This window comes from Phallusia mammillata, chromosome 5 (assembly GCF_965637545.1).
Source record: "Phallusia mammillata chromosome 5, kaPhaMamm4.hap1.1, whole genome shotgun sequence".
Classification (NCBI taxonomy): domain Eukaryota; kingdom Metazoa; phylum Chordata; class Ascidiacea; order Phlebobranchia; family Ascidiidae; genus Phallusia; species Phallusia mammillata.
This window is the reverse complement of record NC_137256.1, coordinates 22,808,789-23,059,468: the sequence shown is the minus strand read 5'-3', so window position 1 is coordinate 23,059,468 and position 250,680 is coordinate 22,808,789. Positions and strand designations below refer to the sequence as shown.

The following is a 250,680-nucleotide window of genomic DNA, read 5'->3' as shown; positions in this document are numbered from 1 at the left end:
GGGTTTTCATTTGGCAGCTACCCACATCGAGGCAGGCACCAGACCCATCCTTTGCCACACCTCTATGTCTCTCACGTGACCGCCGACTATTCAACCATGTCAAACGTTGTGACCACGTGATTGCATTGCAATGTACCCGCACACACGAAACCCACAAACGGAAGTTGGGTGCATCCATTGAAATAGCCCAAATTTTAGGGCTTGAGTGAAGCTCGTTCTGGGTGTTTCGACACACGGAACGTCGGCTCGTCCCCAGCTCCGTCACAGGTGACGTCAGAGCTCGGGAATCCGCTTCACCGCCGATTTCCCGAGCAATGGCGACAGTCTGTTTCGGCGGGAGCAGCGGGGACAAGTCGAGTTGGCTTCTGTTTGCAGCGTCGGCCTCTCGGCTTGCTCGAGAGGATCGGTGCTGGGCCTTGTGCTCGGCACCGCTCCTCTCTGGTCGCAAGTCGAGGTGTTGGCGTTGCCCGTGCCCAGTTGGGCGTGGAGAGAAGAAGGATTACATATACGAGCGCTTTTTTGGTCACTTGCTGCTGCTACGCTGCTACTCTGCTCCATCGACGACGAGCTGTAAAAAAGAATTCGTAGCTAGCGGTGCATGATAAATGAAAGAGATAAGTGAAAAAGAGCCCAAAGCTCTTTTTTTTGTCCAAAACGAGCCCGCTCAAAGCCAGCCAATGCGGGAGCGAAAGCATCCCGCAAGGCGGCAGTTTCTCAAACAAGAGAGGGGAGCAACGCTGGAGCAAAAAAGCCCCAGCATTGCGCCCACTCTTGTCCAAGAGGAGCGGAGCTGGTCCTTAGCTTATCAGGAGGCGATGGTACTGGCGCATCGAAAGCTCTACGTCACCGCTAGGCAAAGTGCAAAGCACCTGATCTGCAGTGACGCGTCGAGCCTGCGTGACGCAGCAAGACTTCACCTCTTAAAGCTAACAGAAAGCTGTAAAATTGACCTTTTTCAATCCTTTTACCCAATTTCTGTTTGTGGTTTTTCAGAACCTACTGCAATTGGACGTACAGAAAACGTTTTATTGCGTCACATAATGAATGGAAACGAGGCATGTATCGAGGTGGCATTAAGTGGCAGTGTAGCGACGACGAGATGTCGCAAGTGCGCGGGCGCGCGCTCTTGAACGCCAACGCAAAACCGTCGCCACAACTAGACATCGTCCCCACACGACCGTCTAGCGGGCATTGGTCCTTTCGTTTGCGGCGTCGTCGGTCAAGACGACTTAGCACCGAAGCACAAGTCGCGACCAAGGACGCCCAACAAACGGGAGAGTTCCTCAACGTCCGGCCTCGGTTTGAACGCTGATCATCGGTGGAAGCATCGGCTGGACCTCGAAGACCACCTGCTAGCGCGACACTTTGTGTTTGTGGGCTCACCACAAACACTCAAAAAGGCGATTTGGCCTGGCAAAGGCATCGACTTCCAGCAACCTCGCGCTCACCTGCCTCAGAAGAGGAGTGGGAGCAGCAAGACGAGCGACGTAGCGGGTCGAATCGAGCGACTTGGTTCTGTCCAGCAGTCTTGTGATGCGCGAACTGCTGATCGATTGTGGGTTTTCATTTGGCAGCTACCCACATCGAGGCAGGCACCAGACCCATCCTTTGCCACACCTCTATGTCTCTCACGTGACCGCCGACTATTCAACCATGTCAAACGTTGTGACCACGTGATTGCATTGCAATGTACCCGCACACACGAAACCCACAAACGAAAGTTGGGTGCATCCATTGAAATAGCCCAAATTTTAGGCCTTGAGTGAAGCTCGTTCTGGGTGTTTCGACACACGGAACGTCGGCTCGTCCCCAGCTCCGTCACAGGTGACGTCAGAGCTCGGGAATCCGCTTCACCGCCGATTTCCCGAGCAATGGCGACAGTCTGTTTCGGCGGGAGCAGCGGGACAAGTCGAGTTGGCTTCTGTTTGCAGCGTCGGCCTCTCGGCTTGCTCGAGAGGATCGGTGCTGGGCCTTGTGCTCGGCACCGCTCCTCTCTGGTCGCAAGTCGAGGTGTTGGCGTTGCCCGTTCCCAGTTGGGCGTGGAGAGAAGAAGAATTACATATACGAGCGCTTTTTTGGTCACTTGCTGCTGCTACGCTGCTACTCTGCTCCATCGACGACGAGCTGTAAAAAAGAATTCGTAGCTAGCAGCGGTGCATGATAAATGAAAGAGATAAGTGAAAAAGAGCCCAAAGCTCTTTTTTTTGTCCAAAACGAGCCCGCTCAAAGCCAGCCAATGCGGGAGCGAAAGCATCCCGCAAGGCGGCAGTTTCTCAAACAAGAGAGGGGAGCAACGCTGGAGCAAAAAAGCCCCAGCATTGCGCCCACTCTTGTCCAAGAAGAGCGGAGCTGGTCCTTAGCTTATCAGGAGGCGATGGTACTGGCGCATCGAAAGCTCTACGTCACCGCTAGGCAAAGTGCAAAGCACCTGATCTGCAGTGACGCGTCGAGCCTGCGTGACGCAGCAAGACTTCACCTCTTAAAGCTAACAGAAAGCTGTAAAATTGACCTTTTTCAATCCTTTTACCCAATTTCTGTTTGTGGTTTTTCAGAACCTACTGCAATTGGACGTACAGAAAACATTTTATTGCGTCACATAATAAATGGAAACGAGGCATGTATCGAGGTGGCATTAAGTGGCAGTGTAGCGACGACGAGATGTCGCAATTGCGCGGGCGCGCGCTCTTGAACGCCAACGCAAAACCGTCGCCACAACTAGACATCGTCCCCACACGACCGTCTAGCGGGCATTGGTCCTTTCGTTTGCGGCGTCGTCGGTCAAGACGACTTAGCACCGAAGCACAAGTCGCGACCAAGGACGCCCAACAAACGGGAGAGTTCCTCGACGTCCGGCCTCGGTTTGAACGCTGAACATCGGTGGAAGCATCGGCTGGACCTCGAAGACCACCTGCTAGCGCGACACTTTGTGTTTGTGGGCTCACCACAAACACTCAAAAATGCGATTTGGCCTGGCAAAGGCATCGACTTCCAGCAACCTCGCGCTCACCTGCCTCAGAAGAGGAGTGGGAGGAGCAAGGCGAGCGACGTAGCGGGTCGAATCGAGCGACTTGGTTCTGTCCAGCAGTCTTGTGATGCGCGAACTGCTGATCGATTGTGGGTTTTCATTTGGCAGCTACCCACATCGAGGCAAGCACCAGACCCATCCTTTGCCACACCTCTATGTCTCTCACGTGACCGCCGACTATTCAACCATGTCAAACGTTGTGACCACGTGATTGCATTGCAATGTACCCGCACACACGAAACCCACAAACGGAAGTTGGGTGCATCCATTGAAATAGCCCAAATTTTAGGGCTCGAGTGAAGCTCGTTCTGGGTGTTTCGACACACGGAACGTCGGCTCGTCCCCAGCTCCGTCACAGGTGACGTCAGAGCTCGGGAATCGGCTTCACCGCCGGTTTCCCGAGCAATGGCGACATTCTGTTTCGGCGGTAGCAGCGGGGACAAGTCGAGTTGGCTTCTGTTTGCAGCGTCGGCCTCTCGGCTTGATCGAGAGGATCGGTGCTGGGCCTTGTGCTCGGCACCGCTCCTCTCTGGTCGCAAGTCGAGGTGTTGGCGTTGCCCGTGCCCAGTTGGGCGTGGAGAGAAGAAGGATTACATATACGAGCGCTTTTTTGGTCACTTGCTGCTGCTACGCTGCTACTCTGCTCCATCGACGACGAGCTGTAAAAAAGAATTCGTAGCTAGCGGTGCATGATAAATGAAAGAGATAAGTGAAAAAGAGCCCAAAGCTCTTTTTTTTGTCCAAAACGAGCCCGCTCAAAGCCAGCCAATGCGGGAGCGAAAGCATCCCGCAAGGCGGCAGTTTCTCAAACAAGAGAGGGGATCAACGCTGGAGCAAAAAAGCCCCAGCATTGCGCCCACTCTTGTCCAAGAAGAGCGGAGCTGGTCCTTAGCTTATCAGGAGGCGATGGTACTGGCGCATCGAAAGCTCTACGTCACCGCTAGGCAAAGTGCAAAGCACCTGATCTGCAGTGACGCGTCGAGCCTGCGTGACGCAGCAAGACTTCACCTCTTGAAGCTAACAGAAAGCTGTAAAATTGACCTTTTTCAATCCTTTTATCCAATTTCTGTTTGTGGTTTTTCAGAACCTACTGCAATTGGACGTACAGAAAACATTTTATTGCGTCACATAATAAATGGAAACGAGGCATGTATCGAGGTGGCATTAAGTGGCAGTGTAGCGACGACGAGATGTCGCAATTGCGCGGGCGCGCGCTCTTGAACGCCAACGCAAAACCGTCGCCACAACTAGACATCGTCCCCACACGACCGTCTAGCGGGCATTGGTCCTTTCGTTTGCGGCGTCGTCGGTCAAGACGACTTAGCACCGAAGCACAAGTCGCGACCAAGGACGCCCAACAAACGGGAGAGTTCCTCAACGTCCGGCCTCGGTTTGAACGCTGATCATCGGTGGAAGCATCGGCTGGACCTCGAAGACCACCTGCTAGCGCGACACTTTGTGTTTGTGGGCTCACCACAAACACTCAAAAATTCGATTTGGCCTGGCAAAGGCATCGACTTCCAGCAACCTCGCGCTCACCTGCCTCAGAAGAGGAGTGGGAGGAGCAAGACGAGCGACGTAGCGGGTCGAATCGAGCGACTTGGTTCTGTCCAGCAGTCTTGTGATGCGCGAACTGCTGATCGATTGTGGGTTTTCATTTGGCAGCTACCCACATCGAGGCAGGCACCAGACCCATCCTTTGCCACACCTCTATGTCTCTCACGTGACCGCCGACTATTCAACCATGTCAAACGTTGTGACCACGTGATTGCATTGCAATGTACCCGCACACACGAAACCCACAAACGAAAGTTGGGTGCATCCATTGAAATAGCCCAAATTTTAGGCCTTGAGTGAAGCTCGTTCTGGGTGTTTCGACACACGGAACGTCGGCTCGTCCCCAGCTCCGTCACAGGTGACGTCAGAGCTCGGGAATCCGCTTCACCGCCGATTTCCCGAGCAATGGCGACAGTCTGTTTCGGCGGGAGCAGCGGGACAAGTCGAGTTGGCTTCTGTTTGCAGCGTCGGCCTCTCGGCTTGCTCGAGAGGATCGGTGCTGGGCCTTGTGCTCGGCACCGCTCCTCTCTGGTCGCAAGTCGAGGTGTTGGCGTTGCCCGTTCCCAGTTGGGCGTGGAGAGAAGAAGAATTACATATACGAGCGCTTTTTTGGTCACTTGCTGCTGCTACGCTGCTACTCTGCTCCATCGACGACGAGCTGTAAAAAAGAATTCGTAGCTAGCGGTGCATGATAAATGAAAGAGATAAGTGAAAAAGAGCCCAAAGCTCTTTTTTTTGTCCAAAACGAGCCCGCTCAAAGCCAGCCAATGCGGGAGCGAAAGCATCCCGCAAGGCGGCAGTTTCTCAAACAAGAGAGGGGAGCAACGCTGGAGCAAAAAAGCCCCAGCATTGCGCCCACTCTTGTCCAAGAAGAGCGGAGCTGGTCCTTAGCTTATCAGGAGGCGATGGTACTGGCGCATCGAAAGCTCTACGTCACCGCTAGGCAAAGTGCAAAGCACCTGATCTGCAGTGACGCGTCGAGCCTGCGTGACGCAGCAAGACTTCACCTCTTAAAGCTAACAGAAAGCTGTAAAATTGACCTTTTTCAATCCTTTTACCCAATTTCTGTTTGTGGTTTTTCAGAACCTACTGCAATTGGACGTACAGAAAACATTTTATTGCGTCACATAATAAATGGAAACGAGGCATGTATCGAGGTGGCATTAAGTGGCAGTGTAGCGACGACGAGATGTCGCAATTGCGCGGGCGCGCGCTCTTGAACGCCAACGCAAAACCGTCGCCACAACTAGACATCGTCCCCACACGACCGTCTAGCGGGCATTGGTCCTTTCGTTTGCGGCGTCGTCGGTCAAGACGACTTAGCACCGAAGCACAAGTCGCGACCAAGGACGCCCAACAAACGGGAGAGTTCCTCGACGTCCGGCCTCGGTTTGAACGCTGAACATCGGTGGAAGCATCGGCTGGACCTCGAAGACCACCTGCTAGCGCGACACTTTGTGTTTGTGGGCTCACCACAAACACTCAAAAATGCGATTTGGCCTGGCAAAGGCATCGACTTCCAGCAACCTCGCGCTCACCTGCCTCAGAAGAGGAGTGGGAGGAGCAAGGCGAGCGACGTAGCGGGTCGAATCGAGCGACTTGGTTCTGTCCAGCAGTCTTGTGATGCGCGAACTGCTGATCGATTGTGGGTTTTCATTTGGCAGCTACCCACATCGAGGCAAGCACCAGACCCATCCTTTGCCACACCTCTATGTCTCTCACGTGACCGCCGACTATTCAACCATGTCAAACGTTGTGACCACGTGATTGCATTGCAATGTACCCGCACACACGAAACCCACAAACGGAAGTTGGGTGCATCCATTGAAATAGCCCAAATTTTAGGGCTCGAGTGAAGCTCGTTCTGGGTGTTTCGACACACGGAACGTCGGCTCGTCCCCAGCTCCGTCACAGGTGACGTCAGAGCTCGGGAATCGGCTTCACCGCCGGTTTCCCGAGCAATGGCGACATTCTGTTTCGGCGGTAGCAGCGGGGACAAGTCGAGTTGGCTTCTGTTTGCAGCGTCGGCCTCTCGGCTTGATCGAGAGGATCGGTGCTGGGCCTTGTGCTCGGCACCGCTCCTCTCTGGTCGCAAGTCGAGGTGTTGGCGTTGCCCGTGCCCAGTTGGGCGTGGAGAGAAGAAGGATTACATATACGAGCGCTTTTTTGGCCACTTGCTGCTGCCGCTGCCGCTGCTCCATCGACGACGAGCTGTAAAAAAATTTTCGTAGCAAGCAGCGAAGGATAATTGAAAGAGATAAGTGAAAAAGAGCCCAAAGCTCTTTTTTTTGTCCAAAACGAGCCCGCTCAAAGCCAGCCAATGCGGGAGCGAAAGCATCCCGCAAGGCGGCAGCATCTCAAACAAGAGAGGGGAGCAACGCTGGAGCAAAAAAGCCCCAGCATTGCGCCCACTCTTGTCCAAGAGGAGCGGAGCTGGTCCTTAGCTTATCAGGAGGCGACGGTACTGGCGCATCGAAAGCTCTACGTCACCGCCAGGCAAAGTGCAAAGCACCTGATCAGCAGTGACGCGTCGAGCCTGCGTGACGCAGCAAGACTTCACCTCTTAAAGCTAACAGAAAGCGAAAAATTGACCCTTTTCAATCCTTTTACCCAATTTCTGTTTGTGGTTTTTCAGAACCTACTGCAATTGGACGTACAGAAAACGTTTTATTGCGTCACAAAATGAATGGAAACGAGGCATGTATCGACGTGGCATTAAGTGGCAGTGTAGCGACGACGAGATGTCGCAATTGCGCGGGCGCGCGCTCTTGAACGCCAACGCAAAACCGTCGCCACAACTAGACATCGTCCCCACACGACCGTCTAGCGGGCATTGGTCCTTTCGTTTGCGGCGTCGTCGGTCAAGACGACTTAGCACCGAAGCACAAGTCGCGACCAAGGACGCCCAACAAACGGGAGAGTTCCTCGACGTCCGGCCTCGGTTTGAACGCTGAACATCGGTGGAAGCATCGGCTGGACCTCGAAGACCACCTGCTAGCGCGACACTTTGTGTTTGTGGGCCCACCACAAACACTCAAAAATGCGATTTGGCCTGGCAAAGGCATCGACTTCCAGCAACCTCGCGCTCACCTGCCTCAGAAGAGGAGTGGGAGGAGCAAGACGAGCGACGTAGCGGGTCGAATCGAGCGACTTGGTTCTGTCCAGCAGTCTTGTGATGCGCGAACTGCTGATCGATTGTGGGTTTTCATTTGGCAGCTACCCACATCGAGGCAAGCACCAGACCCATCCTTTGCCACACCTCTATGTCTCTCACGTGACCGCCGACTATTCAACCATGTCAAACGTTGTGACCACGTGATTGCATTGCAATGTACCCGCACACACGAAACCCACAAACGGAAGTTGGGTGCATCCATTGAAATAGCCCAAATTTTAGGGCTTGAGTGAAGCTCGTTCTGGGTGTTTCGACACACGGAACGTCGGCTCGTTCCCAGCTCCGTCACAGGTGACGTCAGAGCTCGGGAATCGGCTTCACCGCCGGTTTCCCGAGCAATGGCGACATTCTGTTTCGGCGGTAGCAGCGGGGACAAGTCGAGTTGGCTTCTGTTTGCAGCGTCGGCCTCTCGGCTTGATCGAGAGGATCGGTGCTGGGCCTTGTGCTCGGCACCGCTCCTCTCTGGTCGCAAGTCGAGGTGTTGGCGTTGCCCGTGCCCAGTTGGGCGTGGAGAGAAGAAGGATTACATATACGAGCGCTTTTTTGGCCACTTGCTGCTGCCGCTGCCGCTGCCGCTGCCGCTGCTCCATCGACGACGAGCTGTAAAAAAATTTTCGTAGCAAGCAGCGAAGGATAATTGAAAGAGATAAGTGAAAAAGAGCCCAAAGCTCTTTTTTTCCAAAACGAGCCCGCTCAAAGCCAGCCAATGCGGGAGCGAAAGCATCCCGCAAGGCGGCAGCATCTCAAACAAGAGAGGGGAGCAACGCTGGAGCAAAAAAGCCCCAGCATTGCGCCCACTCTTGTCCAAGAGGAGCGGAGCTGGTCCTTAGCTTATCAGGAGGCGACGGTACTGGCGCATCGAAAGCTCTACGTCACCGCCAGGCAATGTGCAAAGCACCTGATCAGCAGTGACGCGTCGAGCCTGCGTGACGCAGCAAGACTTCACCTCTTGAAGCTAACAGAAAGCGAAAAATTGACCCTTTTCAATCCTTTTACCCAATTTCTGTTTGTGGTTTTTCAGAACCTACTGCAATTGGACGTACAGAAAACGTTTTATTGCGTCACAAAATGAATGGAAACGAGGCATGTATCGACGTGGCATTAAGTGGCAGTGTAGCGACGACGAGATGTCGCAATTGCGCGGGCGCGTGCTCTTGAACGCCAACGCAAAACCGTCGCCACAACTAGACATCGTCCCCACACGACCGTCTAGCGGGCATTGGTCCTTTCGTTTGCGGCGTCGTCGGTCAAGACGACTTAGCACCGAAGCACAAGTCGCGACCAAGGACGCCCAACAAACGGGAGAGTTCCTCGACGTCCGGCCTCGGTTTGAACGCTGAACATCGGTGGAAGCATCGGCTGGACCTCGAAGACCACCTGCTAGCGCGACACTTTGTGTTTGTGGGCTCACCACAAACACTCAAAAATGCGATTTGGCCTGGCAAAGGCATCGACTTCCAGCAACCTCGCGCTCACCTGCCTCAGAAGAGGAGTGGGAGGAGCAAGACGAGCGACGTAGCGGGTCGAATCGAGCGACTTGGTTCTGTCCAGCAGTCTTGTGATGCGCGAACTGCTGATCGATTGTGGGTTTTCATTTGGCAGCTACCCACATCGAGGCAAGCACCAGACCCATCCTTTGCCACACCTCTATGTCTCTCACGTGACCGCCGACTATTCAACCATGTCAAACGTTGTGACCACGTGATTGCATTGCAATGTACCCGCACACACGAAACCCACAAACGGAAGTTGGGTGCATCCATTGAAATAGCCCAAATTTTAGGGCTTGAGTGAAGCTCGTTCTGGGTGTTTCGACACACGGAACGTCGGCTCGTTCCCAGCTCCGTCACAGGTGACGTCAGAGCTCGGGAATCGGCTTCACCGCCGGTTTCCCGAGCAATGGCGACATTCTGTTTCGGCGGTAGCAGCGGGGACAAGTCGAGTTGGCTTCTGTTTGCAGCGTCGGCCTCTCGGCTTGATCGAGAGGATCGGTGCTGGGCCTTGTGCTCGGCACCGCTCCTCTCTGGTCGCAAGTCGAGGTGTTGGCGTTGCCCGTGCCCAGTTGGGCGTGGAGAGAAGAAGGATTACATATACGAGCGCTTTTTTGGCCACTTGCCGCTGCCGCTGCCGCTGCCGCTGCCGCTGCTCCATCGACGACGAGCTGTAAAAAAATTTTCGTAGCAAGCAGCGAATGATAATTGAAAGAGATAAGTGAAAAAGAGCCCAAAGCTCTTTTTTCCAAAACGAGCCCGCTCAAAGCCAGCCAATGCGGGAGCGAAAGCATCCCGCAAGGCGGCAGCATCTCAAACAAGAGAGGGGAGCAACGCTGGAGCAAAAAAGCCCCAGCATTGCGCCCACTCTTGTCCAAGAGGAGCGGAGCTGGTCCTTAGCTTATCAGGAGGCGACGGTACTGGCGCATCGAAAGCTCTACGTCACCGCCAGGCAAAGTGCAAAGCACCTGATCAGAGCAGTGACGCGTCGAGCCTGCGTGACGCAGCAAGACTTCACCTCTTAAAGCTAACAGAAAGCGAAAAATTGACCCTTTTCAATCCTTTTACCCAATTTCTGTTTGTGGTTTTTCAGAACCTACTGCAATTGGACGTACAGAAAACGTTTTATTGCGTCACAAAATGAATGGAAACGAGGCATGTATCGACGTGGCATTAAGTGGCAGTGTAGCGACGACGAGATGTCGCAATTGCGCGGGCGCGCGCTCTTGAACGCCAACGCAAAACCGTCGCCACAACTAGACATCGTCCCCACACGACCGTCTAGCGGGCATTGGTCCTTTCGTTTGCGGCGTCGTCGGTCAAGACGACTTAGCACCGAAGCACAAGTCGCGACCAAGGACGCCCAACAAACGGGAGAGTTCCTCGACGTCCGGCCTCGGTTTGAACGCTGAACATCGGTGGAAGCATCGGCTGGACCTCGAAGACCACCTGCTAGCGCGACACTTTGTGTTTGTGGGCTCACCACAAACACTCAAAAATGCGATTTGGCCTGGCAAAGGCATCGACTTCCAGCAACCTCGCGCTCACCTGCCTCAGAAGAGGAGTGGGAGGAGCAAGACGAGCGACGTAGCGGGTCGAATCGAGCGACTTGGTTCTGTCCAGCAGTCTTGTGATGCGCGAACTGCTGATCGATTGTGGGTTTTCATTTGGCAGCTACCCACATCGAGGCAAGCACCAGACCCATCCTTTGCCACACCTCTATGTCTCTCACGTGACCGCCGACTATTCAACCATGTCAAACGTTGTGACCACGTGATTGCATTGCAATGTACCCGCACACACGAAACCCACAAACGGAAGTTGGGTGCATCCATTGAAATAGCCCAAATTTTAGGGCTTGAGTGAAGCTCGTTCTGGGTGTTTCGACACACGGAACGTCGGCTCGTTCCCAGCTCCGTCACAGGTGACGTCAGAGCTCGGGAATCGGCTTCACCGCCGGTTTCCCGAGCAATGGCGACATTCTGTTTCGGCGGTAGCAGCGGGGACAAGTCGAGTTGGCTTCTGTTTGCAGCGTCGGCCTCTCGGCTTGATCGAGAGGATCGGTGCTGGGCCTTGTGCTCGGCACCGCTCCTCTCTGGTCGCAAGTCGAGGTGTTGGCGTTGCCCGTGCCCAGTTGGGCGTGGAGAGAAGAAGGATTACATATACGAGCGCTTTTTTGGCCACTTGCCGCTGCCGCTGCCGCTGCCGCTGCCGCTGCTCCATCGACGACGAGCTGTAAAAAAATTTTCGTAGCAAGCAGCGAATGATAATTGAAAGAGATAAGTGAAAAAGAGCCCAAAGCTCTTTTTTCCAAAACGAGCCCGCTCAAAGCCAGCCAATGCGGGAGCGAAAGCATCCCGCAAGGCGGCAGCATCTCAAACAAGAGAGGGGAGCAACGCTGGAGCAAAAAAGCCCCAGCATTGCGCCCACTCTTGTCCAAGAGGAGCGGAGCTGGTCCTTAGCTTATCAGGAGGCGACGGTACTGGCGCATCGAAAGCTCTACGTCACCGCCAGGCAAAGTGCAAAGCACCTGATCAGAGCAGTGACGCGTCGAGCCTGCGTGACGCAGCAAGACTTCACCTCTTAAAGCTAACAGAAAGCGAAAAATTGACCCTTTTCAATCCTTTTACCCAATTTCTGTTTGTGGTTTTTCAGAACCTACTGCAATTGGACGTACAGAAAACGTTTTATTGCGTCACAAAATGAATGGAAACGAGGCATGTATCGACGTGGCATTAAGTGGCAGTGTAGCGACGACGAGATGTCGCAATTGCGCGGGCGCGCGCTCTTGAACGCCAACGCAAAACCGTCGCCACAACTAGACATCGTCCCCACACGACCGTCTAGCGGGCATTGGTCCTTTCGTTTGCGGCGTCGTCGGTCAAGACGACTTAGCACCGAAGCACAAGTCGCGACCAAGGACGCCCAACAAACGGGAGAGTTCCTCGACGTCCGGCCTCGGTTTGAACGCTGAACATCGGTGGAAGCATCGGCTGGACCTCGAAGACCACCTGCTAGCGCGACACTTTGTGTTTGTGGGCTCACCACAAACACTCAAAAATGCGATTTGGCCTGGCAAAGGCATCGACTTCCAGCAACCTCGCGCTCACCTGCCTCAGAAGAGGAGTGGGAGGAGCAAGACGAGCGACGTAGCGGGTCGAATCGAGCGACTTGGTTCTGTCCAGCAGTCTTGTGATGCGCGAACTGCTGATCGATTGTGGGTTTTCATTTGGCAGCTACCCACATCGAGGCAAGCACCAGACCCATCCTTTGCCACACCTCTATGTCTCTCACGTGACCGCCGACTATTCAACCATGTCAAACGTTGTGACCACGTGATTGCATTGCAATGTACCCGCACACACGAAACCCACAAACGGAAGTTGGGTGCATCCATTGAAATAGCCCAAATTTTAGGGCTTGAGTGAAGCTCGTTCTGGGTGTTTCGACACACGGAACGTCGGCTCGTTCCCAGCTCCGTCACAGGTGACGTCAGAGCTCGGGAATCGGCTTCACCGCCGATTTCCCGAGCAATGGCGACATTCTGTTTCGGCGGTAGCAGCGGGGACAAGTCGAGTTGGCTTCTGTTTGCAGCGTCGGCCTCTCGGCTTGATCGAGAGGATCGGTGCTGGGCCTTGTGCTCGGCACCGCTCCTCTCTGGTCGCAAGTCGAGGTGTTGGCGTTGCCCGTGCCCAGTTGGGCGTGGAGAGAAGAAGGATTACATATACGAGCGCTTTTTTGGCCACTTGCCGCTGCCGCTGCCGCTGCCGCTGCTCCATCGACGACGAGCTGTAAAAAAATTTTCGTAGCAAGCAGCGAATGATAATTGAAAGAGATAAGTGAAAAAGAGCCCAAAGCTCTTTTTTCCAAAACGAGCCCGCTCAAAGCCAGCCAATGCGGGAGCGAAAGCATCCCGCAAGGCGGCAGCATCTCAAACAAGAGAGGGGAGCAACGCTGGAGCAAAAAAGCCCCAGCATTGCGCCCACTCTTGTCCAAGAGGAGCGGAGCTGGTCCTTAGCTTATCAGGAGGCGACGGTACTGGCGCATCGAAAGCTCTACGTCACCGCCAGGCAAAGTGCAAAGCACCTGATCAGCAGTGACGCGTCGAGCCTGCGTGACGCAGCAAGACTTCACCTCTTAAAGCTAACAGAAAGCGAAAAATTGACCCTTTTCAATCCTTTTACCCAATTTCTGTTTGTGGTTTTTCAGAACCTACTGCAATTGGACGTACAGAAAACGTTTTATTGCGTCACAAAATGAATGGAAACGAGGCATGTATCGACGTGGCATTAAGTGGCAGTGTAGCGACGACGAGATGTCGCAATTGCGCGGGCGCGCGCTCTTGAACGCCAACGCAAAACCGTCGCCACAACTAGACATCGTCCCCACACGACCGTCTAGCGGGCATTGGTCCTTTCGTTTGCGGCGTCGTCGGTCAAGACGACTTAGCACCGAAGCACAAGTCGCGACCAAGGACGCCCAACAAACGGGAGAGTTCCTCGACGTCCGGCCTCGGTTTGAACGCTGAACATCGGTGGAAGCATCGGCTGGACCTCGAAGACCACCTGCTAGCGCGACACTTTGTGTTTGTGGGCTCACCACAAACACTCAAAAATGCGATTTGGCCTGGCAAAGGCATCGACTTCCAGCAACCTCGCGCTCACCTGCCTCAGAAGAGGAGTGGGAGGAGCAAGACGAGCGACGTAGCGGGTCGAATCGAGCGACTTGGTTCTGTCCAGCAGTCTTGTGATGCGCGAACTGCTGATCGATTGTGGGTTTTCATTTGGCAGCTACCCACATCGAGGCAAGCACCAGACCCATCCTTTGCCACACCTCTATGTCTCTCACGTGACCGCCGACTATTCAACCATGTCAAACGTTGTGACCACGTGATTGCATTGCAATGTACCCGCACACACGAAACCCACAAACGGAAGTTGGGTGCATCCATTGAAATAGCCCAAATTTTAGGGCTTGAGTGAAGCTCGTTCTGGGTGTTTCGACACACGGAACGTCGGCTCGTTCCCAGCTCCGTCACAGGTGACGTCAGAGCTCGGGAATCGGCTTCACCGCCGGTTTCCCGAGCAATGGCGACATTCTGTTTCGGCGGTAGCAGCGGGGACAAGTCGAGTTGGCTTCTGTTTGCAGCGTCGGCCTCTCGGCTTGATCGAGAGGATCGGTGCTGGGCCTTGTGCTCGGCACCGCTCCTCTCTGGTCGCAAGTCGAGGTGTTGGCGTTGCCCGTGCCCAGTTGGGCGTGGAGAGAAGAAGGATTACATATACGAGCGCTTTTTTGGCCACTTGCCGCTGCCGCTGCCGCTGCCGCTGCCGCTGCCGCTGCCGCTGCCGCTGCTCCATCGACGACGAGCTGTAAAAAAATTTTCGTAGCAAGCAGCGAATGATAATTGAAAGAGATAAGTGAAAAAGAGCCCAAAGCTCTTTTTTCCAAAACGAGCCCGCTCAAAGCCAGCCAATGCGGGAGCGAAAGCATCCCGCAAGGCGGCAGCATCTCAAACAAGAGAGGGGAGCAACGCTGGAGCAAAAAAGCCCCAGCATTGCGCCCACTCTTGTCCAAGAGGAGCGGAGCTGGTCCTTAGCTTATCAGGAGGCGACGGTACTGGCGCATCGAAAGCTCTACGTCACCGCCAGGCAAAGTGCAAAGCACCTGATCAGCAGTGACGCGTCGAGCCTGCGTGACGCAGCAAGACTTCACCTCTTAAAGCTAACAGAAAGCGAAAAATTGACCCTTTTCAATCCTTTTACCCAATTTCTGTTTGTGGTTTTTCAGAACCTACTGCAATTGGACGTACAGAAAACGTTTTATTGCGTCACAAAATGAATGGAAACGAGGCATGTATCGACGTGGCATTAAGTGGCAGTGTAGCGACGACGAGATGTCGCAATTGCGCGGGCGCGCGCTCTTGAACGCCAACGCAAAACCGTCGCCACAACTAGACATCGTCCCCACACGACCGTCTAGCGGGCATTGGTCCTTTCGTTTGCGGCGTCGTCGGTCAAGACGACTTAGCACCGAAGCACAAGTCGCGACCAAGGACGCCCAACAAACGGGAGAGTTCCTCGACGTCCGGCCTCGGTTTGAACGCTGAACATCGGTGGAAGCATCGGCTGGACCTCGAAGACCACCTGCTAGCGCGACACTTTGTGTTTGTGGGCTCACCACAAACACTCAAAAATGCGATTTGGCCTGGCAAAGGCATCGACTTCCAGCAACCTCGCGCTCACCTGCCTCAGAAGAGGAGTGGGAGGAGCAAGACGAGCGACGTAGCGGGTCGAATCGAGCGACTTGGTTCTGTCCAGCAGTCTTGTGATGCGCGAACTGCTGATCGATTGTGGGTTTTCATTTGGCAGCTACCCACATCGAGGCAAGCACCAGACCCATCCTTTGCCACACCTCTATGTCTCTCACGTGACCGCCGACTATTCAACCATGTCAAACGTTGTGACCACGTGATTGCATTGCAATGTACCCGCACACACGAAACCCACAAACGGAAGTTGGGTGCATCCATTGAAATAGCCCAAATTTTAGGGCTTGAGTGAAGCTCGTTCTGGGTGTTTCGACACACGGAACGTCGGCTCGTTCCCAGCTCCGTCACAGGTGACGTCAGAGCTCGGGAATCGGCTTCACCGCCGGTTTCCCGAGCAATGGCGACATTCTGTTTCGGCGGTAGCAGCGGGGACAAGTCGAGTTGGCTTCTGTTTGCAGCGTCGGCCTCTCGGCTTGATCGAGAGGATCGGTGCTGGGCCTTGTGCTCGGCACCGCTCCTCTCTGGTCGCAAGTCGAGGTGTTGGCGTTGCCCGTGCCCAGTTGGGCGTGGAGAGAAGAAGGATTACATATACGAGCGCTTTTTTGGCCACTTGCCGCTGCCGCTGCCGCTGCCGCTGCCGCTGCTCCATCGACGACGAGCTGTAAAAAAATTTTCGTAGCAAGCAGCGAATGATAATTGAAAGAGATAAGTGAAAAAGAGCCCAAAGCTCTTTTTTCCAAAACGAGCCCGCTCAAAGCCAGCCAATGCGGGAGCGAAAGCATCCCGCAAGGCGGCAGCATCTCAAACAAGAGAGGGGAGCAACGCTGGAGCAAAAAAGCCCCAGCATTGCGCCCACTCTTGTCCAAGAGGAGCGGAGCTGGTCCTTAGCTTATCAGGAGGCGACGGTACTGGCGCATCGAAAGCTCTACGTCACCGCCAGGCAAAGTGCAAAGCACCTGATCAGCAGTGACGCGTCGAGCCTGCGTGACGCAGCAAGACTTCACCTCTTAAAGCTAACAGAAAGCGAAAAATTGACCCTTTTCAATCCTTTTACCCAATTTCTGTTTGTGGTTTTTCAGAACCTACTGCAATTGGACGTACAGAAAACGTTTTATTGCGTCACAAAATGAATGGAAACGAGGCATGTATCGACGTGGCATTAAGTGGCAGTGTAGCGACGACGAGATGTCGCAATTGCGCGGGCGCGCGCTCTTGAACGCCAACGCAAAACCGTCGCCACAACTAGACATCGTCCCCACACGACCGTCTAGCGGGCATTGGTCCTTTCGTTTGCGGCGTCGTCGGTCAAGACGACTTAGCACCGAAGCACAAGTCGCGACCAAGGACGCCCAACAAACGGGAGAGTTCCTCGACGTCCGGCCTCGGTTTGAACGCTGAACATCGGTGGAAGCATCGGCTGGACCTCGAAGACCACCTGCTAGCGCGACACTTTGTGTTTGTGGGCTCACCACAAACACTCAAAAATGCGATTTGGCCTGGCAAAGGCATCGACTTCCAGCAACCTCGCGCTCACCTGCCTCAGAAGAGGAGTGGGAGGAGCAAGACGAGCGACGTAGCGGGTCGAATCGAGCGACTTGGTTCTGTCCAGCAGTCTTGTGATGCGCGAACTGCTGATCGATTGTGGGTTTTCATTTGGCAGCTACCCACATCGAGGCAAGCACCAGACCCATCCTTTGCCACACCTCTATGTCTCTCACGTGACCGCCGACTATTCAACCATGTCAAACGTTGTGACCACGTGATTGCATTGCAATGTACCCGCACACACGAAACCCACAAACGGAAGTTGGGTGCATCCATTGAAATAGCCCAAATTTTAGGGCTTGAGTGAAGCTCGTTCTGGGTGTTTCGACACACGGAACGTCGGCTCGTTCCCAGCTCCGTCACAGGTGACGTCAGAGCTCGGGAATCGGCTTCACCGCCGGTTTCCCGAGCAATGGCGACATTCTGTTTCGGCGGTAGCAGCGGGGACAAGTCGAGTTGGCTTCTGTTTGCAGCGTCGGCCTCTCGGCTTGATCGAGAGGATCGGTGCTGGGCCTTGTGCTCGGCACCGCTCCTCTCTGGTCGCAAGTCGAGGTGTTGGCGTTGCCCGTGCCCAGTTGGGCGTGGAGAGAAGAAGGATTACATATACGAGCGCTTTTTTGGCCACTTGCCGCTGCCGCTGCCGCTGCCGCTGCCGCTGCCGCTGCCGCTGCCGCTGCCGCTGCTCCATCGACGACGAGCTGTAAAAAAATTTTCGTAGCAAGCAGCGAATGATAATTGAAAGAGATAAGTGAAAAAGAGCCCAAAGCTCTTTTTTCCAAAACGAGCCCGCTCAAAGCCAGCCAATGCGGGAGCGAAAGCATCCCGCAAGGCGGCAGCATCTCAAACAAGAGAGGGGAGCAACGCTGGAGCAAAAAAGCCCCAGCATTGCGCCCACTCTTGTCCAAGAGGAGCGGAGCTGGTCCTTAGCTTATCAGGAGGCGACGGTACTGGCGCATCGAAAGCTCTACGTCACCGCCAGGCAAAGTGCAAAGCACCTGATCAGCAGTGACGCGTCGAGCCTGCGTGACGCAGCAAGACTTCACCTCTTAAAGCTAACAGAAAGCGAAAAATTGACCCTTTTCAATCCTTTTACCCAATTTCTGTTTGTGGTTTTTCAGAACCTACTGCAATTGGACGTACAGAAAACGTTTTATTGCGTCACAAAATGAATGGAAACGAGGCATGTATCGACGTGGCATTAAGTGGCAGTGTAGCGACGACGAGATGTCGCAATTGCGCGGGCGCGCGCTCTTGAACGCCAACGCAAAACCGTCGCCACAACTAGACATCGTCCCCACACGACCGTCTAGCGGGCATTGGTCCTTTCGTTTGCGGCGTCGTCGGTCAAGACGACTTAGCACCGAAGCACAAGTCGCGACCAAGGACGCCCAACAAACGGGAGAGTTCCTCGACGTCCGGCCTCGGTTTGAACGCTGAACATCGGTGGAAGCATCGGCTGGACCTCGAAGACCACCTGCTAGCGCGACACTTTGTGTTTGTGGGCTCACCACAAACACTCAAAAATGCGATTTGGCCTGGCAAAGGCATCGACTTCCAGCAACCTCGCGCTCACCTGCCTCAGAAGAGGAGTGGGAGGAGCAAGACGAGCGACGTAGCGGGTCGAATCGAGCGACTTGGTTCTGTCCAGCAGTCTTGTGATGCGCGAACTGCTGATCGATTGTGGGTTTTCATTTGGCAGCTACCCACATCGAGGCAAGCACCAGACCCATCCTTTGCCACACCTCTATGTCTCTCACGTGACCGCCGACTATTCAACCATGTCAAACGTTGTGACCACGTGATTGCATTGCAATGTACCCGCACACACGAAACCCACAAACGGAAGTTGGGTGCATCCATTGAAATAGCCCAAATTTTAGGGCTTGAGTGAAGCTCGTTCTGGGTGTTTCGACACACGGAACGTCGGCTCGTTCCCAGCTCCGTCACAGGTGACGTCAGAGCTCGGGAATCGGCTTCACCGCCGGTTTCCCGAGCAATGGCGACATTCTGTTTCGGCGGTAGCAGCGGGGACAAGTCGAGTTGGCTTCTGTTTGCAGCGTCGGCCTCTCGGCTTGATCGAGAGGATCGGTGCTGGGCCTTGTGCTCGGCACCGCTCCTCTCTGGTCGCAAGTCGAGGTGTTGGCGTTGCCCGTGCCCAGTTGGGCGTGGAGAGAAGAAGGATTACATATACGAGCGCTTTTTTGGCCACTTGCCGCTGCCGCTGCTCCATCGACGACGAGCTGTAAAAAAATTTTCGTAGCAAGCAGCGAATGATAATTGAAAGAGATAAGTGAAAAAGAGCCCAAAGCTCTTTTTTCCAAAACGAGCCCGCTCAAAGCCAGCCAATGCGGGAGCGAAAGCATCCCGCAAGGCGGCAGCATCTCAAACAAGAGAGGGGAGCAACGCTGGAGCAAAAAAGCCCCAGCATTGCGCCCACTCTTGTCCAAGAGGAGCGGAGCTGGTCCTTAGCTTATCAGGAGGCGACGGTACTGGCGCATCGAAAGCTCTACGTCACCGCCAGGCAAAGTGCAAAGCACCTGATCAGCAGTGACGCGTCGAGCTTGCGTGACGCAGCAAGACTTCACCTCTTAAAGCTAACAGAAAGCGAAAAATTGACCCTTTTCAATCCTTTTACCCAATTTCTGTTTGTGGTTTTTCAGAACCTACTGCAATTGGACGTACAGAAAACGTTTTATTGCGTCACAAAATGAATGGAAACGAGGCATGTATCGACGTGGCATTAAGTGGCAGTGTAGCGACGACGAGATGTCGCAATTGCGCGGGCGCGCGCTCTTGAACGCCAACGCAAAACCGTCGCCACAACTAGACATCGTCCCCACACGACCGTCTAGCGGGCATTGGTCCTTTCGTTTGCGGCGTCGTCGGTCAAGACGACTTAGCACCGAAGCACAAGTCGCGACCAAGGACGCCCAACAAACGGGAGAGTTCCTCGACGTCCGGCCTCGGTTTGAACGCTGAACATCGGTGGAAGCATCGGCTGGACCTCGAAGACCACCTGCTAGCGCGACACTTTGTGTTTGTGGGCTCACCACAAACACTCAAAAATGCGATTTGGCCTGGCAAAGGCATCGACTTCCAGCAACCTCGCGCTCACCTGCCTCAGAAGAGGAGTGGGAGGAGCAAGACGAGCGACGTAGCGGGTCGAATCGAGCGACTTGGTTCTGTCCAGCAGTCTTGTGATGCGCGAACTGCTGATCGATTGTGGGTTTTCATTTGGCAGCTACCCACATCGAGGCAAGCACCAGACCCATCCTTTGCCACACCTCTATGTCTCTCACGTGACCGCCGACTATTCAACCATGTCAAACGTTGTGACCACGTGATTGCATTGCAATGTACCCGCACACACGAAACCCACAAACGGAAGTTGGGTGCATCCATTGAAATAGCCCAAATTTTAGGGCTTGAGTGAAGCTCGTTCTGGGTGTTTCGACACACGGAACGTCGGCTCGTTCCCAGCTCCGTCACAGGTGACGTCAGAGCTCGGGAATCGGCTTCACCGCCGGTTTCCCGAGCAATGGCGACATTCTGTTTCGGCGGTAGCAGCGGGGACAAGTCGAGTTGGCTTCTGTTTGCAGCGTCGGCCTCTCGGCTTGATCGAGAGGATCGGTGCTGGGCCTTGTGCTCGGCACCGCTCCTCTCTGGTCGCAAGTCGAGGTGTTGGCGTTGCCCGTGCCCAGTTGGGCGTGGAGAGAAGAAGGATTACATATACGAGCGCTTTTTTGGCCACTTGCCGCTGCCGCTGCCGCTGCCGCTGCCGCTGCTCCATCGACGACGAGCTGTAAAAAAATTTTCGTAGCAAGCAGCGAATGATAATTGAAAGAGATAAGTGAAAAAGAGCCCAAAGCTCTTTTTTCCAAAACGAGCCCGCTCAAAGCCAGCCAATGCGGGAGCGAAAGCATCCCGCAAGGCGGCAGCATCTCAAACAAGAGAGGGGAGCAACGCTGGAGCAAAAAAGCCCCAGCATTGCGCCCACTCTTGTCCAAGAGGAGCGGAGCTGGTCCTTAGCTTATCAGGAGGCGACGGTACTGGCGCATCGAAAGCTCTACGTCACCGCCAGGCAAAGTGCAAAGCACCTGATCAGCAGTGACGCGTCGAGCCTGCGTGACGCAGCAAGACTTCACCTCTTAAAGCTAACAGAAAGCGAAAAATTGACCCTTTTCAATCCTTTTACCCAATTTCTGTTTGTGGTTTTTCAGAACCTACTGCAATTGGACGTACAGAAAACGTTTTATTGCGTCACAAAATGAATGGAAACGAGGCATGTATCGACGTGGCATTAAGTGGCAGTGTAGCGACGACGAGATGTCGCAATTGCGCGGGCGCGCGCTCTTGAACGCCAACGCAAAACCGTCGCCACAACTAGACATCGTCCCCACACGACCGTCTAGCGGGCATTGGTCCTTTCGTTTGCGGCGTCGTCGGTCAAGACGACTTAGCACCGAAGCACAAGTCGCGACCAAGGACGCCCAACAAACGGGAGAGTTCCTCGACGTCCGGCCTCGGTTTGAACGCTGAACATCGGTGGAAGCATCGGCTGGACCTCGAAGACCACCTGCTAGCGCGACACTTTGTGTTTGTGGGCTCACCACAAACACTCAAAAATGCGATTTGGCCTGGCAAAGGCATCGACTTCCAGCAACCTCGCGCTCACCTGCCTCAGAAGAGGAGTGGGAGGAGCAAGACGAGCGACGTAGCGGGTCGAATCGAGCGACTTGGTTCTGTCCAGCAGTCTTGTGATGCGCGAACTGCTGATCGATTGTGGGTTTTCATTTGGCAGCTACCCACATCGAGGCAAGCACCAGACCCATCCTTTGCCACACCTCTATGTCTCTCACGTGACCGCCGACTATTCAACCATGTCAAACGTTGTGACCACGTGATTGCATTGCAATGTACCCGCACACACGAAACCCACAAACGGAAGTTGGGTGCATCCATTGAAATAGCCCAAATTTTAGGGCTTGAGTGAAGCTCGTTCTGGGTGTTTCGACACACGGAACGTCGGCTCGTTCCCAGCTCCGTCACAGGTGACGTCAGAGCTCGGGAATCGGCTTCACCGCCGGTTTCCCGAGCAATGGCGACATTCTGTTTCGGCGGTAGCAGCGGGGACAAGTCGAGTTGGCTTCTGTTTGCAGCGTCGGCCTCTCGGCTTGATCGAGAGGATCGGTGCTGGGCCTTGTGCTCGGCACCGCTCCTCTCTGGTCGCAAGTCGAGGTGTTGGCGTTGCCCGTGCCCAGTTGGGCGTGGAGAGAAGAAGGATTACATATACGAGCGCTTTTTTGGCCACTTGCCGCTGCCGCTGCCGCTGCCGCTGCCGCTGCTCCATCGACGACGAGCTGTAAAAAAATTTTCGTAGCAAGCAGCGAATGATAATTGAAAGAGATAAGTGAAAAAGAGCCCAAAGCTCTTTTTTCCAAAACGAGCCCGCTCAAAGCCAGCCAATGCGGGAGCGAAAGCATCCCGCAAGGCGGCAGCATCTCAAACAAGAGAGGGGAGCAACGCTGGAGCAAAAAAGCCCCAGCATTGCGCCCACTCTTGTCCAAGAGGAGCGGAGCTGGTCCTTAGCTTATCAGGAGGCGACGGTACTGGCGCATCGAAAGCTCTACGTCACCGCCAGGCAAAGTGCAAAGCACCTGATCAGAGCAGTGACGCGTCGAGCCTGCGTGACGCAGCAAGACTTCACCTCTTAAAGCTAACAGAAAGCGAAAAATTGACCCTTTTCAATCCTTTTACCCAATTTCTGTTTGTGGTTTTTCAGAACCTACTGCAATTGGACGTACAGAAAACGTTTTATTGCGTCACAAAATGAATGGAAACGAGGCATGTATCGACGTGGCATTAAGTGGCAGTGTAGCGACGACGAGATGTCGCAATTGCGCGGGCGCGCGCTCTTGAACGCCAACGCAAAACCGTCGCCACAACTAGACATCGTCCCCACACGACCGTCTAGCGGGCATTGGTCCTTTCGTTTGCGGCGTCGTCGGTCAAGACGACTTAGCACCGAAGCACAAGTCGCGACCAAGGACGCCCAACAAACGGGAGAGTTCCTCGACGTCCGGCCTCGGTTTGAACGCTGAACATCGGTGGAAGCATCGGCTGGACCTCGAAGACCACCTGCTAGCGCGACACTTTGTGTTTGTGGGCTCACCACAAACACTCAAAAATGCGATTTGGCCTGGCAAAGGCATCGACTTCCAGCAACCTCGCGCTCACCTGCCTCAGAAGAGGAGTGGGAGGAGCAAGACGAGCGACGTAGCGGGTCGAATCGAGCGACTTGGTTCTGTCCAGCAGTCTTGTGATGCGCGAACTGCTGATCGATTGTGGGTTTTCATTTGGCAGCTACCCACATCGAGGCAAGCACCAGACCCATCCTTTGCCACACCTCTATGTCTCTCACGTGACCGCCGACTATTCAACCATGTCAAACGTTGTGACCACGTGATTGCATTGCAATGTACCCGCACACACGAAACCCACAAACGGAAGTTGGGTGCATCCATTGAAATAGCCCAAATTTTAGGGCTTGAGTGAAGCTCGTTCTGGGTGTTTCGACACACGGAACGTCGGCTCGTTCCCAGCTCCGTCACAGGTGACGTCAGAGCTCGGGAATCGGCTTCACCGCCGGTTTCCCGAGCAATGGCGACATTCTGTTTCGGCGGTAGCAGCGGGGACAAGTCGAGTTGGCTTCTGTTTGCAGCGTCGGCCTCTCGGCTTGATCGAGAGGATCGGTGCTGGGCCTTGTGCTCGGCACCGCTCCTCTCTGGTCGCAAGTCGAGGTGTTGGCGTTGCCCGTGCCCAGTTGGGCGTGGAGAGAAGAAGGATTACATATACGAGCGCTTTTTTGGCCACTTGCCGCTGCCGCTGCCGCTGCCGCTGCCGCTGCTCCATCGACGACGAGCTGTAAAAAAATTTTCGTAGCAAGCAGCGAATGATAATTGAAAGAGATAAGTGAAAAAGAGCCCAAAGCTCTTTTTTCCAAAACGAGCCCGCTCAAAGCCAGCCAATGCGGGAGCGAAAGCATCCCGCAAGGCGGCAGCATCTCAAACAAGAGAGGGGAGCAACGCTGGAGCAAAAAAGCCCCAGCATTGCGCCCACTCTTGTCCAAGAGGAGCGGAGCTGGTCCTTAGCTTATCAGGAGGCGACGGTACTGGCGCATCGAAAGCTCTACGTCACCGCCAGGCAAAGTGCAAAGCACCTGATCAGAGCAGTGACGCGTCGAGCCTGCGTGACGCAGCAAGACTTCACCTCTTAAAGCTAACAGAAAGCGAAAAATTGACCCTTTTCAATCCTTTTACCCAATTTCTGTTTGTGGTTTTTCAGAACCTACTGCAATTGGACGTACAGAAAACGTTTTATTGCGTCACAAAATGAATGGAAACGAGGCATGTATCGACGTGGCATTAAGTGGCAGTGTAGCGACGACGAGATGTCGCAATTGCGCGGGCGCGCGCTCTTGAACGCCAACGCAAAACCGTCGCCACAACTAGACATCGTCCCCACACGACCGTCTAGCGGGCATTGGTCCTTTCGTTTGCGGCGTCGTCGGTCAAGACGACTTAGCACCGAAGCACAAGTCGCGACCAAGGACGCCCAACAAACGGGAGAGTTCCTCGACGTCCGGCCTCGGTTTGAACGCTGAACATCGGTGGAAGCATCGGCTGGACCTCGAAGACCACCTGCTAGCGCGACACTTTGTGTTTGTGGGCTCACCACAAACACTCAAAAATGCGATTTGGCCTGGCAAAGGCATCGACTTCCAGCAACCTCGCGCTCACCTGCCTCAGAAGAGGAGTGGGAGGAGCAAGACGAGCGACGTAGCGGGTCGAATCGAGCGACTTGGTTCTGTCCAGCAGTCTTGTGATGCGCGAACTGCTGATCGATTGTGGGTTTTCATTTGGCAGCTACCCACATCGAGGCAAGCACCAGACCCATCCTTTGCCACACCTCTATGTCTCTCACGTGACCGCCGACTATTCAACCATGTCAAACGTTGTGACCACGTGATTGCATTGCAATGTACCCGCACACACGAAACCCACAAACGGAAGTTGGGTGCATCCATTGAAATAGCCCAAATTTTAGGGCTTGAGTGAAGCTCGTTCTGGGTGTTTCGACACACGGAACGTCGGCTCGTTCCCAGCTCCGTCACAGGTGACGTCAGAGCTCGGGAATCGGCTTCACCGCCGATTTCCCGAGCAATGGCGACATTCTGTTTCGGCGGTAGCAGCGGGGACAAGTCGAGTTGGCTTCTGTTTGCAGCGTCGGCCTCTCGGCTTGATCGAGAGGATCGGTGCTGGGCCTTGTGCTCGGCACCGCTCCTCTCTGGTCGCAAGTCGAGGTGTTGGCGTTGCCCGTGCCCAGTTGGGCGTGGAGAGAAGAAGGATTACATATACGAGCGCTTTTTTGGCCACTTGCCGCTGCCGCTGCCGCTGCCGCTGCTCCATCGACGACGAGCTGTAAAAAAATTTTCGTAGCAAGCAGCGAATGATAATTGAAAGAGATAAGTGAAAAAGAGCCCAAAGCTCTTTTTTCCAAAACGAGCCCGCTCAAAGCCAGCCAATGCGGGAGCGAAAGCATCCCGCAAGGCGGCAGCATCTCAAACAAGAGAGGGGAGCAACGCTGGAGCAAAAAAGCCCCAGCATTGCGCCCACTCTTGTCCAAGAGGAGCGGAGCTGGTCCTTAGCTTATCAGGAGGCGACGGTACTGGCGCATCGAAAGCTCTACGTCACCGCCAGGCAAAGTGCAAAGCACCTGATCAGCAGTGACGCGTCGAGCCTGCGTGACGCAGCAAGACTTCACCTCTTAAAGCTAACAGAAAGCGAAAAATTGACCCTTTTCAATCCTTTTACCCAATTTCTGTTTGTGGTTTTTCAGAACCTACTGCAATTGGACGTACAGAAAACGTTTTATTGCGTCACAAAATGAATGGAAACGAGGCATGTATCGACGTGGCATTAAGTGGCAGTGTAGCGACGACGAGATGTCGCAATTGCGCGGGCGCGCGCTCTTGAACGCCAACGCAAAACCGTCGCCACAACTAGACATCGTCCCCACACGACCGTCTAGCGGGCATTGGTCCTTTCGTTTGCGGCGTCGTCGGTCAAGACGACTTAGCACCGAAGCACAAGTCGCGACCAAGGACGCCCAACAAACGGGAGAGTTCCTCGACGTCCGGCCTCGGTTTGAACGCTGAACATCGGTGGAAGCATCGGCTGGACCTCGAAGACCACCTGCTAGCGCGACACTTTGTGTTTGTGGGCTCACCACAAACACTCAAAAATGCGATTTGGCCTGGCAAAGGCATCGACTTCCAGCAACCTCGCGCTCACCTGCCTCAGAAGAGGAGTGGGAGGAGCAAGACGAGCGACGTAGCGGGTCGAATCGAGCGACTTGGTTCTGTCCAGCAGTCTTGTGATGCGCGAACTGCTGATCGATTGTGGGTTTTCATTTGGCAGCTACCCACATCGAGGCAAGCACCAGACCCATCCTTTGCCACACCTCTATGTCTCTCACGTGACCGCCGACTATTCAACCATGTCAAACGTTGTGACCACGTGATTGCATTGCAATGTACCCGCACACACGAAACCCACAAACGGAAGTTGGGTGCATCCATTGAAATAGCCCAAATTTTAGGGCTTGAGTGAAGCTCGTTCTGGGTGTTTCGACACACGGAACGTCGGCTCGTTCCCAGCTCCGTCACAGGTGACGTCAGAGCTCGGGAATCGGCTTCACCGCCGGTTTCCCGAGCAATGGCGACATTCTGTTTCGGCGGTAGCAGCGGGGACAAGTCGAGTTGGCTTCTGTTTGCAGCGTCGGCCTCTCGGCTTGATCGAGAGGATCGGTGCTGGGCCTTGTGCTCGGCACCGCTCCTCTCTGGTCGCAAGTCGAGGTGTTGGCGTTGCCCGTGCCCAGTTGGGCGTGGAGAGAAGAAGGATTACATATACGAGCGCTTTTTTGGCCACTTGCCGCTGCCGCTGCCGCTGCCGCTGCCGCTGCCGCTGCCGCTGCCGCTGCTCCATCGACGACGAGCTGTAAAAAAATTTTCGTAGCAAGCAGCGAATGATAATTGAAAGAGATAAGTGAAAAAGAGCCCAAAGCTCTTTTTTCCAAAACGAGCCCGCTCAAAGCCAGCCAATGCGGGAGCGAAAGCATCCCGCAAGGCGGCAGCATCTCAAACAAGAGAGGGGAGCAACGCTGGAGCAAAAAAGCCCCAGCATTGCGCCCACTCTTGTCCAAGAGGAGCGGAGCTGGTCCTTAGCTTATCAGGAGGCGACGGTACTGGCGCATCGAAAGCTCTACGTCACCGCCAGGCAAAGTGCAAAGCACCTGATCAGCAGTGACGCGTCGAGCCTGCGTGACGCAGCAAGACTTCACCTCTTAAAGCTAACAGAAAGCGAAAAATTGACCCTTTTCAATCCTTTTACCCAATTTCTGTTTGTGGTTTTTCAGAACCTACTGCAATTGGACGTACAGAAAACGTTTTATTGCGTCACAAAATGAATGGAAACGAGGCATGTATCGACGTGGCATTAAGTGGCAGTGTAGCGACGACGAGATGTCGCAATTGCGCGGGCGCGCGCTCTTGAACGCCAACGCAAAACCGTCGCCACAACTAGACATCGTCCCCACACGACCGTCTAGCGGGCATTGGTCCTTTCGTTTGCGGCGTCGTCGGTCAAGACGACTTAGCACCGAAGCACAAGTCGCGACCAAGGACGCCCAACAAACGGGAGAGTTCCTCGACGTCCGGCCTCGGTTTGAACGCTGAACATCGGTGGAAGCATCGGCTGGACCTCGAAGACCACCTGCTAGCGCGACACTTTGTGTTTGTGGGCTCACCACAAACACTCAAAAATGCGATTTGGCCTGGCAAAGGCATCGACTTCCAGCAACCTCGCGCTCACCTGCCTCAGAAGAGGAGTGGGAGGAGCAAGACGAGCGACGTAGCGGGTCGAATCGAGCGACTTGGTTCTGTCCAGCAGTCTTGTGATGCGCGAACTGCTGATCGATTGTGGGTTTTCATTTGGCAGCTACCCACATCGAGGCAAGCACCAGACCCATCCTTTGCCACACCTCTATGTCTCTCACGTGACCGCCGACTATTCAACCATGTCAAACGTTGTGACCACGTGATTGCATTGCAATGTACCCGCACACACGAAACCCACAAACGGAAGTTGGGTGCATCCATTGAAATAGCCCAAATTTTAGGGCTTGAGTGAAGCTCGTTCTGGGTGTTTCGACACACGGAACGTCGGCTCGTTCCCAGCTCCGTCACAGGTGACGTCAGAGCTCGGGAATCGGCTTCACCGCCGGTTTCCCGAGCAATGGCGACATTCTGTTTCGGCGGTAGCAGCGGGGACAAGTCGAGTTGGCTTCTGTTTGCAGCGTCGGCCTCTCGGCTTGATCGAGAGGATCGGTGCTGGGCCTTGTGCTCGGCACCGCTCCTCTCTGGTCGCAAGTCGAGGTGTTGGCGTTGCCCGTGCCCAGTTGGGCGTGGAGAGAAGAAGGATTACATATACGAGCGCTTTTTTGGCCACTTGCCGCTGCCGCTGCCGCTGCCGCTGCCGCTGCTCCATCGACGACGAGCTGTAAAAAAATTTTCGTAGCAAGCAGCGAATGATAATTGAAAGAGATAAGTGAAAAAGAGCCCAAAGCTCTTTTTTCCAAAACGAGCCCGCTCAAAGCCAGCCAATGCGGGAGCGAAAGCATCCCGCAAGGCGGCAGCATCTCAAACAAGAGAGGGGAGCAACGCTGGAGCAAAAAAGCCCCAGCATTGCGCCCACTCTTGTCCAAGAGGAGCGGAGCTGGTCCTTAGCTTATCAGGAGGCGACGGTACTGGCGCATCGAAAGCTCTACGTCACCGCCAGGCAAAGTGCAAAGCACCTGATCAGCAGTGACGCGTCGAGCCTGCGTGACGCAGCAAGACTTCACCTCTTAAAGCTAACAGAAAGCGAAAAATTGACCCTTTTCAATCCTTTTACCCAATTTCTGTTTGTGGTTTTTCAGAACCTACTGCAATTGGACGTACAGAAAACGTTTTATTGCGTCACAAAATGAATGGAAACGAGGCATGTATCGACGTGGCATTAAGTGGCAGTGTAGCGACGACGAGATGTCGCAATTGCGCGGGCGCGCGCTCTTGAACGCCAACGCAAAACCGTCGCCACAACTAGACATCGTCCCCACACGACCGTCTAGCGGGCATTGGTCCTTTCGTTTGCGGCGTCGTCGGTCAAGACGACTTAGCACCGAAGCACAAGTCGCGACCAAGGACGCCCAACAAACGGGAGAGTTCCTCGACGTCCGGCCTCGGTTTGAACGCTGAACATCGGTGGAAGCATCGGCTGGACCTCGAAGACCACCTGCTAGCGCGACACTTTGTGTTTGTGGGCTCACCACAAACACTCAAAAATGCGATTTGGCCTGGCAAAGGCATCGACTTCCAGCAACCTCGCGCTCACCTGCCTCAGAAGAGGAGTGGGAGGAGCAAGACGAGCGACGTAGCGGGTCGAATCGAGCGACTTGGTTCTGTCCAGCAGTCTTGTGATGCGCGAACTGCTGATCGATTGTGGGTTTTCATTTGGCAGCTACCCACATCGAGGCAAGCACCAGACCCATCCTTTGCCACACCTCTATGTCTCTCACGTGACCGCCGACTATTCAACCATGTCAAACGTTGTGACCACGTGATTGCATTGCAATGTACCCGCACACACGAAACCCACAAACGGAAGTTGGGTGCATCCATTGAAATAGCCCAAATTTTAGGGCTTGAGTGAAGCTCGTTCTGGGTGTTTCGACACACGGAACGTCGGCTCGTTCCCAGCTCCGTCACAGGTGACGTCAGAGCTCGGGAATCGGCTTCACCGCCGGTTTCCCGAGCAATGGCGACATTCTGTTTCGGCGGTAGCAGCGGGGACAAGTCGAGTTGGCTTCTGTTTGCAGCGTCGGCCTCTCGGCTTGATCGAGAGGATCGGTGCTGGGCCTTGTGCTCGGCACCGCTCCTCTCTGGTCGCAAGTCGAGGTGTTGGCGTTGCCCGTGCCCAGTTGGGCGTGGAGAGAAGAAGGATTACATATACGAGCGCTTTTTTGGCCACTTGCCGCTGCCGCTGCCGCTGCCGCTGCCGCTGCCGCTGCTCCATCGACGACGAGCTGTAAAAAAATTTTCGTAGCAAGCAGCGAATGATAATTGAAAGAGATAAGTGAAAAAGAGCCCAAAGCTCTTTTTTCCAAAACGAGCCCGCTCAAAGCCAGCCAATGCGGGAGCGAAAGCATCCCGCAAGGCGGCAGCATCTCAAACAAGAGAGGGGAGCAACGCTGGAGCAAAAAAGCCCCAGCATTGCGCCCACTCTTGTCCAAGAGGAGCGGAGCTGGTCCTTAGCTTATCAGGAGGCGACGGTACTGGCGCATCGAAAGCTCTACGTCACCGCCAGGCAAAGTGCAAAGCACCTGATCAGCAGTGACGCGTCGAGCCTGCGTGACGCAGCAAGACTTCACCTCTTAAAGCTAACAGAAAGCGAAAAATTGACCCTTTTCAATCCTTTTACCCAATTTCTGTTTGTGGTTTTTCAGAACCTACTGCAATTGGACGTACAGAAAACGTTTTATTGCGTCACAAAATGAATGGAAACGAGGCATGTATCGACGTGGCATTAAGTGGCAGTGTAGCGACGACGAGATGTCGCAATTGCGCGGGCGCGCGCTCTTGAACGCCAACGCAAAACCGTCGCCACAACTAGACATCGTCCCCACACGACCGTCTAGCGGGCATTGGTCCTTTCGTTTGCGGCGTCGTCGGTCAAGACGACTTAGCACCGAAGCACAAGTCGCGACCAAGGACGCCCAACAAACGGGAGAGTTCCTCGACGTCCGGCCTCGGTTTGAACGCTGAACATCGGTGGAAGCATCGGCTGGACCTCGAAGACCACCTGCTAGCGCGACACTTTGTGTTTGTGGGCTCACCACAAACACTCAAAAATGCGATTTGGCCTGGCAAAGGCATCGACTTCCAGCAACCTCGCGCTCACCTGCCTCAGAAGAGGAGTGGGAGGAGCAAGACGAGCGACGTAGCGGGTCGAATCGAGCGACTTGGTTCTGTCCAGCAGTCTTGTGATGCGCGAACTGCTGATCGATTGTGGGTTTTCATTTGGCAGCTACCCACATCGAGGCAAGCACCAGACCCATCCTTTGCCACACCTCTATGTCTCTCACGTGACCGCCGACTATTCAACCATGTCAAACGTTGTGACCACGTGATTGCATTGCAATGTACCCGCACACACGAAACCCACAAACGGAAGTTGGGTGCATCCATTGAAATAGCCCAAATTTTAGGGCTTGAGTGAAGCTCGTTCTGGGTGTTTCGACACACGGAACGTCGGCTCGTTCCCAGCTCCGTCACAGGTGACGTCAGAGCTCGGGAATCGGCTTCACCGCCGGTTTCCCGAGCAATGGCGACATTCTGTTTCGGCGGTAGCAGCGGGGACAAGTCGAGTTGGCTTCTGTTTGCAGCGTCGGCCTCTCGGCTTGATCGAGAGGATCGGTGCTGGGCCTTGTGCTCGGCACCGCTCCTCTCTGGTCGCAAGTCGAGGTGTTGGCGTTGCCCGTGCCCAGTTGGGCGTGGAGAGAAGAAGGATTACATATACGAGCGCTTTTTTGGCCACTTGCCGCTGCCGCTGCTCCATCGACGACGAGCTGTAAAAAAATTTTCGTAGCAAGCAGCGAATGATAATTGAAAGAGATAAGTGAAAAAGAGCCCAAAGCTCTTTTTTCCAAAACGAGCCCGCTCAAAGCCAGCCAATGCGGGAGCGAAAGCATCCCGCAAGGCGGCAGCATCTCAAACAAGAGAGGGGAGCAACGCTGGAGCAAAAAAGCCCCAGCATTGCGCCCACTCTTGTCCAAGAGGAGCGGAGCTGGTCCTTAGCTTATCAGGAGGCGACGGTACTGGCGCATCGAAAGCTCTACGTCACCGCCAGGCAAAGTGCAAAGCACCTGATCAGCAGTGACGCGTCGAGCTTGCGTGACGCAGCAAGACTTCACCTCTTAAAGCTAACAGAAAGCGAAAAATTGACCCTTTTCAATCCTTTTACCCAATTTCTGTTTGTGGTTTTTCAGAACCTACTGCAATTGGACGTACAGAAAACGTTTTATTGCGTCACAAAATGAATGGAAACGAGGCATGTATCGACGTGGCATTAAGTGGCAGTGTAGCGACGACGAGATGTCGCAATTGCGCGGGCGCGCGCTCTTGAACGCCAACGCAAAACCGTCGCCACAACTAGACATCGTCCCCACACGACCGTCTAGCGGGCATTGGTCCTTTCGTTTGCGGCGTCGTCGGTCAAGACGACTTAGCACCGAAGCACAAGTCGCGACCAAGGACGCCCAACAAACGGGAGAGTTCCTCGACGTCCGGCCTCGGTTTGAACGCTGAACATCGGTGGAAGCATCGGCTGGACCTCGAAGACCACCTGCTAGCGCGACACTTTGTGTTTGTGGGCTCACCACAAACACTCAAAAATGCGATTTGGCCTGGCAAAGGCATCGACTTCCAGCAACCTCGCGCTCACCTGCCTCAGAAGAGGAGTGGGAGGAGCAAGACGAGCGACGTAGCGGGTCGAATCGAGCGACTTGGTTCTGTCCAGCAGTCTTGTGATGCGCGAACTGCTGATCGATTGTGGGTTTTCATTTGGCAGCTACCCACATCGAGGCAAGCACCAGACCCATCCTTTGCCACACCTCTATGTCTCTCACGTGACCGCCGACTATTCAACCATGTCAAACGTTGTGACCACGTGATTGCATTGCAATGTACCCGCACACACGAAACCCACAAACGGAAGTTGGGTGCATCCATTGAAATAGCCCAAATTTTAGGGCTTGAGTGAAGCTCGTTCTGGGTGTTTCGACACACGGAACGTCGGCTCGTTCCCAGCTCCGTCACAGGTGACGTCAGAGCTCGGGAATCGGCTTCACCGCCGGTTTCCCGAGCAATGGCGACATTCTGTTTCGGCGGTAGCAGCGGGGACAAGTCGAGTTGGCTTCTGTTTGCAGCGTCGGCCTCTCGGCTTGATCGAGAGGATCGGTGCTGGGCCTTGTGCTCGGCACCGCTCCTCTCTGGTCGCAAGTCGAGGTGTTGGCGTTGCCCGTGCCCAGTTGGGCGTGGAGAGAAGAAGGATTACATATACGAGCGCTTTTTTGGCCACTTGCCGCTGCCGCTGCCGCTGCCGCTGCCGCTGCTCCATCGACGACGAGCTGTAAAAAAATTTTCGTAGCAAGCAGCGAATGATAATTGAAAGAGATAAGTGAAAAAGAGCCCAAAGCTCTTTTTTCCAAAACGAGCCCGCTCAAAGCCAGCCAATGCGGGAGCGAAAGCATCCCGCAAGGCGGCAGCATCTCAAACAAGAGAGGGGAGCAACGCTGGAGCAAAAAAGCCCCAGCATTGCGCCCACTCTTGTCCAAGAGGAGCGGAGCTGGTCCTTAGCTTATCAGGAGGCGACGGTACTGGCGCATCGAAAGCTCTACGTCACCGCCAGGCAAAGTGCAAAGCACCTGATCAGCAGTGACGCGTCGAGCCTGCGTGACGCAGCAAGACTTCACCTCTTAAAGCTAACAGAAAGCGAAAAATTGACCCTTTTCAATCCTTTTACCCAATTTCTGTTTGTGGTTTTTCAGAACCTACTGCAATTGGACGTACAGAAAACGTTTTATTGCGTCACAAAATGAATGGAAACGAGGCATGTATCGACGTGGCATTAAGTGGCAGTGTAGCGACGACGAGATGTCGCAATTGCGCGGGCGCGCGCTCTTGAACGCCAACGCAAAACCGTCGCCACAACTAGACATCGTCCCCACACGACCGTCTAGCGGGCATTGGTCCTTTCGTTTGCGGCGTCGTCGGTCAAGACGACTTAGCACCGAAGCACAAGTCGCGACCAAGGACGCCCAACAAACGGGAGAGTTCCTCGACGTCCGGCCTCGGTTTGAACGCTGAACATCGGTGGAAGCATCGGCTGGACCTCGAAGACCACCTGCTAGCGCGACACTTTGTGTTTGTGGGCTCACCACAAACACTCAAAAATGCGATTTGGCCTGGCAAAGGCATCGACTTCCAGCAACCTCGCGCTCACCTGCCTCAGAAGAGGAGTGGGAGGAGCAAGACGAGCGACGTAGCGGGTCGAATCGAGCGACTTGGTTCTGTCCAGCAGTCTTGTGATGCGCGAACTGCTGATCGATTGTGGGTTTTCATTTGGCAGCTACCCACATCGAGGCAAGCACCAGACCCATCCTTTGCCACACCTCTATGTCTCTCACGTGACCGCCGACTATTCAACCATGTCAAACGTTGTGACCACGTGATTGCATTGCAATGTACCCGCACACACGAAACCCACAAACGGAAGTTGGGTGCATCCATTGAAATAGCCCAAATTTTAGGGCTTGAGTGAAGCTCGTTCTGGGTGTTTCGACACACGGAACGTCGGCTCGTTCCCAGCTCCGTCACAGGTGACGTCAGAGCTCGGGAATCGGCTTCACCGCCGGTTTCCCGAGCAATGGCGACATTCTGTTTCGGCGGTAGCAGCGGGGACAAGTCGAGTTGGCTTCTGTTTGCAGCGTCGGCCTCTCGGCTTGATCGAGAGGATCGGTGCTGGGCCTTGTGCTCGGCACCGCTCCTCTCTGGTCGCAAGTCGAGGTGTTGGCGTTGCCCGTGCCCAGTTGGGCGTGGAGAGAAGAAGGATTACATATACGAGCGCTTTTTTGGCCACTTGCCGCTGCCGCTGCTCCATCGACGACGAGCTGTAAAAAAATTTTCGTAGCAAGCAGCGAATGATAATTGAAAGAGATAAGTGAAAAAGAGCCCAAAGCTCTTTTTTCCAAAACGAGCCCGCTCAAAGCCAGCCAATGCGGGAGCGAAAGCATCCCGCAAGGCGGCAGCATCTCAAACAAGAGAGGGGAGCAACGCTGGAGCAAAAAAGCCCCAGCATTGCGCCCACTCTTGTCCAAGAGGAGCGGAGCTGGTCCTTAGCTTATCAGGAGGCGACGGTACTGGCGCATCGAAAGCTCTACGTCACCGCCAGGCAAAGTGCAAAGCACCTGATCAGCAGTGACGCGTCGAGCCTGCGTGACGCAGCAAGACTTCACCTCTTAAAGCTAACAGAAAGCGAAAAATTGACCCTTTTCAATCCTTTTACCCAATTTCTGTTTGTGGTTTTTCAGAACCTACTGCAATTGGACGTACAGAAAACGTTTTATTGCGTCACAAAATGAATGGAAACGAGGCATGTATCGACGTGGCATTAAGTGGCAGTGTAGCGACGACGAGATGTCGCAATTGCGCGGGCGCGCGCTCTTGAACGCCAACGCAAAACCGTCGCCACAACTAGACATCGTCCCCACACGACCGTCTAGCGGGCATTGGTCCTTTCGTTTGCGGCGTCGTCGGTCAAGACGACTTAGCACCGAAGCACAAGTCGCGACCAAGGACGCCCAACAAACGGGAGAGTTCCTCGACGTCCGGCCTCGGTTTGAACGCTGAACATCGGTGGAAGCATCGGCTGGACCTCGAAGACCACCTGCTAGCGCGACACTTTGTGTTTGTGGGCTCACCACAAACACTCAAAAATGCGATTTGGCCTGGCAAAGGCATCGACTTCCAGCAACCTCGCGCTCACCTGCCTCAGAAGAGGAGTGGGAGGAGCAAGACGAGCGACGTAGCGGGTCGAATCGAGCGACTTGGTTCTGTCCAGCAGTCTTGTGATGCGCGAACTGCTGATCGATTGTGGGTTTTCATTTGGCAGCTACCCACATCGAGGCAAGCACCAGACCCATCCTTTGCCACACCTCTATGTCTCTCACGTGACCGCCGACTATTCAACCATGTCAAACGTTGTGACCACGTGATTGCATTGCAATGTACCCGCACACACGAAACCCACAAACGGAAGTTGGGTGCATCCATTGAAATAGCCCAAATTTTAGGGCTTGAGTGAAGCTCGTTCTGGGTGTTTCGACACACGGAACGTCGGCTCGTTCCCAGCTCCGTCACAGGTGACGTCAGAGCTCGGGAATCGGCTTCACCGCCGGTTTCCCGAGCAATGGCGACATTCTGTTTCGGCGGTAGCAGCGGGGACAAGTCGAGTTGGCTTCTGTTTGCAGCGTCGGCCTCTCGGCTTGATCGAGAGGATCGGTGCTGGGCCTTGTGCTCGGCACCGCTCCTCTCTGGTCGCAAGTCGAGGTGTTGGCGTTGCCCGTGCCCAGTTGGGCGTGGAGAGAAGAAGGATTACATATACGAGCGCTTTTTTGGCCACTTGCCGCTGCCGCTGCCGCTGCCGCTGCCGCTGCTCCATCGACGACGAGCTGTAAAAAAATTTTCGTAGCAAGCAGCGAATGATAATTGAAAGAGATAAGTGAAAAAGAGCCCAAAGCTCTTTTTTCCAAAACGAGCCCGCTCAAAGCCAGCCAATGCGGGAGCGAAAGCATCCCGCAAGGCGGCAGCATCTCAAACAAGAGAGGGGAGCAACGCTGGAGCAAAAAAGCCCCAGCATTGCGCCCACTCTTGTCCAAGAGGAGCGGAGCTGGTCCTTAGCTTATCAGGAGGCGACGGTACTGGCGCATCGAAAGCTCTACGTCACCGCCAGGCAAAGTGCAAAGCACCTGATCAGCAGTGACGCGTCGAGCCTGCGTGACGCAGCAAGACTTCACCTCTTAAAGCTAACAGAAAGCGAAAAATTGACCCTTTTCAATCCTTTTACCCAATTTCTGTTTGTGGTTTTTCAGAACCTACTGCAATTGGACGTACAGAAAACGTTTTATTGCGTCACAAAATGAATGGAAACGAGGCATGTATCGACGTGGCATTAAGTGGCAGTGTAGCGACGACGAGATGTCGCAATTGCGCGGGCGCGCGCTCTTGAACGCCAACGCAAAACCGTCGCCACAACTAGACATCGTCCCCACACGACCGTCTAGCGGGCATTGGTCCTTTCGTTTGCGGCGTCGTCGGTCAAGACGACTTAGCACCGAAGCACAAGTCGCGACCAAGGACGCCCAACAAACGGGAGAGTTCCTCGACGTCCGGCCTCGGTTTGAACGCTGAACATCGGTGGAAGCATCGGCTGGACCTCGAAGACCACCTGCTAGCGCGACACTTTGTGTTTGTGGGCTCACCACAAACACTCAAAAATGCGATTTGGCCTGGCAAAGGCATCGACTTCCAGCAACCTCGCGCTCACCTGCCTCAGAAGAGGAGTGGGAGGAGCAAGACGAGCGACGTAGCGGGTCGAATCGAGCGACTTGGTTCTGTCCAGCAGTCTTGTGATGCGCGAACTGCTGATCGATTGTGGGTTTTCATTTGGCAGCTACCCACATCGAGGCAAGCACCAGACCCATCCTTTGCCACACCTCTATGTCTCTCACGTGACCGCCGACTATTCAACCATGTCAAACGTTGTGACCACGTGATTGCATTGCAATGTACCCGCACACACGAAACCCACAAACGGAAGTTGGGTGCATCCATTGAAATAGCCCAAATTTTAGGGCTTGAGTGAAGCTCGTTCTGGGTGTTTCGACACACGGAACGTCGGCTCGTTCCCAGCTCCGTCACAGGTGACGTCAGAGCTCGGGAATCGGCTTCACCGCCGGTTTCCCGAGCAATGGCGACATTCTGTTTCGGCGGTAGCAGCGGGGACAAGTCGAGTTGGCTTCTGTTTGCAGCGTCGGCCTCTCGGCTTGATCGAGAGGATCGGTGCTGGGCCTTGTGCTCGGCACCGCTCCTCTCTGGTCGCAAGTCGAGGTGTTGGCGTTGCCCGTGCCCAGTTGGGCGTGGAGAGAAGAAGGATTACATATACGAGCGCTTTTTTGGCCACTTGCCGCTGCCGCTGCCGCTGCCGCTGCCGCTGCCGCTGCCGCTGCCGCTGCTCCATCGACGACGAGCTGTAAAAAAATTTTCGTAGCAAGCAGCGAATGATAATTGAAAGAGATAAGTGAAAAAGAGCCCAAAGCTCTTTTTTCCAAAACGAGCCCGCTCAAAGCCAGCCAATGCGGGAGCGAAAGCATCCCGCAAGGCGGCAGCATCTCAAACAAGAGAGGGGAGCAACGCTGGAGCAAAAAAGCCCCAGCATTGCGCCCACTCTTGTCCAAGAGGAGCGGAGCTGGTCCTTAGCTTATCAGGAGGCGACGGTACTGGCGCATCGAAAGCTCTACGTCACCGCCAGGCAAAGTGCAAAGCACCTGATCAGCAGTGACGCGTCGAGCCTGCGTGACGCAGCAAGACTTCACCTCTTAAAGCTAACAGAAAGCGAAAAATTGACCCTTTTCAATCCTTTTACCCAATTTCTGTTTGTGGTTTTTCAGAACCTACTGCAATTGGACGTACAGAAAACGTTTTATTGCGTCACAAAATGAATGGAAACGAGGCATGTATCGACGTGGCATTAAGTGGCAGTGTAGCGACGACGAGATGTCGCAATTGCGCGGGCGCGCGCTCTTGAACGCCAACGCAAAACCGTCGCCACAACTAGACATCGTCCCCACACGACCGTCTAGCGGGCATTGGTCCTTTCGTTTGCGGCGTCGTCGGTCAAGACGACTTAGCACCGAAGCACAAGTCGCGACCAAGGACGCCCAACAAACGGGAGAGTTCCTCGACGTCCGGCCTCGGTTTGAACGCTGAACATCGGTGGAAGCATCGGCTGGACCTCGAAGACCACCTGCTAGCGCGACACTTTGTGTTTGTGGGCTCACCACAAACACTCAAAAATGCGATTTGGCCTGGCAAAGGCATCGACTTCCAGCAACCTCGCGCTCACCTGCCTCAGAAGAGGAGTGGGAGGAGCAAGACGAGCGACGTAGCGGGTCGAATCGAGCGACTTGGTTCTGTCCAGCAGTCTTGTGATGCGCGAACTGCTGATCGATTGTGGGTTTTCATTTGGCAGCTACCCACATCGAGGCAAGCACCAGACCCATCCTTTGCCACACCTCTATGTCTCTCACGTGACCGCCGACTATTCAACCATGTCAAACGTTGTGACCACGTGATTGCATTGCAATGTACCCGCACACACGAAACCCACAAACGGAAGTTGGGTGCATCCATTGAAATAGCCCAAATTTTAGGGCTTGAGTGAAGCTCGTTCTGGGTGTTTCGACACACGGAACGTCGGCTCGTTCCCAGCTCCGTCACAGGTGACGTCAGAGCTCGGGAATCGGCTTCACCGCCGGTTTCCCGAGCAATGGCGACATTCTGTTTCGGCGGTAGCAGCGGGGACAAGTCGAGTTGGCTTCTGTTTGCAGCGTCGGCCTCTCGGCTTGATCGAGAGGATCGGTGCTGGGCCTTGTGCTCGGCACCGCTCCTCTCTGGTCGCAAGTCGAGGTGTTGGCGTTGCCCGTGCCCAGTTGGGCGTGGAGAGAAGAAGGATTACATATACGAGCGCTTTTTTGGCCACTTGCCGCTGCCGCTGCCGCTGCCGCTGCCGCTGCCGCTGCCGCTGCCGCTGCTCCATCGACGACGAGCTGTAAAAAAATTTTCGTAGCAAGCAGCGAATGATAATTGAAAGAGATAAGTGAAAAAGAGCCCAAAGCTCTTTTTTCCAAAACGAGCCCGCTCAAAGCCAGCCAATGCGGGAGCGAAAGCATCCCGCAAGGCGGCAGCATCTCAAACAAGAGAGGGGAGCAACGCTGGAGCAAAAAAGCCCCAGCATTGCGCCCACTCTTGTCCAAGAGGAGCGGAGCTGGTCCTTAGCTTATCAGGAGGCGACGGTACTGGCGCATCGAAAGCTCTACGTCACCGCCAGGCAAAGTGCAAAGCACCTGATCAGCAGTGACGCGTCGAGCCTGCGTGACGCAGCAAGACTTCACCTCTTAAAGCTAACAGAAAGCGAAAAATTGACCCTTTTCAATCCTTTTACCCAATTTCTGTTTGTGGTTTTTCAGAACCTACTGCAATTGGACGTACAGAAAACGTTTTATTGCGTCACAAAATGAATGGAAACGAGGCATGTATCGACGTGGCATTAAGTGGCAGTGTAGCGACGACGAGATGTCGCAATTGCGCGGGCGCGCGCTCTTGAACGCCAACGCAAAACCGTCGCCACAACTAGACATCGTCCCCACACGACCGTCTAGCGGGCATTGGTCCTTTCGTTTGCGGCGTCGTCGGTCAAGACGACTTAGCACCGAAGCACAAGTCGCGACCAAGGACGCCCAACAAACGGGAGAGTTCCTCGACGTCCGGCCTCGGTTTGAACGCTGAACATCGGTGGAAGCATCGGCTGGACCTCGAAGACCACCTGCTAGCGCGACACTTTGTGTTTGTGGGCTCACCACAAACACTCAAAAATGCGATTTGGCCTGGCAAAGGCATCGACTTCCAGCAACCTCGCGCTCACCTGCCTCAGAAGAGGAGTGGGAGGAGCAAGACGAGCGACGTAGCGGGTCGAATCGAGCGACTTGGTTCTGTCCAGCAGTCTTGTGATGCGCGAACTGCTGATCGATTGTGGGTTTTCATTTGGCAGCTACCCACATCGAGGCAAGCACCAGACCCATCCTTTGCCACACCTCTATGTCTCTCACGTGACCGCCGACTATTCAACCATGTCAAACGTTGTGACCACGTGATTGCATTGCAATGTACCCGCACACACGAAACCCACAAACGGAAGTTGGGTGCATCCATTGAAATAGCCCAAATTTTAGGGCTTGAGTGAAGCTCGTTCTGGGTGTTTCGACACACGGAACGTCGGCTCGTTCCCAGCTCCGTCACAGGTGACGTCAGAGCTCGGGAATCGGCTTCACCGCCGGTTTCCCGAGCAATGGCGACATTCTGTTTCGGCGGTAGCAGCGGGGACAAGTCGAGTTGGCTTCTGTTTGCAGCGTCGGCCTCTCGGCTTGATCGAGAGGATCGGTGCTGGGCCTTGTGCTCGGCACCGCTCCTCTCTGGTCGCAAGTCGAGGTGTTGGCGTTGCCCGTGCCCAGTTGGGCGTGGAGAGAAGAAGGATTACATATACGAGCGCTTTTTTGGCCACTTGCCGCTGCCGCTGCCGCTGCCGCTGCTCCATCGACGACGAGCTGTAAAAAAATTTTCGTAGCAAGCAGCGAATGATAATTGAAAGAGATAAGTGAAAAAGAGCCCAAAGCTCTTTTTTCCAAAACGAGCCCGCTCAAAGCCAGCCAATGCGGGAGCGAAAGCATCCCGCAAGGCGGCAGCATCTCAAACAAGAGAGGGGAGCAACGCTGGAGCAAAAAAGCCCCAGCATTGCGCCCACTCTTGTCCAAGAGGAGCGGAGCTGGTCCTTAGCTTATCAGGAGGCGACGGTACTGGCGCATCGAAAGCTCTACGTCACCGCCAGGCAAAGTGCAAAGCACCTGATCAGCAGTGACGCGTCGAGCCTGCGTGACGCAGCAAGACTTCACCTCTTAAAGCTAACAGAAAGCGAAAAATTGACCCTTTTCAATCCTTTTACCCAATTTCTGTTTGTGGTTTTTCAGAACCTACTGCAATTGGACGTACAGAAAACGTTTTATTGCGTCACAAAATGAATGGAAACGAGGCATGTATCGACGTGGCATTAAGTGGCAGTGTAGCGACGACGAGATGTCGCAATTGCGCGGGCGCGCGCTCTTGAACGCCAACGCAAAACCGTCGCCACAACTAGACATCGTCCCCACACGACCGTCTAGCGGGCATTGGTCCTTTCGTTTGCGGCGTCGTCGGTCAAGACGACTTAGCACCGAAGCACAAGTCGCGACCAAGGACGCCCAACAAACGGGAGAGTTCCTCGACGTCCGGCCTCGGTTTGAACGCTGAACATCGGTGGAAGCATCGGCTGGACCTCGAAGACCACCTGCTAGCGCGACACTTTGTGTTTGTGGGCTCACCACAAACACTCAAAAATGCGATTTGGCCTGGCAAAGGCATCGACTTCCAGCAACCTCGCGCTCACCTGCCTCAGAAGAGGAGTGGGAGGAGCAAGACGAGCGACGTAGCGGGTCGAATCGAGCGACTTGGTTCTGTCCAGCAGTCTTGTGATGCGCGAACTGCTGATCGATTGTGGGTTTTCATTTGGCAGCTACCCACATCGAGGCAAGCACCAGACCCATCCTTTGCCACACCTCTATGTCTCTCACGTGACCGCCGACTATTCAACCATGTCAAACGTTGTGACCACGTGATTGCATTGCAATGTACCCGCACACACGAAACCCACAAACGGAAGTTGGGTGCATCCATTGAAATAGCCCAAATTTTAGGGCTTGAGTGAAGCTCGTTCTGGGTGTTTCGACACACGGAACGTCGGCTCGTTCCCAGCTCCGTCACAGGTGACGTCAGAGCTCGGGAATCGGCTTCACCGCCGGTTTCCCGAGCAATGGCGACATTCTGTTTCGGCGGTAGCAGCGGGGACAAGTCGAGTTGGCTTCTGTTTGCAGCGTCGGCCTCTCGGCTTGATCGAGAGGATCGGTGCTGGGCCTTGTGCTCGGCACCGCTCCTCTCTGGTCGCAAGTCGAGGTGTTGGCGTTGCCCGTGCCCAGTTGGGCGTGGAGAGAAGAAGGATTACATATACGAGCGCTTTTTTGGCCACTTGCCGCTGCCGCTGCCGCTGCTCCATCGACGACGAGCTGTAAAAAAATTTTCGTAGCAAGCAGCGAATGATAATTGAAAGAGATAAGTGAAAAAGAGCCCAAAGCTCTTTTTTCCAAAACGAGCCCGCTCAAAGCCAGCCAATGCGGGAGCGAAAGCATCCCGCAAGGCGGCAGCATCTCAAACAAGAGAGGGGAGCAACGCTGGAGCAAAAAAGCCCCAGCATTGCGCCCACTCTTGTCCAAGAGGAGCGGAGCTGGTCCTTAGCTTATCAGGAGGCGACGGTACTGGCGCATCGAAAGCTCTACGTCACCGTCAGGCAAAGTGCAAAGCACCTGATCAGCAGTGACGCGTCGAGCCTGCGTGACGCAGCAAGACTTCACCTCTTAAAGCTAACAGAAAGCGAAAAATTGACCCTTTTCAATCCTTTTACCCAATTTCTGTTTGTGGTTTTTCAGAACCTACTGCAATTGGACGTACAGAAAACGTTTTATTGCGTCACAAAATGAATGGAAACGAGGCATGTATCGACGTGGCATTAAGTGGCAGTGTAGCGACGACGAGATGTCGCAATTGCGCGGGCGCGCGCTCTTGAACGCCAACGCAAAACCGTCGCCACAACTAGACATCGTCCCCACACGACCGTCTAGCGGGCATTGGTCCTTTCGTTTGCGGCGTCGTCGGTCAAGACGACTTAGCACCGAAGCACAAGTCGCGACCAAGGACGCCCAACAAACGGGAGAGTTCCTCGACGTCCGGCCTCGGTTTGAACGCTGAACATCGGTGGAAGCATCGGCTGGACCTCGAAGACCACCTGCTAGCGCGACACTTTGTGTTTGTGGGCTCACCACAAACACTCAAAAATGCGATTTGGCCTGGCAAAGGCATCGACTTCCAGCAACCTCGCGCTCACCTGCCTCAGAAGAGGAGTGGGAGGAGCAAGACGAGCGACGTAGCGGGTCGAATCGAGCGACTTGGTTCTGTCCAGCAGTCTTGTGATGCGCGAACTGCTGATCGATTGTGGGTTTTCATTTGGCAGCTACCCACATCGAGGCAAGCACCAGACCCATCCTTTGCCACACCTCTATGTCTCTCACGTGACCGCCGACTATTCAACCATGTCAAACGTTGTGACCACGTGATTGCATTGCAATGTACCCGCACACACGAAACCCACAAACGGAAGTTGGGTGCATCCATTGAAATAGCCCAAATTTTAGGGCTTGAGTGAAGCTCGTTCTGGGTGTTTCGACACACGGAACGTCGGCTCGTTCCCAGCTCCGTCACAGGTGACGTCAGAGCTCGGGAATCGGCTTCACCGCCGGTTTCCCGAGCAATGGCGACATTCTGTTTCGGCGGTAGCAGCGGGGACAAGTCGAGTTGGCTTCTGTTTGCAGCGTCGGCCTCTCGGCTTGATCGAGAGGATCGGTGCTGGGCCTTGTGCTCGGCACCGCTCCTCTCTGGTCGCAAGTCGAGGTGTTGGCGTTGCCCGTGCCCAGTTGGGCGTGGAGAGAAGAAGGATTACATATACGAGCGCTTTTTTGGCCACTTGCCGCTGCCGCTGCCGCTGCCGCTGCCGCTGCCGCTGCCGCTGCCGCTGCCGCTGCCGCTGCCGCTGCTCCATCGACGACGAGCTGTAAAAAAATTTTCGTAGCAAGCAGCGAATGATAATTGAAAGAGATAAGTGAAAAAGAGCCCAAAGCTCTTTTTTCCAAAACGAGCCCGCTCAAAGCCAGCCAATGCGGGAGCGAAAGCATCCCGCAAGGCGGCAGCATCTCAAACAAGAGAGGGGAGCAACGCTGGAGCAAAAAAGCCCCAGCATTGCGCCCACTCTTGTCCAAGAGGAGCGGAGCTGGTCCTTAGCTTATCAGGAGGCGACGGTACTGGCGCATCGAAAGCTCTACGTCACCGCCAGGCAAAGTGCAAAGCACCTGATCAGCAGTGACGCGTCGAGCCTGCGTGACGCAGCAAGACTTCACCTCTTAAAGCTAACAGAAAGCGAAAAATTGACCCTTTTCAATCCTTTTACCCAATTTCTGTTTGTGGTTTTTCAGAACCTACTGCAATTGGACGTACAGAAAACGTTTTATTGCGTCACAAAATGAATGGAAACGAGGCATGTATCGACGTGGCATTAAGTGGCAGTGTAGCGACGACGAGATGTCGCAATTGCGCGGGCGCGCGCTCTTGAACGCCAACGCAAAACCGTCGCCACAACTAGACATCGTCCCCACACGACCGTCTAGCGGGCATTGGTCCTTTCGTTTGCGGCGTCGTCGGTCAAGACGACTTAGCACCGAAGCACAAGTCGCGACCAAGGACGCCCAACAAACGGGAGAGTTCCTCGACGTCCGGCCTCGGTTTGAACGCTGAACATCGGTGGAAGCATCGGCTGGACCTCGAAGACCACCTGCTAGCGCGACACTTTGTGTTTGTGGGCTCACCACAAACACTCAAAAATGCGATTTGGCCTGGCAAAGGCATCGACTTCCAGCAACCTCGCGCTCACCTGCCTCAGAAGAGGAGTGGGAGGAGCAAGACGAGCGACGTAGCGGGTCGAATCGAGCGACTTGGTTCTGTCCAGCAGTCTTGTGATGCGCGAACTGCTGATCGATTGTGGGTTTTCATTTGGCAGCTACCCACATCGAGGCAAGCACCAGACCCATCCTTTGCCACACCTCTATGTCTCTCACGTGACCGCCGACTATTCAACCATGTCAAACGTTGTGACCACGTGATTGCATTGCAATGTACCCGCACACACGAAACCCACAAACGGAAGTTGGGTGCATCCATTGAAATAGCCCAAATTTTAGGGCTTGAGTGAAGCTCGTTCTGGGTGTTTCGACACACGGAACGTCGGCTCGTTCCCAGCTCCGTCACAGGTGACGTCAGAGCTCGGGAATCGGCTTCACCGCCGGTTTCCCGAGCAATGGCGACATTCTGTTTCGGCGGTAGCAGCGGGGACAAGTCGAGTTGGCTTCTGTTTGCAGCGTCGGCCTCTCGGCTTGATCGAGAGGATCGGTGCTGGGCCTTGTGCTCGGCACCGCTCCTCTCTGGTCGCAAGTCGAGGTGTTGGCGTTGCCCGTGCCCAGTTGGGCGTGGAGAGAAGAAGGATTACATATACGAGCGCTTTTTTGGCCACTTGCCGCTGCCGCTGCCGCTGCCGCTGCCGCTGCCGCTGCCGCTGCCGCTGCTCCATCGACGACGAGCTGTAAAAAAATTTTCGTAGCAAGCAGCGAATGATAATTGAAAGAGATAAGTGAAAAAGAGCCCAAAGCTCTTTTTTCCAAAACGAGCCCGCTCAAAGCCAGCCAATGCGGGAGCGAAAGCATCCCGCAAGGCGGCAGCATCTCAAACAAGAGAGGGGAGCAACGCTGGAGCAAAAAAGCCCCAGCATTGCGCCCACTCTTGTCCAAGAGGAGCGGAGCTGGTCCTTAGCTTATCAGGAGGCGACGGTACTGGCGCATCGAAAGCTCTACGTCACCGCCAGGCAAAGTGCAAAGCACCTGATCAGCAGTGACGCGTCGAGCCTGCGTGACGCAGCAAGACTTCACCTCTTAAAGCTAACAGAAAGCGAAAAATTGACCCTTTTCAATCCTTTTACCCAATTTCTGTTTGTGGTTTTTCAGAACCTACTGCAATTGGACGTACAGAAAACGTTTTATTGCGTCACAAAATGAATGGAAACGAGGCATGTATCGACGTGGCATTAAGTGGCAGTGTAGCGACGACGAGATGTCGCAATTGCGCGGGCGCGCGCTCTTGAACGCCAACGCAAAACCGTCGCCACAACTAGACATCGTCCCCACACGACCGTCTAGCGGGCATTGGTCCTTTCGTTTGCGGCGTCGTCGGTCAAGACGACTTAGCACCGAAGCACAAGTCGCGACCAAGGACGCCCAACAAACGGGAGAGTTCCTCGACGTCCGGCCTCGGTTTGAACGCTGAACATCGGTGGAAGCATCGGCTGGACCTCGAAGACCACCTGCTAGCGCGACACTTTGTGTTTGTGGGCTCACCACAAACACTCAAAAATGCGATTTGGCCTGGCAAAGGCATCGACTTCCAGCAACCTCGCGCTCACCTGCCTCAGAAGAGGAGTGGGAGGAGCAAGACGAGCGACGTAGCGGGTCGAATCGAGCGACTTGGTTCTGTCCAGCAGTCTTGTGATGCGCGAACTGCTGATCGATTGTGGGTTTTCATTTGGCAGCTACCCACATCGAGGCAAGCACCAGACCCATCCTTTGCCACACCTCTATGTCTCTCACGTGACCGCCGACTATTCAACCATGTCAAACGTTGTGACCACGTGATTGCATTGCAATGTACCCGCACACACGAAACCCACAAACGGAAGTTGGGTGCATCCATTGAAATAGCCCAAATTTTAGGGCTTGAGTGAAGCTCGTTCTGGGTGTTTCGACACACGGAACGTCGGCTCGTTCCCAGCTCCGTCACAGGTGACGTCAGAGCTCGGGAATCGGCTTCACCGCCGGTTTCCCGAGCAATGGCGACATTCTGTTTCGGCGGTAGCAGCGGGGACAAGTCGAGTTGGCTTCTGTTTGCAGCGTCGGCCTCTCGGCTTGATCGAGAGGATCGGTGCTGGGCCTTGTGCTCGGCACCGCTCCTCTCTGGTCGCAAGTCGAGGTGTTGGCGTTGCCCGTGCCCAGTTGGGCGTGGAGAGAAGAAGGATTACATATACGAGCGCTTTTTTGGCCACTTGCCGCTGCCGCTGCCGCTGCCGCTGCCGCTGCCGCTGCCGCTGCCGCTGCTCCATCGACGACGAGCTGTAAAAAAATTTTCGTAGCAAGCAGCGAATGATAATTGAAAGAGATAAGTGAAAAAGAGCCCAAAGCTCTTTTTTCCAAAACGAGCCCGCTCAAAGCCAGCCAATGCGGGAGCGAAAGCATCCCGCAAGGCGGCAGCATCTCAAACAAGAGAGGGGAGCAACGCTGGAGCAAAAAAGCCCCAGCATTGCGCCCACTCTTGTCCAAGAGGAGCGGAGCTGGTCCTTAGCTTATCAGGAGGCGACGGTACTGGCGCATCGAAAGCTCTACGTCACCGCCAGGCAAAGTGCAAAGCACCTGATCAGCAGTGACGCGTCGAGCCTGCGTGACGCAGCAAGACTTCACCTCTTAAAGCTAACAGAAAGCGAAAAATTGACCCTTTTCAATCCTTTTACCCAATTTCTGTTTGTGGTTTTTCAGAACCTACTGCAATTGGACGTACAGAAAACGTTTTATTGCGTCACAAAATGAATGGAAACGAGGCATGTATCGACGTGGCATTAAGTGGCAGTGTAGCGACGACGAGATGTCGCAATTGCGCGGGCGCGCGCTCTTGAACGCCAACGCAAAACCGTCGCCACAACTAGACATCGTCCCCACACGACCGTCTAGCGGGCATTGGTCCTTTCGTTTGCGGCGTCGTCGGTCAAGACGACTTAGCACCGAAGCACAAGTCGCGACCAAGGACGCCCAACAAACGGGAGAGTTCCTCGACGTCCGGCCTCGGTTTGAACGCTGAACATCGGTGGAAGCATCGGCTGGACCTCGAAGACCACCTGCTAGCGCGACACTTTGTGTTTGTGGGCTCACCACAAACACTCAAAAATGCGATTTGGCCTGGCAAAGGCATCGACTTCCAGCAACCTCGCGCTCACCTGCCTCAGAAGAGGAGTGGGAGGAGCAAGACGAGCGACGTAGCGGGTCGAATCGAGCGACTTGGTTCTGTCCAGCAGTCTTGTGATGCGCGAACTGCTGATCGATTGTGGGTTTTCATTTGGCAGCTACCCACATCGAGGCAAGCACCAGACCCATCCTTTGCCACACCTCTATGTCTCTCACGTGACCGCCGACTATTCAACCATGTCAAACGTTGTGACCACGTGATTGCATTGCAATGTACCCGCACACACGAAACCCACAAACGGAAGTTGGGTGCATCCATTGAAATAGCCCAAATTTTAGGGCTTGAGTGAAGCTCGTTCTGGGTGTTTCGACACACGGAACGTCGGCTCGTTCCCAGCTCCGTCACAGGTGACGTCAGAGCTCGGGAATCGGCTTCACCGCCGGTTTCCCGAGCAATGGCGACATTCTGTTTCGGCGGTAGCAGCGGGGACAAGTCGAGTTGGCTTCTGTTTGCAGCGTCGGCCTCTCGGCTTGATCGAGAGGATCGGTGCTGGGCCTTGTGCTCGGCACCGCTCCTCTCTGGTCGCAAGTCGAGGTGTTGGCGTTGCCCGTGCCCAGTTGGGCGTGGAGAGAAGAAGGATTACATATACGAGCGCTTTTTTGGCCACTTGCCGCTGCCGCTGCCGCTGCCGCTGCTCCATCGACGACGAGCTGTAAAAAAATTTTCGTAGCAAGCAGCGAATGATAATTGAAAGAGATAAGTGAAAAAGAGCCCAAAGCTCTTTTTTCCAAAACGAGCCCGCTCAAAGCCAGCCAATGCGGGAGCGAAAGCATCCCGCAAGGCGGCAGCATCTCAAACAAGAGAGGGGAGCAACGCTGGAGCAAAAAAGCCCCAGCATTGCGCCCACTCTTGTCCAAGAGGAGCGGAGCTGGTCCTTAGCTTATCAGGAGGCGACGGTACTGGCGCATCGAAAGCTCTACGTCACCGCCAGGCAAAGTGCAAAGCACCTGATCAGCAGTGACGCGTCGAGCCTGCGTGACGCAGCAAGACTTCACCTCTTAAAGCTAACAGAAAGCGAAAAATTGACCCTTTTCAATCCTTTTACCCAATTTCTGTTTGTGGTTTTTCAGAACCTACTGCAATTGGACGTACAGAAAACGTTTTATTGCGTCACAAAATGAATGGAAACGAGGCATGTATCGACGTGGCATTAAGTGGCAGTGTAGCGACGACGAGATGTCGCAATTGCGCGGGCGCGCGCTCTTGAACGCCAACGCAAAACCGTCGCCACAACTAGACATCGTCCCCACACGACCGTCTAGCGGGCATTGGTCCTTTCGTTTGCGGCGTCGTCGGTCAAGACGACTTAGCACCGAAGCACAAGTCGCGACCAAGGACGCCCAACAAACGGGAGAGTTCCTCGACGTCCGGCCTCGGTTTGAACGCTGAACATCGGTGGAAGCATCGGCTGGACCTCGAAGACCACCTGCTAGCGCGACACTTTGTGTTTGTGGGCTCACCACAAACACTCAAAAATGCGATTTGGCCTGGCAAAGGCATCGACTTCCAGCAACCTCGCGCTCACCTGCCTCAGAAGAGGAGTGGGAGGAGCAAGACGAGCGACGTAGCGGGTCGAATCGAGCGACTTGGTTCTGTCCAGCAGTCTTGTGATGCGCGAACTGCTGATCGATTGTGGGTTTTCATTTGGCAGCTACCCACATCGAGGCAAGCACCAGACCCATCCTTTGCCACACCTCTATGTCTCTCACGTGACCGCCGACTATTCAACCATGTCAAACGTTGTGACCACGTGATTGCATTGCAATGTACCCGCACACACGAAACCCACAAACGGAAGTTGGGTGCATCCATTGAAATAGCCCAAATTTTAGGGCTTGAGTGAAGCTCGTTCTGGGTGTTTCGACACACGGAACGTCGGCTCGTTCCCAGCTCCGTCACAGGTGACGTCAGAGCTCGGGAATCGGCTTCACCGCCGGTTTCCCGAGCAATGGCGACATTCTGTTTCGGCGGTAGCAGCGGGGACAAGTCGAGTTGGCTTCTGTTTGCAGCGTCGGCCTCTCGGCTTGATCGAGAGGATCGGTGCTGGGCCTTGTGCTCGGCACCGCTCCTCTCTGGTCGCAAGTCGAGGTGTTGGCGTTGCCCGTGCCCAGTTGGGCGTGGAGAGAAGAAGGATTACATATACGAGCGCTTTTTTGGCCACTTGCCGCTGCCGCTGCCGCTGCCGCTGCTCCATCGACGACGAGCTGTAAAAAAATTTTCGTAGCAAGCAGCGAATGATAATTGAAAGAGATAAGTGAAAAAGAGCCCAAAGCTCTTTTTTCCAAAACGAGCCCGCTCAAAGCCAGCCAATGCGGGAGCGAAAGCATCCCGCAAGGCGGCAGCATCTCAAACAAGAGAGGGGAGCAACGCTGGAGCAAAAAAGCCCCAGCATTGCGCCCACTCTTGTCCAAGAGGAGCGGAGCTGGTCCTTAGCTTATCAGGAGGCGACGGTACTGGCGCATCGAAAGCTCTACGTCACCGCCAGGCAAAGTGCAAAGCACCTGATCAGCAGTGACGCGTCGAGCCTGCGTGACGCAGCAAGACTTCACCTCTTAAAGCTAACAGAAAGCGAAAAATTGACCCTTTTCAATCCTTTTACCCAATTTCTGTTTGTGGTTTTTCAGAACCTACTGCAATTGGACGTACAGAAAACGTTTTATTGCGTCACAAAATGAATGGAAACGAGGCATGTATCGACGTGGCATTAAGTGGCAGTGTAGCGACGACGAGATGTCGCAATTGCGCGGGCGCGCGCTCTTGAACGCCAACGCAAAACCGTCGCCACAACTAGACATCGTCCCCACACGACCGTCTAGCGGGCATTGGTCCTTTCGTTTGCGGCGTCGTCGGTCAAGACGACTTAGCACCGAAGCACAAGTCGCGACCAAGGACGCCCAACAAACGGGAGAGTTCCTCGACGTCCGGCCTCGGTTTGAACGCTGAACATCGGTGGAAGCATCGGCTGGACCTCGAAGACCACCTGCTAGCGCGACACTTTGTGTTTGTGGGCTCACCACAAACACTCAAAAATGCGATTTGGCCTGGCAAAGGCATCGACTTCCAGCAACCTCGCGCTCACCTGCCTCAGAAGAGGAGTGGGAGGAGCAAGACGAGCGACGTAGCGGGTCGAATCGAGCGACTTGGTTCTGTCCAGCGGTAGAGCTACTAACACTGAGCTTCACCTTTGGCTCGACCTGGGAACTTCTGGTAGGTGGCGCAAAAGAGCATAGGCGTTTATGGTGCTGTTACAGCAATTTGGGTTTCCGGTAAGAATAATTGCTGAGTCAGCACCATAAACGCCTATGCTCTTTTGCGCCACCTACCAGAAGTTCCCAGGTCGGGCCAAAGGTGAAGCTCAGTGTTAGTAGCTCTACCCTGTCCAGCAGTCTTGTGATGCGCGAACTGCTGATCGATTGTGGGTTTCCACTTTGCCTATTGTTTTGAGTGCATCGTTGAACATTACCACCGTACGGTGTTTACCCTGTTTTGAGACAGCATTAAATAGGAGTCCAATATCGTCATATTTTTGTGTTTCATGGAAGTAAACATCAATAATTGTTGGTTTGAAAGGCAGAAATGTCCAAATATTTGGTTCATTGCGCATAGGTTACCAGAAACTTTAAAATTGAGAAAAATAAAAACGTTTCTGTTTTTTTGTGTTTAATATACCCATATAGTTATATATATACATAGGAATATATATGTATAAGTGATGATGAATAATACATACATGCCACGCTAAACTAAGTAATCTCTTGATTTTTAACCAGGAGTTCCCGATTTCCAGGAATTGGCTTAGCGTTTTTAAATGGTTCGAGAGAAGCTTTAACCTTTTGAAATTAGTATTAAAACATGTTCAAGTTCAGTGGTTATAGGACAGGTGACATGTTAGATGCATTGTGACTCATTAATCCAATTGTGATGCACCACAGATAAATTGTTACCTGTAACTTTACTTTAAATAATTGTATGATGCAATATATTTATGGCGTTTCTTGGTGTTACTAATAAGAAAGACAAAGGTTTTCTTTTACAGTAGAAAAAACCTTAAACAGGTCCACGATTGGACGGACAGTACCAAAAATTGTAAAGGATGAGTATCACCAAACCCGAAAATGACAGCATATAGTTTCAAACGGGTTTGTTCTACAGGCTTTGTTGCCCCAAGAGACCTTGATCGGTGTCTGCTTTCTTGTTCAATGGAGTTGATTTTACTTCGCCCGATAAAACAAATCGTAGCAGCACATGTGCACCAATATATTCACTAAGTCGAAAATAGGTAATATAGTTGATCGTAAACGCTTTCTATTTTACATCAACATTAAATTGCACCTCAGTATCAGCAACAGCTATAATCTACAGCAAATTTAATCAAATATTAGACAACGACTTTTACAAATAAATGCAAATTTTCGGCGCACATGAAGATTAATTGTGTTCGCATTTTTTAAATATATTTAGGCTTTGGAACTGTCATAAAGAATTGTATTTGTACAAGAAACAGGGTTTCGATAGTAATAGATACCAATTAGTCGAGTACGTCCAACTTATGCTCTATTTTATGTCAATAGACACAACGCCAGTAAAACGGTTTGTGCGCCCCTACTTTGATAAATGGTTGGCAACATGAAGGTGCAATATAACCGAAAGATGATTAAAATCGTGGCTTTGTAATTGTTTACGAAAACGGCTTTAATCAACTTTTCTTGTCGCTATCTAAACATTTTAGACCTTTCGCGAACCATCCTGATTTAATGCAGCTTTTCGCGACCGCATGTTTACTTTATTAACAGTGTGACCTACAATCATCTGCTCTGAATAACAACTAACATCTCACGTATTCTCATGTCACAATAAGACTACAAAGCTTCGAAACGAATAAAAAGTAAAAGCGTATTAAGTATATTTTTCGCTGTAATGATTAACTTGCATGTTTTGAAACGATATTATCAGTTCGGCCCTTTGCATCATTATATTATTAGCGACACCTCAAACTGTCAAACGTTCTTACTTACTCATCTAACACTGCATAATTACTTGCAGACATATCGACCCTTTTATGAATAGTTGCCGTTATCAATTAACAATCTTTCTAACATTCTAAAGTGAACTTCAACTAAGATGTCAGTACAAAATGAAAGTACTCTTGAATATATTCATATGAAAAGAAATATTTCACAACTCACTAGATTTGTACAAATAATGTTACAACAATAATTGACATGACAAATAAAATAGAACAGATGCATTATATATGTGAATAAATGGAAAGATATGAAAGTTTTGTTTATAAATCTATTCAAATTAAACTAATCAATGCAATCTAATGTATGGGAAAATGTAAAGCAGTTTTAGTCATAGTAATGTGACAATTAAGGACATAAAACTCACTGGATTTGTACAAACAATAATGCAATAATTATGATCAAATGCCAAATGAAATTCAAACCACACATTAAAGACTTCAATAAACAGCAAGATTTTTAAAAATAAAATGCTTGTTGTGTGCGCTTACTATAGTTCAAACTCTAAAATAGAATAGGCCATGAAATTCTTTGAATTGGGCTAACAGATTCTTTGAATCCATGGCATGAACCCAATTGGGCACCACTGGTTGAAATCGAACAGTTGAAAACTAGAATCACACAAAGTCTGATACTGAACATAATTAACCCAAAACAAAATAATAAAACCTCGAAACTAGCCATACTAAAACAGTGGGAACTTTTCTTAGGCGAATTATTGCATTTTATGGAGGCAGTGACAACAAATCAGAATAAATAGCATATCTGACCTAACGTTTGGCCAACAATTCCTGATGAAGATAATTGTTACATGGGGGTTTACATTTACACAACAGTAAACAAGGTTTGGCAACATACACTAGTGTTATTGACATTGATGCTAATGTTCAAATGAAAAGCATTTAAACCAAATAAACCTTAACAATATCTTTAAGCATGAATGTAAAATACATTACACTCACTGATTAGAAAATGGTGAAATAGAAATAGCAAACCATTCATGAAGTATTTTCAATGTTAAAATAAAACAATAATGGTAACTAATGTGAACAGTTTGGTATAAATGTAACACACTAAGTAACAGATAAAATATCGCTTACTGTATACTAATGCGGGTAAAGTAAAAGAATACAGGTAGTAATAGAATAAACTTAAAATATTAAACAAGTATTTGACTAGCAAGAAAACTTTGCAAAAAAATGTAAACGAATATTCGTTAAATATATTCATTAACGTTTTTTTTTTATTTAACTTCAAGTTTAAGGTGTTGGCATACAAAACTTTTTCTCACTATGTAAGTTAACACATAAACAAAGCAGGTTTTCAAATGTAAATATGCAGGAATTTGTTTTTGCGGCCTGTTATGCAGTTGTAAGATGAAGCACCATAGCAAAGTTTGTTCACCATGCCATGTCAATATGTGCAGTTCATTGTGAGTCTTGTCCAACAGCAGTTGCCAAAAAGGAGCAGGATTATTGTGGAAACTTTGAGCACTGAAAGCTTGGCAAGTGTGTCGTTGAGTTGAGGAGGTCACATCATATGCAATGCAAACATGAAGGATTAATTAAACATGTTATACAAACACTTAACATTATATACTTGAAACATATCTGAGGCAAAATATATGTATGTAATTGTAAAGGCTTTTCATGCAGTAAAAGCCAGAATAAAGGATAAACTGGAGCTTTTGATTTGCACGTACCCATATTATCTGTTTGCATGTATTATTAATGCTCGTATTTGGCTTCTATTGGCAATTACTCGCTTCAATCAAGTTTCTGAAGTGGACATAACCATTTGCAATGTCACAAATAAAATTGTTTAAATGATGCAGATGAACTGTGTTGGCCATAAAAAATAAGTTTAGATTGAACTTTAAAGCCTACATATGTGTTAAAGCACCAAATAACATTTTGTACCTTGAAGATCACTACTGTTGCATCTGCATTGGAGAGCCTGATTTTCGTGGGAAAGGGCTAAAGAGCGTGGCAAGTGTTTCATTGAGGAGGTCACACCATATGCAATGCAAAGATGAAGGATTAATTAAACATGTCACAGAATAACGTAAATTTATAGATTTCTATCATACCTGATGCCATGTATATATATGTATCTAATTGTAAAGGCTTTTCATGCAGTTAAAGCCAGGATAAAGGATAAACTGAAGGTTTTTTATTGATTTCAAATTTGGAATTACCCATTTTTGTCTGTTTGTATGTGTAATAAATGCTCGTTTTTGGCTTTTATTGACAATTACCCGTTTAGATCAGTGTTTTTTATGTGGGCATAATCATTTGCAAAAGCACAAAAATGTTTAAAGATTGGATTTTGTAAGATGTTTAACTAAATGCAATAACTTTTTCTAACCTTTTAAAGTAAAAGTTATTATTTGAACCAGTGGTTTTCAACCTGTGGGTCACGACGCCTGTGGGGGTCGTTTGGCAAAGGTAAAATGAAAAAGTTTAAAAAAGTAAATGTTTATCAGTAATAACAAAATGAAAACATCGAAAAGCAATAAAACAGTCAAACCAGGTTAGAACTTGTTTTGTGTCGCATTGTAACCATTACCATACAAAACAAATGCTTTATTATGTCACTATACAATTTATTCAATGCAAGTGCCACAGCACCTCGTGGGCAAGCTAACATCAAACACTTAGTAAGTAAAGCATGCAGTGTGTTGTAACTAGGGATGTTCAAAGTAGAATAATTGGGTATTCTAGAATAATTGATGCGAATCTAGAATATCGAATCCAACTCTTATATTATTTTTGACTGAGCAATCATTAATCTTAAAAACAACTAAATTATACCAGTTTAGTACATTATAAAACGTATTTTTCAGTTATAATGTAAAAAAAGAACCATACAAAACAAAAAAAACAACGGAAAAAAACGTTGCACAACTGAATTGAAACTAAATGACCCAAAATCCACTAAGCCAGAAAAATTAGCATAAAGTTAAAAAATAACTTTTACTTTTATTTGGTTTTATTTTATTTAATGATTATTATTGCCTTTAGTAGAAGTAACTATGTTGTAAGCATGCTGTGGTACCTTGATTTGTTGATGGTAGAGGACTGACATACACTCCCTAGTGTACTAATATATAACGTTTGTTAACCTAAAACAACTGCAAAAACAGGCACCCTAGCAAAGTTAAAATATTTGGTGATGTAAAGCTGGGACATTGGGTGATTTTAAATTCTACCATCGATTTTGCAACACAAAATGTGAACTTTGCAGCGTGTACTGACTGCATTCTTATGTTCGTATGGGGTTAAAAAATGATGCAAATGTCATATGTTATGGGATTCCGTCACTGTTTTTGCGATATTAACAGACAATCCCATGCTTCCAATCGCCGCCTAACGCCATGACCGTTAATTTTTTGTTGTGTCGGAAACAATTAGATGCTGGTAAGACGTTGCAAAAAGTCGCCGGTATGTCATTCAATGGCATAAGCATAATCACGTGATCAGATGCGTAACAAGTGCGCTAATCGTTAATTATGCCTCCAACGCATAACCGTCGCTAAGGCGTTGTTATAGCGACTCGTGGCTTGGCGTTATAAGGTTGTATAGCGCTCCCTGATTTGACGGCGACGAGTCACTTGCCGTCTTTACAACTGGAATAATGACCGGGCGTCGACGTGAAAACGTAACGCATGTGTTTACATTTTTACCAACGGCAAGAGCACACATTTATATCGGTTCCAATTACCCGATATAAACGGCAAAAATGGATTCGAATCTAACTGGATTCGAATCCAAAGGATTCGTTATTCTACTTTGAACATCCCTAGTTGTAACCGGAAACTTGATACAAAATCTGAAAGAACCAGCAAGCTCCGACTATTATTTCTCATTGCCCAAGGTGAGAGTTTATTCTAAAGATTATTAAAAAATCTGAAATGGGTTGCAGTTTGAAAAAGGTTGAAAACCACCGATTTAAACAAACGTTAACAGAGATTGAAATAAAACATCATATGTTATGAATTTAAACAATAGTAAAACCATTCTCTAACCAAAAAAAAATGTTAAGTTTGAGTGTATAAAAATATATTTAAAATCAAATACGGCCCTTGGCATAATTTTCAACTGCAATGTGGCATCTTTAACTGATTGTTGGTGTGTAAATATTGTTGAACTTAGAAGACTGTTTTAATGCATACATTCATTTTTTTTATTTACTTCCGTCAATTTTATTACAATTTTATTTACTTTCGTCGGCCATTGTAGACCGGGGGTATGAGAAACTTTCATGAAGGCTCAAAGGGTACTAGCGCTAAGGTTAAGAGACACTGGTATAGATTATATTATTTTTAATGTCTACATCAGGGGTGCACAACCTGCAGCTGTAGGGCCACATGCGACGGTATAAACAAGTTTGTGTGGCTGTGAACATGTTTCTTAAAATATATGTACTGGCAGCCATGACAGAAATAGAAACTCCTTTGCCAAGTATTTTGATTTTCAAACTGCTCTAAACACATTTTGTGGAACTGAAAAGTATTACCAGCCTAGTAGCCATATGCATCAAACTTTTTGTATGCCTATTGTGTGCAAACAAAGCGAAAACCAGATGCAATATAGACTATATAGGCTTTTTAGGTGCCATTGGATGATATATATTTTAAAACAAAAACAAGCAGGTAATAGGCGGCCGTTGGTGATCTGCAACGCGGCTGTCATAGCGAAAGGTTGTGCACACCTGGCCTACATACATGCAAAGGCACCAAATCAAATTTTGTACCTTGAACATCACTGTTGTTGTGTCTGCATTAAAGTATCCACTGAAGAACTTTTAATTGTCAGCTTCGGGATGTTACATCTGAAATAATAATAACAATATTAAGTACAGGTAATTTGGGCTGTTGTTGTTGAAGGTATACTTACATGCATTTATGATGAATTCAGATTTGATTGAACAGAAAGCCCTTCCAGAAACACAACATAGTCCAACATATTATGCAAAAAAACTACACACTAAAACCCTAAACCTACAAAAGAATTATTAAAACCCTACAACTGAAAAAAGGGAAAATCTGCAAAACAGAAATATTAAACCTGCAACAGACAAAAGTAGTTAACTATAAAGAGAAGACTTACTGTTATACCTGTAAGAAACAGTTAATAAAACCTAAATTACTTTAAAAATCAAAACCCTACACCTAACACCTGTGAAAAAACAGTTATACAGCATAACACAAATCCAATTACTTTAAACCGGAAGCCCTAAAACCTGAGAAATAAAACAAAACACCTGCAAAAACATGAGCCCTAAACATGTTACATAACAATAACAAAATATTAAAACCTGCAAAAACAAAAATAGTTTTAATGACAATTACAGGAGCCAAAAAATCTGTGAAATAAACTATGTTTAATGTAACATTAAAAGCTGCAAAACAGAATAAAATATATTATATTGTTAAAACCTGAAAAATGTGTAAAAAGATTAATGTAAAGGTAATATCTGCAAAATAGGATAAAAAATATTGTTAAAATCTGCAAAATATGTAAAAAGATAAGGTTAATTTGGTGGAAAACCTGCAAAAAACATTGATATTTCATGACACAAATGAGCATTAGTACCTTCAAAAGTTGCAGCTAGGCACAATATCAAATTTTGTGGAATCATGGTAAATTGACAAAAGGCAATAACATCATCCAATCGATAGCAAGACCTGAAAAACATAATGAAAAGGTTTACATTTGATAGCAAATCTGCATCAAACACAATAATACATACCTGAAACGATAGAAGAACATATCTGTCACCAAAGTAAACATAGATATTTTGATCTCTTTACTACGTTCCTAAAACTAGACGTTGGTGGTTTACATGGTTAGAGCGTCGTGCAATAACCAAATACATTACAAGAAGAACCTGCATGGCTGATATAAAAAGGCACAACACCCCCCAAGAACTGGTCTACTTAAAATGAAATGAAAGGATAGATACAGTTGACTCTGCACACATTTTTGTTGATGAAAGAGGGAAGGCGCAAGCAAAAACAAATTTGTTACAAAAATACTGATTAGTTGCAGTTGGTTTACTGACATCATCAGTCGAGTAGTTTTTATGCATCATATGTAGACAGACCCTGAAAAAATGGGTGAAACCACCAACGTCCTTGTGCGGCCGACGAAAAAAAAAACCAAACAAGCTTGCCTCAACTAACTGTCCTACATACAAACGCCGCACATTAGCCTATAAAAGTAGAAAGTGAGTCTGTCATGTTTTACAACCACTCTAAAAAGTCGAATCATGCCCCCATAACGACAAGGTGGCTGGGTCAAGCAGGAAAACGGAACTGATATAGTAAGTGTTAGGTAAGTTAGCCTAATTCCACAAGAAAAAAATGGGTGTGACCAGCAAGAGTGGGGTGGGAGCATTTTTATAGCGCATTTTACAATTATAAAGTTAAATCCAAGCTTAACATCTCGTTTAAATATTCTTTTCAGAAAAAGAATAAGCAAATGAGTTATATAAGCAAGGACAACAAAAGCTGGTCACAAACCTGAAAAAATCCACAACACCCCTATCATTACTTTTATAATAGGCGCAAAGGTTTGTTTAAAAGGGCCCAGTGATGATTACAGCGTATAACTCAACATGTATCACTGTTCCCTGCCCTTTGAGACCCCCCCAGAACCCAAATGAATTACGCAACTGCAGGGCTGGGATATTTTAACAATAGTTTGCGCCCTATCAGGGTGGCTCACGGGACTTTTCTGACGAAATGCTATGTCGGCCCCCTCAGGCTTTTGAGCCAAAGCCTTCATTGGGAGTAACAGTGTCCGGTACTCGGTCCCGCCTGCACCGCGGCCAGCGCATGCGGTGGAGGCCATGCCCAGTCCGTGTTTATATGCGCACCTTATTTTAGCTAAAGCCATTTAGCAACGCGCCACACCTAGCTAGAAAACGATCTTAGCTATAGTGCCTACGTGGCGCGCGAATCCCAAATGCATCTAACCTATGTTACCTAGCCTAACCTTAGTTAACGAGTGCTACTCTAGTTCTAACCACTAGTGCCAACTTGCTGACAATAGTAGCACTCCTGCAGTCTTGGGCCTTTCTTTGACCACCGAGGAAGACTCACTTTACGGATCCTCCTCGGCAAAGAATAGGTCACTCACCCTAGCGCCAGTTAGCCTAAGTTAGTTTAACAGTTCCGCAAACCCGATTGACCCACGACAGACTCCTATGTTTACATACAAGTAAATATTTGACGTTAAAAGATGCTGGTTGATCGATGAGGAATGAATTGAAGTTGGTTACATCACAGAGATGCAAACGTCTGAAAAAAAATACCCAAATTAATTCGAGCGCAATTTATACATCAAGCAGCAGCGCGATAACGTTTATAACTCAGTATGTCTAGTACCGTGTTTTATATTTTGTGGTTTCAAGCAAATTTCATGTTAGTACAAATTTATTATCTAGCAGTTTCTTTTATTATTAAATATAGTTCAATCAAAAAAAGTTAAACAAAACTTACCATGTTAAACATCGGGCATCCAACACGAAATAAAACTCCGCAGTGAGAACACGTTGTAGTTTTGGCGCGCACCATCGATGGTTGCATTCGAATTCAAATTCGCAAATATATTAAAAAAATAAACTGTCAACACATCTTCAATATACATCATTTTTCGTACTGATGTGTGGTAGATATTATTTTTGGTGGTATTGTTATTTTTTTGTAAAGGTTTTTCCGAATATTTCACACAAGAACACCAATGTCGTACAAAACTGTGCTGTTGCATTCTTAATCCGGGACACCACAGGTTAGAAAAAGCACATTTTAATATTTCCTGTGTACAGCCACCTTAAAAGCTTAATACAACAGAATTAAAATATACTTTATTTCCAACTTGTGTCTTTATTGTGCAAAAACAAAATGATTGGTACTTCTAGCAATATTATTACTTAAAGTAAGACGGATTGGGCCAAATATTAATTGTAAGTTTTTAATTCAGTAATGTACTGAGTCTAGTATGCACGTAAAACTTATGATCACTTTGCCTGTATCTAAAATACGTGACTTTTTGTTTCTGTTCACCTAATTTTGATTCTTTTGCCATTTCACAATTCGGTTTTGAATAATCTAGCACATTTCCAATTCGTCGACAGTGTTGCGTCATCCGTTCCAATTTATAGCCATCGGCGTCGATTGGCTGAAAAAGTGGGCGTTACACCCTCGTGTTTGACATTTACGAATCAAGGTTGGTTCAAATGTAAACAAACTACACATGCCAAGGTTGTAATACTTTACCGAAGAATTACAAAACCCAGTTTTTTTTGCATTTTTTGTCCTGAGGGCATTTAACACAATGGTAAGCTGTGAAATAAAAGTTTTACGTATTATGGTTTTGTTTGTAAACTATTTTTGAAAGACCGACTGTTTTTGTCTTGGATAAAGTTACTAATTACAATGCTTGCCTACTGATTGCTAACTTAAAGTCACCTTGTAACACTATAGTGGCCCTACTACTGGTAATTTTCCACACGCATGATGTAATCGGTCGTCACTGTTACGTCATCAGTTGCGCAATGGACGCTTTCGCCGGGCTGCATAAAAGCATGGTTGAAATCAAGTATCAACCATTTTGTGAGTCTGGGCCTAACAACTTGTTTGGGGTGAAAATCTTGGTTTAACTTATTAAAGCAGATATTTACCCAGCTTTATGCAGTCAATTGTGCTAATTGGACGTTAAGAATAGGATAAAACCACAAACAATTTTCGAGATTGCCTTTGAAAACTCTGAATTTATATTCTAAATAACTAAGCAAAATTATACTTAGACAGTAAACGATGATAATGGTCGGTTTAGTGTCTGGTGACATAAAGGACAATTGAGCAATTGTTCCATTTGAAATAGTAGGCCTATGCTTAAGTCGTGAAAACATCCGAAATCAGTGGTCGGCAACCGCCGGTCCGCGAGAAGTTCGTTACCGGGCAGTTTTCAGATTAAATGCTTTGAAACATATTCCCCGGAAAATATAAACTAACTGACCCGTTTTTATTGCTGAATATTGGTAGTTTTTTTAGGGTCGGTCCGCGATAAAATTTCAGTTTCGAAAACGGTCCGCAGTGCAAAAAGGTTGCAGATTCCTGTCCTAAATGACCGTGAAAAGTATTTTTGCGGTCATTAAAAAGCGCTATTTGTGGCTACGGTGATTGACTACTTCCAGTTTTAGTGGAAATGCACCACTGTGATTTATGGTTTGTGGCCATACCAGAAGCGCTGTTTGATTTATTAGATTTCCTGTTCCAGCGTTAATACATAGCACACGTTCAAACAGCTATTTGCTTGTTGTGCCAGTGTTGTGTAGAGTATTTAGTGACCAATGGCGATTTTTGTTTGATAGCGATATTTTTTTGTACTTCTTCGCTTTAGCTTGTATTTGCGTTGTACTGCTACAGGAAATTTTGTTTCAGGGTATGTTTGGGGAAATAAATAATCTGTTTTCGCATTAAATAATGTATTTACGTTCAAGAAGTATTGGATTGTGGAAGATAAAGTTTGGAAAAAATTGGCATTCGCCAGCAAAAATTGGGGGTTTCCCTAGGTTAAATCCCAACTTTTGCAAATTGCAATAACATAGTAACTTTCGGCAAGCCGCAACATGTCCGGCTCGCCTGTGCTGTACCCATTCTGATTGGTTAAAAAAAGCGGCGTTTTTAAAAGTTCTTGTGAAAGGATAGCTTAGAGTTTTTACCAAATATTTAACATATTTTTTTCATGTGTACAGCAAATCAGCAACCTAATAAACTGGGAAACCCTTAACCTAATTACAACCAATCCCATTATAATTTGCACAAACCTAATTATGTCAGATAAATCATGGATGAAGCCAACTGCTTTGCTCTGCTCTTACGGATTTTTTACTTATGTGAAGCCATCTGAACCATTTCTTACACCATATTTGCAGGTAGCAGTTTTTTCCTTCAATTTTGAACTTGAAAAAGGAATGTTTTCTTTACAGCATGTGTGTTAAAGAATTGTACATAAATAATTTTCTCAACTTGGTTTTTAAAGATGTTCTAAAGAAATACTAAAACTTTCTTTGCATGTTTGCAGGGCCCACAAAAAAATTTAACTGAGGAAGAAGTAGTGAATGCTATTTACCCTGTTTGGATTTATTCCTATCTTGCCTTATTGTTACCAGTATTTCTACTCACAGACTATGTTAAGTACAAACCGGTTATCATTTTGCAAAGTTTAGGGTGGGTCAAAATGTTTCAGTTTGGTGTGTTTGCAAATTAAACAATTTTTAAACCTATCTCTCAGGTATATATCCTGTTGGTTGCTACTTGTGTTCGCAAATGGAGTTCCGTTAATGCAATTCATGCAATTTTGTTATGGTATAGCAACAGCTGGTGAAATTGGATATTACTCATACATATACAGGTATTTCCATAGACCATAGGGTGTACAAACAGGGTGTAATATCACTGAATTAGCATTTGCGAACCTTCAAATTATATTCTACATTTTCTTTAACATGCCATAAGAAGGACAGTGTTAATGTAGTTTTGTTTGATCTTCATAATATATTATATATTAGTACTGTATACTAATAATATATATTCTTCTTAGCATTGTGAAATCAGAGCATTACCAACGTGTTACATCTTATGTACGAGCCACTACCTTGTTTGGTCTGTTCTTTGGATCTCTACTTGCCCAACTTCTGGTGTCCCTTGCCCATTTGGATTACCTGTACCTCAATGTTATATCACTTGCCAATGTGACCATTGGTTTCTTCATTGCACTGTTACTTCCAATGCCCAAGAGGACACTCTTCTTTTTTAACCCAGCTGAGTTAAACATTAGCCAAGAAGAAGAACCATGTGTGTCCATGAAAACAACAGTAAACAAATCAGTGGATGAGGTAGAAGAAAACAAAATGGTTAGTATGAATTTTCTTTTGTTGGTTTACTTTTTGCAAGAATTAAATCACACATGTTATTCTGGTGCTGTTTATAGCTAGTCATACGGTGATAAACAAGCTGCATAACACATTTTTAGTCGACCAGTGCATCCTTAAGGTCTAAAACAGTGGTCGGCAACCCCTGGCACACAACTTAAGTTTTCATGGCCTGTCAAGTGCTTTCATATTTCAGTACAGTTTAACGGAATTAAAACTGATACATCATTCGTTTTCAGTTTATTATTATTTATTTTAATGATACCAAAAATGACTACAAGTATAAATATGGCTCGGTTCCAACTACTGTCCGAATCATAAGTTTAATAAAAAACATAACAGCCCAAATTGATGTAAAATATGACATGTTTTATTATTTAAACATTTCGGCAAATGCTCATGCCATCATCAGTGATATGTGGGGCTACATCAGTTACACCCATTTATCTTCAAATCAGCTGGCACACACCACTATTACACACAACAAAGTTGGCACCCTGAGCCATTATCATTTTGACATAATAAGTAAACTGACATAAAAACGTTTGCCGACCCATGGCCCAAAACATGCAGAAAATTTGCTTGCCACTAAATTAAACGCTTTTAAGGTCTCAGTTCAAACAGAAAATACCAATTGGAGGGATGTATTGAAAAAACTGTGGACAGACGTAAAAGTTTGTTACACGAATGTTGTACTGCTCCGATGGTCAGCCTGGTGGGCCCTGTCTACCTGTGGATGGTTGTTGGTTGTCAACTACATACAGAATTTATGGGAGACAATACAACCGAGTCACGAGGGTGAGACTTACAATGGAGCTGTGGAATCAACTGCTACTGTGCTAGGTTAGTACTTCATTACTTTAAAAGTTTAAGCGATATACTCATTTTATGTTTTGTTGGATATTGATATTTTTCTATTTGCAATACTATTAGTACTGACTGAATCCTAAACATTTATCGTTTTCATTGTAAATTGACTTTCTACGCTCTCAGGTTGTTTACTTTACTTTTTTAATAAAGTTGTTGAAAGCTTGTTGAATGGATGATGGGTTTGGGCAAAGTCATTGAAATTTTTAGCTCAGGAAACACATGAAAAAGCATTGTTCCTTTTCCTATAAATGTATGAGATAAATGTACAAGTACCAAATCGACCCCCAAAAATGTAATAATTTTTAATGCTTTGTTTATATACCAGGGGCCTTGGGTGCATTTTCTATTGGTTACATTAAAGTGAATTGGGCCAAATGGGGAGAAGTAGCTCTCGGCTTTTGCTCAATGCTCAAATTTGGTCTTCTGATGTTGATGTACTGGACTGATCACATCTGGACTTGTTACATTGCATATGTTGTGTTCATCTTTCTCTACAACTTCGTCATTACAATTACACAGTAAGTACAATATGAATAAGTAAAAGCATGCAGTTGGTATTACATAACTTATCAACGTGTCTGTTTTAGTACCAATTAAAAAAAATATTTTTTTTCGCAGTACGTTTTATATGCCTTTAAGGTAACTGTAACCAAATCATGTATTTTTCTTTTCCCTGGTTTATTTGTTAAAATAAAAATAAAGAAACATGATAGCACACCTATTCTCTTATTCTGTTTTTTTAGATTTCAATTGGCTGTCGGTTTAACTACACAAAGATTCGCTTTGGTTTTCGGAGTTAACACATTTGCAGCTGTTGCCCTTAACACAGTTCTAACAATCATACTCATTGATCGAGTGGGCTTTGCGTTGGACGTCAACAGTCAGTTTGTTGTATACAGGTAATATTGCACAAGTACTTATACAAAACCACCTCAATCAATCCTACATTTTTAAGTTAAATGAAATTATTTTTGGTTGCACCACAGTTCCCATTACTATTTTGTGTGTCATTTGGACATGCTCCATGAGTACATAGAAGATCATGTACTCAAGCAATATACCATACACACACTCTGGCCACACTCTTTTTTATGCAAACTCATTCCTTCACGTGACTTAAGTGTATATAAACAGGTGTAACTTATGCAGCGTTCATTCACTTACGATGGCATGAGCATTTGCTGAAACATTTGAAAAATAAAGCATGTCGCTTTTTATGTCTATTTGGGACTGTTATTTTCATCATTAAATTTATGAACAGATCCGTATATAGTGGTCAGAATGTATTGTCATGTGAAAATATGCAAGTAGTGCATTTTTGCCTTAATCGACTATTGGCTGGATATAATGTGCGTTTTTAGTAAAAGTCTCAGCTCATGGTGTTTCCTTTTTCGCAGTGGATACTTTGGAATGATTTCTCTCATCTTCTTGGGTCATGGAGTTTATCAGTTGTGCACAAACAAACCCCACAATAAAGAAAGCTCAAAAATTGTGGAGGAGCCTGATGACACAAAAAACAAAAAAGACGACTCTGAAGCTTTTGACATGACAAATATGTGATACCTCCATAGCATTTTATTGTAGGAGTTTTTGTGTTTGTGAAGTGGTAACTTGACTAGGCCCTGTTGGTATTTTTGGTTGGTCTATTTTAGTGGTTCTCAACCTTCCTTGTCCCCCTTCAAGTAACCATGTAAGTCCTGTGGCCCCCTTCAAAAAAATAAAATGGTAACCTGTGTTGGAATCGGTACTGATTTCGGCTTTACACAGGTCGAATAGAGTAAACAAGAATCCATAATCATGAAAAACCTCAATATAGACAAATTGTCTGTGAAATAGTCGATTAAATTGGGGAATAAAGTCATTTGCAACACCCACTTAAACATGCGCATTTAAGAAGAAATTGGCTTTTAGTGGGTGTTTCTGGTGAATCTACACCTGTAAGTATACCCTCTCTCAAGGCATGTTTTTTGTTCAATTACAAATAACAGAAAAGGGAATTGTTTAAGCACAATCACTCTTCTTTGTTCTTGTCTTTGTGACCATATCTATACATTGTAATCCTGTGAGACTAGCTAAAACTAATCCTAAAATCCATTTAAGTTTTTGCAAGCTGCAATGCAAGCTTATTGCATTACAAAATTTTTGTGTATGACTGTGAAACGTTCCCATATAAGTAGGTTATAATTGGTGCGGATTATATTTTTTTAAGAGTGCTAACCATGCCTACTTAGCGTTAGCCATTCTAGTGCCTGTATATACCCTCTCACTATTACAGTACAGTATATGGTGATTGCCAGGTTACAAATAAGTTTCATTGATAAACACTAAGTTCCACTTTCTATTACCACTGAGTTTTTTTTACCTTTTTATGTCAAATCTCATTGATTTTGCCGAAACTATTAAACTACACACCACTATGCCATGTTACTTTGACTGTTGCACAAATGTTATCCTTGCCTAATGGTTCTGTTTTTGAACTTTTTGTTTCCTTGTGTACCGAAAACTATGCTTTGTCATTTACACCACTACACAAATAAAAAACTGTTATTTGCAAAAATGGAGCACTATTTTGGTATGTGCCTTTTTCTAGAGGTCAGGAACAACGTAGAAACAGGGACAATCCCATTTTAAGTAAATAATAGAACTTAATAGTACACATTTTTCTATAAGGCAGTATGCCACCACAATATATGTCAAAAGAAATGTACTATCTGTGGAGTTACTAGCAAAGTGTTTCTATTCGAAGTTTAGACTCCAAACTAGTGCCGGATTAACCATTAGGCAAAGTAGGCACGTGCCTGCAGGCCACTTTAAAATCAGTAGAAATGCCTACAGGCCAGCAGACCCTTAATCCGGCACTAGGCAACCCTGATTTTCGGGCCACTTATAAAATGTGCCTACAGGCCAGCAAACCAGCACTGCTCCAAACAACAATTACTCATTCATAAAAAGTTTTTTGATTTGTTTGTGACTCATATAGTTACACAGGGCTATTGTGACAAAGACAGGGTTTTCAGAATGCACCATTGTCACCCTGTATGTGACAGTACTGTCTAAAACTGCAAGCCCACTAAACCTGAGTAGCCCACACCTCAACAGGGGCCAAGCGATGCCTTAGGCCGAGCGCTGAGTGGAATAAATCAGGCCTCGAACAGGGGCCAAGTGAACGCTTAGTGGATTAAACCAGACCAAAGGGCTATAAAAGGGTTACGTGGGCTAAGCGACCTTAGTGTAAGCCAAGCGGGCTCGCAGTTTTAGATGGCACCCCGAATGTGACAATGTAAAACTAGAAGAAAAACTGCTAATTCGGAATCGTTCAAAAATTATACATATAAAGAGTATATGTTTCTTATTGTACAATTCTAATTACACACTTCTTCCTGATAACAGACCTATTCACAATTTTACAAAAAGTTTATTAAGGTGCATAATAATTCAAAGACACCAGATATACTTTTGGAATGAGGCAAGGTTGCTTTTTTGTTGCATGTGCATGTTGGTTATGAAGGACGATTTAAAAAAACAACAACAGCAAAACACCACCAAAATGCAACACCAGTAAAATCCACCACTAAAGCTTCCACCTTATTACAAGGTCAGATTTATACATAAGTGAAAAGCATCAACTTAAAGTTCAGCAAATGAGGTGTAGATTTACTTCCTAAATGACATAAAAGAACTGAATAAAATACCAAAAAGCTAAAACAAATCATACATTGGTAGAAAAATACAGTTGCCAGAAGAGCTCTATTAGGTTGATATTATACCTGGCAGCAACAGCTTATATAAATCATATATAAGATATTTAATTCTAAAAGCTACTGAATAACAGTTCGCTTGACAAAAATAAACAACAACATTAAAATAGGAACTAAGTGAAGTTAAGGTCAACTTTATTCAACCAGAACTTTAAACATTATGCAACTGATTCGAAAACTACAATTTACCACTAAAAAAATGTAAAATCAAATGCAACTATCCGCAAATATTAAAAAAAAATCAAATTATAAAATTACAAGTGAAGTGCAAAACTGAAAGGCATTGCACAATGCAACAGCGGTACCGATGAATAAAACTTTCAGCAGCCAAAAGAATCTCCTGAAACTTTGAATTTGAGATTTTATGCTACCCATGCAGCAAAAGTTACCATTTGCAGCATTTCTATCAGTATATATATATTCTACAAAACTAAATCTGAAATGCAAGGCCAGCAGAAGATATGTTATCTCCACCACCAGCAGTCTTATGCACCTTTGTGCACACTAAGTTTGGTGCAATGCAAATCAAAACCACTTCACCTTCTATTTCTTCATCCCAACACGAAACAGGGCGGTACGGTTTTAATGGTACTTTACTTGCTGAGCTGGGATCGACAGTGGTAGAGAATGACTCATCGAGAAGTAATTTTGTGGTTTCAAGGTCGACCATGTCATTTCCACAGACATAACGATTAGCAGTAAGTGAGGCATGAGCAGCGGCAGACATTGTGTTTTTCCATGGCGATGACTTTCTTGTCAGTATTGCTTGGAAGGGCAGCGTGTGAACATGAATTCGAGAAACTCTTCTGTAGTTCTGCCACAATAATCTGTATGTGCTCCTCAACTGGTCTAAAACAGTGGCAACTCTTGGATAGGCATCTGAGAGTACAGTAATGTTACCATACTGTAGATAACTAAGCATATTAGGTAGTTCCTGTTCATTCAGTCCAATGGAATCAGAAAAAGGAAAAACATGTTGTTTAAGTGCATCAATTAGAGATTCGTCCACAAAAGATGCGAATTCAAAATGTGTCAGCCCTTTATTCTTTGTTGCATCTTCCATGAGTTTTTGAACAGCTTCAAGCCTTGCCTCCCTCACACCAGACCTATATTACAAAATTTTAAAACTACTCTTAACACATATCATAAGACATGTCGATTATTCAACTTACTTAAATGGAAAGTTTTCCATCATTTGTAGACCTCCAACAACAAGCAATTTTGGCTTGAAAGCTTTGTAAGCCTCTGCAAATGACTCCAAAGAATGAATTGTTGGGTTATGGTTATCAGAATGGATGATATACCGATTGGCTCGAATTGACTCATACTTTCCCCATTTCTCTCCAGTTTTATACTCCATGATAAGGTGAATGTCGCTTTCATTTACATTTCCACCTGCCATTTTTATTTCAGGGTTTAGAAACTGAGTTAGATCTGGACTTCCCTGTGCGCCCAGAAGCACGTCAGCGCCTTCCATCGCAAATCTATTGGCCATTACTGGAGCATTTCCACCCAGCTGGGTTCTGGATCCTTTTATGCCGTGGGCTGTGCTTACCATTTGACGAAACAAATTTTTATTTGACATGTAGCGTTCAGCAGCTGCACCATGTTTAAAGAAGTATGCAAAGCCCTCTGATAGCTCTAGGTTGTTATGAATCAACTTGTGATGTTTGGGAGTTTTGGGACAGCCGATTTTTGCAGCATCAAGAAGTGGAACGGCATCAACAAAAATGTCGACACATCCACCGAAGCCGACAGCCACCCGAGCTGACTGCGAGACCTCAACCTGACAGCAAAAATACTTGAATAGGCAGAACATACATGTTGAACAAGCTAACAAAATCTACTAAAATATTTTCCAGTAACATCATAATCACACAACATAATCATTGTGCCACACTTTTGTTTATTAGAGCAAATGTTAAAATTTACTGGTGTTTCATTTAGGCTGTATTGCTTAATGTAAATTAAAAATGAAGATGTGATACAAATTTGCATTTTGTAATTGAAACAGAAAAAAACTGTTAGTCCAGCTACTGTTTTGTAAAAAAATAGATTACCTTTTTTTCAGCCTTTCTTAGCGAATCAAGTATGTTTGGAATTTCTGATTTCAAGTCAACAGGCTTTCTGTTGGTCCAGATGGAAAACAGTACGGCAACAAGCGCTACAGTGCCTCCAAATTTTGCGATAGAATTTACCATTTTGATGGTCAAACTTTATTTGCCGCTAAAAGCCACGCAGCGACCGACCGACCTCTCTAATGAACAGAATAAATGTTTATTTATACATTAGCATCGCAAAACTCACTTCTGTGCCCTTTGTAACTGCACAAACCACAAACCCTGTTCAAAAAACGGAATTTGCCCTTTCGTTGCCGGCTGTTTGAAACACTTGCTCCTGTTTTTGCTGACTCACGTTTTGTTTCGTAAGCAATTGTGACGTCACAACAATAGAATTGTTTGGTTTGTGACATAAAGTGAATATATCCGGCGAGGTTGCGTTTTACTTCCTGCTTTCTTGTTTTTTAAAGTACAATGGGATATAATGTAATTAATTCAACATACAAATAAGTTATTTAACACACAAGTCGGAACAACATACTTCGTAAAAAAAATATGGATTATATTGTGTGTCAAAAAATACCCACAAATTTAACTTTCGGACAAACCAACCAATAAGATTTCGAAACGAAATCTTATCAACCAAGCTGTCATCTATGCAAACTGTACAAAATATAATATTCTCAATTATCAGTTTATCACACTTTCACTACACATGAAAGGTAACGCCTTTAGGATGTCCGTTTGATTTACATACAGTTCCTATGAATTACATTTGTCAGTTCTTTCAGTTGCCGAAAGACTGGAGAAGCAAACAATTGGCACCTGTAAATCTGTAAATCTGACTGTAAAAAGAGTGATTTATTCACTTTAATCAAATTGTTTCAATTGCTCATTATAATTTTTAGACAAAAAGTATAAAAACTTGCAAGGATAAAAGGCACAATAAAATAGAAAACAAATCAAACAATGTCCATGCATAGGTGAAGTTATCACCTAGGAGTTGAAGACAAATAGATTAAAATACACAATTAGCCTACAATGATGTAAAATAAGCGATTTGCAACTAATAACAAGCCTATCTCCCAAATCCCTACACATTGAACATAGTACACTGTGTGTAATTACAAAACAGTGATCTAAAAACCAATGTAATTTGTGCCCAACTTTACTAATTTAATGGATTGTGTGCTAAATTACTTACAATTAAACTGTTTTCAACAAAAATCAACACAACACAGCTGTACTTAAGAAAATAAACTTCTTTTTAATTTAAATTAGTTAATCAGGCTTACATCTGCACAGAAAATTGTTATTTTAAGTTTGTGACAATATGAAAACATATAACATGTGCACTGGGATTTGGAATATGGAACCATTAAGATAATGGAATCAAGCAACAAAAAATACACAGCTTCACAATTATCCACATGTTGCAAATGTTCATAAAGCACTAAGTGCCGATGGAGTATGTCACCATAGTTATAAGTATGGACATCCTGCAATGACAAAAGCAATGCAACAAAGTCACAATACATGTTGCATACATTGAACTTTTTGGACATAAAAAAAAAAGTTAAAGCCATAATGAATTAAAATTTCATTTTAATGCAAAAATTTTCTAAAGTAAAAAGCAAAAAGATACAATGTTCCAAAAGTGCAATGTTCACTTGCTAAAAATGCACCTTATGAACAGTGGCAGGAAAATTTAAACATCACTAAAAACACAATTTTATCTACTGTTGGAGAACAATGGCCTAATAGCTGTCTAGCATTCAAATCCTGGTTAAACAAAAGCAGTCTTTTAGTTGCAGCATAAAGTTTGCCAATCATTAGTAAACAAAGCAAATTTGATAGTCGACTTCCAGAAATATTCACACTGAAACAAAAGAATAGTTTGTTGTATAAATGTTTTTTCACATCAAAGTATCCGAAATCTGTTGTTTTAGTGAATAAATACATAGTACTTATTGTAAACAAACAAATAAGAAAAAAAGCACTGATGTTGTTGAGTAGTGACTACAAATTGGCAAAAGATTTCCATTCAGTGTGAAGGTACAATTTTATTCAGTACACTGTTAACCGATTTTATCTGTGTATACCAAAAAGTTTTCAAAATTACTCAATGTCACTCAATTAGTTATAGTTTAATTTGTATAATACTTACATATGTTGCACAAAACTATAGTTTAACTGTCCGTTGCCATAACAGGTTGAATACCTTCTAAATAGTGTGGAAGTTCGCTTCGTGCTGTGGTAAAATAGGCAGTGAAAGTAAGAAAGAAGCATTTCTTTATTCATAACTAAATTGTTTTACTGTAACTGTTATAATTGAGATCAATGATTTTAAACAGTTTATATTTGCAATAATCAACTGTGCATTTACTTATACCTACTTTTTCCATGAAAAGTTGCATACTTTAGGACAGTTTGGTATTTTAATTCCAGAAAATCTTCAGCATAAGTTTGTTCAAGCAATGAAATATCAGAAGGTGGTAGATTAAAGCGTACATGTACCAGCCTTTTCCACTGCTCTCCATTATGCTTGTCAATAAAATGGTAAATTTTCCTTGATATTTCAACACCTGTACCAAAAAATGTGTAAAAAACAAAAAATAAAAAATAAGTAAAAACAAACATTGCTGTTACATTATAAAAAAAGTACAAAGCATCCTATTTACCATTTTGTAAGTGAGGGGGAAGGTTGACATCACTTTGTTGGTGACGCTGAATTTCGTTACAGGTCTTTTCTAAAATTTGACGATATTCGGCGTCAGTCTGGTGACCTAAAATAAAATTTAATGCAAACATAATACTGTTGCATATATATACAACAATAATAATTTTTCTGTTTTGTATTACATTAAAAGTTTTGTGGTCTATGTTAGTACTAATGAAGTTATTTTAAGGGATTATCAATCGACAGGGCAATCAATAAAATTTCACATGTCAGGTTCTAAACTGTAAAACCAAGGTTTCTTTAGAACCCAGTATATATCAATCTGATAAATTGTATATCAGTTTTAGTCTGCAGAATATGGCAGTTCCCAACGGGGTCTTGGACATGCAGGACTGACATGTCCTGCATGCACAACATGTAAGTTAACGTGCAAGAGTAATGCCAGCAGGTACAAAGCAAGTAAAAGAGGTCAAGGCAGGACAGCTAAATGCGTTTGGTGCCAAATTTCTGTGTGCAACTAAAAAAAATGGTGTGCAAAAATTTTGTTTTAACAAAACAATCATGCAGCTGCCACACTCTGCAGACTGGTATATATTTGTATTTAGTGCATAAAATAGCCAGACAAATTAAATATATCTGTAATTAGCCACATTTGTTTGTACTATCAAATATCAGGAAATACCGAGAAGCGTTTTCCATCTCTCCAATGTTTGATATTTCCATTCTGTAAGTCCCGAATTATTCCTGGTAATGTTTTGAATTTCAGCATCATTCATCCCCAGCAAGCGGATAAATTTAAACCACAAATTGTTTTGTATTTTATCAATGTACTCATAAAAGATTGTTGGTAATTGTGACTCCTCTCGGTACATGGCTTGTTGATTTTACCAAACTTCTCAACTGGTAAAAGATGCAAGTTTGTATTAACATGAATAAAAACACGTGGAAAAGATTTACTTACAGCTTTTACTTTAAATATTTTATCTTGGCACAGAAATATGCCCGCCTTTAAATTTAAAACACATAAAAAAGAAAAACCTTGGTATTTTTTGTTTGGTGACTTCCCTTTTCCATCTCTTGTCTTTGGGGAATTCCCGCATTTGTTCGGATGAGAGATATGAATTGTCACAATTTTCAACTACGATACTGGTAGTGCAGTTTTTCAACATTGCAGTGCAGCACATATCAAGTTTGACAGATACAACAAATGTCATAGAAGTTATTTATAAGTAAATTACAGAGGATTGCTTTGGTTTAAAAAACAATAAAATGGACGCTATTACACCATCCACCTCTCATTGAAGAATTATTTGCATACAATAGTTGTCACATGCAAAATTAATTGACAAGAATGCTTAAGCGTTGGTGTAACATTGTTTCAAGACGTCGTACCGCAACTCAATTCCATTTACGTACATACTGCCTTCGTAAAAACTAAAAACGCACAACGTGGGACGGTTTTTAATTTAGAATAGCCTGCGAAGTACGGTTGGTATAAAATTTGCAGACTTAACGGCAATTTTTCCACAAAAAAACTGTGAATAAGACGCTAGTGGTTACAAGAAGAGGTTATAACACTGAAATTAAATACCTTTAGGCATGAAACCTTAAAGGTTTCTGCAAAGCAGAAGGTAACTTTCGTTGCCTTTCTGCCGATTTGCCATGTTGGCAGCAGTGACACTTCAATGCATAGCAGATAGCCGGAAGGGGTGTTTCGCTTGCGCTGCATGTTGCTACTCGTTCGTAGACACTGAAGCAACTTAGCAACGTTGTAGTGGCATACGGAACAGTATAATATATATTTTATTTCAGTTACCGTAGGCCTACAAAAGCCCATAAACCCGCGTCAGAAGTAATAGTCTTTTGATTTGTGAGCGTTTTGTTGAAATTTTAGTTAACCTTCATTCCAATTCAGTATTATTAAAGCAATTTTAGACAAAGCCTGTGTTTTAGTGATTCAGTACATAATTTAGCGCAAAACCTGAGAAGTATGCACACAGACAGGAAAAGTTTTTTTTACGAAAGATCAGTCAGTCATTAGTGCAATTAAAAACAGGCAATTTTTTCGAAAACAGTTAAAACGCTTTGCTGCTCAACCGGAACTGTGTCAGCGCACGAATGTTGACAGTTTGTTTCAATGATTCCTTTGAAGCAGTACAAATGTAAAAATACAATTTAAAAACGTATTTGGCATTGACTGTCTAAATTGGTATCACCAAAAATTTTGTTTCCTTAATTATGTTGCAATTTGGCCATAAGTGGAATTATTGCATGTCCAACATTGACTTTATCTGCAATTAACAGTTATGGTTTTAGCTTTGCAAACACACTAACTTATCATCCGCATGTCCTAAAAATAATAAAAGAGCTGCACTTTGCAAAAACAACAAGAACCCTACACAGTTTGAGAATAGCTGATTTAACGCTTGTTTGTTTTAACCCAAAAATCTCTTGAATATAGGGGGGAAAAAACCTAACTAACTTCTACAACTTTGTTAAATTTGCCGAAGGCGTATAGGCTTCAACATAGGAAAGCAAACTATGACAAACGTCATTCCGCTACCGACCGGTCCCCATCACGTGGGCTGCAGTGACGTCATCACCGACTATGGAAAGGATCGCATTCTGTTTCGCATGTTTTACCCTGCCCAACGAACGCCAGAAGCAAAAGACGCGATTTGGTTAACTGAACCTGAACACGCTGATGGATTTGTCACATTCAGCGGTGTCCCATATCTTGCGTGGCTATTTAAATGGCTTTACTGCTCGGCCACTATCCCGGCTAGTCTCAACGCAGACCCTATCATACCGGACGACATGGATAAGCTTCCGATTGCTGTGTTTTCACACGGAATGGGCGGAGACAGGGTTTCCTACACCAACATTTGTACGCAACTTGCCTCGTACGGAATGCTGGTGATCGCTCTGGAACATGCTGACCAATCAGCGTCAGCCACGCATTATTACGATAAACTCACTGATGGCGTTGGCTACGTGAAAAAATGGATTGAGTTTCTAATAGTAACTGAAGAGACCCAAGATCCGCATAAAATTCGCAACGACCAAGTAAATCAAAGGGCAGACGACTGTGTAAGGGTTCTAGAATATTTGGATAGAATCAACGAAGGAACTTTTCAAGGAATAGAAGACGCAATCGATTTTTCTGTGTACAAGGGTCGTCTTGATTTAAGCAAATGCTCGATCATAGGACATTCTTTTGGGGGTGCAACTGCTATGACAGTTCTTGCCAAAGAATCTAGATTTTCCGTAGGTATTTCAATGGATACGTGGACATTTCCGTTAAGTGAAACGACATACGAACAACTTAACGACAAACCTATTCTTTTTATAAATTCAGAAACTTACCACTCCAAGGCAAACATAAAGAATATCATTAAACTCAAAGACAGCTCTTCAACAGTTGAAAGGGACATGGTTACAATACTAGGCTCGGTGCACCAGTTTCCAACAGACTTTGGTTTGCTTTTGCGCTTTCAGTGGCTTTCTAAAAAGTTTATTTTGCGAGGAACTGAAAGTCCATGGGTTGTCAGTGGCCTGAACAACCAACTGATTCTCGGCTTTGTTGGCAAGCACTTGTGTCTGAAGTTTGCAAAGGAGATTACCGACGTGTTACAAGAGAACAAGAAGTTATTACTTTCTGGAACTAATGTTGTGTTGGATGAAAACGCTCAGTAAAAAAACTACTGCAAGCAGCGAAAATTTATATTTGCCCTTCGTCAAGTGACGCCTTAAGTTAATTATACCCCTTTGTGATGTATTGTTGCTTGCAATGTTAACGTGTGAGCAGCGGTTTTTCATGCTTTTTCCCCATTTTCATTTTGTTCTTTACAAAAAGTAATGGTATACAATTACTAAATATATTATACGTGTGATGATAAAGCAAAATTTGAACTGCCTTGTGTTTAAAAGAATATAAAATCATAAAAAGCAACAGTTTATGAGATGTTGTTGTGTTTATTTCGCCCGTGAAAAGAAAAACAAAAAACAAGTAGCCTACACAATGCACCAAACCAAAGACTAAGCTGGAAATAGCTGTGCAACGTTAGAACGGTAGACCCTATTAAGCGCATATAAAAAGGTTCTCAAACTGGGGTCCGCGGTCCCTCAGGGGTCCGCCACGCGATTTCAGGACGACCGCGATGAGCTTAAAGTATTTCTACAATGTTATGTAGGATAATATGAGATCTTGCCAGTGTATGAGTACAAATTAGATAGACAAACGAGTTTTCAATGACAAGAAGTGGTTCTTTTTCGGGCTCTTCTTTATTTTCAAGTAACAAACATAGGCGATCGTTCGTGCACTATGTTTCTATTGTTTCAGTCTTATTTGTGACGTAATAAATTGCCATTGAAACATTCTCAAGCAAAGTGATCTTACAAAACTGAACTAAATTCATTCTGTATGTTGTTGTGGGAATGCTTTCGAAAGTAATGGATTAACTTTTTGTTTGGAAACTGGACACTATTGTCCTGTCCACGACAACAAACGCCTCAAGACAAGGTGACGCAACCCTCGTATTATACGTGATCAGCACATCACAAGACCGGCATCCTCGTGACTCGCAGGGAAAGGAAATTCTGCTGCGCCTTACGGACACGCCGACAATATTTTTAAACAGCGACTTGGGGATTGTAGCATATGTTTCTTCAGTAGCTGTAAAATTTACTCAGTTTACGCTCAACTGCCGTAATTTTTGTGTATCAAGGCACAAAGTATAGTCCCTGGGGTTATAATAGAATATATGCTTGCTTGTAAATGCAAATTGTCCAGTTATGTCTCATTTACATTGACTTTGAACGTTTTCAAACTGGGAATTTTCCCTATTATTGCTGATTAAAAAGTAGCCTACTCGCCAAAACTATTCGTTTTGATTTAACAAAACATGAATAAAACGATTATTATTCATGTTTGGCTGACGTGTTTGCAATAATTCATCACTTATTTTATTCGGCAAAACAGTCATTCTGCACAGTTATCAACATTCCGGTCACCTGACACACCCATATTTGGAATATACGCTCACGTGACAATAGCAAAACTCGTGAGCTCGTGTGATGATTCTCATGACTCCAAAAATTTGCTGGCATTGCATCAGTATTTTGCTAACAACACGTGTACTAATTCACCTATATAATGAATTGCCGACAGCATTAGCGCAGGTACCTCAAACTTTACTGTTCTGCAGTTTGCCGCGAACCAGTATTGTAGTTAGAGAACAGGTTATGCAGCCTCGTCTCGTGTACATTGTAGTCTGTTAATTATTAACTACATTTTCGTGTCATTTGACAAATGCATTGTTTTGTTGAGTTAGAAATAGGTTGAGAATTTTTTGGATTTCTAAAAGAAAAAATGTCACGATTTCCGAAACCAACAGGAAAATACACAGTTGGTTGTGCAGATGTCATTTCGAAATGTGGACCAGATCGCTGCTTTTTTAGGTTATTTTATCCTGCAAAAAGCACAGAGATCAAGTATTCAGAATGGCTTCCTGCAAGGGAATATGCAGATGGCTTTATGGATTTTTTAAAGATGAAACCTCTGTCATGGGGCTTTAGGTTTATGTTTTCTGGACTGAAAATGCCAGCGGGTTTAAACACAGACCTGCAAATTCCAGAAAACAATGAAAAATGGCCAGTGGTGGTCTTCAGTCATGGTTTGGGTGCAAATAGAACAACATACAGTAATACTTGTATAGAACTTGCTTCTCATGGTACTGTAGTCGCATCTGTTGAGCATGGCGATAAGTCTGCTTCAGCCACATTCTATTTTGAAGAAGACGAAAACAAAGAGTTCAAAAAAGTATGGATGCCATTTCAGCATGTCAATGGCAAAGACCCAGATGAACACAAGATTAGAAATAAACAGGTGCATCAACGAGCAGATGAATGCATCACTATGTTAAACCATATGCATGATATTAATAGTGGTACATTTGTCGGTGTCCAAACTGAATTAAATCTTCATCAATTCAAAGGAAATCTTAACCTTGATAAAGTAGCCATTTTGGGACATTCATTTGGTGGTGGTACAACAATAACAGCATTGGCAAAGGATAAGAGGTTTAAAGTTGCAGTTGCACTTGATTCATGGATGTTTCCGCTGGATGAAAAAGTCTACAAAGATGTGAGTCCGGTACCAATTCTTTTTGTCAACTCAGAGAAGTTTCATTGGCAGTCCAACATTCATCACATTAGAAAACTAGATAATGACACGTTTGGCATCACCGCTGAACGAAAAACTGTCACATTGCTTGGCTCCGTGCACCAAAGTCAATCTGATTTTCCACTTTTAGTCAATTGGAGTTGGCTGGCTCAAAAGTTTCAACTCCAGGGTACTGGCAATCCTGTAGCATTAAGCCAAATTAACAATGAACTTTTAGTGGCATTTATTGCAAAGCATTTGGGTCTTGAGTTTGGCAAAGAAGTAGAAGAAGTTGTTGAGAAACACAAGCAGCATATTTTAGTTGGTTCAAATATTGCAGTTGATGAAGATAAAATTGCAATGTTTAAACAGAAATTAAGGTCTTCAATTTAATGGTTTGAAAACCAAACATTGAACAAACAAACAAACTTTGTTCCATGACATTTTTAATTCAAAATGTATGTTATTTTTACTAGAACAATTTCAAATTATTTGATTTGATACTCTTTTTGTTTATTTAATCAAGTTGTTGCTATTTTTAAAGTTCAAATATGCATTAAGTAAATATTACTTGTACTAGTAAAGTTATTTATTGCCGAACTTACATTTTATTTAATTTATGTGCCAATATGTTTTGTTTATTTTAGTATTTTTATTAGAAATAAGCACTAGATTAAAACAACAGTTGATATGCCTGCTTTCCCAATACCATCTGGTCCATACTCTGTTGGTTGTTCTGATCTTGTTTCGAAATGTGGACCTGATCGCTGTTTGTTCCGGCTGTTTTATCCTGCATCTGTCACCAGCGAGAGCAAAAGTGCTCTTTGGTTGCCCAGTAGAGAGTATGCTGATGGATTTTCAAGCTTAGTAAAGTCAAATGTATTTTCATGGATTTTTCGGTACCTGTTTTCTGGAGCAGTAATGCATGCCACATTGAATGCTGATTTAGAAACTGCAAAGAGAGTTGAAAAAATGCCAGTCATTGTGTTTTCCCATGGTTTAAGCATGATGAGAACGACCTACAGTCACATATGCGTTGAATTGGCATCGAAAGGGGCAGTTGTAGCATCAGTTGAACATGCTGATGGTTCTGCAACAACAACATACTACTTGGGACAGGACAAAGATGATAAAAGCAAGTTTAAAAAGTTTTGGCTCCCGTGTGACAATATTGATACTAGTAATCCAAATGAACATAATATAAGAAATAAACAAGTACACAAACGTGCAGATGAGTGTATTGAAGCGTTAAACCATCTTGATGAGCTCAATAAAGGAACTTTTCAAGGTGTTGCAACTGAAATCAATTTACAACAGTTTAAAGGACAACTAGACCTTGAGAAAGCTGCCATTCTTGGACATTCTTTTGGTGGCTCTACAACCATAACCACTCTTGCGAAAGATACTCGTTTTAAGCTTGGTGTTGCATTAGATTGTTGGATGTTTCCATTGGACAAGAAAGTGTATCAAAATGTCCCCCCTGTACCTTTCTTGTTCATCAACTCTTACACTTATCCAAGTCAAGAAGAAGTTACTGAAATGAGAAAATTGGACAATGACACATTTGGTGTTGAAGCTGAAAGAAAAATAGTCACTATTGTTGATTCTAATCACCTTTCACAAAGTGATTTCTCATTGCTTACAAGCTGGAATTGGTTCACACGAAAGTGTGGTTTACATGGGCCTGTAAATCCCACTCAGCTTATGAAAGTAAACAATGAACTGGTGGAGGCATTTATTGGAAAACATTTAAGATTTAAGTTTGGTGCAGAATTAGATGATGTGATAAAGAAATATAAAGATAATGTCTTGGTTGGTTCAAATGTAAAAGTTGATGAAGAGAAAGTAAGAATGTCAAAACAAGAGCTTTATTGTTCACCAAAGAGACAAAGACAAGAGTTGTAAACATTGGCGGTTGACATTTTCAAGTCGGCACTCTATGTTTTGTATCAGTGTACTATTCAGAAGCTCGTTTTGGATTTTGTGTTTTTTGTTTTCAATTGAGGAAAAAAATTCGAAGTAAGTCATCATTATGTTTTACTGAACAGATGTTGTTATCTATTTTGTTACCTAATGTGTGATCATAAGCATTTTTTATTATTTAGAATAAAATTACCTTTTTATATTTACATTTTGACTTTATGCAATTTGTTTCTCATAAAAATATTTGATAATAAATAAATTTTGAATAATGTTTTGTAGTTCCTTGAATATTGTTGCTGCTGGGACTTTGAATATTAGGAAAAACTATATTTACATTTATGCAATTTTTTGCCCATAAAAATATAAGATAATAAATTTTGAATAGTGTTTTTTAATTCGCAGAGTAATTTTGCTGTTAGGACTATGATAGTTAAGAAAAAACTAAGGTGTCTTAATTGCTTACAAAACTTAAGTATTAGGCAGAAAACACATTGAGTAACTTATATGAGGTTATGCCTGCACTGTGGATTGTTATTGGTTTTCCTCCCAGAAGGGGAGACATATTGTTTTTAATTTTTCCTTCCTTCCTCCCATGTTTTTACTGTTTACATGGGTTGTTATGGTGCTTTTAGTCAAGTAACAGCGGTTCAAACTAATTAAAATTACATGGATGAAAGATAGAAGCTTTAAGTTATGTCAAGCTTTTGGAAATTGTGTTATTTTTTAGAGACCAAAACATTCGATTTGTGGCGGCATATTTGTATTTTAAGTAAGATTTTTTTTCATAAATGCAGTATATATTTATAAAAGTGCTGAAATTAAACCTGCAAAGTTGTTGCTAGTTTGATTTGTTTAAATCAGGATGGCTTATCCTAGGCTTGGCAGTCACCTCTGGTTGCTTTGTAAAACTAGGTTGACATTACCATATTATATATATGTGTAGGTCATAGGTTTGCTAAGTAACAATAATGTGAAAGTGATTAAAAAGTAAAGAGGTTGAAAAGTGGTTAAAATGGTTGTTAAATATGGAATTATTCCACTTTTTTTAAACCCCTTTGGACAGTTTTGTATTCATGTTTTAGACCTAATTTACTTATTCCAGTGTGTTTCTAACAACTGAAAACCAGTTGGCTGGATAGACAGTTGCTTAAAAACAAGTGTAACACTTGCTATGCCTGATTTTCCAAAACCATCTGGTCCTTATGCTGTTGGTTGTTCAGATCTTGTTTCGAAATGTGGACCTGATCGCTGTTTGTTCCGGTTGTTTTATCCGGCATCTGTCACCAGCGAGAGCAAAAATGCTCTTTGGTTGCCCGGGAAAGAGTACGCTGATGGATATACTAGTTTAGCAAAAATGAGCGTTTTTACATCGATTTTTCAGTACCTATTTTCTGGAGCAGTAATGCATGCCACATTGAATGCAGATTTAGAAAGAACAAAAAGGACTGAAAAAATGCCAGTTGTCGTATTTTCCCATGGTTTAAATACGATGAGAACGACCTACAGTCACATATGCATTGAATTGGCATCAAAAGGGACAGTTGTAGCATCAGTTGAACATGCAGATGGTTCTGCAACAACAACATACTACTTGGAGCAGGACAGAGATGATAAAAGCAAATTTGAAAAGATTTGGCTGCCCAATGCCGATATTAGGATCAATCGCCCAAATGAACATAACATAAGAAATAAACAGGTGTACAAACGTGCAGATGAGTGTATTGAAGCATTAAACCATCTTGATGAGCTTAATAAAGGAACTTTTCAAGGTGTTGCAACTGAAATCAATCTAGATCAGTTTAAAGGACAACTAGACCTCAAGAAAGCTGCCATTCTTGGACATTCTTTTGGGGGAGCAACCACAATAACTACTCTTGCCAAAGATGCTCGTTTTAAGGTTGGAATTGCATTAGATTGTTGGATGTTTCCATTAGACAAGGAAGTTTATCGAAACATTTCTGCCCCTTTCTTGTTCATAAATTCTCACTCATTCCAGTGGTCTGGAAATATTGCCAGAATGAGAAAATTAGATAATGACACATTCGGTGTTAAAGCTGAAAGAAAAATGGTCACAATGATAGATTCTACTCACCTATCTCAATCTGATTTTTCTTTGCTCACAAGATGGAACTGGTTTACAAGAATGTGTAAACTACATGGGTCTGAAGATCCCATTCAGCTAATGAAAGTTAACAACGCATTGGTGGGGGCATTTATTGGGAAACATTTGGGACTTAAGTTTGGTGCAGAGCTTGATGATGTGGTAAAAGAATATGAAGAAAATGTCCTTGTTGGTACAAATGTAAATGTTGATGAAGAAAAAGTAAAAATATCAAAACAAGAGCTTCGTTCCTCATTTCAATAGCAATGCTTCAATGCAAACCTTTCTTGTGCAATAGTTTCTTATTGAGTATTACTTTACTTTCTTTTTATTTAACGAACTATAACGGCATTTTAAACAAGCAAATTAGGCAGAATTTTACATCTTTAACCTTTTTAAAAATCAAATGTAAAACACAAAAAGTACTGTATATTCACAAACTTATTTTTCAAACAAGGACCTTAATTACAGTACTTTTATGTTTAGTTTGTTGTCTGAACTAGAACTATGCAAAATAAATGATGATTGTCGATGCAATATTGTTTCTATAATCAAGTTATTGTTTAATTACACATTTTTTATTTAATTTTACAAATAATTTTCATGCGAAGGAAGTATAATCGAGGACATAATTTTTTTGCTGATATTCAACTGTAAGAATACTTTAGTACCTTACTTGATTTGATTAATTACTGCTATTTCATATTTGTTTGTCATAAGTGATTTTTTTCATTTGAGTGCTATCAAACATCAAAATATATTATAACTTGCAAACCTCATTTTTATTATGCTGTGTAACCCTTTATTTAAACAGTTTTTATTTTTATATTCAGGTTTTAGAAAAAAATCTATTGTAATTAAACTGACACAATGCCTAATTTTCCTGAGCCATCTGGGCCTTACTCTGTTGGCTGTTCCGATGTTTTGTCAAAACTTGGTGAAGACCGATGCTTCTTTCGTCTCTTTTACCCAGCATGTATTGAGGAAACATCTAAAAAGACACATTGGTTGCCTTCAACGGAATATTCCTACAACTCATGGATTTTTAGGTGCTTTACCTCTAGTGCTCGTATAAACGCTGTCATGAATGCAGATCTGGACAATCGGGTCAATGGTATGCCTGTGGTTGTGTTTTCACATGGCGATGATCTGTGTCGCAATGATCACAGTCACACATGTATAGAACTTGCTTCTAAAGGCATGTTGGTAGCATCTGTTGAACATGGGGACAGATCAGCAAAAGCCACATACTACTTGCAAGAAGATGCGAATGACAACACCAAGTATAAAAAGATTTGGATTCCTTACATTCGTCTTAAAGACAAGCGTCCATCAGATCATGAAATTCGCAACAAGCAAGTGCGTCGACGAGCCTTAGAATGTAACACAGCCCTGGAGCATATTGAAGAAATAAACAATGGCACATTTAAGGGTGTTGCAAATGAAATTAACTTTGTACAGTTTAAAGGAAAAGTTGACGTGGAAAAAGCAGCAGTTATGGGACATTCCTTTGGTGGAGCTACTGCAGTTGCAGCATTTACAAAAGTGACAAAATTCAAAGTTGGTGTTGCTCTTGATGCTTGGATGCCAGTGTTAGATAAAGAGCAGTACCAGGATGTAGCTGACAAACCATTTTTGTTTATCAACTCCTTTAAAGATTTTCAGACGCCAGAAACAATTGCAAGCATGAGAAATCTTGATGGTGACACGTTTGGCATCGATGCCGAAAGGAAAATTGTGACTATCAAAGACTCCCACCACCTTACTCAGATCGATTTAACTCTGCTTGCAAAGTGGTCCTGGTTCACAAGGATGTGTGAGCTACATGGCCCTGTTGATCCTCATAAGTTGACAAAAGCCAATGATGACCTTATAGCTGGATTTATCGGCAAACACTTGGGTTTAGACTTTGGTGCAGAACTGGATGAAGTGGTAAAAAAACATGAACAATGCATACTGGTTGGATCCAATGTGGCTGTAAATGAGGAAGTAATAAAGAGTCAAAAAGATGAACTTCGATCCACCGCATCACAGTAAATCGGACATTTGAAAACGACACTATACACCATTGTTATGCAAGAGCTATATTGAAACCTATTATGTTGCAGAAACCCGCCCTGATTGTCTTAATTTTTTACCTACGCTTAACTTACCTAGTAACCACATAATCTTTGTAGATTACAATTTTCATTGCAATTGCACATAACTTTTTACCTGTTGTTGTTTTAAAACTACTGTTTTGTTTCCATTGTTTATGTATATAATGTATAATTTGTTACACTCATTTTTTGAGGATTTATGGCAGGAAGAATTCTTATGTAGTTGTACAGCATAATGTAGTTAAACTTTTTGACATTGCTCTCAAGTGACCTAAATGCGTTTTTCTTGTTTTTTTACTGCTTCATGATAAAAACTTATTTTTGTTTGTTTTACAGATTAAAAAAAAACTAAGTGAAAAACTACTGAAATATTGTGAAAAATCAAGATGCCTATCTTTCCGAAACCGTCTGGCAAATACTCTGTTGGTTGTTCTGACATTGTGTCAAAACTTGGTAAAGACAGAAGTCTGTTCAGAGTCTTCTACCCAGCATGTGAAACCGAAAAGTCTGAGAAAGCACTGTGGTTGCCTTCGAAGGAATATGCCTATGGCTCCAAGTTCTTTCAATGCTTCAACTCCAGCACTCGTATCGGTGCTGTTATGAACGCAGATCTAGACCGCCGAGTGGACAGAATGCCAGTGGTTGTGTTTTCACATGGAGTACAGACCAGTCGTACTCACTACAACCAAATCTGCATGGAGCTAGCTTCAAAAGGCATGCTTGCGGCATCTGTTGAACATGGAGACCAATCGGCAAATGCAACCTACTACTTGCAAGAAGATATGGATGACAAGGCAAAGTTCAAAAAGGTTTGGATCCCTTTTCTACGCCTTAAAGATGAGGATCCCACTTTGCCTGAAATTCGAAACAGGCAATTGCAGCAAAGAGCTGAAGAATGCAAGGCAGTCCTTGGGCACATTGAAGAAATAAACAACGGCACTTTTCAAGGTGTCGGAAGCGAGATTGACTTCAATCAGTTTCAGGAAAAGATTGATGTGGATAAAGCAGCAGTGGTCGGTCACGCTTTTGGTGGCACAACTGCAGTTGCAGCACTAAGCGGTGATTCTAAGTTTAAAGTTGGTGTTGCACTGGATGCTGACCTGGCACATCTGGATCAGCAATATTATCAAGATGAAACAGCGCAGTCTTGTTTGTTTATCAACACACAACAAAACTGCTACACAGATGACAACTTTGTGCGCATGAAAAACCTTATCAGTGATGCACTTGGCATTAAAGCAGAAAGAAAAGTGGTGACCATTAAAGATTCTAATCTTCTTACCCCAACTGATTTCCCCTTGCTGACCAAATGGACTTGCTTCACAAGATTTTGTCAACTTCATGGCCCCATTGACCCTGTTCATCTGGCCAAAGTCAGTGATGATTTGGTGTCTGGATTTATTGGCAAGCACCTTGGTTTGGATTTTGGTGCAGATCTGGATGGTGTGGTGATGAAGCATGAAAAGCATGTCATAAATGGTTTCGACGAGAAGGCAGATGGCGATAAGATGAAGTGCATGAAGAAAGAGCAGTTGCAGAAAACCTTGATGGTGTAGAGAAGCAGTAACAAGTTGCTTTTGCAACAAATGTTACCAAGAAAAGCACTTCTTGTGTATGTAAATATATGTTATGTGTGCACTTGTGTTTCAAATTACCAGTGAATAATGTATTGACTGAGCATCTAAGTCTATGTGTGTTTCCCTATGTTCATCACCTTTTTATATTTTGACTTCTGTAATAGTGCAATTGCAGTAGAATTTTTATGATAGGTAGTATTTTATCTTGCCCTTTTTAAGTTTACCTCAATTTTTAAGTTGCATATTAAAGCTGTACAACCTGCCTCATATAAGTTCCTATTTCTTAGTGTCAAGTTTTGCACAAAACGATTTATAGTTTTAACATACCTATTACATTTTTTACAAATATCTTTACAAGGCAATAATTTACCTTTCTGGAAGTGTTTCGCATTTCTAAGTTCGTTTCTTACATGTGATTTTTTGTCGTAGGTATATATGTAACAATATAATCATTAACACAAGGTTGTTTGTTTGTTTTTTTGCTTTAATGCAACAGCCAAGGGTTAGCAAGCCAGTTGCATATGTATAACAATGAAAGACAAAATTGAAGTCGAATAAGAAAATAAAATAAAGCTTTACAAAGCATGTAAAGCAGGAACACACGAAACCACCAGCATGATAATATAAACAACATGATATTTTGGTAATTTTAATTTACCCTTGTAAATAAAAACAATTAAAATATTGTCTTTTTTGCACCTAGATCAGTGGTTCTCAAACTTATATGGATCGCGTACCACCTGACAACTTTTTCTATCGCTGCGTACCATAAACCTTGCTTGAATAGATAGACCAAGAAATAGGCCCGTTTCCTCAACCTGGCTAGCATATTTAGCAATTTCAAAAGAATATCCAAACAAGAGTTTCGCCCAAACCAGGGCTGATCAGTTGGGTCAGTTGAGTTGCAATTTTAGATCGGACCTAAATTAGGTATAGCAGAAAACTACTCGTGTACCACCTAAAAAGTTTTGGCGTACCAATAGTGGTATGCGTACCACAGTTTGAGAACCACTGACCTAGATGATAATTAGGTACGTTTAAAGCAAAGGCAGTGAATACACATAAAATTTACTGCCCTGGTGTTTAAACTTTGCAATTGGTGGCTCTTTAATTTCACAACCAAGGTTTTTACACACAAAATTCATTTTGGAACATTTAACAAACCACCATACTCTTTTAGTTTTTTTTTTATAAAAGCAGTAATAAGTGAAAGCATTAGATTCGCAATTTTCAATGAAACAGAACTGTTAGGACAGTGGTTCTAAACTTGTTTCAGGCTATGGACCATCCTATTTAAATAAACATTATGGACCATTTCATTTTTTTAAGTAAGCATACTTAACAAGCATTTTGGCTTGAGCTATACTTCTTTAAAACAAATGTCATTTTGAGAAGTGGTATGAAATATGACAAATAACATTTTGATCTAAAGCAGGGGTGGGCAACCTTTGTTACTGTAGGGCCAATTATAAATGTCAAAATTGGATCGCGGGCCACACATGTGCATCGCACAAAGTGATTTTGCTTTGTTTCTTACCAAATATGCTTAACTACAAGTATAATTCGTATTTGATTCTAGCCACATTTTGCAAATCGCAGAAAACTAGCATCAGGCGCATTAATCAGCTCAACAATATGTAATAATTGGACTCGTTTGCCAGTACTTTTGAAATCCAAGCATCTCTGCGGGCCGCACAACCTTTAATGAAGGGCCGCATGCAACCCGCGGGCCGCAGGTAGCCCACCCCTGATCTAAAGTATGTTTCTTTCAAACTTGGTGATGATTTTTGAACCTGCACAATGTTTGGTAGCAGTCACACAAGAGTGTGGACATACACAAAAACACATTGAAGCACACATTAAATAGTACAATTGAAAAACAATGGTAATGAGAAACTATCATCTCCTCATCATTTCAAATTGCATCTGTTCCAATTTCTTTTTCAACTGTTCAATGTCACGTTCTCTCTGCATAGGAAAGGGTGAATTTGTGTAAAGAAAAAAAAGTTCATCACATGGCATACTTACCTCATATAAAAGGTTTTTATGTTTTTGATTCTGCTCATGTATTTTGGATCTGTCATCGCGCTCACATAGAAAGTCACTTTTATAAACATCCGCCTGCAAAAACCAAACCTAGCACTTCAGTAAAATGTTGAGAAAACTACATAGTAACAAATACTGGTAAAACCTAATAGAAAACACAGCAGACTGAAGGGTGGTACTAAACGCTGCATAGTATGCCGCATAGTGTGTGAAATGTGAGAATAAAAGTCCCAACGGTAAATGAGACCTGATTGTGAAATTCTGTCTCGGAAAATTTTTAGTTAAATTTGGGTAAGCCTCAGCCATGGTGGCCAGCCTGGCAACTTTTTATCTGGTGTGCAATAATGTTTTTAAAATCATTACAGCTGAAGCTATTTTAGTTTTGGCGAAGCTTGACAAACTGTGTGGTACCTTAGAAACAGACCTGTTTTATGCTTTTTTACACAAACAAAAAAAACATATTTACCTGTGCTTTGAAAAATTCCACATCATCTTGACATTTTTTAAGTCGTGCTTCACTTTGTCGTTTTTCAGTCCTGAATCTGTCATCAAATTCTTTTAGCTCGCGATCTTTCTTTTCAAGTGATTCCTCGGCGCAAAGGTAACGGGCATACATGTCATCGATATTGTGCTGTTTAAAAGACCAGACAAGAATAGCAAAAAATGTCATCAATACGAAAACAAATGTGCAATGGTGATGTTAGGTATGGACAAAATATAATCTAATCTAATGACAGACTGTAAGCTTTGTAAGTCTGAAGACATCCACAAACGCTATTCCACTAGGTACATATTATTCCCCTGAGTAATAGGCATCTTCAGTGCCTAAAACACCAGTGCTATTGCGAATAATAAAAAGTAAACTGTAAAACAATAAGGCAAAGAAGCTACAAAAACCACAGTCAGTAAGGTCCATTTAGACCTTCAGTTTGACAACAACAAGCAAAGGTGTTAAATTAAAACAACTAATGAACAGTGCATCTATAATAAAAAGACAAAAATGTTATAACATTGACCGTATCTACCAGCTCCTTGCTGCAAAAGTTTGTTTGTATAAGTGGAAATAGATACTGCTAGAAACAAAAAAACACTTTCGTTACTTTAAGTGGTTCATGATCCTTTCGTAAGCGGTCATATTCTTCAAACAGTTGCTCAAAACTGTTTGATTTCTCCTCAAACTGTTTATGAAGTGTCAATAATTGCCCCTCCAGGCGAATCTGATGATCAAAACATATGACAGTCAGCAAAAATGTTTTCAAATTCTCATCAGTTTTGTGCATGTACCTGTAATGCCTGTTTCTCTTTTTTCACTTTAGCAATAGTGTCCTTAACACCTGTCATGCGACTCTGTAAATCCTTGTTTCTGGAAGAAAGCATATTTTTTATGCATTGATTTACATTGACCCTATTTTCAGGTACATTTTTAGCGTTAAAACATGTGGCCTTATAATGATCAATGTAAAAATGTCAGAGTAAGTCATTTGAAATTGTGGTGGTGGTTAGGTTGCGGACAATTTCCCTTACAGATTGACATTATCCGACTCAAGATAAACATAGATTCATAATTGGGATCATCCCTGAAGGGTCTATGGCACACTCATCAATCACAATGTGTCAAGCCCTTTGTTGGTGTTATACTGCATCACCCGGTCACCAAGCATTCCCATCTAACAAGGCATAGGCTAGATTTCTAGCCTGTGATGGGATTCGAACCCACGATAGGAGTCTTTCCAGGACTCATGCTCTACCAACTGAGCTACACAGGCTCACCAGTGAACCCTTTAAAAGTTAAATTACAATGCTTGGAGACCAGCTGATTCAATACAACTATATGTGATTACCCCACCTATTACTGCACCAGTATTCAAAAAAGGAATATGCAATCAATGTTCATTATACTGATCAAGTTCTTACTCATATGTGCACTTTTCCAGAGTCATTTTGACATGGGCATTTTCATTCTGATAGGCTTTAGATTCTTCCATCACATTCAAAAGTTGGGCTTTAACTTCCTAAAAGCAACAAAATAGGTTATTTATTAGTTACTATTAGTTACTATATAATCACCACAAATTGTTTTAGCAAAAATAAAAAATGTAATATAAAAGTGTCACACTGGTAAAAGAGGCTTGTAATGCATGATTTTGAATTCATTTGGTTGCAATCAGGGGCATATCCAGAATTTTTTAATGACAGGGGTCTAACATTATAATTTGGAAATTTCCTGATGACGCTCTATGACCTGATTAGATCTGCTTTAGAAAATTTCCCCCACAAATAGGCTGCATGTTAATCCAAAATTTACATGTCAATCCAATATATGCTACTACATGTCTAAAGTATAAGCAGCTATACAAAATATACTCATAATGACATCACACTTACTTATTGTATAAGCAGCTACACAGTAAATCTATTTTATAAAAAAAAATGTTGAGAAGGTGATAACAAACAAATTTCTTACCCTGTTTCCTGTTTCCAAATCTTGTTTAATTTTAATCAGCTGTTCGCGCTCAGTGAATAGCTTTTGTTGGCTGTTGAATTCAACAAAAAAGTATTACTTGTAGTGAATTACCAAAAGTTATAAACCACTAAATAATATGTTTTAAATGATTGTCGATCCAGTTTTACATACATTCTTTTTTTGTCTAGTTTTAAAGGTTAAGGCCTAGTTAAATAAAATACACTTTTATATCTACAGCAATAATCTCCAGGAGTGACCATTTAGACCAGTGGTCACCAAACTTTTTTCACTGCGGGCCGGATAAGTTTAATAATAATTCGCGCGGGCCGGATAGTTTACATGCCCTAGCGCCGTCTTTCCCGACTTAGCCCGCAACGCGATTTTGATAGAGGCGCCAGGATATGGTCTTTCTATAATCCCATTAAAAATCTGGTGATGCGACTATTAAATTGTATAGTTAGTCTCATCTTACAAGCAATGCTTGTATATTACGTCACAAGTGACCCAAGAAAGCAATTGTTTGCGCACAATTGACACTTGTAGTCTTGTTTGTGACGTAACAAACTGGCTTTGGGTCAATCCTGGGTGTTGTAATCCCATAAAACAAGGTAATATCAATTCTACATATGGCGACAGGAAAACTTTCGTAAGAAGTAGATTATTTTTTAAATGTTACAAAGTTATCAATGTGATTTGACAACCTAAAAAATGTGGTCGCGGGCCGGATGAAATGACCTCGCGGGCCGGATCCGGCCCGCGGGCCGTAGTTTGGTGACCCCTGATTTAGACTACACTTTAAGTCCAAAAAAAAGTATAATTTGCACAACTCTGAGACCAGCTTCACTTACACTCGTTTTAGGTTTTGTATTTCTACTTCATTTTTGCTGAAAACTTCATTGTTTGCATGAAGGGTTTGCTGAAGTTGTTGGTTGGCAGAAACCAAATGTTGCTTTTCTTTTTCCAGGCCTTCCTTTTCATTTAAGGCCACCTAAAACACACACACAAATTGTGGGACTTACAACTCTTTCCAGGTCGCACTACCATGGATTTTGAAAAAAATGATTTTGTTACATAGTATGCAAAGTGATAACAAAAATTTAGCTAATAAGGTAAAGCATTGGAATATCATAAAAATGTTGTTCCCAGCAGCATCAACAAATGCATTATTATTGAGTGTTACACTTTTATGGTAAACAGTGGATGGTTTTGTTTCACTAACAACATTTCAAAGTCACCTGCAGTTGTTTCTCGAGGTTTTCAATGGTTGCTAATGTTTTTGAATGAATATCTTCGGGTGAAAACTGTAGTGTTTCATGTTGTGTTTCATTTTCTCCGCCGTTACCATTACTGCTGTTATAAAAAAATACTTTTTAAATCCTTTATTTACATAGGATAGATACATGCTCACTAAAGTTTTCATAATGTTACCACCCAAAATAACATATTACGGATTCTTTCAATAAACAAAATAATATGCTCAGCAGCACAGATGACTCAGGTCAAATCCATACTCTATTTAACAAGATCTTTTGTTGCCTTGAAAAAGATTATTAACTACTAGGAATGAGTAAAAAAATGTAAAGTTTGGTTGGGAATTACACCACCATTCATTTAAAAGTGTAATAAACCAAAAATATTGAAAACTAACCTTGCATTAGTGGAGAGACAAATTTTTAACTTGGTGTTTTCGGCCTCCAACATAACTTTGTCCCTTCTTAAAGTTTGAACTGTTGTCTTGGCGTTCTGAAATCAATCAGGTAATATAAAACCTTACACCTTTTACAAAATGTGACTGCTACATTTGCATCTCAGACAATTAAGTTTGTTGGGTGTAAAACTTTACAATTTCAAAAATACCTGATAATGTTGCCGGATTTTTGCAGTCTCATTTTTCCAGTTATCTTTCCATTTTTGTAATTCCATTAATTTGTTTTGAAATCCATCATTATTTTGTCTGCGTAAAAATTTCCAGGTTTTTTTCAGGTAAGACTTTCCATGTGTTGTGACGCAATTTCAACCCTTTATTTTACTTAAGTATAAGTAAGTTTGGTTTCATGTACCTTATTGCTTCCTTTAGTTCTCTGTTGTTTTGTGCAATGGTCACCATTTGTTGAACCATGTTGTTAATCATCATGGTAGGATTTGGATATGACATTGTCCCATTCATTCCATTGTCATGAAAATAACCAGATGTCTAAAAAAGATTACACTTGTTTCACATATTTTCGTGTACAGTTAATTTATGGGTCTATCATGATAATTTTTTGGTACTAATATTTTTTTGCTCTAATACTAAAAGTAAGCTTGATGCATAACTTAATGACCCTAGTTCATTACAAATAAAAGTGTTGTTCTTTGAAAAAAAAAACTGCAAACAGGACAGTTTACAATACAGTTATTTATTTAAAATTTGGCTGATTTGTTCAAAAACTGAGCAGATATGCAGAAAAAGGGCACCAAATTCCAGTTCAAGGCAATATAACTCAAGAAAACATGCATTTTATCGCCATAAAATGATCAATAAAAAACTGTACTTTAAGATGTCAGTAAAGGATGTTTTCTCACAAAAGTTGTTGCACAATAAAATTCATGCAAAGCGTCATATACGCACTGGTATTTCGTTGCTGTTAAAGTTGTCATTTGGAGGATTTGCGACATCAATCACCGACGATTGTTCATTGCTTAGTCCACCCTGTGTTGGGTAGTGTGCCTGTCGTTGGACCATAACTACAGTATTTACCATAAAATTTGTTTTTTTATAACTCAAGATAAGTCAAATACTAAAAACATAATTATTGTTAATCCCGGAAAGACTCCTGTCATGGGTTCAAATCCCACCGCAGGCTAGATTTTTCTCGCCTACGCCTTGCCATATGGTGGTGAATGCTTGGTGACCAGCTGATTCGGTATGGCGCCTTCAATGGGCCTGGTGTACGGTGATTTATTGTTAATGAAGTTGCACTATTAAATCTTTCAGGCAAATATCTTTTTTCTTTTTTTTTCTTTGGCGGCGCAAAATCTATGTTTTTAAAAATGTGTTACACATTCTACTACATTATCTAATGCAGGATAATATTACTGAAATCTTGCTTATCGCAATTACATCACAAAAGCAAATGAGAAATAGGTGTATTAACATATAAATATCTAACATTCATTGTTTATCATGTCTTGCTCAAACTGGAAACATACAATACAAACATTTGAAGTAAACGGTAGAACAAGGAAAGCCCTACAAAGCAAGGTAAACTGTCCTGCATTTTATGGAGTCAATTCAACAGAACCATATGACTTTCGTCAATCTATAGAATATAGATCGAATAAACTCTAATTAAAAAAGTGATAACCGTATTTTCTAGTTCATTAAATTTACCTATACGATATGCTCTCCAAACAATCAACTACCCTTTCCTACAGAAACAAGTCAGAATACCAAATTAGTCACTTTCAGAAAACGGAATTTTTATTCCCTTGGTTCTGCTTTTGTTGACGAGCAAAGGGTTTCTGACGTCATGAAAATCCCCGGTTTCTGCCAAATACAACGGAAATGATAAGTGCGGGATATTCCCAGATTTCCATCATTCAAAAACGAAAAAGTCCTATTCAAAATAAAATTGAATGAGATTTGCGCAATCAAAGTACCGTACCGAAGCGCAAATTTTAGTACAATAGAATACAAAATGACAAAAAAAGTTTTTTTTTTAAATCGGAAACTTAATTGTTTCAAATATTTAAACTAATTTGGTGATTTACAACAATAAAAAATAGGTGTTTTACTGTTCTTCAGTGTATGCATTTGTATTTTATTACTAGAAACTTTGGGATAAAAATCTTAAAAATAACCATCAGGGGGAGCTCTGCGCAATGTAACCTAGCAACCATTGGAAGCAGTGAAGCGAAAAAATAATTTTGCAACATAGCAAATAGTTTAAACTGGTTTATGTGGAGTTCCGTATTGCTTCATGCAAACCTCTTTTGCAAGTATTCTAAACAAAAAAGCAAGTAAAACTAACCAAGTGCGTTCAATAGAAAAACTATATTGATAAGAGAACTCCATTGATTTTTGGCAGAGCAGTATAGGTTTAGGATTGTTTTTGTTTCTAAAAAATGTCAAATAGAATTTATAGGCAACATGGAAGACCCCAATCTGCTGAGAGGTTGACATTCAAGTATCCAATTCCACCAGACAAGCTGAAACTGTTTAGCAAACATGGTTATGTTGAACGACCAAAAACAGCGGCAGTGGACTACTTGGAACACATGCTGACAAAAACATCTCTTACTACACAAAAGGCATCACATGAAAATATTGAAGGTGAAATGAGCAGATACAAACTATCATTTACTTTTTAAATAGCATATGCAAAGGCTACAAAGTACACTATAAGGATCACTGTTATCAACATTAGATGTAGTGGCCACACAACAGTTTATGTACAGCAGGGTGTCAGCAACTGCTTGCATAAATGCCAACTGTTGGTTTTTCATGACCTGTCAAGTGATTTTACCTTTGTATTTAAGTACAATTCGACTTTAAATTATTGTGTTTCCAGTTTGTTATGAGTTAATAGTTTAAAAGTAGTCTACAGACATGAATCTGCATGCTGTCTGATTACTATTTAAATCAGCTGGCACAAACCCCTATTTCACGAGTCATTACTGTTTTGACATAGAAAGCAAATTGGCAAACAATATTGAAAGGTTACTGACCTGATGTACCCAGTAGATTTTCTTGCGAATTTAAAAAGTGTGAGCTATGCTAGTTTACAGCTTAGAGGGAACATTGCTCACATAAGATTTTGCTTCCTATCTTAAATTACAGACATGTGAATTTATAGAAATTGGACGGAATGTCTATGAAAGGAAAGTTCTGCGATTCCAAAAGGAAAAAGAGCTTGCTGTACAAAATGCAATCAGCGAGACAACCAAACAACTGCTACAACAATTTGACAAAGTACAGTATAACATCCTTTTGTTTTGCTTGAAATAATATCCATGGACAGCATGTTTTGAAACAAATTGTTAAAATTGTTGTGAAAAATATCTTTAGACTTTAGGTAGATACTTTTTGTGTGTTTACAGTCATTTTGGTTTACATTTTTACAATTATTCCCATAGAATGCTGTATAAAGACTTGCATAAAATCAAAAATTTTCATTGAATTGTTAAAAGAAATTGAAATGTTGGTACTTATTGCATTAACAATGTCTGCTGAGGTGATAAACATTGCCTAAAGTATTTGTGGCACCATTCCTAAAAAAACTGCCCTGCAGTTGGGAACCAATGTTATGCAAAGGGATTGAAACTAATTCTGCGCATTATCAATTTACAGGAACTGCGATCAAAACTTCAAAATGCATATAATGAGAAGGAAAGGGCCTTGGAAAATCAACTTACTTATTATGAAAACTTGGCAGGAAGCACAAAAACAAACCGTGATCTACTGGAAAATGAAAGAAAACACCAGCTGATTGAGAAAATGAATAAGGAAAAGGAAGATGCTTTAAAACAGCAATGGGAACTGGCAGAAAAGTATACAACTGTATAGCTTTTATAATGTTACTTTGTTAAAAAAAATGTTTGAAAGTTGTTGATAAATTCAAAATCTACAACAAATTGAGTTTCATACTTGTGGCTAGGTTAAAAGCTGAAGCAATTGAAGTTGCACTAACTGAGCAACACAAAAAGCTTCGGTCAATAGCAGTTATTGAACGAGAAGATGCAGTCGCCCAAGCACTACGTGTTGCCAAAAAGCAATCAACAACCAAAGTGGAAAAAGAAGTTACAGACACTCAATCCTACTGCAAGAAGATTACAGACGAAATGTTGGAGAAACAAAAACGGTTACACCAAGTTGAAATTAGACATTTGAATGAAAGGTAAGTGCTATTTTACATACAGTATAAAGTAAAAATGATAAAATGTTGGCCTTGCAAAATGTTCTTGTTTTTTAAAATGCTTTGACTAAGTGTGCTTTGATAAAAGTAAAGCTGTATGGCAATTTGTCATATGATAAGGTTTTACTTATTCCTATTCTATTCATATATTCTTCTATTTATCAGTTTGACATTGAAACGTCTTTGTTGAGTTACACACTTTTAATACCATACAGAATAACATAGTTGTTCTATCCCATATTTGGTTTTGTGAAAGACATTCTCATTCGCTTATGATTAATTCAGGATAGCACAGCTGACGCAAGAATCTAGAAGGTTCCATCACAATGAGAAAACTGCACAGAAGGATTATGTGGACATAGAAAGCGACTACAGCAAATTCCTCGATCTAACCGAAACAACACCCTGTCATTCAGACTATCTGATCACACCACGAAAACATCTACATGGCATTGGTACTGGCAGATTAAGTAAAGAAACACAGACAAACTTAATTGCATTGGAGCAGGACACAAGAACGGTCCAAACGGATATTCAAATTTGTGCAATAAGATAGTGAGATTAAGATGCAATGTTTTAGGCAAAGCTGTAATATTTCAGAAGTTAAAACAAATCCTAATTTTATTAGTTTGTTGTTGTCATAAAGATTATGTTTTGGAATTGGTAAATAGGCATTTTATAATACTGTTTACATTAGGCATGACAAAAAGCTATTAATTTTTTTTAAATGGGGAAGCATAGATGAAACGTTTAGCAATATGTGGTATACAACATGGTGTGAAATATTACAATCTTATGAATATAATTTGCTGCTTTTTAATTGTGTAAGTGCCTTGATTTTCAATTGTGTTTATTTCCTATATACCCACATTACCTTATTTATTGCCAGTGCAAATGTCTTGCTCATGTATAGTTTATTCATGACTTTTCGATCATTGTTTTTATAGCAAACATGTTATTGTGTTTTAACATACTACACTTTTACCACCTTTCTTTTCATCTTGTTTCACTAGGTGTTCAGTGTTCATCATTTAACAAAATAAACCTATAAACTGAAACATGGCTGAGTTTCAGCAGGGCAAACAGCTACATAGCCAGAGAGCAACTACAGTTTTTTTGCTATGAGCCAAAACTGTCAGTACGCCAGGCCTATTCAAGGTGTTCTACCGAATTAAGCTTAAAATCCAAAGCATTCCCATATGGCAAGACATACACCAAAGTGATGTATCAGACCTGGGACAATAAATTGAAGACCACTTGATTCTGTATTATGTCTTCAATGAGCCTGACATACTATGATTTATATATGAGTGGGATCGGTGGTCTGCACAGACGCTGCAAGGCTGATCCCAGTATGTATGTATGTTCATCTTAGCTAAGTAAAATTTGGTACTTAAAGTGGTTAGGAATATGTCGGCAAAACCAAAAAACTACAGACCACAATAATCAAACCAAATGTGTTTTTGTGGAAAATTTATTGTACAGTACACAGGCAAAAATGCAAAAAGCTTGATCAGAAGGCAACTGAAACTTTTATGCTGACCAATGGCAGTAGTTCCTTTGTTTTGAGTTTCCAATTCGCAATGTCTTTTGATACAGACTGCCACAATTCGCCATGACGAGGTTCAGCATTACCACAACGCTTTAAAATTTCTTGCTGTTTCTCCTGTGAAAATAATAATACTATTAAAGTAGAACAAATAACCACAAAACAAACTTTTTTCTGTTTACCCATTTAACAGTTGTTTTCGTTAAAAAAAACCTTTAGAAAACGCAATAAATGACAATTAAAGTGGCAGTTAAACTAAAAAGTTAAGCTAAAAAGGTTTTATATTAGAATCATTCAATGTGTTGGTTGACTTACTTACATCTGCGATTTAACGAATATATGACAAAATTATCCTGTAGTCATAGTGTTCGGTTCTAAAAGTCGTAATTATAGGCATTACGACAACAACAAAAAGTTTGGGAGCATATGATTTGCCTGTTAAGCATTAAGAAACATTTACAACAAGCAAAAATATCGTGAAAATAACGAACCTCATTCCCATGGGCCAATTCGAATCTGTAGAAATACGCCCATGCATCACCGAAATCAGGATCAATCTTAACCGTCCTTAGGAACCATTCACGAGCTTTGGTTAACTTTCGTTCGCTCCAGAACAATCTACGACGATATTTTACTTTAGTCAGACAAATTGAAAACCGGATAAACCCTTTTTTAAACCAGTTGAAACAGGTACGAAGGTTCATTAGGACGGGACTAAGTTCCAAACTCGGCCATATTTGCATAGGGAATTTACTTTTTGCATAAATTAATGATTGTTACGTACAGCCACACACCGCGTGTATGCTTAACTGGAGTTTTTTTCAAAGTAGGATTTTGAGGCCTAAATATTCGTCCCACTTCATACTGTAAAACATTTTTTGTGTGAGCATAACGCATTCAGACATTGCCCGCCAACCGAGGTTTAAACGAAGCAAAACAAACAAACAGTCGTGTGTTTTGTGTTAGCACAAGATGCTCTATGTATCAAATTCCAACCTTGCTATAGCGAGTAGAACGTGAGGGTCGTGTTCGCATTTCTTCAAGGCATCAACACTTTTCGTTTTTCGCTGAGGTCTGGCCTCAATAAAAACCGCCTCTGCCCAGAGAATGCCAGAAGTAGGACATTCCTGTAGCGCACGAGCCATCAAACTGCTGGCAATATTTTTTATGTTGCCGTTCCATTCCAGTCGCACCGAAGCCAACCTTTTTAATTGAAAATATAATGTATTTTAGTTAATTCAGAATGAAACATCGTTTCCAACAAACAGAATCAGTTAATAGGTGCATGTATTTCAGCTAAATAGCATCTTCATTTCCTTGTTCTTTTAATTCTATTTGAATAAGGATCTGAAAATTCCATTTGGGCGATATATATTCCTATTATATCGTGTGAATCACATAACTCATGTAAATTGTAATAACGGCATCACATTCACAAGAGCGTTGTGAGTCCAAAAAATACGTTATCGGTTGTTAAACAAGGGTATAGTTTTAACACCAAAGGGTAAGTTTGACACGATCTTGGGCAATCGTGCAGGATATGTGGAAATGATGTGTAAAAAAGTGGGTATAAAACTTGCAATCGAAAAAACACCAAGAAGTAATTAGGAAAACTAGTTGTCTGCAGTGGTAAAAGCGATAATGTGTTAAAAAAGATAATGATTGGAGTACACCAAGAAGTAATTAGGAAAACCTCCTTCGCGTAATTAGTGAAAAAAAAACGTTTTTTCTTGCATAAAATAAAAAATATTTTACCCGATACAGGCAGCACTTACGTATTATCACAAATGCCAAAAATTGTAAGTTGTTCAGGCCGGAGTTGTAAAGTCGGGTCAACTTTGGTATAGGCAAAAGTCGTTTTTCAAGCCACCGAAACCATATTAGGTCACACAGCGTGCACGCAACAACAACAGAATTACCATAATGCAGCTACGTTATGTACCTTTTTTATGTACATGCAAATATCATATTAATTATAAGTTCGTTCATTTTTGGGGAAATGTTACACACCTGTGGGGTTTTCCCAGTAAATAACGCTTGATTGTTATCCAACTTTGCATGTAAGTCTTTCACACAGTTGGAAATCCCACACTGATTCAAACAAAGAAACTGTTTGGTAGGGATGTGCCAAAATTGCAAATGTTCTGTTTGGTCGAGCACCGAGCATCTCACTTTAATGCTCGGTGCTCGGTGCATTATGACGTCACAAAAATCCCCTTTCTACGTTTTAGCTCTACAAGGCCTCTTACGTCACCAGCGGTGTATTAAGCTGTTACAGGCCTCATAAGTACACGTTTTTCCACAATCTAATACATTTTAAAAAAATCATTTGTTTTTTTTCATAGACACCCTTTCGAACACTAGTTACCTATGTTAGCAGGGCATGAATATGCAAATTTAATGCTCGGGTCAGTTTGTGCAACTGCTCGGCCGAGCACCGAGCATCAAAAATATCGATGCTCGGTACCGAGTACTCGGGTTCTGGCTCGGCTCGGCGCATCCCTACTGTTTGGTGCAAACTCGATTTTAGCTTCAGTAGTGTTGGCAGCAACAAGTTGTTCAATGACACTGAGTTCAAATTCGGATGCCAAACAGTTTCTGTTGCGTTCTATTGTGCCAAGTTGCCAGAAAGGAACTAGCTCTAGTCCAGGGGTGCACAACCCGCGGCTGTCAGCATGTATATTAAAATATATTGGCGGCCAAGGCAATTTTGCTAAAAAAATGGATTTCAAAACTACTTTATATATATTGAGTGGCGCAGGAACGAGTATTACCGACGTAATAACAATATGGGTCAGACTTTCTGTACACCTATTGTGCATGTGCTGACAATGCGATAAAAAAAACAGGCACTACATGCGTCACAAAATATATGATGACGTCATAAACAGTTAAGACTGATTGTTAAGCAGATCTATGCACCAAGTTAGAAATTATTCTGGGCTATTTAGGCGCCATTAGATGGTATATATGTGAGATAAAGTTATTTATTTTCATCAATAATGCCGAAACAAAAACAAACAAACACTTTTGGTGAAATACGGCTGTTGGTGAAATAAGGACCTGCAATGCGACCGTCATAGTGAAAAAGTTGTGCAAAAAGCTCACCACAATTCAGGGTTCATTGGATTTTTCAGTCTTGCTTTTTCGAGGACAGCACGAGCTTTGGTCAGTGTCCCTCTTCTTTCTTCCAATTTGCTCAGAAGAATCCATAGAGGAATAGCTCGTGTACATTTGCTCAAACCCTGTTCAAAACATGTCTGTATCAAATTTGGTTCCTTAATGCAGGCTACTCCAAAATACGCAATATATGCAAGCTACGCAATCTACTAATAAAACATAAGAATATGCTGACGGTTACGGCTATTAGGGTTGGGGTAATGGTTTGTAATTACAATAACATTATAATTCAATCTTAGATATTCTTTTTGGGCTAATATTCGTATAAGCGGTAACATGCGGTATACCATGCGGTATTTAGTAAACCATCTTTTACGCATGTTGGAATATTAAGCCCAAAAGAGGTATTTATTATTTTCTCTCTCATACCGCGGTATAAGCTTCTCTTGCTTTAGCCACATCTCCCAGTTGGTCTGCGATTTGCCCTTTCATCATCCACAGCTTGGCGAAGTCGGGATATTTTTGCGTAGCTTCGTCCAGTAAGCTCTGGGCTTCGTCCAAGCGATTTAGACACCACTCCAGTTTGATTGACTGCACACAACAATGATATAAGGTTACGGGCTGAGCTAAAAGGCTGGCTTAGAACATGCGTGTATACTCGTACTCAAACTTAAAATCAGAATCAGATAGCTCGTTGTTTGGTAGATAAAAACTAATAAAATGCAAGTAGATTTAAGTGCTTAGCCCAGTGGTTTCCAACCGGGCAGTAATTCCTCTCAAGGAAGGAATTTTTAAACTAAATTGGAGAACTTTATGTTTAAGTGGTTTGTAAATAGATACTTAAGCTCTGGGAATATGTAAAGTTGATAAAATACCCAATTTTAAATAACATCTGTACGGTTTGGCATCTACTGTGTAGTCTATGGGGGAGGAATGAAGATGTTTTTTTTTGTACCTTCATCATTACGCGAGCTGTGCAAGCGTTTGCCCTGGCTTTGGCAAGAAGTTTCCTAGCTCGGTCATGCTCATTATTTTCCGACTCTAACTTCACAGCAGCAAGCCAGATATCCTCGGAGTTGGGATTCGCTTGAAAGGCCAGCGCTAGAATGGAACTGCGTAGGAAACAAGCTCAAATTAATCATTCACCTTAGCTGGGCTTGTGGGTAGATGAGTTAGGTATATTTCGCTCCGGTAAAAAAATCGTAGCGGCACAATTAAGTAAAATATCCACCTCGCCAGAAATATCTGCACAACGTTGAAGCGCTGCTCGGCAAAATTAAGGGCACAGTTGGTAAATAGATGGTAAACGCGCTGCAGCTACACAGTTAGTATACAAAGAGTTATTTAGCAGGGACTTACATTAGAGGGCGAGGTTGGCGCATTAGGAAAATACGACTAAGGGAACGTTGACCGATTGATCAACAAGAAGTTAATAGCCACAGTTCATACTTTAGATCAGTGTGGTCCAACTTTATTTTGTTGCGGGCCATTCAAAATCGTTAACTTACTACGCGGGCCAAGGTTTAAATTTTTGCAGGAAAAACTTTTTTTATCTATAGATAAGTTTATTTTTATATTTTATAGTTATTTACTAAGTAGAAGCTGACAAAAACATTCAGTTTCCACTCTAGTGCAAAAATGCCCCCGAAAGGTTTATAGAAGCAGAACCCTTTATTACATAACAATGCCTTGTCACGCGTCACAATAGGAGATTTTGCAGTATTTAGTGTGCGTTAATCCTCAAATTTTGAAAACATTGAATTATTGGGAAATAAAACTTATAGTTTTCATTAAAATGTTGGGACTTTCGCGGGCCAATAAAATTATCTCGCGGGCCACAATTGGCCAGCGGGCCTGCAGTTGGACCACGCTGCTTTAGATACATATCTAGTATGTTCGTAAATATAAATAATGCTTGCAAAACTTTGTCTCAAATATCCAGTTCAATCAGAAAGAAGTAACGTAAACAGTTACGACACATTTAAAACAGTATGGTGCAACAATTGTTAGTTTCAAAAATTAAAGAGCAAAATGTTCATTAAAAAAATAGGTTTCTTCCAAACCCGAGACCAAGAAAAAGCAAAACGTTACATAAAGTATTCTCAATTTATTTTGCCCTAAACACTGATTGTTAAAATCAGTTTTTGAAATTTCTTAGGTAATAGGTTAAATTTATAAGCTTGATCACAGACATTTATGCCTCCAAAAAGCGCGCTTGTCCTTGCCACGTCCACCAGTCTCTCATAAACACAATGAATCAGTTTCTTCCATAGGAAACTAAAACGCGTCACACATTATTGCAGCAGCCAAGCGGCAACCACGAAACTTAATTCAACTATTTACTTGCCACCAGCATAAGTCACGTGATTAGGGGACTCACCGGGCCGCAGATACGTCATTTGCCATCCACTTCGACTTGGCTCCCATTAACCACAAGACTTCGGCTTTTGGACAGTGGGCAACAGCGCGTTGCAATAGCGCCTCTAGTGATTCGCGAGTGCCGTGGCTCTTCTCGAGGTATGCTGCTCGAAGCCAGACACTCTTTTTGCTGTAAACATGAAGAATAGGGTTACTTCGTTGGCTTTCAAATTCAGCGCCGAAAAATACTGACTTAAGAAAAAGTAAATAAACCCAGCAAAATTTATTTTTTTGCTTTTAAGTAAAGTTACTTGGAGATGTGCCGTACAAAATTGTACAACCTATTAGGGATGTGCCAAAACTGCAAATGTTCTGTTTGGTCGAGCACGCTCGGTGCGTTATGACGTCATAAAAAATCCCCTTTCTACGTTTTAGCTCTACAAGGCCTCTTACGTCACCGGCGGTGTTTTATTAAGCTGTACATGCCCATAAAGTACGCGTTTTTCCACCATCTAGTCTTCTAGTGCATTTGAAAAATCATTCGTTTTTGTTCATAGACAACCTTTAGAACACTAGTTTTGTATGTTAGCAGGGCGAGAATATGCAAATTTAACGCTCGGGTCAGTTTGTGCAACTGCTCGGCCGAGCACCGAGCAATAAAAACAGCGATGCTCGGTACCGAGTACTCGGGTTCTGGCTCGGCTCGGTCCTTCCCTACAACCTATTAAAAATTTGAAAAATAACTCAAGTACATAAACTCGTAAAAATTAATAGCATACGTAAGTGACAGTTTGAAATATTGAGTTTAATTAAAATTTTCTCTATTGCAGGTTTTTAACATTTTTATTACGGTCACTCCTTGAAACAACCGGCAAAATTTTATTCACCCCCATTTTGAAACTACTAAAATTACCGACAGTGACGTCATAGAAAACGACGTCACGAAATAAAAAAGTAATGATCTAATTAACCCCCCCCCCCGGAAAAATGTCAAAATACCCCTTTTGGGACAATTAGCAACAGGCTAAGAACCACTGCTCTATAGGCAGGGTTGCCATCGACTTGAAATCAAAAATAAGGACAACCGAAAAAATCAAATTTTCATACGAAACAAAACAAGCGTTCGTGAACAAATCTTTGCATTTATACGAGCCATGACATATCAAATGCAATATTTTGCCCAGAAACAATCTGTTCCAGTAACCCCTTGTTCGTAGAAAATGTTTCGTGCATCTCACAACAGCTCAGGTCTAGGTTTACTTTTACTTGTAGCAGGGATTTGACTCATAATTGTTGAAAATAAGACAAAATAAGGACTCAAGCAAACAATTGGACATTTCTTGGAAATAAGGACAATGAACTTTTCTAAGACATAACCCTTCAAAATAAGGACAAATCTTAGAAATAAGGACGGTATGGCAACCCTGTCTATAGGTATGTAACGAAAGCAATCAGATCAGTGGTTTTGTTAATTTTAGAAAAGTTTTTGAACCGAAATCGTCGGAATATATTACGATGCAGTAAATAATACCACCTCGCTTACCTGGGAAGTGTGTTAAGAGCATGAGCATAAATAGCTCTGGCACATTCGTATGCTCCATGTGATATACAACTCTCAGCATCATCCATCCACGAATGTTTGCGGTCCTCGTCTTCAATTCCAATTCCTATAATCAAGCATCATTATAAATACCCTCCTTTTTCAATGATACTACGCCAGGCCCATTGAAGGCGCGGCACCGAATCAGCCGCTCACCAAGCATTCACCACCATATGGCAAGTAAAATCTAGCTGCGGTGGGATTCGAACCCACGACGGGAGTCTTTCCGGGACTCTCGCTCTACCAACTGAGCTACACAGGCTCAGTGACGAGTCCAATGAGAGTCGAATAGCAAGCACGTGATTGTTTATTTAATTTATTATTTTACTTACCTATGACATGTTTTATGATGCTCTGGCATGTTGCAATACTTCCAGCTTTCTCTGTGTTTTCAGCATCTTGAATCCACTGTTCCCTGCACGAGAACACCACAAATTAAAGTTAGGTGAAATTCAAAACCCAAAACAAGTGCACAATGTAAGGAAAACAGGCAAATAACAAATGATCAGGAATTCGTATATCAAGAGTGGCCTTGGTTTACTTACAAACCTACTTTATGCAGCAAAGAGTAAAGCATAATTTGGCCAAAAAGTGACATTAAACTTAAAACGTCTTTTTGCAATACACACAGCAGGGGAAATTGAAACAGTTTACTAATTTAGTCCTCTAGAACAAATTTTCCCCAATGCCTTCTGCTATGGTACCTATTAATATCGACCATGTTGGCTTTAAGAGATACGATGGATCGCTCAATAATTTTATCGACCATCTTCATATTATCGTGTGCTTCCTCTAGTTTGGCAGCAGTGATCCAAATTTGTCTTTCGGTCGGGATGTGCTCTCTTGCTTTGTTTAACACCTACAAATAAAAACATCCTGTAATTCCAACATTATAAACCAAACTAAACTAAAGGGCCTTGTTTTTTTGTATTTCAGAAGACTTAACAGAGGTTTTTAAATGGGGTCCAAGAATGGGCAAACTTTTTTTTATTGATGCAACAATGCAAAATCAAGCCTTTAAGGAAAGTGATTTAACAAAATATTTAAATTATTATTAGCACAGTTTAACATGCCAGTAAGAGGACATCAGCTAGGGATGGGCTGAGCTGAACCAGAACGTAAGTGCTTGGTAGCTGGTACTGAGCATCACTGTTTCGATGCTCCGTCAAGCAGTTGCACAAACTGAGCAGAGCATTAAATTTGCATATTCATTCCCTGCTGACATACAAAACTAGTGTTCGAAAGGGTATCCAAGATCAAAAATGACTGTTTTTTTAAATGCGTCAGATGTGAAAAAAAGTGTACTTCTATAGGGACCTGTACAACTCAAATCACAACTGGTGTAAAATTCGACCATAGGCAGTTTTGACCCATTCCTTATACCTGTACAATTGCTAACTTTTCTTAAAGTCAAATTTAGGTTGTATTGCCAAAACATGCTGGTGTGTTTGTTTCTGCATTAAACCAAAGGTAATTTCACCTTTCTTGCATTCTCATATGACTCCAGCTTAGCAAGTGCCAACCACAGTTCCATGCTGTGAGGACAACATTCCACAGCACGTGCCAACATTATCCGAGCGTCCTCAGCATCTTCCAACTCGACAGCAACCTTCCACAATCTCACAGAGTTGGGAACATGCTCTAGTGCTGAAAAAGTAACAAAATTTCAGTACGTTAAATTGATTTTTGCAGACAATTTAATACAAAACAAAGTGATATGTTAATAGTTGGGATTTAGTTTGGCAATAAAACAATATATATCTGTGATGAATCAAACTGTTTCATCATTGCAGAGTCGGAGTCACATTTAAAAATGTATTCGAATTCCCAAGAAACTAGACATTTAATTATAAATTAATCTGGTTCAATATTCAGTTTTCTTTTTGTTTTTGGCCATTTTGTCAAAACTGTTTCACCCTTCAAACCGGAACAGCAATTATCACTGCACCTTATTACCTTTTGACTCTATAACCCTTGTAAGCATTACAAACTAAATGCGTGTATCTTGTAGTTGACAACTGTATAAATTCATTACAAGTTAAAAAATGTTGTTCCTGTTATATATTTACAATAACTTTTGGTGTTTTTTTTAATGTTTTGTTCTAAGATATATTATGAGTTTTAGGTATCATTGTGATGATATTTGCCTTGACAAACCACACAAAACATATTGGTGCCACAATTAATTAAGTGCAATGTTGGTAATTTGTAAACTTGTCACCATAAGGACTGGGACAAATTAAAACAGGAAATACTGAACTACAGGGCTGTAATGGGCAGACCTAAGCAGAAGTGTTTTCACATTATTTAACAATAATACAAAAAATACAGAGGCAAAAGCATATGTTGGGCATTTTCTGTTTCAAAACAAAGCAATATGATCATGGCGGGCTATCTATGGTTTTAGAGGACTTTAAAAAGTAAATATGTCAAACATATGCAAGCTTGGATCATATTAAAGTTTGGACTGTCTAAAACAGGGGCGGGCAACATACGGCCCGCGACGGGGTTTTCAGCGGCCCGCGGACAGTTTCCGGCCTTACATGATAATGTGGCCCGCGGCCACAGTCTGCCACAATCACCCACTACTTGCTAACTATGTCAAATTATAGTTGTAACGGACAGTAACGCTCCCCAATAATAAAAAACTTTCCCGCCGTTGTTACCATTGCACCATACGTCCATTGTTACGACATAACTGCCAACCTTGTGTGTGGCCTGCTTTCACGGTTTCCTTTGTTTCCACACGTGTACCCTAGTTAGTGTTTCAGCAGTACCTAAGTCTGTGGTGTATGCATTAAATTTGCTGTGGTGAAAAAAGAAAAAAAAGTGATATCAGTTTAATTGTTTGGACTGTATTGTAATTGTGACGTTCTTAATTGTATTTGGTTTAGGTCAGGGGTCGCCAACCACTCAAAGAGCCATTCGAACCAGTTTCACATAGTACATAAACCCTAGGAGCCACAAAGTCGTTATGAAATGAAATGCAACTTCATAAGCGTTTTTTAATTGCATATTATTGGGCACATTGGTAAGCCAGCCTTATCAGCAGTGAAAGCAAATTAATCTCCCCATGTAGCGTTAAATGTTCTGTTTTCTTCAGACGCTAATTTTTATTTCTTTGTTTAACACGTTTGTGTCATAACAATTTCGAACAGGTGTTGTTGCGCGGGCACACACACTGCAAACCAAAACAGTATTTAACAACTTGCACGCCGCCAGCTTGTTTCTTTTTGGAAGTGCGGTGTGTCCGGCATAATCGTCACAGATTTTAAAATCAAGTGTTTCAAACATTTGGTAATTTCAAAACCTGAGCCGATATGGAGGGACCAAAGAGCCGCGGGTTGGCGACCCCTGGTTTAGGTGGTCATGAATCCGTTTTAAATCACTGGATAAATACGCGATTAATGTATCGATTCAGGAATCCGGCCCGCCAAGTACTTCATTTTCCCATATCAGGCCCGCCGACTGGAGAAGTTGCCCGCCCCTGGTCTAAAAGGTAAAATATACCCAGGCAAAACTATATGTATATACATGAACCTCTGAAACAACCAGTAATGTAGGGTAAGTTACACACCTTTCCTGAACACTCGCTTTTTGGCTTTGTCGTCTGTTTCAAGAGATGAAGCTCGGATCCAGATCCTGACAGATTGAGGGAGCTGCATTATGGCGTTGGTACAAACTGCTCTTGCAGCTTCGCTTGGTTGCAATCTTGCTGCCTCCAACCATACATCTTCACTCTAGCAAGGAAATAACTGGTGTCAGGTAGTTTACATACACTTAATGAAACAAAAGTTGAGGCAATTACAAAAAAGTTTGGTTAAGTGCGAGAAGTGGTCTACTGGTGTAAATTGTCATTTTGGCTGCTGGAAAAAAAGTCTCTAACAAAACTACAAGAAAACTAACATTTTTAAGGACACAACTAAAAGTAAATCCTGCTAGCACACACTTTTTTTGCAAAATCCAATAACTAATGTCCAGTAAGTGTAGTTTTATTACTTATTATTAACTTATTTAGCCATTATGATGCTTATTTCATCACAGGTATGGGGTGGTTTTGCAACAATAAGGTGCTTCCACCCAAGCTAGGGTAACAGTGGTCAGACATAACCCAATATGTTTGTTACATCCTTCCTACATACTGTATCGTTCCTGTGCAGCTTAGTGAGAAATCTCTCATGGACCAATTGACCTTCCCTACACACAAAGTTGCATGCATAAACCAAAAAAATGTATTTTTCACCTTGGGACACATTTCGGTGCCTTTCATGATAATATTTCTTGCAATTTGAACTTTTCCTGTGACTTCTTCTAATCTTGCAGAGGCAATCCAGGCTGGTGGATGTTTTGGGTTTGTTTCACGGACTGACTTAAGAAGCAAACGTGCCTTCTTTATGTCGGCAACATCACCTCCGTATTGTGGAAGCATGGAATGAAGATCAGTGAGATATCCCTTAGGGTCAACGACTGTTTGTCCACTGACGGAATCAGAAACCTAAAAAGCACAACATTCTGCAAGAAACTTTCAATTTATCAGCATTGATAAAAATAGTTGTCATATTTTTATCAATTTTTGGAAAAATGGAATATTGGCAGCAATTAGAAAAATGATCTAATAATCAGAAAAAAGTTGGAATTTTGCATTTGAATTTTTTAAGCAAATGTGGTTTTTGTCATGGCTGTTAACATAACACCATGGCTCACAAAAGTTTAATATACAAAGATTAATTACACCCAACCGTTTTATGTGATTTTATCCCATTTTTTAACCAATTTTAAAGTAATGATAGGCCACAGTTTGGGATTCAGTACGCAATAAGCTAAATTTTAACACAACCTGTCTGTACAAAAATAATAGCAAAGATCAACCCAAAAAGATACAGACAAATGGTTCAATAATAGCCATACCTGACTTAATCTCATGTCCATGAGCGTGTTTCTGGCTTGACCGATCTTTCTCATGTCTAGTTCTCCTGCAGGTGTCGACCAACCCGGTGTGGCAGTCCCAGGAAAGGGGGTATTCAACCCAGAAGCTCCAGGGAATGGTGTGTTGATCCCTCCAAAGTGTTGTTGCCTAGATTTGAGAATTCAAATTGTTAAATACATATACTTAGCTAAAGTGAGCATCATTACTCAGCCCTAAATCACTCCTATATGGCAATGCTTGGGAGACTGACTTGATTTAGTATACTGCCTTGAATAAGCCTGGAATACTATGATTACATGTACTTTATTACAGTAAGTGACAGTAATACTGAAAACATTGGGATTCCGAAATTAAATGTTTTTAAATTATAAACTCTTTTTTACAAACCTGGACCGGAATTATTAGCGAAAGGCCCTAGGTATATAACTAGTGGTGGAATTCAGCCCGTTCGCACCGGTTCTATAGAACCGTCTCACGAAATTTTATGAGACCAGCGAAGCGGTTGGCATTACTGGCTACTGTCAATGGACTTTTTTGTTACAGAACCTCCTGTAAAATATGACTTTAGTGATATTTCCACCATTGGTTTAACTGTATTTTTTGGTAAATAACCACCACTATTATAAAAGTTGAAATATCATGAAAGTTTTACATTTTTATATTTCACAAAAGATGCCATCTAAATGGGGCCAAAACAAATAATTTTGGTTGGGTAATGATTTCAGTAATTGCTATAGATTGACATTGCACATGTAAACACTTTTCACCTTGAATCTAATGAGTTAACAGTCTCTCCTTGCTGTAATCCTCTGGCAAATAAGCTGTCAGGAACTGGGGTTATCTTTTCCAGGCGAGGATTTCTTTGTCGCTTGTTTCTGGCATCACCAACTTCGGGAATGTTTGTCCAATCATCTTCAGTTATCTATGTAAAATGATATTCAGACATACACATGTGAATTCGGTTTCAATCTGCAACCAAAGCAAGCTTATGGTTTACAGGATCTATAGGGTGACCATTTGTGCAGTTGTTTAAACCTTTTTGTAGATGCCCACCCCATTTTGGAAGTTTATAAAGTGTATGGATCCCTATAAACAATTAACTCTTTTAGAAGAATAAAAATATTTTGCATTCCCAGACCACTGAAATATCTTTCTAATGCTTTGGGGTCTAAGATCTGCAGGAAACCACTAAATTGGGGTTGCCATTTGTACCAGAGTAAAAAGTAGGATTTTGGTAAACACAATGCTTTTATTTAGCAGAAATTAATGTAAATGATCTACACTATGTAAATAATTATAAAACAATGTGTATGAATAGTTTTTCATGACAACTTTGATGGCACAAAAGCATTCCATCCATATCATACCAACTAATTAGATCTACTCAAACTAAATCATAGCAGTAGTTAGTGAATACATTCAATTTTTATCCATTGGCACTGTACAGAAACAACACATAACCCTACCACTGCAAGCTTTCTTTTTAGATCTGAAAACATTTGTTGAATTTTGGGTCGCTCTTCTCGAAATCGTTCCAGCTCTTCTCTCTCTCGTCTTTCTCTGTATTGTTTTCTTCTTTCATCCATTTTGCGATCGACGGTATCGTAAATATGATCTGCTTCTTCATCATCTTTTTCATAAGGACCAGATGCAAACAAATTTCCAGCATAGCCAGTGAACTAAACAACACAGGTTGTAATTACAGGCATATTAACACTTTACATCAGTTGTTTTACTCAAGTATTAAATATTGTGATTTCTCTTCTACTCATAAACATATTTATCGTTGAACAAGTTTTAACATCTTTCTGCACTTAAAATTGCTCTGTAAGCAATTCTAGTGTCAAAGAGGTTTGGGTATTTTGATCCATTACATTCTATATATGTAAACAAGTGGTACTAAATATTGCATGGTGGGTGAAATTAGAGAATATATAAGCCCCCAACAAGGGTAAATTAGACCTGATTCTAGTATTATTACAATTACAAACCCTCAGCCAACCTCAAATAGCTCTAACTGTCAGCGCTTTCAAAAGTCCTCAAAATTAAAATTTTTGCAAAAGCATATTCCTGTGCTTTAAAACTGCCTACATTGTGATCACACGAGGTATCATGTGGTAACATGCAGTATTTAGTACTACTGCATGTAGACTAACATGGACAAGGCACAATTGACCATGTGTACTGTACAATCTGCATCTGCACAAGACCACAGGTAAGCAAGGTCAAATTGAACTACATGAATTTTTTTTTAGTCAAAATTATTTTAGTGTTTATTGCAAAATGTTTGCTTCAGGTGAAAAGGTCAAAAATGCAAACCAATATCTGCAGTGGCTGGTCAAAAAAGAGCTACATACATAAATTTACTTGACTGAGAAGAGCAGCTAAACATATACTCGACAAGAAGTTAAATGACAGTGCAAGAATAGGCAAATCTTAAACTTTAAACAAATTTTAGGCCATACCACGAAAACAAAATCATGGTGCACCATACAGAAAAATATTACAATAGCAAACGAATTTTCGGGCAAATACCTCATCATAATTGGCATCATTCAAATCTTCTTCTTCGTCTTCAGTCTTCCTGGATGCTTTCATTTGGTCTCCAACTGTCCGAAGACCTGGAGGAGCATGTCTGTCATCGGTGGGATCACTTACATCTCGAGCTGGACCAATATCAGATCGAGTTGTGAAACCGGTTGCTCTGCGATAAATTTAATCAGTTATTAATGAATTGATTTGAGTTTATTTCGCTTGGTGAAAGAAGACATAGTAACACAATTGCACCAAAACCAAGACGGAAATAGCTGCACAAGGTTAAATCGTTATGAAGTGCAAAAAAGTGGATGGCACCATTGGTGGATCATGATTAAAAGCGCTGCAGCTACACCTGTTATAAAGCATTGTATGGTGGGAGCTCACCACAGAGTGAGTTTGGCACACTGTAAGTATAACATGAGTAGGGGGTATTAATGGAAATGTCTTTTCCACTTGGGTGATGTAAAATAGCCCATGCTTTGATTGTTATCTTAAGCAAATATCTTGAATACACAGATGATTTTGGTTAATATAAACTCCAATTTGTTCAGCTTATTTGCAACTTACAAAACATATAATTTAGTGAAATATTTTCTCACATAATGATAGAATATGAAAAGGATTCAGTGTGCAATAATGTAGAATTTCCAATTATCTAGAAAGATCATTCTTTATTCAAATAGTTACATACATTTATTACAGTATTGCTACTGTTTTAGTAGAAAGTGCTGCTTAGAGAACAGTTGAAAATCTGAACAGAAGATAACTTACCCCCGACCCAGACCAGGAACATATCCAGGTGGTGCTGCTTGACCCAACCACGGTTTCTTTTTCTTTTGAGACTGAATGACTCCAGTGAGTTCAGTCATCTTGGTGGCAACAAGTTCTCCACTTTTTAAAATTTATAACCTCTTAAACCACATCAAGCTTGCTGTGTTAGAAAAGTTCTAAAACACATGGCAGAAATTTAGAATTACATTTCAAGTGACATTTGAAATGATTTTTGTCTCGAAAACAAGACAAAATGCAGAAATATAGCAGCATTGAAAAACACCACAGCAATATTCCACACAATTTTAATTGGAGTCTTAAATAACTTAAAATTTTGGATAGTATGTACAAACGCAACAACATTTTTTACGTCAAAATAACTGAGTAATAGTAAATATGTTGCACATAATCAGTAAAAATAAGAATTCAATGCCATAATGTTGTGTTTTGATCTACATTACTTGAGATGTGGTTAATAAACTACTTTTAAATGTACAAAAGGTTTTAACTAGCTTGTGCAACAGACATTTGACTCAAAAAACAAAAGCAAGATAATTTCACCAAATCAACCCCACAATCAAAAAATATAAAGCTTCATTATATATATAATGTCAGTACAAGCATTTACCTAATTCAATAAATATACATGGTACATAAGAAAAATACAATTGGGTGTAATCAATTGTCAAAATTTTAGTTTTAAATTTAATGAGATTTTTTTTGCTGCATTTTTGTATTTTAAATGTTTTAGACTCCCCAACGTTGCTCACATTTTGCATACTTTCTAAATGCAGAAATGAAAGAGTCATATGATAAACCACAATGTGAAGGTAACGTTGTAATCTCAGTCAATCGTAATGACCATGGGTCAAATCCATGGAAAGTAAAACGCTGTCCAAACACAATTAATAAGCATGGATCAGAAATATTCCCCTTTTCTGTGTCCAAAATCCCAGAAAATGCATCTGGGTTTAGTGTTTCTTGCAGTGCATCATTTCTTTGCATTTGTAGACAAGTTTTCTTTACAGAAGTCAGAAAATGTTGACGACTTGTCTTTGGTGAGGTGATGATTACATTATGCACACTTGAATCTGTAACTTTTCCAGCCAGATGAAAAACACATTTGGAACAGAGTTGCAAACTTGGATTTTTGCATCGCTCCCTGAAATTTGTTTCAATTGTCCCCAAATCATTTTCCAAACAACCTTTTTTGTCAGCGATTGTTACATTTGTAACTCCCATCATGAACGACCATACAATCATGTTAGTTATGCTCTCATGGTCGTTATTCTTTTCATCAATGAGAAGCAAAAGATGTTTCGGCACTTTTGGAAGCCGTTGTGCATCTTCTGCGATACTGCTGACATCGGCAATTTGTCTAAAGGGGCGAATACTGTTAAAGTAACCAACGACATGGATGCGTCGTAGTTTTAATACATTTTGCACGACGTAAATAAAAATTCGAAGAAGAGCAAATAGAAAGGATTCGGCTTGAGTTAGGCCGTTACGAACAGTTTTTCGCAGCAGAATGTTCCATTCATTCATCGTTGTTTGTCGTAAAAACATAGAGGAAATGAAATCTGCAAGAAAACACTCGATTTACGATCTTTTTTATCTATTATCGTTCGCAGCACATCGTGGGTTACGAAAGCCGCGCCACGTAAAACTTGCCAACCTGTTCACCTTCCGTGAAGTGGATTTTCTGTTTCAGTGTTTCCCTCAATGCAATTTGTGTTTTGATACTTTAAATTAAAATTCTTTCAAGTTCTGTTTTTGTCGACATTTTTGTCTTTACTAGATTTGCTACGCACTTACAAATGTTTTACGAAACATATCCACCAGCAAAGTAACAAAACTTGCTTAAAAATGTAATAAAGAGTGATTTTCAAAAACTTTTTTAATGTTCATTGCTTGCATGAAAATTTGTGGAGAAACATGATGCATGTCTTTGGCTGGTAAGGGGCCTCAAGAGCTTGCAATTACAGAAAATCCATGCTGGTTTGTAGAAAAATTATAAAAATAAATCCCTGACAAGACATTCGTACTTTTACAACAAATACTACAACCCAGATCAAAAAGAAATTTTCTCAAAAATGAAAAGGGGATTCCCCAAATATTGCGTTGGATTTCTATGGTTTGTGAATAATCACGTGTCAATACTCAATATCCTTAGTCAAAACAATTGTCATTGTCAATCGTTGTTTTCTACTTTGTTTTTACGGTTGTTTAATTTGATTTTAATGCTACTATAATTCAGGTTCAAGGTGGGCTATGCTAACGTTATGTACACTGCTTTTTATAGGTCATTAGGCTCCACAAAAGAACACGGAATATTGTCACTAATATAATAACTATAGCAGTAAATAACAATGGGGAAACTAGATGTGTCCCTTCTACGATACTTGTCGCAAGAAGACTTTAGAGTACTAACTGCTGTTGAAATGGGAATGAAGAATCATGAAATTGTCCCTGTAAGTCTCATTGCATCGATTGCTAACTTGAAACACGGAGGGACACATAAAGTTGTCCGGGAGCTTTCAAAGCATCGGTTACTGGCATTTGAAAGAAGTAAAATGAATCAAGGGTATAGATTGACAAACCGCGGGTAAGTGTTTTTTTGGTGTAATTGGTTATTAAATCTTAACCATGTGTTTTATTTTCTACAGGTATGATTATCTTGCTCTCAAGGTGTTAGCACAGAGAGATATTGTTTTGTCTGTTGGAAACCAAATTGGAGTTGGAAAAGAGTCAGATATTTACATTGTTGGTGATACTGAGGGAGAACAGTTGGCAATGAAAATCCACAGGTAAAAAATTGCCTGTGTTTATAAGTTGATGAAAAACATTGAGCCATTCGTCCTTATGAATTCAGGGCATATATGTTTTGCCTTTACAGTATTGTGGTCTTCATGAACCAGGCAACAAACTGGAAGATTTTAGTTTAAAGTATACAGTATTGTCTGCGCTTAGGGTGCTCCTAGTTTTGACAATCATGCTATGGCATTGTCGAAAAATTTGTCACGAAAATGATTTTTAATGCACTGAAAACTACATTACATCTTTTACTTTATAGCGCAAGTTTTAAAATATTTTTTGTTCAAAATTAGATATGGTATACTGTAACAATAAGTCTTTGTTCACCACATCTTAAATGTCATTTTCAGATTGGGAAGAACATCTTTCAGACAGCTGAAAAACAAGAGAGACTACCATGCAAAGAGGAACACAGTTTCATGGATTTACTTGTCACGTTTGGCAGCCACAAAAGAATTTGCTTACATGAAGGCACTGTATGCAAGGGGGTTTCCTGTTCCAAAACCTGTGGAATGTAACAGACATTGTGTTGTCATGGAATTGTTACAGGCCTATCCACTGCAACAGGTACATTAAAAATGGCTGCCCTGTCTGTGTGTATTTAATATAACATTTGAAGCATGTAAAAAGATTTTTGTTTTACTATTGCTAGGGTGTTAGGTGTTTGTTACTTAATGTTGTGATGCCAGGTGTACTATTACCTCATTATAATTGCTTATCACCTCAACATGTTTTTGATACAAACCTTTTTTATGTATTCCTTGTTAAATCTTATATTAGATGAGAAAGTTTATGAAAATTGTCAAGTTTTAAAAGAAAGGCAATATCTAAAATAAACAAAAAAGTGACATGTTTTATTCTACATTTCAATATGCAGCAAATGCCCATACAATTGTTGGTTATAAGGTTAAATCAATTATGTACACTAAATGTAAAGTTTCCTTGGCATCGTGTTATACTGTTTACCCATGTTTTCCGTTGAAGCAATTGTTTACATTCTGCAGATACATGAGCTGGAAAATCCGGGTGCAGTTTATGATGAACTGATGAATTTAATTTTGAAACTGGCCAATCATGGATTGATTCACGGTGATTTCAATGAGTTTAACTTAATGGTGGATGGAAATGATCATGTGACAATGATTGACTTTCCACAAATGATGTCAACGTCACATAAAAATGCAAGGTAACATTTTTGGCTCTGGATAAAAATGACGAAATTTGGATCACCTATAATGTTGGTTTGCTCTATAGGCATTACTTTGACCGAGATGTAAAGTGTGTTCGAGATTTTTTTCTTCGGCGCTTCGAATATGAAACCGATGAGTATCCTCAGTTTGATGTTCATGTGCAAAAAGAATGTTCTATGGACAAGTATGAGTCAATAGTACTGTAACTAAATGTTGATTCATTGATGAAGCCTGAATAACAGATAGGACAGGGCTTAAAGCTGTTTGTGGGAACTAAAAATTTTGATGTTGATAGACACCATTAACAATTGGTAAAAAGCTTTATGGTACAATTTAATCAACACTATCTAACTGTTTACTGATAAAGACATTTAGGACAAAGCTTTTACCACGTTCAAGCTGCACAGGAGTAAATGAATAAACACCTCAGTAATAAAAAGCTATCTAAAAACCTTGGATAGTATATTTGTTTTTAAACTTTGTGATGCCGCAGAGAAATTGCTGCAAGTGGTTTCAGTCGGGAAGACAATGTTGAAATGGAAAAGTTTTCTGATGAGTTTCGTCATCAAATTGAGGATGACTCGACAGAAAACCAAAACAGCGGGGACGAAAGTGGCGACTCAGAGGAAAACAACGCAAATAGCTCACCCACAAACCTTGAGGACGCCTTAGAAGTCCATGAAGAATCCGCAGAAAGTGAAGAAGCACAAAATGTCCAGGATAAAGATCAGCAAGTTCAGGAAATTGAAACAGATGATGTTGAAGACACATTGGAAGACTTATCATTATCAAATTCACAATTTCGGCCATTTCGTGATGGTTCACGTATGGATGAACCAAAGCACATGGCAGAATCATATGAAACAGCGTCGATATCAAGCACCAGTGTTCCCGACGAACTGATCAAGCAGCGCATTCGTAAAACTCTCACAAAGCAACAGAAAGCTTATACCCATAGGCGGCTTCGAAAGGGTGAAGCGGCATTGGTTACTAAGCAACGTCGAAACTTGCGTTATGAAGTTAAGACGAGTTTGGATTTGGACGCAATGTAGTTTTCAAAGCTTTAAATATCATTCTGGTGTCGAAAGTACATGTTCCTTTAATGTTGTGCACTGCTCACACAAGTATAAGTCAGAAATATACAATAACTTCCAAGTTGTGCGTGTACATTTGATGTGGGCGAAACGTCAGCAAAATAACAAGTTCTTGAAAAACATCTAGTATTTTGTTTAGCATCACGTCAGTTAAACGACAGATTTGTTAAAAATGCACATTTAATGTTGAGTACAGTGGTCCTCAGAGAACTAAAAGAGTTGTGTGCATGCTCAGACACAGTAAAATCTGTTTTGCACATAAACTGGCGTGTGGACATAGCGTAGCCTAGTCTCATGTTGCTCACAAAGAGAGTATTTAAAACGCTAGTGCGTATGCTCAGATTTGTGCAAAAATAAAGAGAGCATTGGTTTTCATGCTATTATCTTGTAACTATTCGTTTTTTTTTTGTGTACGGAAGACGTTTCAACATGTGTCTTCTACGCTCATATGTATTGTTATGTGATTACAATAACATGTGAGATTGCATCTGGTTTACAACGAAATTTGTGGGATTTTGACTGTCATTCTGTTTAGTGCACTATCAATGTAGGTAAGAAAAAAATGGAATGGGCTGTAAGCGTTTATATGCAATGGCGTAACGCGTAACAGTAGTGAGTGAATTTGACAGACTACTTGTGTTTTTGGCGGTTAAAGACAAGGTCATTGCATAGTAAGGAGATTTGTATCAAAGAAATGTTGATGTATGAAATACAAAGTCATGATGAATCTTCTAGAAATAAACTGTACGTTCTGTCCGGGTGTGTTGGTCGGTAATGCTTAGATTCGCCTCAATGCCACTATTTGATTTCCGTCGTTGACTATATGTAGGTCCGCTATTTTCTTCTAGTGCACGTAAAGTGCGTAGAAAGGTTACAGATACGCAATGCGTCAAGTTGTGTTGAATTGAGGGTCATGGTTTACGTTGGAAAAGGTGTGTCGCCATGCCAAAACGGGGAAAAAATGGCCAAGGTGTGGCTTCCTGTACCTAAAGTTTATGAAAGGGAATTCAATGAAAATATTTCCATCACAGCATTACGAATTGCTTCTTTTCTAATTTTGCGATAGTTCAGGCTTTAATCCCACATTTGGAACAGTTTTTGATCAGTAGAATATCTGATCCGTTAAGAAGAAGGTTTATGATCACACAGCCAAATGAACGATGTTGTTTGTCATAAACGCGAAAAATAAATTACTAGTTTCTGTGTTTATTCGGCCTTTGTGTACACAATGCGTTTTTCTCGTTGTTTACAAATCCGAGCGATAGGCGCTTTTCAATCCTTATGTACGGTCTTAAAGCTAAGGTTGTTCGTTGTTTGCAGAGGCATTCGAGCTGCTGCAATCTGCGCTGCATTTGAGCTGTTGTCATGCTTTGCTTGTATGCGTCCGCCGGCAAAGAAAACCACTCATGCGTGACAGCCATTGTTGATTTTCTTGTTTGACATTCAATAAAAAAAGTGGCGATCGACTTCCACGAAATTTCAGTCGTTCTCTCGACGCGTGTCGTGATGGGTCCACAGTTTAGGTGCAACTTAAAATTGTAAAGGCAGCAGAGAAGCTTAAATCTAAAACACTGCACCTAAAAAATGTACGACGTTTTGTGTTTGTTTGGGTAAAAACTTTTCTGAGAATTGTAGTTTAGAATCAGATATAAGCCTTGATCTTTAAAACCGCACAGACAGGTCTTTAATCGACGTAGGAAATGCTGTTGCTAACTCAGTTCGGTATTCATCTGTGTTTTTGTTTATTTAGGTGCTAGCAGTAGCATACAGTACAGTTGTTTGCATTCAACAGTGTACGAAAACCTGAAATTTTTGTACAAAACGTTTGTTGCAACCTTTTGCTAAACGTGTGCAAAACTGCATGTTAGCTTACAACTGCAAACTGGGCATAATGATGTGATTTTCATCAATTATTCACGGCGACAATGCAGTCGTCTAGTTCCTCATCTATTTCAAGTCATTCGCAATCAGGTGCTGTCGTTAACCGCTTATCAACTGATGCAAGACCAGGAAAACTGCCTCCTATTGACCAGGTATGTAGCAGTATTTTTTTGGAAATATGCAATTATATTGCACTTGCAAAAAATAATTTGAATAAAGATAAGCTTCTACTAAATACATTTTTATCACCTTGAATGTGTCTTTAAAATATATGTGTTCAGCCAAAATAGCACTGTGTTTTTGCATTTTAAAATTATAATTTGAGCCGTTTCAATGCATTTTTTAAAGTTTTTTCTCAACAATGAGTTTCAATTGCTAACTTTTAGTAAATGTTAAATTCAAAATTTTGGTTGTCACCTAGATTAGTTCTGTTTGAGGTTATAGTTCTGGATACTTATGTTCACAAATTTACTTAATAACCAATTGTTTTCAGGGCAACAGATCATCTACTCCAACAATGATTGCATCAAGAAAAGTAAAAACCCCAGAGCTTGCAACCTGTTTGCCTTCTACCAGTGAATACAACACAACATGTGAGTGAAACCTTGTTTTTATTAGTAAAATATCAATGTGCATTTAAGTCTTTGCAAGACTTTGCATTGTACCCTAAACTTCTGACCGGTGGCTTGTAATTACTACCACCAATTAACTTCAATTTTAAAAGTGTTTACAATGCCCATGTTCTTGTTTCTGTAAAATCAATAACATCATGCTTTACAAGGAAATTGGGCAACTGCCTGACTGCCTTTTGAATTTTAAAATACAGCAAACCTTGGTTAACCTGGACCTATTTGGACACAAAAAATTGTCCAGGTACCCCAAAGATCCATATTAAATCATGTAGATTAGGCCTTGCCCCATTACCAATCATTTGTTCCTCAAGTTCTATCCGAATTATAAGTAGATTTGGATTAATCAACGTTTACTGTATGTGGGTTTATTTTTTTCATATTTTTTTTCATTCCTGATAAATTGATTAAGTTTGGTGCAGGTAACTTACCGTCACTGCCAAGTACAGCAATCAAAACCTCAAAAGCCTGCTTGGATGTTTCTGAACCCTCTATCAAGTACAATCCAAAATTACATAAAGTAAAGGACTCCTCAGCATCATTTCTTAATGAGGACCATCAAAATGCACACTCTATAAGTCCGGATACTTTTAACGATGTGATACCGCCACCAACACCACCAAACAAGAGTGTTTTGGAAGCTCAACAGAAAACCAAACGTCACCCAACAAATCATAGTTCAAAAACTTCAGTAAGTCTGGACTTATATTATGATGATTTAATGGGTCAATATCTTATGTGCAACTTTTGATTATTCATGTTTTAAATGTGCCTTATAACAGTTTCTTATTTTATCCACTTTATGTTTTAACAAAGTTTTTATGACATATAAAGCGGTGGTACTAAATACCGCATGTGGCCGCATGTGGCCGCATGTGGCCGCATGTGACCGCATGGCAGGAATCTATGAAGGACTTGAATATGCTTTTACGAAAAATCAATTTTGCGAACTTTTGAAAGCGCTGACAGTTAGAACTATTAGGGTTGGGTGAAGGTTTGTAATTAAAATAAACCTAGAATCTGGTCTATTTTACTCTTGATGGGGCTGGCATTCTTATATTTCACATACCATGGTGTATTTTAAGAGGAATCACATGCGGTCACATGCGGTATTTAGTACCATCCCCTATAAAGCATTGGTTCTCAACTGTTGTTTTGTGGTCTATCAAGAGGGTGTTTGAGAACAAATTATTAAAGTTGCATGTTCTTTTGCAAAAATGTTTGTGACCCCTATTACAATGTAATAAGTTGTTGGCCTAGAATTTAGATGGTCATGATTAATGTTAAGGCCCCCGCAAAGGAAAAGGAGAAGCAGGGTGGTTTGGAGAATGTGAAAGTTTCAAGAACTTCTTGCTGTCGCAACACAAGAGAAGCCCACCATGTCCCACAGTCACCACATCAACCTACGACTTCAAGGTCTTTGGTGGCTTTTACATTCAAGCAATTTAGGTAAGGTTGATGCTCTTTCACAGGGAATTGGCTAAAGTTGAGTTGGGTTTATTTTGCTTCCTAAAAAATAAAACACAGTGGCACAATAGCAATAAAAAAATCACCAAGCCAGAATTAGTGTATCATGACTAAAGGCGCTGCAGCTACACCTTAATAAGAAGTTCTTGTGTAGTTGAGCAATAGACCTCATCATGGGAATGTCTATCTCAAAATTTTTTATGTATGAGATATGTTTGGAACAGATTTCATTTAAACTGATTTTGAAACAGTACTTAAAGTTTATGTTGGAAAATTTCATAAACTTTTTTTGTTCACTTGTTACAGTGAAAAATAAACATCAGCAGTATTGACTTGTAAAGAAGTTCGTATTTCATGGTCTAAAATATGTTTCTGATTTTGAACCTATTTTTGTATGTTTTGATTTAATGTAAGAATTTTTTTTAAGTGAAGGATTTATTCCTTTAGGTCCGAAGTTGACAAGTGGAAGAAGAGCAAAAAGTCTTACAAACTTCAGGAATTTTACAGATCTGCATTTGATTCCTTCAAGTCAATAAACGACACTTTCAAGAAACAAAGGTGCTTGTGACACCTTCGAGCTTGACCTTTTACAAATTATACACCTAGGCAGCATTCAATTCCTCTTAACAAATATGCCAAGCAGTTTAATTACTGTGCCGACCTCTTAACACAGCAGTCAGGCACAACAGTATTGTAACTAAAACATGTTGTTGACTTGTAGATCTTCAATACCATGTTCAAGTACCAGTAATTCAGAAAAAAGTGCAAGTCATTCTTCAACAAATTTGCCTGAATACCTCCTGGATTCCAGCGTGCAGCAAAAATTTGTCGGTTTTGTCTATGAAACTCTTCTTCAAATGGTAAGATTGTATTTCGCCTAATACATATGTAAGTTGCAGTTTTTCACATTGCCATTTAATATGCTGAGCAGTGTGTGCTTGAAAAGTTTAAATGTCACATATAAACAATGTATTGGTCATCAAACTTTTTTGTGCTTTAAAAATTAATTATTTCCTTTTTTACATTTCGAGATAGAAGCTTGTGTGACAATACTCAAATATAGCTGAAAATCTTTTAATGATTCTGGCTATACAAACCAGCTTAGGCACACTTTGTCTGTTGAAGTTATTTTACAAACCTACATTTTACATTGTTGTAGTCAACCGTCATTTCATTAAATTTATATTCATGGCATTAGATATTCATCTTTGTATATTCATTGTGTCCAATTTTTTTGGGTAATTGTTAAATCACAATTGAACACATAATGACACAAGGTGAGTCACGTTCAACGTTGGTCAAAGTTATAAATATTGCACAATGGTTGACAAAGCAGGGTAAAAGTTCATAACAACGAATATTTGATTGTGTTGGAATCTTTTGTGCTAGCTGTGCAGTCACCGCCCTTCAAAATGTTATGGACCACTTAATATATCTTGTTTTGTTGGGTGAACCACTAATATGGTTTGAAATAAATGAAAATACATTTTTATGCGATAAACAGGATTTTATTATGATTTGTAATAATCTTACAAAGATTAATAAGAACCTATTGAATAAAGTATATTAGATAAGTTGGATAAAGTATTAAAGAGATAGTTTAATTCTTTTTTGCTTATTGGTACCATGTTTATACAGTATAACTATTATAAAATTTTAAGAACTTTGCTTGTTTTCAACCTGTAATGATAGAAAAATCAAAAAGTTTTGTGTCTAAACGCAATACTGTCTGAAGCTTTATTGGCCCATAAATGCCTTTCATTGATCACCTTCGGTGACAGTTGTATTTAGCAGCGACAAAAGCAGGAAATTAAGTATAATTCTCATTTGTGTTGGTAAGGAAGTCAAGTCCACTTCCAAAGGAAACCCCCCTTTCCTATGCGTCACAACATCCTACTCAAATCCCTAATCAGATTTTCACGCTTGAAAGATTCATTTGGAATCCTGTATGTTTTGGACAATTGTCATGAGGGCCTAGCAAAGTCTATTGTTGTGTGGTCCGAGTGGCTTGTTCAGTCTGAAGAGGCCTATTCAGCACTGTAACATCAGTGGCTTGATGCTAAAATACACACAGCCAGATCAGCTATTCATGTTACACAACAATGGGCTAGATTTGTTGCCTTAGCCTACCGAATACATGTTTTGTATTATTTACACCCCAAAGCATGGTTGTCCATTAACCCAATGTTTTGCAGCAATTGCTTGTTGTGACATTGCCCTAATTCCTCCATCTGTTAATGCTTTATCCAATTTTGTTATTTTTGCAGAGCCAGGAGATTCAAAAACTGGTTTTAAAGGGAATTATCAATTGTTTGCTGAATGAATGGAAAAGGTAAACATGGCCATTACACAATGTCGATGTATTATTTTATACATGTCTGCACAATTGTTGGCTAGACAAACAAGGCCAATATGTTTTGTCAATATACATATAAAGGTTTGACATTTAAAACCGATAATTTGACAATCCCTCATTAAAAATACATGACTGATTTTGTATGCGCTATTGACAACAGCTTTTACTTCCAGTGAAAAAACAGAGAGCGACCTTCGTGCTTATTTCATTCTTCTGCAAAATCCGATGTTTGCTCGAATTGATACATATGTTGTGTATGCTCATCTACTGCGACAGATAGCAACATTAAATGAACGGGATCAACATATTTTAACTCACTGGCTAAGGAGGTAATTCAAACACATGTTTGTTGTCTTGTGCTTGTTAGACATAGTCCACAAAGCATCAAGCACTATAGGTTTTGTACTAAACCACACATAAATGGCTAGTAGGACTTCATTTTTTGTGTGGAAAAGAAGATTGGCTGCAATGTTTTTGTAGGCAATCTTGAGCTTTTGAAAAAGTCATTGATTAACAAAACTTACTAAAATTTAATCACAAATGTTCAAGCCATTATCTTGACAAAAGTTATATGAATATGGTACATTGTTTTTTGAACTAAATATTAGGTTGATAATTAGGGATGTTCAAAGTAGAATAGCTGGGTATTCTAGAATAATTGTTTCGAATCTAGAATATCGAATCCAGTTCTGATATTATTTTTGACTGTGCAATCATTAATCTTGACAACAACTAAAGTAGACTAGTTTATTACATTATAAAACATATTCTTCATTTATAACGTAAAAAAACAACCAAAACAATGAAAAACTCTGAGAAAAAACTTTGCACAACTGCATTGAACATAAATGCCCCCAAATCCACAAAGCCAGAAAAATTAGCATAAGGTTAAAAAATAATTATAACAATATTATTCAGTGATTTTTATTGCCTTCAGTAGAGTAACCATGTTGTAAGCATTTTGTGGTAATTTGATTTGTCTGGTGGTAGAGGACTGACATAGACTCCCTAGCGAACAAATATGTAACGTTTGTTAACCTAAAACAACTGCAAAAACAGGCACCCTAGCAAACAAAGTTGGGACATTGGGTGATAAATTTTCAAATCCCAATTAAACTACGTGCGATTTTGCAACATTAAACGTGAACTTTGCAGCGTTTACTCACTACATTTTTATGTTTGACCCAATCGTCATATGTTTGGGGTTCCTTTACTGTTTTTGCGATATTGACAGACAATCCCATGCTTTCACGCTGCGTACTGCCATGACCGTTAAACGTTTTTTGTTGTCAAAGTCGGAAAGCAATTAGATGCTGGTAAGACGTTGCAAAAAATCGCCTGTACGTCGTTTAATGGCAAACATAATGACGTGATGAGATGGCGTAACAAGTGCATTAATCGTTAATTATGGTTCCAACGCACAACCGTCGTTATGGCGTTGTATAGCGCTCCCTGATTTGACGGCGACGAGTCACTTGCCGTCTTTTGCGTTTTTACGTCGTAAAAACATGTGTATAAATTTTTTACCAACGGCGAGAGCACACATTTATATCGGTTCCAATTACCCAATATAAACGGCAAAAATGGATTCGAATCCAAAGGATTCGATATTCTACTTTGAACATCCCTATTGATAATATCATTATGTATCTTAAACATGCACTTACCACTAACTTATTTAAAGCAGGTTTTGGTCAATCATTTATTTTAGTTCTTAGACACTGCTCAATTGCCAACATATGTATACTGTTCAATGTTCATAGTGTGTCAGTTGAGCAACATTTACAAGTTTCTTTTTAACATCACAATTAGGTTGTCAACTCCCCGATTTCGACCTCTGGTTGAGCGACTTCACCAGTTTGTCACGCTCCGTTTATTTCCGGGTCAATCGGATGACCTGCCACCGATGACAAACTGTGGATGGTGGATTCCTTCAGCTGTCAAAGTTCTTTCACTTATGAGTAAGTATTTGTACATCACCCAATATTTAGTGATATAAAAGGGTAAAACGACTTACATTTTTTTCCTACCATTATAACTTCTGCTTTTACTTAATCTGTGAGTGGTTATTTTGATGCAAATATAGTTTTTGACCTTACAAGGTTGAGAAACACTAAACCATGTTTTTGATTTGGTTAAAATATGTGTTTTTGTTTTGGATTCATTTGATTTTTTTTAAAAAACTTTTCTATTTTAATGTGTGTTTTTGGATCCATTTGATCTTTTAAACTTTCCTATTTTAATGTGTGTAATTTTATTGTTTTGTTTATGAAAAATGTGTTTTCTTGAATTTTTTTGCAGATAACTCTAACAACTTGGTGAAACCTCGTCTTGTTTCATATCGTGAGTTTTACAACCATACCCTTGATCATATTGATGTTATGGCAGAGTTTCGACAGTGGGAGAATCCGGCCTCACATTCTGGGTATAAATTCTATTCACTTTCCATGCTTGTATTCTGCTAATTAAACATCTGATTTCCATATTTTTGTTGATAAAAAATGCTAATAATAGTTGTTGTGTTTCAGGTTCACCTTTTGCCATTTTCCCTTTGTGCTTAGCCTTGTTGCAAAGCTTCGTATATTAAAACATGACCAGGAAAGGCAAATGATACGAACAGCAAGGGATGAATTGGTCCAGACAATAAGAAGGTTTGTACACAGCCTAATATACAAAATTTCTTTTGAAACATATACCTATCGGCAAGCGAACCACTTCTAAGAGACTTATCTATTGTTTAACAAATGTTGATTTGAGACTATGGTCTATTTTAATTCAAGTATCTTATGTAACGAAGTGTACTTTGCATGTTATTATTAGGCGACCTTCAAGAGCTCCCAATGTCAATCAACTCTTCTTTAATATATCAGTTCGCCGACAACATATGCTTCAAGACTCACTTGAACAAATTTTCAAGTATGTTTGGTATATTTTCTGTGATAGTATGCTTTGGTTGACTGTTGCTGATGTACCACTTTAGCCCTAAAATATTTTGGGGTTGAAGGGGTTTGAAAACACAAAAAAATCTACAAAAATCTGATCAATTATTTCAAAACCGGTGTAAGTAATGTTTGGAAGAGAAAAATGACCGTTGTTTTTAGAACAACTTTACCCATAATGTACAGAAAAAACTAATTTGTTCATTACAAAAAAACCATAAATTTCCTTTGTCAATAGACATACGTTTACATACATTATTCACAAGATAATTGTCTGCACTTAAGTTATTGAAAAATACATCCAGGAATTAATTGCATAAATATTTAATGTCCAGCAACCGAAAGCATTTGAAAAAGAAGCTGCGTGTAGAATTTGTCGGGGAACCTGGCTATGACATGGGGGGATTGACTAAAGAGTGGTTTCTCCTTTTACTGAGAAAGGTAAGAAAAGATGAATAGCTTACACCTGTTGCTGAAGCTGAACCATTACTTAATAGTTGTTACCCAATACTTCATATTCAGTGCCATGGCTGACGGCTTTTCTTTTTCCACCACTGGGCGGTTTTACATGGAAAAGTCGTGGAAAAAAAATTGGAAAAGTCGACATAACATAAAAATTACAATTTATTATGTATGTCAGAATAAATAGGTGATTTTCATCATTCAGTGTTACAGTTTTTGTGACAAATATACTTGCGTATCAGTCAGAAAATGTGTCATGCTTTACTCACGAAAAAATTAGAGTGATGATTTCAGTTTAATTTTATTGTGATTCAAAACTTTTCAATGCTAAATATGGTAACTAAGCTACCGTTATGATGCAATAGTTTGATTAGGGTTGGTCGTCATTAGTAATAACCTAGGCATAAGATGCTTGGTACCAGGCTAAATAGAACTTGCAGTTTTCTCTTAAATTGATGTTCAAATATTACTTCAATATGATCATAATTGAACTAATAAAGTGGATTGAAAGATTTTTGCATGCTAACTGAGTAAAAAAAACAGAAGTTGTCAAAAAAATCGCAATTACTTTTAATACTGTGTTGTTATGGTTTCTGTCTACTAGATTAAGAAACTAAACACTATTATTTTAGGTCCTGTCACCAGAATACAACACATTTGTTTACCATGAGAAGGCTCGGTGTTACTGGTTTGCCGACAATGCAAGCGAAAACTCCTCAGATCTGTTTCTTGTCGGAGTTGTATCCTTTTTATGTCATGTTTTGCTAGTGGCAAGTGATTTTAAATATTGTATACATTTGTTGATTTAACCCACTTTTTGTTTTGCACAATAATTACATTAACATGTTATAAGTCCTAAAAATACTAAATTAGATAATTTTGGCTATCAAGGCTTGAAATCTCCAAAGGCATATCCGGAGGCTTAGATTGATAAGGCCTTAGGTTAAACCCTAGAATTAGGAAAATACATTTACAGCCTTTTTCTTAACCAACTTTTGAACTAGCTTATGGGCCTTGCAGTCTACAACTGTATTACACTGGACATTAGACTGCCAATGGTCTGCTATCGAAAGCTGTTGTCCTCAGTGCCAAGACCTGGTTCGCCACTAAGTCATGCTGCAGACCAATGTAGCACAGGTCCGTCTAAACCACAACAAACTACAGTGACGTCACAAGCATCAGAAACACCTGCCTCAAATACACCTGTTGGGGTCATCCCAGTCACCTTGGAAGATTATCGCAGTATTGACCCAGTAAGAAACTAGAAAATGTTATTTGTACTGTAAACATGTTGTAAACACAGCATGACAATCTTTTTATTGTACGGCTTTCAAAAATTGGTGATTGTTTTAATAACACAGCAACCAAGGGTATCAAAAAAGCCATTTTTCACATTAACTTTTTTGTGGTTTGTTTGCTTTTTAAATTATTTTTGAACAGTTTTATTTGTAGGCAATTTTATGTTTATTTACAGTTTATTAATAAAAGACTTCAGAACCACTATATTAAACAATTTTTACAAAAAAATGTATAGTTTTTAAGCTTTTTTTATGGCAGGGAAAATGGTTGGTTTTCATACTTTTAAGAAGCATGCCAAAATCACATGCACATTTTGTACTATAAGCCTTCCAAGTTCTGCATTTTAGGCAAGCTTTACTGAATTTCAGGACATGGTTCATGGTTTGGAACAACTGCTAAGTTACGAAGGTGATGTACAGGAGGATTTTGACTATACTTTTCAAACATCACAAACCGATTTCGGAACCCTAAAAACTGTCCAACTCAAACCCGGAGGGGACAAAATTCCAGTAACAAACAAAAACAGACATGAATATGTTCAAGCTTTTCTCAATTTCAAGCTTAATAAAGCTGTATATAGGTAAGAGTTTCTGTCATTTTCAAATAATATGAATTTTGTTGTAGGTACACATTATTTTTGTCTGTTTTTTTTTTCTTTGTTGTTTTGTCAAACGCTGGTTTGTTTAAACCACTTGGTCAAGAAATAGTGATTTTTTGAAGTTGATCGTTCACTTTGACCACAAATGACCCAGCAGTTCATTCACAGGCCCCCAAAACTTTAATTTTTTTCAAACTGCACAAATATATAAAGGTTGTACAACACAAACACAATAAAAAATATTTTCCTACTGCTACCTAGATTACAAATACATATGAATGACTAAATCTGAATGTATTGTGACATTCAGACAATAAAATGTATGATTTAGGCAATTTTTGGCATTTCATCATGGCTTCTACACTGTGTGTTGTTCCAATGCCTTATCATTCCTCTGTGCTGAAGAATTGGAAACTTTGGTCTGTGGAAACTCTGGTTTCGACCTCCGAGATTTAATGAAGTACACCACATACAAGGTAGGGGCAAAGTGTCTTGTTGAAGTCTAAAATTTCACAATAAAACTGGTAATGACCGAAGCTCCTGTACTGCTTATGTAGATGAGAATATAAGGACTTGACGACTGACCACATTTGCCTTTAAAACTACAATGTGACCAAGTTTTGACATTTGGGAACATACTTATGAGCAAAATTGCCAGATGTAGAAGATTGTGCTTGATGTCATATCAAAATCTAAACTTGTTTTAAATTTTTGCCCGCAAAACATTGTTAAGCTTAGCTGTGAGGCATTGATTTTTACAGATGGGCCAAAACTGCAAAAGTTCTGTTTGGTCGAACACAGAGCATCTCACGTTAATGCTCGGTGTATTGTAACATCACAAACATTCCCAATTCCACACTAGTTTTGTACCTTTCTTAGGTCCCTTATGTCACCAGTGGTGTATTAAGCTGTACAGGCCCCAGAAGTACACATTTTTTCAATATCTAATCAATTAAACAACACTAATTTTTGTTCCTACATATCCTTTCAGTTTCAAACATTATTTTCGTATCTTAGCTGGGCATGAATATGCAAATTTAATGCTTAGGTCAGTTTGTGCAACTGCTACCGAATACTGGGGTTCAGGCTTGTATCGGCCCACCCCTACTGATTCCCAGACACTTTGTCTGTGTTGATTACACGCATGTTATACTTCTAAATTATTTTCCAGGGTTTTGTTCCAAATGATCCCACCATCATATTTTTCTGGGACGTTCTCTTTTCCCTTTCACGTGATTTGCAGAAGCAGTTTCTACATTTTGCCACTGGGAGTGACAGAGTGCCAGTAGGTGGCATGCAAGAGCTCAACTTCAAAATAGTTCGAACGCCAACTGCCCAAAATATGTAAGTGATAAAACTTACAACTCTTTCGGAAATACTAAAATACTTGCGTATAAGAAATACATCTAGGGCAGGGGTGGGCAACCTGTGTCACGCGGTCCGCATGCGGCCCTTCATTAAAGCTTGTGCGGCCCGCAGAGACGTTTGGATTTCAAAATATTTATGAGCTGATTAATGCGCCTGATGCTAGTTTTCTGCGATCTGGCAAAATGTGGCTAATCAAATACGAATTATACTAGTAGTTAAGCATATTTGGTAAAAAACAAAATCACTTTGTGTGATGCACATGTGCGGCCCTCGATCCAATTTTGACATTTATAATTGGCCCTACAGTAACAAAGGTTGCCCACCCCTGATCTAGGTCCTTGCATGACAACAGCGATCATTGAAACGGAGTCATGAAATATTCAATAGAAACATTTTTAAAGTAAAATTGAATTACAAAATGCAACCTTTCTGTTTGTTGTTGCTCTCAGTTGGAGTAAAAAACAACTTCTTAAACCACACATAGTTTTACATCAACATACACAAGCTTAAAATCTGATCTACATAAATTGTTTTGCATGTACTTTTACATTTTTTGCTAAACAATGCATAAAATGCAACTTTTAAGGCATGTTTGTTTTTAAGGTTACCAATGGCTCACACCTGTTTCAATCAACTGCTTTTACCACCTTACGGAAGCAAGCAACAACTTGAAAACAAACTTGTGATTGCTATCAGTAATGCTGAAGGTTTTGGTCTACAGTAGAATTTCTACCTTGTAAACTTCATCAGTTTGAAATATTCCATTAATCACAAGTAAAAACTTCAACCCAGATTCAAAGGTTACCAACCTTCACAAACGGGTTAAATTAAATGCTATATAGACTGAACTGTGCTGTTTCCAATTTTGCACATGCAACAAATGCAAATATAACACTTCGGACATGTAAAATATCTTCTAAACATTGAGTACCAAAAACCAGAACCAAACTTCAAATGCTAAGTTTATCAAGCATGTTTCTTCTCCTACTGCAAGTTTTTAACTTATGTACTAAACCAACCACCCCATTTAGGGCTATCCCTGTGTTGTTCATCACTTTTTTGCTTGCAATTGCACCATTTCTGATCTATACCCTATTATTTCCATTTGGTTTCAGCACAAAACATTGTAGTTTTTATAAAAAGTGGTACTACGACATAACCATATCCACTCAACGCAACGGTGCTACTTGCACTGTGATTTTTTTGCACTTTTCAATCTTGCGAGCACATTTCTCTTTTGGGTGCAATATATGTTTTTACTACTACCATGGAGAAGGCTGTACAAAACTATACCAGGCTATATGTGATATGTAAGCTAGGTGTAACCGCTGCTTGTCGTTTTTTAAATGCTTGTAAAGACATGTACATCTTTGTGTATATTAGGTGTTTGTGGTGTTAGAGGTTGTTGCCCTGCAACCTGTGATGTATTGCATTGCCAATTTGAACCTATCTAATTTCAATATGTACTACAACACTAAAATTGTATGTCGGTTTCAAAATCATTTAACTCTACTGTGAATATTCTTTGTATCTTTGTCAATCAATCCAACATAGGCTTTATAGTCCATTGGTTTCTATTTTCTACAAATAAATATCTGTTTTTTTAACGCACTGATTGACTAACAAGCAAATGTTTATCTGAAAAGCAATTGCAAAGATGTATGTACTGGTTTTGACGAGCTTTTTCAGACTTTTGTACATTTGTAGTGTTTTTGTTTTAGTGAGGTTTTGGTGCTGTGGAAAATGGACTTCGAAATTTTTGTGCTTGTTGTCTATTTGTCAGCAATTGATAAAAACCTGTCAGCATTTCTTGATTTTGTAATAAACGAGCTTCATTGCATGACACGTGTGTGGGTTTTTAACTCAGATGTGCTGATTTGTCTTGGCCAATAATAAGCACAGGTGGTCATTAAAGGCAGCACGAATTTCTTACACATCAAATAGAACTTAGCAAAGCTCACAAGATATGTGACGTTGAAATTAACTTGCAATTTCATTCCAATCACTTTTTGCCTAAAACAATTTCAGAGTGTATTGTGAGAAATATACAGTTTCAGTTTTGTTTGGTTTTGTAATAACAATTTGCACTAATAAACAAAGTATTGAACTTCACATCAGCATAGAAAACCATCTGTGCTTACAATTTTCATCATTTAATTGAGTTTGCAACAATGTCACTCAAATCCTTTAACCAAATGAGCAATCTCCCAATTTGTAGGAGACGACTTTGGCTTTTCAATCACAACACCATCCTTTGTGACAATAGCAATTTCATATCGATTGTATGACCGTGCGTCTCTGTAATACAAAACTTTGAGGCAATCTTCCAAAATGCTTTTGGCTTTTTCAGCTGTTAGGGTGTTGTTATTATCTTCTAAAGCTTTTCTCAGCAATGGCTGACCAAGATAGGCACCAAATCCACATGCAACTGATGGGGCCTCAAACGCAATGCCAATCTTGTCAACTGATCCCAAGAAGGCCTTTCCATCATCAAATCCAGCAACAATTACAGTGTTCCAAAGGGGATTAAACTTGCTTCTACGAAAATACAAGTACCGTGTCACCCAGGAATGTACAGCAGCTGGTGACATATAAAACCCATCATTGAGTACTTCATCATCAATAACCATTTGCTCTAGTTCTGCTTTAATGAACTGGTAATCCGCATAGTCGCCTGCAGCGCTCAATACACTGCAATCATTCACTTTCATGATTCTTGAAACATTTCGAAACCGTGCCATTGAACCATAAGAGCCAAGGGTATCGGCAGCCAACATAACTCCACCTTCAAACTTAAGACCAAGTACTGATGTTCCAGTCACTGAGGGGGCTTGTGTTCGCTTCCGTTCGTCGAACGTTTGACAAACTGTTCTCTCCGCTTCCCATTGGTTTGCTTGACTTGGCTGCATCAAGAGTGGTTGCGGGCAGCCATACTTTCCAGGTTGAGTGAAAGTTGCCATTGCTTATAATTATTATAAAATCTGAAATATAGACATATCAGATTCAGAAAAGACTGTTTTTAATCTTCAGTCATGGTAAGAACCATTACTTATCTTTTAAAACGACAGTCTACCTGTTTGTACTTAATGTCAATTCTAAAAGCAACATATACGATACAAATAGCTGCAGCCAAATTTTGATCACTCCTATGCTGTTAAAAAATAACAGGTTCTTCAACAAAGTCAAATAGAAAAAAATTGGAATGCTAAATATATTTTTGTAATTTTATATTCTAAAACGGTAGCTTCATTATTTTTTCCCACTCGTGAAACAACAACATTTCTGCTCAGATTCCTCTGACCCAAAAGTAAAATTGAAGTTGATTTTTGTGTACTGAAGCGAAGTTCAATTTTTAAACATATTATATCCAGTAATTCGTCTACAACACAACTCCATTACCATGTGTCATAATTTGTTGGATAAAACTAAGCAATAATTGGATACTATAGTTGTAAAAATAAGCCGTAAACACTGAAAACACATGCACATCATTCGAGAAACGTTTCTGTTTTCTGCAATCTGTCTGTGACTAGTTTTTGTCAACTTTAAATCCAAACCACCAGAGTCGTCTTATGATTTCTATGACTGCGAAGATTTGCCAGTGGAATAAGAAAATGAGCGGATTATTTCAAATGTTGCACAATTTAACGAAGAAGATTTTTAACTTTGTACAACTTCGATTAACTAGCGCCAGCAAGTCGAATCAAATTATCCCAATAAATAGTCAGCAATACGTTGGATTATCGCATATACCTGTTGCATTTGTTAAAGAAGAGCCATTCTTTCCGATCTACATAAAACTCCACAAGTCACCGGGGAAGCAACAAACAATTAAAAAAAACGTATGCTTGTGCAAATTACAACATTGGAGCGATGATATTACCCAACTGGGCCTTCAAATATCTGGTGTGGGTTGTTGTTTTCGAGATATCATAATTTTATTAAAACTCGATATAAAAGACAACAAATTTCAAAATTTTTGGACAAGCACTAATTGACTAATTCCCTACTCAAATGGCTTGTTAGTGCAAATCACAATTCTATGGACAAAGCATGAAGATAGACAAACCCGAAATCAAATCACAGAAACCCATGACAATAAAAAACTGGGGCCCAACAACATTTGAAGAAAAATTTCATTGCAACTAAATGCAAATGTATTTGAATATGTTCTATCCAAGCTCCACATACGCCCAAAAAGGGGGTTGCACCACATAATTACTTGGTGATTATCACCATTGTGCTATTATCCACACCAGACCAAAGCCAAAACAATAACATATATCATGTTGCTGGTTCATATGTTAAGGCAGCATTGAATTGCTGTTTGATAAGCTTTTCTATCATTGCATTGTCTTCCTCTCGTTTTGGCAAGTCCTCAAACAATGTCCATGTCAAGTCAAACTCAAGCTTGTAACATCCAAGGAACTCATGAGGGCATCCTACACCCCACTCCTGCAACAAAGGACAGTTTACTAGGATATATATCACCAAAAACATGCTTACCTGCCACTGACATTTTTAGAACAAATGTCGTTTTGTTGGTTCTACTCATTTTTAGCATATTAATGGTTGTTTTGGCATTTGTATCAAATGAAAATGGCTTGAACACATGCTAAACATTTAAAACATCTCATATTCTTGGTCCATTTGAGCCATTCATATCTTTTTAAAAGTATACATCCCACACTAAAAGACTTAGCTACCTCTGGAGAAAGCATTGAAAAATATGTCTGTCCTGATTTGCGCTTGTACAGGTAATACAACTTTCCAGGAATTTTCTTGAAATTGCATGCAGCATGATGTAATTCAGCATCTCGTTTGGCTTCTTCAAGGCACTGCTGAGCCTGTAACATTTATTGTGACTAAGAGTAATATAAGAAAAGCAAGTCGAGTTTTAATATAAAACCTGTTTTTGCAGACTTCTCATTTGCTCCAAAATAGTTCGAAGTTTACTGCTTGCCACTGCTTTGATAGAATCATCACACTGAAAAAAGCATTTCCTATATTGTTTGTTGTGTAAAAAAGTAAAATATATTCAGTGATTTGTAACAATAAACATAACCCAACATTTTTGCAAAACAGGTAAAAAAAGGTCAGCATGAATTTAACAATTTACATAGCTTATTTATAATATGCACCATTATTTAGCAACACAAATATTCTTGCAATGAATCTATTCAAAAACAAGAACAGCCCTTACCCTTTGAATTTGTTGAGCAAGTTCAATTAAATCATCTGGATTTTTGGTTTTAGATCCCTCCACCAAATGTGCTTTATCTGTCAACAGATGTGGACCAATTTTCTTTGCAACAATACCTGAAGTTCCTGCTAAAATAGCAAAATATCTTCCCTTATACAAACTTTAGGTCCATGTATAGTTTAAAGTAGAATAATAGCTTGGAACTGCCTTACCAGGCTCTTTGTTTTCCATTTTTCTCGTTGACCAATGAATAGAAAATATGTAGTTATGTGCTTTATTTACAGCAGACCTTTGATAAAACAAAACGAGTTACAAGACAAAAAGGTTACTTTTTTTCACAAACGATTTAGGATAAAATAGGGATTATATCAGTCTTTCAGTAACCCGAAGAAATGCAATAGCTGTCTCATTTTACAAGTCATAGCAACATGTACAACCAACTTTCTTTTTTTACAACTATCACGACCAACCTTCACCTAATCTCACAAAACTAAAATGAGACCGAATTACTTCGCGCACTGCGTTTATATACCTGCCTACTGTCACACTGATTGGGGATAAATAATCCTGAACAATTTTGAATTTATTTTTAAAGTTTCGTTTTTGCTCGGAACCCAAGTTTTTCAATCAAAACCGCTTTTATTCAAAACATGCAAAATTATATTCGTGTAAACGAACATTATTTCGGTAAATTTAACCATATAAACAAGCTAGATTCATGACTCGGCAAATTAAGCACAAACCCTCGTTTGGGTACACAGAAGCTTTCTCAACATTTAAATGTACCGCAAAGTCGGATTTCCTATGACAAAGTTGCGTCTAATTTTCCCATCGCCTCGCTCGCCACATACCACTTTTTCTGGTCACAAACTATCACTGTATGGGGCACCAAATTCATCAGTGGTTTAGGCTTCCAAATGGTTGAATCCAGCCTTACACTCAAACATTTAGCAGTTTTTACTCAATACGTAAAGACGCCATCATTTAAAGATCGCATTGCAAACATATGTTTCGTCACAGTAGCACATTCTGCTGTTTAAACGTGCGTTATTTAATTGTAAAAATTACTCATGAAAAATGAATCACATAGGCCTATAGCGGTGTTATAACATTTAAACTTTATTTTTTGCAGGTCACGAAAGATAGCGCGGCTTGAAAAACTATATGAAGACCAAGCAACAATACAACATTTAAAGCATAAAACCGGAAACATGATTGTTGTGATATTCAAAAAATGTTACCAACGTTTTAAACGGGTGCTGTTCAGTTTCTTGCTAATAGGGCTCACAAGCAATAGCTCGGCGAAAAACAATCAAACTGCAACAAAGCATTACAGAATGTAACAACGACTACAGAAATGCAATTAGTTGGAAGAAAAGAAAAAAACGAATTATAATGCAGCGAATTACTGACATAAATTAAAACACAGAACGGTTAAAAACGAATTCTCTTCTCTTTATACGAACGAAATTTAATAAACTGTGAGCGATTCTTCAAACATTTGATGCAAGTGTTCTTCTTCGACCTTGCGGGGGGACAACTTCGTGACGCGTTCCTGAGGGAGAGTCCCCTTCACGAGAGCCGGAATATCATCTCTATTGTAGCCAAGAGCAGAAATGCCGTCTGGAATCTGGAATGAATTACAAATTTTCAAAGTGAAAAAAATAAACCAAAAAGCACACCCTAACACAGTGGTCGGCAACAGCCGGGCAGCGGCCCCTGCCGTTCCGCGAGGAGTTCGTTACCGGGCCGTATAATTTTTCAGGTTAAATGTTGAATATTCGTAGTTTTTTAAAGGCCGGCCCGCGATAAAATTTCAGTTTCAAAAACGGTCCGCGGCACAAAAAGGTTGCCGATCCCTGCCCTATAACGGATACGTATAATTACAACTCTGTAATATACGAAAGAAAGACTTTAAATAGACTTAATGCACTGTTTCAAATATATGTATCTTATGAGTCACATAAGAGTTTAATCTTGCCTCTACCATACCGCAGTTTAGTTGAAAATGTGTATTTTGCAGCAACAATCTGGATACGAAGCGTTTTCCGATTTCGTTATTTTGCAGCCATTTCCTGATTCTGTGCCAGTTTAGCATAGGGTATTTGTGTAATGCAGCGGTTCCCAAACAGGGGTCCGCGGTCCTTTAGGGGTCCGTGAGGCAATTTTGGGGGGACTGCGAAGCGGTTGAAGTAATTCTATAATCTTATTTGGCGTCAGTTTGTGCCACTAAATAAGTTTAAATCAAAGTAGAATTGAGAGTCGACTGTCTCCATTGCCAAACAATGGCCTTTATTGAATGACAACTATAACAAAATGCGATTGTTCGCGCACAATCGTAATGTTTTTGTCCTGTTTGTGATGTCACATGCTGTCTTTGGATGATTATTATGCGCAATTTTGCACAACTAGCTAAAATCCTGAAATCAACTTTCGTTTTTATGAAATGAACATTTAGGTTTAAGGACCGCGAGCCCTCGAAATAATGGCAAGGGAAAAAAAACCGTTTGGAAAAAAAACCGTTTGGAAAAAAAATGAAAAAGTTTGGTGTAATGGATTATTTACATGCGAAAGGCAAACTTGATACAACACGGAATCCGAAAACTGTAGTTGTATACTGTTGCAGAACTACTTAAACAAAGCTTTGGGTGCCAACCTAAAACCGAATTTGTGGTCTAATTCAGTGTTTCTTAAGTTTTGTATATTGCAGACTATTTTTGCCTTATCATTTAAAGATCAATCGTAATGTAAAATAATGAAAACGTGTAGAGTTAAAAAATAATTTAGTAAGTCAAACCCGCCAAAAACCTTAGTTCTCAACAAGTGGACGGATTCAATTTTTTTGTCAGCCGATGTTATTGCAAAAGTTATATTTTTCAGCCGGTTCTGTTCCAAAAAGTCCATTGACAGTAATCAGTAATGCTAACCGGTTCGCCGATCTCATAAAATTTCGTGGGACGGTTCTGTAGAACCGGTGCTAACCGGATGAATCCCACCACTGTTCTCAACTCAAGCCCGGGATTAAATACCAGATCTCTAAAACCACACCGCGCAGTTAAAGCCATTAACATCAGTTCAAGATAAGTATTCGGACAAAAACCTTCAGCTCATCCATGTATGTGAGTAGCAAGTCGGATACAATTTTTCCGGCATCGGCTCGCTTGGCGTTGGTGACGTCAGCACCCAATGCGGATGCGGCCTCTAGGTGGCGCTCGGGACAGGCGGGGGCAGTGAAGCGGAACACTGCTGGTGCGGTGATGACGACGGACAAACCGTGAGGCTAAAAACAGAATAAACTTATAATTTGCTTTTTTGAACATGATTTATGTATATTTCCTCCATGATAGTTAAAAACAAATGTGTCAGGGGTCTAACTGTGCGCTTGCACTATTGAGGACTGCTCACATTCCTAGCTCATGCAACCTACATTTGCACATCTAATGTAGCTCACAGTGGTCCTTTGTGTAACTGGGAAACAAATGTGTATGACCAGACACATGCAAATCTATGCTGGAAATAAACTGGTGCGAGCCAATAGCGTGCATATCTTAGTTTGGCGGAATCAAAAAGAGGATGGCAAAAAATTAGTTCCCAAAAAGGCTAATACTTTACTCCAAAGCTGTGCATTGGTTGGCAAAGTGCATTCAATGTTGCTAACAGTGTACCAAGGGAGCCTGTACGTACATGTACGAACACATAAAAATCTATATTTTGCCCGCACACCAGTTTACAAATGCAATATTGCTCACAGTGGACCTCAGTATACTCGGGGTGCTTGTACGCATCTCCAGACACGTTAAAAATTGGAGAAAACGTTGCCTGTAACTCATTTTACCGTGTAGTTTTAAATTAATCAAGGTATATAGGTGTAAAAAGCACATGTTTTTTTCACGGGGTTCGAACTCAGGACACTCCCCGGGACGAATCCCGATCAGTTTTTGTATGTCTGTATATGGGTCAGGTGCGCTGGACCATTCGGCCAAAGCATTATCGAGTTTTGGATTAAAACTTACCACTAGAGGTTGATCTTTGTTGTAATCTGGTGAGACGTAATCTTTGACCAATCCAGATATGGGGTACGACATTCCGTGACTACGAGATAAAATTTACGATTACATTTGTGTCTATATAACAGTAATGTACCGATGTTTTAAATTCGGGCAGAACTTTAGAATGCGAAGTTTTGAATGATGGCTAAACTTTTAAAATCGACTATTTCAGAGTTTGTTCACGAACTAATTATTGTCTCTAAAAACGCGAGTCGCGTTGTCTGCAAAATATTGGGTGTTTTGTTCAGCTTACGTATTGCGAAAGTTTGTGAATTCAATATACGTGAGTTCACCTGCTGTAATGACAACACAAGGTCCAGCTAAAGACATCTATGCGAAACGGGATTATAGGTTCAGCCTGATTGGGCCGAATTATTCGCCGTTTTGACTGAATATTCGGTCAAGGACCGAACTTTTTAAGGCGGGTTCCGTGTATTACTACAGTATTGTAATAACTCATGTCTGTAATAGCATGTCTGTAATAGCACAAAATATGCTTCAATGCCTGCGACTGAAGCTAGATTAAACAGCATTTATTGAATTAGTTGTCGAATATACAACTGTGCACCCATTGTGAAAAATGTGAGAAGTGTATAGGATTATACGCCCTATTCTTATAATAAAACGTGGCAATTACTCTACCCCTTGTCAGAAAAGAAAAGGTTTAATAACACAATATTCCGCAAACGTAAATTATTTTTTGCATGTTGTTGGTCCCGGTTAAGAACCGCTGCCTACAAGCTTGAACAAGATGAATATTAGCAATTTGAGGTCTAACTGCGCTTACCACAAGCTAAGTCGTTAACAAATCTTTTTTCAACCTTCGCAGAAACCAATTAGCGCCAAACTTTTGTTTGACATTATTATTCACCGTGTGGTTTAAGCCATGCATTATTTAAACTCACCACAAATGAACGCCCGCGTTGCCAAACCCGATTGCAGCGAAGGCGCTGGCAAGATGCATTTGCGATCGTGCTTCTAGGTCATCTGGGTGATTGACAGCCCGCTTCAAGTTATTTCTTGTGATGGTGAGGGCGTGTTTGGACCAAACATCACTACATACACAACAAACATGTTCTATTTGATAGATATACTCAAAAAATCTCAAATCAGTTAATTAAGATAACATATTTGGCAATCATAGGTTCGTACCATACAAGAACATGTAGAGTTTAAACTGGTACAAGTATAACTTTACCTGATTGGGTTGCTGCCTTGGTATGCTGGTCTTACAGCGGGGTTTTCAGGTCTGGGCATTCTTTCCATAAATGGTATTGCTGTGTACGACTCCAATGCATGGCTAAAAGATGACCCACAGTTAGTATTCCATACAAGAAACTAAACTAAACACACAGTTATACATGCAAACACAATGCTCATCAAATTAGCATCAAATTAATTGGATTTGTAGTGATTTAATTACAACACTTAAAATTTAATAAATCAATGAAATAATTTAATTGGGTTAAAATATGCAGACATTGCATTTGATGTATTTACCAAAGCACATCAAAACCAGAGTAGCAGGCCACTCTGTTAGGAAGGTGCAACAAGGTTAAAGGGTCAACGATTCCCAAAGTGGGCCTCAGGTTTCTGCTGGCTATCCCAGTTTTAGCTTTCAGTGGCAAGTAGTCAAATATTGTCACACCAGTTGTCTCGCTGCCAGTTCCGGCAGTGGTGGTTACTGTATTAAATAAATTTTTGTTTAAATTTTAATGATGTTTTGGTAAACATTCTCAGGGTGTAATAACACATTCATGGTGCACCCGTTAAATCTGCAAAATTGCTTGTCAGAACTGAGTATTATTTGACAAAAAAAAGTTCACAAAAACGTTGCTCCTTACAATATGATGCCAATTTATGGAATAAATCTGTTTAAGTTTATCTTGAGTCAGCTCATCAAAAATTGTAGTGGGTTTAGAAACGGTTAAAAAAACGGTTTAGAAAATTATTGCTCCTTACAATATGATGCCAATTAACCGAACAAGTGAGTCATTTTATCAATAATAATAACATTTGAGCACAGCTAATGTTGTATTACATTCATTACCATTAACCACAAGGCTTATAAATCAATAAAACATTTCTTTTATTAGCTTACCAGCAATAAGTGGTTTCAAAGTAGATGGGACAGGTTTTCCTTTTCCAATTGGTGCATTAACAAAATCCAGGAAGTCAGCTTCTGGATTGCAGAGGTAAAGGTTGGCGGCCTTACATGTGTCAATTACTGAGCCGCCTCCTACAGCCAAAAAAGCATCAAAGTTTCCCTTCCTGGCAAAGTCAATGGCATCCTGAAAGCTGGAAAAGGAAACATAAGATGATAACTTGTTATACAGTGAACAGACCTTCTATTTACAATAAAGGTGGAAGCAAAACTTCGATATAGTGTGCTTACAATAGCTACATAAAGTTTCATGACATGTAAGTTGTAAAATATGAAAGTAATGAGCATCTTCTATGTTGTTTTTCTTTATTTAACAACAGTCAAATGAAAATAAAACTTGCCAGTTTCATTGTCACTTCACAATAAAAACATTCATGTTTTGAAGTGCAGTCAATCAATATGACAAAAATAATAGAAAAAAGCAAAACAAAGTAATCATTGAAACTATGTAAAACAAACTCGATCTTAAATTGTTTTGAAGCACATGGATATTACTCTTACATTTCTTGCCCATAATTTTACCTTTCATTGGTCGGTTCGACTCTTGTCTCAGAATAAATCTCATATTTAATATTGTTGTATCCTAATGATTCTCGCACAGTCTGAACTGGTGGCAACCGCTCCAACTACAAAACAATCAGTCAATTAACATAAAGTACACCCAAATCATGCTTTTTCCAACAAAAGTGTATGTTTACTTTCAAATGCTACAACAATCGGATAATTCTGTATGCATTAGCATAGCATAAATAAATTTAATGACTTAAAGGGTAAAGACCATTTATTTTAACAGTTTAGTTGCCCGATTTCAGGTAACATTTGGTCAAGTTACACAGGGTTTTGCTCAAAACTAGGATAACACTTACATTTCTGTCTGTGACCACCATTACGTTTTTAGCTTTCATGTTTGCCAAATCCATTCCTACTTCAGCAGAAGCACCAGCCCCATATCGAATATTCGAACAAGCCATCTGCAATGTCATAGGCAGTAATAAAGGGCCAAAAAAGTTACAAAAACTAAGAAAAAAAACTTACCTCAACAGCATATTCTGGTAACATGCCATCTGCAAAGCAAATTTAGTAATAAAGGTATATAAATCCACTTTTTCTTGTATAATAATCCACACTGCAGAAAAAACTACTGCAAAATAGGTACTTACTAGTTGAAAATGACTTGGCATTTGCAAATCTGGCCAAAGTGCTAAAACAAAAAAAAACAGAAAGTTATAAAATTATTAAAAAATCATTTATCAGCATACTTACTTCCATTTTAAGACAAACTTTTGAAGAAACATCTTGGTACTTTAGGTTTTGCTTGCAAAATGTTAACAATACTAAACAAAGATTCCACCTACAGAAACAAGCAACAGCATGAACATACGATTATGAAAAAATGCATTTTAAAAATCAAACTAATCAATAGTTTTCCGTTGTGCAATCAATACTCCGGCGTGACCTAGCCCGATTATAGACGCACGCGGCATGAAAAGTCTTATGTTTGCACAGTACAAAGTGGTTAAACAACCGAGACTCAGCAATCGTATATTTACTTTTGTGGCTTTTCTTGTGCTACAAGTTAATTATAAAACTCCTAAGTTAAGTTTTAAACGCAAATTTATCGTTTTTTGGCTACAACCGTTATCCTCAATATAAGCAAACGTAATAGCTGTTACTTGTTACGTTTTGAATTATAAAACAAATGTATTTAGTAAAAATGTCCTATTAACGCCAGTGGTTTGATTTACCCACTGGTACAAACAATCACAAATGAAGTAAATTCGTTTGTCCAGCGGGGTAATGAAAACGTGATGTTCAACATGTCCATTTCGTGCGCAATCAAGCGTGCAAAAACCAACGAGTCAGCAAAAATTTGAGTACCACAACGGGGGGTGTCCCTCAATGATGTCAGCAGTTCAATAGAAACAATAAACGGAAATAATCTGTGACGATGACACAATCTAATGTAGATGTGGTTACGATTTGCGATGTGCTAAATGGAACAGAGCACTCTATTCAAAGCGCAGTGATCTTTATGATATATTTATCTAATGAGAGGTAGTGATAAATATGGACCTTTTGAGCTTGGTTTTGTTTTTCTTCAGTGTATCTATGTGTATTGGACGTGCTATTGAGGAAAGTAAGTACAGCAATTATTCATATTATGGTTAAAAGATATAATTTGGTTCCGTATACTAAACTGAAGCAATGAATACACTTATTAAATCAGTCTGTGTTCTTATAGAATGGCATGAACTGAGGATGCCATTATATCGGCGGAATTGTTTTTTATACATTAAATTGCATAACGAAAAACACAGACTGATTCAAAAGTACTGAAAGCTTGAGTTTAGTATATATTTTCCACCACTGGAATTGTCTGTAATAAGCGCGTTTGTTCGGGACGATTTCTGTATTGACACAGTTTATTTTATATTCCAACTATTTGTGTGTAGATTTCATTATGCGTTTCTGACACACTACAACACCAATACAGCCTAAAGAAGTGGCAAAGTTATTGACAATAATATTTGAAACGGCTAAACGGAATTATTTAGTAATTAATGCGTCACTAAATACAGCCCAGTGCTAAAACTATAAGTTATACTTCTGGACACACGCACAATGCTCAAAGTTGTACCAAAATTGAATCGTTTGCCAACTTAACAGTTTAACAAGTCACAGCAATGTTGAAGAATTGCATATTTGCGCAGCTACACAACTTGAAGATGACAACGAAGAAGTCGAAACAGGCACCGATGTTGAGCCACCGAAACATCTGAGAGGTTTTAAGTTCGAACGCAACGGTGAACCGAATGACGATTACCACAAAGAAGTTTTTCTCGGAGACGCCAAGGAAACGTTTCTTGACGGAAAACCGAAAATAGACCAAGTCGAAAATTTGAAGCGGATTTTTATGCAGTAAGAAACGAAAATACTTTGACATCTTTTGAAAATAGTAGATACCGATCCGATATTTATCGATATGGCCCGAAATTTGAACCTCAATTGAATTAAGCTAACACGAATGCATTCAAACTGGAATCACCCCTGAAGCATCCATGCCGACCAGCGATTTTGGCATGTACCGAACCAAACCGGTCTCCCAAGCATTCATACATGGCAAGGCACAGAATAGAAAATCTTGCCTGCGATGGGACACGGTCTTTCCGGGACTAGCGCTTTACCAACTGAGCTAAAAGGAGAAACAAAAACATCGTTTGGAGACTACTTAATATTAAAACATCACAGGGTCAAAATGTTGTGGAGATTTTCAACAGAAAACGAAAAATATATCTCGGGAATTTATTATGACTTAGATTTTGAATAGCCTTTCTTGTGGCACCTTTGCATTGAGAGTTTGAGACTCTTAACAGCTTTATTACTGTAACGGCGTGCAATTGTTTACAACTGAACTGTATGAATGGACACTTTTAAACCGCGCCCTTGTCAGCTTTCTGGTTTGATTTGTTGCACTATACCTATATATATACCGTTTTTAGATTTAGTGTATCTGTCACAGTAGACATGTGGATAAGTGTCGGCATACTTATAGGGTTGACGAAGATAAAAATGGCCTTGTAAGTTTGGAGGAACTTTCTCGTTGGATTCTGCATTCGGCTCAATATCACATCCAAGCTTCACATAAAGATGCGGAAGAAAAATTTAAACGCGCAGATACGGATGAAAACGGATTCGTTTCCTGGCCTGAATATCTTTCCATGATTCTCGCAAACCACTTTATAAAAAGGTTAGTGTCTAAGCTTGGATTGTTTCATATAAATTAAGCAGTACCTTTTGTGGTAACTGGCTATTTTAATAGATGTCAACAGAACTATAGAAAAAATGCTAAAATTAAAGTTGTGAGTTTGTGATTTGTTTTCAACTGTTTAATTTTGTCCGCCAGAATCGAGGAGGTCGAAGACTTGGACGCAATTGATAGCAAGAACTTGAAAATGAAGATTGAGGAACTAAAAGCTGTGTGGAATCAGGTTATTTGAAAGTTAAGGCATATGAAAATTCGTCAACAAGAAACAGTAAAAAAAACTTGTTAAAATTTATATGACTCTGCGATATCGCCATTTCTATCAAACCATATAGTCAAATATAAGTTTAACCAATCATGATCAAAACGTGAACATAACTGTGGTGGAGATGGGATTAGAACACCTAACCTTGGGAACATGAGCATTTGCGCTAAGCAGTGGACCAGATTTGAACTAAATAGTAGGAAGAAAAAAACAGTAAACCATACATTGTATAGCGCATAAAAAGGTTTATCACATTACACTTTATTTAATTGACTTTCAGATGCAAAACGCGGACGGCTTATTGGGTCGCAAACAGTTCTACATATTCTTGCATCCAGAAACGAACGAATCCGTCAGCATTATAGTTAACAACATCATGATCCAGAGAGGTAAGCTCTACTACGACGTAAAGGGACACGAGATACTGTAAATACGCCGTTAATAAAACGTCAATTTGCGCAGATCTGGACGGTGATGAACGGTTAAGCATGCCAGAGTATGTTTACGGTAAGGGAGGGAAAAACACTACTAACGAAGAAGACATAACTATCAGGAACAAAGTGATGGAATTTCTCGAATTTGTAGACCACAATAGAGATCAATATGTCACTGCTGAGGAACTGCAGGTAAAATTGCTATTATCCGAATTTACCGATTTATTACAAGTAAAGGCGACACGAAGGTGTCAAAGCTGGTAAAAAAAATCTCAAATCGCCAATACCGGTGGTTTATTCTTGAAAGTTAAATTGCTCATATACAGCTATTAGCGTGCACGTAACTATTTTTTCTGTAAAATAAACGTCAAAAGCTACATTTTCCAACGTAAACTACGATACAAATACGATCTAGAGTAAATACAGGCCTATTCTAAATTAAACCAGAGTTTCATATCTGTAATAATATAAGTTTTGAGGTATTGCACTAAAAACGTGTGAATTTATTTTTTTCGTTGATATTTTTAGGAATTTATGAAGGTAGATAGTGAATCGAATGCGATGTACGAAGCTCACGAGATGCTATGGGCAGCTGATATGGATAAAGATTCCAAACTAAGTTTAGAGGAGGTGCTGCAGAACAGCGAATACTTTACTGGAAGCAAACTCTGCAACTACGAAAGCTTGGACCATCAAGAACTATAGACAATTTTGCATCATTGTTTCCTTTGGTGACCGCAAAAATATTTTAGTGCATAGTGTCCCGCGGCTAAAAAAAATTTGCAAACGGACCTGAAAACTGGAGTCCGACCCCGAATCGGTTTTGGGAAGCCCGTTTAAGCCACAAAGTTTGATTGACAGGCCTATAAATTGAAGCCTCAGGAAAGACCAAGACAACAAACACAATTGGTCTTAATCAAGGCGTTTTAGGGCTGTTTAACATTAGGTCAGGTGCAACAACTGGCTACTTAGCTAGTTAAATTATTTTTAATAATACTGACAAAGTGTAAAGTCAGGTCAGAATAAAGCCCGTTCTTTTATGAAACCTAAGCCAGAATCTGTGAAAAACGCTGTGCTATGGGATTGTAGTGTACAGGATCAGGAAGCTAGGGTTTGCTTTGGACTTGATATCAAAACAAGACAACAAAAGAGACTGACTGAGATCTTGGCCCTGCTGTAGCAAGCAGTAGAGATAAAATGCAACCAACCACTCAGTACTTACCCGCCAAAAGAAACAACATGTACAAAACCACAGCTAGTGAACTATATTAGGTGTATTTCCCAGGGAACTTTCAATTTTATGCAGCAATCATGAAAAAATGCACTTGCAAAAAACATTGACATGTCATTAAACCCATTTGAAATCAATCTGATTTGCATTGGGAAAAATGTCATGAACTTTAAAGGGCACAGTGCAATGCGCCTTCAAATTCACACTAAACATAACATTGACTCGTCAATACCAGCAGCAGCAGCAGCTTCAACCTTCAAAAAATCTTGGCAATTCATTTCCTAATATAACTTTTCTCTCCACACCGTCCTTGGTGATGGCAGCCAGTCGTACTACTCCACCACTCGACCCATCGCGGTTCATAGCAAGGGCAAGTGCTACAAAATAATTTTAATTTGATTTTATCATTATTCATTACAAACAGAAAGTTGGTTTGACACACCAATTTGCTGGCTACAAACCTTTTTAAAAAACAAATGTACAGACATTACCAGTTAATTGCAGAACCAATTAGACAAGGTTTTTTCATGCAATTAACTGGGTTGTTCAAATATCTACAGTTTAACATAAGCCCCAGTATGGGTTTCAAAATTCCATTGAAAAAGCATAAAATAGTCCATTAAACTATCATGGCACACTCTTTACTATTTTTGCAAACATTTTTTTTGCAAACTTTCAATGTTAAAGACACTGCTATAGTTTGATACAAGTAAACTTAAGCAGAAACTTACCATTTGCACAGAATTCAAGGCATTGATCTTTGGTCATGTTTTCTTTAAAGGTTGCATCAACATGACCATATATGTATGTACTTCCTGAGCCACCAATTGAAAATGGCTGTCTTATAAACATTCCTCCCAAAGGGATTGTGTACACCTAACAAACAAAACATTAATTCATGGCACCAACCTGATATAACCCACCTGTGTCACTGAAACGAAAGAAGCATTAGCCACATTGCTTGTTAACAGAATATGACATTTTCATGCCCGCTGAATTACATTTCTAAATCCAATTACAAAATGCTGCATATCCAATGAACCTGTGCATTTCATTGGTTTACACTAGGGTTTCTCTATTTCCTCACCTATTTGTTTCTCGAGAATCTTAAAATTGCTATTTAGGTCAATTTTCAAGAATCAAGACTGCGAATTTCTCGAGAAGGAACTCTAGTTTACATATATCTTGAAATGTTACTGATCAATAATAGTAATGAAACGATTTTGAAACTAACTTGTCCTCCTTGTTTTGGATCCCAACCAGCCACAATAATTCCAGCAGTCAGACTATCCCGATATTCATAACAATATTCACGAAATATTGCAGCAGCCTTTCTAACTGAGGGCAGTTCTCCCATCATGATACTGAAAATTAATAAAAGAGTCGTTTTCGCAGTCTTGCATTGAACACATTGGATGGAATAAAGTGCCACCTGTCCAATTCAACATTTGCTGCGACAGCATCAGCAATAGCTTGAGTATCAGCTGCTGATCCAGAACGACAACAGTAAATTCTTTCATGAATTCGAGTGAGCTTGTCAGTTACACGGTTGGCAATGTAAGGTCTGCAACAAATGAATATACAATTTACTACTTTGCAAAAAGAAGTGTATGTATACATATAGATGTTACACAATGTATCAGACTGTGTGTTATCCATATTGTTGTACTACGAAAAACAATAATATATATATCACTCTTTCGCAAATAGCTCAAACCAATAATTTGTCATTAGTAACACCAGATTGGTCGTGATTCAATTCTAAACTGGTGCTTTTAAGGATGTTACCCCAAAATAAACAGTAGACTACTGACACCCAGTCTGCAGAATATGGCAGTTCCTGAAAAAAAATTAAATTTGCTTGTGCAGCTGCAGATTGGACTGACTCACTGACACTGTGACAAACATGTTCTTTGTTTTAATGCTTTTTTGTAACAAATGATATTTGTAACTACTTACCCTGAGGTCGTCCTTGAGTCGGCTCCAATCACAACACCACCATCAAACTCAACAGCCATAATTGAAGTCTAAAAAAAATTTGAACATTAACAAAATTTCAAAATTTGAACATTAACAAAGCTTTTTATAGTTTTACTGAAAACTGAGAAAATTACACAAAAACTTACGCCGGTGCTAACTTCATTGTCACGGAGACCGTAGTTGTCTGTTGAAGTCATGGTTCTTTTATAACACTTCTATTAAGCTATATGTTACTTCTAAAAATAACGATAAAACTTGTATATTTTTGCAAATTAAAAATTGAATAACAGGCGACACACTTGACTTGTTGCTATAAGCTCGTACACTACCATCTATGCACATTCATTATTTAATGCAGTATGTAAAGTTCAAATCAAAAAAAATATTAACCAATAGACAGCGTAAGTTATTTAAGTCACAACTTTAAAAGTCAGGAAAACAATAATCCAAAATAGCGAGTCATGTCGCACATACAAATCCGATGCATTGTAAGCTATTTCCACGAATTTCAGATGAGCTAAACATGAATCGCCTTTTTAATGGTACGTATTTTTTGCTAAACAAATAAAAAATACATTTAAAATTATAATCTTAAATCTTTTTTTTCACATTTAAAATTATAATCTTTTTAATGATGGTAATTTTTGCGTCAGTCTGTCAAACAAAAAAAATGCCGAATTGATAATAAGAGTATTTTAATTGTAGCGAAGTTTTAAAACACCTACGTTCTTCTGCTAGTATTAGTCCAATAGCGTGAACACATGGACTTGTGCATGGGCTCTTTCTTCTGGAGCCTCAAACTTTTTGGTAGGGTTTTTTGGTAAGTTCTTTCGGTGGTTTCTTTTTTACTAAAACGGGTGGTTAGTTTGTGGCCCCCCTTGACTGGTTCCACCAACGTCCCACCCCCATTCGTGTTTACCCAAAATGCGTCAACCTCACTTTCTTGTGAACCCCAGTCACACAACGCCTTGTCATGGCTTTCGATAAACGTACAAACTAAGGATTTATATTAGACCACACACCAAAAACAAATCAAAAAATGAGCAAAACAGTGGAATTATTTATAACTAAGTGCAACAAATTTTATAAACAGTATTTCGAGATGATAATTCACTTTGCTAAAAACGAAAACGTTTAACGACAGTGGAATAAAACCTGCAGGTTTCCTTGACCAGGTATTTGCTGTTACACTTTAATAAGTTACAGTGGATATAACATTAAAAACAAAATGTAAAACGTTGGCATATAATTCGACAGACTCAAGTTTTATTTGTTTTTGGAAGCACTTGCTGGTAAACACTGTCTTGCACCGACAATGGTGGTGAAATTGGACGAAGATACCCATCGCTATTGGTTTGCAATTCGACCCTTCCTATAGAAATATGCAGTGGTTACAAGTAAGCCTAAAGTGACATTAGGTATTTGCTACAGAATCTTTCCCGCGCAAAGTAGGCATCATGCGTCGACGATCACTGATTTTATATGTGTAGTTTTGTGTGTGAATGGTTTACGAAGCAACAGTGCTTTCAAATCAGAATCAGTCAACAAATGGTGTGAAAAGAATTGAACATAAACAGGCGTAATTGGCAAATACGAAAAAGGCCCTAGGCGAAAAAAAAGATTCATTATCTTCCGGGTGCTATAATCCCTTTTTTAATAGGCTTATTAAAGGTAATTTTAAACTTTAAAAACCCTAACAGTGACAGGGTATATTTTATCTCAATCCATATTTTAATGTAGCGTCTCACCGTTTCGGCCAAAGCTGTTCTGAGCAGCTAAATCAGTTGGTTCGTACAAAGTATTTTGAACCATCCTCGGCTGGTCTGAGCTGACTGACATTCGTGGTGCAGGTGGGGGGCTTCTTTCAGGCGGACCAAGCATCTCATATGCAGAATTCTCAACGGCTGTTGGAACCGAACGAGGTGCAGGGGTTGGATGGTTTAAGTAGAATCTAGAAGAGATTAGATCTCAATATTATCTACGTTTGTTTTTCGGTTATAGAATTCAAAGTAATTGCTTGATATCGTTAACAGTACAAAATACCAAACACTTTTTGTGGTTAAACTACTTTTTTGTGTGGTGGAAACTCTAACCCTTATAAGAACGTTTCAAAAACATTTTGAAAATATTGGACTTTGTACCCGGTGACATAGGCTATCTAATTTTGACTAAAGTTACTTTAATGTTGTCGTGTGCCTGGGCATACAGTCAAGTCCCATGAGTTTACTCAGGACCACTATAAGCATTATAGAATAAAACAAGGTGGTAAGTTTATTTAGGGCCCTCTCGACAGATCCCACAACCGTTCCCCACAAGTCGTATTTACAAACTTCGCCCCAGCCTCACTTTCTTGTGAGCCCCTATCCCAAAACGCTTTATAATGCGGTGTAGCTGCAGCGTGTTCAGCCATTGTCCACCATTTGTGCCCTCCACTATATTGCGCTCCATAACGTTTTAAGGCTGCGCATCTATTTCTAATGTGTTGATTGTTTAGAGTTATCGTGTCGTCATGTTTTCTTAGCAACCTTGTAGATTTCTTTTTACGGGTCACCATGCAAGCGACGATCACTATGGCAACAGAGAGCATAGCGGCAGAACCCAGGATGGCGATGAGAAGAATGAGATCACGTGACAACAGTGGTGCAGGTTGGGCTGGAGTTTGATTGACAGCTGTACTTGTGGCCGATGTTGATGAGTTTGCACCAAAAACTGCATCTGTTAATAAGTAAAATATACCGTTTTTTTTGTACCACATCAATGATTTTGATATAATGGTAGTCATATTAGCAGCTACTTCATGGTTTAAATATTGGCATATTCTGTGCTAAAAAGTTTAAGTATCTTGTTATCTTCAACTTTTTATCTCTTAAAAAAAGGAAAAGTTAAAAATATCTTGATAATCGTTGTGTTTCGCGTCTACTGTATTTTCGTATGGTTTGTCAACAACATAAATTAATTCTTAAACATAAATTAATTCTGCACACAACATAAATTAATTCTGCATTGTGCAATGTTACGTAGAAAATTCGTGCATGCACGTACGTGGATAACATTCATAACACGCACGTGTCTGGACCGGTTAATTTTAGTAACAAAACGCGAAAAAAACGCTCTTTTTGCTAATATTTTTGAGTTTCTAGATAACAAAATAATAATTTTACCAAGGTTTGAACGTGCATTTTCAAACACAAAACCATAGAAAACGCCCTAAGAATTTGATGATAAAAAACGTATACTTTCCACCATTTATAGAGTAAAATTCTTGAGTGAATGTTTAAGGTTGCGATGTGATGCCAATTAAGTTTAAAAAAAAACCTTTTGTGGAATTCGGTGCAGAATTTTTTGTAGAGCTGGCTGTGGGATCAGTCGTTGCTGTAATTTTAGCAGATGTTGCTGCGTTAGTTGGTGTGGTTGTTAAAATGCTAGTAGGCCGCAACGTAGTAGTTGAAACTGTGGTTGTTGTGGTAGTGGTGGTGCTAGTTGCAACGCTTGAAACATGAAAGGTTTGCATTAAATTTTCTAACTGTGTAAGGTAAAAAATTTTTAAAGCCGGCTCAAACGAGTTAAAACAGTAAATACAGTTAAGCTAGCACAAAAAGGCGTTTTTTTTTCAAATCAAGTCTAACATCTTCTAATGTTAAACATTTTAAAGATTTTTAGGCCTGCACAGAACTTTTGCAAGGAAGAGTTTTATAACAAAAAGGGACTTACCCACAATTCCCGCCTTTGCAATTCATGAGCTTTAGCTGGTAGTTCAAATTATTTCCACCCGAGCATCTGGTTGAAAGCGTTACGTTGATTGAAGACTGCAGAAACATGGAAACGTGATGCTTAAAACCAGCATTAAAAACTTGGTCCATAAAATGTGTGATATTGTCAACTATTTCAACAAAAGCAATGAATAAAAAGTCTTAAAATGACTTTATATTTACTGGTGAAATTTTGTACGTTGTATAGTTGTTTTCGGACAGAAATTTTCAAAAGGTTTTTGTGTACTAAAAGTAGCTGACACTGAAACTTAAACCATACGTTTATTTAACCTTCATAAAATATAGATTTAAGTTTAACGCAATTGCTAACTTGTGCTTTTAAGTCAGCACAAAACGAAGAAAGAATCAGAAATTAAGAATAAAAAATGCCACTACACACCTACATAAACGTTTTTACGTCTACGTTTTGAAGGATGATTTAAAGCCGCTTGGCCGACAGAAAAACTAAAAATGTCAATAAATTTTTACGTACATCTTCGTAACAAAGTCGTGTACTCTGTTTTTGACACAGATTCGAGCACACAGAAAATGGAGACCAACGACCCCACGTTGCAGAACATGAACCGGTGTGTCTGCAAGTTTGGATTTCGTAGCAATTTGGTGCACTTTGACAACGCCCATAACGAAACCTGGTGGCTTTGTTGCAGATTTGATTTAAAGCAAAATTTGGAGTACACGGGTACCAAGAATCCCAAATGATAATGTTGGTGCATGGACAGTTAACCTGTGGCGCCACCTCGTGTACAAACGTCCACAACAGCAGCAGCGACACCTGCTGACTGAATTTTAACATTATAACCTACAGGTTTACATAACCTAAAATCGAAAAGAAAGAGATTAGAAACTGGATGATCGCACATTTAAACGTACGATACTAAGATAAGTAAACGCAACAAATTACAATAATTACAAAAAGGCAAAATGCAAACAAACATTCAGAAAAAAAAAGGAAAAACACGGAGTAGAAACACCAGAATACTTTTTCTAGTGATTTAATCACTGCGTGTAAATTTGTTCTAAATTTTAAATTTATTCTAATGGTGTAAGACAACTTGACATTCCAAGCGCTATAATAAAGCAAAAAATATAACATCCTAAACCCGCTTACTGTTACTGTTATGCAATTTGGCACACAAGTTAAGCAATGCAAAATACACAAATAGTACATTTAGCATGTTGTACTTTTCCAAATCAATATTCTAAAATGAAAATTGGTACTAGCACAATACATAAGAAGACAACGCATTAAACTCGAAAGGATGAATGTAAATCTATTTAAATAAACTCCAGATAAGTTGGTGCAGCCAGTTATAAAGATGGTTGGCAAGAGTCGTATACCTTATAATGTAGGACGGGTTCAGGCCCAAGATTGAATAAATCACGGTCTTGAATCAGACCTGACATTATGTTAGGCCACATTTGTATCCAGTGGTGGGACTCAATTTTTTTGTCAGCCGGTTCTATCACAAAAGTTACATTTTTTAGCCGATTTTGTTTACAAAAATCCATTAACAGTAACCAGTAATGCTAACCGGTTTTCTGATCTCATGAAATTTCTTGAGACGGTTCGATAGAACAGGTGCGAACCGGCTGAATCCCACCACTGTTTGCATCGTAATCTGACACAGGTAAATCAAAACGTAGAGAAGTATTAGAAGCCATAATAGAAAACAAATTGACACACATGTTGTTAATTGTTTGTTCTGTTGTTTCGATCCAGTGACAAATAAGCATCAGGAACTGAGGGAATGACAGCGTTAAAAGGTTGAAGATAACCGTTTCCGTTCATAGACATATCTCCTGCTGCTTGATAACCTGTAATGAATTTGTACAAAATATTGAAAACGACTAAATAAAAACGTAATCGCTTTTTTTTCTAGTAACAGACCTATTGTATCAATATTGAGATTTGAATACAAATTACTGATGATGCGTTTAATTAAATAAATTTGTGTGTAGCGATTGCGGGGTTTTTGTAAAAAGCTTTAGCTTTTTTCCCCCCGTTTGACTTTGACTGTGGAAAACTCTATTATCACATCCATTATTTTTTTATTTAACGGGGTTCGAACCCAGGAGTCTCCCGGGGACGAATCCCGATCAGGGTTTTTATGTCTGTATATGGGTCAGGCGCGCCGGACCATTCGGCCAAGTTCCTGCCATTAAGCCAGTAGTTCTCAAACTGTGCGTCGCGACGCCCTGGTGCGTCGTTTCAATTTTCCAAGGGCGTCGCAGAATAGTTTCGTTTTGTGACTTTTTGTGGTTGTATCAATAAACACAACTTATAATTTTCCACATTAACTTTTATTTTCTGGTGCGTCGCAAGTGCAGAAAACTTTTCCTGGGGCGTCGCAACAAAAAAAGTTTGAGAACCACTGCATTAAGCTAAAACTAACCAGAATCATAATCTTCTTCTACGGGCGCTCCAATCTTCTTTAAATCAATGGTCTCGTATAAGGAATTCTCTACCATATCGTCGTTACCGTTGTTACGGTTAGGTAGTGGTGGTCCTGCCTCTTCATAATTGCCACTCTCACGGTGGAAGACCTGGTCAGCGCTTGTGGGCAACCGCCGTGACTGACCACCACCACTGTGGCGCCTTCGCCTTCGAGTAACCACTATTGCTATGACAACTATGGCAATGCAGAGAAGAAGTACTGATCCTAGGATGGCGGCTAGCAATGTAACGTCCAGCGACTGACCGCCCCCCTGTCCAGCAGTCCTTCCTGCTGCGTCGGTTGATGATGTAGGCTTTGGTGTGGTTGTGGTAGATGAAACTGGACCGCCTGTCAACATAACGCTTGAAATTATCATCCGAGCGTATATGATGGTTTAGGTCCATCAGACACAAACAAAAGTATCTTTAAAATGGTAAAAAAATGAAGTCATTTCAACACGAAAAAGCTTGTCCATACAACTATTGTAATCATCAGTGAACGAATATATATATGTGTTGTGTGTGTAAATTGTCTTCATAAATGTCTTCCTCTACAAAGTATGCTATTTTATTGATCGTTTTAATTACGTATCATGTTATAGTTTAGCCAAGTGTGGCTACTGTTATACTTATGCTATTGCAAAAGCACGAAAGGTTTGAGGACATTTGCAAATTGTCATATGACGGTCATTTTATCCCCCCAAAAAATTGGAAGTTTTGAACGCTGTTGCTTAATGAACAAAAACTTCACGCCTTGATATTTCTAGGAACGTTGCAAGCTAATTAATAATCTCCCAGCCAAATTGTAGATAATAACTGGAAGAGTGACAATCAACGTTCAAACAAGGCAGGATCGATCGACTGTCAGGCTGACCAAACCTATTGGCTTGATGTCAAATCGTGCAGTTGTTCATACAAAAACGCTTTACGTGCCTCTAGCATCTCGCTGATACGTCGATTTCACAAAATTCACGCGTTTACATTGTAGCAACAGTCATTTAACGCGCTAACCGTTTTCTTGGGAAGGCTATTCTTGGGTTCGTGCTGTGGTAGATTGGTCACAAAGCAAAAAGTGCATTGAAGTAAGGGTTGATGTGGTGAAATTTTAGCAACGCAAATGAGTTGGACATGACTGGCAGAATGCAAATATAGCGCTATTGCTTTCCGAAACAAGTCTCGTCACGAAGTCTGTGGTCAAATTTGTACCAAGAAAATCAATGTTTCTCGGTAAAACCACAAATCATTGTCGTAATTTGAGACACACAAGGGCAATCTTTTTTCAACATGCTTTTGCTTCGTTTTTTACGTTATAGTTTGCAACAACCTTGTTAATTTTGTACAACGTCGTAAAATTTAACCTAAATCTAAACAAGTTGTAATCTTAAGGACGGCAAAAAGCAATCTGTTCTTTGTTAGCAGAAGACGACTGGAAACAACCACATACGCATTACAATATAATACAAGCAGTCTACTGCCCAACTTTCCCAAAGCTTTCCAAACAGCAGAAAACGTCTATTTTTCTAACAAAAGCCTGGAAAAGCCATACCATACCTAATACAATACACTTATAAAGGCCTACTGCGTTGAAGTTAACATAACAGTAATTGTAACATATAGGCTAGAATGTTACTTGCAAGAATAACATACCGCCATTGGTTGGGGTAACATTGGGTTCAGAAGAGCTTTGTGTCACCGCTGTTGTTCTGGAAGAAGTTACTGGCAATGTGCTGGTTGTACTTGGCCACGTTCTGATTCTTGTCGGATCAGGAGTTCTGCTACACGGTCATAGAAATCATATAAAACACAATTGTTTTCTCATGAGCAAAACTGTATTAAGGTTGTTTTAGGCCAGAATACAACCCGAAAGTTTATTTAAAACACCAAAAAGGCTGACAATTTAGAAAACAGGCCAACATAAAAACAATTGCTATGTCTAATTGTAAACAAGAAATTAACGCAATGTTCGCTTGCACAAAAGCGCGTAAAGAAATTTTCATCAAAAAGATGACAAAGTGAGCACAAGTCCGAACCTATAGTTCCAGGTTTTCAAATTAGGCCCAAGCCTGGAGCAAAATGCCCGATTCAATCTACAAATGTGTGCCAGATGTAGCTATACCCAAATGTTATTTCTATTACCAAACGCGACACACTTGCCGGTGACTTTGCTAATTCAACTTACGGAGTGAAGTCGCTGCAGCCGATACTGTTGGAGCAAGTTTCATTTCGAAGTTGCTCGTTTACTCCAAAAGCTCCGGCGCAAGATTTGCTTCGGAACGGAGGCTGTGTAAATTTCTGCAACACAAATACTTAGTAGTAATTGGGTCCATAAATTATTCTTAATGGACAATTTAATACGCTATGCAGAATGTGAAAAAATAGCGCAACAATAAAGCTATAGATGACTTGATAAAATTGCAGACATACATGTATTGTTTTTAAATTTGGCTTTGTCTTTCAAAGTTCGGAATTTTTTGAACAATTTATTCTCAGATAACCTAAATTTAATAGTTATAACTCTGTTTTAAAATTCGATAACAAATTGGTCAGTGCAAAGTCAAAAACTATACGTTTAGAGTGGTTAAAAGCTGGTAACAAAATTTTAACCAGGAAAAAACACACTTTTTAGAAATATTATTGCTCAAATTGCCATAAAATCACCAAACGTTTCGGCAAATGGTCATTCCATTTCAGTAAAATGCAGCACTATTCATCGAAACAAACCTTATAGCAGTTCCTTGCCGATGGTTGAATTCCAATCCCACACCGGGTATTACAAGGTCCTATGGGCGACCAGGTTGTCCACGCACCGAGGCAGCTTTGCACATTTGCGCACGTTTCTGTGCTGTAACAATTCACCGGGATCTGACCCCGGAAACACCGCCGTGTTCGTTGGGCATTGTCACAAATTTCACCTCGTGCTGTGTTGGCAATGCAAGACCCCCAGCTGCCCCAAGACCCCGATGACCCTGGTGTAGAACAAAGGCAAGGTTGCTGGGGCTGTTGGCCTGTAACTATGCTCACTGCGCATGCGCAAAAGAGAGCTAAGAAGGTTAGAATTTTATGCATTATATTTGTTATTAATTATCCTTTACCTGCAAAAAATCAAAAAATTACAAAATTGGTACCAGTAACTATTCGAACCTATCAAACAGTTTCATACTTTCAAAGTATTTCTTTTTAATAGAACAAAAAAAGAAAATTACTTTCAGCCTGAAAGCTAATCACTTATAAAAAACATACATTTTTCAACACCAAGTCTCCACTTCAATGTGTTCTGTTCAAAGTTCAATAAGCAAAAGCTGAAACGTAATACAAAGCTGGTAGAGAGAGAGAGAAAGAGACTGACCACTCCTAATTATGCGGTTTATTTGGAGAAAAATTCGTGTTTGCTGTAGAACATAGTCTGTCACGATTCATTATTTCAACGAGCAAGCTCTTCCTGTGTACGATGGCGTAATAGGCGTTGTGTGACGACAGATTTTGTTGTTTGTGCTGACAGATATTCCATGGCACGATTTTCACGTTGCTTCCGGGAAACTATTCTGTCCGGATGCAAATAAAGGTATGAGCGGTTCGATTAGGCTGAAAATGTATTTGTGACATAAAGGAATCATTTTAAATGAAAGTTTTGACAATTAAAACGTAAGCTTAAAAGAGTGAGATTTACATTAATATCACAACTGGGCTCCCCCAGAGTCGTATATGCAGACAAGCGATCACGACACATTTACATGTGAATCATACTATGCCAGGTCCATTAAAGGCTTAATACTCAATCAGCCGGTCGCCAAGCATGCACCAACATATGGCACGGGTAGGCTGAAAAATACTAGCCAGTGGTGGGATTCGAACCCACAACAGGAGTCTTTCCGGGACTCGCGCTTTACCAAATAAGCTACACAAGCTCTGCGGTGAACCTACCATAAGTCGAATGGCAAGTTTCGGTAAAACTTCTGTCGTGGGTTCGAACCCCGCCGTGTTCAGTCAACGAACATTTCGAAGCACACTAAAAAATCCTACGAAGCTCAAAGTAAACACTATAATATAATAATAAATTAATTTGATATCACAGGTCCTTATTTTAAGCTAAAGAATGCAGTAGTATTGTTGGAATGGTATCGTCTTTCGTTACTCTGTAGTAACGTGTGTGATTGATTCAATTTTACGAACCACAAAAATTTAAAATATATTCATAAGTTACATAAAGAACGTTTTAGTTTTGCAGCAACAATAATAGAGTGTGTGTGTCTATTCACCGTTTCAAATCAAACAAAGTTTAGTCAACTTTAACATAGAGTAATGTAACTAGTTTTTCCCACACGTACATATTTTAACCCACAGAATTGAATGTCCGTCTTTCGGTGACCTTATGCAAAACTGGGTGCGGTTTGTCATATGAGCTAGGTCCAGGGTTTTTTTAAGGTTTGGTTTGGGTGACCGCTAAGTAGTTTTAAGAGACCGCAAGTGTTTCATTTAAATACCAAAAAATAGCCATATTTGCTTATTTGGGAAACCGCTGGAGAAATTTGAAAAAACACCTTAAAAAAAACACTGGCTAGGTCAAAAATTAAATTTAAAAATTTGCATTTAAAATTCCTGTATAAAGTGCATTTTTTCCCCACTTCGCCACCAGCAAACAACTATCGCGTGCTAGGTTCGCCGGTTGATGCTAATCGCTAATCAACGAAAGCCTTTTCAAAACGATCGCGTCGTGTCTGCAACATTGGCCCCGATTCGACCTCGCCGTTTCGGCAGATTTTTTCCAAAAACGTCGACCAACTTGTTGCCAAAATAAATCATAGGTGTTTGCGAGACGACGCATGGCGTAACTGTTGCAGGCGTGGTACGAATACGGTATGCAAGGTATTGCCGACTTTGTGTCTTCCAGTATAAAGGAATTTTGGAAAATTTCACTTCGAATAGGATTTTTTCTACTATTTAATTGAAGAGTTTTTACCATTGATTGTAGTTTTATGAAATAATTCTCTGGACCGCCAATCAAATTTTAACTGTAGAACGATTGCAAAAGCCTTTATTTTACGTAGTTTTAGCAAAAGATACCTAAATATATGTGTAAAATAAAAAAAATACAGTAAAAAATAAACAAAAAATACTAACACAAAAAAATTCTGGAGTATAAATTCTCGCTGAAATCAACTAAAAGCAGTTATAAGCGCGTATAGAAACTAAAACGGCATAGAAACTTACTGCGTCTGTTAGACATAAAACAGAAATATACAAACAACAACAAATGTAAAGTGCTGATCTGTTGTTGCAAGGCAAAGACAAAACGTTTACCTCCATCCCATATTGGGACACATCAGTGTCAAAGTCCACAAATTTATGAGTAATCGGATAAGTTCATTTTGCCACGTTCATTGTGTGCTTGGCACTGCGGTCCTTGCGAACCGAAAGAAAAGTTTACACCAACTACATGCTGTTATGAGAATTTGTTTATTGTTAGGCCTAAGAAGTTTTAGTTCTCCTGTCAATCACCGTTGATATTATGCACTGGTGAAACCTTGTAGGTTTTATTGTCATTTTAGTCCGTTTTTTTTTGTTGTTTTGGCCATGGTTGCCAGCGTGCCAATGAATTACAAACTATTGTTTGGAGTCATCAGTCATAATATTTGTCTGAAATCATAGTTTAAAAGTTAAGTTCAAATATATTATTTGTGTAAATTTGCCTCCTGCAAGTAAAAATGTTTGGTCCAATTGGCTAAAGTGAATGCGAAGTTAACCAAAACATACATTATCCCTAGATGATAGACATGCAAAGTAAAATAAAACTGAGATCAGTAACAAATATCATTTACAAGTGTAACATTTAATATATTGGCACACATTAGGGAAATGTTAATACACATTATCTTGACCAAGGCGTATATGACGTTAATTGCAGTCTGCCTGGCAGCACCAGCTTATTAAAAAAGTCAATACGTTGGGGAAACTTGGCTACAAATCTGCGCTTTATGACCAATCTCACATTTGTAAGTTCTAATCTCCCCGAATATCACTCTAGAAATGTTATCTTTCTTATTTTTCAGATAAACTTTTCGAAAGGAAATGCGTAATATAGGACATCGGAATCACATCTTGTCCATTTGTCTTACTTCAGCAAGGTGGGTAGCCTCCTGACCTAGTGATTCACATACCGGGGGTGGATCTGTTTGTGGCGGTCTTGTCTTAACAAAAAGTTCACTGCAAAATTATTGGATGAGACATGAGTGATATGATCTCTATTTACATGAGTCATGCTTACCATTGCATTATGATCTGAAGATGACCTTGAATTTGAGGTCACGTTACACTTTCGTTTGTAGTCTTTCGAGGTGAAAAATGTACAATCGTTAAGAAAACGCGAAAAATAACTTCAACAACAAAATAACAGCTTAATTTCATGAGTTTGTTGATGACAACATTAATTGTAAAAACGTGTGCAAAATTTTATTAGCTATTGCATCGGTTTATTATCAAACATATATGACACACGATCCGTGTTTTTACTTATTATATAATCCAATTTCGCTTTCAGACCGCCATTCTTGTTGCAGTGTGCAACCGAAACTTTCCAATGTTAATATTATATACCTTTATCAGCAATAGTATATCTTTATCACACACCCAAAAATATGTGTGCTTAGATATACTGATACAAGGAATAGCACTTGTAGTATATCATGCTGTTTCAAGTTGTTAGTTTCGTTTCGCAATCCTCAGAACCGCATAGGATTGAGAAAAATTACGGGCATTTTTTGTCAATGAATCAGTACCAATGAACATGTTCTGGTCAAAAACAACAACAAAACACTCATTGACCTTTTGCTTCAATTACCGGTCTCACGATTATTTACTAAATAAGCAGATAATTAATACAGTTCACAGTTTTTAATACAGTACAGTTCAAGTCTTTGCTATCAGCTTTTAGTTCGTATTCATTCTTTAAAATTCATGGTTTTTGAACTGGGGTTTTTCAAATGAGCTACGTTGCTTGTGATGCATATAGTGCGTCGTTTTGTAAAAGCAAGAGCGTCACAAGACTAAATCGATTCTGAGTCAAGATCTTCAAGAAATCGAAAATAGACAAAAAATGCACTTGGCTGTTATTAACATACACAACACGCATAGATGCTCTATTTCAAAACAAGCCAACTACTATATCACATTCATCAAGTTATTGACAAACATTTATGTTACTTTTTATTTCTGCATTTAGAGTTTACCGTTATATTGTGTGCATAGGTCAAGTACATTATTCCTGCTTTCTAAATACACCGATTCGTAACAAAGGTAGAATTCAAGTTCCTAGGCATGAATGGAGTAAACCGTCGTTTCCTCGAAATAATTAAACTAGGGTAAACCAACCACCTCAAAATTTAGCCGAAACTCTTGATTCCACAACAAACACGTTGCGTTATGGAGTTTTTGTGTGGTTACAAGCAATTAGGATTAGGTAACAATTTCGTCCTTGCATTGTGCAAGCTGCACAAACCAGTTGTGTTCGCTTATTTACATGATTATGTCATAGCATTAGTTTTCTACTTACATAGGAGCTATTTAAAGTACAGATAGGAAAAAGGAGGCGATTAAAAATGAAAAAGAAACGTTTCTTTGCACGATGTGTATACGACTTGGATTTGAAATTTCCAATAATGTCATAACTTACATTTAAAATTCACGCATCTATAAAAAGAATATGAAGTCTTGGAAACTTTTATAACAACTTCATGTAATTGTGGTGTTGCTAATTGCCAAATTTTTGCTAAAATAAAATTGGGAAGGGCGACTTTTAACCCAGTGGTAAAAACAGACACGATAGCCAAAAACAAACTTATCAAAGATCGTCAGGTGTTTGAAGTTTTTGCAGTCGACACTCCCAGTTGTAATCCGCATCAAATGACAGTAAATGCCATCTTCGAGTGGCGCTTCAAAACAATTTTCCAGCTTGGCACGCGAATGCTGCTGAAAATACAGATTTTCGCCTAAAAGTACGGACTTTTTTTAGGGACCAAAAATTACCCGATTTCATAAATATTAACTTGAGTGATTTAATTGTCACTGGAAGACGAATTGGTCGTTCTAAGGCGCCAGATTAAAAAGAGAAGCTGTCATTAACCTATTTATTGTATTTACTGTTTAACTTAACATGGGATGGTTAGAGGTGTGATCCTTGATATGACGCCTAAGTGACGTAAGTTTTTGGGGACCGACAAGTTTTTTAATTAATTGCATCACATCAGTGGGATAAAATAGTTAAAATACAAGATATGATATTACATTAATTGAAATCGAGTGATTGCTAAATGTTAACGTTGATGTCAAAGCTAACACCGTGAGAAGATAAACAGAGGACGCAATTTCATTTAAAGCACTTATTAGGCAAAAAACGTTAAGTAATTGACTATATTTGGCCCAAGCCAGTGATTTCAGATCCTGATGCAAATACTGTATTGACATCAGTAATATTTCCCATGTATTTAGTCTTAAAAGAGAAAAGTACTGAAAATTGTGACCACGCATGCTATAAGCCTCTGGCAGTTTGCGATTGTGGCAACATTAATAAGGTCGTAATACTGTGAGCAACACTCGTGTGAAATTGAAGCACGTTTTGTTATTTCCCTACACCTCTGGCGGTAACCAATCAGTTTGGATAACACTGCAACGACATATCCATATTTGGCATGACTTTAAACGCTCTTCTTATAATCAGTAAAGTATAGTCTAATGAGTACTACACAGAACACAGATGTGCAGAGCCCTTTACTAATAAAAGGCTAATAAAAAATTATCATTTAAGAATGATACAAAGAAATGTCAAAACGACGTACTTTACGCAAATATACTGGTTTGTCGTTCTGTTGTTCAAGTTTTTCAAACCTTGAATTACGTGCTTAAGTAACTCTATGGAAATTGTTTTATAATTAAAATGCTTCGACAAACTTAAAGCCCTTTTAAGAGTTTTAATCCCGATACCTTTGTTTCCGCACTAACGGTGTAAGATTCATATTTTCGTGAGCGCTTAAACCGTTTAAGCGTTACAGCTTATCGATTAAATGTCACAATCTCAGCGATTTCGCCAAATTTGGGTCAAAAATCGTGACTTATTTTGTTTCTACGAACGACTGTTCTGCGAAAACTGAAATATCGTAATCACTTAAACGAAATTATTGTACAAAAAGATTATACTGCAAAATAAACACAGGTTGCCAAACGAAAAATGTGATTGCTCATTTATGACAGTTGTAATGAACTAGGGGTGAATTAAGCGCCCAATGGGAAAATCTGAGATATCTTAGAGGGATAAATCTAAGAAAAGTTTTCACAATTTTTTAGAGATGAAAAGAATTTACCTAATTATAGGTCCAATAACGTTTTTACATTGCCATACACGCAGTGCAATTTAATGTCATAACAAAGTCATTTAGGACACATCTTGATTTTTACGAAAAATTGTACGGGTTTAACAGGAATAATTGAAAAATAACTTTTGCTTTCAAATACGGCCACGAGATATTCATGATGAGAAAATGTTAAGAAAAACTGAAGTGGGCACTTAAATTTTAATGATAACCAGGTCAATAAACTTTTCAAACAAAATTTAATTAAACTGTCAGTTCATGACCTACTGATTTGCACGATCTGTTAGTAGTTTTCACCAAATGTGGTCGAAATGAACGGCACACGCTGTTCCGACAGGAAATAAAATCACACATTTTTGCGGTTTATCTCGTAATTGCAGATTTATTAACTACTCTCGCCTTTGAAGTGTATTTAGACCGGTTACACGTCCACTTTTCGCGTCGAAGTCGTCAGAATATCGTACGGGTGCGGGTTACTCGTCCAGTGAAACACCGTCGATTAAAAACCGCATAAAGTCGTCTCATGTTAATCAACGGGTATAAGCCTATGATAATAATGCCGCATTTTTTCCTACAAGCCCGCCTGCGTAACCGCATAACGTAATACAGCCTGTAGCGCGAATATAAAAGACCACACAGGAAAATATAGAGCATCAGTGTCTAAGGAACAGTCAAGAGATCGAAAATGAATTCGTGGTATTTTGCAGCGCTTTTGTATCTTTCGGTGTATTGTTGTGTGGCCAAGAGCGCTAAGGATCCATGTAAGGACCCACAGCGGTGTTACTGGACATGCAAATGGGTGGAAAGTTTGTGCACTCCCGCGCCGGAATGTAATAATTCCGAAGTACCAAGACTGGAAAGACGCGTACGGCTGCTTACAAGTAAGTTTATGTTTATAGTTTCTATGATAGCAAAGTTATTAAACTTAACTGTACATAAAAAATGGTTAATCTTGCTTGTGGTAATAGCACACGATTTCTTAGATTATTAAACCCTGAACAATTAATCTACTAGTATATACGCGTTATTAACTAAATATTTGTGTACAGTTTAGTTTGCCTTAAGCCATTCAATACTTATTTAAAAACCTAGAACAAAAAAAAATGTGTGTCTTATGTGATATTTCAATGTTACATCCTGGTCAATATGTTACATATTTTGTTAGAACCAGCCTATGTACTAACCTAACTCTATTTACAAAGTCTTGATTTTATTTGTTTTGCAGCTGCGTTGGAGAAATGGAAAGCGTTGAGTTCAGACACAGGTTAGTTGGAAAATTTGGATGCAGTTTTAACGTCGTGCCCAGGACAAGTAAAATTGTTTCAAAGTATAAATTGATGTAAAAAATCTACTCGGTGTTTTAAACTGTGTGTGATCGATTGTGCCTTGTAAAAGCATGCTTTAGTCGAATCTAAAAAGTAATAACTAACCAACCACAATTCGCCATTTTGTTCATTTAAACCAAGCAACTCTTGCAAAAGTGAAAACAATTATTTCATCAAATCGACAACTGATGATCCTTATAAGCGTAAGGAGCCCCGAATTTGATTTTTTGCAAACAAAGGCCGAATTTTACACCAAAAGTAGAATTTACATGCGTAAAATTGCGGCACAATGTGGGCTAGCCCCAAACCAAGCCCGTTCTATTCAAACTTGAGACCGAACCCGACCCCAAAAGCCAGATGCAAGTTACGTTCTACTTTTTTTTATCTGGGGCTAGCTTGGTAAATTTCAACGCATTTATTGTTTACGTTTGCAACCTAAACTTGGAAAGCGATTTTAGCATTATAGCCATTACTGTGTCAAATCAAAAGACAGTAAAATATACTAAAAATGGATGTAGTCCAAAAAATATACCTAATTTGTCTCAAAAAATCCAAAAACAAGTAATAATTTTATGCACAGAATGCGGTGGAATGCGCCACAACAACAACTGTTACTTTCTTCTTGACGACGGCGGCGTACGAAGCATGTTGCCATACGACGAAGCACAACTAGCTTGCAACGACAAAGGAGCGAAACTTGTTGAAATCGACAGTGCTGAGTTATACGGTCGACTGTACACTTATGCAGAAAACAACGCTCGTGATTTTCTTTACGAAGGTCGAGAATTTATTATCGCTTGGACAGGAGCATATTACGTGGTAAGGCTGGTTATCGGTTATGAATTTATCTTGATAAAATGCTACATTTGCTTGCAAAGGTCATGCATAAAAGACAAGGGTGGTACAACCTGCGGCCCGTACATCGCAATATATGTTAGCGCTTGTGTATTGATTCAAATTCTTCACATAGATATTTAGCCTCTGAAACTGACTCTAAATGACTTTTTTGGTATGACTTGAGAAATATAGGAATTAAAACTGGACAGCCTGGCGGTCGTAAGAGATATAAGAAATTGTGATACAGTCGACAATAGTGCGCTATATAAATTATAATTTGGACACAGCGCAAGTTAAACTGCATTTTGCCTGCTACACATTTTTTTACGTTTCCTAAACTAATGAGTAATTAATTAGCTTTTTGATCCGCGTAGTCTAGCCTATAGGCTATGGCAATTTTCAACTGGCTTTATTATTTAAATCGCAAGGAAATAACTATTTTTTCATGTATGCAGAATTCAACGGTGTTCTTGGGTGAACGAGAGAGTCCGTTCGTACGTTGGGCGCGATATCACCCGTTCAACATTCCAAACAGAAACAGATTGGCCGTGGTTGTGGCTCTAGACAGCAATCAGCGTCACATGTTCGATGCCACACCCAATACCAAGTTCTATCCCTTTTGCCAGAAACATGTGAAAAAAATTAACACGTAAAGTTGGCAAAGGCCCTTTTCGTGTGTCTGTATTTTTTTATGTTTAATATGTGATTCTGTTAATAAGGCAAGCGCATATGTTTTGTGCTGTAGTTTTAGCGTAGGCCTACACTTTTTTTTAAAATGTCGTGTTTTTTATTTTTCTGTCGGGTTTTGTTTTGCCACAATACAATCAATTTCCGACTTAAAAGTTTTCTTGTTGTCGTGGGAACGCAGTAGCATGGTTTAAACTTTAAATTTCACTTTACTTCAATAAAGAGTAGGCTAAGGGTCGCAATCGAAAGTTGGGCAATAATCGTTAGATAAGCTGCTCAATTTAGCTATGTACCACAGAGTTGTAAACGGGCCTCAAGTTAGAGCCCGAAATCCGGCCGAACCCGAGTCGTTTTGAGAAGCCTGTTTAGGCTCGAAAGTTTGATTGACAGGCATACCCATTAAAGCCTAGGGAAAGACGAAGACAATAAACACAGCACACAGTTGCTTGAATAAGACATTTTAGGGCCGTTTGTCATTAGGTTTCTTCTTCTTCAAAAAAAAAAAATACTGACACAAAGCGTAAAGTCAGGCCAGTTTTTTAAGAAACCCAAACCCGGCCCGATCTATAATTCTGATGTGCCAACTCAAAATTCCCGAGAAAGTCAAATTGGATCTTTTGCAAACAATAATTGTTGATTATTCCAATCGGCCGCTTTTCTGAAACACAAAACATAAATTTCCATTCAACTGTTTCAGTAATTAATGAAATACACAACCAAACCTTACCTTAATAAGATAAAACAATTTCAAATATGGCAGCAGATTCCCTTCTTAAAAACCTTTCACCTTAAATTCGTCAGCAGGAATAAGATAAATAAGTTTCGTTAGAGCAAAACTAAAAAACAGGTCCACGAATTGGAGTAACACAGTTTAACGTTTTAAATGGCGATATTTTCATTTATTTCATGGTGGTATCTGCGTAAATACACGCGCAACGGCTTGGAGGAGCAAAAATTGCACGCAACCATATGAAGGCGGAAAAAATGTAATTTCATCGTACAGTGATGGAAGAAGATAGCCCACCCACAAGTTGCAAAGCTGTTGACATTTTTCAAAAAAGAAATGCACAAAAAACAAGCGAGGCCTTATAGAGGCCATAGGCGGCAATCTTGAAACTTGAAAACATCTGAATTAATGCCATACACACCAAAAAAACGAAAATTGACAAAATTAAACAGCAATTAAAACATAAAGAGAGGGTATACTTGATTTTGCACGATCTTTTTGGCGACAAATCGTACTGCTCGGTAAAATCATAAATGGTCACTTGATGGTTTGTGAACATGAGCAATGCTGATGAATTATTTCACAACTTGGCAGGCAGTTGGACAAACATGGATACCTCCAGCTTGTAGCGGAGAGAGACATGTTTTAAGAAGATTATGGAGACATGTACAGCATCATGATTCCCTTTCATACTGTTGGTAGATGCTGAAAAAACATCTTAGGGGGATTGAAACAAGTGCTTGAATGTTTATAAAACTGCAAAGCTTTACAAAAAAACAAACAAATTATGTAAGAAGACAAATATTGTATGTCTACATATCTTAAAGGCAATACAGCGAAGGTTTAGCCAAGTTAGAGCATACCCAAACAGTGGTAAATTGCTTTTCGTAACAACTTATCAATGCAAATTTAAGAAAAAAGAAAAGAAAATACGTTGTATTTCACAAATATTCATTATTATGAAGGTCTTATAATCCGAGGTAGACAGCCGGGAGTAAATTTACCCTCAAAGGGGGCTACTTAACACACTTTGGGGGTAAAATTGGGTGAGTGAAAAAATTGGGAATGCAAAATCAGCTGGTCCTTCAGGATAAAAGTTATCATAAAAAATGCCAAGTCGTGGAAGAAAAAAACGTTCAAATGGTATTTGATGGACTGGATTTGGCTTTAAATTCAGAATTGGCATTTGTATGATTGTATGGTAAAAAATGTGATAAAAGGGGCCTAAATGCTTTGCCATTGCTGATGTAAAGGCTCGATATTTTCATAATGAGTGGTGGCAAATGATTGGGCAAAAAATTGGCAAAAAAATTAGAAAAGTGCGGCAGATTGAAAAACGTCGAACTAGAAAGAAGTGAATTGTAATGAAATATATACAATGTGGCAAGCTTCAAAAACTGCATAAATGAACCAAGCTATGGTAGACGAAAACGGACAAAAAAATTAGAAAGTAACATAGACAGACAAGGTGAACTTCGAAGTAAAGTTATTGGTCATTTGGTTAGAAGATGTGTATTTGAAAATTAGAGCTTTACCAAGCAGAAAATTTGTTTTGGCACAAACAATAGTATTGTATATTCAGTTTGAAACCATTTCTGGTTAATAGTATGACCAATAAAGTCCCATATGCAAAGTTTTTTTCTAGCGATTGATTAAAATATACATTAATTATGACTACAGCAGTGGCTCTCAACCTTTTTCGGACGAATTCCTCCCTTAAACATTCAAATCATTTTCATTCCTCCTATTATACTACATAGTAAATCCTAAACTACAGAAAGATCATTTAAAATTAGTTTTTTTATCAACTTCACAGGTTATATTCCCAGAGCTAAAGTGTCCATTTACAAACCACTACAAATTAAAGTAAATTCCTCCCTCAAGTTTTAAAATTCCTTCCTAGGGGGGAATTCCTCCCCGGTTGGAAAACCACTGGACTACAGATTGTCGGGTTGGTCAGTTAGAGAATTTGCGCTTACTCGAATTGCGATTAATCGAAGTGGCCTTTATGTAATAACGAGTAGGTACTTTAAACACAGGATAAACTCCTAAAATGACAGCGGTCCATGATTTCAACCGGTTGAGCATTTCCGACAATGAAACAAGAATCAAAAAATAAGCTTGGCTTGCACAAAACGAGGAGGCGACAATAACGAAGAACTAATGGGCATAAAAAGACCGAAACTTTTACGTTGATTTTTTAAAAAGAGTTGAACTGGTACTGACTGCATCAACCATTGTGGCGTCACAATGCCAGAAGGTGAATTTGTTCTAGAATCAAATGACGGTGTTGTGCACTTGTGACACCAGCATCCATTAAATCGTCTTCTGTCATATCACTGCGTGCAAATAAATGTTGTTATTTTTTTGGTTAGGTAAAATTCGATACATCTGAATATAAATTATCATTTTGTTTAGGCTTTATATATGTCATAAACATCGGACATCGGCAAATACCAGCCCAGAGGTTTTGTTATAAGCAGCAGCAGCTTGGAAGACCTGCTTGAATCGTTAGAATGACTTCAATAGGCATGGCGTACTATGATTTATATACGAGTGTGCCGTGATCGCTGGTCTGCATCAACGCTTCAGGGCTGATCCCAGTATGAATGCATTCAACCTAGTTGTTAACGGGCTTGAAATTAGAGTCGTAACCTGAAAGTACAAGCCCAAAACCCAGACTAAAGCGTTTTCAAAACGTCGCCTGATTTAAACCCGAAAGTTGGTGAAAACGCGCCACAAACAAGCCGATTGTGAAGTCAAGCCCGAATCAAGTACGTTATATTCAAACTCGATTAAAAACTATGTTCTGATGACTAAAAGTCGGTAGAAAAGACACATTACCTTAAGAATTCGATGCTATCCCAGCCGCTCTCATGTAGCAACGGAGCGTAATGTTCGAGTTGGAGATCTGCAAGAAACCCGCTCACACTGGATGGAATTTTGGGTCCTATAATTAACCAAGAAAATTGAGACTCGAAAAAGCTTATTCAAGTTATTGGCCATTTGTTCTTATCTGTTATATCTTTATTTATATTATGTACTGAAAGAATACATTTCAAGGCAACATGCTTGTTGTGGATGTTTTTTACAATGGACTGGTTCACAAAATTATTTAACTGGACTGGTGGCCTGAAACAAGTTGAGAAACATTGGTCTACGTAAAGTGTTACATTTAACCCAGTTTTCGACATATGCCATCAAAATCAGGCACACATAATGCTTGTAGGTCGCAAAACCGCAACTTTTAAGAAAACATCTGCAAAAACAGGTGCAGCATTTTAAGGTGTAACAAACATGGCCAAATGCTTATTAAAACAGGTGTATGTAACATAAAAGACCTTCAGAAACAGGACGAGCTTTCTGTGTAGCAGCGGCAGTAGGCATTTGCATACGTGTCTTCGCGGCGTTCTGGCCTGCAGTCGGCGGATTGCTTGTCAAATCGAGGTGTGTCTGCAAGTAAAACATGAAATTATCGTCAAAATACAGTCACACATCAAGACGTCGGCAACATATTTCAAATGTGCAAGTCGCAATTATTGGTCTCCTGTTGGTGACGTAATGCATGTTGATTTGTGTGTGATGTGTGTGCAAAAATGGACATGGCCAGACAGCGTGATGAAATCAAATGAAGTGTGTAAAAAAACATTGATACTTTATGCGTGTGTTTAAGTAACTAAAACGATTCGTGAAATCGAAGTAATCAGAATGCAGTTTTGCTTCAAAAAACGATTTTATCTTATGGTGGTTTCATTTCATGGTAGTTTTACCGCATGGTAGTTACAAAGCATGGCAAGCAAAAATATTATTTTCACAGTACAGCAGTTCAATCGCAATGCTCCTTGCTAAGGTCGTGCGTTATAAAAACAAAAGCCATGTGAAAATGCACAATGATCGTACCACGATAAAAACGACTGTGATGTAATATTTCTTGCGACACACCAAAAAAACTTGGTCTTTCCTTGCTCCGGAGTTAATTAAAAAAACTCTCAATTCAGTTGATTGGCAATTTTCTCTTTCTATATATTTCCTGTTACCTTCTGTGGTAAGTTGCTTGGGACATCGTATAGACCTGGTGAATGGAAATTCGACGAACCGTTCCCGCCTGTGTCAGGGGCCTATAACGTCCCAAAAATGAATAAAACAAAATTTTCAATGATGAAGTATTTGGTGAGTGAAAAAAAAGTAGGGACCGAAACAAAATTTTGTTGTCATGTTGAAAAAAAAAGTGAAAAATTTATGATGAGATGTATATCATGGAATAGAATGTTATACAAAACCTTACAACCATTAAATTCAAACACAATTAATTTTTAACAACAAAAAACAACTAAGAAGTAAGTGTATATTTTTGAGTAATATCTTTCCTTTTTTAAATGTAAAGTACAAATTCACAAAAACTTATAAAACCAAAATAATTGAGATATTTTTATTTTCTCGAAAACAAAAGTTATGTTCCAATATAAAATGATTTTTTACCAACCATAGAAACAATAAACACTAAATTAGACCTCTCACGCCACCTACCGATCGAATCCAGCTTTCAATTTCTGCAAACTCAGCTAGAGCATTGTCGAACATGGCTGAGTGGTCGGATGGTGGCCGGGCAGCTTTTGTCATTGGGGTGTGCTGCGAGGGCGGCGGTTGGGGCTGCCTAGCAACGGGGGCCATAATCACAGGACTTCCCCGGGGGTTGGGAGGGGGTCTGTTTACAGCTGAGTGAAAAAATGAAAAAATAAAAAACTCGGATTGGGCTTTAGGTTTAATGGGATGCACGACTTTTACGAAACAAATCAATAGCTCTTGCGTAGACTCATATGTGTAAAAAAAGCTTAAATACATTAAACATACGGCAGGGATAAATCTAAGGGTTAACCTGGCGGCGATTTTTCTAGAAACTTTCAGGCCCGACTTGCAACTCTTCACAAATTTTACCTTGTTGTCTAGGTAACGCAGAAAGAGGCTCCTCTAGCTGAGCAGGAGCAGGGGCAGGAGAAGGCTGTTTCCTCCTCGGAACCTCAGAAACGTGTTGAGCAGATGAGTAAAAGGTTGGAACCATCGAACTAAGAAAAAAGCAACACCAAAAATTATTCCCTGCTACGATAAAGAGTAATGTGGTATCGTGTGCTACCAGGTCCAACTGTCAACAAACGCAACTATGCTCGTCAAAACTAGTCCAAAACGCGTGACTACTACTTGCGAAGTCGCATTCATAACAAAATTCATGTAAATAACATTTTTTTATTTAGGTTTTTACTTAAACTTCCCAAAAAAGCGCAACCCGCAACTCGGTGTCTAAAAAGAGCCAAATTGGGCTACAAAAGCGCCACCCTGGCAATATTGTGTGGCTTGATGAAATGGATTTTAAACTGACCAATAAATAATTAATGTGGTTTGTAAATTCGAATTCGTGTTACGCTACCTTGGTGATTGTCGTTCCGCGATTGGAAATACTGGTGACGTAACCATCTGTGGTGCAGGGCTCAACTGCTCTGGGTCAGCATATTCCCCTTCCGGTGCTAAAACAAGTTTTTTGAACCAGTTATTCCAAAGAGTTAATGGAGGACCCCTTTGAAACTACCAGACTTTTATCGCATCTCGGCGTAGTAAATATAAAATTGACTAGTGTTAATTTTAGGTGCGTAGGCTACATCATAAAAACAACAATTAATTTTGAAAAACAAATTTAAAAAAATTAAGACGCCTTAAAAACACCGATTAATAATTCTGTGTCATCGTTTGCAAACGTTTAACAGTTGCGGTTACTATACGTCATGGCTTTTCATTAATGTAGTATCACAATGGGAAAGTACCTGTAGGTGTTTCCCCGTACACCGCCACTTCTGGTGAAAACATTGCTTCGGCCGGTGAACTGCGGAATACAAAGAAAATTGTTAAGCCCAGAAACCACCTAATTTGGAATAAACAGTTTATTGACATATATGAACAACATGTTGTTTTAGTTTTGTGTGAAGTTCGTACTGTTCTCTAGGTCGAAAATTGGATTTTAGTGTAATCCTGGCTGTTGCTTGAGCTGCTACAGCCGCTGTGTCGTTTATATCTCCGTACATAGGAGCTTCTTCGATCTGTAAAAATAAAAACATCAATCGGGTACTATGTTTTTTGTTTTTTTTTAATGCTGAGCAGTGAGCATACATACAAAGTCCCTGAGTGCACTGTTGGCCACTGTGAGCAACAATAGATATGCACGCTGTGGCAACACACCATATACGCAGCATTCTTGCTTTCACGTGTCTGGACACACACACAAGCTCCCTAAGCACACTATGAGCAACATTATACGCGTACGCTGTGCCCACACACGTTTATGTGCGGCAAAGATTTTCCAGTGCCTGGTCACATGCACTCCCTGACTACACTAAGGTACACTGTGAGCAATACCAGCAGAAGAACACGCCGAGGTAATACAGTAGTTTCTGCGCATTACAATTTTTCGTGTGTGTTGGGATTGCGTACAGAAATTGCTTAGTTTCCATGTAGTATTTAGCAAGGAGTGTAACTTTGGAGTATAAAGTATTAAACTTTCACGCACCATATGTGATTTTTTGCCGTCTTCCTCTTTGATTCCGCCAAACTGAATAAAGTCGTAAGTCTTTTCTTTCACTCTTTGTGATTCTCCTCTGGAAGACAAAAAGAGCGTTTTGCAAAAGTTTTTATTGGTTTTTGTGTTAACATTGGTATAGTAAAGTTGTAAAATAAAATTATGTAGTAGCAAAATGCAATGGCAATATGTTTTCGCCTGAACAAAATAGGTCACGATTATTACAAGTACATTGCATTTCATTAAATACCTCCAGCTTAAATTTTATTGTTAGTTTATTGGAATCTTGATACAACACTCAAAAATAAATCACACAATTTCCTTAAAAACGGCTATACACCAAGATTTAATTTGTTATCTGGTATCTCACCTGGCTTTCACCAGCATTCTGCCCCTGATTTGACCTATGTCGTCCCCTTTACGTGTGAGTCTTTCCTCGAACATTTGAGGATCAGTTCCAATCATTGAACGCAAAGCAAGGACGCATTCGGCTGAGATGGGAAACATATATTATTCGCATATACCAAATAACTGCTTTAAGTGTAACTTCATACTACAGGGCATTGTAAAAAAAAACAAGAATAAAAAGTCATTTTTTGTTGTTAACAGACTTTTGTCTGTCGTTATCGCAAAAAAAAATAAGCTATTGCTGCCAGGCATAATATCAAGTTTACAGAGCTCTTCTGGCAATTGTATTTTTATACCAATGTTTTGACGTTCTATACAGGTCGTCTTCATCAAAGTAAATAATACTGAATGCGAGTAGTACAGTGTACGATAAACAAATGGAAAAACACACAAAAGTGATGGAAAGCATTGTTTCTGTGCCTAATGCCTTCTTGAATAACAAAACGTCCATTTAACAACATAATCACGTTACATTCCAGTTTTTGGCCCAGTTTTGCTGTTAATTTGCTTTTGTTTATGTTAGAAATAAAGTATCCGAATAGTTGGCCCCAAAGTCGGCGTTTTTGATTGGTGTTTTCGGCAGAACTTTGGAAAGTGCTTTGAAGTCGAGTTTTTGTGGTTTAGCATAATGGTGAGTGATGAATGTTTAAATGCGGGAATTAGCAAACGCTTTTTCCTACACAACCAGTAATCTATTGTTACGTCATTAACCTATGTGTGACGTCACAACATGGACCGGTACGTCAAGTATTTTCACGATTAAAGCGCGTTTTCTTACTAGGTTCATGCAGTCAACCATTACACGCAGGACTTTACACGCTTAAACGTAGGTAACAATAAAATCATCACAAAATCTAGTATATTTATTGCAACCACAGTCTATTTACCGTGAATTTCGTGGTCGTCCTCAGATCTGACAGAAACAAGTATATGTTGGTCTACCAAGTATTCCCGGTCTGATATAATCGGTTTTAATTGTTCCACGTGTTCTTTACTCCAACCCAACCTTACGTAGTTCGGTCCAAGGTCACTCGTATCGAAACGTGAGTTGCGTTTACTGCGCACGTATTCTGCGCATGAAGATCAAGGTTAAAAGTAACTTTGCAAAGCAAAAATTGCCAATAATGATTTTCTTTGTCAAAGGACAAGTATAAAAGAGATGTTTTAGCGAATCAATCGTTGGTTTGCAAAAACGCTAAATACCATATTTCAGTTACATATACATGCATTTTCCCTAATTGCTTAGGATAATGGGCTATGAAAAAATCTCCAAAATTGTAAAAAAAGCGATACCGCACATGTCAATGTTATGATTTACGGCGTACATTGGCATCGGTTTGAAATAAAAAAGCAAAACCTTGACTTGAACTTACAACCGAAAAAACACAAAAATTTACAATAGACTATTACAAAAAGTACGATCGAAGTTATAGACAAGTTTAAAGTCACTCAACATAATGTGGACGGTTAAAGGCTTTTTATCAAGGGTCCCAATTTTAGCACCATCGAACTAAAACTATGCAATAAACGCAGTTAAGAAATAACATGTAAAACTGTGAAGTAATCATATATGTGAATGTATTTCACAAAAACTGGATAACTTTATTCACATCAAAGGGACATTTTTGTGAACTTACTTGTCAGGCACACTGAATGGAATTGGAGATAAAATGAACTTTTTCCAGGAGATTTCAGAATCACTTCTACATTTTCAAAACTGATGGACGAAGTATTTGCAGCGTTATCAGGGTGACTCGATATTCCTGAGAGGAAAAACAACAATTTTAAAGAGGCTTGTCAGATAAAACAGTTCTTACTATGATCATTTATCAAACGGTTTTGGGTGAATAAATATTTTGACAGCAAAGTAATCAATAATAGACAAATAGTGTAACACCAAGAATACTCTTCTGTGTAAAGCAAGGGTGCAACAAAAAATACACGTTACAACGTCACATACATGATTATTAAAATTTCAAATACAAAAATGATCAGTACAATTTTTGAATGTACTTCACTTACTAAAGACAGCAAATTTTTCAAACAGAAACGTTTCGTTAGCTATAAAATTAATTTAATTTTAAATGACTGCACACAAGTTAAACCAAACTACAAGAATTTATGTACAATGGATTTTGATAGTGATTTGCAAGCTATAACATCAGATTGCAAAAACTGCTAAGTTACACCTACATTTGGCACGTAATAAGTAAATTGAACATAGATTTTAAATACTGTGGCAGTGTAGGCAATGAGAAATGTTATACTGTATGCTGTTTACACTAGATCAGTGGTTCTCAAACTGTGGTACATGTACCACTAGTGGTACGCCGGAACGTTTCAGGTGGTACGCAAGTAGATTTCTGTAATACCTAAATTAAGTCTAATTTAAAATTGCACCTCAACTGACCCAACTGACCAGCCCTGGTTTGGCCGATACTCGTGTTTTGGACAGTCTCTTGAAATTGCTAAATATGCTAGTCGGGTCAAGAAAATAGGCATATTTCTAAGGCTATCTATTGAAACCGGGTTTAGGTCAGTGGTTCCCAACCTGAAAGGGATCCGCGAAATGGTTTCAGTGGTTCCATGGAGGCAAATATGTTTAGTATCATTTACCAACAGAAAAATACATTTAAGTTTCTCCACCGTTTTTACAATTCTGCATACAAATGCAAACTGTTGATCACCCCTTTTGGGCCAAGAATACTGAACAGTTACTTTTTGTGATTGTTTTTCCGATTGTGACATCATAACACACGTGGACAAAAGACTTTATAGGACAAGTGTTGTGTCAAGTTAAATAAATATACCAGAAAATGTATCCATTTGTTGTGTTGGCCGCTACAATACAGAAACTTCTTTGAAATTGAAATTTAAAGGACTGTGAAGGTGAATGAAAATGCTTCAAAAGCATAATAACGTATAATGCAAGAAACGAGAAACATAAAAAGACCTGTTGGAAATTACGTTGGGGGTCCGCAGACTTTAAATTTATAAAAGGGGTCCGTGACTACAAAATGGTTGAGAACCACTGGTTTAGGTGGTACGTCGCGATAGAAAAAGTTGTCAGGTGGTACCCGATCCGTATAGGTTTGAGAAACACTGCACTAGATGGATGAAATAACAATTTTCATTTACCTGCATTTGACACGTATTGACCTCTGACCCCGACTTGAAAGTTTGCGAACACAGGTGAGTGGTCACTAGTCATGATGTCATCACTACATCCTAAAAACAATAAACATAATTTCAAACTCAAACCATTAAAGTGTAAACGAGAATCATACACCTCAACAGAACACACAGCACCGATGATCAAATGTGATTTTTTTGCCTCGATTATAGGGCTTCCTATTACACACGATTTTGAGTTGTCGGAGAGCCTTTTTCAGGTTCGCAATACTAAAATTAGGGTATAACATACGTCTAACTTGAAAAATCAGACTTAAAGTTACAGTTGTTTTGTACGCAACAGCTAGACGACGGCTTTTTGGCAAAATACCAAAAAATGGTTTTCCAAAATGTTGCCAATTCATATGACCTACGTCTTGTTTATTAATTAACTACAGATACTTTCAAAAAATATGAATTTATTACCCAAATTTAGTTGATCCTTATCCAAGATATTTCACAACGTTTTGCATGTAAAAAAGGACACCACACATGTGTATAAATATGAAAATTGGTACCGGTATTATGAAGGGCGCAATCATGTAAGTTTCGAGAAGGTCAAATTGCAGTAACAAGCATAATACCCAAACACAAGCATAATGGCCAGTTCATACCGTATGAAAGACATATGGAGTGGGTTTCAGGGTAAGATCTCCACAATACACGATCACACCAAGATGGGACGTTGATACGAACTCCAGTTTTTTTCACTTTCAAATGCGAATACGTTTCTCGCGTCCCTCGCTCATACCGATAAGTAGGAGGGAAAGCTATTTCTTCCTCATCTGCAACAGGTAAGAATGATATTAACGGCCGTTCTGGTTAATTAGATACACAATGTGCCAAAAATAATATATGCGATAAACCGAATTTTTGGTAACAAATACAAACAATTCCGGGATGTGTGATTTTCTGGGAATTTGATGCGATTAACCGAAATATGTTATTACACGCATGTAATTTAACAAATAACAATAACGGTTATGCGATTAACCGAAATACGATGGTAACGGGTATGCCGTTGCCCAGGATAAGATGGAAACGGGTATACGATTACCCGAAATAAGATGGTAACGGGTATCTATTTACCGAAATAAGATGGTAACGGGTTGCGATTACCCGGAATAAGATGGAAACAGGTATCCGGTTCGCCGGAATAAGATGGTAACGGGTATGCGATAAGCCAGATACGTTTGAACAAGAGTTACATAATTGTGCAAGTGAAATTTCGAATTACCGAATCCTGAAAAAACTTTGCAGGAATCCTTCTCTCGTCGAAGTTGGTCAACTTTAGCCAGAGTTCCATAATCACCACGTTTTAAGTAAGCCAAGATTTCTTGTACTTCCATCTCCAACCTGTACATATTGAGAATACAATATTTATTTTGTAAAGTTTCAAAGGAAATATTTCAGTAAAAATTTATTGGCTTTTTTGTTTTTGCTTTTCTTTCGCAATTTACTATCTTAAGAGCGCTTAAAGTCTTAAAAAAAATCTTGCGAAAAACTGAGAGCTCATTAAACTCCGATAATAAATTTGGGTTGAACACTAAAAAACTATAGCTATCTTCTGTTACGGCTTTTCGACAAAATATCAGACAATGCTCGGTTGAGGAGACCTAAGCAGTTTAATGGGCATTGTAAAACGACAATCGTGTATTTTGTACCTGTAGTTTAGATCACCAAGGAAATACAAATGATCGAATCTGTTCGATAGATCGAAATCACGGAACCGGTCTTCACCAAGATTCAGGGATCTCATTATGTCGTAATAATTGTTGTTTCGCCTGCAAAATAACAAAATTATTCCAACTAATTGACTGTTAACAAAATGCAGCGCTTTAAACTTAACACGAAAAACCACACTTTAAGTAAGCTGCAGACAGTGCACACTGTTTCGACCAATAATGTCGTATCAGTTTATCTGGGACAATACATCGGCCGTACAGGTTAGTATAACCAATTTACGGCACTCCAGTTTGTTGGGAATAACAAGCTGAAAAATCTGATAGTTCGAACCAATGTGCACAAACTGTGGCCTGTTTATCAATTATTGGCTCCAGGCTTTGATTATAATGACATTATTTTAAACAGAACTGTCAGGGAACTTGTTTATATAGTTAGTTTAGAACATCAACATGAACTTACTTTCTGACAAATAAAGTTTTGTTTCAAATACTGTTTTGCTAGCGGGATTATGCAGCTTAAGGTCGGCGGAAAGTTAAAAATACGATAATTGTTTATTTTCAAACTTACCTGATGCATTTCTCTGCGCCAGAAGTGAGATGGGCGTTAATGAAGCAGAACGAAGTACCACCAAACTGAAACGAGACACCGACTGCTCCTTTGTTGCCAAGGGCGTTCGCGATGCCTGGTTGCACAAGACGTATGTTAAAAACATAACATACATCTCCCAACAAACTGGAGTGTCGTTATACGGCTATAATAGCCAATACAGCCTTTGCCTTGTCACCAGCTACACTGATGAGACGTTATAGGTCGAAACAGTGTACATTGTTGGCAGGTTACTTAGAATATACGTCTTGCAAACCAGTACATATTTTTTTAGCCTAAAACTGAAGTCATTATATAAAGTTGTAAGCATGCTTATTAAATGCCGAAATTGATATCATCCACTTAATAGAATAAACACATATTTATTACTGGGATCAGCCCTGAAGCGTGTACACAGACTAGCGATCACGGCACACTCATTTATAAATCATAGTAGGCCAGGCCTAATGAACACGTTATACCGAATCAGTCGGTCACTAAGCATTCTTATATGGCAAGGCATCAATTAAAAAATCAAGCCAGAGGTGGGATTCGAACCCAAGACAGGAGCCTAAATTTATCTACTGTATTGATGTGAACAAAATGTCAGAGGAATTAAAAGTGACCTGTTTTTACACTGGACGTCTTGACATGGCTGATCCGATTTTTGTGTTCTTCTTTCACAAAGACGAGGATCTTTATATGCCACAATGCATCCATGGCAACCTGAGCAAAAAAGTAAAACTCTTAACAAGGCAACTTTAATTTAAGCTTTGTTGTTTATATCTATGAAAATGTTATCCTTCTAATTTGGAAGCAAGGCTATGTAGTCTAAGTTGGACTCCGAAGTCGCAGTTTTTAATGCGAAGTCGGACTATAGTGATATTTTTGGGAACTTTGTGACTTTCAACAAAACTTGTCAAATAACAGCAACAAAATTGTGCAAAGGTAACATAACGCATGTCTTCTAAGGTTTTAGTTTATATTGCATTTTTTAAACAGTTGGAACATTTTTAACCGACTTTGCAACCTCGATCAAAAACACCCTGCTTCAATTCAACGCATTTGCAAAAGTGTTACACTACTTTTTAATGCAGCATTTCATCCAAATCGCACAAAAATAAAACCTTAAGGCTTGTTTCGTTTTAAGGGGTTGTGGGTAATGATGCCGACCAGGTAAAAAAGTTACAGTCTACAACTTTAAATGGCTTTTCGTGCAAATTTTACTATGTTTAAATCCGTCTTTCTGGATAAAAACCAGAAACAACTAAGTAATGTTAAAAAACTCGTACGAAACAATGTGCCTACTTTCATACAATAAAATCGTTCACTATCGGTTTACCAGGTGGAATGATTTTCCAGTTATGTCCTGTACAGTATCCATGCACTTATGCATCCACTCCTTTTCTGGCGGTCCCGTCTCCTGAGTTCCAAGCACATAAATATCGTGTGGAATTGAGTTGACCATATCGTCCAATGTCCTCCCGCTCCCCTGACACATAAACCACGAGCTGATGTCGTTGGGCGGAATCGCATCGCCTGTGATTGGTTGAAAATTTTGTTTATATTCACAATGGTTGGAAAAATGCAGACAGATTTTAGAAACTTATTGGTTCTGTGGGTAGTTGAAACCAAAACGCCGGCATAAACCTAACCTCTTTATATCTGATTTTGTCCCGTATAATGGGGTTTACCTATTACAAAGATCTATGAAAGGTAGGCCTACAAACCAATTAGTATCACTTAGTTTGTATTTTATGCCTAGCAACAATGGTTTATACAAATATTGCAAGGTTGGAATTCAGACTCGAATTACGTCAAAATTTAAACCTTAGCTGAAAGAAAGTACCACAGTAGCAGTTGCACAAAAATTAAAAAAAAACATGCAATTCAATCTTTGCTCTGAACGTATTGAACGTCATATATTAAAATCCATTGAAGAATCGGATTACCCATATTCCAAGTCCCACAAAACAAAGACACACAATCGGGTTCGGATGACTTGCTGTGTTTGTTCCTGACATGTTGAAGAAGTTGGCAGAACGCCTCCCTGAGTGCACTTTGCTCGAAAGAGTATTCTCGCTTTTTGTTCCCCTCCAATACGATCAGTAGTTTCGTCTTCGATTTGTTGTTCTTCACGATTTGGAGCACTACCATAAAAATAAGGTACAATGACAAAATACTAAAGTGACATAAGAAACAATATAAATTTCTCGTAAAAGTGTTAAAAACTTTACGAAATTAAATAAACTACACTCTACAAATCAAAGTAAGGTGTCAAAATGACAGAATGCTGAACAGACAAATAATATACACTGTTTGTCAAGTTCTTGCGAAAAAGTTTTTAACTGAATGACTTTATTTTGATTTGGAAACCTCAATTTAAGGTACAGTGACAAAAAATCTAAAAACATGGTTTGTAAACTAAAGAGATAATAATACATAAATATAGACCTAATCATTTTTGCCTGAAAATCCTAAAATCAGGACAGTAGACCAGTGAAATTTTTTTTTATCACAGTTCATACAAAAGAGCTAAAAGGTTCACTGAAAGATAACCAAGTTAAAAGAGGTACAACATCAAAACTGACCTTGCGTGTGGTCGTATTCATTCGAAGTGCCATCACCTTTAAAAACGGTTAATTTTCCGCTTACGACATCAACCTTCAGTCGGTGCTTGGCATATTTCAACGCACCCTCTTGTTTTACCTAAAAATTGAAGATATTTGAATGACAAATAGTTAGTCAGATCCAAAAAGCTCAGTACATCATAACACTATTGTCACGGCCCAGGAAAGTTTATCCAATTTTAATTCAGCTACGTCAAAATCAGACAAATAAATTTATAGGTCAATCAATGCAACATACTGCAGGCTGGCTGTGGTAGGATTCGAACCTACGACATGCTTAAGAAACTTGTGATTTATCTTGAAATCATGTTTTAAGGCCGGGTGTTTTGAAAGCAAACACTTTGAACCTTTTGTAGAAACCGTCATAGTACGGCAGGGCCATTAAAGGTGTTATACTAAATCAGCCGGTTACCAAGCATTCACCACCATATGACAAAGCGTATAGGCTAGAAAATTTTAGTCTGCGGTGGGATTCGAACCCACGACAGGAGTCTTTCCAGGACTCGCACTTTACCAACTGAGCTACACAGGCTCAGTGGGAATCCTTCGAAAGTCGAATCACAAGCAAAGTTGCCTGCCTCGTATGCTGCACTTAAAAATGCTTCTTATACCTCAAAGAGCCTGTCAGTGAGCGGTACAATGTTGCGTGATTGTTTTCTTGGCAATGACACCTGTGGACTTGCGGAACCCAAACCCATTAGTTCCTGCAATAAAAAAAATTAAACATAACCCAGAATCAAGTATTGACGAACAGATTACAGCACAAATGGCCAGCAAACATTAGATTTTCAGTTCAAAAAGATAATAGGATGTAAAGAAGTGAAACCGGTATATAAATCCTAACACCAACCTGCAGTTTTATACATGCCCGTTTGTTAAGTGATTTCACCACAGTCTGACAATCACCTAATCGACCGAGGAAAGTATCAAGATCAACATCCTTTCCAGTCTGTAAAAAGTAAGTTGTTATTCCCAATTCCCACTGTTTCTATAAGTACTCTCAATCAGTGATTTATTATAACAACTTGGCTCGAAAAGGAAAAGCACATATACTTTGTGTTTCATTTTGTGTTCTTTATCCCATAAAGGTAGTCTAAACAAAAATTGCGCATAATCTTGCATATATTTATTCCAAACGTTCTTAAATTGCGGTGGTTTTTATCAGTGCAAGCTATATCCATGTTTTACAACAGTTTTTTCCTCTACAAATAAGTTTTCAACGGTTACTAAAATAATAAATTTATTAGAACAAAAACATAGTGTTTATCTATATGAGTGTGTCGTGATCGCTGGTCTGCATGGACGGTTCAGAGCTGATTCCAGTTATGAATTGAGGTCCAACTTAATTGTTCTAATCAATTAAATCAAAGGGCTCAGCCCAGAAGCGTTCATGAAGACCAGCGATCACGGTACACTCATTTCTACATCATAGTTATCCTTCAATAGGCCTGGCGTGCTATGATTTGATCAGAACAAATACGAGGTCAGAACCAGACTGAAAAGCCCCTTTTTCAAAACCTTTTTCAATTTAACTACAACTCACTCTGTTATAAACGTTGTTTTTTCTTGGTGGTGAACCAAAATCGAAGAGTTGTCGTAGGAGATCAATCTTAGTAAGGAATCTCTCTAGTTCACTGTAAGTAGAAACCAATCAACGCACGTTGTACAACTAAGCACTTGCGTTTTCCACGAAAATTCTATAAAGACTGTCTGGTCAGCACTTCACCGAAAAACGTGCAGTGAGAAATAGTATAGAAACCAAGACGTACATTGCCAAACCAAAACGCAAAAAGTTTAATCCGCGGGCCCTCAGAAATGCTATAAAACCATACTTCAAAAATAACTAGAATAGTGGCTTTCTGATATACTTCCATTTTATATATTCTATACGATATTTACCAATTTACTATACACATCATTTGATCTACACATATGATTGTTTTTGTGAACAAAAACTAATGGGTCCCCACACGCGTGTTTGTGCGGATTTACGGTAAACTAATGTTGCGGTGATTTTTAAATTCTTAAAACAAATTTTTAGAAAGCATTAACCCAACAATGAAAAATTTTGTTGTATTTTTTTGCACTATTATTGTCATATAATTACAAAAACATTAAAAAAGAACGAAACAAATACTGTCAATTTAATCTCTTGCTTAACTTTGTTTCGTAAAACGAGTTTTTCATTTAACTTTGTTTCGCAAAACGAGTACCATTGACATGTAGTAACCTTTTAGGATGCACACACCAAACGACTGTTTGACCTTTTGACACCGTTTTCAATAGCACGCCGTCCTTGGTGTTCAACAACACCGTTTGACCTAATTTATACATGCCTTGGGTATTTGATTCAAAAAAAAAAAACGCTACGTTATGACGAAAGAAAGTTCTGAACTGTGTTAGTAATACCTACTAATTGACCTTAAGTAACCCGTGGTCATGCAGCGGCCAACCTGACAACGAGCATTTAAAAAAACTTTTATCTTGTAAAAAAGTCAAGTTTATTTTTTTATATTTAGTTTGTTTAACAAAGTTTTGCTTGACATTATACGAAACCGAAGCACGCTTATTAGGTTTAAATCGCGTCATATGTGTGAAACCTTTGCCGAAACTGAAAATGTGAGTGATAACTTAATAAAACGACATAGCATTGCTGTGCAAAACAGCTGATTTCTAATCACCGAAACGACGTCTCGTAAAACGTCTGTCCGACGTCAAGCTGAGCCTTCCCGCTCTGCCCTATTATTCGTAAACGTACTCTCTTGGGACTTCTGCCTACAGTGTCTTTCTTGACCAAACGAGCGTGTGTCGCTGGGTCATTCGGGGTCAAACTTCAGGTGGACCAAGTTCAGATTAATATTAAACATATGTCCAAATTTGAATAAATTTGAAGCACTCTTTCTTTACTAAACGAGCGTTACAAACCAGCGTTAAAAATTTTACGTTTCGGGGGCCTGTGGGTGAACCGCTGGGTAACTTGGGGTCAAACTTCTGGTGGACCAAGTTTGGATTAATTTCTAACATATGTCCAAACTTCAATAAATTTGAAGCACGCTTTCTTCACTAAACGAGCGTTACAAACCAGCGTTAAAATTTTTACGTTTCGGGGGCCTGTGGGTGAACCGTTGGGTAATTTGGGGTCAAACTTCAGGTGGACCAAGTTTGGATTAATATCTAACATATGTCCAAATTTGAATAAATTTGAAGCACTCTTTCTTGACCAAACGAGCGTTACAAACCAGCGTTAGACAGAAAAAAGAAAAAAGAAAAAAGAAAAAAAGAAAAAAGAAAAAAAGAAAAAAAGAAAAAAAAAATACGGACAAAAACAATATGTGTCCCCTTCAGGGAAGGGGACCCATAATAAGTGTTTGTAACCGTACTTATCCGAAAAAATTGCATAAATAGCTCCTAAGGGTATTAGATTAAAGTTTTTCACGTAATATTGCATAGGTCAGTAGTTTGTATCGGGTTTACAGCATTGCTTACCTTTGAAAGGCTACAGCCTCTTTTGCAAGCAGGGTTTGTAGTTCTGCACATTGCCCTCCACCTCTTTTGATGGTAGCAAGATCGGCCAGCAGACCACGGTCCGAAGCGTATTGTTGAACGCTGTCAAAATATCCACTACCTACAGTAGGGCTGAAAAATAAAAGTCAGAAGTTATGAGTGAGGTCTTATTAAGTAAGGTAAACAAAACTGCTAAAACGTTAAACATTGACGCCATATATTTTTGTACATAGTACGCCAGGCCAGTAAAGGCGTAATAACGAATCAAGTTGGTCTTCCAAGCATTCCCATACGGCAAGGCAGAGGCTAGAAAAATCTAGCCGGCGGTGGGATTCGAACCCACGGCATGAGCATTTTTATGATATAACGGGTAATGATGTAGTAATATCGTATCACTGATGATATAGTAAGTAATTGTCGATGTGTTTATAAATAGAAAAAGTTATATGTTTTTCCAAACAATTTGCTAACATTTATCAGCTAAAATTAAGCACAGAAAAGTAGATTTACATACTTTAATACCGAATACAATTAACAATAACGGTGAAACATGTTTCGGTTTTGGGAAAACGTGAATTTAACCATCAATAGATTATCTCTGAAAGCACTTTCGTTATAACCTTAATGTTTACTCGTATAACAACGATAAATGAAGAGATACTCGATATCCAGGTCATTATAGCTTCCCTTGCTATACACACTGTGATCATGTTTGCTTATTAGATAAGAATTTCAATTTTTCAGTGTAAAGAATGTTCAGTCCCCATTAAAGCCTCAGGAAAGACCAAGACAACAAACACAATAGACAATTGGTCTTGAACAAGGCGTGTTAGGGCTGTTTGAGAATAGGTCAGGTCCAGCAACTAGCTAAACAATACTGACACAGAGTGAGAAATCAGGCCCGAATCAAGCTTGTTTTTTAAGAAACCTAAACCCGAACCAGGACATAAAAAATAATAGCAACTTTCGCATCACAAGATGACTGCGTTTATGTTTTCATGGCATTTTTTCCTTCTTCCCGAGTATTTGTAATATTTGTTTGCATACCAATTAGGGAGGGTCCTCTTTCTACACAAACTACAGTGGTTTCTGACAGTGGGATAATGAGACGGGCCACGAAATGGGTTATAAGCAGTGGTGGGATTTAGCCGGTTCGCACCGGTTCTATTGAACCGTCTCAGAAATTTTATGAGATCAGCGAGACGGTTATCATTACTGGTTACTGTCAATGGATTTACTGTCAATGAACCGGCTGAAAAAAAAATAACTTTTGTGATAGAACCGGCTGACAAAAAATTTGAATCCCACCACTGGTTATGAGACAGAAATAACTTACAGAAACATATAGTAACAAAGATGAGGTTAATTGAATTAAAATTGTGCTTACTAATTGTTCTTCAGATCGTTGAGACGTTCAACAAACTTGGTCTGTAATTCTGATTCCTTTGACTTGACTTCGGTGGGTTTTGAAGGTGGTACACGGCTAGGTGGTATTTCTCTACTGAAACAAAAACGACAATGAATTTTACGAATTAAACACAAATGCGTTTAGCTTCAACTGTGACATGAATGGACCGATGCTTCAAATGTGTTCTTTACAGCAATGGCTACTCACGATAAAAGAAAGTGAATTGGTACATTTTCTTAGAATTTTTTTACATGAATTCAAGTATTTTGATAAATGATGTCACACTCAAAAACAAGCTCTCAAAAACAGTTTTTCGGTTAGAGTAGAACGACCATACTTAATTTACATAGTTGCATAAATCTTTTTTAGCATCAACGCCTTAGGGACAAACCCATTAACAATTATGCGCACGAACTTATTCGCACTTAGTAAGGCTGGTATTTTGAGAGTATGGAAAACAAATAAATCAATAAAACAACACAACAACTTTTCCTAACCTGTTGGGGACTGGTGGTAAATCTCGGCCTTTATCAGTGGGTGTCGCTGTTGCCGCTTTCGTCGTGTCTGTAGGAATGACCTTTACCCCCATTTGTATGAGCCGGTTTGTGGGTGGAACTGCTGCCCCAGGGGGCTTCGGAAGGGGGTCCTTGCGTACTGGGGTGGTTATAGGGTCTGTAATGTGATTAGCATTTTTACTTTTTCACGAATACTTACATTCATAAATCATTTTTTGTAGGGTTAAACCGGGTTTTCTGAATAATGAATGTAACTACATAATAGGGATTGATAGTAGAGCTTGGAACACTGTGTAAAAAATACAGTAAACGCCACTTAATCCGGACCCATTTGGACCGAACAATTCTCCGGATTAGGCAAAGATCCGGATTAAACAAGGTCGATTAGTTCAAGCCTTACCACATTACAAATCATTTGTAGCTCAAGTTTTGTCCGCATTAGGCGAAGATCTGGATTATCCGAATCCGGTTTAACCGACGTTTACTGTATGTCTAAAACTTTTTTATAATTTGAATGGCAGGTAATTACATTGAAACATTTATAGGGTATAGTAGAGTTATATAAATTAGATGTAATTATAATGCTATGAGGTAAAGTTATGACATACCGGGATGTTAACAAACGTGCCAGAACTCAGAACACTCAGTAACGTTAACAAAACAAACTAAAAAAACTTGGGTTGCAACCACCAAATAGCATTCTTTAGTTGAACTGGGTATATACTTACGTTGTACATACGTATACACCACACACGTATTAGCAGTAGGTGCAATGTATATGCTTGAGACAGGATATCCGACAAGAAATGCAACTAGCAGGTTACACACACCGACATAATCAATTAGACTGGGTGCTGGTGATTTAAAGTGATACTGTACGTTACTACATACTAGCCATTGCTGAATCAAAACAACAGGACTCCACTGTGTGTATATTGATTAAAGTATACACTGTAATGCTTGTACTCAATGCTGGATTAAGGGTCTGCTGGCCTGTAGGCACAATTTGCCCGAAAATCAAGATTGCCAACTAAAAAATTAGAATTATCAGTGTTGCCAAATCATTCTACTGATTTTAAAGTGGCCTGGATTTTTGACTGGCCTGTAGGCACGTGCCTACTTTGCCTAATGGTTAATCCGGCACTGCTTGTACTTTAACTTAAAAATAGGATTACCCAGTACGTTGCCAGGTGAAAAAAGGCCTGATGTTTGCAGATCTATATAAATAAGATACTAATAATGTTGTTAGGGACAGATATCTATCCATTCTGATGGACACATAACTTGTTTTTGTGAACATAAATCTAAGGAAAAGGGCAAAGACCGTAATTAACCACCTCAAAATCACTACTTTGGTAATAACTGTTCTTCACATAAAAATAATCTTAAAACCAAGCGTACAAAACAAATAGCCAAACAGAATATATTAGTGTAAATATATTTTTACATGAAACATTTCACGTGTTGTATTCAGAATTTTTAAGCCTAATTCAAATCGAATCCATTGGGAAATACGTTTATTCTGTTTGGCCAATGGTTTCCATACACTGTTACTTGTTTATCACAGCATATATGTGTACAAATTGTCCCAGTAATTACAGCACTGGCAACAGGAACAACAAACACAAAAAGATAGTTTGAAAATAAGACCCAGAACGGGGTTTGGGTATTTTTATCTCTGGATGCGCTACAACGCTATTTGTATTGTTCCTCGTCACGCAAGTTTACATGCGCCCACCGAAACTGACGTCACAATGCTAAAGCGTAGGAGGCGGCACCGAAAACGCGATGTTCACGCAAACTTGATGCAAGTGTATGCAACTCGGTTTCATTTCTACGGCTTATCGAACAAATAGAAACTGGTCCTTGGATAAGTTATCAACTATATATTTCTTGTATACACATATACATACTATATATTTTACTGTCTGATTACATACACACGGTAGTAGCTCAGCTGAGAACAAAATTACCACGAAGGAAAACAAGAAGTTGTCATTATTTAAATTACAAAGTGACAATGTTTTTTCTTTCTTTGTGATTTTTTTGTTACATCATAATTACTACGACAACTAAATGCTAAGTACATCTGGACGTGAAAATGAATGAGCATTTGTTAACTATACGACAATCGGTTATCGACGGGGGTAAATTGGCATGCTTTAGGGAAGTAAAGTTCTTAACCTGTTGTACGCGTACCGCTAGTGATACGCCAGGGCCTTATAGGTGGTGCCTTATAGGTGATACATACCTAATTTAAGTCAGATCAAGAAATGCAACTCAACTGACCCAACAGATCGGCCTTGATTTTGGACGAAACCTATGTCTTGGACATTCTTAAGGAAGGTTTTAAAAGAATGCTAACCGAGTTAAGACGAATAGGCCTATGTCACATTTAAATTGGGGGTTGGGTGGTATGCAAAAAAAAGTTAAAATCGTCAGGTGGTATGCGATCAGTATAAGGTTGAGAACCACTTCTTTAGGGGTCAACATAATTAAGCAAACATTAGTTTTTCTACATGCTGGCAAAAAGCCACTCACAAAAGCTCATGTAGAAATCGACAATTTTGCAGGACTAGTTTGTTTGTAAAAACGTAAAGTCTTTTTATCTTGGAAAGTTGCCAAGTGGTAAACGGCACAAAATTGGGAAAAAAACCTCTTCACCACGAGAATAAGTTATCTAATGACGGGGTACTTCCTTATTCATATTCATGGCAATTACGTGGGAACCAATATTAACTTTCGATTCCATACATTGTTTGTTACACCAATTTACCAAGAACATGGTTACAACTTTATGCTTTATATACCACCATGATAAACAGCAACTATTTCTCCATTAAGAATTTTTGTTGATTAAGTTCTTTAACTTAACAGTTTTGACTTGCGTTTTGTTGCTAACAAAGCACGATCAGGGATTTATTGTTTGTTAAAAAGTGCTTTCTAACAAAAGGCGGAAGCATCTCTATACTGGCGTTGGGAGCCGAAAACTGCGATGAATAAGACAGGATGCTTTGCATGAACTGAAACTTTGCACATTATTGTCAAAAAACCGAGGATAAAAATATCCCTTGTACGCATAGGCGCCGACTTTAAATTTTTCTCGGGTATGCCATATATATGACGTCATGAAATACCAAATTCATTTCCTCTCGCTACATATGATGAGACTACGTTAAAGCTTGCAGTATATAAGTTTATACACCATAGTTCCAATGCCAGGCCCTTCTGCTAGTGTTGCAATTCGACGCATGTTTGTATGCGGTAACGTGTTAACATTACAAAAAAAATGGGACCCACTTGCCGAAACTACGGGGAGGCGGAACAATAAAGATAAAAAAAGATTTAGGTCGGACGTCACGTTACGTTGCAAATTACTGTGGTGTTTAACATTTATTTTCTCTGTAATAACTATTACAAAAATTCTTTGTTTTCACGCAACAAAGCCCACACACTTCCGCTGGACTAGCCATTACAAAAATCGTTTTATACGTTATAAAGTAGTTTGTTTCGTTTACAACTTGTCGCCTATTTAACGCAGTGAATCATATGTGACGCATTATTAACTTTAAAGTTGAGTGTACTTCAAACGATGTCCTAAACTGCCAGTAACTTTCGATAAGCTAACACGTTAATACGAATTTGTGACGTAACAATAAGCGTTGTTGTTTTTTCGGTTGAAACTAGACAGTCGTCATTCTTGCGTTAAAGGCAGTTAGAACAAAGGTTGGACTGTATTCTCAAAATTTAGTTCACAAAGGATAAAATTTTATCACGTGGTTGTTAACGTATACCCCGGGGCAGCGCCGTTCCCCCTTCTCCCATAAGCGAACGCCAACACCTTCGTTTTATTTTTTACCACCCTTCAATGTTCAAATTCCAATGCTTTTTGAAGACGTTACAATTGTCATGATTGTAATGAATGCGAATAATTCATGGTTGTGAAACAATAACCGTGATTGAAATCAATTGTGTACGGTACTTATTGGTTCGTATCAGAATAATTTCCACAGCATATAACGCACGACTAACGTTGGTCCGATTCTCGGGTATGCCGCATACCCGAGGTTTTCGTTGGGGTATGCCTGGCATACCCGGCATACCCGTGTTCGGCGCCTATGCTTGTACGTGATCGTGAAGTTGTACACAATGGGAAAAAGTTCAAAACTAACCTCTTTTTAGAACACTACATACGGGTATTGTTCATTAATTTAATGATGAAAATAACGGCTCAAATAGAGGTAAATAGAGACATGCTTTATTGTTCAAACGTTTCGGCAAATGCTCATATCACTGATGATGGCATGAGCATTTGCCGAAACGTTTGAACAATAAAGCATGTCGCTTTTTACGTCTATTTGGGCCGTTATTTTCACCAATAAACCTCTTTTCACGTTGTAAAATCCCTGTTGCAATCTTCAATCAAATGGTGTAATACAATCATTTTTAACAGTTACTTGTTCTTATGCCTTTGACATTATCAAAAATCCACAAAAACTGTAACACAAATTTCCTGTAATTTTTTAACACAAACGCACAAAATACGTCGCTCGCTAATTTCACCACATGGTGGTTTCATCGTGATAACTTCATCGCATGGTGATAACATCGCATTAGTTTTCATCTTGGTATTTTCATCGCATCAGTTTTTATTGTGGTAATTCTATCGCACGATAATAATAGCGCATAATTTCATCTAGGTAATATCAATGTGCATTTTCATAGCAATGTAATCACAAGTATTTTCATACCACACGACAAAGCGAGGGGTTAGAGTACACAGTGAAGCGCAAAATAGCAAATAATTACATCTACCGTATATTTAGTTATGCTGTGAAATCGGGTACTCAGGGGTCCAAAAAGGAGTCTAGCTCTTAGGGGGAAAATATTTCACGCAACATCTGTCATCCGTACACATAGGGGGAAATAGCAAGTGAGCGTACACAATTCTGGGACCTTCTAGTTTCCCGTTTCTGGTTTGCGAAACAGTGTGGTGCGTGATATTACGAGAAGTGGGAAACAACAACAACAGCTGTGGGTAGAGACGTAAATCTAACAACATCCTAATGTGATTTTGAGACCGCACTGTTTGAAATATTGGTGGAAGCGATACACGGTACTTGCGAGAACGCTACTAATGAAATTACACAATCAAGGAAGGCTTGTGTATGGGGAATACATTCTTGAGAATGAGTTTTAACAAATGCTGTTGTTATTATCAGTTTTTGGTTTTGTTGAGCGTCTGCAATACAATGTATTCACTGCACATAAAAAAAAACTGTTAGGCAATTTTTATGTACAGTGCTACCTAAGCTTAGCCTCTAAAATGAAATTTCTGTGAAATTTTTGTTTCAAATTGGCTGCATAATTGCTGCAAGTGATCTTTGCTTTTCGAGAATTAAAAATTTCGAACTACTGGGCATGTTGTGGCAAGGCGCCAAAAAATAACCCATTACACCAATCACGCATTTTCGCAGAGGAACGAATACCAGAAAAGCAATATCTTTTTCGGAACAAAGGCTTAATGATCGCAAATGTTTAACGGTTGTGTGTCCTCGATGTGTGGATAAACGAAATCGAATTTACAGTTGATAAAACTTGATGTTTGCCTCGCAACCGAAAGCGGTTTAGTTGCGTTTAGTGGAAACCACGTGCAAAAAGACAAACAAAAACTTGAAAGGTTTGCGGTTTAAGCTTATTTTTAGATCGCGTCGTACACAAGGGTTTAATATGGCCTAGCGACACGAATATTAAACGTACATTAATAGCGTAACCATGGCGACCCAATTTGTTTAAAACCTTCCTTAAGTGTTGTAATGAATGGCATAGAGCCGGTTTGACAGTAGCAACTTCGACCTAGCAGTTGAGAACTGTCTTAAGCAAACCTTAACGAACTACCGATTTTTGCCACTTGTACCCATATGAAGCGTCTCATAATCGCAGTGGCATAGCGAAGATTGCATACCCTTTTATTAACACTGTCTTGGGACTTAAAAGTTTCAAGCATAACCCCACATATTCATGGGCTTTGTGAATACATTGATGCAGTACATGGTTAGTTATGACTAGGTGCATGTTTAGTATGTGTTGGTTTTATATAATTTGGAACGCGAGATGCTTTCAACATGTATATATAATTTAGTAATACAATGTTTTTGCTTAGATTTATCTGCTGCAACTAATGTTTCCACATTCAATCTTGTGAAATCATTTGTGAAACTGTTCGTGGATTTACCACACTTACTTGCGTAAGGAGTATTGGTTACCTCCACCTTATGGGTAAAAGTGTGGAATTAAATGCAGCTGAACATTATTCAATATCCCAAAGCAGATTTTCAATAACCCAAAGCCTTAGACAAACATGACAAAATTAATCTCTGTAACCCTGATAAAAGATGATGCACTGATCTTTGCAAACAACAAAGTTCCCAACTTTTGAACCAGATTCAAGATTCATTCGGGCAAGAAACGTTCAGCAAAACAATAACAATACAAAAGACACCATTTAATATGAGGGTGCTGAAGTTCTTTTTTAAAATCAAAAGACAAAATTACTTAATGATTTGTTTGGTAATAATAGAAGCTCAATTGTGTTGTAACAAAAATAACAAACTCATGCACGAAAGCTTACTTTGATATGCAATTGACCAAAATCATTAAAACCAAAATTTAAAAGTTTCTTACCAAAAGCTGGCAACTTAGGTGTTGCTTGTCCAACAGGATTGGTGAGTGCATATATAAGACCATTTTGGGGGTTCCTGTATTCAAAAACCAGTTCTGATATACTCTTGAATTTTCGTTGCTGGACTCCATTGAGAGTTTGCACAGCTAAAAGTCCGGAGTCGGTCGGCAGGACTCGATAAGTGTGAACAGTTTTGTTAAACCTTTAAAGACATGATGATTACAAGTTGTTGTTGAACATTAACTTGCACCTGAATTAGTGATTTCATAAGTTAGGGCAAGTAATACTCAAAATAAACCAATGACATTTTTATTTTATACAAGGTACAACATAAAAAAAAACGTTACAAACATGTAACATTACAGCAAAGTTGTCATACAAGCAAGCATTTGAGAACAACTGTCCCTAAAAAAACTGCACTGCCTGACGATATATCAAAGTCCAAGTAAACAATTTTGAGTGAGCAATGTTTTGGGTTGGTATTTAGGTCAATAGCCAAGAACCAGTTGTCCACATACCAATAGTGTCCATGTTCTATATTAACTTGATGTTAACCAATTTGCTGGAAGCAATTGAATAGGTGCAAACGGTATTACAGATAATTCCAGTCCATTATAAATCCCACAAGGAAAGTATTCTGCTTAAATGCATATTTGCTATTAACCAGAATCCTAGATTTGTAACAATCGCAGAGAAATGGAGACATCAGACTTACCAAGCAATGCTATTATTTACAACTAAGAACTAATTAGAAAACTTTTCCAAACATAACTAATGCAGAAAAAATAATAAAGTACTTACAGTACACTTAATGCATAAGCCCCGGCAATACTTTCACTGGATCGGACAACAAAACTTCCATCAATCCCAGAGTTTTGCAGCAGTTCCTCAGCTTTCTGTCTGCTTATATGCCCATGGAACCATTTGTCCTCACTCATTTTGGACAAAACAGCAACACACAAAATATATAATACAATTTCAAAGCATTCAACATACAAACTTGGCAGTTGTTAACTAAACTACAAAGAATTTAGGTCTAAAATAACACAAATTTGCAACCGTGCATAGCCTACAACATTTAACATTAATTGCTAGAACTAAAACACTTTTAGTTGGTCCAAATTTCAACAAACACGCTTTTTTGCGGGAAAATATAATTCCCCGGGTTTTTTATACTTGACCATCAACATCATAATTTATTGCAACAAATTGTTCCAAGAGCTGCAAATTATGGCTTGGCATAGATTTAAAACGATCAGACATATTTTATAACTTATCACTTCCGCGTTATTTTTACAACCCTTGCTCTCTGCTGCCTCTGTTTACAACCGGCATTTATGAATCACTGGAATATTTGAATGAAATCAGCTCAAATTCGTAACAAAACAATACGCACGCCACCGACGTTAACAGTAACAATTATTAAGTAAAGGTAGGCCAGTATTTCTTAACCTTTTTTCTTGGTGGCACCCCCCTTGAAGTTACAAATCAGTTCTGTCACCTCCGTTGTATTTTCAGCAACGTAACTATACTGTTCCACCACCCTAATAATTCAGCATTTTCGCACCCGCTAGAAACAGGATTTGTGCCTATTTAAGTAGCATCAAATTTATTACAAAATAAAATAAAAACTGTCACATGGTAGAATAATTTGCTTTGTTAATTATGCCGAAGGAGTTGAGTTGAGTTGAGTTTATTTGGCGTGGCGGCAGAAACCACATAGCAATACGCAGTTGTGCTGAAACCAAACAGGAAACAGCTGCGCACCGTTTGAACATTTCAAAGCCTTATAAAGTGGAAGGCAAGCCTTAAACGAAATCAGTTTAGGGCTGTTTCGTATATGGATTATAAACGTCAGAAGTAATTGTGAACAGTCAACACTGTAACGAAGACTACACTTTGTTTTACAAAACGTTAGCGCATGTCTTTGCTGGAAACCCTTGTTGAGTTTCATAAGAATGTACGCCTCTCATTTGTCAATTATCAACGAGGCAGTTATCAAACATAGGCTGACAGGCTGTTTTACCGTTTTGGGCAGTTAAAGAAAATACTAACAGAGGGTTTAAGCCAGGGGTGGGCAACCTGCGGCCCTTTATTAGAGGTTGTGCGGCCCGCAGAGACGCTTGGATTTCAAAAGTACTAGCAAATGAGTCCAATTATTACAAATTTTTGAGCTGATTAATGCGCTTGGTGCTAGTTTTCTGCGATCAGGCAAAATTTGGCTAGACTCAATTGCGAATTATACTTGTAGTTAAGCATATTTGGTAAGAAACAAAGCGAAATCTCTTTGTGTTATGAACATGTGCGGCCCGCGATCCAATTTTGACATTTATAATTGGCCCTACAGTAACAAAGGTTGCCCACCCCTGGTTTAAGCAATGTATTTATCACGTTTAGCCAGTAGGTCGTATTTACATAACGTGGCTAAATTGGTAGTAGCTTGTGGGTCTTAGCATAGAAATGTATATTTTATAATTGAGTGAGAGTATTGCAAATCATGTTTGGTAAAACGTTTACAGCACTGAAGCAAAGGACATGAAACAAAAACAGTGATTACGTAAAATTCTGCCTACTGCACTGCCTTTTTTCTTTACGACCACATCCGCTAGACTAGATAAAGTACGCTACGTCGGTGAGCTAATCACAATTTGTCATTGACCAGAAGTTGGTGTGTGCATGTATTGTGTGCTATAAGGAAGTTGTATATTTTGTACTAGCTTAGAGCATGGCTTCTTACGATCAAAAAATCAAGGCTGCGATTAATGGGGATAAAATTGTTATGTATTCGAAGACATACTGTCCATATTGCAAAATGGCAAAATCTGCTTTGAAAGGTGAGTACAGCTACAAAATGTGAAATGTATATCTGTAGAATGTGTAATAAATATGAAGAAAACTACATCCAAAACAAAACTACGAGATTTCAAAGGCCTGCTTTTAACCCATTAACAACTGCAGCTAGCCGCATAACAAATTAAAGGCCCAAAACAAAGTACTTGCATTTAGACTCTTATGTTGAATTCATGTAAATTGCAATTTCAAACATGTCCACTTTTTTTACTTTTTTGCCTCAGGGGTTAATGCAACTTTCAAGGCCATTGAACTGGATGAAATGAACGACGGAGCGGATTATCAAAATGCACTGCAGGCAATCACCGGTGTTCGTTCTGTGCCACAGGTTTTTATTGGCGGGAAGTACGTTGGTGGTGGAACAGACATGAAAAAACTGCATGATAGTGGCAAACTGGCAACAATGGTTGCTTAAACTTTTTACCTGTTCAAAAGACTATTGCTTATTACTTATTTTTCATTCGTAAAACGATTCATTAAAAATAGTTTGGTGTTGCTCTTCATTGTGTTGCAAACTGTCAAGTAATACGAGATTTAAGACAATAAACAAAAAACTCATTTATTGGCTGTTTTGTCAACATGCTAAATAGGCCCAAAAGCCTAGTAATAGCCATCAGTTTAAAGGATTGGCTACGAACAAAGCCAAACAAACTAACAATGCTCATTAAACGTATGTTAGCATAAGGTTGGACATCTGGGAGGAAATCAATTGTTTGATCTTCATTACTGAACAATTGATGTAAGCCCAACGTTTTGAAACCTAACCCTTGCGCAAAGATCATCAAGAAGCATTTCACTTTGTCATTATGACGCCCAGAAACGCTTTGCGGTAATGACGAGGCGGTTTGTTAGTACAGTACTGGCTATTCAATAGGAAGAATTGTGTTATGATGACGGTTGCTTCTTACAACAAATAAAGCTCCGTCACGGTTCTGGTTACATCCGATTATTTTTGCTGAATAATTAATGAAGCGGTAACACGCTCAATACCGGTAGGTAGAATTCTAAAAACGTATATACAAGACATGTTGTTGTCTATCGCAGAGATGCACCGTTTTTTCTCAAGTGCTTGTGACTTTAATATTTTTAATGTGCACAATGAGTATGATTTTGGAGTGGCAATAAAAAGAAAGGTTTTAAGTACCTAGCGCCAAAGTGCCCCTAACCCGATCTGCGTATTTTTTCCAACATTACAAATACGTTGCATAAATTTAACCCCCAAAACAGCGCAAGACAATTTTTGTAACTACCCTGCTTACAAGATTGTGGGCTACAGACAAACACATTTAATACCTCAGTAGCCTTTAATTCTGTTGGTTCATCAACCCCTGTGAATTTAAACGATGACACAGCATGACTCATCATAATCTGACGTATGCTGTTTCCAACCTAGCTACAAGTGTTTTGCAATAAAGTCTGTCCAATTTTCTGCCTACAAAAGGTTTATATTTGTTGGTTAGACAGAAGAATCTCCATATGATAGAGCTGGATGAGCCTATATGTTGAGTCCTTTTAACTAATATAACGACATGCCAGTTAACATATAAAAAACAGCTGAAATGCTGAATCTTCTGATAAAATTGAGAAATTGCCTCAATTCTTGATCGAAGGGAATTCCTTATCTTAGGGCGGTTATATTTCACTGTTTTCAGTGGTACAATTATGACGTCATCAGGATGTTTGTGACGCAACAGGGCATAAGGCACGACAAGCAAACATATGACGACTGTACAGGACAAAAAAATCTCCGAAATCACCCGATTATCGGGTATTGCACAAACATTTACTTAAAATAGCAAAGAATTTGACTGGAATGAAAAATTACTGTTGCTCGCTTATGTATAGGAATTGTAAATAGTTGTGTACGCAATTTTAAGGAAACGTATTCTCCTGGGATAATGACAAATCAAGCAAAACGAGACATTTTCCCTTGGTAACATTGCGCTACCGTGAGAATAGAATACACTCATTTCAATGTGAAAAATGGAATGCAATGGGGAAAAATACAGTCTTAAGCCCGGTGAAAAAATAATTGACAACAGATAATCATTTTTTTAATAATTTAGCAGTTTGACATAAGTGCAGTTTTTCTATCAATCTCTGCCGTGTTTAAGAACTGCAAAAGCGGTCGACAAAAAAAGGACAAAAATTAAACGTAAAAGAAAAGCGTTCACATTGTAAATCACATGAGAGAAACGTAAAATAAGCCTGGGTACACAATAAGGGGATTAGGGCGACGCTTAAAATATAAGAAATATGACAAACAACATTAAGAGATTGTCCCGTGACCCGACAAAAGTCCGACAGCAAATATGTTCATTTTTGAGGCGACCGAATTTGGTGCTTCATAAGTCAGTAGTTGGTGGATGGAAAGGCCTTAGGTTTTGTTCATTCCAGTGCCCATAAGGCAGGCGAAGACTGTAAGGACCATCTTGGCATTAACCTCGACCAAATCTTCCGGCAAAGCGTAGATACGAGAGCCGATCTTACGCGCCATTGACAAGGCATATCTAAAAACATATTAAGTTTAAGGTTGTATAAGTCATCAGTTTATGCCTGAAAACGGCGCCGTGTTTTTTGTTCACTCTTTGGGCCGATTTTAGTCCAGCAATATTTTGACAGCGTTTTATCAAATTTTCGGTGCATACAAACTTATTATACATCATCAGACATTATGGGGTCCAATTTAGTGAGAGGTCTGCAGTGTGAATAGCTGTACGACACAAATTACTTCGCGTGAAAACTGGACACAAGGACTTAATCTAGTCGCTTTATTTAGTAGCTTGGTGCTTTTGCATTGATACTGTGACACTGAGCCGACTTCACTTTGGTTCCCAAGCAGTTGCTTGACCATTGGGAGCCAGTTTTCCTCTGTGGTGTATGCCCAGTTGTGGCATCCCACAGAATAGGTGCGGCATGGCTTTACAGCCTGTTACTCCCAACAAACTGGAGTACCGTTGGATAGCTACACTAGCCAATATGGTCGATCTCTCGTCACCAGCTTCACTGATGAGACCTTATAAATCAGTGGTTCTCAAACTTTTTTGACCGCGACCCAAATCTGAGTTTTATGAATATCTCACGACCCAAGCCTCAAACATCAAAAAATTTAAATATTCTTATTAACGAGCCGAACTGCAATTTCGAGGCCACGCCGTCGCCGCATAGGAGTCTGCCCATGTCTAAATGGCTGCAGGCTTAACGAGGTCGATTCGTTTGACAACACTGCATAACAAAACACACATTGTGGCTTTGCAGCACCATGATCATTGATAGAAGTGAATCCCAAATCTAAAAAGTTTCCTTGTATGAATACTTAATAATCCTTAAACGCTAACTGTTACATCTCCACGTCTAGTTTCGCAAGATTACCTTGTCCTTTTATTCCCCGTGCTATGACGTTACAATCGCTATGTGCGTAACAGTAAAATTGAAAGGCTATTGTCGGTATGTTGTAATGATTGGTTCATTTACTGAACAACGTGTCAAATGAGGTGACTTTACTACTACTACATTAAGAAAATTCGTTTGTGTTTACTTAATACAGTAATAGTTCGTTTGGGCAGAATGGAATCACCGCAGCGCGACCCATTTTTTGACCCTGCGCGACCCATACTTTGAGAACCACTGTTATAAGTCGAAACAGTATGCACTGTCCACAGCTTGTCATTTACTGGCTTTGTGCTTTCACAATCTGGTCGATTCTCAAAAAACATCCAATTCAAACGCTTCTTATTCCGGTTGTAACTAACAGTTTTTAACAGTAATTCAAAAAGTGTAGCAAACTCTTGTAAGCTAGGGGCGAGAGTTCAACCTGCGACCCTAAGTCTTTCGCGATGTGTTAGTCAACCTACCTTGCGTTCAGCATCTTTTCTTCTTCGCTTTCGCCAGGAGTTACCATATCGTAGTTGATACTGCCAGGAGAGATGGCGTCGATCAGATCAATAACCACGTGGGAAGTCGCAATGCTTGAATCCTGCGACAAACTATGGGTTAGCTTACAAAGCCAAAATCTTACTATAAATACAGTAAGCCTCGGCTAATCCGGACCCGTTTGGACCAAAAAAATTGTCCGGATTAACCGATGTCGATTAGTTCAAGTCACATTACAAATCATTTGTTCCTCACGTCTAGTCCGGATTTGGCGAAGATTCGGATTAACCAATGCCGAATAGTTACGTGAAGTCTTACCACATTATAAATCATTTGTACCATAAGTTTTTTCAGATGAGGCGAATATCTGGATTAACCGATGTCGATTAGTTTAAGCCTGCCACATTACAAATCTTTGTACCTCAGGTTTTGTCCGAATTAGGCGACGAACCGGTTAACCAAATCCGGTTTAACCGACGTTTACTGTATGCTTACTTACATAGCGTTTTAGTAATATATAGTTACTGGTATTTTATGGTTCGTGCCCCCATTTCAGGCCTGCTTGCAATGTACTTGACATGCTTTCAGCGCGCTACAGGCACCTGCTCAAAGATAAGAGACCGAATCATTCGTTATCGCACAGTGTTTTCATTGCGTTGTGACGTGCTTGCGTTTGATTCTTTTTTACTTTGTTCATAGTGCACTGTACTACGCGCATTCAGTGTTATTTATGAAGGCTACCTGTAAAAATACAATTGCCAGAAGAGCTCTATAAAATTATTTTGCTTGACCATTTGAAATAAAACTCTTGTACACAGTTTGTAAAGCACTAAAGCAAACATGTGCTTGTCCAAATTGGTACATTCCAATCGGAAGTAAGAAGTTTCAATCACTGACCTTGAACGATCTTATTTGTGTTGATTTATCATGTTCCGAGAGAGTCTGGTTAACCCAACCGACTATTTCCGGGTCACTAGCGGCTTTGCCATCGTCGCTTAAGCGTTCCAAGATCTTCAAAGTGTACCTGCAAAAGCCAGGTCAAAGTCAGCAAAAGAAGCGAAGTGCAAAAAATGTTTTAAAACTGCCTATGGAAAAGCATTGATTTGATATCAAACACAACCAGAAATTGGTTGCTTAATTTCAAATATTTCAAACACCGCAGGTTCAAAGATTTTTTTCGTTTGGAATCAACATCAGATGTGCACGCTGTGGTCACACACCAGTTTATTTGCAGTATCGCAACTTTATCAGTCTGGGCAGACACATAAATTCAGTTAGCAACATTGGATGTGTATGCTGTGCCAAACCGAAGGCATGATATGCAAACATATGACGACTGTACAGAACAAAAGAATCTCCGAAATTCACCCGAGCATTGAATATATCACAAAATTTAGATTTTACTTGATATAGCAAAGAATTTGACTGGAATGATAAATTACTGTTGCTCGCTCATGTATAGGAATTGCAAGTATTTGTGTTCTCAATTTTAAGGAAAGAGGGAGTGTTGGTACTTAAGACTTTAATGTGTTACTTACGCTCTCATAATTTGCCACACAACAGCTAGGATTAAATTCTTGTTGCCAGTGTTAATGTCTTCACCACCAATGCCAATGATTTTAAACTTCAAGTCTTTGGCACAAGTCAAAGCATAATTGCAGTTCTCAAGTTTTTTCATTGTGGATCCTGCAAAAAAGCGGACATCAGTTTTTTAAATATTTTTTTTTATAACGAATTTTAAATATTGGCACATAAAGCTACAAATCATGCTGTAACCAAATATTTTACTTGAAAATTGGCTTTTTAAAATATTTTTATATTTCATATATTCTATATCCTATTTACTGTACACACCACTTCAAGCAAAAACGAATGGGCCACACACATGTTTATGCAAATTGCTTAAGGTGTAAAAATGGTGTGATTACTTTTAGATTCTTTAGGACAAACTAGTAGAAAGCATCAACCCAAACCTTATAGGGTTTGTCCATATTCTTTTCACATCACTATGTTGTCATGTACTCACAAAAGTAGTAAAAAAGGTAAGGCAAAAAATTCCCATTTTCTGAGAATTAAATCTCTGATAATGCTGTCAAAGGCCAGTTTCAAAACACACGTATATTTGTCAAAAATTGAGAAATGTTGTTCTAAACTGTAGGAATGATTCTGACTAAAAACAATGTGTGTTCTCTTCAGGAAAGGAGACCAATAATTAACAGGCTTTAGTAAAAAATGCAACCCAAAGTATATACGGGAGAAAAAAATACACCAAAATAAAATCTTACCCATTTTAGGGTATGGGGGCTTGTTAACTTTGTCCCAATTAACAGTGTCTTCCTTGATATACCCATACAGCTTCAGAAGTACAAGTCCATCTTGAACATCTCTACAAACACAATATATACCACGAATTAGAGCAGAGGTGTGCAACATTTTTTGACGATGCACCGTATAACCAATTTCGGACCTCAAGCGAGGGCCACATAACTTTTTTTAATGTGCACAATAAATTTAAATTTATTTTCTCAAATATATTAAATTTATTTTCTCAAAGAGTTTTAGCGCAACACTGGCTACAAAATAATTGATTACTAGACAAAGGGAATTGTTACAGCATATTTGGTGAAGTAGGCTACTTGCTGTATGATCCTCCGGTTGGAAAACGCTGATTTAGCTTATACTCTATAGCAGAGATTTACCGAAAAGTAAGGGCAAAATTTTGCTAAATTCTCAGAATAGTTGCATTTTTTTATCTTAATAAGTGTGTTGGTGAGGGCCACACTAAATGGCTTGGCGGGCCGTACTGTGGCGTGCGGGCCGTTTGTTGCACACCCCTGAAATAGAGTATTTAGTCCATCTTTACAATGGTGCAAAGGAGTATAACTTTTGTTTCGTTTTCGACTGTTTTTGTACAAGACATGTAGTCTGCAGTTGTAGGTTTTCATTTGTAAATCGACTAGTAATATAGACCTACATTAAGAACAATGACTTGGTAGTCAACGGCTAAACACTAATTGTAAATTTTGTACCTGTCCAGCTTGTTGACACGTGGACTAACCCCAAGACTGTTCATCCAGTTCCGGAAGGTTTTTTCTTCTCTTGTCTCATCTGCACAAAAGGATAAGTTTGTCAAAAAAACAACATATGCAGCAGATATTCGAATTCATTATGGTCTTAAATCTTTTCTTGCTTGCAGATTTTCACAGCAGTGTATTAAGCTGTACTGACCCGTTTTCCACCTAATAACGCTTTAAAAAATTTTGATACCCTTCCGAAGCATTAGGTTAGTATGTTGACAGGTCTTGTAAATGCATTTTTAACACTCGGGTCAGTTTGTGCAACTGCTTAGCCCAGCATCTAAAACAGCGATGCTTGCTACCGAGTACTCAGGTTCAGGCTCGGCTCAGCCCTTCCCTCGTAAATTTAAGTTTTTTCAACAATTAGAAATGTACCAACAAAATGCAGTCAATTTTTTTCCCCGAGTCCAAATCCTCTGTTCTATTGCCTTATAGAATGTTGCTTACCAACAATCTCTTCTTCAATTTCAACTTTTTTCAAAGCAGGATGAGTGTTGAAAAGATTGGCAACAAAAGCCAGATTAAGCTTAGCGTGTCCCCTGCAAATGTCTTTAGCTGTGACAAACTCCCGACAACCAAGACGATCAGCTGACTTTAGAACGGATTCTGCACGGTCCGAAGGGTTTGATGGCTGAAACGATATAAACACATTTAAATAACATAACCAACATGTACATATGGTTGCTGCCCCAAGAGAATACTAATTGCAATTTTGTTTAATTTTAGTGGTTCTTGTTCTAAACTATTTTTTTGTTGCACTTTGGTGATAAAAAGCATAAAACACAGTTAAAACATTGCAATGGTTATGTGTTGCACGAAAAAGATTCTCTTAAAAAATAAGATCAAATTGACATTCTTTGCAAAACTACATGGCTATGAAACTACATGGCACCATAAGTTCCACACATTGGCAACACATAAATAAAGAGTTTTAGTTCTTACTGAAGCATCAGATTTGCCATTAATAGCTGGGTCTAATTCATATTGTTTCAATTCCTCATCGACCGGTTGAATCTGTTCCAATAAATAAGCGTAAGCAACCGAGTCTTTAATATCGCCACTAAAGTTGGTGATTTTCTTTCCTTTGGCAGCCTCCTGGTACCCTTCTGAATTGGCAAGATGATAATTAACCCATCTGCAAAATAATTTACAAAAATGTTATGACCTGAAGATTAGGTCACCCCTAAAGTAAAAAGCTAACAAAAGTTAGTTCATTGTGCTCTTAGAAAATAAAAAGTTCAAATACAATTCTACAAGCATGTTTTTAAACTTTATATCGGTCATTTTACCTCAGCAGCAATTCCTCTGGTGAAAGATTTTGTAAGTCTTCTAAAGTTTCGCCGTCGTGAGCCAGTGCAAATAAATCTATGCAACACAAGCCACCAAAGTTTAGTTGCAAACACATCACAAAAACATATAACTAACGAATCTTGTTATGCTGGAACTACGTTTAATTGCACAAGGATGGCAAATCCAAACAAAGTTATTGCCAAAAAAGTGTCCGCTTAATCGCATAATTTTGTTAAATGCAAAAAAAAACGCAAATTGGTAAAGCGTTTATCCAGTTTCACCTGTATATTCAATTTCTTACAAAATTTGCATATTTTTTTGACATTTGGGGGGGGGGGGTTAAAAATGCCGGTGAAGACCATTTCTGCAGTTCAAAACCAAAAGGTAAACAATTATTTAATGTAGCCATACAAGACAAATCTAAAGGTTTTTTTTACACAAAATGTCTGGTTTATGGTGGTTGGGTTCATTTTGCTTAAAAACATATGTACAAACTGAAATGATTTGGACAATATTAGAAGGTTGGCACAACACACTAAAGAGCACGATTGGTGAATAATTTCCCAAGTTAATCATAACACTCAAGATTGTCAAGTAGGAAAACACCTCATGTATTTACTAACCTGGGCAATGGGCAAGATCGATCTTTGCGAAGAGACCGATCCTAATGACTTGCCAGAGTAAACCCAAGACAATGTGGGGCCTTCCATCAGCAATATCCTGTCCACCAATATTAACAATACTGCAACCTATAGCTGATGCAGAGTTCACCGCCAAGTTAAGATTTTCCTGAGAAAAAAACAGAGCTGTTGTTATAAAGTGGCAACATTAGCTCATATGCCCAATCTATTGTCACCAACTGCACTGAAGAAACCTGATAAGTGAAACAGTACATACTGTCTGCAGCTTATCATAGCTGTTCGGTTTGAATATATTATTAAAATCAACCAAACAATTAGACTTTATATAACCAAGTATTGCTCATCCAGCAGTTTTATTGTAAACAATCGACATTTCGACGTCCTGTACAAGACGCCTTCATCAGGATAATGACATAACTTGCAAGACAAAATTAGACTTTATTTTTCATTTTTTACCTGTTTACGGTAAACGTTGAGGTTCTTTTTGTTAATGGTTCTCTCGTCGATTGTATCAGGCTGGGAATGGTTGATCAGTTTACTGTTTGTAAAATAGGAAACAAAATTGTTAGGGTACAAACATAACCTACATCATGACTATTTAGTGCAATATAATAAAAGGGAATAACATGTAAATCTTTCAACAAATTCAGATTTGACAGGTAATTGTTAAATTGCAACTCTCATTAGCCAAACTTTTTGTTTTGAATTTACAGACATATATACGCATTTAACCAAAATATCTTTGAGCAATGATACTCCACAGTTTCAAACCAGTATGCAATTAAACAGTATAAATCACAAAACTGTATGTAAAAAAACAATTATGATTCATTCAGATTAGCATACTTTTTTACGAGATATTTGTTTTCTGTAACCTTAATATACAACATGGAATAGTATAGTTTGTTCTTTATTTTTTTAGAACATTTCTGACATACCACAAAACTATTCCATCTCCAAGCTTCTTGAAAAGGTCATCTGGGTTCATTCCCTTCACCTGGTTTCCACAGTCTGGGTCTTCTTTCAAATGCTGGAAACAATATTATTTTTACGTTTTTTCACGAGAAGCAGGTCAAATTCTTTAACAACCATCAAACAAACCTTCATGATCCAGTTTGTGAAAGCAAGGCATTCTTCTTGAGAGTAAGAATGCTGCGTTCCTTCAGCAGAAGCCTCAGAAAGTCCCCCTTTAGCCACAATGCCACTTTTTGCTGCAACTGTTTTCTTGAAGTTTTTAGCGACGTCATTTTTTGTCACGGATTGGTAAATCTAAAATCAGAGTAGAAAATATACTCAAAAAGAGCCGCAGATAACCAGAGTCAGTGCAATCTTTCACTTAAAAAACAGAAATGTTATTTTCGCGAATATAAAAAGCACCACCAGTTTCCTCTTTTTAGAAGGAAATACTAAAAAAGGAAACATAAAAGCTATGATATTAAATACTAAACAAGTATCTGTCCACAAAACCAGTTAGTACTGACAAAAACAAATGAAAAAGATCAGGGCATAAATTATAAAACAACTTTTTTGTAGTTGAGAAGTTAATAACTGCCTGTTAAAGTCAGATTCAGTTATGTTCCATTTAAGTAAGAGGTAAACAACAATACCTTAGCAAATTCAGAAGGTGTGATAACATTGTTGTTGTCGACGTCAAACTCTTTGTACAGATCGCGGATTTTGAAACTTGGTTGTGGCTTTCCACATTTATCCAACAAGTTTCCCATTTCACCCTTATCAATATTTCCATTCTGATTTACATCTAAACACACAAACATCAGCAATTGTACACCACAGTTTTTAATCAGCAAAAAGTTTATTTAGTTCAATTTCTGTAACTGATTTTTGAGTTTAAAGGGGCCTTTTTCAAATAAAGAAGGTGCTGCGAAAAGTTTTTGCAGACAAAATGACATAGAAATAGAATGGATTCGAAAAAGTTTTGTTTGTCCATCAACCATCAAAGGAAGGTATTATTAGCTTACATGATAAGGTTACCAAGAATTATTGATTCATATATATACATCATTACTGAAACTTACCAATGAAAGAAAAACATGACACCAAGTGTTCCAACTCTTCTCCAGTTATTCCTTCCTGCTCAAGTTCACTCGAAATTCTTTCCTCGTATGACATGATTAATGGTCACTATTCTTTAATACAAGTTATTAATAATGCCCTGTAAATGAAAAGCAGCTTAACCAAATGTCACAAATCTTTGTTTTATAATTTATTCGAATATGACACAAAAGCAATCAAAAATTCCAAAACAATAAAGAATTTACTGCAAAGAATATCCTAAGAAAAAATTGCAAAATAATCTTTGACCAAGTATAGGCTACTGCAAAACATTTTAAGATGTTGTAAGAAAATTAAACCAAATTGTATTTCCATCAAAAGCAAAAAAATGATATATTTTTGTCACTTTTTAGATAACATCAAGTTTCTGATAGCCGATATCAAACAAACTTTATAAAATTTCATTCTTGTTTTAACAACTTTGAAAAACGTAAGCTATATTATTTTTTTAAAATGTTACACCTGATTTAGGTACACTTTTGACGGTTTTGAATTATCTGAGCAAATAATAATAATAATAATAATAAAGTAAAAAATCTACTGCTGATTTTAAACTGTTACAATTTTAATTGAGAATGCTTGATACAAAAGAGCAAAGGAATAACAATAATTATAACAAAGCGCTTTTGTGTGTTCAAAAAACCGGAAACACCCCTGTTGGAATGCCAATACAACGTCGAAATTGCGGTCACTCCTGCTACATACACCGGTTAAAATCTATTCATTTAATTCACGAGCCTTTCATTAGCTTTCGAGTATCACTAAACTACAATAATCCGGCCAAACAACGCCCTGGCAGGGCTGACAAACAGCCAAACTTCCTCGTTGAAGCCGTGCTCTGACACTATACTAAACGCAGCTTCCGTTGTCATCACGCGCACACGCACTCGCCCCATGCGGCACATACACGCTTAATTAAACTTTCAACACGCGCACCGGGCTGTGCACGCGGCAGGCGTGACACCGGCAAACGTTGCTAACTGCGTCACGGTTTGTTGTGCATTTAGCTTGCGATGTTTTACAGATGATTTAGGGAGGCCATCTACCGTATTGTATCTAAACCAGGTCGTTTTCGACCTCGGCAACTTCTGCAAAATAAACGGCATAAATTCCAATATCATCGATAAAACATTGCCACGCTGCAGAACTTATTCGCGGAAGTATTTTAGTTTGGCCAGCAACAATCATCTTTCCACCAGGAAACGATTGTACTGCAAAATTACACCAAACAAGCCCTTGCCGCAGGCTTCGTGGTACGGAAGTAAGTCCATTTGGCCAGCAATTATTATCTGCTATCAATAGGTTATTAAATCCTTTATCCAGTGGTGGGATTCCGCCGGTTTGCGCCGGTTCTAGCCTATAGAACCGTCTCACGAAAATTTATGAGATCAGCAAACCGGTTAGCATTACTGGTTACTGTCAATGGACATTTGGCAACAGAACCAGCTGAAAAAATATGAAAAATAACTCTTGTGATAGAACCGGCTGACAAAAAAATTGAATTCCATCACTGCCTTTAGGCTATCCCAGCACCACCAAAAAACTCCCGCCAAACCAACGAACACAAGTTGAAACAGCCGCCTTGTTTGACAACATAGTAATATGAGCCCTTAGAAATTCCTGAATTTGTTACACTAACAATTTCTGGTAAGCCGACACCAGATTGTATCAATACCGGCATCGTATTTCACGCGAACAACTGTATGTGGCGACCCGTAACCTACCGAAACAAAGTCGTCTGCTAGTTAAATAACTCAACTTGTACACTAGGGCTAGGCAACTCAATAAAACAGCACAAATTACCAAACATCCACGAAAATATACGTAGCCTATTCAACTTAACTAGGGCTACATTTTTACGACAGTGCCATTCGTAATTGGGTCCTCAATGAATAATAGCAACCCAGTGGCAGACACCCTAGTTTAATTTGTGTTTCGTGGCAGCACAATACCTAACCAAAATGCCAACAACAAATGAACAGGAGCATAAGGTCGGTAGGGCGTTTAACTGTATTTATTAATAGTTAAACCGGGGCTTTTGTCAATCATGTACCAGCTAGAATGCTGCAAACGAAACTGACAACAAACAACGGGCAACTACTTTCTCTTTTCCATGACTGAAATCTCATTGTCCGAAACTACATTAACGTGCTAAAACGAAGGAATCAAATTTTATCGCATTTTCGTTGTAATATCAACGTGGTCAAATTAAGACAATGTATTCTTAACCTAATTTCGCATACGCTTTAAAACAGATAGTTAAATAGCAGAGGAGCAAAATGCGTAAGCGTGTAAACAGGCAAGCTATAACCCGAACGCTTCACAGTTTATTACCAGACGGCTAGTGCTGTAGGAAATATTACGTCATCCTTGAGGAATGATAAGGAGATTAAGTAAACTGCTGTAAAATTGACTTTAAGCTTAAAATATAGACATACACACAAACAGTGCTTTGTAAAGAAGGAAACATTAATAGCAGCTTATTACCGTTTTTCCTACAACGTAAAAGGCCTACATGTTCTTCTGGAAATAAGTGAAAAATGTACCATTCTTTTTAAATTCCTGTCAATGAGAAGCCGAAACGAACAAGACAGCGATGTCTAACATTCTATTACAGTGTCAGCGACTCAATACAACATGAGAGTTATCCGAAAATTTGATACAAAATACACGTCACGTCAGATTTTAGCACTTCCTATGCATTAACGTTTCGGTATTGGATCAGTTTCGGGGAAATTTTGCGGTACATCCTCTTCTTGTCCTGTTTTTGATCTTAGCTGCTCTCAAGAGTCAAAAGGCCGACATCAAACGTATCTTTTAGCTCACGTCTAAAATGCTATCGTCCGAATAAAGAAGTGTAAGTATTAAAACACATCACTTGTGCAAGCACCTTCGTGCAATAAAGCAAAAATAGTCCGCTAATATGTTTAAGTCGAAATTATAAGGTAAGAAGTTGTACGCTGTCATTAACGTTTCTGCCTATGCTTGAAATATGGGAAACATATATTACACATTCATGTAAGAACGCCAGTTGTATCCTCATGGTACAGCATATGAGGTTCGACGTAAGTTACAACCGGAATCACAAGTCCCAGAAGACATGCGGTGCACTTTATGTCTTCGGAAATTCGGAATGTTACCACAGGAATTACAGACCTGCATACCCTTGGGGCATGTGATATGTCTAAGGCGAAAGCGAAGTGCAAAATGTAATCTGTTGCGCAGGTTGTTCATTTCTTCAATGCATTTAATGGAATCATAGATCATTACGGCAAAATTCACCAAACATGGATAACTCCATCCGCGTTATTTTGTCGATACTCCTTCTTTTCTTGTTCGCGCAAAATACGAGTGAATAATTTGATGTGGTTTTTGCAATGTGCTTCGAACATTTGCTGACTTCTTTTTACAGCCATTCAAATGAATTACCGGGTTTGTTCCCGTACAAAAGACTTCAGACATTAAGGCTATGACCAAACGAGTTTAGTGCCACAATAACGACCTGATGAACACAATCTAATGTCGTAAAGTCCAGTCTGGTCCCATAAAAACTCATAAGCAAACATTCCTTTTATGTCAAAGGTTTACTGCGATGATAACTTTTTGCAATTGAAGTTCATGCGGTAATTTGATGAAACTTTTGCAAACACTCTAGCTAAGGCTAAATTCGGTTGCGGAATTTAAAATGCAAATGAGTAATTGTGGGTAACAAACTAGTCTGGGCCTATGCTAAAATTGATTCTGTATTTAAATAGTAAGCATCAGCTGTAATTTACAACGAAAGCACATCGTGATTCTTTATTCGACTGTCAGAATACTAGTCACCATTTAAATTAAACAACCGGTTTGTAATTTATGACATACACACCCGGTGGACCCAGTTACGTCTTAACTGCTAATTTTGAATCACTTGTCGTCTTCCTGTGCATTAGCAATACCATATTTGGTGATGATTTGTTTGTTAGGTTCTGACATCAGCAACGTTGGCGCGTTCCTAGCCTTATGACGCGCGTGTACATTGAAAAGATGTCGTTTAATCTTCAAGTGAAATGTTAGCAGGTTTGTAAAACTGTCTCCGGTAAAAAAACTGTTTGCTGACAAATATTTACAACTTGGCGATTAGAGTCGGATAAACAGGGCAACAGCGCAGCTTCCGTGGACAGAAGAGCTCTGCGTTAATGCTACTGTGCCTCTTTAGGGCGTTGACATTCTTTGCATTAAACTTTTATGACGAGAAATATACGAGAAGATTGCCTCTGCATTCATGACTGCGAAAATTGAAGTTTTGAGCCTAAAATTAAAAATGTTTAGAGTAATGGACCATTTATACAGATTTTCAAAAACTTAGGCTGCACTGGTGCAAAAAAATTTAAGCACTTTTTTTATTCATAGACGGTACTTCTGTAGTTTTTGTAAATAAAAAATGTCAAAAACAAATTCCAAAAAAATATCGTTGTTTTAGGAAAAAATGTCCAATAGAGGTTACAAAAAAAACGCTTTAGCAAGTATAAGCATAATTTTAAAAGACAAAAAACTCGAAAACACCGGAAGTATTTTTAGTTTCTACACAAAACCTTATCTAGAAAAGAAATAAACACAAATACTGCTTCGTGGCAGAAATAGCAACACGAAACAATTTAGTTAACCTAAAAAGTGAAACCTCAAATCCATGCAGAGCGATACAGAAAGCATTGCTTGAATGCACAACGCTATGTGCAGCTTTCAGTTCAAGCGAGTTTATATTAGGCATTGCAAATCATACCACGCTTAAACTCTGTCCAATCATCATTTATTGTGCGTCCGTTCTGAGTGGGCTTTTGCTTTAATAATCCGGTTTGAACCGACTGACTACACTGCACTTTATATCACAGTTACACAGTCAGACAACGCCTGACGACTAACTAAAAGCATATTCTCCTAACTGATTTACCGAATGACTGTTACGTGATCTGATGACGCGGTTAATAATAGCACTTTACCATCCTTCTAAGTTACGCCTGATGATGGCAAACCATTTATGGGTCGTTAAAGTCAATTAATAGGGTATGATTACCCGAAGAAAATAAGCAGGTGGTCGCCGTGTTCAAACCGCGACGATCAATCAACAAAGACCAAAAATGGAAGTGCTGCTGCAAGTTAGACACGATCGCAAACCTTATTAAACAGAAAATACTTCTGTAGGTTATAGGGCAAACTTACAATACAGTAGAATCCATCAAATGTCTGCAAATAAGGCCAAATTTAAGAACATAAAACCTAGCTGTATTCAACACACCAGTTGAAAAAACTTTCGCTTTTAATATTGTCCTTTCGCCTTTTCTTGAATTGAAACCCTGAAGTTTAACTTTAAAGCAATGCCAGGACTTATATTTAAAGTAAATAAAGAAAACAATACATCGACTGTTGATAAAACGCCTCGATTTTCAAACACAAAACTCAGGTGTTGAATAAATCACAAAGTCCCGGCGCAACCGGTTAACGCAGACTTGAGGGCGTACAGAACTGTGCCCACTCAAGCATAAAATCGCTTCTGCTTATCTCATTTCTTACGCGCTTAACAGGCACAAAAAATAGTTGTGGTGGTGACTGCTAACTTCCTGGCATGGTTCCCAACTTTGTTGCTGTCTTGATGCTATAGATAACACAAACCCACTGACATTTTAGCTAACATGACTGGCCCCTTTTACCTACTAAGTGTGTTATTGTGTTAGTCTTTGCGCATTTGCAACAGAAGAAAGCAGAAAAAGAGCAGACCTGATAAAATATGCATTTTGTTTGCATCCTACAAACATTGTCGCATTAATAATGCATTCTGAGAAACGAAAACGCTTCGCAGTGACCTGTCGTTTTTGACTGTTTTCTAAGAATACGTAATCACACCAAAACACAATTAGCCCCAAAGACCGGGAGGACTCTGTAAGCTACGTTACTAATGAGTAATCGTTTAAATGCAAAAAAGACAAACGCTTCGCAGGCCTGGCGCCGCATGACCATATATGGAAGGCGGCAAAGCCGTATTTGGTGAAAGAGAGCAAAGCGTGCTTTTCATCTCTTTTTCACGAGCGGTGATTCACTCAATCCGTTGTCACTTGTGAAATTTTGCGACAGTTAAAAGGTGCGTCACTTATGTGGATTACGTGGAATTACGAGATGATGAAACTGTCGTTTGTTTGAAGTGAGCAATGCGGAAGGCTTGACAGATTGCAAGTAACCAATAACCAAACATCGCTCTAATTTGTGACAATCTCTTTCTTATTTTTTGTTTGCTTTTCACCGACATGTCTGGCTACACAAGGGCTTAAAAAACGCAAGTCAAGCCAAATGCTAAAACCCGGTATAAATTGAATCAAAAAATTGTTTGTTTTTAAAATTTCGTGTCATATACCAGAGCAAAACGTTGCAATTTTTTAGTCGCAGAAAGACTAAGATCAATGTCCATGCATTTATTTTATGTTTTTGTATTCACATTTTAAAGCATTAATTTTGTTTTATTCAAAGCGACTTTTTAAATCCCAATAAATTTTGTTTACAATTTTGACTCTGGAAGTGCTGTATTATTTTTGAAACAAACATATACTGACATTTTTATCCATAAAAAATATTGTTAAAGTAGCATAAACAAGTAAAAAATTCTTAACATTTCAGACCACAAACCGTAAGAATAGTGGGTTCGTAAATTTAGCTCTCCCTTTTGCGATGCGGATTTAAACTGCTACGTCATGCGTGACGTGTTGTCATGAAAGTTTACCTGATTAAAAACAAAAATAAAAACACGTAATTTGTTGTTATTAGCTGAAAATTACAGGTTTATTTGTTGCGCTATTGTAATACAGTGATATTTTTGCAAATGCGTTTTAATACGTTGTATTTTATCACAGATATATTAAAAACTTTGTCTATTGTCAATATTCGTCGCAAAATGTTACCTAAACTGTTACTCTTTGTTTTGATTACGTTTACTATCGTAGGCACGTCTTATGGAAAATCGCTAATGATGATGGTAAAAAATGGTAAGTTAATAAAGAACACAATTTTTCGTTGTGATGTGTTTAATTGCAAAGATCTTTCTTGTTTGTCAAGAAATTTGTAAATGACATCTGTTTTGTAAACTTTGTACGTTGTTAAACAAATTACATTTTTGTGGTTGGTTTTGTGCTTTTCGTTTGGTTTTTGCACAAAAGATAAAACAGCAAATCCCCACTTTTTCAAACAATATAGTTTCATTTTATTTGTTGTTCGAAATTTGTTGAAACTGAGTTCCATTACATTTTCCAACTGAAATGCATATACCCATTTTTTATCAGATTACAAAATATTATTTCATTTTTACAGAAAGCAAAGATGGTGACGCAAATCCAAATGAAGAGGATGATGCAGCAAAGAAAATTAAGGTGATTCTGGATAATTACAACTCATATTTGCCCGGCTTTTTTGTGACCTACCAAAATATGCAATTATCCAGAATATTTGCTTAACTAATAATGGAATCCAGTATGTATAAACAAGAATTTGCAATTATTGTAATGAACCACCGCTGTGTATATTTGTGTAGTTTGTTGCCAATCATACTTCTAATTTATTGATTCAAAACAGTTAGGCGATATATGTATATTGTATAATATTCCATTTCTATTTTTTGACTGATTCTGTTATATCTTTAAGAAATTTTTTTTTCTCAGTTATAATTCTAAATTTGTTTATTTAAAAAAAAAAGTGTCAATGTTTTGCACAGACTGAAATTGAAGATGATTTGGCCCCACCAAAACATCTCGATGCAGTAAAAATTGGACGTGATGGGAACCTGAACTCCAACTTCCACAAGGAAGTCTTTCTGGGTGAAGACCTAGACAATTTTGAGAATGGGAATTATGAGTTAAAAGATCAAAAGTCAAAACTAGAAGAAATCTTTCATTTGTAAGTGTTTGACAGTTAAATACAAGTTTTAGTGTCAAAAACAAGGTTACCCAATGGTTATAAAATAAGAAATAATATAGTAACACCTAAAGCATTTTAAATTGAACTTACAATACAGCAAGGGAAAATCGTTTTGAGAAAATTACTTTTTGCCAGTAGCCCAGTACAGATTAATGGAAATAGCTTTATTTAATGTTTAGTGGAGTATCTACTTTTTGTACAATTTTATTCAACAGTTTTGTACTTTTTTATATTTTAATAATTCTGGTTTTATTTTTTTGTTCCACTTTCCATAACTTAGTGAGTGTAAGCCTAAACACATCCTGTCTTCCATTTAATTTAATGATAATTATCCACTTAGCAATTGGTATTAGTGTCTTGATTGGTGTGTGAGTTTTTGCCGTTCCTGCTATGGCCATGTATGATTGCTTCTGGTGTATTTATGATTGACTGCTGGTTATGCCTCACAACTGTATGTATTTTCCAAGCAGTTAAAACCATATTAATCACTATTTAAATGATTTGCAAAGACTTGTGTCACTGATAAGGGGGAATTGCACTTTGAACATTGTACTTTGTGCATCATGTTATTTCTGTACAGATAATTAGCTGACATTACTTGTTAATGTTTAAACACTTGTTTACTTTTCAATTTGGTAAAATGGAGAAAACTTTACAGCTAATCACTTTGCAATATAATGTAAAGTTTTAAACTAAAAGAATACTATATCAGCAAATGGCTTGGAACAAAGTTAGTGCATTTATGATACTAGCTCTTGACATGGCAATTGCAAATACGTACTGTTTATTTGAATCACTATTTGTAGCCTATTAATATTTAAAAAATGTATAATTTGAAAATAACTTATAATACTACAAAAAATAATACAATGCTTTTTCATTATAACTTATAAAAAAATGCTAATAACTTTGTTTAAAAGATAATTTTGCAATTAAATACATTTAGCTACGTAATTAAAATACGGTGGCCCCCAATTTTTGGAAGCATCACTCAACAAACTGTGTGTCCTATTTTGCAGAATTGATACAAACAAAGACAAACACCTTGATAACTCTGAACTAACAGCCTGGGTTCTCTCAAAGACAAGAGAACATTTTGAAGAAGCAAAGCGAGGAAATGCTCAGCAGTTTGCAAAGATTGATACTGATGGTGACAATCAAATCACTTGGAACGAATACCTCGCTGAATTTCTGGCACAAAGAAATTTTGACAAGTATGTGATTTCATACACATATTTAACTAGGGGTCACCAAACTGCACCATGTGCTCTTGGTGGTTTTGGTAAGAGCTTGTAAGCTATCTGGCCCTTTACCTGCTCTATTTTGAAACAAGTTTGATGGCCCTTGCAATAAATAGTTGTACTTTATAAGCTACTGCAAAGAATGTAAGACTTATTTCTTGTAAGTAAGCAAGTGAAGTGATTTACCACAATCTGTGACATGGAATGTTATTAAATAAACCACTAACCAACAAAAATTTTAGGAAAAGTGTTGCTGAAAAGTTGAAAAACAGTGAAAAGATAGAAATTAGTAAAGATGTTGAAGATGAGGTGGAAGATGCAAGAGATAAATGGATGCAGGTGAAAAAAAATCCATTGTTTTACCCAATGATGAATACCTTTTTTGTGTGGCAAATTATATCTTTGGAAATTCTTTGTTTGTGTAACAAAAGCTATAAGATATGGAGCTAATGCATTTGATCATAATCTGATTTTCATGTGAGTGTTTTAATTGCAATCTTTTCTATTGAGGTTAGTTTGCTATGGAAGAATCCATTTATTTGCATAATCTGCTTTGTTGCATATTGAACTCCAAACTTCAGTATATCTCCAATTTGTGCCCCTTTATTATTACAAATGCCTCCACTGTATATTTATAACCACCACCAAAAAATTGTTTTTAAATTCCAGTCTGCAAGTGAAGGAGAGACAGACTTTCTTACTTCAGAGCAATTCCTTGACTTCCAACATCCTGAAACAAGCAAAGGCATGCTTCAGTATCTAGTTGAAGACTTTCTGCATGACATGGGTAAGGAGACTGTTGCACTACATGTTCTTATGCTAAGGACAGCAATAGCAAGCGACATTGCTGGGTTAAACTAAATTGAAGTAATAGACAGCTTATTTGAGCATAACACATTCAGGCAGTGTCTGCTCATTGTGGACAAAAATGAAACAAACAAACAACAACAAAGCCTAGAGGATAACTTTTAAAAAGTTTAAAATCCACAAGATCCTTGCTATGCCTTGAAAGAAAAATATCCCTGGCTCTAAAGTTAAAGCGCCAAAGATCACATAGTTTTTTCCAACCTTCCTTTTTGTTACAAACACCAGTCACAGATAGCTTGTATATAGTGAATGCATTGTAGATGTTTTAACAATTACTGTTGTGATCAATGGTGTAAAGTGTAAAATGACGTTATACAGTAAACCCTAGTTGATCTGGACCCATTTGGACCAAAACTTTGTCCAGATTAAGCAAAGATCCGGACTAAGCGATGTCGGTTAGTTCATGCACACTTCAAATCTTTTGTACCTCCATTTTTTCCGATTGGGAAAAGATCCTAATTAACTGAATCTGATTTAACTGAGATTTACTGCATAAGCACACTTGTTTTACTAAATTTTTCACAGATATTGATGGGGACGGAGAACTTTCCATCCACGAATACATGTCAGTGGGTTCGGATGTTGATGTCGACACACAAGCAGATGAATGGGCACAAATCAGAAAAAAAGAATTCCGTAATGTCATGGATGTGAATCATGATAACAAAGTCACCAAAGACGAACTTGAGGTACCATATTTCAAAATTTTAAAACCCGTATTTTAAACGGTTTTGTCTACTGAAATGCCATAGATTTTACTTTTGATAAAATTCAAAATGTTTTTGTTCACTTGCACCAAACTAGTTTTTGCAAAGTGATTTGCACAAGTGCTGTTAATAAGTAGCTTTTTTTGGTCATTGGCCTTGCATCAACAGTTGTTGGACTGTTGAATTTTAAGCTTATGCTGTCAATCAACAAAAAACAAGGTTTTGGTGTTTCTTTAGGGGGTTGTTTACACATAAAAATTATATATCTTCCTTTTGTGCTTTTTTTACCCAATCATGTGTTTGTGGTTTGGGTTGAAGTTTGTAAACTATTAGGATTTTCTTGCAGAAATACCTGGACCCACTGAGTGAAAACATGGCTGAGCAAGAAGCAAGACAACTTATAGCATTTGGTGATGATGACGGTGATGACAAGCTTTCATTGGACGAACTGCTTGAAAACAGCGAGTTCTACACTGGTAGCAAACTTTACAACTATGCGAAGAGCGTACATGATGATCTGTAGTTCCACATTTTTGAGCAAATGACATATCCTTCCTTTTTTGAATGCAGCTTTGCTGTAGTAACATACAATAGCCTGATAAGACTCTTAACCAATGGTTTCAAACCATTACTTTGAATATTAGGTCTCCAGCATAATTTTACCAGAAGCTTCTTGGACAAAATCAGTTGTGGGAATAATTCAGTTTAGGATTAAAGTGTAAGATTTTTTGGCATTTTTTAAATTTATAATATGAGGTTGGGAACTGCTGTAAACCTGTGTATACGGTTATTTTTTTATGTTATGAAAACCAACGTTGCAGTTTAAGTAACTTCATTCTTTTCAATGACCAACGTTGCTTGCTAAAAGCATTTTTTATATTTTTGTGCCAATTCCAAAAAGCTCTTAAGTTAGTCCAGAAGTATGATGTTTTAATGGTTGTTTGTTAAACAACTGCATATGTAAGTTGAACACAGCAAGCGCTTTGCATACTGTAGTTTTTGTACATTATTATGTTCCCTATGTTTCAATATCTAGTTTTCTTTCTCTGATTGTTCCTACAAAAAAGCAAGTACCCTCACTCGTCAAACGAGTATTGTTAATTTTTGTTTCCCCTTTTAACTGTTAGTTAAAACACTGAACAGTTTATGGATGTCATATTGAGCATTTTTCTACTTTTCTTGTATCTTACTTTAATTTGTGTTTTAGTCTATTTATCTGAAGCAAGTATCCTGCGTAAAATAAGGGTTGCATTTTTTCATGTTATTGGTTTTATGTGTAACATTTGCTCCACTTGTAATTGCTGATGTCAAATATTCTGCAGTATCCTTAATTGAGGCAAATTTTATCGCAAATGAATTTTTTGTGCCTTGTTGTTAAACCCTACAAAGTTTTTTTGTAACTGTTTTGATCTGCTGGCACCTTTTTACGTTTTAAGTCTGGCAATGATGGGATCACAATAGTACGGGGCCTCACTGGTTGGTTTAAAGCAACGTTTACATTTTTATTGCATTACAAAACTTCAGCTTAACTACCATACGGTATACAAGCTTTATGGCAATTTTAACATTTTGTGTGTTCAATGACATATTTCAGCAACAGTCACGTTTTCCATTTGTTAAACGGTATTTTATTAACATGAATATTTTCATCGATAACAAAGCATGTTAAACTGTCAATTTCATAACCCATGACACTTTCATGCATTTTCATTGGCAAGCTATGTTTCTTACGGCAGTTACTTAAGCTGTCTCCACTTTTTGTTTTTCTTGCCTTTTGTTAAAAAAATTTTGATTGCGAACGGGACAGGGCGCTTTAAGCAAATGCTTACGTAACTGCATGTGGAAACTTGGCTTAGTCTGGATTTCAGCTAACATTGTTGATTGTAAATTTGTCCGAATACCTCCAATTCACGTTTGGCTTTCTGTGATATCTTTATCCACTGAAAGTCTCATACTGTTTGGAAGTTGTGTCGTGTGGTCTGTCGAGCTGGCTACGGCAATCACTATGTACGAATAAAATGCATTTCTCTGCAATGTTTTATCTTTCAGTTTATTTTATAGGCAAACCGGCTCTTTAAAGTTTTGTGTGAATTTACAATTGATATTCATAGGACGCTTATTACTAGAGACAAAAAGAAGTGTCACTTTTTTATTCCTGGGAACATACGCAATACATTAAAACGCAACAGTTATCAAATGATAAGAGCGGCTGGTGCTTGGTTTTATATGTACGAAGTTAAAGCACTCTCCTACTAATAACAAACGCAGCGAACACCTTAGTTCACTTTATTTAACCATTTTCTGTAAATTCCTGTCAATAAAAAGGACTATCATCGGAGACACACAAAAACAAAAATTAAGAACCATCGAGGAAACCTGAAAGGACCGGTTAAGGAAGACTGTAAAATTCCTGCAGGCATTTTTGCGAAGAAAGGAACATTTGTGTTTGACAAACACTTGTTTGTATCTTTTTTGATTTTGAGATTTTTTCTTTCGCCAATGCAATAAAAGGTATACTAAATAAAGGTTTGTTACTTAAGATATGATTTACCAGAGATGCACCAACTAATAACAACAAATCCAAATCAATGACGTCATTATTATGTTTGGTTTTTATTATTATTTCTATGTCGAAAAACAGTATCCATGATCCTATTCCTGTTGCTGTAAGATTATACTTGGTAAATGTCTGATTATTTTTTGGTGATTTAGGGCAATGTTGGTTAAAGTTTTGTAGCTAGCATTTTGTAAATTAAAGTACATTGAGCATAGTATTAGTGTAAGTAGACATTTCCTGCACAGACTAATGTTGAGGCCGTTCAGTTTTAGAGTATCAGTAAGTGCTTTTTTGGGGGTCTCGTCTAAAACTGCGGGCCCACTTGGCCCACTTGGCCCGCTAGGCCCAGCACTTGGCACGCCCCATGCAATAAAAAAAACTGCGGGCCCACAGTTTTTATACTTGTGAGAGACGCGACAAGCACTGGATATAATGGGCCCGCGTTTTTTCCCTGCGAGAGACGCGACAAGCACTGAATATAGTGGGCCCGCAGTTTTTCCTTGCGAGAGCCGCGATAAGCACTAGATATAATGGGCCCGCGGTTTTTCCCTGCGAGAGACGCGACAAGCACTGGATATAGTGGGCCCGCGTTTTTTCCCTGCGAGAGACGCGACAAGCACTGGATATAGTGGGCCCACAGTTTTTATACTTGCGAGAGACGCGACAAGCACTGGATATAATGGGCCCGCGGTTTTTCCCTGCGAGAGACGCGACAAGCACTGGATATAGTGGGCCCGCAGTTTTTCCTTGCGATAGCCGCGACAAGCACTAGATATAGTGGGCCCGCGGTTTTTCCCTGCGAGAGGCGGGCCAAGCACTAGATATAGTGTGCCCGCAGTTTTCACACTTGCGAGAAGTGTGCCAAGCGGGCCCGCAGTTTTTTAATTGCATCCATGAAGCGAGCCAAGTGCTGGGCCAAGCGGGCCAAGTGATCCAAGTGGGCCCGCAGTTTTAGACGTGACCGCTTTTTTTGTTATTTTTAGAAGTTTTGCTGTTATACTGTACAAATTTTGCCCAGTTATATGGCAAATAAACGATGTAACTTGTAAATAAAAGGAATATTATATATTCAGTTGCCTGTTCCAATTTGGTTTGACCTAAATAGCCCAAAACCTAAATTATAAACAAAGCATATTGGACTGTTTTTTTCCAGATTCCAGACATTTTTCTAGACCTTTTTCACATGTACAATGTCACACCGAAGTACCTTATTCAAAAGAATGAACCCTAACCCTAAATACTTTTCAATTACTTATTACAGATAAGGACAATTCTTCACTATTTTTGTACAAAGACATTGTATTTCTGTTCAAGTCGGTTGAAATGAGTGGACCACTGCCCCCTCCCCCTAATCAAAGGCGAACAGGGAGAGCGCCTGCATCTCATCATCCTTCATCATTGCTAAGTGACCAAGAAAATAACAGTTTGTTCGGTTTACTGGGAAAGAAATGTGTTGTAAGTTGTGATTTATAGGTTTTTGACTTTTCTTTCAAAACTATTTTAAGTTTGACTTTAATAGTTTGACAAAAATTATTGCTTTACAAATTTCACAGAACACTTTAAAAGTTTGCCAAAAAATCTTTTTTAAACAATTTTGTATGTTTTTACCCAGAACACTGTTTTTTATCGCTTTCCATTTGTCACTAGAAACTATTTTTGTTGATTGTTGTGTTTGGATAATAGAGCATTGCCTTTTTATTTAAAATATCCAATTCATGCCCTTAATATGGATAAAAATAATGTATGACACAATTTTGTTTTTGTTAATTTTTAGACCCTTGCAACAGCAGTCGTTCAAGTTTATCTTGCTCAAAATGGTAACAAGTGGCAGAAAAGATGTACAGGAGTATGTTGTTTTGTTAAGGACAACCCCAATCGTTCATATTACATCCGAGTTTACAGCATCAGAGTAAGGGACTTACAAATTACAATTGTATTTGAAACTGGACTCAAAAATGGAGTACTCCACATACACAATTCTGGATAATTGCATATTCAGTTGTATTGTAATGTCAATCCTTTGTAAACAACTTGGTTAATTGCATGTTCTGTTTAATAACATAAAATTGCTTGGTAAATTGGATGTGCGATTGGCAAGATTTACCTGTAGCACTACTAGTTCATGTTTCCGTATTTTGAGAATTACTTCGTTTAATAAGCCTGTTTTTGTACAGAATGAATCAAAGTTATGGGAACAGGAACTTTACAACCAGTTTAAATACAGCACCCCGCGTCCATACTTCCATACATTCGATACAGATGTAAGACTAATTATTCAATTGTTTATTAAAAAAACATTCTGAACTTTTACCATAGGTAGCATTGATGCTGTATTTCTAAAACATCATAGTTTAAAAAAAAAAAAAAATTTTTTCTGTAAGTTAAAACTAATCCATGTTTATTAGAAATGCAGAGCAGGCCTTAACTTTGCCAGTGAAAATGAAGCTATGAAGTTTAAGAATGTCATTGAAGACAAGATACGCAACAGACAAGATAAACGAGGTACAACAAGTTTGTCTTTATGTGGCTCAAACTAATCACAATTGTTAGAGTAAAATTAGGTACTTTTGTTTATAGATTTAGTTTTACACATAAAACATTTGCAAGCAATTTATTCTGTCAAAAATTGTGTGTGTTTCTGGATCCTGTGTATTTCATTTCTAGTGATAGAGTGGTTGTGTACTATGCAATACAGAGCTTTAGCAGTGCTTTGGGAGTTTGTTAATGTTTTATTGGCGTGAAAAGGGCTTTTAAAATTAAATTGATGTGGTAACACGTTGCTTATTGGATCCAAAATTACATATTTGCCCAACAAACCACTATTGCTTGGTCCCAGGAGAAGAAATCCTTTACTGCTGCAACATAGTACATTAAAGTGGAATTAAACATTACTTAATCCTCTTGATAATTACATATGACTCAGGTACTGATATTTGAATGAGGTTATTTGAACTATGTGTGTTGTTTGGCATTTGAAGTGCCGAATCAGGTTTGGTCTGTGCTGGTATGCAAAAATGGTGTGACCTGGTACTTTTATGCCAATGGAGTTGGTCTGTTTGTTTGCCGACGAGCTAGCTGCTAATCTGCTCGTATTTTTGTGGACTTTCACTTTGATAAGTGTTTGTTTTGGTTTCGGCAATCAGATATGCAAAGGTTGTCTGCGTTGTACTGCATTCCCCCAATGTTTGCTTTCTGACAACAGTGTTTACCCTTCTAGACCTTACTGTTCTGTGTGTCCTGTTGCAATTGGTCCAATTCCGAGCACACGCAAAAGCAATTACCCCTTGCATAAGATTCGTGGGGCGTTTTATGGACACTTCAGTCGCAGTTGCTGGCGCCCATGCCCACATGACGTCATTGCGTATGACGACACATCCTGTGCAGTTAGCTTCCGCACCACTTAGCAACGTAGTTTGTGCGCTTTGCATGTTGGTGTCTCTGGCTTGTCGCGCCTGTTTGTTTCCAGCAAAGGGGTTGCCAGCCAGTTATCTATCAAGCCTTCAAACTTTTTTTACCGTGGTCTATTCTTACTTCCTTGTGAAATGTATTAATGAGTAATACGTTTTCAGTCCATTGAAAATCCTCAAAACAAATTTCCAGCTATGATTAATGGTCGTGATGAAGGTTGGTGCCACCAATTGTTGAATGCAAAGGCAAAAAAACATACAAGTGTTGTTTTTGTCAAAATGTACACTGGATAAAACTCTTTCTATGTACTTATGTTATGTACATGGTGCATACTGAGCCTAGTACAACGCCTAGCACTTAAATTTATGAACATGCGACGTACCATGTTTTATGTCCCTGGTGTAACCTAAATTCGGTATAGTGCTTATTTACATATACCCGCTACATGTGTGTTTGTGCCATCTCTTAACCAGCGATGATTGTAGTAACCCTATGGAACCCACGTCCAAATTTGCATGCGCAAAACGGGAATTTGGTTTTTGTCAGGTGTGTTTTGACCTGAATTCAATGCATTGGTGGTCCAGGCTAATTAAAACACTGTACAGCCATTGTGGCAAGCCGTCACACAGCCTAAACAAGTACATACGCGCCTTGACAATTACCTGTCAAAAGCCATAACAACGCCTGATGCAGGTATATGGACTTATATTGGGTTAGTTCAGATTTTTAGTTAGGATTAGTATGCCACACCCTAAGCGACAATCGAAGTTTACTGCTTTAGTGGGGATAGTTGGTGTAACGTTTTATCATTTTCGGTCAACTCTTAATAAACATTACGTCGCTTTTTTGGCGTTGATATTGATGAAGTGTGTCATTGGGAAACTACTTTAAGACATTTTCAAGGAAGTTCAAAAATTCGTCATTGCAGGGACTTGGTGGGCTTTGCTTTTGACGAATTGTTGTAATCTTGCAGCCTTTAATAGAACTGTAAAGCTTGGTCTAACCTTCTTTAACAAAGCCAAGTTGTCCTTCATGCGCGAAGCACGTATTTCTTGATAAAATCACGCTAGCACATTTTAGACGTTACACTTTTTTGGACATTTAAGCCAACTTAACGCCTTGTAGGACTTTATTATTTATATGCGTTAAGCATTATTTTAACATTTATTTCAGGCATATATCAATACATGTGGATGTATTTTATATTTTGATCTGCAACATCTCCAATATAAAGCATAAAAAAATCTTACAGTAACTACTCTATCACCTTTTTCGTGTTACGATGCTTGTTTTGGGTGGTTATAGCGCTTGGAAAAACCGAAATACGTCGTCTCAGCATTTTTTGGGGTTACTATACGTGCAATTGGTCACAAATATGCGCCTGAATAAAACAATGCTTTTTTGGTTTAAATGGTAAAACGTCAGGCATTTTGGTTTCTGGCCTTTTGAGTTGACGCTATAAATGACTGCTTGTTTACACAATAACAACACATACGTAAACAGCAAAGTTGAAAAACATGTTGATAATAATGCCACTTGTTAAACATATCATCTATGACAATGCACGGCCAGTACCATAACCCTTCACTGCATGACACAGTAAGGGATCGACGACTTTCTATGCCAATGACCTCACCACAGTAATTTGCTATTTTAAACCCCTTCAACTTTTTAATTAATTGATTCATTATAAAGTGATTAAACCTCACTGAAATATCACCATTTTAACTTTTGGACGTAGCGATAATAAAGCTCTACCTAAACTCAAATTCGCAGAAAACTGTGTATGACGTATTCGGCAATGATTATTTTTCGGTGTGGTTTGCGCCTCTTGGCGCAACGGCCGATTATTACCTAAGGCAAATGCGCAAAATGATGCATTAATGTCTATTACCTGATCACACATACGCAATACAGAGATACGATTTATGATTTGTTCAATGGCCAAATGAAACACTGTGATTTATGTGGAACATGCGTTTCAGATGACTCTTGTTTTTACTTAAGCGGTTGTTTCACGTTTTAATTGTCAATTTAATTCGTACAAAGGTGCCAGGTTCAAATCCCGACGCTAAAGCGTAACGCAATTAAGAATTATTGTGTTTAAATAGTTGTGTACCTTACTCGAACGCTAGTTTGCGTTTTGTGGTGCACACGTTAACGATCATACACAACTAGAGGTAGCGTTCCTTGTGTGTTCTTCTCATTTTAGTGAAGATTGAACGATTGTTGTTTTTCCGTGTAACAGCCACAAGGGCGAATACCTTACATAAGTATGTAACGCTCCTTTTACCGGTATGGGATTACAAACCAACTAAAACGTTTTTTTGCCGAGGAAAAAATTACCACATTACGTTACAGATGCTTGACTTTGATGCTACCTTGTTTCAGACTGTTGTTTGTCATTCTAATGGCCTGTTTAAATGTTCAACCAATTTAGAAATACCCTGTGGTCCAACATTCCTACCGCAGCGGTTTTAGCAAGGTTGGTAAACACGTCACCGTACGAACGTATTGTTTGTGCTGTTTGGAAAATGTTATCCCACACAACTGGCAGACTGTTTTTGGACATCGACAAGTAATCTTTCTTCAGCAAGTCTCAATATTCAAAAAAGACTGGTTTTTCGCTGTAGAGGCTGGTACAGCAAAAAAGGAACCAAGAGCGCAATCAAATGTGGTTTTTGAAGTACTGTATTGTATGTAACATTCTTTGCCATATTTTAAGTACCTCAACACAATATTTCGAATTGTGTTTATTTGGTTTTAAATCAAATTCTCACATTGATTGTAAAACATTATGCCAGTCGTTTGTATATGGGAAAATCCTAATTCAAGAGCATTGTGTTTCGAAACGATAATGTGGTAAATAACCTAAGAATCAAAATTTATGCATGGTTTCATTTCTAATTTTCCAGCAATTTGCAAGCTTGCTGGTGCTAAAAAACTATTCTCCATATTTTGTAGATTACTATTCAGTTTAACAGACTTACTGTTTTTTTTAGACTTGTCTGTTTTTAGATTTGTTTTTCTTGGTTTTCATACATTTGTTTCTATCGATTCAACCATGTTTCATATCATCAGTATTTTGTATAACTTCGGCCCATGTTTGTCGATAGCTTGTGTCTTCCAGCGAGTCAGTGTCTATACTGGTGTGTTCGAGTCACACCACGCCACAAATTACCAGCTCAGCCACTCACGAATGGACACGTGTAACACGGTTCCGGATGCAAGGGGGAACCGTATCAGAGCGACTATATGCTAACCCTAAATCTGATTTCTTCGTGTGTTGGCGTTGTAACGGACTTTCAGCAACCCGTCTGACTATTCTTTCCTTATTTTTGTGTTTTCAAAGCTTGGTTTAAATGCACATGTACACAGTTCATGGTTTTATCAAGAGTTATAATAGACGTGTATGTCCATATGCTTTGAGTGAAACATATCTAACGTCCATTGAATGATATGTCTAAAAACTAAGCTGATCAAATTTGAAGGAGACTATTTTGTTTGTTTTTTCTTAAATTTCTGCTGCGTTAAGTTGACTTACAACTTAATGATTTATTTTAGCCAGCGTTTCAGAAAACAAAGCTCTTCTCTGGACACTTGTGGGCGCTACTGGGCCGTTTTCGATATGACATCACTTTGTGTCGTATTACACGTGACATGAAGCAAGCTTGGACGTGATGCATGTATAAAAAAATTGTTAATAACTCACAGAAAGTTTGTTCACACCACGAAATGTTTTCCATTTGTTTACCAAATCTCGTTTAATCTGATAATTTGTGTGCATTTAACTTCAGAAATTAAAGTATTCCAGTTAACAGCAAAACTGTAAAAACTACAAGCAACCTTAAGCGCGCACAGTCACAATTTTGAGTTTGTTTCGTTTTAATCTGGCTTTACTATCTTGATGTCGATGTGGCGATGACGCAGAGCATGTCAGGAAATGGTCTGTTGTGTTTTTCCTTTCTGTCTTGGACTGACGCAAATTCAATCGCTCGTTTAAACCGCCAGTGTTTGTGGAGCAGCGGTGTCCGCCTTTTTTACCAAAACCTACCTTTTTAGCAGGGAATCTTTTGAGATCGATACATCCCGTTTCAAGATGACTAAACAACTCATTTTTAACCTTGTAAATTTGGTGCCAACGACGTTGCCTTGATTTCATCGGCTAAATTGGACTTAAAATTGTCAAGTTATTTTAAGCCAAAACCATTCAACGATATTTAGCCACATCAAGACAGAGATTTGAGACTAGGAATGATATTTTCGCCAAGTGCATTTACATCCAACCACAAATGCCATTTTCTGGTCATAACATGTCATTGCAGTTTGGCAAGGGCCACAAAGCTTCTACCTTAAATCAAAGATTTGAGATAAAAATACCATAGTTTCTATTACTCCTTGATCGACTGTTTCGACATTCCTTGTGTAGATAATGTATCAAAAACGTGGTATACATCCTGTAACGAATGCTCATTTCAACATACTAACAACTTGCCAAGCACAACTACTACAACAATGGCAGGATAATGATGTGTGATTGGAAACTTGGAAAGCAAAATAACTTCAATGGTTTTGTTCAAAGACCGCCAAAGTTTTCTCGCACGCTTGAAGCATTTAAGGAAGGAAAACAGTGAAAAACGGCTGGATAAGTGGAATTGAGCTTTCTGTGACTTAAATCGACCGCATGGTGTCAGTAAAGTGCCACACTTTGTTGATCATCATCAGTTTGGATCACGTGATTGTGCTGCAAAACCAGGATTTTAGCTAAATTTGACTTGCAAGATTACAAAACAATTTTCAAATCAACAAACTGGGAAACAAAACGGAGAAAGATCAGCAAACATACCCAGCTGCATTCATAAAATACGATGCCAAAACGGCGGTAAAGGCTTCACACTTGACAATTCCCTCTGTGCCCAACTCTTTAGCAACTCGCCAGTCTGAGCTATTATCACATCCGCTGGTGTCTCGATCGCACTGTTTCGTCACAGTGGAGTTGAATTGTGACAGAACAATTGTTTCCGGTGCGGTTATCGACTCTTGTCCAGTGCTGTGTGGGATTGCAGCAAACGCCGCTTTCTCATATTTGGCCATGACAGAATTGGGCGAGGCGTTTTCCTAGATGTTACCTGTAGGGTTGGGTTTCTGTTTTTGAGTAAAGTTCCAGCTGACTGTACAGGTAGTCGATTATGCAAGGTTTTATCGCGTTTTGTAACTGTCTGTTCCTTACAGCTAAGTTATTTTACTTTTCAAGCAAATCATCGCATGTTTTGAAGGAAAGGTTTTTATCAATAGTTTTTACAATAAGTGATCTCATTTTGGAAGTTTTTTTGGTTTCTGTTTTAAAGAAACTTTTGCCCCAGTATAAAAGTTATCGATTATGCACGGCTTAACCAACGTGGCGTATGTTAATATATCGCTTTTTTGTCAGTGTCTGTTTATCACAGGTTAGAATATTTTACTTTTCAAGTCATCGCATATTTCAAAGGAAAGATTGTTTCAAGTTTTTTTTTCCAGTCAGTTTTTGTTCTTTACCTTTTTGAAAGTTTTTTGAGTGAAATTTATGCCTCAACAAAATTGCAAAAAAACGGTACTGATTTTGCGTAAATTACAGTGTGACGTGACTCAGATTTTGTTTGTTTACCCGAAAGTCAGTTTATGATTGTACAGGAAACGTAGAATGAATCGTGAAACTTGGTAACTTACAAGTGGTTGTTGATGGTAGCTTTGTATCAGGAAATCAAAACTGTCGGAACGCTTACCTTAAACCCGTCTGTCATCACAGTTTAGGTAAACTCGTTTTACAAGCAGTTTTTAAATGGCAAAAAGTCAAGATAAAACAGTTTAAATTTGTACTATATTCTAAGTTATATGCATTGCCTCAGAAATTGGATATATATTTCGAGGGTAGGCATCAGCAATGCCTTGTTCAAATAGAATACGCAATCAAAACTATTGGCTGATTTCTCTGATTTGTATCCACATCAGTTATGTCTGTAAGCAAAAGTGTGAAGTTGTAGGTTTGAAATACTTTCAGACGTCCAAACGTATTGCCCTGTTTGTTGATTTGATGTTTTATGGAAAAACGAGTGAAAAAAACTCTAAGAAAAGGTAACGCTTAATAAGAACAGTGCCATACGTTTGAAAATACGGGTAGCATAATATTTTGTGTTGTTTCTTTGCAGTCACTTATAAGTCGTCTGTAAAAATAGTCCAAGCTGAGACAAGCCCTGTTGCTACATTTTGTGATGCGTCAACTAATATATGTTAAAATTATATATTGATAAACAAAAATTCATAGTGGGTTAGTTACCACCAAGGGGCAAATTAGGAAACATCCCAGTTTCTTAGAAAAGAGAAAGAACGTATATAATTTATCAACCAGTCAGTTTGTGTATAACGTCAACTAAGTCGTGCATGCTGGGTAGAAGCTAGCTTTTGCTGTTTTGAACCCTCCCTGGGTATCATGTTTCAATACGCATTGCGCTTCATTCAATCCATGTTTGACATTTTGTTTGATGGAATGCTTCTTCGTGTGCGTCACCGGTGCTTCTTGGGGCTCTGAAAGCGAACCTGTATGCCACAGATACGAAGTATTAGGTGATTCTTCCATGAAACGATACTCGAACCCCAATACCCTTTCGTCTATTTGTGACCAATTGTGGTAAGAATGAATAGACTCGTAGTATTGACTTATAAGGTGCGCAGATGTGTTCGAAATATCTGCATGTTGAATGCACATGTGCTGATGTGTCGGTGTTTTAAACAGGAGGTAATCTAGCATAACTTCAAAGACCAAGAAAGACGCTCATATAAAAGGTTGCGAGTCCTAAAATTTGGTTAATTATGCCCCCTTTTTGGTTCATAACTGTGGCCTTACTCTGTGTCCAAGTAAAATATGTCATTTTCTTATGACAATTGCATCAACTCGTGTTCAAATTGCGGTGCGTACTTTTTGCGGGAGTTACGAGTGTTGTCAACCAACAATACAAAGAAATAACCAGGAAAAATTGCTCGCAAAAATCCTAAGCATCATTGCTTCCTTTGGCGTTGGAATGAAATACAGTTCATAGACAATGACAGGGCCATAGTTCATGCTGCAATAACGAGCCATGAAAGCACCGTTAATCTTTATCTAATCACTCTGCAAATTAAACGTCAAAATATGTTGACCAGCGCCAAAAGTCGTAACAAATTTCAAATGCAGAGCTGTGTTGTTCAAACGTATGATTCAATGGACAGGAAGCTTAACTTTAGGGCAGCAAAAGCACCCCATGACTAACACACACTGAGTAGAGCTATGTACCAGCGTCCAATCAAGCGGGGTTAATCGCCGGAAGTTGTTCCGTTTTCATTAGCAAATTCAGCGAACGGGTGAAAAGTTGTTTTTCGCGAAAACTACGTTCACTGGACTGTTACTGTTCATGAAAGGGCTTGGTTTGCGCCGCGTTGTGTACAGCTGATTTGTGTGCGTGCGTTTGTAGTTTAATTGCTCGGCGATTAAGAGTGATTGGCCCAGATTTGTTTTAGGGTTTAGGGGTGACTTGACAGAAATTGACTGTTTGACGCCGAAGTAGGAATGAGATTACAGATCAGAGAGTAAGATTTGCGATTCTTTTAGCTAAGAAGTGTATTAAATACTAGTGAATGTGTTTGAGAACATAGACCAAACAGTTTCTCGACATTATTACAAACCGTTGTTCTCAAAACCTTTTATTATTGATTGGTCCTTCATGCAACTTACTTTTTGGATGTTGTTTGGTCGAAATACTTTTAGCTTTACCTCCACACGAAATAACACTATTTTAAGTAGCACGATATTTCGACAGACTATAGGCGCGATTATAAACAAAGTGAACTGTTTTAACTTTGATGTGAGAGATATACAAGATGGAGATATGTTAAATCAAAACGCCCTTTTTCGATCGCTGTTAAACTGCCAAGTTAAATCGCCTGGAAATCACTATTTAAAAAAACATGTTGTATCATTGTGGCAAAGATTTACAGGTCAATGGGTTATTCAGTAAACCGATACATTTGTCAGGCGTCTTTGGCACAGCAGATATCGTAGATTGGCGTTTCCTCGTTGTGTTAATAGGCCACACGACACTATAGCGTTCCACTGGCCGTTCTTTGACTCGCCTTATCCGGTGTCTCTGCTCCTAATCGTCTCGAACTTCGAAAACGTCTTGCAAAGAGAAGGTTAACGATTTCCACACGCTGCTAACGAGCTTGGAAAACCATGTCGTCCCGCGCAGTAAACGTTTTTTTGCGCCTTCTTCAGTGTGATAGTGTCAAATGGATGCGTCAGTTCGGCTGTCAATCACGTTTGATTGATGGATGTGTTATCCGGGAACGAAGTTTAATTAGGCGTTCTGGCCAGTTGTAAGATATTGTTTTCCAAGATGTGTTAATGCCAGCAGTAAGATTCGATAAAGGGTATATTGTTTGTTAGCTACGTTTAATGAACTAGAGGTCCTTAGATTAAGCGTCTGTTTTAGTGGCAAAGATGGTAAATATGTAAAATTTGATAGTGATTTTTTGTAGCAAGGAAGGCAAGGCAACGTAGATCACTTTCTGAATACATGTTTCTCCGAAGCGTGCGTCACCAAAAAGTTGTACTCTATTAAAATACGGAGTCTGATAGCTAGAAACGACAGACGGCTTTGACCTGTGCATGATTCCTCGATTGAATGAGTTACGACAGAAATAGCAAGTCGCAAGTAGAATCACTCGTTGCCACCATTGCTTGTGGACTCATTCAGGAAACGTAACGATTTCAATTGCTCAATTGTGTTGCTTGCGTGATGACGCCTTTCCCCTATACAGTGGTTTATATTGGGAGTTCAGGGCAAATGCAGATTGGTTTTTAGTTAAAGTCAGTGTTCTTGAAGCTATAGGCAGTGGTGCTCAAACCGTTTCGTACTTGCGGCACTAATAAGCACGTTTTTTCTTCAGCTTATGGGCGTAAAAATTTAGTAAGTAGTTCATAAAGACACCTTTTGCTACTTGCAGAATTGGTGAGGCTGATTTTGGTTGAAATTAGCATCAAAATGCGGTTCTATACTGTCATACGCATCCACATTCCGTTATCAAGTCCTAAAAATGAGATAAGAGTCTACAAAAAGAGTATTATATGAATGTAAAGTGTACATGAATGTTTAAAAGGTTAACAATTACAAGAAAATGAGATTTGCATTCGACATTACAACTGATTGGATTCAAAAACTGAAAAATTGTAATTGCATTTGCGTTATGTCATCACTTTGGTTAATTACGACAAAAAGTTTTCAGCCAAGATTCGACGCGGTCAGCATCCTTCCGTTCCGCAAGTAACTTATAATTGCGTAAAAATGTTAATTTCAAAAAGTTCCCAGAATAACTTACTGATGTAATTACAGCTGTGCGCAAATAAATGTGTAAAGCAACACAACAGTTACAAGGCAATATTTAATGCCAAAATTTTGCAGCGCTTTTAAATGACGAAATTAGCGGCATTTCACGAAAGAGATTTATTGAAAAGTTGAAGTGATGTTATTTGCGTGCTTGAAACAAATCACTCATGGTTATAACAATGATTGTTATAAGCTTTGCAAAAAAATGTATTCAAGGCGTCTCAAGCTTATTGACAAATATTTAATCAGGTTTAGTGTTTTTATTATGACAAATCATTGTCCAATTTTGCGCTTTTTTAGTAAACAGTTTTGCATAAGTTTAATGGTGAAAATAACGGCCCAAATAGACATAAAAAGCGACATGCTTTATTTTTCAAATGTTTCGGCAAATGCTCATGCCATCATCAGTGATAAGAGGGCCGCATCACATCAGTTAGTTTTGCATAAACGCTGATTCCTACGGTTTTGTATAGCGACGTGCCTTCAAATAATGTTTTTGATCAAACTACGTAAATTAAACCGGGTTTCGCTAGACAACGTTAACTAAGAACCCGTGCGTGAAACTATATTTGGTGAGAACCAACGCACAACCCCAAAAACCCAACTTTTAATGTTCCCAACGTCAGTGGGACGTAAGTTGTGCAATTAATCAGTCGGAATTCCGTTGATGACGTAACGGGCGTGGTAAATTCGGTCGTTGCTTGATCACGATTAGTTTTTTCACTTTTATGTGCGTCAGTACACACCAAGATCCGGTCAGCAATGGACAGTGCAACTTAATCATTGCAAAGGTGGCAGCTTGTAAACGACTTGTAGTTAACGTGTTTTGTGGTTTGGAACTACATAGTAAATGTTGGACCCTATTAACAGCACGACTTCCGTGCAAAGTTGTCAAGTTGTGCAGGTTTTTGTTTAATACAGTTTTCTTGGCAGATTATCCAGGACGTGATATTGTTTGAGCGCTGTGCGTTAAGTGACCTTTGATTTTTTGGCATAAGATTTTTTTAGCATGTAAATTGCAAGAATGCGTTGCAGTTTGGCTGAGATATTGAATTGCAAAGGCTGTACTCATGTTTTTTTACGTAAATTTAAGATATATTTTCAAGAGAATGGCAGATATTATTTGTCTTTTTGCAAGCCTTTTTGGGCGAATTGGTAGCTTTCTAACTGCGTAAACTGGAAGAATGTTGGTTTTAATGCCAAGATCTCTTTAAAACTGCATTATTGTTGGTCTATAATTGTATGTTTAATATCTTGTAGCGTGAATGTAAACTAAGTTCAAATATACTGATTCACAAACAATCGAAAACAACAAAGGCCTATTGCCATGGCCACATCAGTTGCTGCCCCAAGTCTTGATAGCGGGTACGACTCGAGGTTCTTAAACGACCGCGATTTCGACGAATGCAGCGAAATTAGCCAAGACGACGACCACGTTGGTTCGGATTACAGTCTCTCTGATATCGAAGATGCACTGGAGAAAAAATCCAATGCGGCAAGGCCTCGAAAACTCTCGGTCCTTCCTTCTTTCCCGGTCGATATCGACATCCCGGTGAAGATCAGCAAACGCCCCGCGCCACCCCTCTGTGATGTCATAAGCAATGGGAAGGCGACGCCGGTAAAGTGCAGACGGAGACTTTCTAGCGGTGGAAGTCGTAAGGGTGATGGTTCGAGACCCAACTCGGCCACTGGAAAATGGATCAGGCGACGATCCACAAAACTCTCCGTAAAAAAACAAACCGCCCAACATGGGTTACTGCAGATCGCGCATTTGTTCGAAAACGCCGAGGACAAACAAAAAACGCCAGAGGACGAACAAGACCGAGTTCCAAACATGGAGAACGATTTTCCACCGCGTTTTATCAAAAGAGCCAATACTGTCGGCGTTATTAAGAACTTTGCTAAGGATGAAACTGTTACACCGAAACGAAAGATCCCAAACTTGGGGGATTACCCGAACGGGGAGTCCCTGCACTTGGAATTGTTACGTAACAGGAGTCAGAGTCACAGTGGGTTATTGGACTCGCCCAGGTCGCGTTCTTCATCAGTTCTTAGCAACCGAAGTCTGAAAACTGACACAGAAGGCGAGGAGACCTTAGATAAAGACTCTAACCGCTCCCTGCGCCAGTGGAAGCACTATAAACGCGCAATGGAGGCTTACAGGAAATCTGCTGAGAAATCAAAGGCAGCGGCGACATCACCATCGCCACAGAGCACTGATGATGCCAATAAAACCAACTCATTGCCTTTGCGTGGGCAAAGTGTGTTTGAGCGAGTTAGTATTTACGATTTATGGGACACACGAAGTCGGTCATCGACACCAACTGCTGAAGAATGCAGCGTAATTGCTGAAAGTCCGACTGCCGAGTCAATTGCCGATTCTGATTCCCTACAGCTGGGGGACGATGTACAGAAATGGTGTCAGCGTAACCACAAGCCAACGCCGATCAAAAAATACGGCTGTAAGTGCGAAGAACCGAATCCAAGTCTTTCCCTTGATTATCGCAATGTGGTGCGACGGACACCCAGTCGTAATAAAGGAGGGTGGACGCTTCTAAGGCAATCTTTTCGTAGAAATAACAACCGCTCATCAATGCGTAAGAGCATGGAACCGGATCCTATTACAGATATCGACGCCATGATCGGATTTTCGGACTATAAATCGCCGAAACGCGATTCGTTAACAGACGAACCGGTTTCAAGCTTCGATATGATACCGGAACCTTCTACAGAACAAGATTCGGTTCCAAAGCGTCCCCCGACACCGGAGAAGATCGTTTGGTCGGAGTATCAGGATTATATCAAAGTTAAAGCTGAACTTTCTGAATTTCCTCGCACCAGCTTTAAAATGCGACTAGCTGTCCTTGAGAAAAAAGGGGTAAAGACCAAAGGTTTAGCGGATATAATCTGCAAAGAAGAAGTAGCTGTACAAACAGGTGCTATACCAGCGAGAAAACTATCAGAAGATCGTCAGTCGCAGAACGATTTGAACGACATCAATCTGCGCAATAATAATGAGATTATAAGAAAGCGCAATTTGTCGCTTTCCAGCAATTCCCTGCAAGTAAAAGAACATCATAAGTCAGTTGAACACATTTCTGTGCCTAGTCATCGACTTCCAGAATTCGGGCATTATCACACAATTGCAAGTCCGGCTAGGTTGTCAAGAATGCTTAAGAAGAAAGCAAAGAAACTATCGCTTCTGTCGCCCTTATCGTCGCCGCATATCGCCGGCGGTAAAACCGACAAGAAAAAGACACCATCCCCGCAAAGGCGCACAACCAGTTTGACTGATCAATGCAAGTATGAATTAGATAAGGACCATTTAGCTATTATCAGCACAGAGGATGGTTTTGATGCATCTGCTGATGAAGTCTTTTCACTACCATCTCCTGCTCCCCGCCCTGCTGTAGACGATATGGGTTCAATGGAGTCGTTTCAATTTCCGAGTCCGCCTAAAGAGTTCTGTGGCAGTGTTTCGCCAAGAAAAATCACCCCGCTACAAGATGAACCCAGTGTTTCTAAAAATATTTCTTCTGAAACACAAGGTGATAATGCAGATCAAACCTTAACGCCTTCTGCATTTGATACAACACTGCAAAAAAGCAATACAAGTTCCCCTAACCGGTTAACTGATTCCAGATACCAAAGAAAGAAAGACAAAAATGCAACTCAAAAACCTTCAATATCCAGTAGTGCCGACTTTTTGAGTGCATGTGTAGATAGTGCGAATGACTCCAGCGCCAATATGAAAAAAAAGCGTTCCTCCTGGCTGTACGCAAACGGTGGCAGCCCATTTGCGTGTTATCAAGAAGGCAGTGCTGGCGCAACGGCTACAAACCTCACTTATATGGACGTACGAACTATTACTCCGTCAGTTAGCCCAGATGTGCGTCGCAAGCAAGATGTACCGAAGATTAAAATTACAAAATCGAGCGTAAGGCAAAGTAGACCCAGAGAAGAGCCTGTGTACAACAACATACCAACGCCGGCTGCGGACCCACTGTATCTTAATGTACAGTCCGGGTGCGAATCCGAAGACGACTATGTTAGCTATGATCAATTTTACAATGATATACCGATCAAGGGTGGTTCAAAGGGAAAACGGAATGATGAGGACACGTTGAATAGGGCTGATATTCTGCAAGAAGATATGTCAAAACTTGACTTGGATATCGAAGGGTATTTTGCTTCCCTAGGACGTAAGAAACCCACAAGGTCCCTCAAAGCATCGCCTCATCGCTCCACACCAGTTAGAAATGCCCGCAATACAAAAAGTTGCCAAAGTCAGCAGCTTTCAAAGTACGTTTCCCGTTCACCTGTTCTTATCAACTCCAACGCGAATAACAGTTCAACTAAAGCCTTCAGCAACGGCATGTTCAGGCCTTCGAGATATAGCAGGGACTCTAATGCATCTAGCGTCCTCAGCACATGTAGTTCCTCCCGCTCAAGCTGTGTAACACCTTCCCCCATCTCAACACCAGTCGCTGAACATATTCAGATCTTTGAAAGTGGTGATTTCAGTGATAAACGCAAACGTAAACGAAAAAGCAAGCGCTCTCACAAGAAGGCTGCTGAGATATCCGTCCCTCTGACTGACAGTGTTCTTCACCCTGACGCTGCTTACCAATTGAACTTGGAAAAGAGGTTTAGCAGTAAAACTGACCGAATTGATTTGATATCGAGTTTCATCAATAACGACTCGATTCAGCAAGTCGGGAAAATATGTGAAATGTTTGAAAGCAAATCGAAACAGATGAACACAATGGAACGCAAGGCGTATTCCGACGGGTTGTTCTCTAGCATGTCAAGAATATTGAAATTACGAAAAGTTAAAACCAAAACAGGTAAAAAAATTACATGCTCTAATAATGTGAAAGTAGACGTTGATTTTATTGGTCTTAGGGCTGTCATTTTTGTTTGGTTTCGGGGGCTGTCTTTGTCTGGATTTTGTCTGTTTTCGTTGTTGTTGGTGGCGTGAGTGTTGTATAGTACTTTGTGAAACTTCAATCTTTAGAGTTTCCAATAATTTTGGGGAGATTTTGGGGAAATTTCCAATGTGATGTCACACACTATCATAAATTTCCCACTGCCCAAAACCGTTTTAAAACCCCGACGGTATTTAAGTAAACCAGTCTCGTGTTCGTTACAGCGAAGTCACGTGAGCAGTCCATCAGGGGGCCTCATGGTGGGGGCCTCCCAAGCCCACCCATGTCAGGTAGGAAAAGGGGTGAAATGGCATGGATGACAAATGTTATGTTTCTCTATAACGCATGAACGTTTGGAAAAACCTACAAAAGGCTGTTGGTGGTTTAATTTCAACATTTCAACAATTCTATGTGTCTGTTTGAAGCGATTAAACTTTGATGATGCCGCAATTGTAACCGATACTGTTGTGTGATTTATTTTCCACTAACTTTTACGGCACCCACAGAAGATGGAGTATATGAATTTACTAACACTAAAAAATGCAATTTCAGAAAAGAATTGTTACCTTGCATGTCAAGATTTACTTTGCAAAAGTTGTTATATTGATCAAAATTTAGGCTTTTAATTGCAGTTGTCTAACGAAACGCAAAATTTAAACTCAAATTTTGGCAATTTTTACTTAAGTATCATTAACTCAATTACAATCAATACACGTTATCTTGTAATTAATGACCAAATTTTAGCAAATATCTAATTCTGATGATCTATGTGTCAAGTTTATGCAATGACAAATCCCGCTATAATTCTTGCTTATACGAATCCTATTAGCAAGCAAAATGCATGGTGGTGTGAAATGGAAATGTTAATGTGGTTTTATTTGCTAACAAAACTGATAACCTAATATGTATTTATCCGTTGTATAGATGTACAGCCAGATTCTATATTGCATGTGCCAGTATTAGCAAGCTTTAGTGACTAATTGTGTTAGTTTTGATTCTAAATATAACTAGCCACGCTAGTGTACAATAAAAGTATGCCGTTGACACGTTTATAGTATATGCATTGACAAAGATGCAACCAATCAAAATTAATGTTTTGCAACCTTTTTAGGCCACCGACTTCTTTAACCAACCTGACATTTAGCTGGCTTTACAAAGATGTGAAATAATGAAAACGCTGTACATGGGATTAAAACATATTTTTTATGTCATAAGTGGAACCGATTTAGTCCGCTAATTAGGGGCTGAGAAACAATATAATCTAAGTACTTTATGTCTTCTAAATCTGCATAGAAAATGTGGTACTTTTGTACGGTTACACCAACTTTAGTGTGTTTTGTTTCAGCAGCTGTCCAACATACTCAGCACCACCAAGCTCCACCACCAGCAGCTCATAACGTTTCTTACACACCACCACCACCACAGGCAACAGTAAGTCTACACATTTCATCGCTTGCTTCGTGAGAATGTCAGCAAACCGGAATTTACATGTCAGAAAAAAATAGCATGTATGTCAGCTCGCAGTGAACCCGTTTCTCCTCACAAACGCACAAAACGATGAAAAATCTTTCGTCTTTCTGTACATCAGTGATTTCTTGAATAAGGCCCCGAATTGCGCGTTTCATAAGAACTATTGGCATGATTTGTTTAATGTATTAACAAAGTAGCTTGCTTGCTCGTTAGTACATGATATGACACATTGCATAGACTTTACATGTTTATCATTCGTTATAGAGAAGAAAAATCCTAAATGCGCTACGAATTTTTTACCAATAATATCGTGCTTGTGTCGATTAGCTATAAAAATCTCTGTAACGTTGGGGATCTTTCGACAAAATTATGCAAATATTTTGACTTGTCCTGTTAGATTGTTTGATATTTGGTTTTACATTTTTTTATGTTTCTGACAGTTACAAGTTGACGATAAAAAGAAAGGAAAAAAGAGTAAGAAGAAAGGAAAACTAACCAAAGCCGATATTGGCGTGCCATCAGACTTCAAGTAAGCTATTAATATAACTTTACGTTTTTTTTGTTTTTTGCACATTGTCAAAAAAACTTCTATCCTAATTAAAGTGGAGTACGCTGGGCATCTAGGGGCCGAAAGGAGATGCCTTGGGACGAAAAAGTATTTTACCCTTACGCTGATAATAGGGCTTTAGAGTTTTTTGTTTCTTGCACCTTGTTTAGAAAAACACCTATCTAGTCTGTTTGTCGCTAAAGTGTGGTTTGTTGGGCTTCTAAAGGGCCGAAAGTGAATATATTGGTACTAAATAGTCCTTGAGGCGTACCTGATCAATGTTGCGTTCAAATTGTGATTTTTGAACGATATAATTTTTTCGCGTCTATTCTAACTCTTGTTAGAAGATGTTTCTTATTTAATACCGCGGGTTTGCTTGCTTTATGAGTAAAACATAAACCGATTCGGACCCAAATGTCATGTCCTCAAGTCATTGAAATGTTATATAGGGGAAACTACTGGTCTGATAAATACCTTGGCTATATGGTCAGTTTGCCAAACATTAGTCGAAACAGCATAAAAAATTCTTGAAAATGGTAAACGAATTAGCTGCGGCCTTTTGAGATGCTAGTGACGTAAAAAGCATCGTACCACCTTCCACAAGTGACGTCATATATTTGCCGTCTGATTGATTTGTTAAATTGTTGTGTTTTTTTCGCAGACATGTCGGACACGTCGGTTGGGATCCTAACAAGGGATTTGACGTAAGTTGAAAATCGAAGTTTTTTTTCGCACCGCACCACAGGAAATCACGTTTTTTGAGACACTCAATTTTAGTGTCGGGTTTTGACTTCCAAATTATTTGCCAATGCGCCGTGATTTTCCAAATTAAATCTGAAGGAAATTATCCAGGAAAATGACTACATTCTCGGCGGATAGGGTTTTAACACGTTTAATGCAATGGTTCTTAAACTTTATTTTACTGTTTCCTCTGAAAACAACCCGATGATATCACTTTACCTTGTTTCAAAAAACTTAAATTCAAGTGATGACGTCATAAAAATGACGTCACAGAAGTAAAAAAATTGATATTCCGTGTCTCTTATACGTTTATATGGACTGATAATTACATTATTAGCCTTTAATTTCCGTAAAAAAAATCGTTCTTCGCGTTTGGCAACATTATAATTTTTACCATGCCACCTAACTCCAATTACGTAACAAGACATCATAAAATTTGCATACGGCTGTGTGGATTAACGGAATATGGCTTCTTCCAAAAGCAACGATAATAATCGATATATTGTTGTGCCGTGCCAAAAGAGCCATGGTAATTGTGTTCTGCATCTAATACGAGTTTAAAACCTCCTACAAAATAGTTCCCCTCGAAAATACTTACATACCAATTAGTTGCAGTCAAAGAATAGGTAACAATCAAATTTGCATATCCACTGCACCACCTTTATTGTGGTAAAAATACTACAGGAACCGAACTAAATCTTAATCAATCACTCAGCCATGGCCGCGATTAGCATATGTGGCCGCTTTAGAAGATCTTGACACAACGGCATTCGATTTTATATTACACATTTAGCTGTAAACGGCGCGCCATCCAAATCCACTAATCTGAATACGCATGAACGGACACGCATTTCAAGCATATGTCGTTCAGTTTTATCGCTTTTGTGGCTTTTTATTCAGTCAGAACGCCGTTCCACTACATACTAGGTCGCCTTTGTGTTGGAATGTAGCAAGGTTTATTTTAAAAAAGGATTACTTTACGTAGAATACGTTGTAACAATTAGATATGGTTTAATTGTTGCAAGTTGGCACCGATTAATAACTACAGCGATTATAATAACTACTAAACCAGTGGTTCTCAAACTGTGGTACGCGTACCACTATTGGTACGCCAAAACTTTTCAGGTGGTACGCGGGTAGCTTTCTGTGATACCTAATTAAAGTCCGATCTAGAAATTGCAACTCAACTGACCCAACTATGATCAGCCCTGGTTTGGGCGAAGCTCGAGTTTTGGACAGTGTTTTGAAATTGCTAAATATGCTAGTCAGGGCGAGAAAATTGGCCCTTTTCTTGGCCTGCCAATGTAAACAGGGTTTATGATAGGTGGTACGCAGCGATAGAAAAGGTCGTCAGTTGGTACTCGATCCGTATGAGATTGAGAAACACTGGTCTAAACGCAAGGAATTGTGCCCAGGAATAAGCAAACTTGTAGGAACAAGATTGTCTAAGTAGGATGGATTATGAATTAGAAATGTTTCTTATAATGATGTCGGACTTTGTGTATGAGACACCGGTGTGGAATTGTGTAAGTAAAACTGTGCGATGTTGATTAACCTGCAATCGAATCGAAAACCATGTGGGCATATAGCAATAGGCAGCGATTATTGTTGCAGCTTTTTCTGTATCAGTATTTTTCTGATCAAATATTTTGCCCACAGATGAATAACATGGACCCTGACGTCAAGAATCTCTTCAACAAAGCCGGGATAAAAGACAGTGATCTCCAGGACAAAGAGAAAGCTCAGTTTATCTACGATTTCATCGAAAAGCAAGGAGGAATTGAGGCAATAAAACAGTAAGTTTCACCACCCGCACAACATGAATTGCAATATAAGTGTTCTGTGACAAAGTTTCATTCACGTGTGTTGTTATTATTTATCCAGGGACACCAAACGAGGCGGTCCCGCGCCCCCACCGCCGTCCCGAGGTGGAGGAGTAGGAGGTCCACCCCCACCCCCACGAAGAGACGGTGGCGGCCCTCCGCCACCTCCTCCCCAGCGTGGAGGTTCCGGACCCCCACCACCACCCCCTCAACGGGGTCATGGGGCTCTACCTCCGCCCCGCCAACCACAATCTCAACCCCCACCCCCACCACCAGGCAGGGGGCGGCCTCCAAACCAAGGACGCGGTCCCCCACCACCCCCAGGACGTGCACCGGAATCTATACCCCCACCTCCCCCTCCGAGTTTTGGGGGCCCACCACCACCGCCACCCCCATCTGGGGCGGGTATCCCCCCACCACCCCCACCTCCGGCTGCTGGAATCCCCCCGCCCCCACATATGACAGGGGGAGCACCCCCGCCACCCCCTAGCAGTGGGGGAGGTGGAGGTAGGGGTGCTCTGTTGGATCAAATTCGCCAAGGGGTAAGTTGAATCGTTGTGAAAAGTTTTAGATTTCAGCTCTTTGAAACAAGCCACTTAATTTTCCTGTTTGTGTATTCGAACAGAACCCGGTACTTAAGCCACCTGGAGAGAAACCGGTAGGAGGGGGAGGCGGCGGAGGAGGGAGAGGAGCGCTCCTCGACCAGATTCGTCAAGGCTCTGCTCTCAAAAAAGTGGTAAGACTTCAAACTCTTAGAGCAATGTTTTCTCCAAGATCTGACTATAACAGAACCTTAGCATTTATAAGAACAAAATATTATACATGTCACATTTCCATAACCGAATTAGGCCGTTTAAAAACCAATCTGTTGTCTGCAGTGGGATTTCAACCCACGACATGAGCCTTCCGTTACTGACAGTTTACCAACCGAGCTAAGCAGACTTCAAACATAATACTATTGGGCAACATAAATAACCAGTTCCAAGTAATGAATGAAGCCTAAATGATCAATATTTTTCGTTTGTGCCTTGTCTAATTTGCTGATAAAATGTATTTTTAGCTTTAAGTCATTTGCCGTTCGTTCAGGGTTAAGTCATTTTGTCGAGACAGGCAAACCCCTGGTATACTGAGATGTGTTGGATCAGCATTATCATATTTTTTTGTTCCGTAGACTTCCTGCGAAACCGACTCAATGCCGTCGACTCCAGTAAAAGAAGAGGAAGGCCTTGCCGGGGCATTGGCTCGGGCGCTTCAGAAACGAGAAAATGCGATTCAATCTGATTCTGATTCCGACTTCAATGGAGAAGACGACTCCGACGACGACTGGAGCGATTAGACAGCTTTTGTTGATGTGTTTATTATGGCAACTAGGTTCAAAAACTCCATTTTGATGGACTTCGTGCATAACAAGCACTGTTTAACGCCTCAATGTCATTGTTGTAGACTTTTATTTAAATTTTCAGAGTCAAGTAATTGAGAAACTGCACTTTTTGGATGTGTAGGTCAATTGTGCATTTTCTGTTTTTTTCGCATCTCTAATTTTCTGCTCTTTGATCTGTGGTCAGTATGTAACCATTTGTGCGTAACATAACACAATACCAAATCTTTTTGGTTTTTCCAACATTGGTTTCGTTACTTTCAACTATAAGATAGAGGATTCGAATCTGGACGCTTGCAGTTATTCTGCCCTTGTTGTGCAATACAAGACAAAATAACCTTGTTCGAGGTTTAAATTGCTTGTAGAGGTATAAGTTATTACATTTTGTTGTTATTTTCCATTTGCGCTATATCAATCGACAGACCTCTTAAATATTAATACCTTTCTCAAGAAAAATCACTTTTTTCTTTTGTGTATGTCGTTTAGTGGTTTCAGTTGCGGGGATTAAACACTGTCTATGGCCAGCTGACCAAAAAATCCCCGTGCAAAAAGTTCTTTCCCGTTTTTCTTTTGCGTTTTAGTGTTTTTCTGGCGACGCAGCCATTAAGCCATCGTGACGACCAACGCTTTTTCTTGTACAGTTTTAAGTGCCGAAAAATATGTCATTTTCCGTTGTAAATATCAGCGCACGTATACTCACATATACGACCGATTTGGTCAAGATCAACCTTATTATGCATCGTAACCGCTTGTAGATAAAAATCGTAACCTTTTCGTTCCTTGCTGTTTTCTTCCGTTTGTGGTGTTTCAATAGCGAATCCCATCCTGTGCTTTGGACAAGTGACATCCGAGTTGCGTTGTACTCTGTCTTGTATACATGTAACGTTTGTTTGTACAGTTAACTAATCGCGAATCGTAAGACAGTAATAATAAAAAGACTCGACAATGATCACGGCTCTGCCAGAACCACAAGCAAAGGTAGACACAAGTTTTCCGATTTATCCTTGCAAAAAACAGGTACTTTATACTAGGGTTGGCAAGCCGGTCAATTGACCGGTCAAATACGGTCAATTGACCGGTCAATTGACAGCACTTTATTTAACCGGTCAAATACTATTTTTAATTTTAAAAATCAAATGTGGTAAATTTTCTTGGACTTGCTTTTTGGTTGTTGAAAAGGGTAATTTATTTCTAAAAACCCTCAAGTAGAACAGTTTAGGGCATACTGTTGTATTAATAAGTGCTTTTTAAGCCAATGTAGATGTGTTTTGTTCATTTGAAATAAATCCCATAACAATTAGGGGATACTTTTCATTTGAAATTAAGATCTGATTTACGTTACGACAAAGGTTTACAATGCAATTAAAAAACATGCATCACTTCTAGCACCGTTTTATCTTAATAAAAATCGGGTGTGATAGGTCCATGAGGGGAAGTTAGTTCATTAGAATTTACTTGGGCTTTTTTGCAAATGTTGCACATTTTGACTGACAGATAAAAAATCTAAGTAATTTAAAGCATCTGTGTAAACTTGTAGGTCTACAGCCCTTTTTCTATAGTTGATCCAAAAATTG

At 40.4% G+C, this 250,680-nt stretch overlaps 29 protein-coding genes, 1 long non-coding RNA gene and 2 other non-coding genes across 40 annotated transcripts; 16 read left to right on the top strand and 16 right to left on the bottom strand.

Moving 5' to 3' along the window:
- Positions 1 to 54,107: 54,107 nt before the first annotated feature.
- Positions 54,108 to 58,457, bottom strand: LOC145228269 (uncharacterized). The gene is made up of 4 exons (XR_013860056.1): positions 58,283 to 58,457; positions 58,140 to 58,217; positions 55,304 to 55,360; positions 54,108 to 54,884 (listed from the first exon to the last, which is right to left on the bottom strand). It is a non-coding gene; the product is annotated as an uncharacterized LOC145228269 (long non-coding RNA).
- Positions 58,458 to 62,173: 3,716 nt separating this feature from the next.
- Positions 62,174 to 67,755, top strand: LOC145228266 (thiamine transporter 2-like). Its single transcript, XM_080093264.1, has 8 exons — positions 62,174 to 63,329; positions 63,479 to 63,624; positions 63,689 to 63,808; positions 63,998 to 64,310; positions 64,937 to 65,171; positions 65,524 to 65,716; positions 65,942 to 66,097; positions 66,596 to 67,755. The coding sequence occupies exons 1-8, from the start codon at positions 63,228 to 63,230 to the stop codon at positions 66,756 to 66,758; spliced, it is 1,428 nt and encodes a 475-aa protein (XP_079949390.1). The 5' UTR covers positions 62,174 to 63,227; the 3' UTR covers positions 66,759 to 67,755.
- Positions 67,756 to 68,593: 838 nt separating this feature from the next.
- Positions 68,594 to 71,372, bottom strand: LOC145228265 (ADP-dependent glucokinase-like). Its single transcript, XM_080093263.1, has 3 exons — positions 71,017 to 71,372; positions 70,129 to 70,742; positions 68,594 to 70,062 (listed from the first exon to the last, which is right to left on the bottom strand). The coding sequence occupies exons 1-3, from the start codon at positions 71,155 to 71,157 to the stop codon at positions 69,387 to 69,389; spliced, it is 1,431 nt and encodes a 476-aa protein (XP_079949389.1). The 5' UTR covers positions 71,158 to 71,372; the 3' UTR covers positions 68,594 to 69,386.
- Positions 71,373 to 71,862: 490 nt separating this feature from the next.
- LOC145228268 (uncharacterized) lies at positions 71,863 to 74,860 on the bottom strand. 3 transcript variants are annotated; one of them, XM_080093268.1, is made up of 6 exons: positions 74,735 to 74,860; positions 74,379 to 74,596; positions 73,698 to 73,802; positions 73,409 to 73,601; positions 73,184 to 73,267; positions 71,863 to 72,895 (listed from the first exon to the last, which is right to left on the bottom strand). In XM_080093268.1, exons 2-6 carry the CDS (start codon positions 74,566 to 74,568, stop codon positions 72,703 to 72,705), a joined length of 765 nt encoding a protein of 254 aa, XP_079949394.1. In that variant the 5' UTR covers positions 74,569 to 74,596; positions 74,735 to 74,860; the 3' UTR covers positions 71,863 to 72,702. The 3 variants fall into 3 exon arrangements, with proteins under 3 accessions (XP_079949394.1, XP_079949393.1, XP_079949395.1); XM_080093267.1 differs by lacking the exon at positions 74,735 to 74,860 and adding an exon at positions 74,658 to 74,728; XM_080093269.1 differs by having other exon boundaries at positions 72,798 to 72,895; positions 73,413 to 73,601; positions 74,658 to 74,746.
- A 584-nt stretch (positions 74,861 to 75,444) lies between these two features.
- LOC145228267 (platelet-activating factor acetylhydrolase-like) lies at positions 75,445 to 77,660 on the top strand. Its single transcript, XM_080093266.1, has one exon. The coding sequence runs from the start codon at positions 76,238 to 76,240 to the stop codon at positions 77,390 to 77,392; it is 1,155 nt and encodes a 384-aa protein (XP_079949392.1). The 5' UTR covers positions 75,445 to 76,237; the 3' UTR covers positions 77,393 to 77,660.
- A 1,243-nt stretch (positions 77,661 to 78,903) lies between these two features.
- LOC145228534 (platelet-activating factor acetylhydrolase-like) lies at positions 78,904 to 80,506 on the top strand. Its single transcript, XM_080093608.1, has one exon. It carries the CDS (start codon positions 79,068 to 79,070, stop codon positions 80,250 to 80,252), a length of 1,185 nt encoding a protein of 394 aa, XP_079949734.1. The 5' UTR covers positions 78,904 to 79,067; the 3' UTR covers positions 80,253 to 80,506.
- A 31-nt stretch (positions 80,507 to 80,537) lies between these two features.
- On the top strand, positions 80,538 to 82,185 carry LOC145228532 (platelet-activating factor acetylhydrolase-like). Its single transcript, XM_080093606.1, has one exon. The coding sequence runs from the start codon at positions 80,550 to 80,552 to the stop codon at positions 81,762 to 81,764; it is 1,215 nt and encodes a 404-aa protein (XP_079949732.1). The 5' UTR covers positions 80,538 to 80,549; the 3' UTR covers positions 81,765 to 82,185.
- A 73-nt stretch (positions 82,186 to 82,258) lies between these two features.
- LOC145228533 (platelet-activating factor acetylhydrolase-like) lies at positions 82,259 to 84,716 on the top strand. Its single transcript, XM_080093607.1, has one exon. It carries the CDS (start codon positions 82,954 to 82,956, stop codon positions 84,145 to 84,147), a length of 1,194 nt encoding a protein of 397 aa, XP_079949733.1. The 5' UTR covers positions 82,259 to 82,953; the 3' UTR covers positions 84,148 to 84,716.
- A 33-nt stretch (positions 84,717 to 84,749) lies between these two features.
- Positions 84,750 to 86,317, top strand: LOC145228536 (platelet-activating factor acetylhydrolase-like). The gene has a single exon (XM_080093611.1). It carries the CDS (start codon positions 84,754 to 84,756, stop codon positions 85,918 to 85,920), a length of 1,167 nt encoding a protein of 388 aa, XP_079949737.1. The 5' UTR covers positions 84,750 to 84,753; the 3' UTR covers positions 85,921 to 86,317.
- Positions 86,318 to 86,366: 49 nt separating this feature from the next.
- On the top strand, positions 86,367 to 88,015 carry LOC145228535 (platelet-activating factor acetylhydrolase-like). Its single transcript, XM_080093610.1, has one exon. The coding sequence runs from the start codon at positions 86,369 to 86,371 to the stop codon at positions 87,536 to 87,538; it is 1,170 nt and encodes a 389-aa protein (XP_079949736.1). The 5' UTR covers positions 86,367 to 86,368; the 3' UTR covers positions 87,539 to 88,015.
- A 2-nt stretch (positions 88,016 to 88,017) lies between these two features.
- On the bottom strand, positions 88,018 to 95,639 carry LOC145228530 (uncharacterized). 3 transcript variants are annotated; one of them, XM_080093605.1, is made up of 13 exons: positions 95,443 to 95,639; positions 94,130 to 94,263; positions 93,927 to 94,023; positions 93,718 to 93,812; positions 93,305 to 93,419; positions 92,918 to 93,057; positions 92,070 to 92,139; positions 91,520 to 91,617; positions 90,890 to 90,968; positions 90,706 to 90,822; positions 90,072 to 90,236; positions 89,588 to 89,680; positions 88,018 to 89,527 (listed from the first exon to the last, which is right to left on the bottom strand). In XM_080093605.1, the coding sequence occupies exons 2-13, from the start codon at positions 94,234 to 94,236 to the stop codon at positions 89,459 to 89,461; spliced, it is 1,245 nt and encodes a 414-aa protein (XP_079949731.1). In that variant the 5' UTR covers positions 94,237 to 94,263; positions 95,443 to 95,639; the 3' UTR covers positions 88,018 to 89,458. The 3 variants fall into 3 exon arrangements, with proteins under 3 accessions (XP_079949731.1, XP_079949730.1, XP_079949729.1); XM_080093604.1 differs by lacking the exon at positions 95,443 to 95,639 and adding an exon at positions 94,681 to 95,055 and having other exon boundaries at positions 93,305 to 93,416; XM_080093603.1 differs by lacking the exon at positions 95,443 to 95,639 and adding an exon at positions 94,681 to 95,053.
- On the bottom strand, positions 91,298 to 91,371 carry Trnas-gga (transfer RNA serine (anticodon GGA)). The gene has a single exon. It is a non-coding gene; the product is annotated as a tRNA-Ser (tRNA).
- Positions 95,640 to 96,118: 479 nt separating the features above from the next.
- On the top strand, positions 96,119 to 99,016 carry LOC145229099 (uncharacterized). The gene is made up of 5 exons (XM_080094365.1): positions 96,119 to 96,384; positions 96,908 to 97,023; positions 97,402 to 97,601; positions 97,709 to 97,948; positions 98,252 to 99,016. The coding sequence occupies exons 1-5, from the start codon at positions 96,177 to 96,179 to the stop codon at positions 98,520 to 98,522; spliced, it is 1,035 nt and encodes a 344-aa protein (XP_079950491.1). The 5' UTR covers positions 96,119 to 96,176; the 3' UTR covers positions 98,523 to 99,016.
- Positions 99,017 to 99,424: 408 nt separating this feature from the next.
- LOC145228547 (pre-mRNA-processing factor 6-like) lies at positions 99,425 to 114,927 on the bottom strand. The gene is made up of 18 exons (XM_080093622.1): positions 114,830 to 114,927; positions 114,056 to 114,224; positions 112,987 to 113,199; positions 112,288 to 112,442; positions 111,502 to 111,667; positions 110,837 to 111,088; positions 110,171 to 110,333; positions 108,074 to 108,240; positions 107,298 to 107,452; positions 106,926 to 107,008; positions 106,537 to 106,660; positions 105,016 to 105,183; positions 103,591 to 103,747; positions 103,065 to 103,226; positions 102,624 to 102,760; positions 100,512 to 100,718; positions 100,007 to 100,133; positions 99,425 to 99,632 (listed from the first exon to the last, which is right to left on the bottom strand). Exons 1-18 carry the CDS (start codon positions 114,925 to 114,927, stop codon positions 99,480 to 99,482), a joined length of 2,856 nt encoding a protein of 951 aa, XP_079949748.1. The 3' UTR covers positions 99,425 to 99,479.
- Positions 114,928 to 115,003: 76 nt separating this feature from the next.
- Positions 115,004 to 116,517, bottom strand: LOC145228548 (dehydrodolichyl diphosphate synthase complex subunit nus1-like). The gene has a single exon (XM_080093623.1). The coding sequence runs from the start codon at positions 116,393 to 116,395 to the stop codon at positions 115,577 to 115,579; it is 819 nt and encodes a 272-aa protein (XP_079949749.1). The 5' UTR covers positions 116,396 to 116,517; the 3' UTR covers positions 115,004 to 115,576.
- A 582-nt stretch (positions 116,518 to 117,099) lies between these two features.
- On the top strand, positions 117,100 to 120,414 carry LOC145230394 (serine/threonine-protein kinase RIO2-like). The gene is made up of 6 exons (XM_080095819.1): positions 117,100 to 117,434; positions 117,496 to 117,636; positions 117,994 to 118,210; positions 118,648 to 118,829; positions 118,898 to 119,017; positions 119,327 to 120,414. The coding sequence occupies exons 1-6, from the start codon at positions 117,199 to 117,201 to the stop codon at positions 119,883 to 119,885; spliced, it is 1,455 nt and encodes a 484-aa protein (XP_079951945.1). The 5' UTR covers positions 117,100 to 117,198; the 3' UTR covers positions 119,886 to 120,414.
- A 1,245-nt stretch (positions 120,415 to 121,659) lies between these two features.
- Positions 121,660 to 134,769, top strand: LOC145228345 (putative E3 ubiquitin-protein ligase HECTD2). Its single transcript, XM_080093384.1, has 19 exons — positions 121,660 to 121,960; positions 122,302 to 122,401; positions 122,860 to 123,128; positions 123,726 to 123,886; positions 124,352 to 124,462; positions 124,626 to 124,764; positions 126,172 to 126,236; positions 126,434 to 126,589; positions 128,073 to 128,221; positions 128,562 to 128,685; positions 128,789 to 128,911; positions 129,081 to 129,176; positions 129,535 to 129,640; positions 130,294 to 130,401; positions 130,666 to 130,914; positions 131,329 to 131,540; positions 131,890 to 132,034; positions 132,730 to 132,902; positions 133,530 to 134,769. The coding sequence occupies exons 1-19, from the start codon at positions 121,853 to 121,855 to the stop codon at positions 133,648 to 133,650; spliced, it is 2,715 nt and encodes a 904-aa protein (XP_079949510.1). The 5' UTR covers positions 121,660 to 121,852; the 3' UTR covers positions 133,651 to 134,769.
- Positions 134,725 to 135,965, bottom strand: LOC145228346 (proteasome subunit beta type-4-like). The gene has a single exon (XM_080093385.1). It carries the CDS (start codon positions 135,884 to 135,886, stop codon positions 135,101 to 135,103), a length of 786 nt encoding a protein of 261 aa, XP_079949511.1. The 5' UTR covers positions 135,887 to 135,965; the 3' UTR covers positions 134,725 to 135,100.
- Positions 135,966 to 136,687: 722 nt separating this feature from the next.
- LOC145228347 (uncharacterized protein C1orf50 homolog) lies at positions 136,688 to 138,559 on the bottom strand. The gene is made up of 5 exons (XM_080093386.1): positions 138,342 to 138,559; positions 138,130 to 138,257; positions 137,836 to 137,913; positions 137,633 to 137,773; positions 136,688 to 137,381 (listed from the first exon to the last, which is right to left on the bottom strand). Exons 1-5 carry the CDS (start codon positions 138,358 to 138,360, stop codon positions 137,211 to 137,213), a joined length of 537 nt encoding a protein of 178 aa, XP_079949512.1. The 5' UTR covers positions 138,361 to 138,559; the 3' UTR covers positions 136,688 to 137,210.
- A 509-nt stretch (positions 138,560 to 139,068) lies between these two features.
- LOC145230178 (hydroxyacid-oxoacid transhydrogenase, mitochondrial-like) lies at positions 139,069 to 145,712 on the bottom strand. Its single transcript, XM_080095560.1, has 12 exons — positions 145,606 to 145,712; positions 145,503 to 145,543; positions 145,378 to 145,406; positions 145,209 to 145,313; positions 144,865 to 144,968; positions 144,280 to 144,476; positions 143,679 to 143,862; positions 143,377 to 143,478; positions 143,084 to 143,233; positions 142,143 to 142,221; positions 141,230 to 141,409; positions 139,069 to 139,759 (listed from the first exon to the last, which is right to left on the bottom strand). The coding sequence occupies exons 1-12, from the start codon at positions 145,635 to 145,637 to the stop codon at positions 139,601 to 139,603; spliced, it is 1,362 nt and encodes a 453-aa protein (XP_079951686.1). The 5' UTR covers positions 145,638 to 145,712; the 3' UTR covers positions 139,069 to 139,600.
- Positions 145,713 to 146,325: 613 nt separating this feature from the next.
- On the top strand, positions 146,326 to 149,621 carry LOC145230068 (45 kDa calcium-binding protein-like). The gene is made up of 7 exons (XM_080095440.1): positions 146,326 to 146,479; positions 147,054 to 147,261; positions 147,896 to 148,090; positions 148,247 to 148,331; positions 148,651 to 148,759; positions 148,833 to 148,996; positions 149,333 to 149,621. Exons 1-7 carry the CDS (start codon positions 146,410 to 146,412, stop codon positions 149,507 to 149,509), a joined length of 1,008 nt encoding a protein of 335 aa, XP_079951566.1. The 5' UTR covers positions 146,326 to 146,409; the 3' UTR covers positions 149,510 to 149,621.
- Positions 149,622 to 150,063: 442 nt separating this feature from the next.
- LOC145230069 (proteasome subunit beta type-6-like) lies at positions 150,064 to 152,275 on the bottom strand. The gene is made up of 6 exons (XM_080095441.1): positions 152,162 to 152,275; positions 151,995 to 152,062; positions 151,468 to 151,599; positions 151,270 to 151,399; positions 150,767 to 150,911; positions 150,064 to 150,412 (listed from the first exon to the last, which is right to left on the bottom strand). The coding sequence occupies exons 1-6, from the start codon at positions 152,210 to 152,212 to the stop codon at positions 150,285 to 150,287; spliced, it is 654 nt and encodes a 217-aa protein (XP_079951567.1). The 5' UTR covers positions 152,213 to 152,275; the 3' UTR covers positions 150,064 to 150,284.
- A 730-nt stretch (positions 152,276 to 153,005) lies between these two features.
- Positions 153,006 to 156,595, bottom strand: LOC145229775 (uncharacterized). The gene is made up of 6 exons (XM_080095105.1): positions 156,258 to 156,595; positions 155,727 to 155,821; positions 155,331 to 155,503; positions 154,541 to 154,730; positions 153,764 to 153,966; positions 153,006 to 153,387 (listed from the first exon to the last, which is right to left on the bottom strand). The coding sequence occupies exons 1-6, from the start codon at positions 156,576 to 156,578 to the stop codon at positions 153,275 to 153,277; spliced, it is 1,095 nt and encodes a 364-aa protein (XP_079951231.1). The 5' UTR covers positions 156,579 to 156,595; the 3' UTR covers positions 153,006 to 153,274.
- A 212-nt stretch (positions 156,596 to 156,807) lies between these two features.
- LOC145229874 (uncharacterized) lies at positions 156,808 to 161,305 on the bottom strand. The gene is made up of 5 exons (XM_080095212.1): positions 160,941 to 161,305; positions 160,399 to 160,511; positions 159,867 to 159,994; positions 158,179 to 158,568; positions 156,808 to 157,600 (listed from the first exon to the last, which is right to left on the bottom strand). The coding sequence occupies exons 1-5, from the start codon at positions 161,283 to 161,285 to the stop codon at positions 157,476 to 157,478; spliced, it is 1,101 nt and encodes a 366-aa protein (XP_079951338.1). The 5' UTR covers positions 161,286 to 161,305; the 3' UTR covers positions 156,808 to 157,475.
- Positions 161,306 to 168,045: 6,740 nt separating this feature from the next.
- LOC145229360 (uncharacterized) lies at positions 168,046 to 170,591 on the top strand. The gene is made up of 4 exons (XM_080094682.1): positions 168,046 to 168,459; positions 168,804 to 168,842; positions 169,484 to 169,722; positions 170,196 to 170,591. Exons 1-4 carry the CDS (start codon positions 168,264 to 168,266, stop codon positions 170,391 to 170,393), a joined length of 672 nt encoding a protein of 223 aa, XP_079950808.1. The 5' UTR covers positions 168,046 to 168,263; the 3' UTR covers positions 170,394 to 170,591.
- A 713-nt stretch (positions 170,592 to 171,304) lies between these two features.
- LOC145228337 (phosphatidylinositol 3,4,5-trisphosphate 5-phosphatase 2A-like) lies at positions 171,305 to 199,362 on the bottom strand. Of its 2 annotated transcripts, none has more exons than XM_080093371.1 (30): positions 199,107 to 199,362; positions 198,308 to 198,507; positions 191,606 to 191,780; positions 191,088 to 191,201; positions 189,683 to 189,832; positions 187,740 to 187,830; positions 187,047 to 187,145; positions 186,808 to 186,900; positions 186,158 to 186,275; positions 185,519 to 185,716; positions 184,909 to 185,105; positions 184,193 to 184,292; positions 183,549 to 183,663; positions 182,960 to 183,079; positions 182,533 to 182,651; positions 181,910 to 182,080; positions 181,263 to 181,352; positions 179,762 to 179,887; positions 179,012 to 179,194; positions 178,087 to 178,207; positions 177,708 to 177,795; positions 177,137 to 177,240; positions 176,968 to 177,026; positions 176,577 to 176,673; positions 176,090 to 176,217; positions 175,682 to 175,869; positions 175,192 to 175,272; positions 174,496 to 174,607; positions 173,999 to 174,104; positions 171,305 to 173,493 (listed from the first exon to the last, which is right to left on the bottom strand). In XM_080093371.1, exons 1-30 carry the CDS (start codon positions 199,241 to 199,243, stop codon positions 173,400 to 173,402), a joined length of 3,774 nt encoding a protein of 1,257 aa, XP_079949497.1. In that variant the 5' UTR covers positions 199,244 to 199,362; the 3' UTR covers positions 171,305 to 173,399. The 2 variants fall into 2 exon arrangements, with proteins under 2 accessions (XP_079949497.1, XP_079949498.1); XM_080093372.1 differs by having other exon boundaries at positions 191,088 to 191,198.
- On the bottom strand, positions 186,655 to 186,728 carry Trnas-gga (transfer RNA serine (anticodon GGA)). The gene has a single exon. It is a non-coding gene; the product is annotated as a tRNA-Ser (tRNA).
- A 1,556-nt stretch (positions 199,363 to 200,918) lies between the features above and the next one.
- On the top strand, positions 200,919 to 201,717 carry LOC145228340 (uncharacterized). Its single transcript, XM_080093375.1, has 2 exons — positions 200,919 to 201,139; positions 201,380 to 201,717. The coding sequence occupies exons 1-2, from the start codon at positions 201,031 to 201,033 to the stop codon at positions 201,568 to 201,570; spliced, it is 300 nt and encodes a 99-aa protein (XP_079949501.1). The 5' UTR covers positions 200,919 to 201,030; the 3' UTR covers positions 201,571 to 201,717.
- Positions 201,718 to 202,773: 1,056 nt separating this feature from the next.
- On the bottom strand, positions 202,774 to 212,231 carry LOC145228338 (plastin-3-like). Its single transcript, XM_080093373.1, has 15 exons — positions 212,073 to 212,231; positions 211,644 to 211,795; positions 211,138 to 211,305; positions 210,975 to 211,066; positions 210,493 to 210,574; positions 210,019 to 210,184; positions 209,395 to 209,470; positions 209,048 to 209,240; positions 208,553 to 208,736; positions 208,058 to 208,136; positions 207,314 to 207,414; positions 206,567 to 206,714; positions 205,926 to 206,052; positions 205,010 to 205,131; positions 202,774 to 203,665 (listed from the first exon to the last, which is right to left on the bottom strand). Exons 1-15 carry the CDS (start codon positions 212,164 to 212,166, stop codon positions 203,533 to 203,535), a joined length of 1,917 nt encoding a protein of 638 aa, XP_079949499.1. The 5' UTR covers positions 212,167 to 212,231; the 3' UTR covers positions 202,774 to 203,532.
- A 6,738-nt stretch (positions 212,232 to 218,969) lies between these two features.
- LOC145228339 (45 kDa calcium-binding protein-like) lies at positions 218,970 to 224,893 on the top strand. The gene is made up of 8 exons (XM_080093374.1): positions 218,970 to 219,119; positions 219,442 to 219,500; positions 219,842 to 220,023; positions 221,064 to 221,258; positions 221,528 to 221,624; positions 221,955 to 222,072; positions 222,678 to 222,841; positions 223,206 to 224,893. Exons 1-8 carry the CDS (start codon positions 219,029 to 219,031, stop codon positions 223,380 to 223,382), a joined length of 1,083 nt encoding a protein of 360 aa, XP_079949500.1. The 5' UTR covers positions 218,970 to 219,028; the 3' UTR covers positions 223,383 to 224,893.
- A 1,846-nt stretch (positions 224,894 to 226,739) lies between these two features.
- Positions 226,740 to 227,953, top strand: LOC145229704 (actin nucleation-promoting factor WASL-like). The gene is made up of 4 exons (XM_080095037.1): positions 226,740 to 226,871; positions 227,191 to 227,325; positions 227,591 to 227,677; positions 227,822 to 227,953. The coding sequence occupies exons 1-4, from the start codon at positions 226,740 to 226,742 to the stop codon at positions 227,951 to 227,953; spliced, it is 486 nt and encodes a 161-aa protein (XP_079951163.1).
- A 3,878-nt stretch (positions 227,954 to 231,831) lies between these two features.
- LOC145228336 (uncharacterized) lies at positions 231,832 to 250,055 on the top strand. Of its 4 annotated transcripts, none has more exons than XM_080093368.1 (9): positions 231,832 to 243,066; positions 243,372 to 243,437; positions 244,496 to 244,578; positions 245,058 to 245,146; positions 245,826 to 245,868; positions 247,565 to 247,701; positions 247,790 to 248,270; positions 248,354 to 248,464; positions 248,900 to 250,055. In XM_080093368.1, exons 1-9 carry the CDS (start codon positions 239,547 to 239,549, stop codon positions 249,062 to 249,064), a joined length of 4,695 nt encoding a protein of 1,564 aa, XP_079949494.1. In that variant the 5' UTR covers positions 231,832 to 239,546; the 3' UTR covers positions 249,065 to 250,055. The 4 variants fall into 4 exon arrangements, with proteins under 4 accessions (XP_079949494.1, XP_079949493.1, XP_079949496.1 ...); XM_080093367.1 differs by having other exon boundaries at positions 244,493 to 244,578; XM_080093370.1 differs by lacking the exon at positions 243,372 to 243,437 and having other exon boundaries at positions 231,833 to 243,066.
- The last annotated feature ends 625 nt before the right edge of the window (positions 250,056 to 250,680 follow it).

Bases quoted from the DNA above. Each gene is read 5' to 3' on its own strand.
- LOC145228266 (XM_080093264.1), top strand. From the start codon at position 63,228: ATGTCAGATAAATCATGGATGAAGCCAACTGCTTTGCTCTGCTCTTAC. The intron at 63,330-63,478 runs GTAGCAGTTTTT...GCATGTTTGCAG, and splicing joins TTCTTACACCATATTTGCAG to GGCCCACAAAAAAATTTAAC. The intron at 65,172-65,523 runs GTTAGTACTTCA...TTTATATACCAG, and splicing joins ATCAACTGCTACTGTGCTAG to GGGCCTTGGGTGCATTTTCT.
- LOC145228265 (XM_080093263.1), bottom strand. From the start codon at position 71,157: ATGGTAAATTCTATCGCAAAATTTGGAGGCACTGTAGCGCTTGTTGCC. The intron at 70,743-71,016 runs GTAATCTATTTT...TTTTGCTGTCAG, and splicing joins TAAGAAAGGCTGAAAAAAAG to GTTGAGGTCTCGCAGTCAGC. The intron at 70,063-70,128 runs GTAAGTTGAATA...TTTGTAATATAG, and splicing joins ATGGAAAACTTTCCATTTAA to GTCTGGTGTGAGGGAGGCAA.
- LOC145228268 (XM_080093268.1), bottom strand. From the start codon at position 74,568: ATGTACCGAGAGGAGTCACAATTACCAACAATCTTTTATGAGTACATT. The intron at 73,602-73,697 runs GTAAATAGGATG...TTTTTGGTACAG, and splicing joins TCCCCCTCACTTACAAAATG to GTGTTGAAATATCAAGGAAA. The intron at 73,268-73,408 runs GTATAAGTAAAT...ATTTTACCACAG, and splicing joins ACTTTTCATGGAAAAAGTAG to CACGAAGCGAACTTCCACAC.
- LOC145228267 (XM_080093266.1), top strand. From the start codon at position 76,238: ATGACAAACGTCATTCCGCTACCGACCGGTCCCCATCACGTGGGCTGC.
- LOC145228534 (XM_080093608.1), top strand. From the start codon at position 79,068: ATGTCACGATTTCCGAAACCAACAGGAAAATACACAGTTGGTTGTGCA.
- LOC145228532 (XM_080093606.1), top strand. From the start codon at position 80,550: ATGCCTGCTTTCCCAATACCATCTGGTCCATACTCTGTTGGTTGTTCT.
- LOC145228533 (XM_080093607.1), top strand. From the start codon at position 82,954: ATGCCTGATTTTCCAAAACCATCTGGTCCTTATGCTGTTGGTTGTTCA.
- LOC145228536 (XM_080093611.1), top strand. From the start codon at position 84,754: ATGCCTAATTTTCCTGAGCCATCTGGGCCTTACTCTGTTGGCTGTTCC.
- LOC145228535 (XM_080093610.1), top strand. From the start codon at position 86,369: ATGCCTATCTTTCCGAAACCGTCTGGCAAATACTCTGTTGGTTGTTCT.
- LOC145228530 (XM_080093603.1), bottom strand. From the start codon at position 94,812: ATGGTAAATACTGTAGTTATGGTCCAACGACAGGCACACTACCCAACA. The intron at 94,024-94,129 runs GTACATGAAACC...ATTTTTACGCAG, and splicing joins GAACTAAAGGAAGCAATAAG to ACAAAATAATGATGGATTTC. The intron at 89,528-89,587 runs GTAAGTATGCCA...TTTCCTATGCAG, and splicing joins ATAAAAACCTTTTATATGAG to AGAGAACGTGACATTGAACA.
- LOC145229099 (XM_080094365.1), top strand. From the start codon at position 96,177: ATGTCAAATAGAATTTATAGGCAACATGGAAGACCCCAATCTGCTGAG. The intron at 96,385-96,907 runs GTGAAATGAGCA...GTGAATTTATAG, and splicing joins ATCACATGAAAATATTGAAG to AAATTGGACGGAATGTCTAT. The intron at 97,024-97,401 runs GTACAGTATAAC...ATCAATTTACAG, and splicing joins TGCTACAACAATTTGACAAA to GAACTGCGATCAAAACTTCA.
- LOC145228547 (XM_080093622.1), bottom strand. From the start codon at position 114,927: ATGACTGAACTCACTGGAGTCATTCAGTCTCAAAAGAAAAAGAAACCG. The intron at 111,668-112,287 runs GTGAAAAGTGTT...TCTCAAATCTAG, and splicing joins GTTAACTCATTAGATTCAAG to GCAACAACACTTTGGAGGGA. The intron at 107,009-107,297 runs GTACCATAGCAG...GTTCTCGTGCAG, and splicing joins AACATGGTCGATATTAATAG to GGAACAGTGGATTCAAGATG.
- LOC145228548 (XM_080093623.1), bottom strand. From the start codon at position 116,395: ATGTTTTTACGACAAACAACGATGAATGAATGGAACATTCTGCTGCGA.
- LOC145230394 (XM_080095819.1), top strand. From the start codon at position 117,199: ATGGGGAAACTAGATGTGTCCCTTCTACGATACTTGTCGCAAGAAGAC. The intron at 118,211-118,647 runs GTACATTAAAAA...TACATTCTGCAG, and splicing joins AGGCCTATCCACTGCAACAG to ATACATGAGCTGGAAAATCC. The intron at 118,830-118,897 runs GTAACATTTTTG...TTTGCTCTATAG, and splicing joins ACGTCACATAAAAATGCAAG to GCATTACTTTGACCGAGATG.
- LOC145228345 (XM_080093384.1), top strand. From the start codon at position 121,853: ATGCAGTCGTCTAGTTCCTCATCTATTTCAAGTCATTCGCAATCAGGT. The intron at 121,961-122,301 runs GTATGTAGCAGT...AATTGTTTTCAG, and splicing joins AACTGCCTCCTATTGACCAG to GGCAACAGATCATCTACTCC. The intron at 124,765-126,171 runs GTAAGATTGTAT...TTATTTTTGCAG, and splicing joins ATGAAACTCTTCTTCAAATG to AGCCAGGAGATTCAAAAACT.
- LOC145228346 (XM_080093385.1), bottom strand. From the start codon at position 135,886: ATGGCAACTTTCACTCAACCTGGAAAGTATGGCTGCCCGCAACCACTC.
- LOC145228347 (XM_080093386.1), bottom strand. The intron at 137,914-138,129 runs GTAAGGGCTGTT...TGCTTTTTTCAG, and splicing joins TTGCTCAACAAATTCAAAGG to TGTGATGATTCTATCAAAGC. The intron at 137,774-137,835 runs GTTTTATATTAA...TAAATGTTACAG, and splicing joins TGAGAAGTCTGCAAAAACAG to GCTCAGCAGTGCCTTGAAGA.
- LOC145230178 (XM_080095560.1), bottom strand. From the start codon at position 145,637: ATGTTTCTTCAAAAGTTTGTCTTAAAATGGAA. The intron at 144,969-145,208 runs GTAAGTGTTATC...ATTGTTTTGTAG, and splicing joins TGGTGGTCACAGACAGAAAT to TTGGAGCGGTTGCCACCAGT. The intron at 144,477-144,864 runs GTAAAATTATGG...TTCCTTTTCCAG, and splicing joins GTCGAACCGACCAATGAAAG to CTTTCAGGATGCCATTGACT.
- LOC145230068 (XM_080095440.1), top strand. From the start codon at position 146,410: ATGGACCTTTTGAGCTTGGTTTTGTTTTTCTTCAGTGTATCTATGTGT. The intron at 147,262-147,895 runs GTAAGAAACGAA...GCATACTTATAG, and splicing joins TTGAAGCGGATTTTTATGCA to GGTTGACGAAGATAAAAATG. The intron at 148,091-148,246 runs GTTAGTGTCTAA...TTTGTCCGCCAG, and splicing joins GCAAACCACTTTATAAAAAG to AATCGAGGAGGTCGAAGACT.
- LOC145230069 (XM_080095441.1), bottom strand. From the start codon at position 152,212: ATGACTTCAACAGACAACTACGGTCTCCGTGACAATGAAGTTAGCACC. The intron at 152,063-152,161 runs GTAAGTTTTTGT...AATTTTTTTTAG, and splicing joins ACAATGAAGTTAGCACCGGC to ACTTCAATTATGGCTGTTGA. The intron at 151,400-151,467 runs GTGGCACTTTAT...ATTAATTTTCAG, and splicing joins GCAAATGTTGAATTGGACAG to TATCATGATGGGAGAACTGC.
- LOC145229775 (XM_080095105.1), bottom strand. From the start codon at position 156,578: ATGTTAAAATTCAGTCAGCAGGTGTCGCTGCTGCTGTTGTGGACGTTT. The intron at 153,967-154,540 runs GTTGCTAAGAAA...AATCTCTTCTAG, and splicing joins CGTAAAAAGAAATCTACAAG to ATTCTACTTAAACCATCCAA. The intron at 153,388-153,763 runs GTGAGACGCTAC...ATATTTCTATAG, and splicing joins GAACAGCTTTGGCCGAAACG to GAAGGGTCGAATTGCAAACC.
- LOC145229874 (XM_080095212.1), bottom strand. From the start codon at position 161,285: ATGCATAAAATTCTAACCTTCTTAGCTCTCTTTTGCGCATGCGCAGTG. The intron at 160,512-160,940 runs GTTTGTTTCGAT...TTTGTGTTGCAG, and splicing joins CGGCAAGGAACTGCTATAAG to AAATTTACACAGCCTCCGTT. The intron at 157,601-158,178 runs GTTAGTTTTAGC...AATTCATTACAG, and splicing joins AGAAGAAGATTATGATTCTG to GTTATCAAGCAGCAGGAGAT.
- LOC145229360 (XM_080094682.1), top strand. From the start codon at position 168,264: ATGAATTCGTGGTATTTTGCAGCGCTTTTGTATCTTTCGGTGTATTGT. The intron at 168,460-168,803 runs GTAAGTTTATGT...TTTGTTTTGCAG, and splicing joins ACGCGTACGGCTGCTTACAA to CTGCGTTGGAGAAATGGAAA. The intron at 169,723-170,195 runs GTAAGGCTGGTT...TCATGTATGCAG, and splicing joins GGACAGGAGCATATTACGTG to AATTCAACGGTGTTCTTGGG.
- LOC145228337 (XM_080093371.1), bottom strand. From the start codon at position 199,243: ATGAGTGAGGACAAATGGTTCCATGGGCATATAAGCAGACAGAAAGCT. The intron at 189,833-191,087 runs GTAAGCACAATT...TTTATTTTTCAG, and splicing joins AACGATCTGAAGAACAATTA to CCCTACTGTAGGTAGTGGAT. The intron at 183,080-183,548 runs GTAAGTTTGAAA...GTTATTTTGCAG, and splicing joins GGCGCAGAGAAATGCATCAG to GCGAAACAACAATTATTACG.
- LOC145228340 (XM_080093375.1), top strand. From the start codon at position 201,031: ATGGCTTCTTACGATCAAAAAATCAAGGCTGCGATTAATGGGGATAAA. The intron at 201,140-201,379 runs GTGAGTACAGCT...TTTTTGCCTCAG, and splicing joins GGCAAAATCTGCTTTGAAAG to GGGTTAATGCAACTTTCAAG.
- LOC145228338 (XM_080093373.1), bottom strand. From the start codon at position 212,166: ATGTCATACGAGGAAAGAATTTCGAGTGAACTTGAGCAGGAAGGAATA. The intron at 209,241-209,394 runs GTAAAATGACCG...ATTATTTTGCAG, and splicing joins CCAGAGGAATTGCTGCTGAG to ATGGGTTAATTATCATCTTG. The intron at 207,415-208,057 runs GTACAAAATTTA...TTGTGTTTGTAG, and splicing joins CGTGTCAACAAGCTGGACAG to AGATGTTCAAGATGGACTTG.
- LOC145228339 (XM_080093374.1), top strand. From the start codon at position 219,029: ATGTTACCTAAACTGTTACTCTTTGTTTTGATTACGTTTACTATCGTA. The intron at 219,501-219,841 runs GTGATTCTGGAT...TGTTTTGCACAG, and splicing joins ATGCAGCAAAGAAAATTAAG to ACTGAAATTGAAGATGATTT. The intron at 222,073-222,677 runs GTAAGGAGACTG...AATTTTTCACAG, and splicing joins AGACTTTCTGCATGACATGG to ATATTGATGGGGACGGAGAA.
- LOC145229704 (XM_080095037.1), top strand. From the start codon at position 226,740: ATGAGTGGACCACTGCCCCCTCCCCCTAATCAAAGGCGAACAGGGAGA. The intron at 227,326-227,590 runs GTAAGGGACTTA...GTTTTTGTACAG, and splicing joins TCCGAGTTTACAGCATCAGA to AATGAATCAAAGTTATGGGA. The intron at 227,678-227,821 runs GTAAGACTAATT...CATGTTTATTAG, and splicing joins TCCATACATTCGATACAGAT to AAATGCAGAGCAGGCCTTAA.
- LOC145228336 (XM_080093367.1), top strand. From the start codon at position 239,547: ATGGCCACATCAGTTGCTGCCCCAAGTCTTGATAGCGGGTACGACTCG. The intron at 243,067-243,371 runs GTAAAAAAATTA...TGTTCGTTACAG, and splicing joins AAAAGTTAAAACCAAAACAG to CGAAGTCACGTGAGCAGTCC. The intron at 245,147-245,825 runs GTAAGCTATTAA...TTTTTTTCGCAG, and splicing joins GGCGTGCCATCAGACTTCAA to ACATGTCGGACACGTCGGTT.